Source organism: Salvia splendens, chromosome 3, assembly GCF_004379255.2.
Source record: "Salvia splendens isolate huo1 chromosome 3, SspV2, whole genome shotgun sequence".
Lineage (NCBI taxonomy): Eukaryota > Viridiplantae > Streptophyta > Magnoliopsida > Lamiales > Lamiaceae > Salvia > Salvia splendens.
Genome location: NC_056034.1, coordinates 3,060,560 through 3,281,385, shown reverse-complemented (window position 1 = coordinate 3,281,385; position 220,826 = coordinate 3,060,560). Strand labels below are relative to the sequence as shown.

At 37.0% G+C, this 220,826-nt stretch overlaps 20 protein-coding genes, 2 long non-coding RNA genes, 2 other non-coding genes and 1 pseudogene across 47 annotated transcripts; 12 read left to right on the top strand and 13 right to left on the bottom strand.

Annotated features, from left to right (window-relative positions):
- The first annotated feature begins 13,193 nt into the window (after window positions 1-13,193).
- Window positions 13,194-17,224, top strand: LOC121794400 (probable leucine-rich repeat receptor-like protein kinase At1g35710). 2 transcript variants are annotated; one of them, XM_042192546.1, is made up of 2 exons: window positions 13,194-16,674; window positions 16,745-17,047. In XM_042192546.1, the coding sequence occupies exons 1-2, from the start codon at window positions 13,404-13,406 to the stop codon at window positions 16,894-16,896; spliced, it is 3,423 nt and encodes a 1,140-aa protein (XP_042048480.1). In that variant the 5' UTR covers window positions 13,194-13,403; the 3' UTR covers window positions 16,897-17,047. The 2 variants fall into 2 exon arrangements, with proteins under 2 accessions (XP_042048480.1, XP_042048479.1); XM_042192545.1 differs by having other exon boundaries at window positions 13,201-16,674; window positions 16,761-17,224.
- A 428-nt stretch (window positions 17,225-17,652) lies between these two features.
- On the bottom strand, window positions 17,653-22,668 carry LOC121794401 (cellulose synthase A catalytic subunit 7 [UDP-forming]-like). Its single transcript, XM_042192547.1, has 13 exons — window positions 22,529-22,668; window positions 22,376-22,416; window positions 22,083-22,296; window positions 21,846-21,934; window positions 21,458-21,536; window positions 21,226-21,379; window positions 20,510-21,122; window positions 20,300-20,437; window positions 20,038-20,163; window positions 19,729-19,941; window positions 19,072-19,590; window positions 18,628-18,978; window positions 17,653-18,465 (listed from the first exon to the last, which is right to left on the bottom strand). The coding sequence occupies exons 1-13, from the start codon at window positions 22,551-22,553 to the stop codon at window positions 17,884-17,886; spliced, it is 3,144 nt and encodes a 1,047-aa protein (XP_042048481.1). The 5' UTR covers window positions 22,554-22,668; the 3' UTR covers window positions 17,653-17,883.
- A 669-nt stretch (window positions 22,669-23,337) lies between these two features.
- LOC121794398 (protein PHOSPHATE STARVATION RESPONSE 1-like) lies at window positions 23,338-29,366 on the bottom strand. Its single transcript, XM_042192544.1, has 8 exons — window positions 29,146-29,366; window positions 27,205-27,925; window positions 26,881-27,088; window positions 26,722-26,798; window positions 26,587-26,626; window positions 25,886-25,940; window positions 24,433-24,502; window positions 23,338-24,106 (listed from the first exon to the last, which is right to left on the bottom strand). Exons 2-8 carry the CDS (start codon window positions 27,856-27,858, stop codon window positions 23,756-23,758), a joined length of 1,455 nt encoding a protein of 484 aa, XP_042048478.1. The 5' UTR covers window positions 27,859-27,925; window positions 29,146-29,366; the 3' UTR covers window positions 23,338-23,755.
- Window positions 23,924-25,868, top strand: LOC121794399. Its single transcript, XR_006049288.1, has 3 exons — window positions 23,924-24,061; window positions 24,319-24,551; window positions 25,399-25,868. It is a non-coding gene; the product is annotated as an uncharacterized LOC121794399 (long non-coding RNA).
- An 8,588-nt stretch (window positions 29,367-37,954) lies between the features above and the next one.
- LOC121794396 (glutathionyl-hydroquinone reductase PcpF) lies at window positions 37,955-39,486 on the top strand. The gene is made up of 3 exons (XM_042192542.1): window positions 37,955-38,814; window positions 38,873-39,122; window positions 39,190-39,486. Exons 1-3 carry the CDS (start codon window positions 38,090-38,092, stop codon window positions 39,361-39,363), a joined length of 1,149 nt encoding a protein of 382 aa, XP_042048476.1. The 5' UTR covers window positions 37,955-38,089; the 3' UTR covers window positions 39,364-39,486.
- LOC121794395 (probable inactive histone-lysine N-methyltransferase SUVR2) lies at window positions 39,446-51,434 on the bottom strand. Of its 3 annotated transcripts, none has more exons than XM_042192539.1 (11): window positions 51,346-51,434; window positions 49,407-49,658; window positions 49,222-49,257; window positions 49,048-49,083; window positions 48,385-48,910; window positions 46,580-47,802; window positions 46,176-46,441; window positions 45,737-45,803; window positions 45,579-45,629; window positions 40,099-40,192; window positions 39,446-39,675 (listed from the first exon to the last, which is right to left on the bottom strand). In XM_042192539.1, the coding sequence occupies exons 2-11, from the start codon at window positions 49,593-49,595 to the stop codon at window positions 39,653-39,655; spliced, it is 2,511 nt and encodes an 836-aa protein (XP_042048473.1). In that variant the 5' UTR covers window positions 49,596-49,658; window positions 51,346-51,434; the 3' UTR covers window positions 39,446-39,652. The 3 variants fall into 3 exon arrangements, with proteins under 3 accessions (XP_042048473.1, XP_042048474.1, XP_042048475.1); XM_042192540.1 differs by having other exon boundaries at window positions 49,407-49,655; window positions 51,346-51,419; XM_042192541.1 differs by lacking the exons at window positions 39,446-39,675; window positions 40,099-40,192; window positions 51,346-51,434 and adding an exon at window positions 40,263-40,624 and having other exon boundaries at window positions 49,407-49,655.
- Window positions 51,435-54,495: 3,061 nt separating this feature from the next.
- Window positions 54,496-59,299, top strand: LOC121794393 (nuclear transport factor 2-like). Of its 2 annotated transcripts, none has more exons than XM_042192538.1 (9): window positions 54,496-54,703; window positions 54,820-54,954; window positions 55,461-55,767; window positions 56,560-56,801; window positions 57,361-57,532; window positions 57,895-58,016; window positions 58,095-58,160; window positions 58,763-58,841; window positions 59,066-59,299. In XM_042192538.1, exons 1-9 carry the CDS (start codon window positions 54,665-54,667, stop codon window positions 59,116-59,118), a joined length of 1,215 nt encoding a protein of 404 aa, XP_042048472.1. In that variant the 5' UTR covers window positions 54,496-54,664; the 3' UTR covers window positions 59,119-59,299. The 2 variants fall into 2 exon arrangements, with proteins under 2 accessions (XP_042048472.1, XP_042048471.1); XM_042192537.1 differs by having other exon boundaries at window positions 54,501-54,703; window positions 56,500-56,801.
- A 1,552-nt stretch (window positions 59,300-60,851) lies between these two features.
- LOC121797564 lies at window positions 60,852-60,928 on the bottom strand. Its single transcript, XR_006049923.1, has one exon. It is a non-coding gene; the product is annotated as a small nucleolar RNA R12 (small nucleolar RNA).
- Window positions 60,929-60,995: 67 nt separating this feature from the next.
- On the bottom strand, window positions 60,996-61,119 carry LOC121797517. The gene has a single exon (XR_006049881.1). It is a non-coding gene; the product is annotated as a small nucleolar RNA SNORD14 (small nucleolar RNA).
- A 533-nt stretch (window positions 61,120-61,652) lies between these two features.
- On the bottom strand, window positions 61,653-64,879 carry LOC121794392 (bifunctional TH2 protein, mitochondrial-like). Of its 2 annotated transcripts, none has more exons than XM_042192536.1 (6): window positions 64,348-64,879; window positions 64,003-64,111; window positions 63,311-63,601; window positions 62,763-63,180; window positions 62,419-62,679; window positions 61,653-62,344 (listed from the first exon to the last, which is right to left on the bottom strand). In XM_042192536.1, exons 1-6 carry the CDS (start codon window positions 64,533-64,535, stop codon window positions 61,935-61,937), a joined length of 1,677 nt encoding a protein of 558 aa, XP_042048470.1. In that variant the 5' UTR covers window positions 64,536-64,879; the 3' UTR covers window positions 61,653-61,934. The 2 variants fall into 2 exon arrangements, with proteins under 2 accessions (XP_042048470.1, XP_042048469.1); XM_042192535.1 differs by having other exon boundaries at window positions 62,419-62,685; window positions 64,348-64,878.
- Window positions 64,880-66,440: 1,561 nt separating this feature from the next.
- Window positions 66,441-73,253, bottom strand: LOC121794391 (NADH dehydrogenase [ubiquinone] 1 alpha subcomplex subunit 9, mitochondrial-like). Its single transcript, XM_042192534.1, has 12 exons — window positions 73,036-73,253; window positions 72,833-72,929; window positions 70,093-70,157; window positions 69,884-69,969; window positions 69,698-69,782; window positions 69,548-69,618; window positions 68,670-68,801; window positions 68,279-68,394; window positions 68,077-68,200; window positions 67,871-67,939; window positions 66,958-67,078; window positions 66,441-66,861 (listed from the first exon to the last, which is right to left on the bottom strand). Exons 1-12 carry the CDS (start codon window positions 73,220-73,222, stop codon window positions 66,725-66,727), a joined length of 1,290 nt encoding a protein of 429 aa, XP_042048468.1. The 5' UTR covers window positions 73,223-73,253; the 3' UTR covers window positions 66,441-66,724.
- Window positions 73,254-73,742: 489 nt separating this feature from the next.
- LOC121794390 (ABC transporter C family member 5-like) lies at window positions 73,743-92,009 on the bottom strand. 2 transcript variants are annotated; one of them, XM_042192533.1, is made up of 12 exons: window positions 91,873-92,009; window positions 78,243-80,519; window positions 77,798-78,118; window positions 77,633-77,719; window positions 76,651-77,346; window positions 76,334-76,498; window positions 75,839-76,133; window positions 75,325-75,539; window positions 74,874-75,179; window positions 74,672-74,735; window positions 74,327-74,566; window positions 73,743-74,216 (listed from the first exon to the last, which is right to left on the bottom strand). In XM_042192533.1, exons 2-12 carry the CDS (start codon window positions 80,319-80,321, stop codon window positions 74,104-74,106), a joined length of 4,581 nt encoding a protein of 1,526 aa, XP_042048467.1. In that variant the 5' UTR covers window positions 80,322-80,519; window positions 91,873-92,009; the 3' UTR covers window positions 73,743-74,103. The 2 variants fall into 2 exon arrangements, with proteins under 2 accessions (XP_042048467.1, XP_042048466.1); XM_042192532.1 differs by lacking the exon at window positions 91,873-92,009 and having other exon boundaries at window positions 78,243-80,613.
- A 3,909-nt stretch (window positions 92,010-95,918) lies between these two features.
- LOC121795569 (transcription factor bHLH51-like) lies at window positions 95,919-96,453 on the bottom strand. Its single transcript, XM_042194102.1, is given in 3 exon segments — window positions 95,919-96,037; window positions 96,040-96,193; window positions 96,283-96,453. Coding segments are annotated over 3 exon segments (444 nt in total).
- Window positions 96,454-97,596: 1,143 nt separating this feature from the next.
- On the bottom strand, window positions 97,597-103,880 carry LOC121795567. Its single transcript, XM_042194100.1, has 17 exons — window positions 103,851-103,880; window positions 103,435-103,518; window positions 102,657-102,716; window positions 102,463-102,507; window positions 102,084-102,283; window positions 101,527-101,955; window positions 101,313-101,397; window positions 101,006-101,200; window positions 100,827-100,916; window positions 99,884-99,946; window positions 99,716-99,790; window positions 99,387-99,437; window positions 99,221-99,298; window positions 98,789-98,923; window positions 98,170-98,274; window positions 98,021-98,086; window positions 97,597-97,774 (listed from the first exon to the last, which is right to left on the bottom strand). Exons 1-17 carry the CDS (start codon window positions 103,878-103,880, stop codon window positions 97,670-97,672), a joined length of 1,896 nt encoding a protein of 631 aa, XP_042050034.1. The 3' UTR covers window positions 97,597-97,669.
- A 660-nt stretch (window positions 103,881-104,540) lies between these two features.
- On the bottom strand, window positions 104,541-107,103 carry LOC121794389 (tobamovirus multiplication protein 2B-like). 2 transcript variants are annotated; one of them, XM_042192530.1, is made up of 5 exons: window positions 106,881-107,103; window positions 106,658-106,723; window positions 106,512-106,576; window positions 105,027-105,117; window positions 104,541-104,898 (listed from the first exon to the last, which is right to left on the bottom strand). In XM_042192530.1, the coding sequence occupies exons 1-5, from the start codon at window positions 107,010-107,012 to the stop codon at window positions 104,857-104,859; spliced, it is 396 nt and encodes a 131-aa protein (XP_042048464.1). In that variant the 5' UTR covers window positions 107,013-107,103; the 3' UTR covers window positions 104,541-104,856. The 2 variants fall into 2 exon arrangements, with proteins under 2 accessions (XP_042048464.1, XP_042048465.1); XM_042192531.1 differs by having other exon boundaries at window positions 104,541-104,895; window positions 106,881-107,100.
- Window positions 107,104-110,669: 3,566 nt separating this feature from the next.
- Window positions 110,670-116,986, bottom strand: LOC121794387 (WD repeat-containing protein WDS homolog). 4 transcript variants are annotated; one of them, XM_042192528.1, is made up of 6 exons: window positions 116,672-116,985; window positions 116,273-116,392; window positions 115,148-115,930; window positions 114,681-114,782; window positions 111,365-112,000; window positions 110,670-111,118 (listed from the first exon to the last, which is right to left on the bottom strand). In XM_042192528.1, the coding sequence occupies exons 3-6, from the start codon at window positions 115,805-115,807 to the stop codon at window positions 110,930-110,932; spliced, it is 1,587 nt and encodes a 528-aa protein (XP_042048462.1). In that variant the 5' UTR covers window positions 115,808-115,930; window positions 116,273-116,392; window positions 116,672-116,985; the 3' UTR covers window positions 110,670-110,929. The 4 variants fall into 4 exon arrangements, with proteins under 4 accessions (XP_042048462.1, XP_042048463.1, XP_042048460.1 ...); XM_042192529.1 differs by lacking the exon at window positions 116,273-116,392 and having other exon boundaries at window positions 115,148-115,869; window positions 116,672-116,986; XM_042192526.1 differs by having other exon boundaries at window positions 115,148-116,392.
- A 396-nt stretch (window positions 116,987-117,382) lies between these two features.
- LOC121797213 (ribokinase-like) lies at window positions 117,383-121,879 on the top strand. 3 transcript variants are annotated; one of them, XM_042195965.1, is made up of 14 exons: window positions 117,383-117,517; window positions 117,602-117,698; window positions 117,791-117,848; window positions 117,985-118,074; window positions 118,186-118,263; window positions 118,351-118,425; window positions 118,597-118,649; window positions 119,150-119,300; window positions 119,395-119,505; window positions 120,265-120,388; window positions 120,511-120,608; window positions 121,087-121,225; window positions 121,489-121,541; window positions 121,632-121,879. In XM_042195965.1, the coding sequence occupies exons 2-14, from the start codon at window positions 117,616-117,618 to the stop codon at window positions 121,713-121,715; spliced, it is 1,197 nt and encodes a 398-aa protein (XP_042051899.1). In that variant the 5' UTR covers window positions 117,383-117,517; window positions 117,602-117,615; the 3' UTR covers window positions 121,716-121,879. The 3 variants fall into 3 exon arrangements, with proteins under 3 accessions (XP_042051899.1, XP_042051900.1, XP_042051898.1); XM_042195966.1 differs by lacking the exon at window positions 117,383-117,517 and having other exon boundaries at window positions 117,539-117,698; window positions 117,791-117,845; XM_042195964.1 differs by lacking the exon at window positions 117,383-117,517 and having other exon boundaries at window positions 117,539-117,698.
- Window positions 121,880-128,898: 7,019 nt separating this feature from the next.
- On the top strand, window positions 128,899-141,862 carry LOC121794386 (annotated as a pseudogene).
- Window positions 141,863-159,428: 17,566 nt separating this feature from the next.
- On the top strand, window positions 159,429-160,853 carry LOC121794384 (probable indole-3-pyruvate monooxygenase YUCCA9). The gene is made up of 3 exons (XM_042192523.1): window positions 159,429-160,079; window positions 160,173-160,544; window positions 160,629-160,853. Exons 1-3 carry the CDS (start codon window positions 159,429-159,431, stop codon window positions 160,851-160,853), a joined length of 1,248 nt encoding a protein of 415 aa, XP_042048457.1.
- Window positions 160,854-165,649: 4,796 nt separating this feature from the next.
- Window positions 165,650-168,049, top strand: LOC121794385 (glutaredoxin-C5, chloroplastic-like). Of its 2 annotated transcripts, none has more exons than XM_042192525.1 (5): window positions 165,650-166,004; window positions 166,103-166,176; window positions 167,171-167,245; window positions 167,467-167,493; window positions 167,626-168,049. In XM_042192525.1, exons 1-5 carry the CDS (start codon window positions 165,736-165,738, stop codon window positions 167,700-167,702), a joined length of 522 nt encoding a protein of 173 aa, XP_042048459.1. In that variant the 5' UTR covers window positions 165,650-165,735; the 3' UTR covers window positions 167,703-168,049. The 2 variants fall into 2 exon arrangements, with proteins under 2 accessions (XP_042048459.1, XP_042048458.1); XM_042192524.1 differs by having other exon boundaries at window positions 165,652-166,010.
- A 3,686-nt stretch (window positions 168,050-171,735) lies between these two features.
- On the top strand, window positions 171,736-175,972 carry LOC121793590. 3 transcript variants are annotated; one of them, XM_042191622.1, is made up of 8 exons: window positions 171,736-171,884; window positions 172,107-172,193; window positions 172,552-172,683; window positions 172,852-172,995; window positions 173,080-173,182; window positions 174,133-174,258; window positions 174,338-174,395; window positions 174,486-175,972. In XM_042191622.1, exons 1-8 carry the CDS (start codon window positions 171,794-171,796, stop codon window positions 175,818-175,820), a joined length of 2,076 nt encoding a protein of 691 aa, XP_042047556.1. In that variant the 5' UTR covers window positions 171,736-171,793; the 3' UTR covers window positions 175,821-175,972. The 3 variants fall into 3 exon arrangements, with proteins under 3 accessions (XP_042047556.1, XP_042047555.1, XP_042047557.1); XM_042191621.1 differs by having other exon boundaries at window positions 172,852-173,001; XM_042191623.1 differs by lacking the exon at window positions 172,552-172,683 and having other exon boundaries at window positions 172,852-173,001.
- Window positions 175,973-184,398: 8,426 nt separating this feature from the next.
- LOC121794383 lies at window positions 184,399-189,968 on the top strand. Its single transcript, XM_042192522.1, has 7 exons — window positions 184,399-184,775; window positions 185,455-185,535; window positions 185,637-185,786; window positions 186,242-186,315; window positions 186,403-188,175; window positions 188,824-188,974; window positions 189,073-189,968. Exons 3-7 carry the CDS (start codon window positions 185,645-185,647, stop codon window positions 189,774-189,776), a joined length of 2,844 nt encoding a protein of 947 aa, XP_042048456.1. The 5' UTR covers window positions 184,399-184,775; window positions 185,455-185,535; window positions 185,637-185,644; the 3' UTR covers window positions 189,777-189,968.
- A 1,646-nt stretch (window positions 189,969-191,614) lies between these two features.
- LOC121794380 (polycomb group protein EMBRYONIC FLOWER 2-like) lies at window positions 191,615-206,002 on the top strand. 8 transcript variants are annotated; one of them, XM_042192520.1, is made up of 22 exons: window positions 191,620-191,788; window positions 191,924-192,133; window positions 193,459-193,627; window positions 194,083-194,138; window positions 194,789-194,903; window positions 195,003-195,162; window positions 195,242-195,283; window positions 196,752-196,867; window positions 197,821-197,880; window positions 198,010-198,131; window positions 199,021-199,085; window positions 199,619-199,671; window positions 199,758-199,826; window positions 199,889-199,948; window positions 200,375-200,421; window positions 200,512-200,633; window positions 201,405-201,507; window positions 201,998-202,046; window positions 202,604-202,687; window positions 203,797-203,876; window positions 205,165-205,254; window positions 205,574-206,002. In XM_042192520.1, the coding sequence occupies exons 2-22, from the start codon at window positions 192,099-192,101 to the stop codon at window positions 205,698-205,700; spliced, it is 1,824 nt and encodes a 607-aa protein (XP_042048454.1). In that variant the 5' UTR covers window positions 191,620-191,788; window positions 191,924-192,098; the 3' UTR covers window positions 205,701-206,002. The 8 variants fall into 8 exon arrangements, 7 of the variants coding, with proteins under 7 accessions (XP_042048454.1, XP_042048453.1, XP_042048450.1 ...); XM_042192519.1 differs by having other exon boundaries at window positions 191,621-191,788; window positions 193,480-193,627; window positions 201,339-201,507; XM_042192516.1 differs by having other exon boundaries at window positions 191,621-191,788; window positions 201,342-201,507.
- LOC121794382 lies at window positions 192,339-192,987 on the bottom strand. The gene is made up of 2 exons (XR_006049287.1): window positions 192,596-192,987; window positions 192,339-192,495 (listed from the first exon to the last, which is right to left on the bottom strand). It is a non-coding gene; the product is annotated as an uncharacterized LOC121794382 (long non-coding RNA).
- A 5,183-nt stretch (window positions 206,003-211,185) lies between the features above and the next one.
- On the top strand, window positions 211,186-217,859 carry LOC121794379. 2 transcript variants are annotated; one of them, XM_042192513.1, is made up of 16 exons: window positions 211,186-211,347; window positions 211,433-211,544; window positions 211,858-211,926; window positions 212,032-212,190; window positions 212,287-212,360; window positions 212,757-212,859; window positions 213,066-213,108; window positions 213,222-213,284; window positions 213,810-214,039; window positions 214,989-215,109; window positions 215,200-215,288; window positions 216,351-216,461; window positions 216,544-216,714; window positions 216,800-216,943; window positions 217,224-217,369; window positions 217,456-217,859. In XM_042192513.1, the coding sequence occupies exons 1-16, from the start codon at window positions 211,293-211,295 to the stop codon at window positions 217,608-217,610; spliced, it is 1,845 nt and encodes a 614-aa protein (XP_042048447.1). In that variant the 5' UTR covers window positions 211,186-211,292; the 3' UTR covers window positions 217,611-217,859. The 2 variants fall into 2 exon arrangements, with proteins under 2 accessions (XP_042048447.1, XP_042048446.1); XM_042192512.1 differs by having other exon boundaries at window positions 217,441-217,859.
- The last annotated feature ends 2,967 nt before the right edge of the window (window positions 217,860-220,826 follow it).

Sequence of the window (220,826 nt, the reverse complement as noted above, 5' to 3'; positions counted from 1 at the left end):
ATTCCTACAGAAGCATAGTAAATATCCAACAATTATTGTAACGACATGTAAATTAACTTATCCAAAATTCATACGTTGAACACGATACGAATCTTAAACTCTAAGTTTCCACCTTTTAACCAAGTTAAAGAGACATTGGCTAAAAGACAAGATCGAATCATAAATCAGGCCGGAATTATAATTCAATGTAAAAAGCACCGTAGAAAAGATCATAAATTAATATTAATCCATAGAATCCAAACTTAATTCACATCTTTCACAAATTAGGAGCAACGTAAAGAGCTTAGCCTAAACACATGGTAATAATAACAATTAAAACCGTAGGAAGCATGCTCTTGTTGAGTGGAATGGAGATATGGAGACGGATTGTCGGAATGTTGGTCGGAATTTCTTCCTTCTCTTCTTTCTTTTCTCTTTCTCTCCTTCCTTCTCTGTCGTCCCCCCCTCATTCTCTAATTTTCTTCCCATTTTTCTTCTGATTTCGTCCTCTTTAATCCATTCAATTGCTGAATTAACCGCCAAATAGCAGTTGCACGACTAAAACGCCCGACCGGGCGAATTTAAAAGAGAGAAACGCCCGACCGGGCGAAGGCTTCTGGGCTATCGCGGTGAGACGCCCGACTGGGCGTTCCGAGCCATGAAAATCACCCTACCGGGCGATAAATCTGTCCTCTCGCTGCCTTCCGGAAATCTCCCGGCCGGGTGGAGAATTTTTATAGCTTCCTGCGCAGATTTTCACCATCCGAGCTTCCTTCTTTGTTTCACCATTTATTCCTCTTCCTACACCACAAAACATACTTCTGCAAGCATCAAACTATATAAATCATGTAAAGTTAGGGTAATAAGAATGTACAATTTGATTCACATCACTCCATTCCTACTTCAACACTCACAATATAATAAAATAATGTTAAAAACATGTAAGTGATGGTGGGATTTTATAACATTATTTTATTGTATTGTGAGTGTTGGAGTAGGAATGGAGTAGGAGTGTTGGAGTAGGAGATCCGCATTGCATTTTGGAAGCTTTTGTATTTATAAAAGAGTAAAGGCCAAAAGTGGTCCTAAACATATAACGATTTTAAGATTTTGGTCCAGAACATTATCTTTTGAATTATTGAGTCCTGAACAAATAAAAACGAATCAGATTTGATCCATTTTTAACATAACCGTTTATTTTAATGGTCAACGCTAATTAAATGGGATTTGACTAGATTAGTATTTCTAATTAATATATTTAATATTTGTAAACAATAATTCCAGAATCCCACACTTCATCTTCTTCTTTCATCTCCTCCATAACGACCACCACACCACCTTCGTAGCCACCATTGCCCTCACGGCGCCTGTAGCCACCACCGTCGCTACCGCCGTCTCCATAGCCACCGCCATCACGGCGAGGACAGAGAAAACGCCGCCGCTGCTGTGAGACTGAGCCTGGATGACAGTGATGCTGCGGTCATCCAATTCATGGCCGTTCATACATAAGATAGGAAAATGTGTTGAATTAACTCTAAAAAGCCCGATTCAGTAAACTACTTATGCGTTTCTTCTATCTTTCAACTCCAATAGCAAATTCGATGTTTCTTAGTGGCCATCGTCTTCTTCCTCCCCTCCGCTGCTTCCATCACCATTGGACGTCAGTGTTACACTTAATTTTTTTAACATTCTCAATTTTGAATCTGACTTAATGACTTTCCCTCTCTTTACCAAAACTTGTTCCAGATCTTCATCATAGCATTCACTTTTCAACTTCGTCATCTCACTGGATTCGCCGCCTCTTTCCTTTCCAAACTCTCCCCCAATGCCTGCCTATTCGGTCGGTTTCGGTTCTACCCGGTCAGGTTGACCGGGTACCTGGTTACAAATTTTCATGAATCCTGGAATCGGAACCGGACCAGGCTGGATCCGGTTCAGAACCGGTCGGTTTCGGTTCCGAACCGGAACCGATTTATAGTTTTAATTTTAATTTATTGAAATAATTCAATATCTAGAAATATAACAATTAATGCCAAAAAATTTAAATAAACACACAAAAATACAAATCAAAATATTGAAAATCTAAAATAATACAGTAACTTTTAACAAGGAGTAAAAATATAGTTCTTGACCACTAATCATGTGATTTATGCCCAACTACGTCTCAAAAGTGGTATAAAATTAAGCTAGTCCACAGATTATGGAGTTTCAATTCTTTAATATCTTTATTACATTATTATTCGTGTTCACTCAGCAAATACCTTCCAACGAATAAAAGATGAAGGAAAAATGAGTCATGAAATTGATTACTTCAATGATTGAGATATTCACAAAACTAGTATTTTTGTTATTTTTAATTTTCTATATTGATACACTTTTTATTAGCACTAAATAAACATGCAAGTATATAGAGTATATATAGTATAGCTAAAGGTCAGTACCGGATATCGAACACGGGGAATAAAGTCACAGATTGACTACCTTCTACTAAGCTTCGTTCACTATTTGAAAAACCGAGAATTTTAGAGATTTTGAAAACTAAAAGCAATTTGAAAGCAGTAAAACAACTAATTGCAAATAATTAAAGAGGTAAAAGTATGAGAGATAAGAGAATTACAGGGATGTGCGTTCACAGTTATGGTTATACAAATTCCAACTAAAATACTCTAACACAGTTTATACTCCGATAGAACGAGTCACATAAGTTTTGTCCATGCGATACAAGCGTAGATTACTAACACTAGGGTTGTCAATCCTAGATCCGTAACTGCTAAAAGCTCCTAAGACCCTTGAAAATTCCTCACTCGCAATTAACAGTGTCGTTTTAAGGGAAGCTAATTGTAGTGTCTACTAAGTGGATCTAACTCGCCAACCTCCTCTCACGATTATGTAGCAAGTTATATTAAATCTTCACCGAATGTGTCACTCAAACATGAAGTATTATGGAACAACTTAGGGAAGAAACGAAGTAAAAACAAAATGGATATTAAATAGCAAAACGGAATTGTATAACCAAAGTCGTTACTAACACATCCCTAGAATCCTATGAATTTAGTTACGCATAATTCAATAAGCTAAAAACATAGAATGAAGGGAAAACAAAGTGAACATAAGAACTAAATCAATAAAACCCAAAGGTTGAATCTTTGTAGCATTGATCTTCTCTTGATTCTTTCTTCAACCTCTTGCACAATGAAGAACTCTCTCAATTTTATGCTCTAGAATTATATGGCAAAAAGAAGATCATAATGAAGAGGTTTGAGGGGGTATTTATAGAGGGAAAATTGAGCTCCATCAAATAAGACAAAAAGTGGCTAAGTTTGGTAAATCTTAGGGAGAAAGTAGGTCAAATTCGTGCGCCACGTTTTCGCAGCGGGCCGCTGCACCATAGCCAGCGGTCGCTGTAAATATTCCAGTAGCTTTGGAAACTCTTCAAGCGGTCGTTGGGCGTCTTCTTCTTTTCAGCACAACTTTCTCCGGAGCGGACCACTACTAGCTTAGCGGTCGTTGGGCCACAGCGGTCGCTGTGCATTTTGCAGCTGACCGCTGGACATCTCGAATGCTCCAGATTTCCAACTTCGAATTTTTTAGTCTTTTTAGGCTCAAATATGCACAAATCTCACAAAACATGTCAAAAATACCAAAATAGAGAGAACATGTAAAATATGGACATCAGTTGTGATTTTGACATTAAAAACAGACCAAATAAAGGCCTTAAAACAGTGCAACATCCGAGCGTATCAACTCCTCCAAACTTACATTTTTGTTTGTCCTCGAACAAAACAATAAAGACACAAAATAGACGCACGGAATGCACAAGGACTAGACGTCGTAATTGCCTCAAAAGATGGAAGAATAGATTAAGCATGAATTAACGCAATCAAATGAAGCAAGACTTATTAGTGCACTTTCATTACTAACTAGTGGAACACCTTGAATTCATGCACTCACATGTGGCAAACTTCCAAAGATGGGAAGAGATTCTTTCTCTCACTATCAAAGTGTATAAAGGTAAAGTATATAAGCACTCAAATCATGCATCATGCAAAGTTTACTATAGGCTTGCTCAAAGTCTAATCCCTCATCTACTAGATGTGATTAAGCATCAAAAGTCCGAAAGGTCTTTATTTTTTGTTGTAATGTAGGCTCTTTGGTAGGTGAAGAATATTTGGCTAAAGAGTGACTTAAAATAAAAGTATCCCAAGTAGAGTTAAATTGACTCCACTTTTCTAAGACCCAAAACACTTTTAACACTTATTTTTCTCTTTCAACTCACTTTCCAATCCTTTGATTTTTCTTTTCTTTTCACAACCTTTCTTTCTTTTTCATTTTCTTTTCTTTTTCTATTCTTCTCATAAACATCATTTCTAGATCAAGCACATATTTTGAATTTTTCTATTTCACAACTTGCAATTTTCTATATTAAGCACACTACTTTTTATACTTTCCTCCTTATCTCTCCGGCTTAAAGGCTCAAAATTGCCTCCAAAGGAAAAATTTTGAACATTTGAGAGGGTCGAAAATTTGGGTATAAAAGTAGCTAAGAAAAGATGGCCTAACATCCTCCTAAATCAACTTAAACACTATGTAAACTTAGGCAGACTAGGAGCAAGTTCTAGAAACATATACATTAATGCAGATAATCACACAAGAAAGAATTTAAGGCTCAAATCTCACAAGGTATAAGCATGATTCAAGGTGAACAAACAATTCACTGATTATGCACCTTTTCACCAAACCATCAAATCAAGACGTCAAGTCATACTTAAACATAGATGGAATTAAATATCATCGACAACTCGGTATAATGTGTCCCTAAGCATGTGTGTTTCTAAGTTCTTCATGCTATTTCATGACATGGATTCACCTTCGGGGTTTTTTTTTGTAAAACAAAAACTTAAACTAAAACACTAAAAACAAAAACCTAAACTCACGGTCCACCACTTCATCTCCCCAAACTTATTTACAACAAAGTGTAAAATAAATTTATAGAGTCGGTAGGGACACGAGTAAGCTGCTTAAAAAAATGAAAACGTACCTTGAAAATTTTTCGTGTAGTGGCTAGACGGGGCGAAAATTCAAAAAAATTGAAAAAAATCGGCCTGGAAACTGCATTTGGGTAGCGATCGTTGGGAGTCCACCAGCGGTCGCTGCGATGATTCAGAGCCTTTCCAGAGAGTGGCCAGCGAGCCGCTACAGACTCTGCAGCGGTCGCTGGCGGTAGTCCAGAAACCTGCGAAAATTTTCATTAACACAAAAATGAAAATTAAACCAAAAAGTACTAAAAACATAACCAAAAATCGCCAAAACACAAAAATTAAATTGTCTTAAAACAAAAACAAATGATACAATTGCTCATTTAAAGTCATGAGCTTGACTTCATCATTCTTGGAGAGGAGGGAAACGGGCATTGAGGTCTTCAAATGCGCCAATGAGATAGCTGATGTCGCCCCTCATGGTTTGACGCTCCTCTCGAGCCTCAGCGGCCATCCTTTGGAGCTCGGCGATTTGTTGTCGTTGTTGCACATCCGCGAGCCTTTGAGCCTCCCAAAAATCTTGTTCCGTCGCCCGCCAATCGCCTTGCGCCTCCCAACCTTGTTTATTAAAGGCGTTGACTTGTTGTTGTTCCACCCAACGGTTGTCCCAAGTGTTGGACATGTTTTTCATGTAAGAGAACATCTCTCCTAGTTGGGCGGAAGTGCCAGCTTGGAATTCTTCTTGATGATCCGGTCTCCCTCGTCAGCGGTTCCTCCTATTGCGGCGGCGGTGGCCTTCAACCTCCTCATCTTCTTCTTCTTGTTGTTGTAGCGGCACCCCACTTCCTTGAGCATGCGAATGCTCTCCGCCCTCGTGGTATTAATCGAAGGCGGAGTCTTCCTTCGGGTCGAAGATGGGGGTGCGCAACGGCATGTTCCTCTTCTTAAACTCCTCTTAAATGGGGTTAGCCTCAATGGCTCTCCGGTGGGCGGCGGTGTTGAACTTCCAATTGGCCTTATTGTCCCACGTATCGACATTGGTCAAATATGGGATTGGAACGGGAAAGTGATCCCGCTCCACTTGGAGAAAGAAAGCTTGGCCATTTGAGTTGGTCTTCAAAAACCCTACCGCAAAAAACACTTCATAGGTGATAAACATCTCACCCATGTCCGTGGTCGAGATGTCGAGGTGTTCGACAATTGCCGTGATCAAGCCCCCTCAACATATGGTGCTCTCGTCCTTCTTCGAGATGCGGTAGACATAGATGGTGAAGAGGATTCCAAAGTTGATCCCCTTCTTGTTGAGGAGACTCCACGTCACGTCCAACTCGGTTTGAGAGACACTTCCACCGTCGGTCCGAGCAAACATCAATTGAGTCATCGCCCGGTAGAGGTATCGTAGGACGGGGTTGCAGATGGAGGAAGTAGGTCAAATTCGTGCGCCGAATTTCACAACGGGAAAAAAGTGGCTATGTTTGGTAAATCTTGGGGAGAAAGTAGATCAAATGCGTGCGCCGAATTTCGCAGCGGGCCACTGCACCATGGCCAGCGGTCGCTACACATTGATCTGTAGCCTCTGCCTCTTGGATAGCGGTCGCTACACTGTTTTGCAGCGTTCGCTGTAAATATTCCAGTAGCTTCGGAAACTCTTCGAGCGGTCACTAAACGTCTTCTTCTTTTCAGCACAACTTTCTCCGGAGCGGACCGCTACTGGCGTAGCGGTCGTTGGGCCACAGCGGTCGCTGTGCATTTTGCAGCGAACAGCTGGGCATCTCGAATGCTCCAGATTTCCAACTTTGACTTTTCCCTATCTTTTTAGGCTCAAATATGCACAAATCTCACAAAACACATCAAAATACCGACATAGAGAAAATATGGACATGAATTGTGATTTTGACATTAAAAACAGACCAAATAAAGGCCTTAAAACAGTGCAAAATCCGAGCGTATCATATATGCTAGCCTATTTTCACCCACGTATATATATATATATATATATATATATATATATATATATATATATATATATATATATATATATATATATATATATAGGGTTTTGATCTATGCAAAACTAGATTTAAATACAGAAACGCAGAACAATATCATAATTAGGACACTTTTAGGTCATAATTAGGTAATTTTTAGGTCATGCTAACAAAGCATGACCTAAAACGATCTTAGCATGACATTAAACCTAAATATTATAATATGACCTAAAATTGCTTAATTATGACCTTCCGTGTTTTTGGTTAATTATTGACCATTAGATCATCTAATCCTAGGGCCAAGATTTGGTCTGCATTTCTGGATTTAAACACATACTTATTTTGATCATCTCCCTATATATATATATATATATATATATATATATATATATATAGGGGTGCATTATAATGATAACCACAATTTCCGTAATAACCCTATAACTAAATCTGGACCACACATTTTTAAAATCACGCGGTCTAGATTCAAACTTAGATTTACTTCATAAAAAAAGCGCGGGGGTAAATATGTCATTTCGCTCATAATAAAATTTACGTATCCAAATATCGCTCATTTAATTTCTGAATTTCGCTCATTTTATCATTTTATCAGTCAGTCAAAAGTATCATTTTATCAACTCAGAGTATCATTCTATCCAGCAAAACTATCATTCTATGCAATAAACATAACATATATCATTTTATCAGTCAGTCAAAAGTATCATTTTATCAACTCAGAGTATCATTCTATCCGGTAAAACTATCATTCTATGCAATAAACCTAACATATATCATTTTATCATTTTATCAGTCAGTCAAAAGTATCATTTTATCAACTCAGAGTATCATTCTATCCGGCAAAACTATCATTATATGCAATAAAACTAACATATATCATTTTATCATTTTATTAGTCAGTCAAAAGTATCATTTTATCAACTCAAAGTATCATTCTATGCAATAAACCTAACATATATCATTTTATCATTTTACGTGATATTTGACGAAATTCAGAAATTAAATGGGGGAAATGACATATTTACCCCCGCGCTTTTTTTTATGAAGTAAATCTAAGTTTGAATCTACACCGCGTGATTTTAAAAATGTGTGGTCCAGATTTGGTTATAGGGTTATTACGTGATTTAGGGGTTATCATATGTATATATATAGTCTATGTGTATATAAGGCTTATAAATCAATATAATTTCAAAGTAGTAGTATTTGATTTTGTCGTATATTTTTTAACGATATAGATGTGTATCAAAATATACACTATATATGTTAATCGAAAAAAATTGGATAAACTATACAATATGTTAGTAATTGAAAGCATATCAAACGAATTTATATTTGAAGCACAGTCTTTTGATGTATTTCTAACTCAATTGAATACAAAAAATGAGGAGATATCAAATGAAAAATATGTACTCCATAGTTGCTGGCTAGGAAGTTAGGATTAATTTTGATTTAAGTAAAAAATTAAATTTTATTAAAACTAAAATTAAAAATATGAAATTAATATATTATCCGGTTCCGGGTAGAACCGGAACCGAAAATTTTGAAAAATAATAGAACCGGTACCGGAACCGGAACTAGTTCTCCGATTCCCGGTTCCTCAATTACCTGGCTGGTTCCGGGTACCCGAGAACCGGAGAACCGGTTAAGCAGGCCAACTCCCCCACTTCACTTCCCCTTGCCTCTTCTCCTCCATCTCTCCACATACATCGACCGCAGGCAGCCACCGCGGCACGTGCTTCAATTTCCCCTCATTGTACCACAAGCTATTATCCTTAATTGTCAACACTCTACCTCGATCGGAGCAAATCATCCTCGGTGGTGACGACTGAGCGAACGAAGTTTGATCCATGTACTTCACAAACAACGGCGGCGGAGGCGGAAGCATTTTTCGTGTCCTCACCGTAATGGCGGAGGCTATAGAGGCGGCAACAGGGGCGGTGTGGTTATGGAGGAGATGAAAAAAGAAGATGAAGTGTGGGATTCAGCTGGAATTATTGTTTACAAATATTAAATAAATTAATTATAAATACTAATCTAGTCAAATCCCATTTAACTAGAATGTTAAAATAAACATTTCCATCAAAAATGGATCAAATCTGATCCATTTTTATTTGTTCAGGACTTAATAATTCAAAAGATAATGTTCTAGACCAAAATCGTAAAATCGTCATATGTTAGGACCACTTTTGGCCTTTACTCTTTATAAAACTATGGTAATTTTGTTGGAAATTTGGTCTTTTACATGATTAATCAAAAGTGTATGACTATCTTTCAGTTGATCAATTAAAGTGATTCATTAAAGTTTAAAGTTTGGACTAAATTGTATTTAATTTATTATGGAAATAAGTGTAAATACTATCCGAGATTTTCTATTTGTTGAGGGAACAAATAAAAAATAAAGGTTCTTATATTTTATATAAGTATAAGCTAGGTTATGGTCCCCAGACGTCATAAGAATGATTCGATATCTTAGTATTCTCTCTATAGACTTTTGTGAAGAACGTCTCTGATCATTTAGAAGATCCATAACTACTTTAAACAATTCAAACCACTAAGTTTAATATATATGGATCAAGGTACACTTATACTCTATAGTCTATATTTCTTTTATGTTAGTTCTTGGTTAATTATCATAAATAGCTTTTAAGTAATTGATCATTTATGTTGTTCTTGATTAATCATCATAAACATCTTTTAAGTAATTGATCATTCAATTATTCTGACTAATTCTATACCGCACAATCCTCAATTTACTCATTATAGCCTCTTACTTTAAATATTAAAATTATTCATTGATTTACTAATTTATCTCTATAACCCCAATTTCAAAAATATTATCTTCACCTAAAAAGAACCCTAAATAGAAATGATAACATGCAAAGGTTCGTATACACCCCATTTTCAGTTCAACAAAAAAGAAGAATCATTGAATGATTACACATTACAGTTGAAACACTTGGCGTTTAACTAGATGGATCCTAGTAAAAAGATTAAATTTGATTCCTTTTCTCCCCAATCAAACCAGTGAAACGTCTTCCTCTTCAGCGAATCAATTGTGATAGTAAAACACAACTTAGATAATAAGATGATTTTCATTGATCCAGTGATTCAGAGATTTAGGTTATTATCAAATTAATTGAGTAAACTATTTTTTATCTATCTTTTAAAAATAAAAAAAAAGGATGAAGAACAAACCACCAATATTTTTTTTGACAATCAAATTATTAGTACATAAATGTGTTGCGTATGCAGGCTGATTTTGTAATTAGTTTCCGAGAGCAGCCGAAACTTTTCACAAATCAACCAATTTCTAGTGCTATTTGTTTTACTTTTTTGGATTTTTGTCACTATTTTAAACTTTGGGTTATGGGATAAAATAGTAATTTGATAAATAATTTAAATAACTTTTGAACAGAGAGGCTATGAAGAATAGATTGGAGGCTATCTTTTTATAAGTATTTGGATATAAATTTATATCTACTCATAAATTGCAAAAGACTCTCTTTGACCATGTATTAATATCATAATGGACTCAAATAGGAGTAATAATAGAATAAATAAATGTATATCCCATAAAATTAAGAATAAGAAGCTAGGGTTACCATAATCCAAAACTAAGACTAAATCTATATCTTTGGATTTTGAAATGAGTGGATAAGATTAAAACTCACAAATTTCAATAAATAGTAGACAAAATATCAACAAAAGGGTAATATCGTCATTATGTTATCATATGATAATTTTCGTGGGTATTTTTTTATATCAACATAGTGTATTACAAATATCAACAATATGACATGAGAATATCAACAATATGACATGAGAATATCAACACAAGTACAAGAAAATATTAACACAGTTTTATTGATATTTTACCTACATTATATTGAGATTTTGCATACACTATATTGAGATTTTTTTTTGCATTTGTTGATAAATTTGATTATCAACATGTACGAAAATTAAAATATAATTTATCAAATTTCGTCATCCGAACATCATCGGAACATATGTAATTGAGATCTCGTTGGAATCCTTATAAAATTATCTTTAATTTGATATATTTTTTGCGAAAAAATAATTTAAATCGAGAGAGTTACGTAAATTTAAAGTTTTGAGATGATTTTGATGAGGGTGAATTGACATTAATACCCTCTAAGCTTATTTAATAATTTTTTTAAATTTAAAATATAATCCACGCGGAATTATTTCAACCACTAGATTTAGCAATTGATCATTCTCCTAATAAACTAAATACCAATGTTTATTTGTTTTGAATGGAGCAAATCATAACATAGTTAAATACTAAAATGGTAATCCCATCACAAGTCACAAGGGAATCCTGGAGTAATAATTAGTGAAGCACAACTGAACCTAGGTGGAGTAGTGGCTTAACCATGATTCTTTCTTGATTTTTTTTTCAATTATAGTGCACGAATAGCTCCGTGATAAATATTATTAAATCCAAAAATCAAAATTGTAATAGTGTGATGATATTTCCAGTTACAAGTGGAATTACCACTAAAAAAGTTCAAATATTAAAAACTACTCCATCTAGTGAAATCAACTCCGGGAAAGGGAAAAAATATTAAATTACTGTCACTGCCGATGATGATAATTAAGTCAACCATATTATCATTATAAAAGACTCAACCATGATAGACTCAACCTTTGACTGACAAATACACCCACCTACATCTATATAATTGTAAATTATAGCTGGACATGACAATTTTTTTAATATATAGCTTTGATATTCAATTGTAATTAAATACATTCAGACAAATTTACTTCTAAGTCACTATAAGTACTGTTTATATTTACAAACAGTGAAAATGATAGATACTCCATATCATTTATTTTTCTGTGTGGAAGACAAACAATATCATCAACTTAAAAAATTGAGAAAATATTTATCAATTTTTTTCTTCAGTACATGATTTGCGATAATTACCCAAAATTAATAGAAGTTAGGTGGTGGAGAGAGATAAGAGAAAAGAACTTTTTTTTATGATGTCGAAACGTGAAGCTCGGATGTGGTTATAATTAAGCTAATTTTATAAAGTATGAACGGATCGAATTTGATCAAATATTATGATTTTTTTACAATTTGCCTACTAAATTTCTTATCCTCGAGCTCATTTCTAAAAGTTTCTTTTTCTATTCTCTATTTTATTACTTGGGTGAAATGAAATTATAAAATTTGATCTCTAGATTTCTCTAAATTACAAAAGAAGACCTTCAATATATAGAGGTCTCCGATCAAATTAATTTTCATTCACTTTAATCACGTGACAATCCATATTGAAGAATCAAGGCCGGTGTTTTAGCAAATTATAAATTTTCTATGTCATCTAATTTTTTTTATGGGTAAGTCATCTAATTTTATTAATAATAATATTGACAGACTATTGAACATTAATGACTTCTTAGGTATGTGGAACTGATTTACTTTTTGTCATTTTATTGAGTTTGTTGAGATACTACCAACCAGAACTATATTAAATAGGTACTTACCCTAGACTTTCAATGTGAATACAATTTAACCATATAGTGTTAGTTACCAATTCCTGATTTATCTCGTTAGTAATTGGATTATCTAATAAATTAGTCAAGATATGCAAACTTCAAGGTAGTTACCTACTTACCTAACCTTAAAGAAAACTTATGGATTGTGAGTGCTGTGGAATATTGGATTGGACTATAGAAACTAGAAGTAAATGTTGCTATAAGATTGTGGTTTTTGACTTATTTAAGGGCAGTTTTTAAAGGGGCAAGGGAGTATTTTATTATTTCATTTTCGACAATTTTCTCTCCTTTATTAATTTCCTTCCTTTATTTCTCTTAGATTGCATTTTATTTTAGTGCAAGTGAATATATAAAACAAGCTGTCAAAGCAATTTCTCTATACGACAATTAATTGAAAATGATACGAATAACATTTACTAGTTTCCAGGGAAAAAGGTTTCTGAATTCAAGCTGTAATTGATGTGGCTGTGATTAAAGGTTTATGGTGTAACGGAAATCGAAAGCAAGTCAAAAGAAATTAAATAGTGCTATAAGACTTATAATAACAAACCAATTCTTACTTGTCATTGAGATGCCTCATAAATGAGGCTGGATTTTTAGTCAACTCTTTGCAAACACGGTATGCGTATATAGCAACAAACATTACTTTAATTTGGTGGGTCCATGGATTCTTCACACAGCTAAGAATAAGAAAACAAAACCACATAGCCTGTTTTTCATCAAGAGATTTGATACTTTCATTGAAAAAATTTATGTATTTATGATCAGAGTTCAGACTATGAGCATAGTCACCTTTACCATGTACAGTATCTCTGTAGAATAGAAGTCTTTTCTCTTCATTTGTTACAGTGAAACTAAGTGGAAAGTCATATATAGGCAAATGAAGCAGAAGAGTGCATAGACAAAAACATCAGCCATGAAAACAGCATACCTTTTCCTTACATATCTCTCTCTCCTAACACTGTGTCTGAGTCCTTCAAGAGCAGCCACAGCTGAAGCAGAGGCTTTGATGAGATGGAAATCCAGCCTATCATCATCTGCTTCTCTCGAGTCATGGTCCCTCAACAACATCACCAACCACTGCAGATGGATCGGTATTCGCTGCAACAACGGGGGATCTGTTTCGGGGATTGATCTCCCCGGATTAGACCTTGCAGGGACATTGGACCTGTTCAATTTCACTGCATTGCTGAATCTCTCCACTTTCAACCTCAATGGGAATGCTCTCAACGGCTCCATACCAGCTGCTATTGGCAGCCTCTCAAGGCTCACTCTCTTGGACCTCTCCAGCAATCTGTTTGACGGCGCCATTCCACCAGAGATCGGCCGCTTGACAGAGCTTCGATACCTGAGCTTCTCCAACAACTATATGGTTGGAGAAATCCCATTTCAGATTGGCAATCTGAGGAAGGTTAGCTACTTGGATTTGGGCTCCAATTACTTTAAAAATTCTGATTGGTCTAGAATTCTCACTTTCCCTTACCTAACTCACCTTAATCTTTACTACAATGAACTCACCTTGGAATTTCCACACTTCATAACCACCTGTCTCAACCTTACTTTCCTTGATTTGTCTCTAAACAACTTCACAGGCCAAATTCCTGAATCATTATTCACCAATTTGGTCAAACTTGAATATCTTAACCTCAGCACTAATTCTTTCCAAGGTCCTCTCTCACCAAATATCACTAACCTCTCCATGTTGAAGGGTCTTCGCCTCGCCAACAACTTCTTCTATGGCAACATTCTTGATTCAGTAAGCCTCATTCCAAGCCTGCAGACTCTGGAGCTGTTCAATAATTCGTTTATAGGAGAAATCCCTCCTTCTATATGCCTAGTCACAAATCTCCAAACTCTAGATCTTCGAATGAACAGCTTCAACTCCTCAATTCCCCGGGAGCTCGGCCTGTGTAACAAGCTGACCTACTTAGCTTTAGCCCAGAATTCATTCTCGGGGCCTTTGCCACCAACCTTATCAAATCTGAACAATTTAACTGAGATTGGACTGTCTGATAATAGCCTGACTGGTGAAATATTGCGCCGTTTCATCAAAAGTTGGACCAAACTAATCTCACTGCAAATTCAAGGCAATGAATTCAGTGGGGAACTTCCATCAGAGATAGGCCTGCTCACAAACCTCAAGTATCTGTTTCTCTATAACAACTCTTTTTCAGGCTCAATCCCACCAGAGATAGGAAACCTACAAAATTTGTTGGGGCTGGACCTTTCAACCAATAACTTTTCAGGTGAAATACCTCCAACAATTGGAAAACTCACAAATCTCCAAATCATAAACCTTTTCGCAAACAATCTGGATGGAACCATTCCCCCCATTGGAGATCTAATGTTCCTAGAAACTCTTGATATCAGCTCCAACCGATTGAGCGGGGAGTTGTCTCCATCCATATCGAGCCTAGGCAATCTCACGACTCTAAAGTTGTTCGGAAACAACCTCTCAGGCCGCCTCCCGCGTGACCTGGGTAAAAACAGTCCCCTTTTGTCCAATGTTAGCCTTTCATTCAACAGCTTCTCTGGGGAGCTGCCCTCAGAGTTATGCAGTGGCTTTAACATTGTAGAGTTAACAGCCACCGGAAACAGGTTTTCGGGGCCACTTCCAGAGTGCTTGAAGAACTGCTCAGGCTTAAGTAGAGTGCGGCTGGAAGGCAACCAATTATCTGGAGACATTTCAGAGGCTTTTGGAATCCATTCACAGTTAGATTTCCTCTCTCTCAGCAGAAACCAATTTACTGGCCAACTTACACCAAAGTGGGGACTGTATCCGCAGCTCACAAACATTCAGTTAGACCACAACAGAATATCCGGAGTGATCCCGGCTGAGATGGGGAACCTTACTCAGCTGCGCGTTCTTGCCTTGGATTCAAACCAAATCACAGGTGAAATCCCTGCCGAACTGGGAATGCTTGGGGAGCTGATAGCTTTGAATCTGAGCAACAACGCCTTGAGTGGAGAAATCCCACAAACTGTTGGCCAATTGACAAGGCTCCTGCGTCTTGATTTATCAGGAAATAAACTCACAGGAGGCATCCCAGCGGCGCTTGGGAAGTGCGAAAGATTGCTGAGCTTGAGCTTGAGAAATAACTTCATTTCAGGGAGCATCCCATTCCAACTTGGAGGGTTGACGAGCTTACAAGTACTGCTGGATATCAGTAATAATGCAGTTTCAGGGACGATACCTTCTTCCTTGGGAAAGCTTACCTCTTTGGAAATTCTCAACGTGTCTCACAACAATCTTTCAGGGAGAATTCCAGCAGAATTGTCTGGAATGGTCAGTCTGATAACGTTTGATTTCTCCTACAACAATTTGTCTGGTCCAATTCCCACTGGTGGTGCTTTTAGGGAAGCACCTGCAGGAGCATTCGGAGGAAACACTGGTTTGTGTGGAGCTGCACAAGGCTTAACATCTTGTGATGAAACCTCACCAACTCGAAATAGGACAAAGATTCTTGCTGCTATCATTGGTTCAGTTGTTAGCGTAGTCGTTTTGGCAACTACCATTGCTGTATGTCTCATCCTTCGGAGGAAGGCCAAGAAAGATGACCAAGAAAGCAAGGGCAGTGCCACATACGAATATTCTGAGTCACTCATTTGGGAGAGAGATGGGAAACTGACATTTGGAGAACTTGTGAGGGCAACTGAAGATTTTGACGAAAAATACTGCATTGGAAGAGGAGGATTTGGAAGCGTCTACAGAGCTGAATTGGATGCTGGACAGGTTGTAGCAGTCAAAAGGCTCAACATATCAGATCCAAGTGATACCCCACCGATAAATCGCAATGCTTTTGAGAATGAAATTCGAACACTGACAGAAGTGCGACACAGGAACATAATCAAGCTCTATGGGTATTGCTCCAAGGAAGGTTCGATGTACTTGGTTTATGAGTATGTCGAGAGAGGTAGCTTGAGGAATGTTCTGTGTAATGATGAGAAAATCACGGAACTAAGCTGGGCAACGAGGGTGAAGATTGTTCAAGGAGTGGCACATGCACTTGCTTACTTGCATTATGATTGCTCCCCTCCCATTGTACACCGTGATGTAACAAGCAGCAACATTTTACTGGAGTTCGACTTGGAGGCAAAACTCTCGGATTTTGGTACAGCAAAATTACTGGCCTCGGACTCATCAAATTGGACGACAGCAGCTGGCTCTTATGGTTACATGGCACCAGGTAAGACTTCTCCTCACTTCAGAATTCGATCCATTATAAACCTGCACCAATATATTTTTTTTATCACAAGTCATTTCCTTGTTCAGAACTAGCACTTACCATGAAGGTCACGGAGAAATCAGATGTATACAGCTTCGGAGTGGTGGCGTTGGAGGTTATGATGGGAAGACATCCAGGGGAGCTCATATCTTCACTATCAGAAAAAGCAGCATTGGATGGTAATCCAGAACTATTTCTGAAGGACTTGATTGATCAGCGGCTTTCACCTCCAGCTGGAATAATGGCAGAGGAAGTGGTTTTTGTAGTAACTACTGCATTGTCATGCATAAGGACCGCCCCAGAGTTGAGGCCAAACATGCGTTTTGTTGCACAGGATCTGTCAGCTCATACACAGGCATACTTACTAGAGCCTCTAGGAACAATAAAAGTCAGCAAACTGTCAAGTTACTCAAAATAGTGGAAATTATGTAATCAAGAACTGTACATGAATAAGTTTTTTAAGTGCCACCCAGATATCCAGAAGTGTTAATAGATTTATCTTCTGAGTAAATTGATCTCTTCCATGACAACAATATATATGTGAAAGGGGGAGTATAATGTTAGAAGATAGAAAGAAAAACAAAGAGAACACAGAAGTCAACAAAGAGGACAACTCTTGGCTCAAGAAATGAGAGATGAGAGAATCAGACGAACTTATTTTAATTGCATCCCAAGGCAATATGCCTTCTATAGGAAGATACAAACTCTTGTTTTCCTATATGAGAAGACATATATAGGAAGACATATGTGTTTTATACTACCCAAGCCAATACGATGTAGTCTTTAAGCAATTCCTCTTCTTTAATGTCAGTATTTATTTTCCACATTCGATTCTATTTTACAACGTGTAAGACGAATAAGATACAACCGATTTACTGAAGAAGACAACCAAAAGAAACTCTAAATCAGAATTATGAGACAATTTTGAGAAACTATAAGTAAGATGGAGCAATAGTTGCATTAGAATCCAGCATTGAAGTAGATGAAATTGACAATTGATTTACATCATCCAAGGAGTAAAAAATGGGCAGATGTGAAACCATTCGTCTCAGAGATCCAAGCATCATGGTTTCACTAATGTTGATGACACAACGCACTACACATAACAAGATATAAGCGGAACGAGCAAAAAGGATGAGAGCAATAGGACAGCTTATTGTATGATGGGGTCTAGCAATCCACTCCACATTGTTTGAGGATGGGGCCAGTTTGTTTGGGCAAGAAAGGATCGATTCGGACCCAAACAAGTGAGAAGATTGAAGCTAGAAGAATTGACCAAAGAACCACAATCGTCGGAGTCCTGTTTTGCCTGCCCATCAATCCCTTGAGGAATGGATAAAGATGAACAATAACCCAGAAGGCAAAGAAGAGCTTCCCAAAGAGAGGACCCCATGAGCCGTAACCGTTGTTAATCGCACCAGAAATTCCCGCCACTACACCAACTATATTTATGATGATTAACGTCGTTGGTGGAATAAGAAGAGTTGTCCATTTGAAGAGGTAGAGCTCCCCGAACTCAGAATCATCTGCTGTTTTTGACGTGACTGTGAAGTTTGTATCAACTCCTGCAAGGACCTTGAGAAGACCTTGGAAAACTGCAAAGAGATGTGCTGAGACACCACCAATGACCCAAAATTGTTCATTGCGCCACCAATCCTCAATGCTAACTCCACTCCATCGGAGCTCAAGTACACCTGTTGCTATGATGGACATAAAAAGTGCAATAAACCATATGCTGGCCAGGTTGTTCAGCTGCATGAAGTGTAAAGAACATATCAGCAACAGTCTCCAATACTAATCACATCAGCTTTATGCCCTAAGTTAAAAATTTTAGGTATGGATTCGAAAAAACTATAACCAATCAATTAATTTAAATATATTGTGCAGTGATTTTTTGAGGTTGATGATACTTACAGTTGGAACAATAAATTTTCCAGTAAGGAGACACACTGCTGGGAGCGTACAGTAGGCCACTAGAGCAATGGAAGTGAATGGGTACACGATGGTGTTGATATAAGCAAGCCTCTCAAGCCATTTAAGCTTTCCTCCATAACCATACCAAAGTGGACAATGACGACTAAGAAAGATTTCAACAGAACCAAGAGCCCATCTAAGAACTTGGTGCAACCTATCGGACAGATTGATTGGAGCTGATCCCTTGAAAGCCGCTCTCTTGGGTGTGCAGTACACAGACCTCCATCCTCTACAGTGCATTTTGAAGCCTGTCAAAATGTCTTCCGTAATTGAACCATAAATCCATCCAAGCTGTTGATCAAACGAGTTTAAAAGGTATTATTAACATGTAGATGCAAACCCAGTTTTATTAATATCAGAAATGACCTTAGTGTTTCGACTTACCTCTTTACCCCATTCAGTTTTTTCTTCATACCCACAACTAATAACATGAATGGCTTCTTTGATAAGTGCAGTTGGACTACTCCCCTCAGGCCGACCACCTTCCTCCATTAGAGTCGATGCAATGAAAACTGGTGACATTCCAAACCTTTTCTCAAAATTCTTTTGGGACATAAGTGATGATTTTTCCAAGTCATCATATCCTTCGAAACCTTCTTCGATCTCCTCAAGATCAAAAGCTGGACCAGATGCTTTCCTTGTGTACTGTTTACCCATCATTTTCTTCTTCTTGCTATACAGTCCTCCAAGACCAAGCAGAGCCTTAAGTCCTTTCTTCTTAGACTTTGGCTTCCGTGATCCACCACAACAGCAGCAGCACCATTTTGGCCAGCAGTCACAAGTCATCTTGGCCCGCTTCTCAGATGCTGGTGGATCATAGCCATACAATGCCTGCCTGTTAAAGACACACCCAGTTCCAACATATACAGGTCCTTGGATGCCATCGAGGCCTTTCATGTTGATCTGTAAAATGGCATTTTGTAGTATCAGAGTTTAGATGTTCAGATCAAAATAACTATATGGATTAAGAAAGAAGTGCACATGTAGTTCTTATTAACATTCAAAACGCATGAAAATGCAACTATGTACTGCACAACTTACATCAAAGAAGACAACATTGCGGTTAGCATATCTATCATGGCGATCAATTCCATCAAACCTCTGTGGAAACTGGACATAGCAGAGCTTCTTCCCAACTTGGGGATCCATCAAAAAGCACATAGCTTCCCGGACAGCCTTGCTGTTGTTGACGTAGTGATCACAATCCAGGTTCAACATGAATGGTGCATTAGTAAGCACTGCAGAAACTCGAATCTGTTGATTGCACATATAAAAGGTCCCAAAACTCAGCCTGATGAATGTCGCACTAAGTGAAAACTGCAGCGAGATGTTTGAATAGCTGCCACTTACCAGTGCATTCATTGCCCCAGCCTTCTTGTGGTGCTGATAGCCTGGGCGTTTCTCACGTGACACATACACTAGCCGCGGGAGTTCCTTGCCTTCGATATCAAGTGCACCTTCAGCCCCCAAATAGACCTGCAACAGAGAAAGCTTCTCTGTCACTTACACTATACCAGGATCACTAGAATTCCTAATTATAAATCAACCAGTTGATATAGAACATAAGCATCATTCCAGGAGTACATTTTTTTCATAACAGTAGTTTTTGTACCTGAATCATGCCAGGGTGATCACGGGTGTTGTTCCCTGGCCACGGCGTGCCATCTTGCATAACCCATCCTTCTTCTGGTTTCTTCTGAGCCTTAGACACCAAGGCATTTATTCTTACTTTGAACTCTTCATATTCTCTCTGAAACAGTTAAACACACTTGAAGACCGATCCATCAAATGATAACAGAACACACAAATTGGCATGACTTACCTTCATGGCCCTACGATCCTTCACAAAAGTAGGCTGAACCTTATCCTTGAGGTAGTCAATCTTCTCGGAGAAGTAGAACTCAGGTGCCCTTGGCTCAATGCTGTACTTCTTGCAGAAGGGAACCCACCTCCTCGCGAACTCAGCAGTCTCAGCCAATGCGTCAAACAGAAGCATGGATGCGCCATCATCTGACACATAGCAACTCACCTTCTCCACCGGATAGTCAACAGACAAGATTGAAAGCACGGTGTTTGCTGTTATAATGGGAGGCTCCTTAAGAGGATCCACTGAACTGACAAAGAAATCAACCGGGAGGAGCTTGCTAGGCTCGCCCTCGCGCTCAAACCTTAAGGCGAGGCGATCGAGGTAGGTCTCCCGAGTAATAGGGAGCCATTTGGGGAACTGATCAAGTATCCAAGACACACCAAACCATATCTCACAGATCACAGATATAAGCCACAGGGGGAATGCATCATAAGCTGGGGTCAAGATTCTAAAATGGAAGAAGAAACACAGGATGACCAAACGTATAACAATCACAATGCGGTAAGGGCTTATTAGCCGTGAAGGGATTGGGACTTTCCGCCATAACGGTTGCCGAGCTTCAGCCACACTGATTGAGAAATAACAAACAATTGGCACAGATATCACAATTTTAGCTGAAAAAATTAATAATATTTCGAGTCGAAACCATAAATAGGTTTTAAAATCAATACCGAAAATAATCGTCGTCGTCTTGATCATTTCCTCCATCTTCAGGTTTGGTAACGAGGCCTCTCTTCTCTTGTCTGGTCTTCCATTTCTCCACTCTCTCCTTCCATTCCTCAGGGGTGTAAGCTTCCTTTTCACCGTCGAAATCTTTGCCTGTAACTGTATAGTTATAATATTCACGTGCTCAGCAAATCAAAGTAGCGATTCTGTGGAAAAGGGGCTTTGAAGTATAATTACCGCTCCCTGCGACGGAAGGAATGGCTCCTCCATTGATATGACTTTCGTGGTGACTGTAATCGCCATTAACATTATGTTCCTGTGATTGCAAAATATTATTATTTCAACTGTTTAATTTCTGTTTTCTTCTTTTTAAAATTTTCTTAACCAATAACCACAGTAGATTACAAGTAAAATTTAAGAAATTTTTTTGTTTTGTTTTCAGAAATCTTTTAAAAACATTTGATGTAAAAAAAAGATCAATCTGAAGTTTATTGTTAAAAAAACCAAGTGAAAAGGGATGTTGCTAGCATTTTAGACGTTTTTTTACTCTTCAATCTTTTGTATTGATGATTATTTATAAATAATTAGCGTTATAGTAATGAAAAGCAAAGTGAGAATGAATTACCGAAGGTTGATGGGTGGGATTCATAAGCTGGAAATCATCTTCAAAGTCATCCTCAGCATCGTCTTCATCACCTTCAACCCGACGACAACCTAATGATTGGGTTAATATTTAGATCCAAATATGAATCATCATAAAATATTAGATTTAATTTCATTGAATATGAATTTGAATTTGAATTCGACTGACCAATCTTGACTCTATGAAATATAGTACTAGTTTGCAATAAAGCAGACGAACCTTTGTGGCGCTTGTAGCGTGTGTGGCACTGAGGGCAGCTCTGCTGGCCCTCAGCCCTCTCGTAGTCGTAGCAAGGCTGGCAAACCGGAAATCCACAAACATGGCACGCGACAAACATCTCCCCGTTCTCCTTCAAATCTATCTCATCTCCGCAAATATTACAAGTTTTGCTTTTCAACGTCGCGTTTGCATGAGTTTGAACCACACCATCGTCCTGTTATTCACATCCATGCATGCATATTAGCATCACCCCCGAGAAGAAGAAGAAGAAGAAGAAGAAGAAAGTGAGTTACCTCGTGGCGGCCATGGGAGCCAGTGTAGAGGCCAGCCATGGCTAGAAATGAAACAAGTTATGAATTGTGATGGGGAGGGATTGAAGTGAGAGTTTTCAAGAAATATATATTCCTATTTTCACAATGGGGAGAATGTTGAGTGTGTGTACGTACCAGCTTCTTGGTGAGGAGTCGGCATTGGTTGGAAGATAAATTAGGTGTGTGTGTGTGAGAGAGAGAGAGAAAAGAGAGACATTGCTTGCTAATTGCTCTTCTATCTGTCACTCTGGGAAAGATGCATCATATTTGCCTCTAAAATATCATGTGACCATCCTTATAGACTCTTCAACTCAAATGTGTGTTATAGAAATGAGGAATGTGATTAAATAAAAATCTTTATTTAATTCGATCTTTTCTCTTTGTTTATTACTAGTATTGTTTTGGTTTAGGCATCAATATCGCCAACTTCTGGATCCCACAACTGATAGTAAGTAATATCTTATTTTCCTTATGATAAAGATTTTTCTTTATTATTAAGCATGAAATGAAATTCTCCATCACACTGCTACTACTACTACTACTACCAGCTTATTTTTAATATTCTTTTGAAACCTCGTGTCTAATATTTTATCTCTCTGTATTTTTTAGTTGTCTTCTGGTTGTTGGGCATTTTGCAAGCAACGATTTTCATTTCATAGAAAGCAAAGGTCTCCAATAATAACTTGAATCACACTTAATATCAGTAACAAACACACACTACCAAGTTTTTTTGTTATGTGATTCAAATCAATTGGGCTCTACACAAATTTCATGCCATAAATCCTTGATTCCAACCTTCTCCGATCTATTCCGTCAGTTTTAGGTTGGATTGACATCATTAATTTCAGAGGGATTAAAGAAAGTCTCATGCTAAAAAGTTTTTAATCCTAACCCTCATTTTGATTGATTTACTCAGATCAGCATATCAGTTATAAAATTAGAAGTCACGGTGAAATATTTTGCATAGTGCCCAGTGACAAAAGTTCTAAGCAAACTCAACTAACAAAGATGTCTGACAGTTGACATGTTCAAAGAAACTTCATATTTACAGAAACCATATTACTAAATCATGGCTTAAAATCACTACGACATAATAAGCTTACACGTCTCAGAGCTCTGAAGCATAGTTTGGGCGCCTCCAGCTCCCGAGAAAAATTCCTCATTGCTAGTGTCTGAGGTGAAAAAACTGAAAAAATCTATAAGGAACCTCTACGACAATCAGAATGAGATACCCTCAAAAGTAAATTTCGAGACGATGAGGCACTGCACACAAATCTTCGTTAAACCAGAGAGCTTTCCCCTAGGGACTGGTCTTTTGTTTATCAACTTGGTCCTGCTAGCATCTAGAAGATAACATGGAGCTTAATCGTGCACTTTTGCACGCTTTGATGGTTGCTCCTCAATTTCCACACTGGAATTCTCATGAACTTCGGTGTTAGACAGTTCTTGTTTCTCTCCCACTATCTGACAATCTTCTCCTGATCCGGAGGGAATATTAGCCAAGTCACCTCTCGTAATACTTTTATCAGTTTCTACTCCTGAATTATCTTTCCTAGGTGAATTTTGATATGCATTCTGTAACTCTTTGAGAGGGTCCTCGCTGGTAGATGAATCCCCCTTGACCCACTCTGGCCCTGATTTGCACTGCTTCTCAAACATCATCTGAAGGTACTTTCCTTGTTCTTCAATTCGTAGCTGTAGATTTCTTTGGATCTGCAAAAAATAATAACTAGTGTCAGACTAGTATAGCCTCCAGTATATACAAATATAGTGTCAGACTAGTATAGCCTCCAGTATATACAAATATAGTGACGCTTGCATATTTTATTACACGTCCAATCGATACAGATATACAAAGGCCATATCAGCAATCAGCATTATGTTCTGCTTGTTTCCCATTTTCTGAAACTAGCAAATGTATACAGAGTTCGATTCAAGTGTGCCACGTTTGGGCATGTTGACAAGGAAATACTACACAGCCTCAGTAAGCTGGTGCCTAGCGGGCTCTTGCAAAATTTTCACAAACCAAAACGGCATACCTCAAGTTGTTCATGAAGCCTCTTTTGTACTTCCATCTGCAACCGCAGAGCTTCAGTGATCTCAATACCCCTGATCCATAATGTTCATGGAACACAATAATCAGCCAGAAAACATAAAGGTATAAAGTCTCTCGACATTGATCTAAGGCATATAAAATACAGGATTTTTTATAAAAATGTCAATAGTTCATGCATTGTGCCAGATCCAGATTGCTTGTAAGTGATGTCTTAATTTAAACCTTGAAACCAACATTTGCAATTTATGTGAACTAAAACAAGACAGATTCATAGTTCACAGACTAGTTATCCTCTTGAAACAAAATATGTATGATCATGAACGAGGAAAGTAATTTATGTGCAAAATGGTGAGGCTCTCTGGAGTTTGCTGAGGAAATACTTCCTTTTCATTTTCAGAGTCATTATTCAGAATATAAAATGAGAACGCCATGTTCTTTGATTGGAATCCCATGTGGAAGAGCTATCTGAAGCTCCTGCTGAATCCCTATTGCATTTTTATACATTAATTGTTTATGGTGGTTCCTTGGTTTAGAATTTTTCTAATGTCCAAAACCTATAGCGTTATCCTTTCACAAACTTTAATAGCATAACCAGAATCCTACTTGCAGTCCTGCTGTTACGGGTTAGTCAAATTACTGATACACATCTTCAACTAATCACATAAACCTATAAAGTGACTGAGGTAGGTTTTGTACAAAAGGTAACAGTAACTAAACACAGAATCCAGGAGGCATGAGTTGTGGCTTGTGTATGTATAAGGGCAGGGCAGAAGCTAAAAAATATTTCTCTTAATCACTTGACTAGTGGGAAAAAACAAAAAATAAACATAAGATTCATATGGCTATTACAGATGGACTGCCCTCCCATATGGAAAGGGCTTCTAGACCAACTTATATAGTGGGGTATACCCTCACTCCTAAACTTATTTCCCCTGCCTCTATTGACCAGGTTTTGTGGTTCATAAGAAAACCATACTTCATACTTGGTGGCACAGCTAGATAGCCAGCCAGGAGGCAAGGGTCTGGAAAGGCAGCAGGTAATGGGTGCATTCAAAATCAATGAAGAGACCAATTTGCAGATCAATTCATATAGCACACGCATACACACAGCGACAAACTTATTCAGTTATTCTCAAATAGGGGACTAGCCTGTGAATTTGGTGATTACATACTAATCCAAGAGTCATGTACTAATTTTGAACATTAGAAGGAGCGCAAATGATCAATCAAAATAAATATCAACAGAAGCACTGCAAATTACCTACAACACCATAGAGATAAATATGCTTAACAATTTGTATACAATTATTATGGATAAAACTAACTACAGTTTCTAAAACTGTCTGTTTATATTCCCTTCAAGAACAAAATGCATTATATGAAAGAAAATATATCCATCTCAGACGTAAGGACCCAACAAAGGGAAGTAAACTTACGTTTTCAAGTCGAGAGATGAAAGTTCTTCAATTGAAGTTTTTCTCTCCAAAGATTCTGCAAGAGAAACATGGCTTTGATTTTATGCAAAAATATACAACGGATTATGTGAGAATCGTATGGCGTATCAAGTATACTAGTGGTCTCTTTCAACAATTTTAAGGTGATGACAATTTATAAATATGCAACCAAGGGAAAGAAAAAGAAGAGCAGAATTAAAAAAAAGTAGGAAAAACTTCTCAAGTAATTATGACGCGTTGATGACATAATACTATGGAATTTTAATGGTGTGTTGGCCTAGCAGTAGAGCAGTTAGTGCATGAGGCCAAAGGTTACAGGTTCAATCCACCATGGCGCGGTCTTCAAAATTTTAATGTTGCAATTACCAGACATACAGACCCACTAAAAAAATCTGTAATTTTTAATTTGTAAGTAATATATTTGACATGAAGAGAGAAGGCACAAGAAAACCAGAAGGTTAGTATCCCACTATCCATGCCATGGGATAAGTGCAGGACAGAAAGAAAGCAAAAGTGCATCTAAAACAGTTCGTCAATAAAAATGAATTGTTATGAGGTATGAGCTATATGCATCCGATGTTATATAGCAGTGACTGGCAACATGATAATCAAGTACAGCTGTAACACCCCTTTTTCAAATAAATGGAGAGTGAAGAGATAAATTGCATAAAATTTCCACATACCTTCTGTGCTCTCAGGTTTATATCTAGCTGTACGGTACTTCTGCAGTTAACAAACAGATCACACATTTAGCAAAGAACAGTCAATTTGAATCATGATGGAAGTAGGTCTACAACATGATTGTGTAATGTGCATACCTGGAGATGGCTTTTAACATGATAGATTGTCAAGCTCTCAACTTTCATTATTTTCAGGACACCCTTGGGAGTAGCCCCTGCATCAAAATTCAAAAGTGGAGCAATAGGGAGACTCATGGATCTGTAAGCATTCTTCGGACGCAAAGTAAGGACACCTACTTTCACTTCCACCGAGTTTGTTGACTGCCTCCACAAAGGCCTCATGAAGTTCGGGAGTCCAACGCATGCGCTGCTTGGCTTGAGCTGAGTTTGTGGAGGATGATTGCCCAGTAGCACTGCTTATGTCTCTATATGTAGCAATAGGCTGCTGGGATATTTGGGGTTGCATTGGCACACATGTCGACTGATTTGACATTTGACGCAATAACTATTAATGAAAGAAAGAAAGAAAGAAAGAAAGAAAAAAAGAAAGAAGAGGTTATGGGGGGAACAAAAGAGGCAACAAAAGAGTCATCATTCGTGCACAGATGAATGGTCTTAAACCTTTAGCTCCGGATCCACATTACTTGCATCAGCAAGAATCTCATTCCAATCAGATGTCAAAGGATCATTATCAGTAATGAGTTCATCAGCCCAATCTTGCCACTCACCTGGTTTACCAAGATACTCGGGTGGTACCTCAACAGCAAAACTGTTGCTACCATCCGGTTGACTATTCTGAAAATTAAAAAAATCAGGTGGGGCATCTGTACTCCAAGCTTTCATATTATCCTTGTTAGAATGGCTTGATGCAGTCGGTTGGAGAAATCCAGAACCAGTAGAATGCTGTACTAAAGTGGCAGAACTGCTATTTGTTGATTGGGAAATGAAAGGGGATTGTGAAGGATGTTGTTCTTGTTGCGGAATAGATGAAAATTGAAGATCACTAGAAAATCCTGAAGATGAAGAAAACATAGATCCAACAACCCCGTCGCTGGAAGGCAATAGTGAAATGACTGGTGGAGGATGCTGGTTGAATACCCTCCTCTCCGTGGAACCCTGATGTGAGTCAGGGTGTGAGTCAGGAAAGTTGGGGTACCTTCCATCTTCAGAAGTCAAAAGCACAGACAAAGAAGAAGATAAAGCTCCAGACGCCGCACAGTTACCAAGTTGCCCAGCACATGGTTTTTGAACAGATAAAGCTGGCTTTGTTCCCATTCTTGGTTGGTATGATCCTCAAAAGGTTAAATTTACATTAACAACCAAGCTCAGTTTCTCCAGGCCCCTGTGTAACATAAAACACAAATGCATATAGCTGGTTCACAATAAGAATAAAAATTGAAGGAAAGCATGCAATTAACACCGTGGCTTGTATATGCTTAACCATGTGACAACAGAAAGGCAAAAAATTTATCACTAGTGAGATAAGGCACAGGCTTTCGCAATTCGCATAGATTAAACATCTGATTACATATTGCAGCATAAAACCTACTTCTACAATGGGCAAATGCAATGCAACAATCAGTGAGAATACCTTAACACTGGTCTTAATAATGCTCTCTATGCTATAGAGAAAATTGCTTATTATATTTCCACCAGAGCTGTTCTTGGATATTACGAGGACAGAAGCAAGCATAACTTACTACGAGGTTCACATATGACAATGGATATGTGCCTGGTTGAATTCTACCAGAGTCACTCCTATGGTAACTCTCATGCAAGTAAAATTAGAGTTTTTTTTATATCTGAAGCCATAACACCGTGAGCAGTATTTCTTCAATGTAATCAACAGAGGCAAACTGAAATATATGGTGTCATGTAATCTTAAGGAACATAACTCTTTAACATAACTAAAACATACATCTGGTTCTCATAATCAAGAGAGGAAGATGTAGAAGCAACCAAGGCCATTCAAAAACAGCCCAATCATAAAGAAAGTAAGTGTGAATGAAGTCTAACAAATCATTTACTTTTGGCAAAATGGTACTTTAATCAACCATGCATCACTAAGTTTCTTTGCATCTCATCCCATGGGCTATGTATCCATCGAACAAAAAAACAATTCCACTGATTGACTGGCTCTTAAAATGTGATGTTTTACAAGTACTAGTTTCAATTGCAATTCTTCCATAGTCAGTCTTGCGCGCTATGAATTGCCCCATGAACTTAACCAGCATGCAGCATCCACCATGCACATTCCATCTTCCCCCATAGATCCCAAAATTCAACTCTTGTCAACTCAAAACACCTTAAAATCAACTTCATATCACAATAATCTCAATATTAAAAAACCAACAGGCCGTCAAGAAAACATAATTATAACCCAAAAAACACAAAGGGGAAGAGAGCCTCAATCCATTACCAATTCAAATCCTCCAAGCAAAAAAAAGTAAATAAATGAATAATCTTAAAAATCAACACAAAAATTGACACGCTCGTATTTCATAATTAAAATTTTCAGATGAAAAGGTTACCAACATCGAAGAATAAACGTGAAGCCCTCACCTAAAATCACAAAGGAGTCATATAACCAGTGAGCTGACAAAGATCAGAAAGATGGCTGGGCTTGCTATAGGCAGACGATATGTAGGTAGAGCATAGCTGCGAGTGTGCAGAGGCTTCGATTACAAAATCTGGACTTTTCTACGGGTCACGAACCCCGGGAGTGTTTTAACGGTAGAGAAAGAGTGCGCCTTTTTCCTTTGCCTCTCTCTCTTCAGATATTTGGCTTCTTCCTAATTTATGCTTCTGTTTGATTACGCGCTCTTGAGGCGTGAGTAATCCAATTCCACCCTATATTTTGCTCATTTTTATAAAATGTTTTAATAATGACATAAGCTTTTTTATTTGTAGCAAAATAATTTTGAGGGAACATCTTTTTTTGGTCCGCGAACTTTGTCAAAGTATCATTTTAGATCGGTGAATTTTAAAAATATCATTTGAAGTTCGTCAACTATGAGTTAATATCATTTCAAGTACTTTTTTACTATTTACAAGTTTTTATAGACGAAAATACCATCAATACCTTGAAGGGTACATATTTTTAATCAACTTATCACATACTCATATTTTTTTACGAATTTTCTAAATATAATTTGGCCTTCAATATTATCACTTAATTTTGTGACATGCAAGAAAAGTTCCTTCAACTTTTTATGATTAAATAATTTTATAATATTTTTGAGGTATGGATACTCATAAAATATCAAGGTCACAGTCATTAGTCGATACTTGAATATTCATATATTATTTAAAAATAATATCAATATATCAATATTCAAGTATCGTCTATTGACTGTAACATTAATTTTAACGAGTATCCATATCTTAAAAATATTGAAATTCTTTAATTATAAAAAGTTGAAAAATGAACTTTTCTTGCGTTCATAAAAAATATATAGTAAAGATATTTATAAAAAATATAAGTATGTGATAAGTTTATTAAAAATACCCTTCAAGGTATTGAGGATATTTTCATTAAAAAAATAGAAATAGTAAAAAAGTACTTCGAATGATATTAACTCATAGTTGACGGACCTAAAATGATATTTTCAAAGTTCACTAACCTAAAATGATACTTTGACAAAGTTCGTGGACAAAAAAAGATGTTCCCTCAATATTTTAAATCAAATTTTTTTACTACTAGAAAAATACGTCTCCAGTATGATCATTTTAAAAAATTCATAAATTTGTTTCCTGTAATTCCTACCATATTAGAAGAATATAAATATGTTATTGAATTTAGCTTTAACTAAATGTCGGGGGATCTATTATCTATTTTAGGTTTAAAACGCCTTTAAATCATTGGGGATCGATTATTCAACTTAGATGGAGTCTTTAAATCTGCGAGGGAATTGGTCATTGAAACTATTATTAAATGTCTTTATTTTACAACAAATCAAAATATGATATAATATCAAATCGATTTATATAAAGTAGTCTATAATTAAAATTGGAAGTTTATAGCCTTTGTTTAGTTGTATACGAAACCAATAAACATTTAAATTCCGATCTCAACAAGCGAGTACCAACTTTTTTTGTAGGTTTCCTATTAAAATATTACTACTACAGACAAATAAATGTGGTTGGAAATTGTATGACAAAAATACGATTGAAAAATATTCTTAAAAAATGCGACTATTATTCTTTTATCTTTTGAATGAATATAATAATGAAAAAATGTAATAGTGACGAATCCCTTCGCACATTGGTCGACTTCAAATATTGCATTTGTTAGGTTAGATGAAGGGGGAATTGGAGATAAAACATGAGAATACTGATGAAGATTTAAAAAATTTGGTGACTTAGGTATGAACGAAAAAAAAACAAACCCGATCTACATGCAGCTGTATACAATAAATAATTAAAGAGATCCACCACAAAGCCCTAGAAATAATAAATAATTACGAAAGAATTTTGTTAAATATAGTGATTGTCACGTGGGAGATTAGATGCAAATTGCAATGCATAAAATAATGTTTGTGGAATCACAATCGCAATTGGCACTACATTGTGCTCTCTTCAGTGGCCAAAAGGGCAATTTGGTGACGTGGCAGTGAACTGGATTGGTTCCTTTCTTTTTGTGAGATTAATATATATTGATACGTGTCCATCATGTAGTGGCTGGATTATAATTGGAATTTCAATTAAATGTAGGGTTCTCATAAAATGAATATATGTGGTCATTTTCCAATATAAATATTAAATTATTACTACTATGTGTTATGAAAGTGTGTGTTTTGGTCCAAGTATCGTTTTGTGCCCAGATGCCCCCCTGCTTGATGCCATGTCCAGTCGAAATCAACAATTCAAAGCCTCTATAATATATTTCCATTTATAAAACTACAAGAATAAAAGGAGGAGTACAAGACAAATACTTCATACTTGATCAAATCTTAAAATATGGAGTAAGTGGAAAAAAGTGAGACTTGTTTTCCAATTTTGGCTAATGCGTCACAATAGGATTCTACTCCCTCCGTCCCGTTTAAGATGACACATTTTCATTTTTACTTTGTCTCAACTAAAATGACACATTTCCTTTGTTAGAAACTCTCTCTCTCCAATTAATACATTCAATCACTTTTTCTCAGTACTATTAAATATTCATCTTTCTTTCTCTTTCTATTTTAATATTTACGCTCACATTTTCTCTTTCCAATTCAACACTTTAACCAATAACTCCTAAAATCTCATGCCGGCCAAGAAATGTGTCATCTTAGCCGGGACGGAGGGAGTATAAATTATGACTAAAAAATCATTTACTAATAAATTAGTCGAAATGCTATTTGGGGATTGATTGGGAGATTGATGTTAATTAAATTCAATAATTCATGATTAGTGACCTGTAAAAATTAGGTTGTCCGCATGATGAATCATACGTACTTAAGTTCTACTCATAAACTACTTTTTTAATTTAGCAATTACAGTTCTTTAAATAAATGGTTAGCGATTTCTTTATTTCGAAAAATTGTTATGTTTAGAAATAGACACTCTCTTCTGTTTTTTGATTAAAGACTGCTGCATACGGCCCTACACGCACCTCATGCTAATTGTTAATTTGTTATGAGTGAAATCATCTTAAATTTATCGTCTTATAATATTTAAAATATCTGTTTAATATTGAGTGAGAAAATTATTGGGACATTTATAGGGTATGAATTGAAAATGTGTAAAAAATTGAAATGCGCACTAATTTGTTGCTTTGGGAGGTACTCCTACCTAAGAAAGTTTTGCTTTTAGTTTTAAGGGGGAAAAGTGCAAACTTTAACTAACTAAGCTAATCACCGAAGTAGTATTTCTCTCTTACTTTGTTTTTATTATTATGATTATCCAAAAAAATAGATGGTGACATCCATGAAGCTTAAATATGTTTGCATATCTAAAGCTGCATAGAGTACCATTCATCAGTATCACATTCATTTCATCCAAGTAAAGCATTATTCATTTTATTTAATTTTGTAGAGTATTTATTTTAATCATAAACCACCTAATATCATTATTGATATTGTAAATTTTATAATTTTGATTTCTATTTAAATTACATAATTACTGTCATTAAGAGCATCCACAGCGGTGAGTGGACGGGTGTCCGTCCATCCGTGTCAGCGGCGTGGCACCGCCTGCTCGCCGCTGCGCTCTTGCCGCTGGCTCGACGCTACTCGATGCATCGAGCACGTCCGTGCCAGCGAGCAGCTGACGTGGCGCGTTCTAATTGGCCAACGGTATTTCTGTTGGAAATTCATTTTTTTTAAAATAAAAAATAATACCACAAAAATATATATTTTCATATTCTCAAAAATATGACCGTTTTTTACCGTTTTTCTGAAATTTTTTATTTTATTTTTTTATTCCCAAAATCATCTATAAATACACACATTTATCATCCATTTTTCACATCAAATCATCTCTCATTCATCTCTCATTCATATTTTTTCATACAACTTATCTACATCTTCCTCTCTCACTCAAACCCTCCCAAATGGATTTCACCAATCTCATTGTGGAAGCGGAGCGTGAAGAACAAGAATACTATGAACAATATCGTGCCGCCTATGAAGCCTATGTCACCGAGAATACCCCCACCCCTCCTCCTCGACCAACTAGATCAACTCGCCGCTACATCCATCGTGACCGGGAGGGAGCCAACGAAAGGCTCGTTGCCGACTATTTTTCCGACCAACCGCGGTTTCCGGAAGATTACTTTTGGCGCTGTTTTCGCATATCAAAACGCTTGTTTATGCTATAGTCAACACATTATCCGTCCGTGTTGAACTTTCAAACAAGTATAAACGCAACCGGTCGGCAAAGTCTATCGGCGTTGCAGAAGTGTACGTGTGTCATCCGACAACTTGCTATTAGGCAAACAGCTGACCTCTTCGACGAGTATTTGCATGTCGGTGAGTCGACTGGAATCCTTTGCCTTAAAATTTTTTGCGACGACGTTCGTTCAGCTTTCGGTGATGAATTCCTTCGGGCACCCACCACCGATGATTGCCAACGGTTGCTTCGTCTTCACGAAACTGTCCATGGTTTTCCCGGTATGCTTGGCAGCATTGACCGCATGCATTGGAGGTGGAAGAATTGCCTGACTGCTTGGAGGGGGCAACACTTAAGCGGCCACAAAGGCGGCGGCCCAACACTTATCCTTGAAGCGGTCGCCGACTACCGCCTATGGATTTGGCATGCATATTTTGGTATTGCCGGATCCAACAACGACTTGAACGTGCTCTATTCTTCACCACTCTTCAATGATGTTTTGAATGGTGTAGCACCGGTGATCGGCTTCACCGTCAACGAAAATGCATACCACATGGGTTACTATCTCGCCGATGGTATCTACCCAAGGCGGTCGACTTTCGTGAAGATGCTCAGCAACCCGCAAGACCCGAGATGAGTTCTTTTTGCGCAGCGTCAAGAGTCCTCTCGGAAAGACGTCGAAAGAGCTTTTGGGGTCCTTTAAGCCCGTTTCAACATTGTGAATGCCCCGTCTCGGCTATGGTACGTGAAAAATATCGCCGACATCATGTACACGTGTATTATCTTGCACAACATGATTATAGCTGACGAAGGACCGATGGCGGCTAGCTTTTACGACGAGGATGAAGCCGGAAGCTCAACCGCCAGGTCTCCCCACGCCGAGGTGTGCATACGACGGTGGGCGAGAGGATCGAAATAAGGAACACAATGCGCGATACCCGAGCCCACATTGAGCTACAATAAGACCTAATCGAACACATTTGGGCGAAATTCGGCCACGAGTAGTGTTTTTTTTAATTTTATGAATTTAATTATGTAATTTTTAATTTTTAGGATTTTAATTATGTACTTTTTAATTTTTAGGATTTTAATTATGTAATTTTTAATAGTATTCCGGATATTTTTAATGCATTTTAATTTTGTGCAAATGTTTTTATTTAAATTGAATAATAGAATGGTGGGACCCTTGAGCTTGTCCTTGCGGAAGAACACGGATGTGAGTGTTGTGCTCTTGCCTAAGAGCAAAGAGTAAAAGTGGATCAGGGCCCACATCCGTGTTCGTTGGCAAGAGCTCGGATGTAGATGCTCTAATACTCCATAAGCAACAAGATCACTGAATAGGAGTTTTCAGATGTAGAAACAACTTCTAGTGAAGAACGAATATTCTATCGAACATTTAAGATGGACGAAGTACCTCTTGACATCTCCTTTTAAATTAGCCCATACTAGTATTGAAGCTACTATAAAACATCAACATATTCGATAGCTGATATAAATCTGGGCCTTTTGGCTAAGATATGTGAGATAGGCCCATATGATACTGATATTCCATTTTAAATGGAGTACAAAATAGTGTGTTATTTTTAATCACACGGCTCTCGTTTGATAAGAAAGATGAGATATAAGAAGATTTGTAAAGTAAGATAAGAAATGCGGGCTTCGTGCCAAAATAAGTTCATATGAGAATTTTTTCATTGTTGTTTAGTTAGGGGAGTGCATTCGGGTTTCGGTTCGTTTTTTTGCCAAAACCGAACCAAAACCGAAAAACCGAATTTAGTTCAAAATCCAAACCGAACCGAACCCGAAAAACCGAAAAACTGAAACCGAAAAACCGAAAACCGAACATAAAAAACCGAAAAACCCGAACAAAACCGAAAAACCCGAAAAAAAATCAAAAACCTGAAAAAAATAAATCTAATATAAATATATATTTATATATGTGTATTTTATTTTATTTTATATATACTAATAGAATATTTATATATAATATAAAATTAATAATACATATAATATATATTATATAGTAGAATATATTAAAAGAATATATATATTATAAATAATATAATATATTAAATTAATAGAATATATATATATAATTCAATTTTTCGGTTATTCGGTTTTTTTCTTCGCCCGAACCGAACCGAACCGAAAAATCGATTTTTTTATTTTTAAAACCAAACCGAACCGAAAAACCGAACCGAATTTCAAAATTTCGGTTTGGTTCGGTTCGGATATTCGGTTTCCGGTTTTTTTGCTCACCCCTATGTTTAGTAGACAAGGAATGAGACAGAAATGCTATTCGACTAAATTTTTGAGATACATATCCTTGTATTTTGAGAAAAAAATTGCAGACTTGGATGGATCATAGAGGATAACAGAAGTTTACAAGGTTAACTATGATACCATGAATTGGTTTTAACTATGATACAAGGTTAACTATGATACCATAAAATTACGGCACAAAATCAATAACAAGAGGTTATGTTGGTCATGAATCGGTTAAAAGTTTAAAACCCTAGGAAATAATTAGACTAAGAGTGTCCATAATGGTGGCCCTTGAGGACCACTAAATTGGCCCGGCCACCAAATGTGGCTCTCCATGGCCCTCCACAATGGTAAAACCCAAAAATAACAAGGGCCACGAAATGTGGCCCTCTCCAAAATAAAAATCAATTTGTTTGTTTTTTTAATGATATTTTTTAATTTAACTACAATAAATTTTATTAGACTATAATTTATGATATTTATAATTTTAATTAAAATAAAATAATTTGGATTGTAAATAAAAAAAATTAACAACCTAACCAAAAAAAAGTTTAACAAGAACTTCGTTGTATTATATTAAAATGGAAAAATTATACAACGAAAATTTTCTAGTTTAAAAACAACAACCCAAAAACCCATATCACTCTGCGGCGCTCCTTCTACGGTTCCAGACCTCTTCAACCAAATCAGCCTGCAGTGTTGTATGCGATATTTGACTCCGCATATCAGTGTACAGCTGGATCAAGTATTCATTAGTACGTGGTACATCCATCTGCAGGGGCTCCATGACATTACCCGAGCTCGAACTAGCACCATCTTCCGGTGCCCATTGCTTTGCAGCAAATCCTTCGTCAGCTATTATCATATTGTGCAATATGATACATGCAGTCATGATGTCTGAGACATCATTTCGTGCCATTGTCGAACCGGGCACCGTATAATGGCCCATCGCGCTTGGAGGACACCAAAAGCTCGCTCAACATCCTTCCTAGCACCCTCTTGTTTTTTCGCGAAGTAGGTTTGCCTCTGCCCAACGGGTTGTCGGATTGACTTAACAAACACAGGCCAGCGAGGGTATATCCCATCGGCCAAATAGTATCACATGTTGTACTGCGTGCCGTTGGCCATGAATCTAACTTGCGGACCCTCACCCCGACACTCGTCATTGAACAGGTGGGACGATCGTAGAACGTTGATGTCGTTGTTCGACCCAGCGACACCAAAATACGCATGCCAGATTCGCAAGCGGTAGTCAGCAACGGCTTCCAGGATCATCGTGGGATGTCGGCCTTTGAAACCAGAAGTGAACTGCCCCTTCCAAGCCACCGGGCAGTTCCTCCACTCCCAGTGCATGCAATCGATGCTCCCCAACATCCCTGGAAAATGATGTACAGTCCCGTGCATATCAATCAGACTCTGGCAATCATCGGCCGTTGGCTTCCGTAGATACTCCCCTTTGAAGATATCCTTAATGCCCCTACAAAACTGCCTCAACGTCTGTAGGGCAGTCATTTCGCCCATCTGTAGGTATTCGTCGAACATGTCAGCGGGCCCGGCATAGGCAAGCTGCCTAATTGCCACCGTACACTTCTGATATGTCGACAAGCCGGGTCGGCCGGTGGCATCATATCGCAAGTTGAAGCACTTGAACCGCTGCGCCAAACACGTCGCTATATGGACGAAGAGTTGTTGCGACATTCTGAATCGCCGACGGAAAATCTCTGGCGGATAACGGACGTTCTCGCTGAAGTAGTCTTCCATCAACCAGCGGTCAGCCCCGGCATGGTCACGGTCGTTATACCGCCGATGATAGAACGGCCGAGGGACTGCCACCGCCACCACCTCCGCCTCGTCAGCTTCATGTTGCACCGTTGCAACCAGGTTTTGGAACTCCAGACCTACCGCTTCTTGGTGCCGTTCATCATCGGAATCCATATTTCAGAAGTTGAATTAAAATAGATTGGAAAGATTGGAAAGAGTGGTGTTTGAATTGGGGTAGAAAAATAGTGTCTATTTATAAAAAAGGGAAGGAAAAAATTAAAAAATTCGGTGGCTGGGCCACGAAACGCGGCCCGCTGCAGTGGTGGGCCGCGGAACACACGGCTCAGCCGCGTGAAGGCCGCGGCCGCAGCTCCCTCTCGGCTCTCGGCCCTCAGCCACCGTTCGTGGCTCTCTGCAGTGGGGGGGGCAGCACACCCGAGCCACGGGCCGCGGCTCTCCCACTGTGAACACTCTAAAACAACTATATACCCAAAAGGAGTATACAAAATACTGCATAGATGGATAGATTACATTCAGCCTCATTCAACATCCCATTAACAGTCAATTGTCTCCCAAATCAAATAGGAGTATGAGTACTACTAATTCCCAAAAAAATAAAGCTCAAAATTAATCAGAGAAATTGGTTGCGCCAAGAAACATCAACCCAATGTCGAAATCAACATTCCTCGGCGCCCCAATCCTCCTCGTACCGCCGTCCACAGCCGTCCGCCGCCGCAGACTGAAAATGTCGGCCTCCCAAAACCCCATCACGACCGTGACAAGACTCCTGTGGGGCCAATCCCTCCCCCCAAACCTCCTGATCTCCACCGCCCGCTCCACCTGGTCCGCCGCCTGGCACCTCATGATGTCCCAGCTCGCCCCCTCCGACTCCGCCGGCCGCTACACCCGCCCCTCCTCCCCCTTCCGCCTCACCACCACCACCACCACCCGCTCCCTCCACCTCTACGTCGGCCTCCCCTGCCCCTGGGCCCACCGCACCCTCATCGTCCGCGCCCTCAAGGGCCTCCACTCCGCCGTCCCCCTCTCCGTCGCCTCCCCCGGCGCCGACGGCCTCTGGGAATTCCGCCCCTTCGCCGCCGACAGCGTTGTGGCGCCCGGTTTGGACGAGGCGAATGGGTGCAGGACTCTGAAGGAGGTGTACAATCTGCGGCGCGGCGGCTACGGCGGCAGGTCGACGGTGCCGATGCTGTGGGACGCCGACGCTAAGGAAGTGGTTTGCAATGAGAGCTACGATATCATTCAATTCTTCAATTCCGGGCTCAACGATGTGTCCACCAATCCAAGATTGGATCTTGCTCCTCCGCCCTTGAAGAAACAGATTGATCGCTGGAACAAGATTATCTATCCCAACATCAACAATGGAGTTTACAGGTAAGGCTAATTCATTCTCAATTAGTTGAAAATTTTAAAGAAATTCAACGGGATGCAGGTGTGGATTTGCTCAGACCCAAGAGGCTTATGATAGTGCAGCAAATGAGTTGTTCAGTACTTTGGAAATGGTGGAACAGCATTTGGGGAGTAACAGATACTTGTGTGGGGACACACTCACTCTCGCGGATGTGTGTCTGTTCACGACATTGGTGAGATTCGACCTCGTCTACAACGTGCTCTTCAAGTGCACCAAGAAGAAGCTCCTCGAGTATCAAAACCTCCATGGATACACCAGGGACATTTATCAGGTACATCAACACATTTATACAAAATTAGGTGAATTTGTGTTGATATGTATGTGGCTGGGTTGAACAGATAAGTGGAGTTGCTGAAACTTGCAATTTTGGAGCAATTATGGATGGATACTACAAAACGCTTTTCCCGCTCAATCCGAGTAACATTCGACCAGCCATTCCTGCAGCATGCGAACGTGAAGAGCTAGCGAGGCCTCATAACAGAGATTTGTTATCATTAAACGCCGTCGTGTAGTGTGAAAATAGCTGTATAAAATACATGTATACTCTTGGCCAACTCCCTCAATTACATTCCTGGGCCGTCTTTGCACAACCAATTTTGAATGCAAGCAAACACCAACTGGTTTCTTGAACACAATAAGCAAGGATTTTCTTACATAGAGTATGAATTCCCTCAAATAATCCAAGGAGGGGATTTACATGAAAGCACAAGCCAAAAAAAATGGCATTCACAAAAATCCCTTAGCCGAGATGGAACTGTTTCTGTCAGTTTGGAATTAGGGCAAAATGCTACAGCCAACTAGTCATATTCTTGAACCTCTAGTTCCTACAGCACAAAACATCTGGTTAGGAGCTGGTAAAAGTAAGAAAGATATGGACCAAATTTGAGATTAACAGCAATGGTCATAACTTCCATCTGTAGAAGCTTCAACAAATAGTGGGCTAAATTACAATTTCTAACTGAAGAAGAGAATTCACACTTATATTTTGTTACTAAAACAGTAGAGCAGTAACAAAATGAAAAATAAAAGTAGGTATAAATCATAGAAGAGGGGATGCGTGTAAGAGAAGGAATGGAGAGTTCTCTATCATGCGGATCCTTAATACTAACTGGTGAGAGGAATATATGGATCAGCAGCAAGGAAGAGTTCTTATCATGCACATCCTTAATAGTTACAGCTGAACTGTTGAGAAAAATATATGGATGAACAGTAAGCTGGGACGAGAAGAGATACAATGTTATTCTTACTTGACCGTCTAATGTTGCGACAGAACTTGCTACCACATTGGCAGTGAAACGCCTTAATAGGATGATCATGGTCGTCAAAATCAATGCCATAATCCTGAAAGTGCAACGTCGATTGTCAGCTTTGCAAATTATATTCAATGCTGATACTGATAACATCTAAATCTCCAATGATGCCACTGTACAATTAACTCATGAAAGTGTAAGAAGTTCATAACGGCAGCTATATAAGAACTTATAAAGATCTTGAGAGTTGAAAGCCTAGTTTATTGGAAAGAAATTAACAATATCATACAAATCTTACTTCAGAATAAGCATATTCTACAGTTAGCAAGGCATAATCATATTTTACAGTTCTCAAGGAACTTCGTCTCCCGATAAAACAACAGAAATATTACTAGAAACCTATACCAGTCGATTACATATACTAGAGGGTTTAAAAGAGTGTTTAGGCATTTGGCCTTTTCATTATCTTGATCAGCCATAGCATTTCCCCCCTCAATAGTAATTTATCCTTACTGATTTGTACCTGTAATAATAGAGTGCTCATTTCAGTTGTAAGCAGAAGGCAGAAGAAGTAAGAAGAAGGCTGATGAAGAAGGAAGAAGAGTTTGAAGAACTAGCCGTTGGAAAGTTAGTTAGGTTGTTGTAAAGAGCAGTTGACAGCTCTTGGTTTCTTGTTTCTTGTTTTCATTCAGTTAGTAGCAGTTACTACTTCTTGTATTAGCTTAAATAGAGCAGTTGCTCGTGTATGTAGATTAGCGATTGATATTCATTCAATAAAATAGATTCCATTTTTCTCCAAGAAAATCGCCTACTTTCAATACTAGAGTTTAGTGTGTGTTTTCTGCATAAGTGTGTGAGTACTTCACATTACAGTGAGTGTGTGTGATCTATTCAAGAGTGTGTAAGCCTTGTGTGTTAATCCTAACAAGTGGCGCCGTCTGTGGGAAAGGATTGAAGCTGATTTGCAGAAGTTCAAGCAGTTTCAGAGATGGCATCAAGGCTTGATGCAGAAAAATTCACATGCAAGAATGACTATGGCCTGTGGAAGATGAAGATGAAGGCGGTTTTGATCCAACAAGGCTTGGCTGCAGTGTTTTCAAAACCTGAGGAAAAGGGAAAGGCTCCAGTGCTTGATGATAAAGCACAAATAAAGATGGAGGAGATGCAGCTCAAGGCACACTCTGCAGTGATTTTGTGCCTTGGAGATAAAGTCTTGAGGGATGTTCAAGAAGCCAAGACTGCGGTGGAGATCTTGGATAAATTGGATGAAGTTTACTTGGCCAAATCATTGGCTAACCGGCTGTATCTCAAGAAGAGGCTCTATGCCTATAGTTTCTCTGGAGAGAAACCTATCATAGAGCAGTTAGAGGAGTTCAACAAGATCATTGATGATCTGGGCTCTGTGGATGTTAAAGTTTCAGATGAAGACAAGGCTATTCTTACATTGAATGCCTTGCCTAGCTCTTATGACCAGTTGAGTGATGCATCTATGGCAGAGATAAGCCTATCACCTATGCAGAAGTCTACCCCGCCCTGATGGCTAAGGAACTCCAGAAGACCACCAGCAGAGGCTCTGCAAGCTCTAATGTTCAAGCTGCAGAGGCCTTGAATGTGAAGAAGTTCAAGAAGCAGAATTTCAAGAAGAAGTTTGAGGGCACAAAACCCTCAAGCTCTGATGCTCAGAAGGAAACCAGAGCATGTTATTGGTGCAAGAAACCAGGGCACTTGAAGAAGGATTGCCATGCATGGAAGAGAAAACTAGCCTCTGAGGGCCACAACACTTCTGATTGTGTGGAGAGTACTGATCCCCCTGCTCAACTTATGAATATCAGTGATAATGGGATCAGTCACAGGTGGATAATGGACTCAGGGTGCAGCTTCCATATGTGCCCCAACAAATCTTGGTTTCATGATCTTCAGGAAGCATCAGGGACTGTAGTTCTTGGCAATAACCATGTGTGTCAGATCAAAGGGATAGGGAAGGTGAAGCTAAGTTTGCAAGATGGCTCAATGAAGATTCTGACTGGAGTGAGGTTCATTCCAGAGGTGAAAAGGAACCTCATATCACTGGGAATGTTGGAAGAGAAGGGTTTCACCATTGTGATGTGTCAGGGAAAGATGCTTGTGAAATCTGGGAATGCAGTAATGATGGAGGCTGACAGAGAGCATGTGCTTTACTATCTTAATGCAAAGGCAGTTGGTGGAGAGAGCAATGCGGTTTTAGAAGAGCCCTTGAAGCTGTGGCACATGAGGCTGGGCCACCCAGCTGAAGGGACCATGAAAGAACTCATCAAGAAGGGTCTGATCCCTGGAGAATTCAAGAAAATGGATCCATGTGAGCAATGCATACTTGGTAAAGCAAAGAAGGCACCCTATTCAATAGGTACTCACTCATCTACAGCCCCATTAGACTACATACATAGTGATCTCTGGGGCCCTTCACCTGTAAGCTCAATTGGTGGTGGGAAATACTACCTTGCTATTATTGATGACTACACTAGGAAATTGTGGGTGTACATACTGAAAGAAAAGTCAGAAACATTCACAAAATTCAAGATGTGGTGTAAGGAGGTGGAGCTAGAGAAGGGAAGGAGTGTTAAATGCCTAAGAACTGATAATGGCTTAGAGTACTTATCTGCTGAGTTTGACTTGTTCTGCAAAGAGAAGGGTATGAGGAGGCACAGAACTGTTCCTAATAATCCTCAACAAAATGGTGTTGTAGAGAGGATGAATAGGACTATCCTAGAGAGGGTAAGGTGCTTGCTACTCAGTTCTGGTCTGAGCAGCAGATTTTGGGGTGAAGCTGTGTATACAGCAGCCTATCTCATTAACAAATGTCCATCCACTGCTCTAAAGTCTGAAACCCCTGATTACATGTGGTATGGAGCTCATAGTGACTACTCAAAGTACAAGGTGTTTGGGTGTGCAGCCTATGCTCATGCTAGGCAAAGCAAGCTTGAAGCTAGGGCTCTGAAATGTATCTTGCTGGGATATCAGAGGGGTGTTAAGGGGTATAGACTCTGGTGTATTGAGCCTGGTAAACAGAAAGTAATTGTGAGCAGGGATGTGGTGTTCTTGGAGGATCAGATGCCCTACTTGAAAGAGAAGCTGGAATCCAGTGAAGTTGAGGGTGATTTCTTCAAGGTGGAGCATGTGGGACTTGGCCTAGGAGCAGGTGGAGCTACTGACTCAGAAACTGAGTCTGAAAATGATGATACTCCATCTCAGGAACAAAGGAGTAATGAGCCTACAGCTGATCCTAACAGAGAATATCAGATTGCAAGAGATAGAGGAAGAAGGAAAGCAAAGCCCCCTGAGAAATTTTCTGATGTGGTCTACTATGCTCTTTGTGCTGCAGAGAGTGTTGATGGTGCAGATCCTCTCACCTATAAAGAAGCCATGAGGAGTAAAGATAGAGAAAGGTGGATACAAGCCATGAATGAAGAAATAGAGTCTTTACTCGAGAACAAAACCTGGAGTTTGGTGGACAAATCCAAGCTGAACACAGATGGAAAAGAAAGGAAACTGATCAGCTGCAAGTGGTTGTTTAAAAAGAAGGTGGAGACCACTGACAAAGACAGAATCAGGTTCAAAGCAAGGCTGGTGGCAAGGGGATTTACACAGCAAGAAGGAGTTGACTTCAATGAGGTGTTTGCTCCGGTTGTTAAGCACACATCTATTAGGATTTTGTTGGCTGTGGTGAATCAGCTAGATTGGGAATTGCAGCAGCTTGATGTGAAGACTGCCTTCCTAAATGGTGACCTAGAGGAGACTATCTTCATGGAACAGCCAGAGGGCTATGTGAAGATTGGAGAAGAAAGCAAGGTGTGCTTGCTACAAAAGAGTCTTTATGGTCTTAAGCAAAGTCCTAGACAGTGGAACAAGAAGTTTGATGCACAAATGAAGAAGATTGGCTTCATTAGATCAGAGTTTGATGACTGCATCTACATAAAGAAGTCAGGCAGAACTCCTATTGCCTATCTATTACTTTATGTAGATGATATGCTGCTTGCAGGACCTTCTTTGACAGAAATTCAGAAAGTTAAGGAGGATTTGAAGTCTAGCTTTGAGATGAAGGATCTGGGAGAAGCTAGGAAGATCCTAGGCATAAATATTCTGAGGGATAGAGGCTGCAAGAGGCTGTGGATGCTTCAAACTGACTACATTGAAAAGGTCTTGCAGAGATTCAAAATGGAAAATGCAAAACCTGCATCAACCCCACTGTCACAGAGCTTTAGACTATCTAAGGAGCAGGCGCCTAAAACTAAGCAAGAGGCTGAGGAAATGGAGTCTGTCCCCTATGCTAGTGTGGTTGGAAGTGTTATGTACACAATGATATGTACCAGACCAGACCTTGCTCATGCAATTTCAGTGACTAGTAGATACATGGCTGACCCGGGGAAGGAGCATTGGAATGCCCTTAAGTGGATTCTGAGGTACATGAAATCAACCAGTGGCTGGGGAGTTGTTTTCAATAGCTGGGAAGGTGAATCTGAGGAGGTTGTTCAGGGCTACTGTGATGCAGACTTTGCTGCAAACCTGGACAACAGAAAGTCCCAAACAGGCTACCTTTTCACCATGTTTGGAACTGTGATCAGCTGGAAATCAGGTTTACAAAGTGTTGTTGCTCTCTCAACAACAGAATCAGAGTATATGGCTCTCACTGCAGCTGTACAGGAGAGTTTTTGGATCCAGGGAATGATTTCTGAATTTGGTTTTAACCAAAAGACAATGGTGATTCATTGTGATAGTAGTTCAGCTATGTGCTTGGCTAAACATCAGTTTTTCCATGAGAGGAGCAAGCACATAGACATAAGACTACATTTTATTAGAGATGAGATTGAAAGAGGGAGAGTGAAGGTGGTAAAGATTAGCACCTTGCACAATCCAGCAGATATGCTAACTAAATCTCTAAGTAGAGATAAGTTTGATCATTGTAAGGAATTGATCAACGTTTGCTGTAAGAACTGAAGTGAGCCCTCAGGTGGAGAATTGTAATAATAGAGTGCTCATTTCAGTTGTAAGAAGAAGGCAGAAGAAGTAAGAAGAAGGCTGATGAAGAAGGAAGAAGAGTTTGAAGAACTAGCCGTTGGAAAGTTAGTTAGGTTGTTGTAAAGTTAGTTAGGCTCTTGGTTTCTTGTTTCTTGTTTTCATTCAGTTAGTAGCAGTTACTACTTCTTGTATTAGCTTAAATAGAGCAGTTGCTCGTGTATGTAGATTAAAGATTGATATTCATTCAATAAAATAGATTCCATTTTTCTCCAAGAAATCGCCTACTTTCAATACTAGAGTTTAGTGTGTGTTTTCTGCATAAGTGTGTGAGTACTTCACATTACAGTGAGTGTGTGTGATCTATTCAAGAGTGTGTAAGCCTTGTGTGTTAATCCTAACAGTACCATTTTTCACGTTATGCCTTTTACAAACATAAAAAAGGAAAATATATGATAGAGCATGACAAATGAAATAATTAAACCTACCCAAGTGAGTTCTTCCATGGCCTTTATCTTTCTTGCAGTGAAGAGACCGAGCTGCATTTAGGGACACAGTTAATAATATCATCCACAAATTTGGTCTTAAAAACTCAAAAAGACAGAAACAGGGTAAAATGTATCTGAAGTGTGAACCAACTTCTTACACGATAGTAGTGGTGATCAGAAGTCTCCACTTTCACTGGTATCTCCACTAAATTTGAATCATAACATCTAAAATAGTAGCAAAGAGAAAATGGATGTTAAGAACATCTGCAATATGAATAGAAAAACCGGCATATCTTTGAAAGACAAACCACCTGGATCTTCACTTTGCAAAGCAAATGGGTATTCTAGAAAGACGTTTTATCTTCAGAATGTACTTGATTTACTCAAGCACAAACAAATACTTTCAGGAACATAATTAGTTTAACAACAACAATGCCGTTGGATACAAACAAAGTTTATCAAACCAATTATCCAATGCCGAATCTAGCTGAAACGGCACAACCTTATAATTCAACTGAATTGAACCTTATATATAAAGAAACACAAACAAAGACAGTAGATAACTACAATACAAGTTCAATACTGAAACAAACTTACCTGTGGTTGATAAATCTTGCAACATTTCCATAATTTGAAGCATCTAAACAAAGTGCTTCTTCATCTTTCGGTGATTCTTCAGCACCCCAATCAGCATCCAGAACCACAGGATATGGATATTTGTCCTGTTTTGCACTCCTCAAAATGCGACCAAAGAACTCTGTATTTGTTAAAACTTCTCCAATAAACTCACAAACAAAAGCACCTTCTGGCAGGTCCTCTAGAGTACGCAGACCCCATCCTTTGCCTTCCAGGGTCATAAACACCTGATCACACTCAACAGGTAAAAAACACGGAGAATATTATGTATTTATTGTCAAAGGCTGCAGATACTCAATAAGTCCCTACAATGAATTGCTAGAGTCGGGGATACAAAACTGATGTAGTCAACAGTAGATTGCTACCTGCAAATTGCGAGTTATTCCTCTCTGCACCACACGATTGCCACATTGTTTACTGCAGCCACATCTCAACCAGCATTCTTTGATGAACTTCCTCACCAGATGACCTTTGCACGGTTCAGGGATATCATCACCCTTTGACTTTTCCACAGGACATTCCTTACAGAAAAACTGGTTGTGTTTCTTCAGATCACGTTTCATGGAAATACACTCATTAAGAAGTACTTCCTTAACCAGACCATCTGTAGTATATGCAAACTCACCTCCAACTAAATGTGCACATGCACAAGGTGCAGATGATGACAAGCAATTCCCAGAGCAAGCAGAACAACTGCTATCTCCAATGTGGGCCAAGGAGATATTAACAGAAGCATTTTGGAAGACCACATTTTCAGGTATGTAGTAGAAGGATGGCAGGGACTCACTATTTACTTCATTCACCAGTGAAACAATGACTTTTTCTTGACCCTTTGTTATGTCAAAAAGATCATGCAGAGGCTTGATATTTTCAGGAGTTACTGGCTGATCAACAACCACCAAGCTCAGACCATTTGTTTCTTCTACGTAATGCTCTTTGTCCTCAGTATTGGTTCTGTTGCCATCCCCACCACCCCTCTCCTCCAACTGACAGCCATCATCTGTGCCATTGCAAGAAGTAACCAGTGGTGTTGTAGGTAAAGGTAACTCAATATTAGACTGGGGATCATTTACTCCAGGTAAAGAACATAACTGCAGTCCACTGTCACCAAGATCATCTGTAGCAGAAGACTTACTCGGTAAGTCAATGGTTTTTGGATGCACGTCTAGGGTTGAAGAACCCACACAATTCTGATCTGATCTTATATTTAGAAAGCACTGACAAATTTCTTTCATAATATTCATCACGGAAATGTTTGGGTCCAATGTTTTGTATGATTGGAGACATTTATCCTCCACCAATTGTAGAACTGTTTCAAGACTAGGCATGTCGAAATCAGGCCTTACAAGAGCCAAGTTGCAGCTCAAGGAAATTTTCACCTCCCCAAGAGGCGAGGAAGCAATCTCTAAGTTGGAAGCTAACTGATTTGACACCAGTTCAAGCTCACCATTTGTTCTCGCTTCATTTGGAATGTCGGTTCCTTCATTTCTTTCTTTTTCATGTATGGATGGTGAAGCTGAGGGTTCAAGACAAGACAGTTCTCTAATTTTACCATTCATATCAGATGAATATCCTTCAACATGTGGCTCTGTAAATTAATCACAAAGACACTGATGGTGAATATTAAACTACAATTTCTGCAGAAGTTTCTTACATAGTGACAGATAGTAATCAACATCATCAATGGGTCATTATGTTCCTTGAAGGGAAGGTTACTGAAAATGTAATTGGTTATCTCAAATAAGTCCTATTCTGGGACAACATACTATTGAGAGCTACACAACAGCCACACCCCTTGACATTTAGCACATAAAAGGAAATATCAGAACCTAGAAATTACCGGACCATCATCAGCCAAGAGTCCCTGGAAACTAAAACAAAGACCCAAATATAGAAGATTACAAATGAAAACTAATAAGTACAGTAATAATAACATGCAATAGCAGTGCTTTAAGAGTTCGGACAAGAAAATAAAACTAAGAATTTCTGGGACTCATAGGGGTAGATTTTCATGATCCAAGGGAGTCTAATCAGCACAGAGGATGGAGTAACAAGAAATGCATTCAGCTGAGACTAGTACCTTGACCGAGATACAAATGATAGTTTAAAAGCAAAAAAGAAAGCAATATCTGGAACCATATTAGCACTCAGCCACAAAGGAAATGCCAACCTGGATCAATGACAGCAAGAGGAAGCACAAGTTGTGGCATGTCATCAGTAACAGGCTCTTCTTTAGGAATAACTAAAGGAAAACTTGAAACACGCTTCTGTTTGGGAGCCGGAACCCTACCACGTATGACCTTCCACTCTTTATTACAAGTGGCTCGAGGAGAACTATGAGGCAGTGAACTCTTTTCCACAATTGCAGTTTGAGGAGAGATGGATTGCCTTTCCCCGTCTCTGATCTTCAGAGCATGAGGACTCGTGGTGCGATTAGGCTGGCAGGGGTCACATACCTCGCGGGCAACCAAGGACTCAGAAGAAATAGGCTGCTTTCCTTTTACTTTTCTAAGTAACTGAGGATCAGGCCTTTCGTTTTCAGTTGGTTCATCTTTAGGGATGATCAGGGGCATCATAGGACTACTATCAGTAGCTGCAGCAGAGGAAGTGCTTTGATCATCTTGGTATCTGAGTCGCACCCTTTTCAAAGGCTGTGGTGATTCTTCAGCTGCCTGAGCTTGTTCCTCCAACCTTTTCTATTTTGGAGAATCAACCAGAACATAGTATCACAAGATCAAGGAAAAATATAAAGTGAATGAAAAATATCTAAACAAAATTATCACTCAAATATTGAAATTTTAAGGGATGGCAAAGTACAAAATGGTTAACCTACATCAGCATTCCTTGTCCTCTTGGAACGCTCAGCAGCCTGAAAGATGAGTGAAAAATATAAGCACGTATAAATCTCTTGTAAAATTTGCCATAGTTAATGAGCAGAGTAATTATGAAGGAACAGAAGCTTTTGTAGAGATAGGAATATAAGCAATTCAATCGAAAGATAACATACTTCCCTGTCAGCAGTCTTCTTTGATTGCTCGTTTGCCTGAATAAAAATAAGCATCAACAACTACAAGTCAGCACTTTTGATCAAACCATGTGAAGTAAGCTAGCAACTAAACAAAAATAACAAATATATGGAAACAGAACTTCAACAGAAACCAGTTAGCTGGTTGTTCAGCATAAGTCACTTACTTCCGCTTCTTGTCTCTCAAATATAGCATCAGCAAGCGCCCTATAATTCTCCTCTTCAATAAGCTCCCAATTTTTGTCATACAATTTTAACAAATTCTTCAAAACTGGTTTCACCAGAGTATCAGAGATTCCCAGATCCTTCATAGCTCGAAAGGCACTGGCAACTTTAGCTTTTGTCTGCTTGCTCATCTTAGCAGATTTTTATAAATCAGGCTCGTAAACTTTGAATGCACCAATAATCCTTCAGCTCTTCTATTAAGCATAACAAAACTTAGATAAGAAGAAAACACGTAACAGTAAACTAATTAGTACTTAGTGTGCTGCCCCATAAAAGAAAACTAGTGGAGGTTGATATAGCCACCACTCAGAACCAGCAATATTCATTCAACTCCAGGTACATTCTAAACACTATTCAACTGCACAAATACCCAAGCAGACGGGCCAAATAACATCCACACACAAAAACTCATTAGAACCGGTACATCACATTCATAAAAGTGGCAAAAAGGGTAGCGAAGGACAAATGAAAATTCGAGAGAACACCTAATCCCCTAAAATTACTGAAGAACACAGCACAATGTTTTTTTCTTTCCTATGTATCCTTTAATATAGTACCAACTACCATTAGACAATTTTTTGGTGCTATATGTTTTGTACCCGCAAGTCCGCAACACGTGCTAAGCATGAAAACGGAATTATGGAAGTAATTTATATGTTCTGCACCGGCAACACATGTTAATCAACATATACTAATAATGAAAATAGAGCATGTTAAATCAAATTAATATTGATAGAAGCTTCACCATTTATAAGGGGTTAAGTTAGCATATTATGCAATATATGCATATACTAATAAATGCAGCATATTTTCAACTTATACTAATGATTGCAGCATATTTTCAACTTACATATTAATATTATTGACAGAAGCTTCACCATTTATAAGGGGTTAAGTTAAATCAAATCAAAAGGCTTCGTACTAATGTAGTTGGTGAAACACTTATATATTGCTTGCAGCTTTATTTATTCCCCTGTGCGGGATTTCTTGGACCTCAATACTACTTATATGCAATCGGTGCAATTAATGATTGCAGCATATTTTCAAAGATGTAACAGAAAAGTGAGGCCCTTTTCTCTTAATCAGCCATCATCTATGAAACTTTTTAACTCAGACAAGCTCTTAAACTCATCTAGGAGCTTGATGATAATTCAATGACAACTTTTCAAGCTTAGAGGCAATAGAATTTCTCCTCTCTCACGAGAATCATGTAGGCATTAGGCCTGAAAGCTTTAATATCAGTAAACAAATATATCCAGATAAAGTGCACACCAAGTTTTTAATCAAAACAAAAATTATTTAGCTAACAACCTCACTGCAGACTCAAATTGATCAGCCCAACAAATACTAATGCTAGTAACTTTGTTAGTTTTTACCCACCTAGAATAACAATTAGAACATGAATTCGTGTACGATTGAACATAATACTAATGAACCAACGCTACCCATGCAACAAAAGCACTCCACCTTCTGCAATGAAAACGTAGTCTAAACAACAAAGGCGCGTGGGGAACGAGAATTTCTCCACACGCGCAAAAGGAGGGGATACGAATGAATTCAACTATAGTGCATTAAACCATAAACCCTAATTACTCACACAAAATAAACGGAAATTCAAATAAAATAAAAATTGAAGAAAAAGGTTGTATCCATGAAATGTCGGCCACAAAAAATCAAATGAACATTCCATATGTAAGAGAGACTCTTTACAGCTTAAATTAATGAATCGTCGAGGAAATAATCAGCATGCATTCAAGAAAAATGGATGATTTTTTCAAAAAAAAAACAACTATGGAAGAAAATTGTTAGAGATGTATACAATGTGTGCGAGATTTTGCAGGAAAATAAAAAAATTCACAAGAGGAGCCGAATTCTTCTTACCGTCACTTAGAATTTAGAAACAGCTGCCATGAGACTCTTGAGTGGGAGCTTGAGGTGAGAGAGCGGGGGAATCAGGAATGCAATGGAAAAATTGGGTAAAATTGTAAAATTTGCTCAATTCAACAATTTAAATTTATAAGAGCATCTCCAATGGTAATAGGTCAGGCATAGGCCAGACACTAACTCCTTCTGTCACATCATCAGCACTAAAAACTCTTCCTGTCACATCATCAGGATAAGTAACTGGACAAGCAATATGCTAGCCACAATAAACAAAATTATAAAAAACAAATAATTAATAATCACACAAAATACGGAATTAAATTTACGACACAGATACGGGAAAATTCAATAATAAATTAATAATATTTAAATTATAAAAAAAGTATATTAATTAAAAAAAATCTAATGACGTGCAGTCCTCTGCGCCCACAGCTCTTCAATTAAATCCTTTTGGAGTCGAATATGAGCATCAACTTGGCGCATGTCGGCATGTGCCTTGAGGCGGCCGACTTCATCGTGAGGTACCACCTTCGTACGTTGGGGGCGGCCACGCCGTGGCTTGGGCCGGCTTCATTAGCATCGTCATTGGCCCAACTAGTCAGTTGTACATCTTTATCTTCGACAATCATGTTGTGCAGGATAATACAGGCGTACATTATATCAGCAATGCAATCGACATGCCACAAACGCGTTGGACCCCTAATTGTCGCCCATCAAGACGTTCCGCAAAGTAGGTCTTCCTCTCATCTGATGCGCATTTGATCTTCTTCACAAAGACGAGTCATCTAGGGTATATCCCATCCGCCAGGTAGTAGCTCATATCATGCTGGTTCCCGTTGGCGATAAAACTGATGGCCGGACCGACACCATGGCACTGCTCGTTGAAAAGGGGCGACGAGTTGAGGACGTTGAGGTCGTTGTTCGACCCGGCTACCCCAAAATATGCATGTCAAATCTACAACTGATAATCAGCTACGACCTCGAGGATCATCGTGGGATTCTTTCCCTTGTAGCCGGTCGTGTAGAACCCTTTCCAGGCAGCAGAACAGTTCTTCCACTCCCAATGCATACAATCTATGCTGCCAACATCCCGGGGAACCCATGCTTCTCCCCGTGCATCTGCATCAGATCCTGGCACTCTTCAGGGGTATGGCTTCGAAGATACTGATCATGAAATATTTCAATGACGCCCTGACATAAATACATCAGACAATCCAGGGCAGTCGTATGCCATTATATAATCACTTAGCAATTTTCTTTTATTAGTATGATTGAGTTATATAACCTAGACATCTCACCTAATGCGAATCTCATCACCTAACAATAACATATTTTTTGAAGTTCATGTATGCATGTTTTTAAGGTTAATTACCAAATTTTGCAAAGCCTTCGACCAAAATTAGAAAATATAACATGACTTTTGAAATATCCCAATTAAATTAGGTTCATTGAATTTTTGCAATTACAATATTCGTAAACTTTTACGTAATGTCAAAATTTATAGTGTGTGGTTTGTTATCAGTATTATATGTATGTCAACTAAAAGAAATCAATTAAATGAATCGAATGACCAACATGGATATGTGATGGAAGCCTGTCTTCCATATTGTAAGTCACACAAACATAAAATTGGGGTGTCAAAACAAATTTTTTTGGGTTTTTAAGACTAAGATTTTTTTTTCAATTTGTCAAAAATTTGCTCCATGCCACCGGCCGTGGCTGGAATATGGAGAAGTATTTTAAACAATTTTTTTCTATGTAATCAAATGCAAACTTTAAATATTGTACAAACTCTAAACTATGATCAGAGTCGTTAGAAAATGTCAACATATGACAAAATTATATCAACAGAAAATGTCAATACAATATCAACGTTTGATGCTGTGTTGAAAATGTGTTGAAACTAAGCTGATCTTCTCTGTTGATGTATTTTAATAATCTGTTGACATTTTCTAACGGTCCAGATCATAGTTTGGAGTTTGTACAATATATAGGTTTGCATTTTATCACTACCATATATTAGTAACAAACTTACTTAACATGTCTATTAAGAAATAAACACGTTAAGCCAAAGTGTGTTATATTGCTAACTCATAATTAAATTACCAACTACAATTAAATGATGTACGTTATATCTTAAAATCAAAGGCTAAGATCATTCAACTCCGAGTATCAATAGAGTGAAGGAAAAATGTCAATTAGGGTATTTATGTCAATTTGAAACAAAGTAGTTATAACTAACTTTTAAAATATATCTCAAAACTTTAAATGTATATAATTATCTCAATTCAAATCAATTTTTCTCACAACATATATCAAATTAAAGATAATTTTATAAGGATTCCAACGAGATCCTACATGCATAAGTTTCGAAGTTAAAAATTTGAATTTTTTTTAGAGTTTCGTATTTTTGAAGACACATGTTTATATCAATATAATTCGCATAATATGTCATTATAATGCTTGTAAAATGTCAATATGAAATTGTGTTGACATTTTCATGGTTTCGTGTTGATGTATTTCATATACTATACTGACATTGTGTTTCTAAACCCTAAATTTGATTGTTGTTATTCTCTCTTTAATATTAAAAAATGAAAAACGAAATTACACATGACAAATTATAGACCATAAGATTTCTAAAATTATACGAGTCTTAGTAATTAGTAATTAAATAATGAATTAGCAATTGATCGCATACCCATGTCTATATCTCATAGTAGTTGATTGTACACCCCCATAATATTAAATATTGACAATGATCTCTCTAGTTCACTATACTCTCTGATTTATACGAGTATTGATTAATCACACAAGTAAGCTCCTTCAAAAAAAAAATTAACGCCTTCGAAATAAATTTATGTGCCCCTATAACGGTTGATATTATGTTCATAACATGTGATTTATAGTAGTTTGAATTTTAAAAATAAAAATAAAAATAAAAATGTTTAAGTTCGTAAATCAAAATTTACCACATTTTGCGATTACCTAAATTATCAAAATATTCGACAGCACAACCAAAGAATTCATTAACATCAATCCGTCTATAAAATATCACATTCGACGGTCAAGATCCTCTTAAACCCCTACGGAACAACGGTGCCGTAACGTCGGATACAATTCAGAGAGAATAGAAAATAACGAAAAAATATAAGAATTTATCGTCTCTTTTCCGAAAAGCCGTTCTCGTAAATCAGAGAAACAGCGGGATAAATTCCTTTATTTATTCAAATTAACGCGAGCGACGAAATTCCATCTCGAATCGAGAAATCTCGATCTAGGGTTTATCATCGCCGTCGGCGGATTCGATCGGAGAATGGCGAACCAGTACGCAGCTCAGGTCACTGCATCGCAGGTAAGTCTTTCAATCTCCTTTCGGATTTGCTCTCCATGTTTTGCGAGTAGTCGTGAGTTCGTTTCTTCACTGTTGTATAGCTTTGTGATTTAATCGTGTTTTTTGAAATTCTTCAGGTTGGTTCGTACTTCGTTCAGCAGTACTATCAGGTGTTTCAGCAGCAGCGGGAGTATGTGCATCAATTTTACAATGATTCGAGCTCCATGATGCGAGTTGATGGAGAATTCAGCGAGTCCGCCACGGATATGATGGTAAATGCCGTTTCACACTTCGCAGATCTTAATCTATGTTTTGAGCGATTAAAACTGTTTGGCTCTGGTTAATTTGCTTAACTTTTTATAACTTATTATTAATAGGAAAGGATGTTAACTTTGATTTGGATCTAATTCCATGGATCAGAGATTTTTTTATTTGGTATCATCTGGTGGAAACAGATCCGGTGGCTTGTGCAGTCTCTTGTGCTCCTTGGCTGTGGCTTAAGCAGCTTAGTGCTAATTACTCATGTGCGAAGCAATTGAAATTGTCTGTGCTCTATTTTACGTGTCTTCCTTCTTGAAGCAACATTTTTGCTTTTGATGTTGTTGTTGTTGTTGTTGTTGTTGTTGTTGAGGCCAATGTCGACCACTTCCATCTAAACCTTTTAATCCATCTGCATTGGAATTTTCTGCTGGATCTCTTCTGAATTGTAATCATTGCTTACATGATCCGAGCCTATTTTGCAGTTGAATAATGCACTTGTATGTCTTTCTTGCTGCAGAAAATTCATGAGGTGCTTATGTCTCTTAATTTTTTGAGAATTGAGATCAAGACAATAAAGTCACTTGAATCATGGAATGGAGGTGTTCTTGTAGTTGTTACTGGCTCTGTCAAGTTGAGAGACTTCAGTTACTGGAGGAAATTTGTGCAGACCTTTTTTCTTGCTCCTCAAGAGAAAGGTTACTTTGTTCTGAATGATATCTTTCATTTTGCCGATGATGAGGTGACACACCAACCTTCAGCTCCCGTTCAGGAACAGCATGTTGATTATCGGCCGACTAGTTCATCTCATCTTCCTGATCCACCTGGTATAATAGACTGCACACAGTCTTTCCAAAATTTTCAATATGCTTCCTGTATAGTGCTCAAATATCATCCTTATCACTAAGAGGCACAAGCAGAGATTCTTGTGTTCGTTAATTTTTTTTATGGTTGGTGTATGTACTGAAATTCAAGGCATTACTTGAATTAGATATAGTCAGAACCACTATACGGCGTCTTGTTACTGAAAATTATTACGAACATACCTATACTCAATTGTATCAGTTTACCAAAGTTATATCTTTCCTTATTCTTCAGCTGAAGTAGGGCTAGAGTTCTTTGCTCAGTTTTCCTTTTATTAGGCATACATGAAAACTATTATTTCCATTAATGTCTTTAAGCAAGATTACATGTGTTAAATGTATGCTAAGATTTTGATGCAGAAGTAAATGCATGTTTAACCAATTTTAATTTAACCTACACCAATGCTACATTGATGATTTTATATTCGTATGAACTCACAGTTCTCTTCTTGAAGTAGGGTTTTGTTTAATACATAAGGTGAAAGTTTTGATACTGCAAAAATTACTACTTTTTTTTAATATATGTTACTTCATGCGGTCTTTTTTAATTACACGGACTAATGGTATATGAAACTTCTGGACTTCATGATCAGAAAGTCTTTTCATTTTGAGCCCAACATATTTTTGGAGCTCAATATGTGGTAGTTGAGACACGTTATCAATAGTCTGATACAGTGTGTTCTACAACTATAACAGTTTCCGATTATGCATTGGAGGAGGAGGTAGGTGATTATGGTAACACTGTTCATGTTGAAGGAGTTGAACCAGTTGAAGAATACAATTACGAGGAGCATCTTCAACAGGATCCTGAGCCAGAACCGGAGCTGGTGCCAGAGCAGGAGCAGGTGCCAGAGCCTGAAGTTGACAGATTTGAAGAGGAACCACATTATGAAGAAACAAGCCACGTGCTTCAAAATCCACAAACTGCTGTGCATGAACCTCAGATTTTTGTGGAGGAGCCCATTGGAGAACCAGAGAAACTCACCTATGCCTCCATAGTAAGTATCATTTGTCTTAGCTTGTACAAAATTTTAGATCGACACTATCTTTAAGCCATCTTAAATTTATTTTGCGTCACAGTCCAAGAATGTGACTGAGTTGTCCTACCTGATAGCAAGTTGAAGATGCAGAAGTTCAATATTAAACTGCTACACATTTATTAACTGGGAAAGCTAAGCATTAGTCTAGGATTGAGTAATAGTATTAGCTTAATATTGATCATATGTGGCTGTGTTCCACTGTTCCTGCATGTATGTGTCTAATAAGAACAATTTTGCATTTATACAGTTGAGCTCTGTGGCATCTCAGGTGCTATTAATCTTTGCTTACTTTAAGCTTTGAAATTTGAGATATGTCAATCTTTATCACCTTCAGGCTCAGGCAGGTTTTCTCTTCTAAAAACTGATATACTTTCATTTATAGTGTTGCTAATTTATCTAGTAAATGTCAACCTAGAAATTTCTTGGAGTTCGAGATCAAATGTATCCTACTTTCAACTTTAAATCCAGTTACTTATTACAACTATGTCTGATTGCCGACTCCCTCTTGAATTTTAAGTTGCGGGTCAAAGGAAGAGTTCAACCCCCACCGATTTCTCAACCAGCTTACACTCCGAGACCACCTGTTACAAACTGGGACCATATTTCACAGCCAGTGGTGCAGCAGCCAATCTCTACTCCTCCATCATCTGGTCTGGATGTCATGGAAGAATCCTTATCGGCACAAGAAGGTAATGGATGACAATTTCCTTTAGAGCTGTGCTCATGGAAGTATGCAAAAAGCCTGAATATCTAACCTTTTTTTGTTCATTTAAACCACAAATTATTTTGTATTTGCTGTGTCTTACTCTTGGGATGTTCCGTTAATAAGATTGTTAAAAGTCTGAATCTTTGTATGTTACATAAGGCTCAGCTTTGGGTGTGGATGGCATTTTATCATTTGTTCTCATGACCTGCTAGGAGGTGTATTGATGGATTCTTGACCAGGAAATATGGCTTATAATATTTGCCTAACTTTTCTACCTATGAATATTTTGACTGCTAATTAATTGATTCCCTAACACATTCAATTTGATGACATTTACTTTGTCAGGAGAACCAAAATCTGTATATGTGAGAAATTTGCCATCTTCAGTAACAAGCCTTGATCTTCAGCAAGAGTTTGAAAATTTTGGGAGAATCAAGTATGATGGAATCTTCTTGAGGAACCGCATGGTATTTTTCTTTCGTACATAGTTTTTTTTTTTTTAATTTATTTGGTCTGGAATCTCTAAAATATATCTTGGTGTACAGGATACTGGTGTCTGTTATGCCTTTGTTGAGTTTGAAGATATTCAAAGTGTTCGGAATGCTCTCGAGGTATGGAACTTACTACTCCCTCCATCCCTCTGTAGTAGTGACGTTTCTTTTCGGCACGGGATTTAAGAAATTATGTTAAAAATGTGTTAAGTGAAGGGAGAATAAAGGAGGAAAGGAAAAAGGTAGAGATGAAGAGAGAATAAAGTAAGAGAGAGTAAAGTAAGAGAGAAGAAATAGGTTGCTTTTTGCCCAAAAAAAAGAAATGACTCAGCTACGGTGGGACAATCCAAAAAAGAATACTACTCAACTACATAGGGATGGGGGGAGTACTTTTGAGGAAAAAACAATGGTTTATAATCATTTATCTAGTGTCTAGAGATCAAGGTGGGAACTCTTTCAATCATGCTATTCGAGGGCATTTTAGCAGGTGCCCCTGCTTCGCAGTTTGGCACTTGATCAGTTGAGAATTTGAAAGCTATATAGATGAGAAACGTGCAGCTTAAAGAAGTATCAAAGGCGTATAGAGATTTTCCTTGCTGTGACTATAGTGAATTATCCTTTTGTAGGTGGTGTGATTTTGGGATGAGTCTGATGTTATAATTTATAGTAACTTACTTTTATGTTCCTTCTTAATTTGAATTAACGGCCTTTTCTTTTGACAGGCTTCTCCTATTCAATTGGGTGGAAGGAAAGTATATGTTGAGGAGAGAAGACCAAACAGTGGTGCTGCTCGCGGTGGAAGTATGCATCTCCCCCTGCTACATTTTACTATAAATTTGATATGCCTTAATTGCTTTCTGCGGATTTCTTATCTCTTCATTCAAGAAACTTTTTGGCTTCCTAGATATATGAAATATTCAGCACTAGACAATGTTTTTATCTGGAATTTTAAAGCCCAGAAGATATATATGGATTGAATTTGTCCTTTACTGACAATATTCGTGGCTTGAAATTTTCTTGTTCAGGGAGCGGGATTCGAGGCAGAGGTGGACGCGGTGGAAGGAGTTCTGGTAGGTGAGCGAAGTGCAGCAAAGAGTTAGAACTTGTAACTTATGGTTTTGGTGTTGCAATTGATGTAGTGTTGTATCATTCAATCACAAAAGTGGTTGGCATGTTGCCATGACTTTCAGTTTTATTGCTGAAGCAAATGCTTCCTTTTGTTTGATGTCTTATTTTTTATATGAAACCTTGTTTTGAGAGATCTTCTGAGTGGCCTTGGGACTCAAATTTTCTCACGCATATGGGTTTTTGCCGTAATCTCTTGGTTGCTTTTCATCTTCCAATTTTGGGGGTGAGGAGTTCTTGTTGTATCAGTAGTGAGAAATTAAAAGAGATGTTAGTTTTCCTGTTGGAAACAATGGAACCGAAAAGGAAAAATTCGGAATTGTATTGTTGGTTATATTCCATTTGAAACTTCAGAGGCATAATAGTTGAGAAATGATACTAAGTGTAGGAATGGATGTGTAAGTTTTCATAGTACTAGTATTTGTTTGTTGGTTATATCGATCTTGTTTTCATTGAATTCGTCCTTAACAACCAAGAAAATCTTTCACTTCAATAGTATTTGCTATCCCTCCCAATGCTATTTTGTACAGGTAAATCTTTAACTGAAATATGTCTTCCATCGTACTCCCTCCGTCCTAAAAAAATGAAATGAACTAAGTTTAACATTTTGAGTCATCTTCTATAATTTGACCAAGTCTTAAATGTGAAAAAATTTCATACATTTTTAACCTTATTAATTAAATATTAAAATTCATGTTATTTACAGGATTTTTGAGGACGGATGGACAAGTTGAAGGATTTTTTAGTACGGACTAAAGGATACCCCTGAGTACCACTTTGATTCATTTCAGGGGGAAAACCGCTCGAAGTTGTGATTCATTTAAGGGATATAAACAACACTTCAGAATTTTATTTTAGAAAACTTTCAATGACTTTTTAAACTATTTTTCATTACGATAAAACGATGAGTTATTTGATAAACTGACCAACCTTGATTTCTTCTTGCAATCTCACGTTGTTCGAACGGTATTAACATCTTGAAGTCGATTCTTTAGAATTGTTATAACGTATTAACATCGATTTTTTTGAAGTCGATTCTTTAGAATTGTTATAACGTATTAACATCATTTTTTTTCAATAGAATTGTGACAAATTTGAATTTATCAATATCTCCATTCTATATCAAATTTTAACATGTAAGTGATTGTTAAGTGATAGTGGGATTATTTTATGAAGTTGGAAGTGTGGAATAGGAATGAAACAGGAATTCTGGAGATCCGCTCCCAGCCAAAATGCTCTTTTAGTCGAAAAAGGAGCACCACAAACCGGGGATAGTCACAATAAATGCAAGAAAAAAATAGATAAATTCAAGATACTACTCCCTACTAAAATAGATAACTTCAAAATAAATTATGGCACATGAATCTTACTTTTATACATTAATTTTAAAATAAAATGTAAGTGGAAATGAATTAGTTAAATGTAACTATTAAAAATGGTAAAAGTATATGGCGACAAATTTTTAAGAACGGAAAAAAAGACAAAAGGAAAACAGATAACTTCTAGATACTACTAACTTTTTATCCTTGTTTCACGAAACCAGATCCAAACATGAATCAAAATTGAAACAAAAAAAATAAAGAATAGGAATCCGTCGAGGAGTAGCAAATATAATCTCGCTACGCTATAGATAAAAACAAATTACTGTATGATGGAAAATAAAAAAACGAAAGATGATGATGGCAAGATAGTCAGAAGTAGCTGGTAGTGATCACAGATCGAAATCTCATTGGGAATCCGTCTGATTTTTTCATCATTCAATTCAACGCATCATCCGAAACAATTTGAAAGAAGAAAAATAAAATGAAAAAATTGGAAAATAGAATGTGGCGGCTCAGACATCCAAGGAAGGAAAAAAGCAGCATATGCTCTCAAGCCTGGCGAAGGCGAAAGCACTTAGGCGGCCACTGCGAATGTTTTGAGAAACAAGCCTTACAGTTTAGCATCATCGCCCACCCACACAAAATATGAATGCAAATTACAGAAAATAAACAAAGACGGTAAGCAAAAGAAGAGCAGCTTGATTGAGATATCAAAAATGAGACGAGTGATTGCTTATTTATACAAGGAGAAGAGGATTCGAAATTGGTAATGTAGGGTTAGGGTTTAGACTGCGGAGATTGCTTGTGCCGATTTTAGCCCCTCTCTACTATACTGCATTGTGGAGTAATAAGTTTTTTTTTTTTTTTTTTTCTTTTTATTTTTATCTCGTCCTACATTACATTTTTTTTAAGAAATAATAATGAGGATTGAATCCAATAAAATAAATACTTATTTAATTAATTTTTTTTTCTTATTTTTAAGTCGTATTCCTTTGCCTGAAAATCACCGAGAATAAATTTATTTACACGATTATTGTAAATTAGCTGAGTTTTTAATGGCTTTTGTTTGTTGGAGTATAATTCTAAAACTATTTAGCTCAAGCTCGAGTCATTTTCCTTTGCTTTTGAAGAATAATAAAACTTCTACCATAAGAAATGTTTCAAGTACAAACAGCAAGCCCCATATTGAAAAATTCTCATATACTCCACATTATTTATAATAGCAAGCAGAAGATGCATGTAATTCACTTCAACTACTTGTCATCTTAATCAATCCAATCTACTAATACAACAAATAAATTATTACCATAGGCCTTCAATCCTCACACCAAAAACAATAGGATCAAGAGCCACCAGCCATACATTTATAACAACATAACTATCCATTTCTAAGTTTAGCTTGCACTATTTTCCTGTATGCACATCCTGCAGAGGATGGGACGGGCGTCTACCTCCCCAAAATGAAGGTGTGTATCTCGTCCCAGCTAGAGACCGTATATAGAATGTTGGATCTCCCATCGCGACTCAAAATCCCCGTTTCTGGAAGCTCCCTCTGCTTGCTCACTAGACCTGAGAACAATGGAACAAAAGCTATGCCAAAATGTTTTCCGAGCCTCTCAAGGCTGCTGCTCAACCCAATCACGATGCCAAAATCCGCTTCCAACAGACACAACAAGTCACCAGCCGTACCCCCAATGTAAACTGTTGAGGCTTTACCACCATTTTCTCGGTTAGTGACATCATTGAAAACTCGAAGCTTGTCCATGGGGGATTCCATGTCTTTTGTAATGTCACCAGTGGAGACAGATGCTTCGTAGACCAAGTTGTTTGAGTGGACATTTAACACATTTTCTTCTCCTGAAAACAAAGAGCGGTTAAAACTGAAACGCAGAGGTTGAAAATATTAGCACACACATAGCAACAAAGCATACCTGATGAGAAGGCGGATTTGATTAGATCACCACACCAACAGTATGACAACACATGAATGTCTGCAGCACGTTTTTTGGATTCCACGAGATCCTGAAAGAATCGCTTACAACCATCTTGGAAGGCGAGGTGCTCACCAGCCCTTTTTATCTCTGCTAGATTCAATCCTTTCAATACATTAGAGTGGATGACTCTTGAAGTAGCTCGCTTCTCGACTTCAGATATCTGCTCCATTGCTTTACACAGACCTTCGTAATCCAATCCTGTCCCTGTAGTTGTTAGATTGCATTTCACTTGACCACATCGACTGGGTGATATATGGTAAATAGATAAAAACAAATCAAACCTTTGCTTGAAGCATCAACACATGCTTCACTTGGCACGATGCTTTCTATACATTGTTGATACTCTTCCACATACTGGCTGAAGAGATCATTCCACATGGTCCTGATATCAGCTGATGATGGGAGCTGTGGCTCGGTAGTATTGGTTGCCGCTACAATTGCAAGCTCTGCTAGAAGGTTAGAGGAGTCAATAGCTGTACATGTCAAGTCGAAGTCGCATAAAGTGATGAGATTGTCTTCGACACTGTTGTAAAGTAGTGAAAAGGGAACTATGGTTTGCTGAACAATTGATTGGGACCAGATGAAGTCTATCTCGAGTTTCATGGCCCGATGATAGAGCCTTTCCACGACATCTAGCTCTTCACCGGTCAAGGAAATGCTTAATTTATCAAGCAAGTCTTCAATTCTCGAAGCTGATGCCTAGATTTAAAGCAGTAAAATAAAGAAGCTATGTTAGTTCTAGTTTTGAAGCTCTTTCCACTTAAGTGTTGGGTAACAACAAACAGACACTGCATCATATGAGAATCAGCATCCAAGCAGTGGAAAAGACCTCAAATTTTTCAGAGGACAGGCTGTCGAGCCACTTCTTGTAGATGTGGTTGCTCTCATCTGGGTCTAGGAGAGCCAGGATCTCTTTACTGATAAAAGTGTAGAGCCTCATGCATGGTGAGATGGCACTCAGCGTATATGCAGCCAGTTTAGTTTTCTCAAAAGGTGTAACAATTTTGACAGCAAATTTCTCTCCTCCGACTTTCCCTGAGGCTGTCTCCATCAAGAACTCGGTATACTTTGATGTGGCATCATTGCAAACATGCTCTTTAGGAGGCTCAAAACCCCATTCCTACAATGATAGACTACTATCAAAACCTTAAAATAACAAACAGCAGACATAATTAAGGCCTCTAGTCATACGAGCTCAAAACTATTTCAGACCTTTAACCATATAAACCAATGTGGTAGAACAAGTAGCAAGAACATAATGAATTGCCATGATCTCCATTCCCTTTCTATATTACTACTTTGAAGATGTTTTGGGTAAATGGTTCTTCACTACATACATAATTAATGAATGTCTACAATCACCTCAAACTCTACGTTTCATCTTATATCTAGCCCATTAAGTCCTAACCTAATCCATGAAACTTCAGCTTTTACAACAAAAAATTGGAGTAGCTATCAGCATTAAACTTGTGAAAGTATTTTAAACTAAAAATAGAAACAATTCGACATTTAAACCCTTACAGAAATAAGTTTATCCTGGTTTCGAAGCCGCTTCAAGACACGCTTTCGCAACTTTCCAATGGCCTCCTTGTCCTCATCATCATCTGCATATTCTTCTGCTAGTTCATATCTGGAAATGCACAACTCCTTCAACAAACCAATTTTGGCCCAAAAATAAATCCACCCCCTATCAATCAAAACTCCAGAAAGACTATAATTCCAATTTTCCAATGTAGAATGTACCAAACTAATTCAAGGAAACATATTAAAAAACTTGATTTCAAGAACCAAAACCTCAAAAACGAAATCTTGATGCAAGATGCAAACACATAGAGAGAGAGAGAGAGAGGGAGAGAGGTTAATTACGCCTGAGCAAAAGCCTGAAGAAGGTAGAAATCTTGAGAGATGCAATGAAGAAAAGAGGTGGGGTCCAAGGTGCCAGAAGCCAAGCAAACAACAAAAGGGCTGTAAAGAGCTAAATCCCTTTCATTCTTGAACTTGTTCCACAGCCTCTTGGCTACGCCGCCTTCGTGATCCGCCTCCAAACTCACCATTTCTCCCCTCAAAAATCAAAATCCGGATGTAGTAGTAGATTTGTTTTAGAGAAGGGTTGGTGGCCTCGGTATATGCGATCAATAGTTGGTGGAAACACTGATTTATAAGATTAAAATATGTTGGAATTGTCACGTTTGAATGAATTCATTATTCATCCATTCTTTTATAGTGGAAAGAATATCGTACTGTACATAATATTACGTGGGGGATGCGTCGGCCGAGGAAAAAGGAAGAGAGAGAGAGAGGGCTGAAAAGGGTGCCGGCGGCGGTCAACTGTGATTAAATGGGAGTCTCGTGATTCAGCCATGGCGTCTTTAGTGTTTTGGAAAACAAAATTTAATTTCTGATTTAAGTCAGCGACGAATTCTCCGACGTACACAACTCCGTGTATTTGTTTTCGACGTCAACTATAAATTTTATAATAAAATATTAAAAAAACAAATACTACCTCCGTCCCCCAAATATTGTCCCACTACACGGGTTTTAAGAAATGTAATGGAAAGTGAGTTAAAAAAATTAGTGGATTATGAGTCCTACTTTTATATATTAGTTTTATAATAAAATGTGAGTATGAATGAGTTAGGTTTTATAATAAAGAGGGAACATTTTTTTAGGTCCATGAACTTTGCCAAGGTATCATTTTAGGTTCGTGAACTTTGAAAATATCATTTTAGGCCCGTCAATTACGAGTTAATATCATTTGAGGTATTTTGAACTTTTTTTCTGGACGAAAATGCCCTTAAGGTCTTCAAATGGCAAGTTGGACAATTCTTTCGCCACTCATCTTGCGGCAGAAGCCTATAGTCTAACAATTTTTAAAGGCAAATTTTTATAATTAAATTCAATTTGGATGGTAATTGATCTCCATTCTGAAATTCATATAAATAATACTCCGAATGACCATCCAAATTAATAGCTATCTAATTTCAAGACAAATAAACTAAATATAATTCACAGATCACCTATAGTAAGTTCTTAAAATGTAGTTTAGATTGAAAAAATAAAATAAAGTATCAGGTCACAATTCACTATCCCTATATAATTGGTCATCTAATAATTGAAAATTTGACTCATAGTACTATTTTTTACTGCAAATTTTAATTATATTTAAATTCAATTTGGATGGTAATTGAATTAAATAGTAGTAAAAAAATTATTGGACTCTAGGTGTTTGATGCAAGATGAGTGGCGAAAGAATTGTCCAAATTGCCCTTTGAAGGCCTTAAGGGCATTTTCGTCCGAAAAAAGTTCAAAATATCTCAAATGATATTAACCTGTAGTTAACGGACCTAAAATGATATTTTCAAAGTTCACGGACTTAAAATGATACTTTGACAAAGTTTATTGACCTAAAAAGATGTTCCCTCTATAATAAAATGTAAGTAGGAATGAGTTAGTAAAATATGAGGTCCACTACAAAAAGTAGTAAAAAGTGAAATGAGACAAACTTAGAGGGACAGACGAAAACGAAAAAATGGGACAAACTTTCAGGGACGTAGTAGTAAAACTTTTAATTACGAACCTGATTTTATCAGGGGCGAAGGAATACTATTTAACAGATTTATACCGGACATAATTGTCAATTAAATTATAAATTTTGCTGACTAAAATTTATATCAACACCAAATTACTAAAACACTATATTAATTTAGTTTGGTTGATTAATATTTCAATTCTTATGATTAATGGCTGAAAAATCCACCAACTTTAGCAACATAAATTGATACACCCAGAGTTTTTAGAAGACCACAAAAATGGTGTGACTTTCTTTCTTTTTTAATGTTGGAACAAAATCTGACAGTTATTATATGTCGGTCCTAAAAAAACCATGCCATGTCAATTTTATAGTACCGGTGTGGTCGAATCAAGAACGCGTTTTGCCTGGAAAAATAATAACTCATGCATTTAGAGTAAAAAGAAATATAAAAAAAAGTACTAGTAGTGCCAATTATCCATGAAAGAGCTTGACTTTTCAAAGTGATTGGCGCTTTCAACCTGGCTTTGGAGGTTGAGCCGATTCGTTTATTATGGAATTAAACCAACTGAACAAGTTTCAGCTGATTAGCATTCTCCACCATCGCCACAACAATGAGGTCTCAAAAATTTCAAAGCATTATCATACAGAATGGGAGCAGGAATGCAGGCAACAAACGTCCCTACCTCAAATGTCTGCTAAAGAGGCTCAACCTCAATCCCATGATCGCGATACTTTCTCGCTAACTGTTGAGCCGTACTGTGGTCCACCTTTACGGTATTGTATAAGAAACTCGGTGGGGTAACCCTTCAGCTTGCGTGGCATAATTCCCAGATCCTCAAATGTTAAAGCTGGCGTGCAAAAAGAGTGAAGGTAAAAGATGTATCTATGAGAACTCAATATTGGAATAAGTGGGAATCTTATAACACAATTAGATAGACACTTACCATCATCAGAAACCACTGTATCAGTGGAAAGGGCTTCAATCTGATCAAGATTGAATATGGTAGGGACAGGCATTGGGAACGGAACTTTGTTAACCAATAATTCACGGGGTGTTGCAAGTACCTGAAACCAAACACGTCACCAAACAATTGTAGAAATTTTAGTAACATGATCCGGATCAAAACTATTTGGGAAGTGTTCACACTATAAGTTACATTTTAGAATACACTTCTTCATGAAACATGTAAATATGTCGCATGATCGCATCTTCATTCATAACCAGATATGAATGCCTACCAACCCTCTCCATCCAAAACCCCAAGACTGGGAACAGATAAGAAAAGTTTACCTCCTACAGCCCAACCTCAACCAAATAAACCTAATACAGAATGATATGGCCAATGAGGGGTAAAAGGACAAAGAAAAAAATAGAGTTGAGAAAAAAGTGTGGAAAGAAACTCTATGGTGGATGATTGCATAAAATCTCTCTTGTAAACTTGACAATATTTACATCTTCTAGAAACGATCATGCAAGGTACTTATCAATCTCTCTTAAGCATACTGAATCTAAAGGCTGATACATTGTCACATTCTTGAGCTACAGAGCAATGCACAAGCAAATGCAAGAGATTTTTGAAGTTGAAAAAAGAAATCCTCATTTATATAGCGCCTTCAAGAGGTGAGATTTACACAGCAAAATATCTACATCCTAGAAGTATAAATTTCAATCTTTGTTAAACATAACCAAAACATTGATCATCAAATTCTTGAGAGATTTGAGATAGCAAAAGCAAATGGCACATATTATAAAGAGGGGATTGGAGAAGATTCAGAAAACACCAGAAAGAGATGAGATTTAAATTACATAATTATCTACAAAAGATAGGTTATTAAAGATGTGCCTGAAGGACTTGCCTTAGCTACGGGAAAAGGAACTTTCACATAGCGAGGCCATTCACGAATGGTGTCATACATAAGTTCTGCCTGCAGTAATGTAAAATTTGTTATTATTGTTTCCAGGGAAAAACAACCAAAGAAAGGGGAACGACAGATTTTTCCAGAGCCCGCTATCGGTTATTTGTTCTTTTGTGAGCAGGGAAGAGGTAGGTTCAGTTACATACTAATTCATGAATAGTATAAATCTCTGGTCCACCAAGTTCATAAGTCTTGCCCATGCTGGATCCATCATCTTTTAAGGCAGCAATAATGGCAGAAGCAACATCAGCTACATATACAGGCTGAATTCTGCGAATGGCATGATGATAAGATACAGGTTTAACAATGACATAGAATTCATCCAAATAAAGTTTTAGTAGAGCATACTTAGTTGATCCACCACCCATAAGTGGGAGAAAGCTGTACTTTTTAGCAAAGTGTGCCCATGGGTTTAATATTCTATCCTCTGTACCAATCATCACAGCAGGTCTCATAACTGTGACCTGACAAATTAGGAGATCTATGAACAAAATAAAGCAATAATATATTTACAAGCACCACACTTTTGACCCCAGAAATAGCAAGCATCAGAGTTACAGCAAAAGTAAAATATGATCATGATTGGTTTGAATACTTATGAGAAATCATACATACAACAACGAGACCATAATCTTATAACTTTGCATCCAATATTTTAATGATATATCTAGAGAAGAAGAACCAAGTGAACAAGCAATTCTAGATCCATGTGACACCGAAAAAATAGTGAAGATTTAACCTCGGGTAGCTCTCGTAAGATAGCTTCTTCAGCAGCTGCTTTAGCTCTAAGCATTCTGGATGGAGATGATGGTGATGCTCCCAAGCCTGAAACTTGGATGTATCTCATGATACCACCATGTTCTTTTGCAATCTGTGCATGTATGATGTGCCATCATTATATCAGTTTGTCACCAAGAAAAAAATGCGCAGTAATTATGATGAATAAAAGTGAACACCAGAAGTGTGTTTCAAAAGCATTTCTTCACTAAATGTAAAATAGTAAAACATTTTATCATAAAGATACATGTCCACCACATTCATTTGGCAATCAACAGTAAAGGGTTTTCTTTTGAATTATCAAGAGGAGCAACTTAGAGTGGAAAAGAATATACAAGAATAATGATGATTGACCACTGCCATATTCCATAACCAATTTAATTAGCTTACTTGTTACAAACATTTAGGAATTTTAAGATTTCAGCAGCTTTTCATATGAAGTATGAACAAGTATATTAGTTAGATTTTGACAGTGAAAATGAAGATGAGCAACACCATGCATAAGAAAATTTTCTATAAACTTCCTAATAGTAATAGCCCCATCTTGAGCTTCTCACTTCTTATAGAAGTCCAAAGATACTGAATTTAACAAGACAGAGTATTCCTAAATTCAGTTTAACCTCAAGCAAGGGGAACAAATACAAGAGGTAATAAAAGGAGGGGGCATGGAAACCTAACAGTATAAATAAGTCTATAGGTTCAACATACAGGATAAGTTCATAGTTCAATGAAAGATAAAACACTCATAATAAGTTTCTTTGGAGGTTGACTATAAGGTGAGCTAGTGATGAATTGAAAATCATCAGAGTAAATTGGAAAATATATAGCAATACAACATACCACAGCAAGCTTCTCAGCCATATGATGGTTCACTTCCTCAAAACTAAAATTCCTGGTCTCGTACTCCCTCCCTGCTCGTAAAAACATTAAACACATAAAATAATAGAAAATGAAAAGATTATAAGCTGGCATGTCATCATAAAATCCTACCAATGAGGTTAATGACAACATTGGCCTTTGCCATCACTGCCTTTATAGAATTTTCATCTCTTGGATTATATTTCATGGGAACAATCTGCAAGACGTGCAAAGTGCCAAATCTTAGAGCTTTTAAGTAAAAACAATTATTGAACTTCAATGAGATGGATATAAAAGAGGATGCAAGAAGCCAGTCACCTGACCCAAATCACCCATCAGTTTAAGGTGCCGTTGAGAATCCTCAGGGCCTCGGAAAGGAACTAGCACTTGAGAACCCATCTTAGCTAACAACATAGAATGGAAAACATAAGAAAGTAACTAAAATCAAAATGCAATCTTCAAAAGCAGCACAGTGCAGTAACTGATTTAAGTTGAAAAACGTGAGGCAAAAGCAAGAGTCAACAAACCAAGCTGTTGCACTAAATAGCGCCCCAGAAATCCTGTAGCCCCAAATACCGCCGCGACAATGCCACTGCCAAACACCAAAAAAGCATTCCAACTTGCATCAATGTCACGCTCGCATTTTCTAAGGATAGAAAATACGGTTGATCGCGATTAGGGGAGGGTTAAAGAAGCGGGGAAGAAAGGGGAAATCAACACAACTCAACCATAGCCTGAATACAAATGGGAATAGCTCGAATAAAATCAGAGTATCTCAACAATCAACAACTCAAAAGAAACAATATTTAGCGGAAGCATTTCGAGAGTAGAATAATGCTATGTATGAAGACACAACATATTCTAGACAGACATTCTTCACTTTTATGCTCAACACCCACCGGGCTCGTCACCGCTCAATCTGCACATTAAGAAAAACAACATGCAGGGCTGAGTACTTATTGCACTCAGTGGACACACGCCAAAATCATAGTTTGTCATGCCATAACAGTGTAACCTTGGGGTTTTAAGTGTAAAGAAAATAACCCAAGTACACTAAAACATATTTCATAAATTCGACTGCGCAGTCATTTTCAGATATTGCCACCCTTATTCCCACCATCATACACTATCTGATCCAACGGGTGACAAGGGGCGTGGCCACACCCCAGGTCAACTAGACCGGCCAACTTGCTCTCAGATGGCTCCCGATCTCGTGTACACTAGCCTGAGGGTTCGCAGCCCAACAGACCCGAATTCGATTAAACATATGTGGTAAACCACTTCAGATAGGTTTCAAAACAAAACAGTTGGCAAGACAAACAGTTCATCTCCATAAACATTTCCGGAACAGCGTCCGTATTAAAGATAACCCACAAAATAGTAGGGTAGAAAAGCCCACAAAATACTTAGTTAGAAAGCCCACCTCGTTCGTTTAAAGCTTTAACTTGTGTTCCACTCCGTTCTCGGAAAGCGTGCGAAAGAATCTCTCCTTCAATCTTACTTGGAAAATTCTGAAATTCGCGTACTGTAACTCCTCTAAGCAGCCATTTCTTTCGTAACAAATTAATTCCTGAACCCAATCCTTCAAGCTCTTAAACGCTGGCCCAAGTTTAACACACTCATCTCCTTTATTTCCTTGGCCCAACTTTTCCCTTCAATTTTATTTAGGGCCCAAAACTAATTACAACACCCACCTTATATCTCCAAAACAAAAGAAGGAGGCCCACTTTAAAAACAAAACCCAATTACTCCCTTCCATCATCCGTCAAACTTCTTCTCCCTCAATTCATCTGCTTCACCAAATCCTCAAATTGAGAATAGCCCCAACTTCTCGCCTCCTCCTCCCTCACGCCGGCGATCGCTACTCTCGTCACCTCGGCGATTCGACATCGGAGGGTACCGGATAGTTCTTCTCCCCCAATTCGTGAAGAACCCAAATTTCTCCGTCGCTGCCTGTTCCACCCAGGACGCCACTGCAGCGAGCCATCGGCTCCTCCGCCGCAATCAACACCTTCCCCCTCCGTTTAAAACTCTGAACATCACCACCCGTCTTCTCCCTCTCGACGATTTGCTCCCCCTCCGTTCAGCCTGGTCTCTTCATCGCCGCTTCTCCAGCCGCGGTAATCGCCATGGTCCAGCGACGATGCCGTCGTGGCCAAGCACCATCGCGCCTCTACCTGCTCGCGAAACTCCGCCAGCACCGCCGTTCTCCTTCTCCTCCGCACTGCAGCGCCGCCACTGTTCTTCGCTGATTTGCCGACGCGAGCTGTTGTCCGCCGCTGCACGTTGTTGTTCGCACCCCACGCCAGCACCGTTGCTGCTTTCCTTCCGTCGTGGCTGTGCGCGATCCAGCCCAGAGCCGAGGTCGTGTCGCCGCTGCTGCTCGGTCGTGATGCAAGACTCAAACCGCCGCTGTCGTCGCGGTCAGCGCCAGTTCCGATTCCCGAACATGCCGGGTTTGAAAATGAGGTGGAACTGAGAATCCTACTTGCTTCTTTTTTTTTTACTCCAGCACTCTCTGCTTTCACTTGGGTGTTTTCTCTCAATTTATGAACTATGGAGAAGATTAAGGAGTATAGAATGGGATGTAAATCGGCAGTTTGCAACGTGGTGTAATTTGGAATTTTGATCGTGCAGGAGATGGAGAGTAATGCTTGTAACCGCAGATCATGGGAGAAAGCAAGGGCTTTTTTTTCTTCTGAAATTGAATGAATGTGGAAGGAATTGTGGGATTGAGGGATGTAACAAATTGAATGAATGTGGAAGGAATTGTGGGATTGAGGGAGAGTTACATGTACAGAAATCGTTAATCTCTAATTGGGCTTCAAAGTGTTGTTTCAAATAAAATAAACTGGGCTTGGAAAATTAAATAAATTGGGGTTAGAAAAAGAATAATTGTTATAGGCCCAAAATGTTATATCCTTCGATCGAATCAAATGCAAAAAAATTTCAGGTGCGCAAACGATGCCAAAAAGAGAACAAATAAATAAAAAAAAAAAGATAGAAAAAGTCGGGGTGTTACAATCAATTTGAGACATCTAAGACTAAAGAAAATGCAACCGCACCTAAACCGAGATGAAACTCAGGAAACTTAATATTCTCAAATCTACCAATAATCTACAATCAAAATCCAAGGCATTCACACGGAAGCTAATGAAGCCATTACTGAAACAAATACTTACCAGTAGAATCCATACAATGACAATAAAAAAAACAAGGTCTTGAATCAGGTCTAAACACAATTAGGGATTTGAAAAATTAAATTACCTAACGGATGATCTTCCACCAGTGCCCTTGCGAACTAGATGACCCACGCCTTTAGTGGCAAGTGTAGAAGCGGATCTCGTATCATTTGCTCTGTTAACTGAAATCCATGGAGCACATTTAAGAATTTTGCTTTCGTTTCTTTTAAAGATATTTCTGGACCTGTAACGAGTATGAGGGCGTATAAATTCGGGGGGAGTACTTACACCGATCGGAAAGAGGAATAAACAATTTGAATGAGGCAATTTGTGCAGGTGATTGGTCGAAGTGGTGGTGGCGCAACCGCCGGTAAACGGACTGCATCTTTTTTGAGACGAGCGAGGAAATGGGACTTCCCCTATTTGTTGTTCGGATTTCAATAGCACCTTCTTGGAACTTTGAAGCATATCGCATGACCAAAGAGCGACTATTACTTATCTCATGATCTCATCAATTCTGCGACTCTGTCCATATCATTAGTGGAAAGTGTCATTTTAATCTTGGCTCGTTTATTATTAAGTTCAAACTCGAATTTTATTTTTAGTATCGCGAGTCTTACAAATTTAATCGAATAATCTAAGCAGCGAACGAGCTTTTTGGATATACTTTACACTTGACATAGCAATTACTTTCTTTAAAATTAAATCATTTTATTAATAAATCATAGTAACACTATTGGCGCGCTTCGATTAAGTTTTTAGTTAAAATCTTTATCCACATGTTGTTAGTTTTAGATATTTACTAAATTCAATTAGAATTATTATTTCATGTTCTCAATTACAATGTTTACTGAAGAAATTATATTTATAATGATTTGCGATACATATCATTATTTTGCAATGCATATGTAGTGTTCTCTCCTCACAAAATAAAGTACTAGTAATCTATAATTGTTGAAGACGAACCTGTTTTTTTTTCAAATAATGATAATGACTTGTGAATCCATATAAACACCAGAATTTACTTTGAAAGGTAAATAGGAGGAGTAGTCTACAAGGGGCATTACATCAATAATTGACTCTAGTTTTATTGCTCTTGTAAAAATACAAAAGGCTGCTTCTTTTGCTTGTTCTAACTAGAAACTTATTCCTCATATATATATACACATTGGAGGCTGCACCAACTCTCCTTCCTCCAAATATATCCCATCTCAGATCAAACCGGTCTCGACTTTCCATTTCTATGTGGACAAGGAGAGGATCCTTACCTTCCGATGCTCACTTCACCACCTTCTGCCCTCTATTTTCCAGGATCGAGCTCTCTTTCTTTGCGATTTCCAGACATACAACGTGAGATCAGAAGTCGGGAATGCTACTCGATCTTGATGAGTATTCAGAAACCAGCTTCATAAACATGGAAGACCTGTCCTCCAATAGTCGTGCTGGAGTGTCGAACTCTGCTACCCGACCTACAAATCATTTACATGATCAAACAAGCTCAAATTTGTTGAACAGCAGCAATGCTGCTACCTTCCTATAATAAAAACTTTCGAAAAAATAGCTAAGTTGTAGAACGCACCGTCACTGAGGACCAAAACCAGGTCACTATCGATGACTGTAGGAATGCGATGAGCAATTGTACAGACAGTACAATTCTTGAACTCCGTTCTTATTATCTTTTGGATCAGGTTATCTGTGGCCGAGTCAACTGAGGCTGTTGCTTCATCAAGAACCAAGATTCTCGCCTGTTTGAGCAAGGCACGGCCGAGAGACACTAGCTGCCGCTGCCCCACGCTCCAATTATCTCCACTTTCTAAAACTGTCAACATATACGAAAAAAAGTAAGTCGACTTTCAGCCTTAGATCTAAGGCTTTTAGGATGCCATAGACAAAGAAGATCACATCTTAGTAACATGGAGCATACCCGGTGTATCTAATTTATGCTCTTTCTGTCGAACTATCTCTCCCAACTGAGACTTTTCAAGAGCCTGTGACACATTACGTTTAAATGTTTACGGAATGACAACAATTGCAGGCATATAAAGTGACTTGCCAATTAAGGATGACAATGATAAGCTTAAAAACTGTTTTGCATTCTTCATGTCAGAGATGGAAAGTGAATGTACCTGCCAGATGGTGTGATCCGAATGCTCTTCCAGAGGGTCGAGGTTGCCTCTGATAGTTCCTTCAAATAATGTTGGCTCTTGGGGTATGATACTCAGGCGGCTCCTGAGATCATGAAGACCGACTGTTGAGATATCGATGTTATCGATAATTATTCTACCACCTGCCGGCTCAATCAATCGAAATAGGGCTTGGATCAAGGTAGATTTGCCACTTCCAGTACGACCAACAATTCCAATTTTCATCCCACCAGGAATTGTGCAGGACACACCATGGAGCACAATGGGAAGATTCTCTTTGTAGCGAACCTGAAGTGGAAAAATAATAAAAATTCTCTCCCTCTTGCTCACTCACACAAATCTTTTCCATGGTAGAATAGCTACAAATCTCTCTTTGATGAATATAAAAGTGGGATGACAACATTGCAAAAGCACTAAATCTTAATAAGCATACCTTAAGATCAATAAGCTCAATTTGTCCATTCTCGGGCCACGAGGGTGGTGGGCGAGAGTCTTCAATAACTGGTGGCGCTTCACTAGGTATTTGGCAGTATTGATGAATCCTTTCTATGGAGATGATTTTGTTTTCAAGCTTGCAAAAACTGAGAATCCATCTTGATAGACGTGCATTCAAGTTGAGGCCGTATGTCACTGCAAGGCCAGCCATACCTTTGGAGACAAATTCAGCATTGATAAATTAGCACGAGGTCTCCATTATTTGCAAATTGTTCGGTATTTTCTTTAAAATCTTCTTTAAAACAATTAACATCAGAATTAGAGGAAGAATCTTAAGAGTGGTGTAACCAGGATGACCAGCAGTTTCTTAACAATAAAAATGATACAGGTTTCTATAGGAATAGAATTCTATTTTAAACATTGGTATCTAATTTAAGTTGATCGCTATGGAGGAAGGTTCTCAAAAGATCAGCAGACATGCATTTGATATATGAAACGAACGACTCACTTACTTGGGTCTATAGCTCCTGGAGGGAAGCTGACGAGTAAGATCATGCAAAAAGCAAATACAAAAGTTGATAGTAATTCCATGCGCAAGCAAAGCCACTCGATGGCTGAAAGACTGCAGAAGAACGGGCGAGCAAAGCAATCTAGAAGATACAGATTCCTCTTCATGAATCTTTTCTCTTGTCCAAAACCTCTGATATTAGCTGCTCCAGCAATGGATTCGGCAAAGAGATTTATCACTGGAGATTTCTGTATGCTAACAATGCGGACGAGTTCTCTGGATGAAGCCATATAATATTTCTGCAGTTTTTTAGCAATGTGAGATTCAACACAGTACACCATGACATTTCATCAAAAATAAACGTGCATCGTATTGACATTCGATTTAAAATTCCTTTTAAGTTATTCACTTATTGTTTACTTGATGGATGCTTGATCATCAAAATGATGTAGAGGGTTAAAGGCAGAATCCCAGCTCACAACATGCTATGATAGCTTACCTGCATCCACAAGCAAGCAATTGCCATAGGGACAACGAGAAGCAAAACTTGCCAGGTAACTTGTGTCATCACTCCAACAATGCCAAGCAGTTGGATTGTCGTTGAAGCAAAGCCGCCTAGTCTGAAGGGAATATCAAGATCCACAACACTTTGATCAATTGACACCTGGTAGATTAAAGAAATCATTATAAAGATGAAAATGGTCTTGATAATGGACAATAGGGAAATAATTAAATATATCAACTCTTAAGAGCCTAAAGTTATGAATAGAAGAAAGGTAGGAGGGGGGAACTTTTAAGAGGAAGACATGTAAGTACGCGGTTCAGTATGCGTCCAGCTGGAGTAGAGTCGAAGAATGACATCGGTGCTCGAAAAACTGTCCTAAGCATTTTCACAAATAGTTTCTGCGCAGCCGCAAGACCAAAAGTAGCAACAAGAACAGCCCTGATGAATATGAAGCAGGAGCTGCCAAAAGCAAGTGTGGTATAAACAACAATAAGTTCCACATTAGTAGTTTTAGGTTTGTCCCCTGTGGTTTGCGGATTTGCCCAAGCCATCCACCAACTACTGGCTATTTGAAGGACCTGAAATAATGTTTGTGCGAGGATAATGCATGGAATCAGTAAGCCCTTATAAGCAGCTGTCATATATGAGAGATACACTTTCATGCTAACTCTTCCGCGCTCCCTTTCCTCTTCCTGCACAAGTTGCTTTCTTTTAGAACGTTTAACTTTCTTTTTTTCTTTGATTGCTTGCATATCTGAAGATGGGACATTTTGTTGGACTTCACTAGCCATTCCGGCAATATTGCTTCCAACAGAATTACATTTCTTACTCATGATCACCGATCTATCAAGTGGATCATGTTTATCAGAATCTTCAGATGACTGGTTGCAAAAATCCATGGCTTCAATGGCTTCATGATGAGCACACACAAGTGTGTTAAAATCTGTTCCTGCTTGCAAAAGCTCATCATATTTTCCAGCTTGAATGATACGGCCCTCCTTCAGAACCTGTCATAAAAGGAGGTGCAAAATCAGCTGGGAATAAGAAGGAGCATTACAAAACTTCAATACCATTGAGATCATGTTTAGTTTCAATGGGGATGCAGCATATGCACATATCGAAGTCAGAAAGATAAGACAATGGTCACATTTAAGGAAGCATGTTTATCTACAAGCTCAAACCAGCTTATCCATAAGATTAAATATGAAAGGTTCAAAACTCTACAGCACAAGAACCAACTAGCAATTTTACTTGTTTAGATTTTTATAAAAAATGTAGCAGTTGAATCTCTACCAAAATCAAGTCAGCTGCAGGCAAAAATTCAACTTGATGTGTGACAAAGACAACAGTTCTTCCAGCTAGAGCTGTCAGTATATACTCCTGCAGTTTCACCAAAAAAATAAAATATTAGCCAGGGTAATGGTTTTCTCTTGGAAAAAAATTTAAAACCAAACCAACCTTAAATAACTCCGAGCCAGTATGTGCATCAACAGCACTGAAAGGATCGTCCAGTAAATATATGTCAGCATCATGATATAATGCCCGAGCAAGTTGTACTCGCTGCTTCTGGCCACCACTAAGATTAATACCTCTATCACCAATAATGGTTTGATCACCATGGTATAATAGCTCCAGATCTTTCTTTAGTGAACAAGCATGAATAACACCCTTGTATTTTGCCTTGTCCATTGGGCTCCCAAACAAGATATTTTCCTCTATATTTCCTGATTGTATCCAAGCTGATTGAGAGACATATGCAGCAGAACCACATGTTTTAACCTAGAAATATACCCATAAGTTGGTAACATGATTCAGTCAGATGAAATTCCTAGAATTAAAATATTGCAGTCGCAAAGAATAGGTGCTAAACAAGAAAAAATAGTAGCATTAGACTCAAACTTACTTCGCCAGATCTTTTCGGAATCTCACCAAGGATGCAAGAGAGAATGCTTGATTTACCCGAACCAACTACTCCGCAGACTGCTACACGCATTCCCTTCTCCACCCTTAATTGAATGCCTGACAGGGTTGGTGTTGGTGAAGATGGATCCCATGAGAACTCTCCATCATTGATCTCTATAGCCACATCGGAATGACCTCGTGGCAATGTGATAGTTGCATCTTCCTGCAGCTCTTCATCCTGCAAGAATCCCATGATTCGGTCAAGGGAAACTTTAGTCTGAGCCATCATTGAAACCAAGTCGGGGAAATTTCTAAGTGGCTCTTGCAGAATACGAAAAGTAGCCAAAGCAGACAGAACACTGCCTGCTGTTAGCTGACCACCCAACAAAATGCAAGTTCCAAATGTAACAGCTGAGACAAATATAGGTGAGCTCCAGAAAATAAATGTGATGAAAGCCTGGGAGTAAAGCGCTTTCCTCAGATACTTGAATTCCACATTGCGCATATCTTCTAGCTTGAGTCTGTATCTATCTTCCCATGCTTGCAACTTGAGGATCCTCATATTCTTAAGGCATTCTGAAGTCTTCCTCATCCTATCGTCTTTTGCCCCCATTAATTTGTCCTGGTATTCTTCCTGAACCCTTGCCAATGGAACAGTTGCAACGATCGACACAATGGTGGCAATAAGTGTGGCAACAGATGCGATTCCAACATTCTTGTATAAAATAGCAAGAGCAAGAATAATTTGGAGAGGAAGCATCCATATGTCATGAAGATACCAGGAATAGTCCCCAACTCTTTGAACATCAACTGCCATGTAGTTAACAATCTCACCACTAGTGTGACTTTGCCTAGCTGAACTTGAAAGTTTGAGTCCCTTGCGGTAGACCATTGCCGTGAGAGCTGATCTCACATGCATACCCAAAATGTCGACACCAAGGTACCACTGCCGAGTTGTTAAGGTCTCCACCAACTTTGCAGTGAAAAATATTGCAGCAAGAATGTATCCCTCATGTGAGAAAGTCTCCCTCCCTCCTAGGTAATCCACAAAATAGCTAATCAAGTATGGGCCAACATAAGAAACTAAGGTGTTTACTCCGGCAAAAATAGCATTGCAGGCAGCCTCTTTCCAGAAAGTCTTGATAATAGCCCAAGCTAAAGAAGGCTGCGTCACAGGACCCTCAGCCTTCAACTTCTCCCAATTAGAGTGCAATGCTTTATAGTTAGTCTTGGAACGATCTTTCTGTGCAAGTAGTGGAATATCCTTTAGTTCAAGGGACCTCTTTGCCCCGGTTGAAAGAAGTGGATTCAACCAGGAAAGAGTAGCCAAACTAAAAATCCCAGCTTCACTGTACGGAGTAACTTTGAGACACCCTGCCTCTTCTTCAAGCAGTAATGGCTCTTGCAGATCAGGATTCCTGGGGACCTCAATGCCGGTGACACCCCTGATTGCATTAAAACATAAAAAAGCAAGAGCAGGAACGACAAAACAATTTGCCAAAACATGAGAATTCAAATGGTTTGATCCTTCTAGCACAAATCCTCTGCTATCAACATATAGAATAGACAGAGAAATTCCAAACGATGCAATCCACCAAACTCTCAACAGCAATGGGAATTTCTCAGCAACTTTGCATTTTAGATAAAGAGCTGAGAAACTCAGCACAAACCAAGATAAACTCTGAACTGCAGGCAAGAGTACATAAGCCCAGTGTGTTCGATCACCCTTCCCTTGCGCAACCGCCTTTATTATACGAACACCATCAAACCCCAGCACCAGAACTTGCACAAACAGGACATAGAAGCAGCAAGATACCGAAGCCTTGTAGCTATTAGTGATCACAAAGCTCTGAATCTGCTCACCACTATCCACAGAATTGGTGTTGGAGTCCTCTTTCCTCACTCGAACCCGGCCTAAACAGACCCCAACCTGCCTCGCGGAAACAACAGAGAGAAACACGAGCAGCAGAGTCAAGTTGATGCAAATTGAGGCTAATTCGAGGACAGGAACTTGAAGAAAGGAGGCGAGGAGATGGTTTTGGGGTGAAGAGGCAGTATTCAATACAAGACTGATATCCATAACAATCTTTACAGATATCAATCTTCAAACCTAAAAAATGACGGAATCCGATGACTAGGAGACGAACTACAATTAGTGTGATATTAATGCGATTCAACAAAAATGTGATGGGCGAGAGATCAAAATCAAATCGTGTAAAGAGCATTTCACCATCTGGCAATACGATTCAAACCTAATGCCAAGTCGCGGAGAGAGAATCTGCACATTGAAAACAAGCTCTGTTTTTGTCATAAAAAACAACACAGAAACCAACAGAAATGTGCAGCAGTGGGAAGGTGGCGAAACCTCTCCCTCCTTCTCTCTCTCTCTCTTCTCATTCATGTTACATGTGTAGATATCTGTCTATCTATATCTATATAAACATTTATTATATTAACGTTAAAATAGTGGAGCAAGAATCGAATTTGATATAAACCTGATGGGGTGCGTACTAAACAAGCCCAACAGCAATGACGGCCCATCAGCCCAAAGCCCAAGGAAGAGTATGAGGTCGGCATTACCAAAGAGTTCGGCCTCAGCCTACAGCTCGGTAAAAGCCAACCTATCAAGCTCTGCTCTCAGATCGGCAACCAAAGCAGGAGTATGAGTTCGGCATTACCAAAGAGTTCGGCCTCAGCCTACAGCTCGGTAAAAGCCATCCAATCAAGCTCTGCTCTCAGGTCGGCATCAAGCTCTACTCTCAGATCGGCAACCAAAGCAGTTCGGTCTCAGTATTCGACCGAACAAGGAGTTAGTGGACCCATACAGGATGTCCAACACACCCACTACCACGTGGTGTCAACTCAGGCCACGATCGTAGGCCATGACCTACGCTACATCCACGATCTTAGGCCATGACCTACACGACATCCACGACTTAGGGTGGTGATGCAAGCCACGATCTTAGTTCAAGATATAAATAGAACTTAGATCTGATATGAGAAGGTTAAGCTCTCTAGAGATAAAATACCATATAGCAAATAGCAAGTTTGTATTTGTAAGCTGTAGAAAACAGACCAAGCAATACAATCTTGCCCTCCCTTTTTCCCGTGGACGTAGATTTACTTCAGTAAATCGAACCACGTAAATTCTTTGTGTCATAATCTTCATTCTCTACTAGCATTTCCAAACATCAGAAATTCGCGGATCCATCACTGGCGCCGTCTGTGGGAAACGAAGAACAAAATTTGTGATAAAGCGAATTTTTGATCCATTTTTTCCACCCAAAAAATGCATACCAGATCGCAGAGTACCCGTATTCCTGCTCGTGAGAACCAGGAGGAAGCCAATCCATCCCATAGGTCTGGAAAACAGCCTAGGGATAAATCCACCACCAGTTCTCATGGCGAAGGAACAGGCCGCTCCAAAAATCGTCCCACTGAGTCTTCCCAGCAGCCTGATTTGAATGAGGCTGTCAAGCTGTTCTTGGCTGAGAAGCAGGATGAGTTCTTAGCCTTCCTGCAAAAGAGCCAAGAGCCGAAGACGAAAGCGGAGGATTCTCCTTCCTCATCCAGACATGAAAGTCACTACCGCAGTAGTGCCGTGTCTTCCAGGAAGAAGAATCCTCAACCCCGACATATTCCTGTTCTTCCTCGGTACCGGAATCACAGGAGAACTCAATCTCCTCCATACCGACGAGATATCGGATTCGCCGTGTACGGAGCACTGAAGACTCCGTTCTCGGACGACATCACCCGAACTCCCCTACCACAGAACTACCGAACTCCGTCGATGACTTACGACGGGCTCGTGGACCCTCACGATTTCTTGGGGCGCTATCAGTATAACATGGCGAACCAGGGTCTCAACGAGGTCCACATGTGCAAGCTGTTTCCCGAGCTGCTCATCGGGAACGCGAGAAGGTGGTTCGATAGCCTCCCCCAGGGCAGCATCAGATCTTACCGAGATCTAATGGATGCCTTCCACAGGAGGTTCTTTCAGAAAGCGGAAGCCCGAATCACTTCGGCTCAGCTGCTTTCCATTCGTCAAGGTCGCGACGAAAAAATCAGCGACTTTATGACAAGATTCCACAAGGAATGCCTGCAAGTAGACGATCTCAACGATCTGCTTGTCATCTCGGCATTCCAAAATGGAATCCTGCCCGGAGCTCTCTACAGGAAGCTCGTTGAGTGCGGTCCGCAGACAGCTCAGGAAATGTGGGACATTGCGGACCAGTACTCCCGGGCCGATGAGGCAGACCGTCGCAAACGGTCGTTAGACAGCTCATCGTCCCGAGGAGACAGGAGGAAGCCCGATCATAGCGATCAGGGACATCCTCGCCGAACTCCTTTTGGCGATCAGGGACATCCTCGCCGAACTCCTTTTGAAAGGATTCAAAGGACTCCGGTGCAAGACAGATTGGGACCCCGTCTCAATCCCGAGAAGCCGCCCGCTCAGTTCGTACCGCTGAACAAGCCGAGAGCGGAAATTTTCGAACTACACTCTGACCTGTTCGAAAAGCCAAAGCGGATGACGAAATCGGCCGCGCGCCGACCCCAGGATAACTACTGCTCCTACCATCAAGACCACGGTCACGATACCGAGGAGTGCAGAAACTTGGCTGCAGGTATCGATGTTCTTGTGAGGGCAGGGACATTGAAAAAATACCAAAGCAAGCAGTCAAAGAAGAACAAGAAGCAGAGAGGTGCGAACTGCGCTCCTCAGGATCCGAAAAGGCAGCCGGATCCCGAAGACGATGACGAGCCGCAATATGATGGAGTAATCCTGACTATTGACGCTCTCCCAGCCGGGAAGACCAAGTCGTCCCTGAAGTCAGAGCGCAGGGGCTCCAATCGAGAGGAGCCAACGCATAAAAGGCTGAAGCAGGACGAAGTGATTACGTTCTCGGATGCTGATCCCGTCCCGGCCATCTCTCCTCACCAAGACGCCATTGTCATCCAAGCCGGAGTGGCAAACAAACTGATCCACAGGGTGTTTGTGGATACAGGAGCGTCAGTCAGCATTCTTTTTAAAGAGTGCTTCGACAAACTAGAAGTGGACCCAGCTCGGCTCAGCCCGGCTCCGCTTCCCCTGAAGAGCTTCGCCCAGGAGGACACCCGCCCTGAAGGTATTATCAGCCTTCCGATCACGGTGGGGAAAGCGCCTACTAGCTCCAGTACGATGATTGAGTTTTTCGTGGTGAAAGCTCGGTCCCCGTACAACGTCATCCTGGGAAGAGACTGGCTCAACACAGTTCGGGCCATTTGCTCCACTTATCACCTCACCATCAAGATCCCTACTAAAGGAGGGATAGCGGTCATCCGAGGTGACCAAAAGAGAGCAAAGGAATGTCTGCAAATTGCGCTTAGAAGTGCCGAGCAGTCAGATCGGCACCACCAAGCATAGCAATCACAGCAGCCGGAGTCAGAGGCGATGACCGAAGTCATACATGAGCCGAACTCGATGACAGTTCAGCTGTACGAAGACGATCCATCCAGAACGGTTAAGATCGGCTTCGCGGGAACGCCTCTACTTCGGGAAAAAAACCATCCAGCTCCTCAAGGAGTACAAAGACGTCTTTGCATGGTCTCCGTTGGACATGACCGGAGTGCCCCCCGAGGTAATCACTCATCGTTTAAATATTGATCCTTCGGTCCGGCCGATAAAACAGAAGCAAAGACTCTTTGCGGCAGAACGAAGTCAAGTCATCCATGACGAAGTCCGTCAATTATTGAAGGCGGATGTGTTATTCGAAGTGAAGTACCCTTCGTGGGTGGCCAATCCTGTCATGATCAAGAAAAAGGAAGGAGGATGGCGGATGTGCATAGATTTCACCGATCTAAATAAGCACTGTCCCAAAGATTGCTATCCCCTTCCGAACATAGATAAAAAAGTAGAAGCTCTGATAGGCTTTGAAATTTTTTGTTTTCTTGATCTATACAAAGGATACCATCAGGTTTTAATGGATGAGATTGACGCTTCAAAGACAGCCTTCATTACTGATTTCGGCATTTTCGCTTATAAAAAGATGCCATTCGGTTTAAAGAATGCCGGAGCCACTTATCAAAGGATGGTAGACAAGCTTTTTCGGCACCTGATTGGAAAGGAGGTCGAAGTGTATGTTGACGATATAGTCGTCAAGAGCAAAAGCACCTCGGAGTACGAGCACAACCTCAAGTCCACTCTCAACGTGCTCAAGAAAGCCAACCTCAAACTTAATCCCCAAAAGTGTACCTTTTTGGTAGATTCGGGAAAGTTTCTGGGTTGTTGGGTTTCAAAAGACGGACTCAAGGCAAACCCCTCAAAAGTTCAAGTCGTTCAGAACATGGCAATGCCGAAGTCCATACATGACGTGCAAAGGCTAACCGGATGTCTAGCCGCACTGAGTCGATTCCTTTCCCAAGCAGCCGAAAAGCAACTGCCGTTCTTCAAGGTGTTGAAAAAGGCACCAAAGTTCGAGTGGGGAGCCGAGCAGAAAAAGGCCTTTGACGAGCTCAAAAGTTATCTAGCCGAGCTTCCTATTCTCTCTGCTCCAGCCGAAGCCGAAGTACTATTCTTATACTTAGCGGCATCGGATCAAACCATCAGCGCGGTGCTTGTACGAGAAGAAGGCCTAAAGCAGTTTCCCATCTACTTTACAAGCCGAGCATTAAGAGGTCTAGAAACAAGGTATCAACCTCTGGAAAAAATTGCTCTGGCGTTAGTAAATGCAGCAAGGAGACTGCGGCCATACTTCTATGCTCACAAGGTATGCGTCTTAACCGATCTACCTCTTCGGCAAGTTTTGACCAAGCCAGAAGCATCAGGCAGAATCGCCAAGTGGGCTATAGAGTTGGGAGAGCACACAATTGAATATCTACCTCGGAAAGCCATCAAGGGACAAGCCTTGGCAGATTTTCTTGCAGAAGCGAAGTTCGATCAAGCAATTCCTGTTATTGCCGAACAGAAGAATTCTGCCAATGCCGAACTAGCACAGCCCTTGGAATCCGAAGTAGAGCCGCCGGACTGCTGGAGCGGATTCGTAGATGGAGCTTCAAACAAGATGGGAAGTGGAGCTGGTATTTTACTTGTCGCTCCCGACGGACACGAGGTAACCTACTCACTTCGTTTCCTATTCCCCACTACTAATAATGAAGCCGAGTACGAAGCCCTCCTGGCCGGACTCCAGTTAGCGCAAAGTCTGCTCGTCAAATCTCTCAAAGTCCATTGTGATTCACAAGTCATAGTAAATCACATGTTGGGTACAAGTGAAGCTCGTGACGAGAGAATGAAGAAGTATTTGGACAAAGCGCGAAGCATCAGCCGGAGTTTCTCCTATTTTCGGATAATCCGCATTCCTAGAGCGGAAAATAGCCGAGCAGATACCTTAAGTAAGTTGGCCTCAGATCCGAGCTCAAAGGCGGAAGAATTAATGCATCGAAGCATTGATGAAGCCGAGGTACATTCAGTATCCAGCTCGCCGAACTGGATGACGCCGATCTTGCAGTATCTGGATCAAGGACAATTGCCCGAGGATAAGAGAGAAGCTCGGAAGATCACGTGCCGAGCACTTCGGTACGAACTTCATGAAGGAGTCCTCTTTAGAAAGTCTTACCTCCAGCCGTTATTGCGGTGCGTAGGACCAGAAGAGACGGACTACATCCTCAGAGAAGTTCATGAAGGATCGTGCGGTAGCCACATCGGAGCCAGAGCTTTAGCTAAAAAAGTTCTGAGATGGGGATATTATTGGCCAACCATGGTACAAGAGTCAGTGCAGCTCGTCAAGAAGTGTACGAAGTGCCAAATTCATGCAAATGTCCCAAGGATGCCGCAGACCGATCTACACACTATGCAAAGCCCTTGGCCTTTCATGCAATGGGGCATAGACATAGTGGGACCACTTCCTCAAGCTCCTCGGCAAATGAAATTCCTTATCGTTGCCGTGGACTACTTCACGAAGTGGGTGGAGGCTGAACCATTAGCTACGATAACGAGCTCAAAGGCATTGGACTTCGTCTGGAAGAACATAGTGTGCCGATTTGGCATACCCCACATCCTCATCTCGGATAATGGGACTCAGTTCACCGACAAGACGTTCAAGAATTGGTGCCAAGAGCTGAACATTCAACAGCGGTTCACTTCGGTCTCCCATCCCCAAGCAAACGGACAAACGGAAGTAACGAACCGGATTCTGGTGAAAGGGTTAAAAGCTCGGTTAGAACAAGCCAAAGGACAATGGGTAGAAAATCTCCCTCAAGTCTTATGGTCCTACCGAACTACACCCAAAACCTCCAACGGTGAAACTCCGTATAGCCTGGTGTACGGCACTGAAGCCGTAATTCCGGTGGAGATCGGCGTACCCAGTCCCCGAACTCTAAATTTCTCCTCAGAAATGAATGACGACGGACTGAGAGCCGAACTAGATCTCGCCGAAGAAAGAAGAGAATTGGCGTGCATAAAAGCAGCCAAGTATAAGGAGCAAGTAGCCCGGTATTATAACCAAAGGGTGAAAAAGCTTCAATTTCAAGTGGGAGATCTCGTCTTGAGAAACAACGAAGTAAGCCGAGCAGAAAAGCTGGGCAAACTCGAACCCACATGGGAGGGTCCATATCGGGTGTCAGAAGTCCTCGGCAAAGGGTCTTATAAATTGACTCACATGTCAGGAGAACAAGTACCCCGAACATGGCACGTCTCCAACCTCAAGAAGTTCCACTTGTAAGAGACAAGTCCGGTCAGTCCGTCTCGTGTCTAGTTCGGTCATAGGGGTATGTGTTTTTATTTGTTTGTTTTTTACTTGTACCTTTTACTTGTCGTTTTTTAAAAGGATTAAAGTCTTTTTCTTTCGTCTTTTTCATTTTTTCTCTATGTGTTTTGTCTCTATGTGCTTGTCGTCTCTTACAAATGGTACCAAGGTATATCGTTCTTTAAAGACTGATCCCCTTTTTAGATCGATTATTAAAGACTATTGTGAGTCCAAGCTTCTAAGGAGGATATAAGACCACAATTCAGCTTAACAAGCAGTCCGTCTGAAACGAACTGCAATAAGCCAACGATTGTGAGTCCAAGCTTCCAAGGAGGATACAAGACCGCAATTCAGCTTAATAAGCACTTCGTCTGAAGCGAACTGCAAAGGGAAAGTCCGATCCACGCGATAAACCTCGCCGAATTAGGACGACCAAGTTCGGTCAAAGAAGTTTACCTCATAAGACCGGGGACGACCATGTCTAGTCAAAGAGGTTTACTGCATAAGACCACTTCGGTTAACTGGGAAAGTCCGATCCACGCGATAAAACTCGCCGAATTAGGACAAGGGAAAGTTCGATCCCGGCGACAAAAATCGCCAAATTAGAACACAAACCAAGTCCGGTCAAAGATGTTTATTTCATCAGACCAAAGACGAGTCCGGTCGAAGATGTTTATTTCATCAGACCAAAGACGAGTCCGGTCAAAGATGTTTATTTCATCAGACCAAAGACGAGTCCGGTCTAAGATGTTTATTTCATCAGACCAAAGACGAGTCCGGTCGAAGATGTTTATTTCATCAGACCAAAGACGAGTCCGGTCAAAGATGTTTATTTCATCAGACCAAGGACCAAGTCCGGTCAAAGAAGTTTACTTCATAAGACCGAGGACAAGTACGATGAAATTTTTTCGCTAAGCTGTAAATACAGTGTTAGAAGCGAAAACAAAATTTCATTTATCAAATCTTGTTCGGCATACAACTCCGCTACCCTACAAAATGGCGTTACGCTATTACAAAGGACTATTCTACTGTCCAGGGTTGCTGAAGTTAAGCCACCTATCTGCAAAATCCTCTGGAAGCCGAGTTCGGTTGTTCCGAGCAGATGAAGAATAAGCAGGTCGACGAGATGCTATCCTCGACCCAACGCCTCTTCCCCGAGCCCGAGAAGTCCTAACACCTCGGCGATGAAGAGTCTCTGCAATAAGCATCTGCTGATCTTGCTCGCTCATAGTCACAACTCCTCGGCGAATTTCAGTCCGTCCCCGTCTTGACGATTCCGGTTGCTCCTGAGCCCGTTCTCGTCTTGACGTTTCCGGCTGTTCCGGAGTTCGTTGTTGGCTGGGAGTAGGATTTTGAACAAGGGAACCAGAGGTTTGATCTGGAGTGCGAGCATCTGTTGGCGCGATATGCCGGAGGAATCTCTCAATTGAGGGACGCCGGGCAAGAACAATGTCGTACCGAGAAGCCCAGCGCCGCAATGATTTCACGACTTGTTGGCAAGCCGAGCTCTCCAGCGCATTGTTCCTCCGGAGTACATTATACTCCTCCCACAGTTCGTCAACTCGTTCCTGAACTTCTGATACGGTCATTCCCCCGCGCACACGGATGTAATCCTCATACGCAGTCCTCTCAGCAATGGCCGTATTCAGCTCGGCATCCAGATCTTTCTTATCGGACTCTAAGTCCTTGATATCGGCCTCCAGCTTCACTAAACGAGCCAGAAGCTCGTCATTCTTCGTCTGATCGGCTATAGCTCTTCTCTCAGCTTCGTCCAAAGCCGAAGAGTACAACCGTTTCCAGTGAAGTATCTCCATCTCCTTGGGTACAAAGCAGCTATATTAGTTCGGCAGCTGTACCGAGCAGATAGTAAAATACAACAGGAATAAAGGCGAGTACGAAAAGCTATACGAAGACAAATGTAGAGAATTTTTCATTCACAAGGAAGACGAAATCATACTCCGCCAGCTTCGTCTCCGGCTCCTCGGTCTGGTACAGCTTCCTTCTCCTGGGCTACCTCAGCCTCGGCCTCGCCTCCTGCCGGCCTCGCCTCCGCCTCCTGATCGGCCTCCTTCTCCGGATGCCCGGCCCGCTCGACTTCGGCCTCCAGCTCCAGCGGCTCGGCCTCACCCTCTCCGTTGTAAGTCGAAGCGGGTGAAACGGGTCCCACGGAGGCAAAGATAGCCTCCAGGTTCTCGTCCCGATCAGCTCGACAACTCCGGACTCGGTCTGCAGAAAGCAGGACCGAGGATGAAGCGAGCTCCTCAAGGAGCGGCAGATTCTGAAGCCGAGCTGCTATCTCTCGGCTGTACAGAGGCAGCACGACGTCGGCCCCCTGCTCGCCCTTATCGGTAATTAGCCTTACCAGACTACCGACAAAGGCCGAGAACTGGCTGCTCAAAAAGAGTTTCTCCGTGTAAACACGGAGAGCCTCCCCTTGGGCAACCACGGCAGCAGCATCGCTCCGCTTCGTCTGCTCTCGCTGGATGACGAGCTGGTTTTTGGCAAACTGAGCTTCATCCTGGGCCGAAATCCTAGCAGCTCTGGCCTTCTCAAAGTTAGCCTCAGCCTGTTCGGCCCGATGACAAGCAGCCGCCAACTTCCTCTGCATCTCGGCATAGTCATTGGACGCTTTGGAAAGTTCGACGGCGACGAGCTTGGAGAGCATATCGTTCCTCTGAAAATGAATAAAGAAAAAAGTCAACAAAGGGACCACAAAAAATACAGAAAAAAAGCAAGGCCAGAAAATCAAGAAGAAAATTCACCTCGGCGAAGTCCGTGGGCCATAAAAACGGCTCACAGATATGTTCCGAAGGAGGCGCCAAGACCACGTCTTTCTCTGGCGCTCTCGGGGGCTTCTGGGCCTTCCCCCTCCCCTTTGCCGAAGTTGACTCCGGCTTCTTCGGATCCGAAGAGGTTTTTTGCCTTTTCGGAGTCCTCTCGGCATCAGACGCCGAGCTGGTGGTTTTCGGCCTCTCCGGCTCCTTGGACTCCGAAGATTTTTGGGTAGCCTTGTTCAGCATGAACACTGCCAAAAAGCAAGAAAGCAAGGTTAGTTTTCTTCGTTAAAGCAGTAGAACATAAAGGTAAAGAGAAATCCTCACCCTCGGCCTCTTCGTCCGAAGACGAGATGTCGAACACGACGTCGCCCTTGACGAGCTCAGACTCCGTGTATTGTTTCCTAACTATGGGAATCTTGTTGAGCTCGTCATCGAGCTCGGCCAATGGTTCTAACCGAGGGTGAGGAATCACGGACTTCGGCCCTCTCCAGGGGAAGCCCGGAGCCGCTGTCCTATTATAAAAAAAGAAGCGGTTTTGCCATTTCGGCCACTTGGTTTTGCAGAATGCCCTAAAAGGCTGTAAGGGGATCAAGTAAAACCAAGATCCCTTCCTTTTAAATTGGAAAAAATTAAGGATTGCCCGCAGAGACAGATCCTTATCTAACCTACGGAGTTCGGCAGCAAAAGCCGACAAGTGCCTCCAAGAATTCGGAGTCACCTGACCTAAAGGGAGTTGAAAAAAATCAAGAAGCTCTACAAAAGGTGGGGGAAGAGGGAAACGAAGCCCGCATTCTAAGCAGGCTTCGTAAACGGTGGCATAACCCTCCGGCGGGTCGTTAGCCCTATGATCATCGTCGGGAACCACCTCCTTCCCCCCAGGAAAAGAGTATTTTTCGTAAAGGGATATCACAGTTTCCTTGCTCAAGATACTGTGAAAATACTCTACGGTCTTCTCCCCGGATTCTTTCCGGCTAGAAGACCCCTTACCCCCTTTTCTACCGCTACCAGACTCAGACGAAGAAGAAGCAGACATGGTTCTTACTCTTTCGAAAGTTTGAAGAAATCCTGAGGAAATTTTTGAAAGCGGAAGGAAATTTTTCACGCAAAAGATAGAGAGTGCAGAAGAAGCCAATAGCAAAGGTGTTCAAATGATGAAGAAAGGCGGTATTTATCAGATTTGGAAAAGATTTCAAATCATCGCACCGTTTCATATCCCACCTTTTCAGGATTCGACGGCCGGATTTTACTGTCGCATTTAATGCCGCATTTAATGCAGTCACGCGCAGGGCACGTCCCCTGACTTCAGCCTCCCCCGTCCCCTTTTTCAGAATGCCGAAGTGACTCGCTTCGCCGAAGTGATTCACTTCGCTTTTCGGGGGGGGGTAGTGATGGGGTGCGTACTAAACAAGCCCAACAGCAATGACGGCCCATCAGCCCAAAGCCCAAGGAAGAGTATGAGGTCGGCATTACCAAAGAGTTCGGCCTCAGCCTACAGCTCGGTAAAAGCCAACCTATCAAGCTCTGCTCTCAGATCGGCAACCAAAGCAGGAGTATGAGTTCGGCATTACCAAAGAGTTCGGCCTCAGCCTACAGCTCGGTAAAAGCCATCCAATCAAGCTCTGCTCTCAGGTCGGCATCAAGCTCTACTCTCAGATCGGCAACCAAAGCAGTTCGGTCTCAGTATTCGACCGAACAAGGAGTTAGTGGACCCATACAGGATGTCCAACACACCCACTACCACGTGGTGTCAACTCAGGCCACGATCGTAGGCCATGACCTACGCTACATCCACGATCTTAGGCCATGACCTACACGACATCCACGACTTAGGGTGGTGATGCAAGCCACGATCTTAGTTCAAGATATAAATAGAACTTAGATCTGATATGAGAAGGTTAAGCTCTCTAGAGATAAAATACCATATAGCAAATAGCAAGTTTGTATTTGTAAGCTGTAGAAAACAGACCAAGCAATACAATCTTGCCCTCCCTTTTTCCCGTGGACGTAGATTTACTTCAGTAAATCGAACCACGTAAATTCTTTGTGTCATAATCTTCATTCTCTACTAGCATTTCCAAACATCAGAAATTCGCGGATCCATCAAAACCCATGACATAAAATACCAAAATCTGACCTGGGCTTGAGGCAAATTGTTGATGAGCTATGGATCATGAAGATGGGAGAGAAACCGAGAAAACACACCCCACAAATCCACAGCTAGCCTAGTAGTGATGATAGCAGTGGAATTTCTGAAATGGGGTTTGATAATTGTTGATCAGAGAAATTAAACAACTCACATTAGTCTATTTATAGGTGTAGGTTTATGGAGTAATTATTACTTAATCATCCATTTTTTACATTAAAATATTCGACATGCATCACAGGAATATTACGTACTAAAATTATCAAAATATAGTCCTACTACTATTCAGGTGACGAGCAATGTAGTTATTCTGTGACTACTATTGAGACTTAGGTTTTCTACTTGTTGAACAAAATTTTTAAATATTCTCATTAAAGGTGAAAATTCCTCAAATCCGAAAGTTTATTGTATTGCTAAATCTAGTATAGTTTCCGCATTCAATTGAAAAGATTGAATTGTATGTACAAATATAATAAAGGTGGAAGTAATATTTTCTTTCTCATTTATTCTTATTGTGAGGGTTGTAGACCTTGGTCGAAAATGGCAATAAATGGCAAAAAAAAATTACTCATTCACTGCCCCAAACTATTGTGTCGATTTAAAATTAAAGAAATATCTTTGATTAATTTTGTTAAATTTCATCTAAACTTCCATCGTGTCAAGGGAGTTGTATTTCTCTCAACAAAATCTCAACAAACTGGTAAAAAAATTGACTAGTTCCTCGCTTTTCTACATGCTGTTGAGACTCTGAGTAAAAGAGCTCAGGCAGAAGGGCAAAGTAGAAGGAAAAAGACAAGAAAATGTTTAGTGGTTAGGTATATCAAGGTGGCAATCCAATTTGGCACGTGACGTATGTCCTATCAATATACATGTGGATTGCAATTCCAACTAGATTCATAAATGATTAAAACATACTTTTTCCCAAAAAAAGCATTTAAATAAATTATGAAAAAAATATGCCAAATTTATTGACAATCATACACATAATATAATATTTATAAAACTATACACATACAAAATTTTAAAGTGAATAATAAAAAATGTAATCATATTACGCTAGATATTTAAAATTTCATTGGACTGCTTATCTATTTTCTTGATATCTGGAGTATAATACTCCTTTCATCTCACAATAAGAGTTACATTTTGCCATTTTTGTCCGTCTCACAATAAGACTCACATTTCATTTTTTTCATAAATGGTAAGTAGGTCACACATTCCATTAACTCACTTCAATCACAATTTATCATAAAACCAATATAAAAAAGTGGGTCTCATATTCTCCACTATCCTTTTCAACCTACTATTCTTTATCTTTCTTAAAACTCTTGCTCACAATAAGAGTGACTCCTATTATGGGACGGAAGGAGTATAATCTACATAAATAAAAGTATGATGATAACTTAATATTTTCATGGTATATTTGACAGAATTTAATGGAATAAAATTAATTTTTAAAGAATACTTATTATTATTAGCAACGGATAACACCCCTCAATAAATAGTAACAGTAGTAGATAAAATATCACCAAAAGCGTAAAATAGTCAATCTGTTAGTAATAATTTTCACAATTTTTTTATATCAATATAGTGTAATACAAATATCAACACATTGATATGATAATTTCAACTCAAGTATGAGTCAACATAGTTTTATTAATATTGTACCGGCATTATATTGAGATTTTTTGATACATTTATTGATATAAAATTTTATCAAAATATACGGAAATTGAAATAAAAATTATAAAATTTCATTATCCGATCATCATCGGAACATATGCAACTGATATCTCGTTAGAATCTTTATGAAATTACCTTTAATTTGATATATTTTTTATGAAAAAATAATTTAAATTGAGAGACTTAAGTAAAGTTCAAGGGGAGAGAAAATGAATAATTTTAAGTACCATGTATAAGAATTAATCTTTTAAGTTTAAGGCCATCCGCAAGTCTGTCACTTATCCGTCCCTTAAATTACTATTCATGGGCCTTATTGTACTTTTTTACTCCATCTCTTAACTAAGGGACGAAACCTGCAACCCTCCATCTCTTATCCGTCCCTTAACCGTCCCTTAAATTACTATTCATTCAATTTCATTTTTTTTATTTCCAATAAAATCAATTAATAAAAACACACTTCATTAAAAATAAAATAAAATTACAACATAAAATCCTAAAAAAATTAAAAACCTCATTGATAAAATCCTAAAAAAATTAAAAATACATAATTTAAATAAAAGAACATATTTTTTATGGTGAATTAATTTGTGGGAATGATTTGATATTTATAGAAGTGATATTTATCCATCTCGTCCCTCCTGGACGAGATAAGTGACGGCTAAGGGACGCGTTGCGGGTGGCCTAAAATATGTGTAATTTACTACCATGATATAATTGATAGGAGGCGCAGTGAGTATTTTTTTTCTTCTAATGTTTAGTCCTTTTTTTATCAAAAATAGTTTTGTTGATAATTTAATGTAAAATTGATAAAATATGAGAAAAAAATAAATAAAGTGGTAAAATTGGAGGGAGAAATAGAAAATGTGAATAAAGTATGAGAATTGATAAAAATTCTCTTATTCTTGCTTCCTTCGGTCTAATTCCATCTTGAATTTAGGTTTTGGTTGATCTTATGAGTGGAGGAGTTGATCCTAGGGAGTGCATTAGCAGTAGTATTTCTAGATAGCAGATAGTCGCTGCAGAAAAATTGGCGAGTAGAAAATTGTGGAAGAAAAGTAGAAAGATTTTTTAATTTTTGCATAGTGGTAAATGTTGAGGCAGAATTTTAGGAGGGTAGAAGTTTGAAGAAGAACGTGTATGTAGGTAAGAGGAGAGAGAAATTAATAAAAAAAGGCAATTACTTGGTAGTACTGTGTCATTTACTACCATGATATAATTGAGAGGAGGCGCAGTGGGTATTTTTTTTCTTCTAATGTTTAGTCTATCTTTTTATCAAAAATAGTTTTGTTGATAAATGATATGTGTTTTAATATAAAATTGGTAAAATATGAGAATAAATAAATAAAGTGTGTAAAATTGGAGGGAGAAGCAGAAAAGGTGAATAAAGTATGAGAATAGATAAATACAGACTTGCTTTTCATTTTAGTTCTATCTTTGTCTCGCTATAAGTGATTGATTTCTATTGTACACGGTATTTTAAAAAAATGATATTTATCGAGTTAAGTGAGAAGAATAAAATGGGAGAGGGGATAAAGTAGATGAGAAAATTAGAGAGTAAAGTATAAAAAAAATAAAGTAAGAAATTAATACTCCATGTTTTGTTTTTATTTAAAAATGAAAACAATAATTTGTAATGAGATAATTAAAAAAGAAACTTAATCACTTGGGATAGGATGGAGGGAGTATGCAAACTAATTTAGGTGAATAGACAAAAATGGAGATATAGAGTAATTTTTTGTTTTAGTTACAAATTGAATGCTTAGCATAGTAGAAACTAGAAAGTGGTCTTTTTTAAGCACGTGGATTCGGAACCCTCTTCATCTTAGTACAATTAAAGTACAATTTCCTTTTTTGAAATTGTTAACAGAAAATGCGAAATTTTCTAATGAATTCAGTATTCATATTTGACGAAATGTAATTGTAAGGCATGAATGATTTGTCCTTACTTGCTTAATTAAAAAGAAGAAAAGCCAAAAAAAAGTATTAAGGTGTACATGATCATGAGCTTTACAGGCTAGTTTCCACTAAAACTTTTTATCTTCTACTAGTATTTATTAATTATGGATGATAGTATTACACATATGTGACATGCAACGTGTACTTCCACAAGCATATTATATGATGAGTCATAATGCATATGCATATATATATATATATATATATATATATATATAAACCCTATATATATATATATATAGGTTCATGATCAATTGAGATTTTTTAGGCTAATTGAGAAATGAGATGAAACATCAGCCACTCATTTTTATTAAATGAGTGGTCCAGATTTTGCCACACAAAAAATATTTTTAGATTAATTTATTATGAAAGGGCAGAACGGTAATTTCATATTTTAATTAGGGGATTCTGGTGAGGGTGCTGGTGTATGTCGGCTTCGTGATGTCGGCTTCGACAATGGTGGCTTCCAGCGCTTTCAGCGCGCTCCCGATCTCTGCGAAGAGCTCCGGCCGATCGACGCCTTGATCTGCTACGATCCGTCTTCAATCTGATCGATGATCACCTCGTCGATCTCGCTCGGCACGCCGCTGCTGATTTTGCTCGCCTCCTTCGTCCTCTGCCGCTGCTCCTTCACGTGATCCACCACGTGCCCCAATAGCGCCGCCTTGTCCATCTACATTGATCAGAATCGGTCAATTTAGTGAGAATTTTGATTCGATTTTAATTTGATTTTGATTTGATTCGAGAGAGAGGGAAAAATACCTTTTCGAATTTGGGGATGAGTTTGCGGAGAGTGGAGAGCTGAGCGTTGATTCTGTCTCTGCGGCGTTTCTCGACTTCGCTATGGCTTCTGGAGGCGGAAGTGGAGGCGGGAGGGAGGAGCCACAGCGGTTCGTCGGTGTGATTGAGGATTGGCCAGTAGCAATTTTCCATTGACACGCTTCAAATCATTGCTGGAGATCGTCTCCGACGAGATCTGCAACAAGGCGAGCTCGTGCGCGATGAAGCTGCTGATGCAGATGCTGGAGGCGTCGAAGAAGTCGAGGCTGAAGGCGATCAAGGCCGGTGCGATCTGCATGTTGGTGGAACTGCGACCAGAATCGAGCAGATCTAAATGCGAGAGGATTATGCAATTGATCAATTTTGATTTTGTTACAGTGTTTGTCAGTTGTTGACATTTGATATATAAGCTGGTGACACTATGATAACTATGGTTCATATCGTGTCAACGGCACATACATGTCATGTCAACTACGGTACATATCGTATCAACTATACATACAAGCCATGTCAACTGTGTTACAAGCCATGTCAACTACACGTACAACCATGTCAACTGCACATAGAAACCATGTCAACAACAATTATAAGTCATGTCAACTAGACATACAAGCCATGTCAACAATCCGACACATTAAAACACAAAATGACACTTATACCCCCGTGTTGACATAATGTGATAGCTGTTGACATTTAGTTAATCTTGTGGATTAGTGGCTGATATTGCATCTCATTTCTCAATTTAGCTAAATAATCTCAACCTAACAGGACCCTATATATATATATGCCTATGCCTAGTTGTGTGATCAAATACAAAAAGATAACTAATAGCTAAATATTAATTTTGTATGTTAAAAATATCAACATAAAGACATAAATTTATCAATCTTTTTTGTGTTGATAAATCATGTCTTTATGTTGATATTTAAATTTACATGTTGTATTGATATAATTATATCTTTGTGTTGATAATTTTAATACACAGTATTGAAAGTTATTAGTTATTACTGTAAATTAGTTAGCATACTAACACAATCATGTATGGCTATGCCTATACAAAGTGGATATCTACTAACTCTCATACTTTGCATGATAGCATCAGATTGCTAAGATTTTTTATGGTGCTAAAATATGAAATAAAATATTATTAGCGATATTAAAGGAAATTAGTTTGTTATGGTTTCGTGTAAACTAATAAGAAGAAATACATGTAATATGATTTGCAATTTCAAGTACAAAAAAAGATACTCCTAGTTTAAGGGAAACAATTGAGCTATTATTATGCCATTTGATTAATTCAACAAGAGTAGCAACTGACAATCTAAACTCATCTTTAATCGTGCCAAAAAAATAATAAAATTGGACACATTTAGCATAAAGGAAAAATATAGTAATTTGCAGCAATTACTATATTTTCAATGCACATGAGACGATAATCTGACAAAACGCTGAATTGCTGTGTCTCTACAAATAACTGCAAAACACACATATTTATGTCTATAAAGAAGTTGCATGAAATCAAGATGAAGGGGTTTAATTTTGGGTTTAGCCAAGTTAATTTTTTCAATGTTGACTTGGACTGAATAGGATTTGAAACAACTTTTTTAAGTAAACAATTGAATTTTGTCAAGAAAGTCCTAAACAATTGAAATTTGACAGGGAAATGATACAGATCAAACAACAACATTTACAATGAAATGATGATTGGTAAAGCATGTACCTTGATAAAAGGCTGGTCTTTTATGGGGAATGAATCAATGTAGCTATCTTTAATAAGTATTGCAACCTGAAATGAAACAATCAACTCTTACCAAACACTCACTACAGACCTAATTATACTTTGAGATAGAGAGATGTAGGCAATATGACCTTCTCATTGGATTGTACATTCGTGATCGTGTGGAACCTCAAATCCGAACAAATCGATTCCAGATATTTCCTCAACGCGCTTACAAGTTTAATGGCATATCTCGACTGCAAGTCACGATATGTATTTAATGAAGAGACAGCATATAGATGAAACAAATCAAACTAGTGTTGCAATTTTCTTGATGATCAAAGCCTTTTGTTTTCAACTAGTACATCTTTGTATAACACAGGTGTGGATGAGGAGGGAGGTCAGGACTTATATGGTTATGTTGATCTGATTAAGATATTTCTATAATATCTTTTCTTTTTAAGTAGATGTTATCCTCATTAAATTACAGTGCAGAATAGTAGTACTTCAGAAAGATTATTTACATTTACTAATTCCAATACAATTAATTTCTTCCCACTGAATTTAGGAGTGTCCCTTCTTTATATTGAGTTTTCCCTGTGTTCTTTCTTACTTCGTCGAATCAAGCATCAATATAGTACTGGCTTAAGAGGTGCAAAACCAATACCAGAAACAAGACCACAAGAAATACTTCAAAACAAGAGAAATACTAGAAAATAATGTTCAGCTCCTAATGATAGTGAAAAGGAAGAAAATTTGACTTGGTTGTACCTGCACTGCATCACATTTATAAACTGGATGTCTTGGAGCATCAGAGTCTTCACACGACAACTTCGAGTGGATAGGCCTAAGTTCCGAAACAAGCCATTGATGTCGGGGGAGTTTAGGAAGACTACAAGACGTCACCTAGACCAGACAGTGCAATAATAGAGATTTTTATTACATAGTAAACATTCAAGGAACCATAAGAGCGAAAAGATAATGCTATATGGGCATCAGAACTTCCTGCGTAAGATTAATGCGATGAACTAAACAACTGAGAAACAGAGTTATTGAGGGTCCTAAAAGAGGTCGACGTTTCAAATTCATGGATTAAAATGTAGAAAACATAAAATAGATTTTTGATCTATCTAGACTGAGAGAAAATAAAACAAGTGGCCCATCAGTGGATCTGATGTATTAATGCATAGAAATTGGACTTACATAGTCATTCATTAGATTAATGTGAACAAGATTAGGAGCTCTTCGTTTCAGATCAGTTAGTTTATGTTGTGTGCCAACCTGCATGAAATTTTTGAATAATAATGAGTAGTTTTTTGAAATGCAGGTGTTCAGAAAAAAGCATTTGATTGAATCAACTAAAACTCACAATGAATGGAACAGGAGCATCCAGAAAATCCACCATCCTCGCTGGTAGAATCTGCAGAAACAGATAAAATCGTAGGATGATTCACATCTAAACAAGAAATATTTGTGTTTATATAAACTTAAGGATACAACATAACTATATAAGTGGTCCCTGCATTTTTTCCACAAGAAACAGCATATGCATGAAATCAAATCTTCGTCATCTTTACATATTTTATTGCAAAAGGTTTTTCCTTTTTACAGGTATTTATTTAAGATCTCTTGATAGTAGTAAATAGTGATCTGTGATCAGGAGTGGAAACAAAATATAGAGTATATGGTAAAACTTACTGGAAGAAATAAACTCTGCCAGTCAAATGGACGAATCATAGGGATGACGGACAACACCACAGCTGATAGAATACCCTTGTACAGAAACAAGAAAACAAAAGGTAGTTACTTCTTTAAAATGAGAAAAGGAGAACTAGTTTTTATCAATTTCAAGGGGAGAAATAGTACCAGGTTTGGGCACATCATAATAATATGTTTCTCCAACAATACACCAGTGATCAAGGTAAGGATCTAGACACAGGAAACTCATCAGACTCGAGGAATTTCATAAACAGCATTAAACTTAACAAACATTTCGCAGTAAATCTAGCCAATTCTCATTGGAGATATCTTATTAGTATTAAAGGTAGTATAAGTGCTTAAAGTAATTCTGCTAGAAGTTTTCTGTAATTAGCATTTCCTTTGCAGAACATCGTCTTCCGGCATGATCTGAGGATCAGTAACGGTATCCTATAAAACAAAGCATTGCTCCTTCATAGAACATAGATGGAAAGTACTAAACAGTACGAACAAGTTAAGCACTAAAGAAAGGCCAGATCTTTTCCATTAAATTCAAGGAACTGGAGATGCATTTCTTCATCTCTGAAAATAAATATTGGTTCTAGAAAAGAATGATACATGTAGGTCTTGCAACATGAGAAAATTTGAATATTACAGAATACTACTCTAGCTGCAATGAAGCCAGCAGTTTTTACCAATCATCTCTTTCCACTTAGCACCATAGCAAAAGGATCAATAAAACTATCATGTTAAAACTTCTTTTCATATCAAATTTTACTACACAATGGTTGTAAATATTCTAGTGTGAACATATTTGACTGTGTTGGAAGTTTCAATAGCTGAACCAAGTATTCCAAAATATTTGTGTAGCTCACTGTCGAGCATCTGGACATGGGTAATTTTGTTGGATGTTCAAATTAAGATAAAATGACTACCATGATGAACTATAAAGTTAGGTTATAATTGGAGTGTTCAGGGTTGTTCTGCTCAGAATGCTCACTTAAATATATTTCATGTTCAAGATAACATTTTTTTAGAGGTATACTTCAAACACACCATTCAAATTTATCAAAAACGGAGTCGTAAGGATTGAAAGTTTAAAAGGGATTACACTGTCAAGAGAAAGAACTCGACATATTGTAGATATTGACCATAGAGAGAGTGAAGAAGCTTCCTCGGCATTAGCTAATTTTAACTTGACCTTCAAAATTAGAAAGTATTAGTAAGAATGGTTTTCTAATGCACAGGGAAGGTATCACCAAAAGCTGAATAATCATTTGACAATATAACCTCAGAATCTTCCTTAGAAACTTTCGTTATTTTATCAATATACTTATCAGAGTATCCAAGGTCAGAAGTGGAGAAACGTCGAAACTCAATGGGCTGCATATGCTCCAGCGGCTGAAAATTGATTTTGCTTCCTCTTCCAGGAAGATTAAGACGATGATAGCAACAAACTATCTGTAGCAAATCATTCTTATTTTCCTGACATAGAGATTTCAGAAACAGCTGACTTGAGCATGAGAAGTCACGAAATGGCAATCTAAATACAAGATATATAGCTTAGGAAGCGTTCCTGAAGGCATTATAAACTCACCCTTGACCATTCCATTATCACCTCATCAGTTGGATCCTCATCCTGGCTAGTGGAACCATCATCTGACGCCATACTTCTAGCTGGACTGCCAAAACAAAGTACATTTTAAGAAAAAAATATTGAGAAAAACAAAAGATGGTAATTGTGTTTGAACAAACTCAAAATTTGGACAAATAATATTGTAGATAGGTGGATGTATAATTGTATGGAAAACCCAAGTAAATTGTTCTGTCGCCTAAATAAGGATTCGAGACTCCGAATGCTTGTTACTGATTGGTTTCCCGAATTCGCAGATGGACTATCAAAGGTTTTGCTAGCAGATGGACTATCAAAGTTCTTGCTACTATCCTTATCCAAATCCTTCATTTGGCAATTCTCTGATGCATCACTGGCCGTAGCACTCCTAGGAGAATTTTGACACCTTGATGATGCCTCCTTATCAGATATAATGCCTGCTGCTGCTGCAAGAATTGCAGCATGTTTAACAGGGATTGCAGAGGCCATCCAGTTTGTGTCACTTGCAGAACCAGGAGGCTTCACATTTAAATGCTGTTTTTGCATAGATTGAGGAGGTTCAGTGGTAGCAAGAGCCATTTCTTCAACAAAGTTAGTAATCCGATTCAGACGATCTTGTGCAACCATGCTGCATACAGGCCACGGAACATGAAAATAATTACATAGTGGAGGTAAACAGAATCAAGAGTTGGATGTCCATTAAGTTAGATAAGACTTCCGAGACAGAAAAATCCAGAAAGTTGTTAACAAACATACCTGTTCAGTATCTGATAATGTAATCCGAACAGTGGCACCTTTGTCAAGATACAATAACAATGTGGAGCAGCAATCAACCACCTGCTGCCGACAGAATTTGGCTGAGGAAGAGGTGATCGAGACCCATATATGGTAGGTGGCCTCTGAACAATCTCTTGAACTCGCAAGCAAACACCATAAAGTGTTGCATTGCCTGCTACCTGCATTAGGCACAAAGAATGTCTTCATAAAACCTTGACACACTCTAATACTAGAATATAGAGTCTGTAGTGGAGGAAATTTAAAAGAATAGTATTTGAGAAGAAACATTAATAGTATAATAATTCTTCTGTCCGTTCGAAACAAGCAATGGTAGGAGAGAAAATAAACTTGGACTTGCCTTTAGTGAAAATATAAATGAGAAATCATCTCTGGTCAAGTGTTCCTGAGGACAAATCAAACCAAACAAATAAATTATGTTTCGTCATAGCAGAAGACGAATAATAATAACAAGTCATAAATTCAATTATTCGAAGGGAATATCTCAATTCTTAAGTGCTAAGGAGAGTACATATGAATGTATTTGGTGCATACCTGTCCATAAACAAGCCCATTCAACTCACTTAATGATGGTGATCTCTCCAGTACACGAGCCTAGGTGAATAAAAGGGTAGATATTAGGCAACATAGTTAGAAACTAAACGAAGTTGCACAACAGAAATAAGAAACTCCAGCAACTTGACTCGATGGGTTATTTGCAAATAAGTTCTTTACTTTCAAGGTCTAACATCTTATATTTTTAATATGCAGATATTCTATCTTCAAATAAGCAAAACCACATATGCACAGCAAAACCAACATAAAGGCTGGTTGAACATTTTGAAGTAGATATATCGACTTCCTTAGGAAAATCAAATCGAAATATAACTCCCAAACTGCATCTCAACAGTGGCAATCAACAAGAAATGTCTGTCAGCACAGCCAAAGTCTATATTGGTTTATTAAATGCACAAGAACTATTATGTCAGAATGTTAACGAAAATCTTTCATGTATAACAACATATTATGAACTCCAAACAACAATTGTATTCTTATTGGAAAGTATTGCTCTAATACAGAATACGACTCAAAACAAAGATATTGATGATGTATTCCTCAATACTTATTATTAAGAAAAACAGCCAGAGTTACAGAGCAAGTTCATATGACTGTGACCATTCTAAATGAATAAAACAAAGTTACCAAAAGTAAAGTGTACAACTGTCAAAGTGTTACGCATATTGAGTGACTCGAGTCATATCCGAGTTCAAAATATTCAAAAAACTTAAGAAATCTTATGTCCATATTTAGAGGAGTTTGAGAAATCACATACCTTAACACCTGAAGGAAAGCAAAATGCAGCAAGATCCTGTAATTGCAATTCCAACTTCTTTCTAGGAGGATACATAAAGAGCACCTATTGGACACAAATCGGAAAAAAAATTAATCAGCCTAAATACAGTTTCAGTCAGTAAAGACAACACTAAGCACAATAAGTTTCTGAGTGAAGCAAATAGGCTCACTGGATAGACTATACTTTGCATAAAATTTGTATGGTTATATCTACTATGGGGGAGCTTCTAAAGTAGCATCAGATCAAAACCAAAGGAAAATATATTCTTTGCGTAGACTACAAAAAAAAGAGCAATCCAAACCCAGAACCATACATGAAAACGATGGTGCTCATGTAGCATACTACGATTACTTGGATATTATTAAAGCTTTTGTTACCATCCGTAAGCAACCAACCTGAGGATCCATCATTGCTTCTGGTGACATTTGGCTACATTTGAGTGTGAAAAAAAAATGCACGTAATTTCCCTGTTCATTTCATATCATTGCTTCTGGTGCCATTTGGCTACATTTGAGTGTGTATTTCTCTTACAAAAAAAAGATATCCATTGAATCCACAAAAAAAGAATACAGTGATGAAGAATCTCGATCTCTGTACCTTTTAGATCGTTACTAATTCTGGAATTAGGTTGTTGAAGAATGGTTTCGTTCTGCATATGTCATTTGATGCAAGTGTGTTTGCGCATGCAGAAGAGGGAGGTTATTTATGCGAAATGCAGAATCTCGCCTGAAACTCAAACTGCCTTCATACATATTTGCAAGAAAAATTAATAATACTTACACGTAAAAATTTATATAAGTGTAACTAAATGTGTGCTTCAGTCTTGTATGCATTTTATATACCATACATATTATTACGTGTATATTTATACAAATACTATATGGTCGTTTTTTATTTTATGTTTTGAACAATATATGGTGACATGACTCGCATCGTTTGGAATTTGGATCTTGTACAATATGATGCTAACCATTAATTTTTTTAATAGTTAACAGTCAGCACTTAAAGATTTTACTGCTATGGGGAGGACCAATTTACTTAAGTTAAAAGACTAAAAATCACCCAACTTTTTTTTAATAATTGAATTCAAAACCGAAAAACAATATACTATTATTGAATAAATAGTCGATACGATCGTAACAATCTTGATTCAAGATGAACTAAGAACATTTAAATTTGTAGAATCCTGCCGAAAAATGAGCACTGGGCGGCCTATAAGAAAATTTCAGTTTATTTTAACAGAGCTTGCAATTCTGGCAGCGCCTAAGATAGGTCATAAGGACCAGATCCTGCTCGCTCCTCGCTGATGGCGGTGAGGCTTAGGGGAATGCACAAAAGGTGTTTGAGTTATAGTGTATGCGAGGCATCAGTGTCGACAAATGCCTTGCAAATTACAAAGGTCTAGGTCACCCGTGAATCGTGCTCCGAAAGTTTAAGGTCCTGCTGAACAACGAACATGGTTAACTACATTCAACAAAATCACACATCAAATTGCCAAATTTGTAGGAGGGGGAAGTGAAAAGGGGACAAAAGCAATGAGAGCTGAAATACAAACACAGAGAGCTAAGTACCTGTTGAACAAGGTCAGCTCTGGACAAAGGCTTAAGCTGGCTGCTTTGCATATGGGAAAGTAACTGAACTACAGTATCAAGATGAGGCAGACTGCAACAATTTAATTCTTAAGTGTCATTGCAAAGTAAAGAAGAAAAGAATAATTAATAAAACTGTAGAAGTAATAAAAATTCCAGTGATAACATTGTTGTTGGTTTCTGTTACTTCACTGGAAATGTTAGTCATTGCTACCGAAAATGTCGGATACAATCATATAACGCTGATGCACACAATATGAGAGTGTATTCATCAACTGAATTTGGAATAAGTAAGCAGACACATTGCTAGTACATGAGGCACAGAAACCAGCACATATAGAGGATACAGAGCTAAATAATAGTTATAACTTCCACTCTAATGAGAATCTGCTTGACAATAAAATGCAATGTGTTCAAGCTTGGCAATGACTAGTTTAATCAGCATAAATCATCTGCCTACGAAAAAAAAGAAAAGGCAGCTACCTTGATTATTAATGAATCTGCAATTTAACCTCACGTTTGTGTGTACAAAGTACTCCAGCCATTTGAGATTCTTTAATGAGCACTTTTATAACTCAGGATAGGTCTCTAAATGGTAGCTGTATACACAATTATACTATAACCAATATATCATCTAATAAGTTTCACTCCTAAACTCAATGTAAAGCCTAAACAGACATCATCGACGTGTTAAACTGCCTAAAGGAGTTCTGTTTAGAACATGTAGCAGAAATCCCAATCACCACAATAATAACCATGTACAAAAGCACCAAAATGACTCCACATGAATGAGGTCTTGTTTAGAATTTGATAGATCAAGAACACAAATCATATGAGAATGTTCAACTATTAGCGACCATCTATACACATGTCGGTGTTATATTGTGCTCCGTGGAGCATTACACTTATGTCATATCTGTTAAGCCTCAAACAAATTCCTCACTTTCATTCATCTCTGGAGGCATGGGTGTTCATGTATCGAACCAATCTGGAATACATCTTGCTACTTAGTTGTACATATGACATCACAAACACTAATCTCTTTGCCATATTACCAAGAGAATGTTCAGTACTATTTTCCATACCCTCTCTGATGTGGTTTTGGGAATGAGCCAAGAGCTTTGTCAGTACCCCCATTCCCCTTAAATTTGGCATTTTAATGTCACGTAGTCGGACCTCATACTTATAATGTATTTCCTTCTCAGTCGCTTTACTCTTTTCTTGATCTTTGAGATCCTTAGAAACATAATCAGATGTGAACCGAACAAACATAAGTGATTCTAAAATAGTAAAAGTAGGTTAGATACGAGTCGCCACATTTTAATTTAGGGGGCTTCATGGTAACATGTTCTATTAATGAAAGAACAGACTGAAGAAAGAGAAGCTGTTCTAAAGTGGCAAAATAGAGCTTTCAAACAATAAAAATGACTAAAGAAAGAGAAATAATTTTAAACTAGCAAAGCAGACCATTGCAATCCTCTTTCAACATGTGTGTCCAGAGATGAAACAACTTGAGGCATCTGCTCCAATACCTGCATCAAATTCAAATAATCTAGGTATATTCTATAATGATCTCATTCAGATTCAAGTTCAGCTTAAGAAAATGCACTTACTGACTCTGTGTTTTTTATGGTGGAAGTCATAGACAGAAGATTTCTTGGAAGCTTCATTAGTTGAGCCTGAGAAGGTCTATAGGTTTTTACATTTAAATTTTAATAAATCTAGAGCCAGGATCTCGAAACAATTTCACGTGAGAGAGCAAAAGCACAGATTCACTAAAAGTTTAATTATTGATTCAAACAAGGGCAAATCGGAAATTGAGAGAGAGAGACTGACGCGAGAGGGGGAGGACTGGAGCATGAGATGAAGAAGATTGGAGGTGGACTGTACAGACTGCGAGATTTGATCAGCCACAATTTTGGGTGATCCTTCTCTCCTGCCGCCGCCGCCGCCGCCGGTCGCAGCCATCGGAGATGAGGGTGTGGTGGAAGGAATTGTATTTTACGGTGAGACCGTTGTATGTATATTTGGATTACAATTAGTATAGTAGTTACGTATATTTAATTCTTTTTAATTACATTCATATCCAGCTGAAAAATAGAGTACTCCAAGAATTTTTAAAATAAAAAAATTATATATTAAAAAACTACAATTATTTTAATTTTTTAAGAGAGTTTTTCTCATCGAGACCTATCGGTTATCAAATAGTGATGCTTTTGCGACTGTTCCTTCTACATATGAACTGGGGGTGGGTAAAAAACGGTCGATTATGTTATTACATATGAACTAGGGGTAGATAAACTGTTAGTTCGGTTAATAATCGAACTGACTTATCGATTAACCGATCCTAAAAATTGGTCAAAAAACTAACCGGAACTGACCCGACATCTAATTCAGTTACTTAACTAACCGACTCGATTATAACCGGTCAGTTATCGGTTATAACTAAAATAACTTAATGATTCAAAGTCCAACACTTCAACTTTATCCAAGCCCCTTGACCTAGCGGTAAAGGGTGCTGGATACCGCGTCCATCCTGGAGGTCTCGAGTTCGAACCCTGGGTGGCGTAATTTGTCTTTCCTCCTTGTTATAGGAGTTGATTTGTAATTTCCTCTTTCATATATATGATATAAATATATGAAGTTAATTTAAAAAAAAAAAACACTTCAACTTTTAAATTTTCAATTTCAATCTATTATTATTATTATTTCTACCTAGTAATACATAAATTTTGTTTAGGCACTTCAAAAGTTAAAACATTAAATGATCTAAAAACTTTTCTACGATAATTAAGTGAAGGGATATCCTATTTTTAAAATAATGTTTAGACACTTTATTGAGTTTGAGATATTATAAATGAAAGTGACACAAATTAAAATAGACTTTGACAAAATTTGGAAGTAAATTACATTTTCTTCTATTGTGACGCCATATAAAGAAATGCAAAATCAATGTAATATAGATATGAAATTTTAAAAGTCTAAAAATATTTAAAAAGTTTATCATTAAAAATATGATTGAATTAAAATTGAATTTAATTTCGGTTATCGGTTATACAGACCTGTTATCAATAAACCGAATAACCGAGAACCGTTTATCCACCCCTAATATGAACTGTCTTTATTGTAAATTTTGTTATACAAATATCGCAATACAATAACATTTGTTTTTTTAGCTTGGCAACAAATAGTATGGAGATTTTATTCTCGTACTTTTGTGCTTGTGTTTTCTCCTTGATCTTGCGCTTAACCATCCTTCCTAGTCGAGCCATTGGTAGAGAATTGGTTGTTGGAATTGTGCCTTCTTTCTTTTCTGTTCGAGTCTTTTCTATGTTGCTCGCTATTTTTTGTTTCACTCTAATCCAACTTCGCATGCACACACCAAAATTCACAAATTCGCACACAAACCAAGACAAGGGAAAAATTCAAGAACTAAAGAACTAAGAGTGAACTCCAAGGTGGTGCGGAATAAAATTACAACCTATTAAATCCCAATTAAACTGAGTAATTTAATATCCGTCCCTGACAATTGCACGTAGAAGGTACCCGATACCAAACGGGTAGGGTAGGGGTTGGAATAGGCAAGGCCACCCGCAAAGCGTCACGCGGGTGGCTCGTAACCCGTCACGCCGGGACGAGACGGCAGCGTCCCGTCTCGTCCCCAGCCCGCCGAGCGTCCCGTCCCGCCGAGATGGATGGCGAGCCGTCTCGCCACGCGCCCGCGCGACATGGCTCGCGGCGCCATGCGTGACACTCACTCGCCGGCCCGCGAGTGGGCATCGTCATACTGACGCAATAAATCATTTTTTTAAATTCGAATTAAAAAAAATGAAATCAAAAATCTTAAACCGGTAATATTACTGTTTTTTATTTATTTTTTATTTTTTTACTCTATAAATATTCATAATTCATCCTCATTTCACACATAAATACACATCTATTCTTCCTAAATCATCTCCATTTCCTATCCAATTTTCATCTAACCTCTTATCACAAAATGTCCGGGGACGGAAACTCTGGCGGTGGCGGCTCCGGCGGATTTGACATCAACGCGTTCGGCGACTGGGGGGCATGTACAATGTCCTGGGTGGTGGTTCCGGTTCGTCGACACCGGGGGGGTACCAACCACCCCATTTTAATGTGGATGCATACGCCTGTCCCTCCACCCCGAGGTATTCGCAGGGATTATCCCAGATTCGGGAGGATTATTCGGTTGAATCCACTCCGGAAGGAGGACGAGGCGATGGAGGAGGCGGAGGAGGAGGATCTAGGCCGGCATCCGTACAGCCCCAAGGAAACGCTGGCTGTGTACAACGCCTGGATCAACATATCCTACGATCCCATCGTCGGGAATCAACAATACCATAAGTGCTTCTGGGAAAAGGTCACCGAGGCCTACCACGAGATTAAGCCGAAGGGGTCCCGCCGCCGCACATTTAAGATGCTATGCTCTCACTTTGACCGAGTAGACAGAGAGGTCAAAAAATTCTGCGCCATCTACAAGAGTGAAGCGGCTCATTACCAAAGCGGAGCCACGGGAGCCGACATTCTGAGGTCGGCTTTGCGAGTCTACTTCGACGATACCGGCAAACAATTCAAACATGTCGATGTTTGGGAGGTCGTCAAAGACGAGGAAAGGTGGGCCGGCAGTGTCCGGTCCAGCTCGGGCTCGACCTCGAAGCACACGGCGGGTGGCCAATACTCGTCTAGTGAGGGCGGTTCGGGCAGCGCCGCACAAGAGTTTTCCTCGCAGGAGGTTGAGGGCACGACAGACGATGCCGGGGGGTCCTCCCGTGGGCGCCGTCGGCCGCAAGGGAGAAATGCGGCGAATGCGGCTAGAGGGAGGAGGGGCCGAGCCGAATCAAGCCAGGCGGGCTCGGGGGCACCCTCGAACTCCCTAATGTCCATGTACATGACCACCACAATGGCGGACACTTCCCGCATGACGCCTCCCCAATACCAAGCCTATCCTGCCGGAATTGAGTTTATGGCAAGACAACTTGGTATTCTGCCTCCAGGTGGCTTCAGTGCACCTCCACCGCCTTCGGGGGATGATTTGCCAGCGGAATAGTTTTTTTTTTTATTTTCTATAAAATTGTATTTTAAATTATGTAATTTTTTTTAGGATTTTAATTATGTGTTTTTTTTTATTTTAAGTTGTATTTTTATTTTATGTTGTAATTTTATTTTATTTAATGAAGTGTGTTTTTATTAATTGAATTTGTTGGAAATAAAAATAAAAAATGAAATTGAATGAATAGTAATTTAAGAGACGGTTAAGGGACAGATAAGAGATGGAGGGTTGCATGTTCCGTCCCTTAGTTAAGAGATGAAGTTAAAAAGTACAGTGTGGCTCAAGAATAGTAATTCAAAAGACGGTTAAGGGATGAATAAGAGACAGTGTTGCAGATGGCCTAATACCCGCTACTTTTTTTGACAACCTTACTAATTTTTGTCGAAAAGAATAAGAAAAATACCCAAGATAGGTTGGATGGCTCGAAATGAAATATGACGTAAGATGGGTGCGCCGGAGTAAGTATAATTTATTTGTTACACTGTCAATTTACATATAATGAACCGAGTAAAGGGCATTAACAGAACAATAATCAAGAATCAAAATCAGGATAAAACAAAAAGGCTATTACTTAAAATACTTCCGACAATCCATCATCAATCATAAGTACAGATCTATAGACGAACAATTAGAGAAACAGACCCTAGTAATTCTAAAAAAAATTTGAAAGAAATAGGGGACGAAAAGGAAGAGGGCATTAACAAAACGACCATTCAGAATATACACGCCAAAAAGAGGAAACAACCTGATATTTTACAAGCAAAAAAATGTGAATTTGTTGGTATTGAAGAAAATCTGCATATGCACAAGACTACTCAGTGAAGTTATCGCATTCTGCTCTATTGGAACGACACGGGCCCCATATGCGTACTGTATTATCATCACTTGCTGAAGCTAACATTTGGGGTCGCCTCGGGTTCCAGCTGACGGAATTTACAGTCTTCAAATGGCCAGACAGGATCTCAAGTGGGTCAGAACTTCTTCGGGTCCATATGTAGACCTGTTAACACACATTTTTAGTTACATCGCCTCTCAGGGATATGAGAAGTGTGTGTTAGGTGATTTATAGCTTAGATAGATGAAAATAATATAGGCTAATCCAACCACATACTTTGATGGAATGAATAATTATGAGTTTGCTTGATTGTTTAGTCCTTCAAAATATTCGGTTAAACGTATTGTCAATCTAATCTATCATCCAAAGCAAGCATTTTGATAAAACTTTGTAAAAGAGATGTCTAAGTACCTTGGAATCTTCACTGCCACTGGCAATGAACATACTGTTCAAACCCCCAAAGCAGGAACGAATGACATATTTCTGTTGCATGTGGCCGTTATACTTGCGCGGTTTGATCCACTTTGTGGTAACGTCCCACAAGTGAATTTCTTGGCTATTAAGGTTGACAATCAGGTAGTTGCTATCTCCAGATACCGAAAGGGAGGTGATAGAGTGCTCCTCAGAAATAACACGTTCAGCATTGGTTGCCAAATTCAATATCCTTATCTCTTTGTCGGAGAAAATGCTGATGAGATTTTCCCCATCTGGAGTCACAGCAATATCAAGGACCTTTGGCATCCGCATACCTTTCCATGCCTTAATCTCATTACCTTCACAGTCCCACATGTAAATGCCCTTCTTAGGATCTGAGCTGCCACAGACGAGGCGCTTGGAATCAGGAAACCAAGCACAACAACTAACAACAAAACCATCCCCACCGAATGTGTGCCTACATATGCCAGTTTCCGCATCCCAAAGTTTAAGAACTTCCCTATTTCCGCAAGTGAGCAGCATGGTGTTATCTGGACTCCATGCCACAAATGAAACGGGTTTTTCGTGGCTACGTAAAACGAATCTCAGGGTTACTCTATTATCATCCTGCACCTGGGAGAAATATATTACAAGCGCACTCAGAAACAACATATGTGTAACAAGGTTTGATAAATTGGTAAACATTAGATGAATGAGATTACAAACAGAAGATGACGTTTCAATGTAGAAAGCATTAACTTGTAATTAAAAAGAAAAAAAATACAACTGGCAACTACTGTTGAAGTTTCTTAACAGGTAATATAACGCAAGAAAGGTCGAAACATTTCATAAACTCCAGAATATCCTCTTCCTCTTACCTTACATGGTTTGCAGTTATCATGTTTAACTCAAGGTTATTCACAGAGGAAGAATTTATTTGTTTATGAGATCAGCATTAGGTCTCCATCTATCTGTTAGACATATTACAGCATATTTAATGTAGCAGGATAAACACAATTCTCCACTCACAGAACAATAGTAGTAAAGCATCAAAACAGGAACCCACTAATATTTCTGGAGCTATCGAGCTTAGCATGTTTGCCTCACCTGATTTGGCAGTTGGAGTCACTCAAGCCTCTAAGAGATTAAGTGACCAACTTCACCAGAAGGCATGCTTAACAAAGGTTAAACTTCCTGAACAAGGGAAAAGAAGCCGCAAACATGGAGCAACTGTCAGTTCCCTAAACTCTGGACACGAGAACATATCATGAAATTTGTAAATCCAATACATCACCAGTCTATATGGTTTTCCATTTCAAGCAGTTGCTAGGACATTCAAAGTGATGAATAAAAGAGTTGATCCTTGAGAAGAAACATTTTTTCCAGTAAAAAGAACGCAGCCTCCTGCAAGATATTCTAGCATCCCTGATAGAGAACATACATTGCACCATGCACCACAGCCACAATGCATCTTTATGCCATGGTTCTGCATGAACTTATAAATGAAAACTATATTGAATTAAGTGTGTCGACAACTTAACATTTTCCTATTTTAGTTAAATTCCACTCAAAATGTTATTAAAAAAATACCAACAACACAAAATAAATGTGCACTCAAGACAATACTGTTGTTCTTCTAAACCTTTACTCCCTAATGAACAGGCGTGGAGTTTCACGGAGCCAGGCGGCGGATTTATTTGATTGAAAATATTAACTAGATCTACAAAGATAAGTAATAGTTTGGGAGTGAAGGTATGTTGGGCAGAAGAAAGCTTATATGTTGCCCCATCCAATCTTTTATACTATCACTTATCGATGTAATAAGCCTACACCACAATGCAACAGGACAATAATGCTAATAAGTTGTGTTCAGACATTATTCTTTACTATGTTGGAACCAATATTTAATCGGAAGTGTCATCAAAATATAACCCCAATTCATCATCTAAGATATAGAGCTAATATCATCATCCAAACATTTGACAAAGAATGAACATAATTACATTGAGAGATAAACAATCTCTTGAAACACAAGATAAACCATACAGGGATTACTTATAGGGGCTATAAGTCCAACAAGCAACAAATGTATACAACTTCTTCAGAGGTACTGAGGCCTGAGGTGCAGACATTTGTTTCAAATGATTAGACTATTACATCTTCAATCCATTTATAAATAGTAACATTGTAATCATAGTTTTCTAAATTAACTCGGTTAAAAGTAAAATGAGTTAATAAGTCTACTAACAGACTAATATTACTATTCTTTGGTAACTGATTAGCATCTTCTCATGCTCACTGAAATTATATTACTAACACAAAGAATAAAGGATTGGAACTATTGCTCCAGCATATTGCACGAGAATATCTATACTTCAATTCTCCAATACAAACAGCTTATCCATCACTGAAAAACAAGTTTCAGGGGCTGACAAAGATATAATCCTGGATAGATTTGATCTAATGTGAAAATGAATCTGCGAATGAATATGCAAATTTTTAATTCACCTATGTAAGGACAGGAGTCAATAAACTCCCAACAAACCAAAACATATAGTTAAATGTAAAGAAAGAAGATACAAATAGTGGACAGCCTTCCAATAAACTCAGCTTGAAATGACCATTTTCTTCAACTCTTAGTTTGGTTCATTCGTCTTTAAGAATTACAGAAGCCTGAGTGCTCAAGATAAATTTTTGGTATAGAAGGTATACAAATAATAACCTGCAACTAAATTGGGCATCCATAATGTGTTCTACTTTTACAGTTTTTTCTTTCTTCTTTCCCCCAATTTGTGACTTTTACTAAAATTAATTCGTCTTATTATAATTGTCCTCTTCTGTCTTTTATCGATGAATCATTTTGAAATTCAGAATTACAATTGCATCAATTATTCGTCTACTAATTTCAATTTTTTTTCCTATTTAAATTTATTATTGTAAATAGTTAAATACTACTACAGTGACATTTATTGAAGACCTCAGATTTATATCTCAAAAGGTGAATGCATATTGCAAAGTTTTAAAAAAAATAGAGGAATGTGCTTACTATGATGACACCAGCTTTATATCTAAAACGATGAGGAATTAGATCAACAAGCGCATACTTCATCATAGACAAATCAAGTTCAACAATATGGGCTGAAGAAAATAATTACATACCATGTAAATGAGAGACTATACGATAGTTTAGAACCCTCAGGATTTATTTTGAGAAAATAATAATTGCATACCATGCTATTTGCTCGTATAGAAATACACATCAGCAACAATACCCTATCAAAAATATTGAAAAGAAGACATAAATACCGTATACCTTCCATATGATGGCCGTGCAATCTCTTGATGATGATGCCAAATACTCTCCGTTGTTTGAAAACTGAACAGACCATACTTCATGTTGATGATTAGTCAATATCTGAACAAAGATAAAGAATAGACATACAAGTTACAAACTGAAAGCAAGCAGGGTCATTAGGGCAACCCTCATTCGCCTCACACATAAAAAATTACTACAATTTTGGAGTCTACTGCTCATTGTTTGTCATATAGTAATTAACATTACAATCCCTCGAGTTTATATTTCTGACATTTAGAGAGGAACAATCCACAAAGCCACTTCAGAGAGAGAAACAGAGCAGTTAACTTCATAAATGGAATTTAATATATACTAAACATACAAAACCCACTATCTTAGAAAAAGAGCAATAAGTTCAAAACTAAGTCTTAAGTGCTTAAAGACGGGAATCTTTCAGTTTGCAGCAAAAGACAGTATAAATCAACCTGAGTGGTCTCCGTTGGAAACTGATCTCGATCACAATGGTGGTCTCTATACAGTGATACTGAATCAGATGAAGTGTGGTAAACGCAACCATCAACCCAAGCAGAAATAGCCATTTCGACCAAATGTTCCAGCCTTCTCTCAGGTAGTGTAATTGGTGGTGGTAAAACTTTTTCCAGATTTGAGAGCAATTTTTTTCGCAAGTCCTGAACTGAATCACTATCAATACAACCCAGCCTCAATCCCTTCAAAGAGAGGAGTTCATAAGAAAGTCTGTGAACTATTTCTGCGCCAATTTTCAAAGATGAAAACTGTTTCCGCATCATGTCCAACGCCAGAGATATGTTCCCACAATCCAAACATTCCAACAAGCATTGCTCAAGAACGAGGAAAGATACTGAAGGTCTTGTCTCATCATCCAAGCTATTTATTTTGTGAAGACACTCAATGCACTCACCCCAATTTCCATCTAAAATGAGTGATTCCAATAACTCAAATTCGGGGGACTTACATGTAATACCGGACTCAGATTCCAAACAGGCGGCAGACTTGCTATAACCTAGAGCATATAAACATTGAATAATGATTCGTACCAACTCCCGCGTCTTAATCAGGCCTCTTGGACCAATCACATCATCTCCTAAATCATCCAACATCTCCATAACAGCTGGCAACTCCAAAATACATAAAAATGCACTATAGATCCTCCATCTCTTTTAGCCACCTTGTGATCAATTTCAACTCAATGTGGTCACAGAAGGGCAATGAATGTGTCTGTACTTTGGCTTCACATAAATACCATTCAGTACATGATCAGAGAATACATGCAGGGAAATACACTATGAAATATATTACTCCTTCCGTCCACCATTAAATGTCTCATATTGTCATTTTAGGATGTCCGTCATTAGATGTCTCATTTCACTTTTTACTATTACTACTGGTAATGAGACTTCACAATCATTTAGCTCATTTCACTTACATTTTATTATAAATTACACTATAAAAGTAGGGGACACATTCCACTAGCATCCACTTTTCTTTTACATTTCTTAACATCTGGGCGGAGTCAAAGTGGAACATTTATTCAATGGATGGAAGGAATCTGTAATAGTAAAGATTATTACGTGATGTTAACCAAAAACATAGCAGCCATAATTTTACACGAAAATGGAGCACAGATGAGGTTGGCATCACCAAATGCAATATGCACTGCACTGATATACAGTCATGGCCAGCGATTACTCCTGCTATCCCAAAACATTGAAGAGATTTTACATGCTCAGCTAAAAACTGTTATATCAATCCAACTATGATAAATACTGCGATCTCTATATCTCACTATTTGACAACCATATCTATTTCTCGCAAAAAAGGCTACGGGAAAATTGACAAACCCATAGAGTAACTTCCTATATATAGCAATTGCACACCAATTCATGAAGTAAAACCAAAAATTTGGGCTAACCTACCAAAACAATCAACAGAATAAATAAAAACAACTTAAAAATCATAATGAAAACTACCTGTCATGGATGTTTCAAGCGATTGATAGTGGAATTCAGGCAACGAATTTAGGGTATGATCGAAACTCGCAGAAATCAATGGGGGTAAACAATTGTGATGTGATCAGTGATAACTGATAAGTGAGGAGCAAGCAGCATCTATCCAAATCAATCCAATCGACGCATTTCTCTTGATTATTTTTTTTAAATTTCTTTCTCAACTTGAATAATATTTTCACTGCAATTTATAATTATTATAGGTATTTGAAAGTATGCTTAAACTATGGTTATGTTTTGGATAATTTAATAAATGGAGTACGATATTTATATCATTTATTAAAAAATGGAAGTATGGAAATAGTGAAACTGTGAAATATATTCGAATCAACCAACTAAATATAAAAAATCATTTGTTGTTGGTTTGATTTTGCTTTTCTAATAAATTTGATTTTTAACTCCAAATAATCTGTTTGACTGTTTTTAAATATCATTGGAATTAACTGTGATCTGGTTTGGGTTTGCAGAAAAGATTGGTTGAATACAGTATGATTGCAAAATGATTTTGTGTTTAATTACTTATTGGGAATTTGTAATTTGGGATAAGCTTCATTTTTTTAATCCTTAAATGTTATTAGCATTATTTATATGTTATTAGCATTATCATAATCTTTATTAATGGATAAAATATCTGATTTTTTTTGGGTTTGATCCTAGGTGTTCCGAATCCGCCTTTGGTGGAATCGGATTAATCCTGCTCGACCGGGCTTAAGGCCGAAAGCCTCACAGCAGGCCGTGACCTCAAGGTCACCACAGCTCCGCCAACTGCACCACCCGTTGTTCAATCCTTGGCAGCGCTGCAACCCTTTGGTTAAATCCCTATCTGAATCTTTGATTGTTGCTCTCACACAACAGTTATGTAACTATATTTTATAATTTTCCATCCATATCCAGATTAACAACCAACAATGTTGCTGACCTCAACTCAACATGCTCTACTCAAATCCCCATTTTCCTCCCAATCGCCTTCTCCCTCTTCATTTTCTCCCAGGTATTTCATCTCTCTCTCTAACATTCTCACCAATACCTAATTTCCACCATTGATGTACGGATTTATTTTCTTTGCCGGCTGTTCAATTGCAGGTTTAGAATGTCGTCCGCAGGGCCAGCGCTGCCTCCTCTCCCTGATAATCGCATTGTTGTAATTACTTCGTTTGCCTTTTTTTTTAGATTTGATCCTGCTTTTCAACTATGATTCATTTATCTATGCTGCACCTTGTGGAGTAGACGATCTTGCAGTATCTATCGCTCATTTGCACATATGGTTGAGTGTGCAGGTAGGTTGTGGATCAGTTACGCTCGATTTTCTGGCCGCAGTGGCTACTTATCCGAAACCTGATGATAAGACCAGAAGCACCAGCTCCAAGGTAGTACAATTTACTCAAGTCTATCTGTGATTGATACTATCACAAGTGTTGGTCAACGTATTTCGGAAATTATATTTTGATAAATGCGGGCATGTGCACTTTGGTAAATAGGTCCAAGGAGGTGGAAATGCAGGGAATGCATTGACGTGTGCATCTCGTTTGGGATTGCAACCTAGGCTCATTTCTAAGGTTCCTTGATTCATGTGTTTGCTCTTCTATTGAATTTGGAGATTAATGTATTATATAAGCAGACTGAATGTGGCATTTTTCAAGTAGGTTGCTGATGATTCTCAAGGTAAAGGGATATTGGAGGAACTGGAGACTGATGGGGTTGATTCATCATTTATCGTGGTAAGGTTTTGATTTCATCTCACGATACCTGTCACGACCTTTGCTTGCGTTAATCTTACTCTGCTATGTAGAGATTTTCTCAAACTGTAGTTTATGGTGGACAATTAATTAAGTTTGAAGGTTACATATACTCTTTATACTATACCTTGATGCATCCTGATTTTCCTTCAGGTTTCTGAAGGGGGGAACTCACCGTTCACCTATATCATTGTTGACGATGAAACGTGAGTGTTTCTGCACTGGTCAACTACTGTATGTTTTATTGGTTCTGCCATTATCTCAGTTTGTGGTTCTTAATGTTTTACTCATTATTCAGATGCTATTAGCTGTGAAATTATATGAGAGACCTGTACATCTGAATCATAATTGTTGTGGTAGAGTACCTGGTACATAGATTTAAATTAACGGTTTGTTGAATAAAAGGGCAAGGGAATGTAGATGCACTTGCCAGTAAAGTTGCTATTACTTTTAACTTGTATGGAACTGTACACTTAATATATATGCATGAATACATGCTTTCAGAGATAACTTTATGATTATCTGTACATTATCAATCTATTTGAACTGAATAGCTGTTCTGTTTCTGACTGATGGAAAAAGTATTACTCATATATTGTGCGTAGTACTCTTTTACTGAGAATTGATATGATGCAATGAACTGTCAAAAGAAGACTTATATGCATAGATATCAAGTGTAACTTCCATTTTTATGTGTTCCGTTCAGGAAAACTAGAACTTGTATTCACACTCCAGGATATCCTCCCATGATACCTGATGATCTGACAGAATCAAAACTATTAGCAGCAGTGGATGGAGCTAGGCTCGTCTACTTTGATGGAAGATTGCATGATACCGCTTTAGTTATAGCACAGGAGGTGATTGCTGCATCCATGCTTTCCTTTTAAAATTGTTCTTTTTCTAGAAATTTGATTTTAAAGGTAAACCTTTCGCATTGGTTTTCCAGAGCAGGCAACTCGCAGAGGTATTCCTATTCTAATTGATGCAGAAAGGAAGAGAGAAGGTCTGGATGATCTATTGAGTTTGTCAAGCTATGCAATCTGTTCTGCAAAATTTCCACAGGTATGTTGTGTTAAATTGTTTTGTTTAAAACAGCCATGTGACTGCATTGGTAAATTGGATAACATTATGCATCAGTAAGGCTGTCTTCTCTTTGTTGATGAAAGCAAGAGCTACCCAATTGTTTGTACTTTCAACTATCATAAAACTCATAATAATTGTTTGATTATCTTTCTGACCTACCTTTATGATACTCCCTCCGTCCACCAAAAATAGTCTTATTTGTGGATGGCACGGGTTTTAATGAAAAATTGGTGAAGTAAAAGAGAATGAGAAAAAGTAGGTAAAGTAATAGAAATATAGAGAAAAAGTAGGTAAAGTAAGAGAAATATAGAGAAAAAGTAAGTAAAGTATGAGAGAAACTTTCCATTTTTCAGAAACGGGACTACGTTTTGTGGACATTCCAAAATGGCAAAATGGGACTATTTTTCGTGGACGGATGGAGTATGTTTTTATTATCACTGTGTACTACAGTATTTTAACATGTAACTTGTTTATCTTCTCAAAAAACATGCAACTTGTTTAGTTCAATATTAATTCATTTTAGGATTTTCAGTAAGATAATTGCTGACATAAGTGCAGATATGCTTGTAATATTAATACACTTAACCCTACAAGAAGTTATTGGTTTTAACCTAACAATATAATACACATACCTAAAGTCAGATTTCCATGCCTGGCCGGGAAGCTACAGTTTAGTTCATTTTCCAAACTTCACGAGCTCGTAGTTTTGTAGTAAATTTTGTGATCTTTGTCTTGCAGTCATGGACAGGTGCTCCATCCGTCACAAGTGCACTTGTTTCCATGCTCATAAAGTTGCCAAATTTGAAATTTGTGGTAGTCACATTGGGTGAAGATGGTTGCATCATGCTGGAGAGATCAAATGGTGACATATAATCACTTTACACTCTTTTCTGCTGTTGCTTCTTAGATAGATAGATGATAATGGTAATTTGATGTCTTTTCGCTGTTTCTTTTGTATCTCAATTATCACTTCATTCTTTGTAGAAAATGGTTTAACTGAAGAAGTTGACGTGGATGAATTATTAGTTGCTCTGAAGTACAAAAATGATACTAAGACTACCTTGCCTACATGTGTGGCGTCGGTGAGTTTCTCTTGCAGTAATGCCGTTTCTCTTTTCCATAACTGTTACTTTCAAGCAATTTTCACTACTTTTATTGTTAATTTTTACCTTTGATATTTTGGATAAAGGAGGGACATTATTTCATAGATCACCATTGTACTTTCGATCCAAATGAAAATCCCTATCTGTCATACAAGTATGAGCTTTGAGTGGAAATGTTATACTCAACTATTAGTACAGATGTGGTTTGTTATTCAATTCAAGAGAAGTATAAGCCAAAAGCTTCTGCTTCTTCACAAAAAGAAATATGAAGGTGGCTCTTTCAAAATATCCATCTTGAATCTACTATGGAACATACAACACTTTTCCAAATGGATTTTCATGTCTAGAAGTTCTTGTGGAATGTCCTACATCATTTTACTTAAAATTGAAGATTAAAAAAAAGGTTATCGAATTTGCCCTTTTCTTTTATTTAATTTGATTTGATTCTATATTTTAGAGTGAAGTAAAATTGCATGCAAAGGGAATTGGCACTGTGGGCGGCAGGTTGCTTTTAGGAACAGCTGAGAAAATTCCACCATCAGAACTTGTTGATACTACCGGTGCTGGTGACTCTTTTATTGGAGCAATCATGTATGGTAAGTGAACCACCTATGACCTATGTCCAGTTTAAATCTCCACATTTCTATGGGAATACGTGATAGCCAATCTGATGCAACCGTAGCACTTTTGGGTGGTGATTTTTGCTTCCAACATATGTCATAGAATGCCTTCATTTTTCAATATTTCTGCAACCCCTTGTACCACAACAAGATCTTGTATTTCTTAAAATTAAATTTTGTGAACTCATAAATCTGGTTTGATCCTATTTTTACACTATTGTTGGTTTTTGACTCCATAGCCCTATGCACCAACATGCCACCGGAAAAGATGTTGCCTTTCGCTTCTCAAGTGGTCAGTTTACTTTTTCCTACAATGCTTATATAGTTAAACTGAAAACTAAGTTAGTAGTTGAGATATGAAGAAAGGTTGTGTGAATTTCAGGCTGGCATTAACTGCAGAGCCTTGGGAGCGAGAACCGGGCTTCCACGATGTAGCGACCCTCGCTTGACTTCTTTTTTAGTGTAGAGATCCCAAGTGATGGCCAAAGTAGTTATGTGATAAGAAACACGAAAATAAGCCGATGTCGTCAACTTGGTATATTTCTTGTAGTGTTTTTGGCAGTTTTTTTCTGGACGGATATCGTTGTATACCTATTGCAATGCCTGCATTAGATATCATGAATTTGAATACTCCGCAGTTTTTGTTTATTCTAAAGTATAAACGTAATCTCATAATTTAGGATTCTAATTTCAAAGCAAATAATTAATTTATGTTGTATTTCAATGGATAATATATTGCATAGTATCCGCATAATGTTAGTTGTGACCCGTATCTAATATGGGCATATCGCATGTTTAGACGTGCAGACTGATGACGCATTATTCTCCGCTTGGTATTACTTAATTAGACAAAATCTCGAGTGGAGGCAATGATCATCTTAGTCGACCACTTTCCGCATTTAAAATAAGTTAAATTGGGCCAAATAGGGTATTGTTGACCCAGTTGATCGAGTTTTTAATTTCTCTGTATGGATATTGAATCTTTCACGTATGCTTAGATCGGGTTTCATAGATAAAATAATATCAAGATATAATATTGGATTGAATCTCTGTATGGATCGGGTTTCAATCTCATGAGACTATACAATCTATGATTTAGACTGCTCATGGGAGTTTAAATAAATAAGTGATTGTCTTAGAACGCTTGATGGACGATACACATGAATCGACAATTAGAGTGGCCGTGAGTTGATGAAATCATTAACATAGAATTCTTTTGTTTAAGTGTTCCATTCCAATTATCATTATCCTTTTGTTACTTAGGTAATGAAAACTCTTTTGTTACTTAAGTGTTCTGATATTAAAAGTCAGTTTTTCTTTTTCGTCCGTCCACAAAACTTGTCTCATTTCACTTATACGGAGGAGTACTATTTTTTACAAGTAAATCTCATATTCTACTAATTCATTCTACTTACACACGCATTCTACTAATTTTTTTTTATCATATTTCTTTTATAAAGTCAAATAATTTCTTAAAATCCGAGTCCATAAAAAATGGAACATTTATTGTTAGACAAAGGGAGTTTTTTTTTTATCTTTTTAATGTCTCAACTTAACCACTTAAATTGGGTATCACTAACTTAAAAACCTAAAAATCTTGTGGTTTTAACCTACAATTATAAACTTAAGCACAAATACGTTATATGAAGATACTCCATAATATAGGGACTATGTACAATCAAGTTATTGATAATAATAACTATTGTGCTCGTTGTGAATGCAAGCAATTGTATACAGGTTGTATTGTTAATTTACAAATACGAATACTAAACAACAACTATTGTGATTCCTAGGAATGTAAGCAATTGTATATAGTTATATTTGTAATTTAAAAATTTTAACATACTAATTTTAATACAGTATCATATATTACCATGTTTACGCTTTCTATTTAGAAATTTATTGATTAATAATTGGAAAAAGTTGGAGATGAGTTGTGCCCACGTTTTTAAACTCCCTTTCCCTCGTGCCAGCTTATTAAACGTGTCAAATAGGCAAGTACTCCTAATACATTGTTTAAATAATTAAATAAATATGTTAACAGGATCTGTTCCAATTTATATATTTGTAAAAGAAAAATACTAGGTAAATAGATCCGTATATGAAAACTCATCAAATAACCCACATTTTATTCATAGAATTTCATTCCTAAAAGTTATCTACCCTATCAAACATGAGCTTACATGATAATTGCAAAGATGCAAAGAGTTAATTCATAACAGTTGCAAATTGCTATCTAATGCGATATTTAATAGAGACATTAGTGGAACGTTTCAGGTAGGAAGTAGCATTTGCTAAATAAGCCCTCAAAATAAATATCTTGGATTTGTTTAGTGATATATTTACGTATTTAGTTTAGGATATGCGATATGATTGATTAAATAATTTAATTTAATTAAATAAGTAATTATTTTATTACTTGACAGGTAATTTGGTTACTTAATTATCATCAATTCATAATGCAAAAATCTCAAAAAAAAAATTATTACTTTTAGAACATTCTTAGTACTCCGTTTGTATTCTTATGTTATTATCTCTATTATTTTATTTTCTCTTCGTTTAATATTTATTAGCATATTTTAAAAACGGGTGCTCAAAATGAAACGCATCTATTACAGTGGGACGGAGGGAGTATGATTTAATGAAGAAGAGAATGAAATAGTGGTCCCTATTTCCATTTCATCTATTTGATTGGTAGTATAATGGAATGAAATGGTTGTATGATAAAATGAAGGATGGAATAGAATAGAAATATGATGAAATCGTCATTTCATTTTGATCTTCATGCCATTTTTACCTTCATTTCATTTTATCATATCAAGAAGAAAAAAATTATTGCACTATATTATTACAAGGGTAGATGTAAAATTTTGTTGGTAGGAACTTTACTAAGAGCATTCGCAGCGCTGCCGCCGCGAACAGCTCGCCTTTGTGCCCGTACGCTCGTTGGCGGCAAGAGCACATGAGGGATTAATTTTTATTTCACCTAACAACTCCTCCTAAAATCTCATGCCACTTAAGAATGTGTACATCTTGAGTGGGGCGGAGGGAGTAATTTTTAATGTGATCTTTAATTTTTACTTTACATTATCTACTCTTAAATTTTAGGATTTAAATTAGTAAAATTTATTTTTTTTTGGTATTTTTAATGTTATTTTTGGGTATTTTTAATTAACTTTTATTATTAAGAAAATGTTTTTAGTAATTGTAGTTTTTAAATTGAATAATAGAATAATGCCAACCCATGAATAGTGAAGATCATAATTGTTGGTATTGTGCCTTAGTTAAGGACAAAGAATAAAATATAAATAAATGTGGGATCGGACCCATGAATGATGAAGAGCATATTATCTGTGTAGAACATGGATGTGGATGCTAAAATTTGTTCCTATAATTGAATGAGTATATATGAGTATATATATCATCCTAAAATTATACCCAATTATATGTTTAATACACTTTAAAACTAGTAGTACAATATTAATAACTTAAAACTAAATTTATGTTATAACTTTTTGAATTATTTTTGGTACTTTCTGTTTCTCATTTTGATTTTTTTCTTCTTTTATCAGTACTACTGTATTTTTCTTTATCTATTTCTTAAATTTAAGTCCCTCTACAACTGTAAGATGGGTATGCCCCTACTCATATATGAATTTTTGCTAGATTATGACCAAAATCTGTTTATTTTCTTTTTTGCTTCTCTCTCATAAGTCTCCAGTTTATCACACATAATAATTAACTAATCCAAAGAATTAATGAAAATATATAATCCAATCCCACTTTATCATAATAATCTTATTTATTCAACCCATTTAACGAAAATCTCCAATTGTATTTATTGGAAACCCAAACAATTTGAGTATAGAAATCACTTGGACGAAACATACTCTTAAACTCCATGTTAAAATACATATGAGGTCAAAGTATTAAGTATTCCATTATTTAGCAAGTAACCCATTCACGTGTACATGCTTATATGATTTACTAAAACAAGAGATACTGCATGATATTGTAATTAAATACTATGGGTCAATTAGATAATTGTTATTCTAAAGCATCATAAATATGTAACAATTATATGCATAATACATATATAGGCAAAAGGCAATAATACAATAGTACAGATATTATACTGATTGCTTTTACTAGTCACAAATACATTTACACACGATATACGAAAATGGACATGATATAAATTAATAAAAAAAAAACTAGGTTTTGAAGATGGACATGATGTAAAATAGTTTAAAATATATATATTTTGAAGATGACAGAGCGATTTTTTTAAAATAATAGGTTGATATTTTAAATCACTTCAAATGTGTGTGTGAATAGGTGAATTGTAAGTTGAAACTAGAAATATAATTCCATCTAATTAAATTATTAGGTTTTATAACACTAAGTTTATATCAATAACATTTGAGTTCAACGAATGATCAGTAGTGCGGCCTAATGCATGAAAAAGATATATTCTATAAAGAATTACTAATTTTTTTTCCTTGAAACAAAGCTAATATTTGATGTATTCGATTCTGTGTTCTTTCAATTTATTAACATATTTATTGTTTTATGTAAGAAATATAATAAAAGGCAAGGGAGAAAGGTAATTCAAAAATATAAATGGGCATTTTGCTAATATAAATTATGAGTATAATTTTTTCAGAGCATAATTATCACCTTTATAATCATACATTATAGTCTAGCTTGCCCCTTGCCCCTTGGTATAGAAAGTCATACAGATAATTATATTCAATTTGAGGGATTGATACTACTTGCACTGGTGCTATCCAAATTACAATTACAGTGATCGCATTAATAAAAATATGAAATCCACCAAACCCACTATACTTAAAAAATAATATAATATACAACACAATACATATTCAGCTATCAGCATATGATTATCCAAAAAATGTGGGAAAAACCAAATATTTAATTACTCCGGACTATATGTACAAGTAAATTTTAAATCAGATTTTACTAATGTATGAAAAATCTAATTTTAAAGCTTGACTTGCTACAGTAGTACACTTTAATTGCAATATTAAAATCTAATTAATAAAGTCAGGGGGATTGCATTTTTATCTTTTTACCAGTAATTATTTTTATTTTTGGAAATATTTCTTTTTTAATGAGACAATTTAACAGAAAACCCTTTTATATTTAAAATTACAAATGATGTTAAGAGGGCTCAAGTTACTTGAGCCCTCATACAATAATGTCTAAGCTCCTTGCCGCTAGGACAAAGACTCTGGACAGAAAACTCTTTTATATTTAAATGGATAGATGGTTCAATTTAGAGGGGTTGATACTATTAGCATTCGTGTAATTAAAAATGACAATCACAATTATCAGATTAGCAAAATATATGAAATCCACCAAACTCACTACGCAATATAATTGCACAACATAATTTAATTTAATGCATATTTTCAACATATTCAACTTACTGCATATGATTATCCTAAAAATGTGGAAAAAACCAAATGTTTAGTTACTTTGGACAACATGTGCAAGCAAATGTTAACTCAGATTTTGCTTAATATGGAAAATCTTATTTTAAAGGCTTGACTCGCTATATAATTGGTTAATTTTTCTCATTTGCAATATTTGAATCTGATTAACAAAGTCGGAATTTCATTTTATCTTTTGACTGATCTACTAGTAAATTTACAAAATTTTATACGATAGGAAACAACAGAAACGACAGTTTATTGCTTGATTTTGATTATCAAATGCGGACATATGAAATAGAAAAAATAATGTCATAATTAAACACGAAGGAGGCTAGAAAGATTTTAATAGGACTGAGCAATTACGAATATGTTTTTTAAAATGATAATCTACAATTTTCTGAAGCTGAAACGTTTATTTGTAATTGAAATTGAAAGACCAAGAAATGGAAAAACCAAACTAGCCTTCCAAGAAGAGGCAAAATTTATTCAAAAAATAGGAATATTCCATTGAGTTGGAAGGGCGTGGGACGCGTGAGTTCAATTAACCGTAAACAGCGGCAGGGTTGGCCCCACAACAACATAATTAGTTTCCGCGTGTGTCTTAATTCCTATTCGTAATAACGAGGATATAGGAAGGGTATTTACGGAATTATCTGTTTTAATTAAGACCATTTTAGCTAATTAAGCTTATTGCAATTAGTAATTCAGTAATTACAGAATTCAATAATTAATAAGCAAATAAAGCAGGAAAAAGACCAAATCCCGAACAACGTGTGACAGAAGAGTAAGACTTTCCTCTGAAAAAGAAAAGGAAAAATAAAAAAAATTCACTTTTCGTTTACTTGCACTGCTAATTAAACAGGGGTTTAATATTGTTTCTATTTATCTCTCTCTTCTGTTGTTTCTTAATACATATTCAAAGCTGAACGCCTCTTTCGATTTTTCCACTTTTCATTTGAAAAATCGGAGCGGTGACTAAACAAAGCTCATTTTGCTGTCAGATCTTAGTTTTTTCCTCCATTTATATTTATATTTATATTTTTTGGCTGGCATATGTGAATGAATTGAAGAGCTTGTGCAAAAGATTATAGCGATAATTTGTTGGAGAGAGTTTGTAGATTGAAGTGATTTGGTGTTAGATTCTGCATTCTCTTAAGTTGGAATTGCAGAGGTGTGTTTGATCTGTTTTTGTCAAGTGTTGTTCATTTCTTTATTGATATTTGGCTGAGGATTGGCTGCGCTGATCGAGGTGGAACTGGAGTTTCTGATCTGGTTGAAGTTGTTGCAGCACAATGGTAATGAATTAGTAATATCTTTTTTATTCATTTTTTTTCTCTGATTTGTTGGGTTGTTATTGAAGGCATGTGCCGAGTTATTGTGGCGAAACGTTATGTGTTCTCGATAACTTGAATTGATCTGTTGTTATTGAATTTATCATTTTGTTTCCTTCTGTGTCTGATTTTCCCGTTAATGACTTGGCTATTTGACCGAATGCAAGGGATGATCTGCTGCTCCTGCCTAGAATGCTAGTTTGTTTGCCATCTTATTGTTGTATTTGCGTTTTGATTATAATTTGTGTATCAATGGTGTACATTTGAATCTTTTGAGGATTTCCAAGTGAAGATGGAATGTATGTGTTTGATCCCCACTCATTCTTTTACCGTTGAAAATATCTAATTAATCTTATCTTTTGGACTTTTGGTTGCAAACCTCAATTCAAGGTATGGGAATGTTTCATATTTATTTAAGCACTCAAAATTTATTTTTTTATGTACATTCATTTGATACCATGTCGTTTTGTAAAACTGTAAATTGACTTGTCAACTGTTCAATGCCTGGCATCCACATTAAACTGAAGAAAAATGGAAATTTTCTCCAACATGCGGTTGGCTAGAACGTAACCATTTGAGAGGAAGATGTTTATGCTGCATGCAGCTTGTAACCTTGATTTTCATGAGTCTGGAACAGGCGTTTTGAAATTGAATATGGGCTTCATGGTTTATAGTATTTGTGTTGCAGCGAGTCCTAAACCATAAATTAATGAGTCTGGTAACAGGTTTTTAGAATAAAATATGGACTTTCATAGTTTGATGTGAGTTTCAACTGTATAGAAGCGTTCTAAATGAGTGAAAGAGATTCTGTTAAATTGCGTGTCATGTCAGAGTCATTCGAAAGGCTGAATGCTGTTCAATGCTGTAGGTTGCTTCAGCTGCTACAGGAGTGGGCTCTCTTGTTTGGGTGGAGGATCCTAATGAAGCCTGGATCGATGGAGAAGTTGTTGCAGTCAATGGTGAAGACATCACAGTCCTCTGTACATCAGGGAATACGGTCAGTCATCATTAGTTTTTTGTCATCTAAAAATGTTGGTTTCTGGAAGAACTGTTTATCATGATTTTTAGTTCCCATTGCTTGTCCTTTTTCGTTTGGTTTGAAGAAACGTAGTTCTTGTCTATATTGCTTTTCATGCAGTAAAACAAACTAACTCGTCTCTTTTCTTTTATAACACTTCATATTTCTCGATCCACTAATTTAATGATTTATATAAAAATGTACTTGTTGACTTTTTCTGCAGGTTGTTGTTAGGTCTTCTAATGTCTATCCCAAAGATACTGATTCTCCATCTTGTGGGGTGGATGATATGACAAAGTTAGCATATTTGCATGAACCTGGAGTTCTACAGAATTTAAAATCTAGATATGACATCAACGAGATATATGTGAGTTCAGTGTTTATTTGTTCATCATATGATAGATTTTTGCACCATAGTTGTATCTTTGGTAAAGCTTGCCCAGTATAATTGAAACCAATTTTCTCACTCTTCAGACATACACTGGCAGTATATTGATTGCTGTTAATCCATTTCAAAGATTGCCTCATCTCTATGATAGTCATATGATGGCACAATATAAAGGAGCAGCCTTCGGTGAGCTCAGTCCACATCCATTCGCTGTTGCAGATGCTGCTTACAGGTGTGCAGTGCTTTGATTGATGACAGCTTGTCCATTGATGTATCTCATTATTGACAAGACCAATTTACGAGCAGGCTTATGATAAATGATGGAAAGAGTCAAGCAATTTTGGTTAGCGGTGAGAGTGGGGCAGGTAAAACAGAAAGCACAAAGTTGCTTATGCGATACCTTGCTTACATGGGAGGACGATCTGCGGGAGAAGGAAGGTCAGTAGAGCAACAAGTTCTTGAGGTAATAACTGCTTCATCATGTTTGATGCACCAATAATGGTTGTAATGATCCTGGTTTTGGTGTCTGAGCGTGTGACCTCATCATTGTTGCATATATTTGATGATTTTTCTTGCAGTCAAATCCTGTTCTTGAGGCATTTGGTAATGCAAAGACAGTTAGAAATAATAATTCAAGGTACTGATATTCTATTGGTCTCTATTTTGTGCAATATGCAACTTTTATTTTATGCATCATTGCAACTAATCACTTATGCACCCATGATGTAAATTGTAGTCGTTTCGGTAAGTTTGTCGAACTTCAGTTTGATCAAAGTGGTAGAATCTCTGGTGCTGCTGTCAGAACATATTTGCTTGAAAGATCTCGTGTTTGTCAATTGTCTGATCCTGAGAGAAACTATCACTGTTTCTATATGCTGTGTGCTGCACCACAAGAGGTAATTGGACCATTATGGTTGTTGTTACGTCCCCTTGCCATATTTCATGATTTTGTACTAAAATGTAAAGCTTGATAATCTTGTTTATATTACTCCCTCCGTCCATTAAATATTGTCACAGTTTGACCGGGCACGGGTTTTAAGCAATGTAATGGAAAGTTAGTTGAAAAAGTTGGTAGGATGTGAGTCCTACTTTTAAAGTATTAGTTTTATAATAAAATTTGAGTGGGAATAAGTTAGTGGAATGTGGGTTCTATTACCCAAAATGGTAAAAAGTGAAATGTGACAATTTTGTGGGATGGACAAAAATGGAAAAATGTGACAAAATTTCAGGGACGGAGGGAGTAACAGGTACCCAACCAATCTTTTATTGATGTTCGCTTGGAGCTCAATGTTTTTGATGATTAGATCCCATTTGCTTCCAACATTCTCAGGAAGTTCAAAAGTACAAATTGGGAAACCCAAGAACATTTCATTATTTGAACCAGACAAATTGCTATGAGCTTGATGGAGTTGATGATGCCAAAGAATATATAGCAACAAGGAAAGCAATGGATACTGTGGGAATCAGTGTTCAGGAACAGGTATTAATTAACCTGAGTGTTTTAAGATGACATACTATTTATTTAATATGTGCTATATTTGACTCTACTCTTTCGTCCTTCTCTTAAATTAATGTTACAGGATGCCATATTTCGAGTCATTGCTGCAATTCTCCACCTTGGGAACATTGAATTTGCTAAGGGAAAAGAAATTGACTCATCCACGCCTAAAGATGAAAAGTCTTGGTTTCATTTAAGAACATCTGCTGAACTTTTCATGTAATTCCCCTTCTTTAAGCCTTTAACTGACAGGATGAGTTATCACTTCGATTTTTATTTTTCATCCGGGATTTTCTTCTTTTAAGCAACAGCATTTTGTAGGTGTGATGCGAAAGCTTTGGAGGACTCGCTTTGCAAGAAAGTTATTACGACTCGTGATGAGTCCATAATTACGGATGTGGATCCAAAGACCGCTGCTTCTAGGAGAGATGCTTTGGCCAAAGTTGTCTACTCAAGGCTGTTTGACTGGTAAGTGTCACCTCTGTTTTTAAAGAGACAAGCATCAATAAGAGACCTTAAATGGGTGGGGCATGTCCTTCTTACTCAGATTTGTTGACAATGATACTTACTATCTTTTACCATTATCTGCAGGCTTGTTGACACCATTAATATTTCAATTGGCCAAGATAAAAATTCGAAGTATTTAATAGGGGTGCTGGATATTTATGGATTTGAGAGTTTCAAGACTAACAGGTGCTTAACTGGTACGCTGTGTCTTCATTGTTGACCTTGTCTGATCCATTTCGTCAGTTTAACTGAGATGTACCCACTAGCCAAAAGTAGCATAGTTTTAGTTGATTCCGACCAGTCCCTGTCTTTCTCATTAGTCACTAGGGTGGTACTGTGGTGGGCGTCAGAAAGAAAGTTACTCAGGGTTTATTGCCTCTAAAATTGTGGCGTTGTGCTTTCATTTTAGCCTTTATTTATAGTATTTGATACTTCCAGTAAGTGTATGTGTTTGTTTTTGCTTTTTGTGTGGAAAGGAACAGTCTTGATTGACAATTTTTACTGGTTTAGAAACAAGAATTTGTCATACCTTTTCTATCATGCATATGTGGGCCTCATTGTAACTTCGTGGATGTAAATAAAGAATAAGGTGAATGGTGGGTCCAATTGGAGTGATGATACATGTTTGAGCTTTGATGATACAGGGTTTATATAGGTTTTTGGGGGTCCAAAAATTGAAGAGGGTATTTCAAGTGAGAGTGGGTTGAGACAACTGGGAATATTTTAAGCGAGATTGTGTCTTTTTTTGTTTCTACATTTTTTCAACTGAATGATCAATATCTTAGATACCACACAGAGCACACACAACTGGAGGCCAAGGCAGTCTTACTTACTGTATATCCTATCTTTTGTTATTTTGTAGCTTCTTTATTTGAAGTCATAGTTTCTCCTGAAAATGTAGAACCCATAATGATATACCTCTGTTGCTTACAAAATATAAATCCATGATAATAAATGCTGCTCCAAAAATATGTACCTGAATATTGGTTCCTCTCTTTATGCTAGTGGTGTGCCATACATAATGCTCATGGCAAATCATTTAAGAGCTATTTGGTTTCTTGATTTTACTGTAACAAAAGAAACTGTTGAATCTGGAGATTAGGGATGGTTGGGGGATTAGGATGTGGATTTGTGGTTCATATTAGGTTTCTGATTCTCTTATTATATTATGTGATGATGATGGTTTCATAGTATGTCCTGGTCAGTAGGTTGTTTAGTGAGGGGTTTACTTGTGTATTTTCTGGAAGCTTTACCATTTTGGATAGGGTAGTCGAGAAGACCACTATATGTTCATTGGACGATGCTTAGTTTTGACTTTTGAACCTTTTAAATAGTTGCTTAAATGCAGTGTTTCTTTGACCAACAATGTGGTTAAGTACAACTATTTTCTCTGTATCTTTATCTTAAGTATATACTTTTTTACCTCTTCAGCTTCGAACAATTTTGCATAAACTTGACTAATGAGAAGCTTCAGCAGCACTTTAACCAGGTAGCTAATTCTTTTTTTTTTCTGTGCTTATTGATATTTTTACTCAACATATTTATCTGCTGTACCTTACTTTTCAGCATGTTTTCAAAATGGAGCAAGAAGAGTATACAAGAGAAGAAATAAATTGGAGCTATATTGAGTTCATTGACAATCAAGATATTTTAGATATGATTGAGAAGGTTGAGTTTATTTTGCTACTACTAAATATACAATTTTTGTTCCGAGATGTTCATTTACTTGCTTATAAGCTGTTGCATTTATTCATATATTCTTTGTTGTGGTTTTCTCCAGGTAATTGCTAAATGCTATTGCTAACTATGTTTTTGTTAATAAGGACGTGCCGTCAGTTAGGAAGATGTTTTATATTTTGAAAGAAAGTAAAAGTATTTCACATGACACATGTTCGGAAATTTCTAGAATAGTTTATGTTTATGAAAATCTCTTACATTTTAGATAGAAATTTTGATATTATTGATTCCAACACTGCTCTATAGTCTACTCACGTAAACTCGTTCCCTAATATGCATGGATATTCTTTGAATTTTGCAGAAGAGGGGTGGCATTATTGCACTTCTTGATCAAGCCTGGTATACTTTATATCTTATAGGGACTCTTTTAAATATTCATTGACCTGTTACTGCAGATAATAATAATTCCTTCTTTGTCTGTCTTGCAGCATGCTGCCTCGTTCAACTCATGAAACATTTGCTGAAAGTCTGTACCGGGAGTTTAAGAGCCATAAACGCTTCAGCAAGCCCAAGTTAGCTCGTTCAGATTTTACCATTTGCCATTACGCTGGTGATGTGAGTTTCAACTATGTGTTCCTAAGCATTTTACGTGAAAATGTGTGCGGATTCACTGAGCAAGACTCTGGTGAAGTTCTGGTTTACAAGAAAGTATTTTTTGTCAGGTAACCTATCAAACTGAGTTGTTTCTGGACAAAAACAAGGATTATGTAATTGGGGAGCATCAGGCGCTCCTGAATGCTTCTGAATGTTCCTTTGTTTCGGGCCTGTTCCTAGTATCAGATGAGGAGTCCTCTAAACAGTCAAAATTCTCTTCTATTGGCTCAAGATTTAAGGTATCAAATTGCTTTATTTATTTATTTAATTTCCATTTTTGAGTCTCATCCTTTTTGTTTGTAACATTAAGATGCTAAGTTTTCTTCCGTTGATTCTTCTCGCAGCTACAATTACAATCTCTTCTTGAAACTTTGAGTTCAACTGAACCTCATTATATTCGTTGTGTGAAGCCAAACAACCTTCTTAAGCCTGCAATATTTGAGAATCATAATGTCCTGCAACAACTGCGATGTGGGGTAATACTTGTTTTAATTCTATTTGTTGGTTTCTTGGTTTGTGCAAACTTGGTTTTATATATGAATAGTTGCCTCTCAAACCAGGGTGTTATGGAAGCAATTAGGATCAGCTGTGCTGGGTATCCTACTAAACGACTATTCGGTGAATTTGTACATCGCTTTGGCATCCTCGCACCCGAAGTCTTAAAAGGAAGGTATTATAGGGTTTTCCATGATTTTACCTCTCCCCCATCATAGTCATGGATGTTGGCCTTTTCACTTACATTTTATTTATGATAGTTCTGGTGAGGAGGCTGATAGTTCCGGTGAGGCGGCTGCTTGCAAGAAACTTTTGGAGAAAGTAGGACTTGATGGATATCAGGTACTGAACCATTCCTCCAATAGGGGGTTTTCAGTTCCTCACTAAACCATTTGGAAAACTTTTCTGCTTATGGCATACTACCTCCGTCCACAAAAAGTAGTCTTAGTTGGGGACGGCACGAGTTTTAATACAAAATTGGTAAAGTAAGAGAGAGATAGAGAAAAAAATTGGTTGAAGTGTTGTTATTGGGAAATAGGACTCACCTTATTAGAGAGAAAAAACTTACTATAAATATATAGAGACTAATTTTGGTGGGCGACCCAAAATGGAAAAATATGACTATTTTTCGTGGACCCTCACTAAAATTCCCTTCATCTGATGATAATAAGTTTGTATGTACCGTGTATATACAAAAAAATAGATTATACCATTTTCACCTAGCTTCTCATAGGATCAAATGTGGAATGAGAAATTCAGTACAAGAGTGATTATTAGTAGCATTGTTGATTTATTATAACCCGTATATGCATTCGTTCCATAATAAAGTTGAAAAAGATGTGAAGACATGTAAAGCAGTTAGGCATTTTGATTGTAATGTTTGATATTAGGTTTACTGTATAATTTGGTGGTTTTAGCAAGAAGGTGAGATTTTTTGTGGATTCTATTGAAAGCTCAAAATTAGCTTTTCGTACTTCCTTTTGACCTCAGCTTGCACTGTTCGTGACACACTGTATATGAGACTTTAGGATCAATATGCTTTTCTCACATCAGGGAAGAAATCGTAAAAGAGAATAATATTGAATAACATGTTTCTGTGTACAGTACAAGTACAAAGACTCCGTGATAAAATTCTAAAGATAAAATTCTAAAGATAAAATTCTACCTATCATACACAGCCATCTAAATAAGTTGAGAATATAGAAAGTAACATACAGATAATTATCTCCAGCTAAAACAATATTCTTGATGCTGCACTCAAGTTCGCTGCTTGTATTTTGATGCCCGCTGCTGCATCTGTCACTAAGCCTTCCTCCTCAGCATTACCTTAAACATAGTACATGTACAATAATATGTTATATTGGAGTATGCACTATCCATAAATACATGTCTTTTTTAGTTGATTGACCATAAAACTGTGTCATATGGAGATATCTGTGACTTTTCATGCATACCTCTGTTTTTCACTGTGCATCCAATTTGATTTGTAATGGATGTGTATATTTTGTTCTTATTCTTCAGTTTTTAAGTTGATCTATCATAAAAATGTGCCATGTGGACTTCAACAGGTCTCATTCTTGTATGCCCATTTTCGTTTTTTGGGATGCATGCTAAATACCCCTTGCATGTACAATTGCTTTTATTCATGTTAAACATAAATTATATAATTCTTAATGTGGAATGCAACCATCTCTAATTCAGTTTGCTTTTGCAGATTGGTAAAACAAAAGTGTTTTTGAGGGCTGGGCAGATGGCCGAGCTGGATGCTCGGAGGACTGAGGTGTTGGGAAGATCAGCAAGCATAATCCAGCGGAAAGTTCGTTCTTATATGGCTCGTAAGAGCTTCATATTAATTCGTCGGTCTACAACACTTATTCAATCTGTATGCAGAGGTAGCCTTTAGTTTTTGGTTTCTGACTAGACACTATTATAACAAACCACAATATTTAAGATCTTACATGTGAAATTCTATATTTCTTACCCCAGGAGAACTTACAAGGCATGTTTATGAAAGCATGCGTCGAGAAGTTGCTTCTCGTAGTATACAGAAATATTTGCGGATGCATCTTGCGAGCAAAGCATTCCGAGAAATATGCTCTTCTGCCCTTTGCATTCAAACTGGAATGCGTGCAATGGCTGCTCGTAATGAACTCCATCATAGATGGGAGACGAGAGCTGCTATTGTGATCCAGGTATCTTAACTCATGACAATCACCTGAGATATAGTTGTTATTTTCATTTTTGGTTTGTTTGGGCAAATCAATTTTCATTTTCATTCCACATTTGGATTTGATGGATGACATTAATGATTGCAGAGTCATAGCCGCAAGTTATTAGCTCGTTTAGAATATACAAAGCTGAAAAAAGCTGCAATCACCACACAATGTGCATGGAGGTCAAAGGTTGCTCGTGGAGAACTGCGGAAAATGAAGATGGTAATCAACACCCCCCCAACCAAAACATTAACATAAAACTATAATAAAAATGAAAAAGATAATTAAACCAATGGGGGGAACTTGCTTCTCCCTAGTCTATTGAAATATGCCATGTGTAGATTTGTTCTCTTATAACTGTGACAGTGATAACCGAAAATATCACAATAAACATAATTGTCGTGTTGGATTTTAATCTCCATGTATGCGACTGTATTTTTATTAGATGCTACACTTCATAATCAATTCTTGTATTCAGGCTGCACGAGAAACTGGTGCTCTGCAAGCTGCCAAGAACAAATTAGAGAAGCAAGTTGAAGAATTGACTTGGAGATTGCAGCTAGAGAAACGAATGAGAGTATGTTATATATTTGAAGACATCTTTTCTTTTCTTCTTTTGAAAATTTGAGGTCAACCTATTTTATGATTTTTTTCACATGCATTCTTTCCGTAGACTGACCTAGAAGAGGCAAAAATAAAAGAGAACAAAAAACTGCAAACAGCACTGAAAGAGCTTCAGCTACAGTTCAAAGAAACTAAAGACATGCTGTTGAAGGAAAAGGAAGTTTCAAAAAGGGCTGCTGAGCAAGTCCCTGTAATTCAGGAGATTCCAGTGATAGATCATGAAATGATGGATAAACTCAGTGCTGAAAGTGAAAAACTTAAGGTAAGCTGGTCTAAATGTTTGTGCTTGAACTGTTCAGTCATAACTCATAAGTAATGAATGATGCGGTGATGCCACTTTTTTATGGCTGTATCTTCTCATGCAGGCCCTGGTTAGCTCTCTGGAATCCAAAATAGTTGAAACAGAGAAGAAATATGAAGAGACAAATAAACTTAGTGAGGAGAGGTTGAAGCAAGCCATGGACGCAGAATCATTGATAGTGAAGTTGAAGACTAATATGCACACGTTAGTATATTTTAAATGTCTTTTCAAGGTTATATTTGTGTCAAAGTTAGATATTCTTTTCGTCAGGCTTCTATTCTTTTGCAGCAAAGTCATGTACTCATATTTGCATACATAAATTTGTTGCGAAATTATATTTTTTAACTGTCTTTTCAAGGTTATATTGTGTCAAAATTAGATATTCTTTGCGTCAGGCTTCTATTCTTTTGGAGCAAAGCCATGTAATCATATTTGCGTACATAAATATATTGCGAAATTATATTTTTTCTTTATGCGGTGCAGTCTTCAGGAGAAGATCTCTGACATGGAAACTGAGAACAAAATTCTTCGGCAGCAAACCTTGTTGACCGCTTCTAAAGGAGTGGCAGGACATCCATCAGAGTCTGGTAACAAGGTGGGTTAATTGTTTGGGTTAATTGACTTTCTGTTGTGTGCATCCAGACTATTTCCTTAAACTTATGTGCAGGTATTGCAAAATGGGCACCATGCTAGTGACACAATCAGAACCAATGTACTGTTCCTTTTTTCTCCTGGAAAATAATATGGAATTTGATTGAGCATGAGCTCACCCTGCGTCTATCTTTTTTGATATATTTTATCTTGATTGTAATATCTTTACTGGCCACTGCATAATTAACACAGGATTTACCACACTCCCCAGCAAAAGCTTATGAAACCCCTGACAGCAAACCAAGGAGACCGCCATCTGACCGTCAACAGCATGTGTGTTTTGCTATAATTTTGAGATGTTCTTCATAACTCATACATTATAAGTTGTTATCTACGGATTTTAATAATTGCAAATTTTGATACAGGAGGATGTTGATACTCTCATGGAATGCGTGGTAAAAGATGTGGGATTCAGTCAAGGAAAACCTGTTGCTGCTTTCACAATATACAAGTCTCTTTTACACTGGAGATCATTTGAAGCAGAGCGAACTAGTGTGTTTGATCGTCTCATTCAGATGATTGGTTCAGCTATTGAGGTAAGTGGTCTTGTGTTCAGTGATATATTTATTGGGATGGGGGATGATCATTTTGCTTGAATGTGTAGTCAAAATTGTCTAGTACGCTCCTACACAATTGGGTGTTATTTGCAATAAAGTTTTAATGTTCATTCTATTGTAGAGGTAATTTTTGGTTTAATAATATTATTAGTATTCTCTTTCTTTTAGTCAAGTTGAGGGGTGTGGATGGCATATCTGTTTTGTAGAACAATAAAATATAGCTATATGTGGAGAAGTATATAGACATAGTAGAGAAGAGTGGTAGGTGTATATTTCATTACTCAACATAGGCCACATATATATAGTACAAGAGACCAAGCTAGACTATGTCACACAACCGATGTGGGATACTCACATTCTATAACATATTTAATTGTAAATGCCTTATTCAGGAAAAATCTGTCTAGGTTCACGAATATGTTGGAGAATTTAACTGAAATAGTTGGTTCTAGTTTCATTAGCTACTTTTGAAGAGTTGTGATATCATTGAGCAAGAACTGACTGCAGGATCAAGAGAGCAATGATCATATGGCTTACTGGTTGTCAAACACCTCTACTTTGCTGTTCTTACTCCAAAAAAGTCTAAAACCTGCTGGTACAGCTGCTGCAACTCCTGTCAAGCCGACCTCCCTGTTTGGGAGGATGGCCATGGTATTCATTTTCTTTTTAATTTTCCATATGAGTGATGGTACTATTGGATGACTTGAATAATATAAATACTTTGTTTACAGGGTTTCCGTTCTTCACCTTCAACGGTCAGCCTTGCTGCTGCTGCAGCAGCACTGGATACAGTGCGCCAAGTTGAAGCCAAGTATCCTGCCCTCCTTTTCAAGCAGCAGCTCACTGCATATGTTGAGAAGATTTATGGAATTATTCGAGACAACTTGAAGAAGGAGTTAAGTTCACTGCTTGCTTTATGCATTCAGGTATATTTAGACCATTGAATAATATGTGAGCTTTACTTGAAAGTTGATAGCACAGAATATGAAGTGTTTTGTTGTTCTCTCTTTTTTACTCAGGCTCCAAGAACCTATAAAGGAAATGTGCTAAGATCTGGGCGATCCTTTGGCAAAGATTCTCAAACAAATCACTGGCAGGGGATTATCGATTGCCTTAACTCTCTTTTGACCATACTGAAAGAAAATTTTGTATGTCTGTAATTGTGCTGAATTTTGATGCTTATTTTTGCAAGATTTATTATGTTTATATTTATTCACCATTTCAGGTTCCTCCTGTTCTCATCCAGAAGATATATGCTCAAACATTTACGTCTATAAATGTACAACTGTTTCACAGGTGATTATGGAGTCTTTTATTATGTATGAGACCTTGTATACTTCTATTGGGTTTATGAATCACTAATGACTAATCACGTCCAAATATATTACTTGTAGCCTTCTATTACGCCGTGAGTGCTGTACATTCAGCAACGGGGAGTATGTCAAATCTGGATTGGCAGAGCTGGAGTTGTGGTGCTGCCAAGCAAAAGAAGAGGTACTCCCACATGGGTGTGAAATTAATAGTCGTTCAGTTTTCAAGGCTAAAACTGACTATCTGTTATTCTGCTACCTTGTTGAAATGTTCCTGGTTCTCAGTATGCAGGTTGGGCTTGGGATGAACTGAAACACATAAGACAAGCTGTTGGGTTCCTGGTAAGTTCATTTCTGTTGAAGTACTATACTTTCTGTTAGGTCTATTAATCTTTTAATGTACACTTTTGGAGCTCGCGCTTATCCAACCTTCTGTTTTGGTCCTACCTGTAGGTTATACATCAGAAGTACAGAATATCTTATGATGAAATCACCAATGATTTGTGTCCTGTAAGTCATCGACCTCTGCATCGGATTCAGCACAAAAGAAAAGGAACGAACAAATGAACTAATAATTGAATTGGTTACAAGAAAATTCATGCAGAGAATTGTGTTATAAATTAATATGATATAGGAAATATCATCAATAATATCTCACATTGAATGTCATTGGCATCTCAGATTTTGAATGTGCAGCAGCTCCACAGAATATGTACATTATACTGGGACGACAACTATAATACTCGTAGTGTGTCCCCTGAAGTAAGTCAATTTTCATTGTCTTCTACATGCCCCTATCATCTTGCTGGCATTCTAATTAGAGTGAATCTGTTTTTGACTTCAATTACAGGTTATAGCCAGTATGAGGGTGCTAATGACAGAGGAGTCGAGCACTTCAGGTGGCAGTTCATTCCTGTTGGATGACAGTTCCAGGTAACTTACTGTTTTTCTTAAATAATTAGCTTGATATAAGGACCGTGTGTTTCTAGAAGTCCAACCATAGGAAGTCAATTATTTATTACTACTAATGTCTTTTACTGTAGGTATAGTTGATTATTTTTAATTATTTGCTTCTATTCCTAAGGTTTTTCAGCATAATCCATTATTTCTGGTAGAGGATTATTGTCTGTACATAGATAGGACTTCAAATTGAATCTGGTACTGGTCATCCAGATTGTACAAGGACAATATGAGTCTTGTTATAAATCCTCTGGATTGTTAAAAGTAAAGGTAAAAGCATATTTGTATATGCTGTTAATTTTGATTGATGATGCAGTTAATTATTTGTTGAAATCTTATACACTGAGTGCCATCTGATATCTCATTTGAACGACCACAACAACATAGTTGTAAAGTTTTGACCTGTGGTTTTATGTATATTGTTTCGTTATGTATTTCGGCGTTGAAATAAAGATGTTATGCTGCATGTGGTTAACTGGTTTCTCCCTGCTGTGCTAATCAAATCAAACCACATGGCTATGTATGCAAATGCAGCATCCCGTTCTCGGTGGACGATCTTTCCAACTCCATTGACATAAAGGATTTCTTAGACGTGAGCCCAGCACCAGAACTTCTTGAGCATCATGCCTTCCAATTTTTACACAAGTGAGGCAGTGGAACCAAGATGAGGGGGGGTTGGACATCACATAATGTAAATTCGTCTGAACCTGTTCAATTTTTGTTTCTATAAATCAGAAGAAATTATTCTTTATATGTTGTTTTTTCGTTTGTTCCAAGTTTCTCCGCAGTTGGGGTCGCAGGGAAATTATTCTTTTGTCCAGCCAAATTGGCAGCATTCATTTTTTTTAGATTAGTAGAAATACATTAATTACCCTTTTCGAGGTGGTTGAGGATTACCACGCTACATGCGTAAGCCGTTGATGTTAAACAAATATAGTGAAAAGAATGTTTATAGGTTGTATCTCAGTTATTCTCCGATTCTATTTTATTTCATATTCGTTGTATACTTCAACAGAGAAAACTACTGTAAATTAATCACAAGCATTGATATGGAGAAATAATCACTGAGGAACCAGACAGTTGGACTTTACATTAGTCTGCACAATAATCAATCAAACTAAATACTACAACACTAATAATTCAATCTATCAATTTTACTTTTATATCTCAGTCTTTCCCATTGCTTCAGTTGCTTCTATATCCGTCCTTAGGTGCAAAAAACCTGATAAATTACTTCAGCCGCCCTAGCTATATGCCTCTCTCCACATACCACCTCCGCGAACGATCCTCCCCCTTGGAATCCTTCGCTGATTGGGCAGATACGATATATCATCGTATCATCTCACTTGCTACACATGCCTATATCAGCCCTTGGAGAGTAAGAAAGAAGGGGAAATATCTTTTATTAGATATATGTATTAAAAGTACTCAACCTTCCAACTAGTCACTTTATCACTTAGTAGTTTAGTTTAGTTTAGTTTAGTTTAGCTATTTCTCTCTCTAGAAAACTTTTCTCTCTTCCTTAAGAAGAGAGATTTCAAACTCAAGGCTGCCAAGATCTTTGTTCATCATGGGTTGAAGTAGTAGTAATTTAGTAGTAGTATTTATTTTCTCCAGTTATTTGCTCTTAACTTTATAGTTCTTTTGCACCTTTCTCACGTTTAGTTATTGTTGTAGTTCTTGTTTTAAAAGCTTGTTTCAAGTAGTAATTGCTCTAAGTGTTTGTGTATTTAATGTGCTCTAAAGTTTACCTCTTGGTGATTTTCGATTTTTATCTTGTTGTTCTAGTGTTTGTTAAACCTTTCTTACTTAGTAAAAATCTTTCCCAAAGTCTTTAGGTCAGTTTTAATTATTTTAGTTAGTTGTTGATTTCGAAATTTTCGAGATGAAAAGAAAAAAAAAGTTGTGTTCTTGTTTAGAGCTTAAATCACCTAGATTAATTAGTTTAGCATGTTTTTTAAGTGTAACGTTTGTTGTTTAATTTCTTGCCTTGTTATTCATCCTTCATTGTTGTTGTTTTTAAGCATCTTTTTTCATCATGTTTAAGTGCTTTCATTTTCAGCTTTTCATTTGGTGCTTTCAATGCATGTTTAGGTAGTTTACTTGTTGATTTTGTGTTTCTCTAGCATGATTAGTTGTGTAGCAGCCAATTAGTCATTCCTTTTACTTAATTTATGTGCCTTTAGACCATCCACAATAGGAATAGCCCAACAATAGCCCAGTCATAGCCTAGCCACTGTCACATCATCAGTACTAAAAATCCTCCTGTCACATCATCAAAACAAGCAAATAGCCCAGCCATAGCCTAGCCACATAATATCCACATCACTATTAACAAATATATACAAAATGAAATAATTAACAATCACACAATATACGAAATTTAATTTACGAGACATATACGGGAAAAGTTTAATAATAATATTAAAAAATTTAAAAAGTACAATAATTTAAAAAAATACATTAATTTAAAAACAAGTGGTGCGAATGAAAATGATGAGCAAAGCGCGTATATATAGTGTTTCGGGAAAAAAAAATTTAAATTTCGCGCTAGGCGGTGCGCTGGGCGATCCGGGCGCTGCAATAGCGCCGAGCGGACCGCCCAGCGCCGGTGCTCGGCTGGGCGGCATTGTGGATGGTCTTAATGTAGAATTAGGAGCCTAAGATCAGCTTTTAGAAGTCAAGTTCTTTGTCCATTAGTTATAGGCTTTTATCCATTGGTTTTACACCTTGGATAATAGGGTTTAGGAGATAACTAGTACATGCTTCCTTTTCACTTTTGGCAGCTAATTAGCTCAGTTAAGTTATAGACAACCTTAGACAACCTTTTGAATGTCACTATCCTAGTTTTCTAACTTTCTTTTAGGAGCCAACACTTACTTAGTTTATTTTCCTTAGTCTTTTAACTTAGTCTCTTTTGCTTTCTGAACTTAGTAATATTCGTGTAAAATGCTGCTCTGTTTTTATTTCAGAAGAGTTCTTATTTTCGTCGAGTACAAAAAATATTCTCTTCCAAGTTGGGCAATTTATCAGATTGCCCAGTCTGCGTTCCAGTTTAATTGTCATATTGCATGCTATTATCACTTTTAGTTCACAATCTTAGCTTAAGTGTTATTTATATTTCGTAGTTTAGTTCCCACCTCCAATTTAGAGCGTGGCGGCATCACCAAAACCTTTCTAAGTGTGAAAATACATAATGGATGCTACCGTTCCACGTGGGTTCGACACCCTAACTTACCATATGCTAATTAATAGTATTTTGGAAAGTGGGAACTTATAAATCTTGTTGAATAGGAAGGGACATGCGCAAACGACACGCGTGCAAAAACTCCGACCGTTCATCACTTCAGCCAAATTCTGGCTCATTTGCTAAATAAGGAAATTCTGGGTATCGCCCTTTAGTCCATCAACCCAATCTCCATGGAATTAGCTCCTTCTCCCTATTCCATCTTTTCGAAAATGACTTTATTTCTGAGCCACCAGATAGACCACGAGATCACACCGAAGAGAACACTCCATAAATTCTTGTCAAAGTTTTGAAAAGGTGTGCCTATCCACGATAGGAAACAGGACATGACTAGATCCCCATGCGGCGGGCATGCAGAAGGCGAGATTCCATATAATTGACTTGTTTACGTTATATATGCACTCTATCCACCTCAAACATAGATTATAAACTAGTTTGATAATATTTGCTGATACTACTAATTACCAAGTTCAAGTATTCGAACTTTTTTATAATGTATACACTTATTTGTCCTAATCTCGATTACTAAGTGATTTTATTGTTAGTTGTCGTGAAACTTTATATGAGTAGTAAATAATAAAAGAAATTTTAAACTTTAAGTTTAACGTGCATATTTATTTAGAAATGAGGTTATTTTTAAAAAATAATTATTTTATGTAATCTCTTATAAGTTATCTTATTCTAAAGAGACTACTATATAATTTCAATGCAAGATTGAAGATTTGAAACACGATACGGGTTTCAAGAATTATATATACTTAAACCACTATTAATTGCGACCTTCCAAAAATATTTTTGATATATATCCACTAAACCAATTGTTGCAATTGCATGAACTGTATTAATATGCTACTCAACTCTTCCATTGGGGCATACAATGTTTACGATGAAAAACCAAAACAATTGTTAATGTTAAGGTTTATTAGGGGCGGTTGAAATAACGTCCAAGCCAAGAAGAAATACAGTTAGTTAACCAAAGGAATTGAAAGTAATAACCAAAGTCAATTGTTAAGGTTTGGTTTAATAGGATTAAAACGTTTTAATTTGGTTTATTTATGTGGTTCAAAAAGATTAAGCTTGACTTGGATAAAGCCCAAGGCCCCGGCTTGTGGCACTGGCCTCGGCGAGGCGAGGCGAGGCGGGCCGGCGGCAGTGACACACGTGTGAGCTTTTATGGCCATCTCTTGTGAACTATAACTATACACAATAATTTAGCCTCTTAAATGCAAGTTTTAAGAAGGATATTTTGCCAATATGAGATTAAATAAGTTATTAATCTCATAACTTCATTTTATCTTGATTAATTTAATTTAATTCATGATTTCTCACTTTTGCGGAATCAATTTGTAAAAAATAGATATACTATTCTCATCTATTCTGAAGGTTGATTGATTCTATATTATTCAATTTCATAAAATTAAACATTCCAAGTGATTTTTGAATCCTTTTAATAATTCATCTAAACTTTTCTTAATTAATGTGGACAGGATATGTAAACATTCCAAGGCAGATGCAATGAATTGCAACATGATATCTTGAATCCTGGAACATTCACACTCTTTTATACCGACCTCATATATATTAACTCCAAGCATTGTTACTGTAAAGATGTGTATTTGGATTTAATTAATTAAGACAATCAACGCACAAGCATATGCAATTATATCATTAATTATTCAAATATTGAACAATTCGATTTTACATTTTATAGTATAACTTTTTTTTCTTCCATGTTCTCTGCCATGTGGCCTCACAAGAATTCGGGATCCTCAATGCTGATCAAATATATGTTTAAGCAATTAAAGATATATTTACATTTGGAATTTTTAGCTATTCTTTTATTCATCTAGAAATAGAAAACCCATATGGTATTAATTTGATAAATATAATACTCCATGATAATTATTTATTCCTCATAATAGTGTTATTAGTGTATGATAATATTGAAAGCATTCGTTGTCGTTGAAAAGCTTGTGATTTCTTTGGTCGGTTTGAATGTTTTATTCATTTAGTTTTTTTCCAAAGAAAATAATGTACAGATTGTGACAGGGCGCCTTCAACAATTATCGATTTGTTTCTACTTAAATTGTTGTACACCGTCAGGAGAAAATAAATTAAATTAGAAACAATATATTGATTGTGCCAATAAACATTAGGATCTTGTATGTTTTCCCATTTATATATGCATTTTTTTTATCGTTACACCATTTTAATTTATTATTACTATTTGTTTGATTAGTGATGATGGGTCTTGTGTAATTACTAATTAGCTTCTATGAAGTAATACTAGTACACTTTTGGGTACCACTATTAACGCATAATTTAGGTACAAAAGTGTAATATTAACAAAGAATGCAATTGTTTTTTTAAATTCTCGTAACAAAAATAATTTATATAAACCACCCTTTGGTTTTTAACCTATAACCAAAGTGTAATAATTACAATGCGTGTTTTTATAATTCTCGTGATAAAAATATTTTTATTTAAAACACCACATATATATAAATTAGGAATAATTTGTCTGTAAGTTCTAAACTTCTGTCGAATATGGTTTTGCAATCAGCTTTAAAATTCGCATATAAATTAAAAATTAGTGATTTGTTCTCTGCGGTCAAACTTTTAATTCTTCTAATAATTTTATAACAAGTTAAGATTTATATTCCAAAATATAACTTGATGATTTATTTATATAGCATTATCGGATGTCAAATAAAACTATGTCACATTTTAAGTTTGTGAAACAATATCAGCGTTATACTCAATTAAATAATTCATATGTTGAATTATGATTTATATTAAAACATATTATAAAAGGCAAAATTTCCGATTTGTGCAAAATAATAACAAATCAATAGTTTGATAATATATATGCGGATTTTAGAGTGGGCATGCAACAAAGATAGAATTTATGGGAATTTTAGAAATTTGCAGGCAAATACCACTAAACTATGATAAAATTGAATTTTAAACACGGATCGGATTATCAGTCCTTGACAATTACCCTTTCCCGAATTCAAGCGTGATCTTGAGAATATATCTCAACAATTTTTATCGAGTAGCACATGTCATGAGGAATATAGATGAAATAATTATTAGAGCATCCATAGCGGTGCTCTTCCGCAAGAGCAATCGCCGTGCTCGCTACTATGATCTTGCCGTCGGCACGGACGTGCTCTTGCCGAAGAGCACCGCCGTGCAGACGTGGCATGCTCTGGTTGGCCGTTGATTTATCATTTTTTTTAAAAATCGAAAAAAACTGAAAAATTCAGATTTAATTAAAAAAAATATTTTCCCACTTCCCAATAAAATATATCCATTTTTTCCACACTTTTAATTTATTTTTTCATTATTTTTATCCCAAAATTCACACTTTCATCTATAAATACCCTCATTTTAACACAAAAAATCACACCACACCATACAACTCTCTCAATCACACTACACCAAACAACTCTCTCAATCACAATTTTTAGTATATTAATTATGTATTTTTTATTTTTTAGGATTTTAATTATGTAATTTTTAATTTTTTAGTAATTTGTAATAGTATTTCAGGTATTTTGAATGCATTTTAATATGTGAAAATGTTTTTAATAATTGAAATATTTAAATTGAATACTAGAATGGTGAGACTCTTGAATGGTGTAAGAGCATGGGTGCGGGTGTTGTATTCTTGCGGAAGAGTAGAGAATTAAAAATGAATAAATGTGGGTACGAGTCCACATCCATGCTCTTTGGCAAGAGCATGGATAGGGATGCTCTTAAAGCTCAAATATTCTTTCCATTATTCACGGAATATTATATGATATCGAAAGATTTAGTTGAATCACTCGAGAGAAAATTTTAAAAGTTATAGATGATCTGTATTTACTGTAATCTTCTATAAATTTCGAATACGACCGATTAGATATTCAAAGATCATTCAAACTCGTTATATATAAAACCAGATGTTAATTATTCTTTCAGAAGGCTGGGTTAGTACCATGTGCCATAATTAGTATACTCCTTAAATTAATGTATAATGTGTATATTCAATCAAAAAATGTGTATTACACTATCTCATAGTTATATGTGCAACCTTACATATTTATAATTTATATTCCGTGGCGAATTACTTTTGCTAGTAATTTGAGACCATATTTTATGAGATGCTGATTTTATGAACCAGATTATAACTAGTTGTTTGATGTTATTACACGATCTTATGTAGTTATATATAGGGAAATGATCAAAACAAAAATGCCATTATTTATGTATCTCTCTTTATGTATATCTTATATAGTTATATATAGGGAAATGATCAAAACAAAAACATTTTTGAACCAAAAAGGAACTATATTGTCTTCCTCCATATGCGTCATTGACCATTCACCGATTTTAATCCACTTGATAATTAAAATTGAAATTGGATGTACCTAACGAGAAAAATCATGACCAAACTATATCCATAAAAGAATTGACTAAATAATGAAACAATACTAAATTTTGAATTTGTTTTCCTATATTAATTAATGTATACTATATAATTAAGTAAATATGTTTATAATATTATAATATGATTAGCAACTTCCCACTTTCTTCCTTCCCTTTATTTAATTGATTATTTATTATTTATTAAACCGACTAACTTCATCTTCCATCATTTTATTAGCATAAAGTTTAATTACGAATTTTAATTTCGGAAATTGTCTGGAAGATAAAAATTGCAAAGTGTTGAATTTGATAGTCCCTCCCAACCCAAAAATTAATAAAATTTTAAAAAAGTCCTTTCACCGTCTCCTGCATGCAGTTACGTAGAATTTTCTTTCCAACAATATTGGTCATACTTCACATCATAGATTTTTTTTTCTTCAACACCTCAACTTTCAAACATTACAACTACAATCAAGTGAAGCATCAACTCCATTCGTCGCCATCTTAATTGTGTATAGTATTTGTCGTCTCTTTAAAAAAACGTGATTTATTTCTTACTTTTATATTTGCAATTGTGTATCTTCCTTTTATATTATTCTTAACATGTTTGTTAATATATATTTCCTTTTCTTCAGCCTTGAGAAAAATATTCCTACCATGCACCGAATTAGAGAATTATAAGATATTTAAACATCAGGCAAGCTTTGAATCAAGAAAGTGTATTTGAGATGGAAAAACAATGTATCACTAGAAATTGAAGGAAATGTGAAATCAAATAAATATGGAATTGATATTCATCATTGTCCATTTTTTTGAGCATTTCAATAATTAGAATCACCCAATTGGAATTACTTGAATTTTAACGATGTGCATCAATAAGTTTGCTTTTCCCAAACAAAACATTAAACCGACTATTTTTCACTTAAAACCACACAAAAGCTAACTAATTATAAAAACATACTCCCCCCTCCGTCCCAAGGTAAATGTCACATTTCTTCTTTTGAAAAAAGTTTCCTCTCACATCAATTATAAAATTATATTTTCACTCACCACTTAACAAACAAAATAACATCTCCTAAAATCTTGTGTCATCTCCCAAATGTGGAGTACTATTTATTAGAATTGATATGATATTAATTGTTATTTATTTTACCTAATAATTGTGTACACATTTCTCTAGCTTTATATATAGAGTATATATATATATATAGCACCGCCAAATTGGAGTGTCTCGATTATGAATTAATTAATTAATGCTGATATTGAGTACATACAAACTTTATGCGCTCATATACACACATAATACTCACTTTATGAGCTAAACCTAGAACTCTAGGAAGAAGTGTTAAGTTAACGATCACATGATAATAATTTAATGTAAATATTATTTCTCTCAAGGAACCCTTTTCCCTTCACGCGTGATCACACCCACAGTTCTATACACCTTTTTCCACTTAATTAAATCACCACAACCCAATAAAGAATTTAGAATATTATTAATAACTACTACTACTACTTCTGTATATTATATGAGGTTAGGTTCAAGGGAAACTAACATGAATATGTTAATTTCGAATTCATTATTATTATATACAAAAAATATGTATATCATTATTATTAAAGATTTACTACTATACATTGTAAATGATACTCCCTTCCCCTAAAAATAAAAACATAAAGTTTTAATGCACAATTAACAAAATATGACAGGGAAAGTTAAAATAATAATAATTCTTATCAATCATAATAATTTATTAATCAAAATTTCTATACTAAGTGTTTGACTTAAAATATACCTAAGTATTCTCAATTACGAGGTCAATCATAGGATTTAGTAATTTTATACGTCCAACACTATGAATTAACGTTCTATATATTCTAATGATATGTATACAGATATAAGTGCGTGTGTGTGTGCATGTATTCTTCCAAGACGCGGTTGCTTGAGAGGTGAAAGGTAGCATAGCCGACCTCTACACATAAAGCATTATCTTTACATATATATTGCTGCAAAAGGGAGAAAAAGAGGAAAAATATTAATAACTATATATATATATATATATATATATATATATATATATATATATATATATATATATACTCCATATAATATTATCCTATAAAAATATGTGTATTTGAAACTGTACATACAATTGGTAAGTAAGAGAGATGAGGATAAGGGTACATAATGGTGGATCATCGTAGTATAAGTTGTAAATAAATTAGTGTACGTGGATAATGAGTTGATAAAAGTTTCTACAAATGGAAATGCACATATTTCTACGAGAATGACGGAAATGAAAAGTGCGCGTATTTTTATGGGAAATAGAGAGTATGTTACTAGTGGAGTATATAATATTGTGAAGCTGTAGAGTTAATTAATTTGTCAATTTCGGCCTAATCCAAAAGAAGAACTGCATTACACACCAGTATTGAGTAGTCTACAACCTGGCTGTGGAGCATACTGAGCTGCCATATACAGTATACTACTATAATATCTCTAACACACGCACATCAAATATTCCTGCACGACCTTATACAATTTCTCATAGTGATTAATGACTACTTACAAATGAAATGATGGCTTGTTTGTTTTCATGGTGCTTGAATTCCGCTTGTGGTTTGATTGGATTTATGGATTGATCATTAAAAAGGTTATTTAATTATTTAATAGTAATACCACTAATTTTGTGTGACATAAAAAAAGGTTATTGTTTGAGGACTGATGGTAACTAAATGTAGATTTGTATACTTGATTCTGTTCAATTTCGATAGGTAATTTAATTAGGTTATGCGGGTGTATTTATTGTTGAATATTGGTGGACTAATTGTGTATTGGACTTACATATTAATTGAATTGGGTTGGCCCTGATTTAATTAATTACTTAGGCCCATATTATTGGTTGTTCAGCCCAATGTGTTATTTGGCCCGTTACTTACCTGGTGTATCTGATGGCCTCCACGTAGCAGCTCCACGCGGATCCCGCGTCCCAGCCGTTGGATCTAGGGTGTGTTTGTTAAGTGAGGAGCCGACTCCTCACTTCACCCATTCGATTGTTCCTAGTCTCTTCTCTCTCTCAGAATTAGCTTCGCCTTCTCTGTACCTTCTCTCTAGTTTTTCGGCGATTCTAGTCGGAGATTTCCTTCAAGCTTTTGGTTCCACCAATGATTCTTAGTTTCTAAGAGATCTATCGGTGTAGTTTGAGTGTTAGGCAACTTCTTCGGTTTCCTTCTCAAACCCTAGGGTTCGGTCTTCGTTTGCGACCTACCCTGTTGTGCTTGGAGTGTTGTGCGAGGGTTTCTTGTGTGTGAGATTGTGTTCTGAGAGGTTCGTGTGGATTCGTGTGTTGAGTAGGCTTGTGTTGGTGGTAGCCGGTGAAACTGAGGTTTCTGGTGCCTTTGTTCAACGGTGTCTCTCTTGTGACGGTTGGTTGAAGCTGTGGGGAGGTTCTTGTCCCGGTGTAGTCGCCTGTTGCGACCTGTCCTTAGGGATCTTATCTCTATTACTGATTCATTTACTAAGTGTGCAGGTATTGTTGGCAGAGATGGAGTCTAAAGTCCAGTGGTGTACTTGAGATTAGTCTACGGTTTCCGACTGTAAATCTTGTTCTTAGTTAACTTGTAATCTTGGAGTTACGTTTGTTACTGGCTTGTATCTCTGAGATTAGCCATCTCAGATCTCAATCAATAAAAGAGGTCCCGATAATTAGTGAACCCCGAATGATCTGATCCCTACCTTTATCATAAAGAATCTCTCTCTCATTTTACATTTCAAGAGATTAATTAGACTTCCCAATTCCGACCCAAAACAGTGGTGCCGGCGCAACAATCACTATCCACCTTCAATCATTTCCATGCGCAGTCACAAATCACAATAACAATTAATTAATCAAGGTTCTGAGTATCCAAACAATTATTAAGCCGCCAAACCCCAACTAGCCACAGCCAAATCATCATTAGCATAACTAGAAATGGAGCTAATCTAGATTATTTAGGCTTTGGAAAACAACTAAGCAAGTAGTATTACTTTAATGTTGATGTAAATGGACTTCCTAGGGAGACTTCAGCTAAATTAATTGAGTTTATGACCTATATTTGGCTGTGCTAACATTCTTAAATTATTTCTCTGCCAAAACAGGTAACTATAAATCTTAAATTCATTTTTATATGGTAAATAATTACATACTCCTATATAATAAACCTTGTATTGACTACTACTGCACTTGATCAATTGTATAATATATAATAAGGTAAGATAAGCAGTAGGTGCATATATCTAATACTCTATTACTACAATTAATTTTTTTTGAATAATAAATAAATAACATGTCAATTTTTGTAACATCAGTTACCTTTGAAAGAGTTCTGGAATGTATCCCTATATAGCAATATAAGTGTGAAAGTGATAGCATATGCAATAAACATATTATATTCATATATAGCACTGGAATAGTATCTCCAATTAATTTAAGCCTAGTTGACATTATATATTGAATTTTAGTTCAGAAAAATGGAAAAAGCAAAGTGCAAACAATTGTTATATACAATCTCTTCTTCTCGTTGTTTTAATGCACCCGATCATATATGATAATGATTGATCTTAGGCATCATTGTATTAAATTAGTTGGACCTTCTTCGCTTTTATATTTTCTAGGAGTTGTTAATTAGGGTAACGTATTATGTATTTACTAATTTTTAAAATTTTTGAATGGTGCAACATACGACGCATTTAAATTATCAAAAACAATTTACTGGCTTAGTTTAAGGCTCAACTTTAATTGTTGTTTATCTTTGTGCATGAGTTTCTGTTTCTTGCTTTTGTGGTTCTTGCAATTGTTATTAATTTAGCTGATAACGCTATATACGTGTTTTTATTTATTGTTTCTTATTTTTATTTATTGTTTTTTTCTGTTATGCATCTGAATATAACATTTGCTTTTATTGGAGAGTGATCAATTGCTAACTCATCATTTAATTGCTAACTACAACTAATTTAACACCATAGGATTTTAGAAAGCTTGTGGTCTATAATTTGCCACATGTAATTTTCATTTTTATAATTAAATCGAAAAAGATAAAAAAAACTATCAAATTAGGTTTTGGATGAAAATATCAATATAGTGTTTCGAAAATATCAACACAATCTTTGAGAATGTTAACACATTGCTTATATTGACATTCTACATGTATTATATTGACATATTTTATATATAATGTTGTCATTTGTTGCTGTACGAAAAAATTGAAAATTTTTGAATTTTTTTTCAAATTTTGATATCGGAACATATGCAAGTGGGATCTCGTTAGAATCCTTATGAAATTATCTTTAATTTGATATATGTTATACGGAAAAATAATTTAAATCGAAAAAGTTATATGCGTTTTAAAGTTATGGAATATTTTTCAAAAGTTAGTTACAACTAATTTGTTGCAAATTAACCTTAATACCCTTATTGACGTTTTTTGTTGATCATATTTACATTCCGGAGCTGATGATCTAGACCCTTAATTTAAATATCTAATGGCTATTATTTAGTTGTAGTTAGCAATTAAGTATTGAGTTAACAATATAACACTCTCTTGCTTTTATTTATTTGTAAATTTTATTACTTTTCGGTTATGTTTTTATGCTAGGACTTTTTTTAATAGTCATCAATTCAAAGTATGAACATTTCTTCGGTATAAAAAGCTCATAATTGCCACACGGAAGTGGGGCCCAGCCGGCTGCTGAAAGACACGATGTAATGAGTTGGCCAGGATGGGCTTTGTGGGCCGAAATAGCCACATCAGTCACACTCCCAAAGTTGGGGTCCAATAACCAGTGGGAAACATTGTTCGATCCACCCGTACCCGGCCATCCTCTCCACGTGGCCTGCCACCTCATCACTGAAACTGCTACGGTTTCTGTGGGCTATGTCACACGTCACTTTCATTTCTCCCAAAATTTTGGCGGGTATTTAGAGCATTTCCAATGGTAATAGTTCAGCCATAGGCTAGCCACAAACTCCTCATGTCACATTATCAGGACAAGCAACTGAACAAGCAATAGGCTAGCAATAAGCTAGCCACAATAAACAAAATTATAAAAAACAAATAATTAACAATCACACAAAATACAGAATTAAATTTACGACACAGATACGGGAAAATTCATTAATAATATTTAAATAAAAAAGTACATTAATTAAAAAAATTACATGAATTAAAAAAATCTAACGACGTGCACTCCTCTGCGCCCACAACTCTTCAATTAAATCCTTTTGGAGTCGAATATGAGCATCCACTTGGCGCATGTCGGCATGTGCCTTGAGGCGGCCGACTTCATCGTGAGGTACCCCCCTTCGTACGTTGGGGGCGGCCACGCCGTGGCTTGGGCCGGCTTCATTAGCATCGTCATTGGCCTAACTAGTCAGTTGTACACCTTCATCTTCGACAATCATGTTGTGCAGAATAATACATGCGTACATTATATCAGCAATGTAGTCGACATGCCACAAACACGTTGGACTGAACCGGAAACACAAATATCGACGCTCCAAAGCATCAACGATACGCATAAACACTGTCATACGCATCCTAAAACGCCGCCTGAAAAGAGGCACCCCAAAGCGCGGCTCCTCCGCAAAGTAGTCTTCATATAGCCGCTGATGTGCAGCTACGTGATCCCGATCAATCACTGCTCGTCGGTGGACAACGGGTGGAGGTCGAGGTACCGCCGGCTGCAAGGCCCTTTGTATCGACCGGTTTATCTCGCGGGACGTATAGGCCTCCAACTCTTCGTTCATTTGTCGTTCGTACTCCTTAGCATCACCACCACTACCACCACTACTACCACCCGCATAACTCATTTCACGTTGTTGCTCTTGTATAGAAATTAAGATGGAGAGAAAACTCGTTAAAACAAGTGGTGCGAATGAAAATGACGTGCAAATCGCGTATATATAGTGTTTCGAAAAATTTAAAAAATTTTGAGCTGGCCGATCGCTCACCGATCGGGAGCCTGCAATGGCGGCCAGCCGACCGGCCAGCGCCCGAAAATCATCGCCGGGTCGCCGATTTTTTCACCGAAATGGCGCTCGCCGGTTCCAATGGTTCGGCTAGCATGTCCGCTCGCCGCCATTGGAGATGTTCTTACTACTATCGCCTTTTTTTTCATTTTGCACAATAGCAGACATCCACAATAATAAAAATTCACAAATATGCAATTTACGGAATTAAAATTTCGACACGAATACGGGGAAAATGCAACGATTTTATTTAAATAGTAAAAAACATACATAATTATTTTTTTAAAAATACATAGTTAAAAAAAATACAACCCAAAGCTTCGACAAACGCGGCCCCCGTCTCACTCCTCGTCGTCCTCGTGGCCAGTCCCGACGTCACTCCTGGGCAGGGGTGGCATCCCCAAATCGTGCCTTATATCGTCGGTGACATCCTTCAGCATCAATTTGTATAAGGTGTCAATCGCTGCCTGCCACTTTTCCATGGTGTCTAGCAGGCTTTGCTGCTGCTGCTTACGAGCGAGATGGGCGAGCTCGGGATTGAGCTGGGTAGGAGCTGCCAATTGGACCTCTTGAGACCTGCTGGCGCTTCCCCTAGCCATCCGCATCGCAGACTTTTGACCAAACGGGCGACGGGAAGACGATTGAGGGGTCGGGATCTCTGCGGCGGCGACGGGGAGATCGTGGGAACCGGCACTGATGTTGTACTCGCAGGAGGAGTTGAGCTTCGTCCGCTTCGGCCAGTCAGCGTTAACACCCGCACAAAACTTGGTGGAATTCTGCACTTCAAGATAGACCTCCCAATAATTGAAGACGCCGAACTTCTTCGACTTGTCGGGGTACTACTGCATGTACAAAGTCTTCACATCCTCCATGGGCATGCCGCTGGTTGCAGTGTGGAGGTTGTTTTGGTAGATGTCGGCAAATCAGTTGATGGCCCTCCTCATCCCGGGCTCTATCCCCGTCATCCCTCCACTCACCCCGAGCATCTGGGGCACCATACCACCCATCCCACCCATCCAATGGTACATATTGTAGCACTCGGGCATCATCCCCGCTATTTGGGGTTGGGGCATCATCGGTGCCATTCCGGGCATCATCTCGGACATCCCTGCAGTTCCGTCGGCGTTTCCCCCACCTCTAACGGGAAAAGTCTGTGTTTGTGACTCGCTGGCGGGAGAATCACTGTCGTGCTCCATTTATTTTCAAAAGAAATGAAAGTAGAGAGAGAGAAACTCGTTAAAACAAGTGGTGCGAATGGAATGAAGTTCAACGTGCCGAATATATAGAGTTTAAAAAAATCAAAAATTGGGACGTCCGCCTTGGCACCTCAATGGCGGAAGTCACAACAGACGTCGCCGGACGGCCACGAATACCTCACATCCGCCGGGTACGTCCGCGTCCGCCTCTCCCGACACAATGGCAGACGTCCCGCGCGGACACCCGGCACGCCGGTCTGACGTCCGCCGGGACATCCGCCATTGCGGATGCTCTTAACAAACTCCGTTTAATAATTATGATTACAAAACAAAGATTTTTAAATTTGATTTCATTTTTTTTTTTTTTTTTTGCGTAGGTACTGATTAATTAAAAAATATTAGTCGGTCGTTTCTTCTTTATAATTTACGGTATTGGTTGAAATTTTTTTTATTTTAGTTATTAGTGATGATAGATCATATGATCCGCGTAATCAGATGCATATAAATTATTATCATATTGCACTTTCACAATTCTTCTCTTTCCTTTATGCTTCGTAGTAAGAAAAAAGTTGTTCTTCAAAAAGGAAACAATTCAATATGTTAGTCAAGTTAATCGATACCTATTATTCTTCAAAAAGTTATTTCATACATAAATATATATTCATTCACACCATTACTTTATGAACATAAACTATATTAAGTGGAAGGTGGAAAATTCCTTCGCTCATCTCACACCTACATTTACTATGATTCCAAAAGCCATAATATGAAAAGGCAACCTCAAATATTTAAGACCCGAAAGGGACCAACCCCAATTTGATACTCCATTCCGCTTTAGGAGTCCCGATTGAGTTGGACACATAATTTAAGAAAATGTTTGAGTATGTAATAAATAAATATTGTAATGGATGTTGGGAGTCACTTTTAATTGAATGTGTAATAAATAAATGTTATAGTGGATGTTGGGATCTACTTTTAACATTTTTTTTATTTACTTTGTAGGCATTTTTTATTAGTTTATCTCAACTGAGACTCCTAAAGCGGGACGCCCGAAATTGATCAACCGGGACTTCTAAAGCGAGACGGAGGGAGTATTTCTTTAGCTACACCATAATCAAGTAAGACCTTAAATTTAAGAACAATCAATCCGATGATTAGAATAATCGATAAAGAAATTTTGGTGCCCGCATGGGCGTAGCGCAGTTGGCAACGGAGTGGCAGATCTTGCTGCAACGATAAAGAAATTTAGGCTTAATTATGATTTGAAAAAAATGGGCCCCACTTCCCCCAAGTCATTAAGACCATCCACAACGCGTCTCGCGCCGGGCTCGCGTCTCGTCTCGGAGAGACGAGACCCCCGCGAGACGCATTGCAGCGGCCATCTCGTCTCCAGCTCGCGACCGTCTCGTCGCGTAGCTCGTCTCGGAGAGACACGAGACGAGCTGTCTCGCCACGCGCCCGAGACACGTGGCACGTCCCCATGCGTGCGTGACGCCCACTCGCTGGCCCGCGAGTGGGCGTCGTCACTGATGACGCAATAATTCATTTTTTTAAAAAAAAAATCGATTTTTAATAAATTTTTTTTTTTTCAAACAGTAATATTACCGTTAAATATTTATTTTCATTTTTTAAATTTTTAATTTTTTTACTCTATAAATAATTCTATTCCATACTCATTTCAAACACAAACACACATCTATTCCTCTCAAATCCTCTCTATCACTCCAATTTCCATCTTCAATCAACTCAAACAAATGGATCCTTTTGAGCAAATGCGCCAATTAATGGAACAATCACTCGAAGAAGATCGACGACGAGAGGCGGAGGAAGCCGCACCACCCCCACGACGCTCCCGGAAGTACATCAATCGGAACCGGGAGGAAGCCGCCGCACGGTTAGTACGCGACTACTTCTGCGATAACATGATTGTCCGAGACGAAGGACCCGATGCCGGAAATTGGTTCGACCCCGAATCCCCCGGAAGCTCAACCGCAAGTAGTCCGCCGCGAAGTGGAGCGCATCCATCTATACAAGAACGGTTGGCTATTCGGGCAAGGACACGCGACTCTAGCGCCCACACCCAACTCCAAGAGGATCTAATTGAGCACATTTGGGAAAACTTTGGCGGAGAAGATTAAATTATGTCATTTTTATTTTTTTAGAATTTTAATTATGTCTTCGTTTTTTTTAATGTTAAGTTGTAATATTGTTTTAATTTTAATAAAGTGTGTTTGTTTAAATTGAATTGGGTTTTAAAAAAAATTATAAATTAAATTGAATGAATAGTAATTAAGAGACGGTATAGAGACGGTTAAGAGACGGAGCGTTGCAGGTTCCGTCTCTTAGTTAAGAGATGGAGGAAAAAAGGACAGTGGGGCCCTCAAATAGTGCTCAAATAGTAGTTAAGAGACGGTTTAAGAGACGGTATAGAGACAGCGTTGTGGATGGCCTAACTATCACATGCAACTCTCTTGAGCCTTGGACACATCTCTCTATTTAAACCCCCTTCCTCCCCCCTATTTCTCATCATCACAATCAACAAGATTTTCCATCAACAAAAACACACAAAAACAACTCCTCATCCCTCACTCAAACAATAACCATCAAAAACCCTTTATAACCATCAAAAACTCCTACAGCATTCTCAAACACGACCCAAACACGGCACGAAAAATGTTTAACTTCTCAGATAGTAGTAACACACTCTCCCGGCGGTGCGTGTGGGTGAATGGCCCAGTAATAGTAGGGGCCGGCCCTTCAGGCCTGGCCGTGGCGGCCGGCCTCAAAAAGCAAGGCGTACCGTTCGTGATCGTGGAACGGTCCGACTGCATTGCTTCCCTATGGCAAAAGCACACCTACGACCGCCTCAAGCTCCACCTCCCCAAGCAGTTCTGCCAGCTCCCGGACTTCCCCTTCCCCGACCACTACCCCCGCTACCCAAACAAGCGGCAATTCGTCGAATACATGGAGTCCTACGCCAGCCACTTCGACATCAAGCCGCACTTCAACGAGTCAGTCGAGACCGCCAAGTACGACGAAGCCTGCCGCCTCTGGCGCGTCAGAACCGCCGGAATCGGCGGCGAGGTCGAGTACATCTGCCAGTGGCTCGTCGTGGCCACCGGCGAGAACGCCGAGCGCGTCATCCCCGACATCCCGCGGCTTGACGAGTTCGGCGGCGAGGTCATCCACGCCTGCGATTACAAATCCGGCGACAAATTCAAGGGCCAGAGAGTCCTCGTCGTCGGCTGTGGAAACTCCGGCATGGAAGTATCCCTCGATCTCTGCGATCACCACGCCAAGCCAGCTATGGCCGTTCGTAACGCGGTGAGAAAACTTCCAAATCTGAATAAATTTTTTTTTCGCGTAACTAATTTTTTTCAATCGCTAATTTTTTTATGGAAATGATTATATTTTCAGGTTCATGTTCTTCTGAGAGAAATAATGGGAAAATCAACGTTCGAGCTAGCGATGCTGCTGATGAGATGGCTGCCGTTGTGGATTGTGGATAAGGCGGTGCTGTTTCTGGCGTGGATGGTGCTCGGAAACATGGAGAAGTACGGGCTGAAACGGCCCTCGACAGGGCCGTTGGAGCTGAAAAACAAGTACGGGAAGACTCCGGTCCTCGACGTGGGGGCGTTAGAGAAGATCAGATCCCGGGAAATCGAAGTGGTCCCCGGGATCACGAGCTTCTCTAAGGCCGGAGTCGAGCTCGTTACCGGAGAGAAAAAGATGATCGACTCTGTAATCCTAGCCACTGGTTACCGCAGCAATGTGCCTTATTGGCTACAGGTGAGAAATTAGGATCAGGAATTTGATTTTATATGTTTATGTTTTGAGAATTAAATGCTAAATTATTTATGATAATTTTTTCAGGAGAGTGAGATGTTTGGGAAAAATGGATTTCCTAAGAATCCATTTCCAAATGGTTGGAAGGGTGAAGGTGGGATTTATGCAGTTGGATTCACAAGGAGAGGGCTGGCTGGGGCATCTGCTGATGCAGTCAGAGTTTCACAAGATATTGCCAAAATTTGGAAGGATGATTTGAAGCACAAAAAGCAAAAGGTTCCTACTCACAGAAGATGCATTTCGACATTTTGAGTTAATTAAATTCTTTCTTTTTTTAAACCCAAAAAAAAATTGAATTTTTTGCTTCTTTTATACACAAATTTATTCATGTAAACAAAAGTGTATACCAATGTAGCATAGATAATCAGCCCTTCTCGAAACGCCCAAAGAGATTTTAGAAATTTGGGCACTTTCTATACCGAGGATGACGTGGCTCTATTTTCTCTTTCAGTTTTATTGTTTCAAGAGTTGTACACATGGAATATTTTCCATTACTTTCAATTGAATAACTACATTTTTTATTGCCTCTAGTCTCGTTCAAATTCATATATTTGAAGTATTTGATATGGTAAATTTTTCTCTAAAACTGAATCCTGCAATAGAAATGCAATCTTAATTTTTTTTATCATGAAGAAAAAGACAAAACAGAACTTGGAAATTCGGTTGTATTAAACCATGAACTTTTTGTATGGGCCACAAAGCAAATTTTTATATTGGGGAATTGTAAATGGAAATAATTATTGAAGGAAGATAAGATGATAATTAATTGAGAACCAACGTAATTATAGATGAAGATAGTATGAGTCATCTCTTGTGCATATAATCTTAAATTCAAGGTATCTGATATTATTGAGACTTTTTTTATATATATACTCATCTCACATTATTAAGCATACCTTCTATTGGCGTTGACTATGTTACTATTACTATATAATATGAGTGTGTTTATTTATAATGTTACATTAATAGATCGAGTAGTATTAGTTCCATGGGGTTGACTATAGATGCCATGCAAACCAATTTAATTACAAGAACATGGATAAGATGAGACTCTACATTCAATCTTTCCATGCAAACCAATTTAATTACAAGAAAAAGCTACTTATAATTTTATTTGCTTAATATGAGGCGTTACAATTTTATTATGTTTAGCTAATTTTGATATACCTCACTTGCTAATTTGGCCTCAAAACTTTCCCCTCGAATAAAAGATCAAAGGTGACTCAAAATTGCATGTAAATACGGATTGATGGTTGCAAATTTGGCTTTGTTATCAAAAAATATCCAAAAGCTGTTATTATCAATGCAAAATGTAAGTTGCAGTGGAAACAAATTTGAAATGGAATTTGTGATTATCATGTAAAGTATGTATGTTAGTGGTCCGCCAAAAAATTTTCTACATATTTCTTGTAATTAGACAACGATGACATGAACTAATTAGATCTAGTTACTTCTAGAGTTTCATTTTGATTTTGACAGTAAACTTTCTACATGTTTCTTATAATTTTGATTTTGCTAAATACAGTATATATTTTTGCTCTCTGATTGTTTCATCTAGTGTGCTTAATTATGCAGGGTCATAGGTACAAAAAAGTCAGTAGGGAAATTAGAATTTTAAATATCGAGTTTGAGATCATAAGGAGCCAATTATTATTATTATTATTGATGATGGCTTTGACACAATAATCCATTGTTCGGTTGGCAAGATTAAATCTCATGATTAAATATGTATCATGTTTGGTTTATAAGATTGAACCCTTCAACTTAATCCTAGATGGATAGTCTCATAATAATTAGTTATGGCCTCCCCCTCCAACTAAAATAATCCAACAACTCAATCCTAGATGGATAGTCTCATGATATAGTCATGACAACCGAACGCCACCATAAAATACAGATAATTGACTATTACTTACAACAGGTTGACAAAGAGAGGATATCAATAACACAAATATTTAAATAAATCGTTTAATCATAAAAAATACTCCATAAATTTATAGTGTGTTCGGTTTGCAAGATTGTATCTGGGATCAATTTATAGTGTGTTTGGTTCATTAGATTCAACCCCACAACTCAATCCTAGATGGATAATCATGGGATAATTAGTCATAGCTAATCCCATATAACTAAAATAATCTCACAACTCAATCCTAGATTGTATCTTGGTATTATTTTATCTTGGAAACCGAACACCACCTTAGTCTACAACAGGTCGGGATGCTCGATGGATGCATGGTAACACATGTTTGTTGGCAAATGAAAAAAAATAAATATAATAAATATTCAAAAAACATAAATTACTACATTGAGTTACTATTATCTCTATATATCACTAATTGATTTAAGGATGGAATATCATAAATTTCTTCCTGAGTATTTATTTCTTCATGTGAAATTTAATTACTAAGTACTACTATTAGCTAACTAGACAAAATAATTGCAATTTGCACTAAAATTTATTTCCTCCATTCATTGTTATCTAAGTGTATGCCCACTAAAATCAATTTTGGGGGTATAGATATTAGGTGAGGGAATTCATTATTGCTAATAGAAACTGAGAAATCTCAATACAAAACTGATAGATTTAATGCTATGATTTGGGGAAGTGATTTTTATACAATCCGCGGTTCATTGCATTTGCATACAACTTCATAACTTCACGCGAAACAGAAAATTAAATATGAGTGCATGGCTTTATGCAATTAATCATCACTATAGATATGTGGTGCTTCCTTGTTTACTTATTAAAACAAATTTAAAATTAAAAAGTCATAGCTTTAATAATCGATTTAATACTTGTGATATAGTCTCCAACTTACTACAAAAAAAAATTAGTAGTTCATCAGCAGCATGCATATGAGCTTAAAAACTGATAATGTGATGTGCCATTCATTGTATATCAACATAAAACCAATACAAACCAGCTAAGTTATGCTTTGATTTACATGTATTGAGGCAAAAATCAAATGAAAATAGATATAAATAATCATGTCATGAGCTGGAGATGCTAAAATTCGTTTTCTTGAATGTGATTTAACCTATGTCTTGAACTAACAATTCCAGACATAAAACGCATTAATTATAATATGAGATGATTAATCTTGTACAGAACCATTGAACACATATATAATGTAGATGGAGTTCTAGATCCATATAGTTGGTGGAACAAAATTTAGGTGATTAATTTTGAACTTTTAAAATGTGTTTCCGAAGTAGTATATACTTAATCTTTTGTTACCAACAATGTTACTTCTCTCACTTTAATTCTTAAACGAATTATTAATCCTTTTAGGTGGTGTGCGAATCTCAACTCTGATATATTACATGCATAACTTCTGATCCAAGGTTTGCGAAATAGATCGGAACCTCACTCCAATACAAAGGAGATGCTTGGTACGATGGAATGCAGAATTGTATGGATCAGACCATTTGGGATTCACTAATTACTGAGACCTCTTTTATTGATATTGTTCTGAGATGGCTAATTTCAGAGATACAAGCCAAGATACAAAGGTACAACCAAGATTACAAGAAATCTAAGTACAGCAATACAAAATAGGAAACCCTAGCTACAGGTCAGTTACCCACTGGTCAGACCACCAAGCTTCATCCTACTTGTATACTTGCGCACTGAGTAGCACCATTAGTACTACAAGGAATTGATCCTATCGGATCAAGAACACAACAGAGCTAAGCAACTAAGGAAGAATAAAGCAGAGATGTGGCTCAGGTCGCAACAGCGACTACACCAGGCCAAGAACCTCCCCACACGCTTCAACCACAAGTCACAAGGTGAGAGAAACCGTCAAACACCGGAGTCAGAAACCCTAGTCTCACTGACTACCGCCATAACAGTCACCAACTCTCACACGAACACAAATCTCACTGATCTTACAAGGACTTCACAAGTTCTCACACTCCAATCACTTTACACAGTCAGATCGCGAACCCTAGGTTCGATCTAACACCCAATCTCTAAAGAAAACCGAGAGAGTAACCTAACTCAAGATCTTCACCGATAGATTTAGCTAAAACACAGAGATATCGGAGAAACCAGAAGATCGGAGGAGATGACCGACGGTAACCGCGATGGATGAAGAGTGAGAGAGAAGAGAGAAGGCAGAGAGAAAACTCAGAGAGTAAGAGAGAGAGAGATTGGAATAGAATGAATGAGTGATGAGGAGACGGCTCCTCTACTAACTCACACAACAAACACAACCACTGATCCAACGGTTGTGGTTTGTGATCCGAGTGAGAGGGACACGTGGCGGCCATCAGGTGAGACTTCGGGGTAATGGGCTGGGCATGTAATTGGGCCTCACATTTAATTATAATTGGATCAACCCAACATAATTAAATATATCAGTCCAAAACTAATTAGTCCACAAATAATTCAACAAGAATTAATGGAAAATAATTAGCCTTATTTTCATTTCATTCAATAATTATTTGATACTACTCTTTCTTATGAATCATTAATTATTTCATTTATAATCATCATTCCTGGAATTATCATTCAATTTCTATCCCCCATTTTATTATTACCTTAATTTCATTCTCCTTTTCTTTTCCATTCCATTATAGCATGTCTTGAAACATATAATTATGTAACTAATAAATATGCATAGCCGAAGCACCCCAACTCACCACATGTCGTTAATGCTCGTTTTAATGTCGATGCACTAACAATTCATTGTATATCAATTAAAAAATGATTTCATGCAATTAATCATTTATATTCTCCAAATTATTCAAGTAGTAGTAGTATAATTTTGCGGGCCGGGCCGGGCCGAACACGCAGTGTTGGGCTTAGACGCAGACACCAAATTGATCGTAACTGAATTGGATTTTTAGAATTTTTTTTATTCTATTAGAAATTGACTGTCGTAATTAAGATCTAATTATGATTGTACAACCTTACCCAAATTTTTGCTGCGCGTAATTAACATAAATCAGTATATTAATCTGAGTGCAGTTGACTTGACTTGACTTGACTTGACTTGATTGACTCCACAAAAAATGCGACACCTCACATCGAGATTTATCCTTTTTACCCAGCTTTCGCAATTGGAGTCATATTTTCTCCAGTAATCACTGCAAATTTCGCAATCAGAGCGCAAATTGATTCTTGAGAATGGCGTTAATGGCTGCTGCCCCATGGAATAGAGGGGCGTTGGAACAAATTTCGATTTCCCCTCCTTCAATTTCTACTGGAATCGCTTCTATCTTTACCAATCATGCATTTTGTGGTGCCCACGGCGTCCCCTTATTTACCAGAAACGGCCCGAGAAAGAAGAGCCTCGTCGTGGTTCGGGCCATGTCCGCTACATTTGGGGCCCGCATGGAGGAAAGCGTCAGGAAGACTGTTACTGAAAACCCTGTTGTTGTCTATTCCAAAACTTGGTGCTCGTCAGTTTCCAATCAATCATTCATTTCTTCTGTTCATACATCTATATCTCGTCTTTGCTTTTTTTCATAATTTTGTGCTTTTTATTGTGAAGGTACTCTTCTGAGGTGAAATCTTTGTTTAAGAGGCTTGGTGTGGAGCCGCTTGTGATCGAGTTGGATCAATTAGGTATGTTATGTTTTTATTGTTTTGGTCAATTATTGGAATGTTGTTTTAGTTGATAAATTATTACTAGTGTAATATTAGTATGGACTGCATTTGATTGTGATTTATGAGTTAGTGTTTTAGTATGACTGATTATTATCTCGTGAGAGGATTTATGAGGGTGATCTATGTTAGAAGCAATAAATGGCTATTATCACAAAAATATTCACTTTGATCCATGAGTTTTTTTGTTGTTACATTTTGCATTTCAAAACATTGCAATTTGATGATGATAGGGGCATGGTGATCTTTCAGTTTTAGGATTTTCCATTGCATTGTAGTGGAAGTGTTGATAAGTGTACTCATTATAATCACGTTTAATAACAAAGCAAAAGAAACTTACATTTCATTATCCCAATACATTCCTTTTCTTCAAAAGAGCTAAGAATCATCTTGTTTGGTCTCTTTTCAATACAACCTTTGTTGAGGAGGCGCTCTTGTTTACAAGATTCTTGTCGAAGGGTTTGCTTGTTATGTTTCTTGAAGTGCGTAAGAGTTGTAAGAGATGATTCCAACTTTCTAGGGAAGAAGATACACAGAAGTGATGCATGTTTCTTACAGCTTGCAATTCTACTGATGGCCACCATAGATGTGTCAGGCACTTGTTTCAGTTTAACCCGTGCATATTATTCTATATGTCTCTGATTTGTTTCGCTTTTGCATTTGTACTAATAGCTTATTTTAAAAGACATTTTCTAGAAATTTCAATTCAGCGAGACACTATTTGTCTGGTTCAATTGTATGTTACTGCAGAATGCGTGATCATTTAAACCCCAATATTAAAATTGAAGTGTTTGTTCGCCATTTAACCTCTCGAATTAGTATAACCTTAGACTACCGCAACTGCTCTTATTAATTTCTCTCAGGGTCTAGTTAGTACTAAGATGTGATATTTGAATTACCAGCAGGCTTAGAACTTAATAGATATGCTTTCTCATGTTACTCGTATCGCTTACAGGTCCCCAGGGACCACAACTGCAGAAGACTCTGCTAAGGCTGACTGGACAACACACTGTTCCTAATATATTCATAGGTACCAATTCACAAGCTTACTTTTGTGATGTCACGAATATGTACCTTCAATGTTAGAATTTACTGTGTCTTTGAACAATGATTAAGCAATATTGGGATGAACAAAAAATTGTGATGATTGAATGTGGTTAGTTTCAAGCTTCATTGTTTTGCTTGCTAGTCTTTTCTTTCTGAAATCTTATTTTTTGTAACTGACAAGTCTGATATTACTTTGAACGACAGGGGGCAAACATATCGGTGGTTGTACAGGTACACACTTACGAACACATGCCGTGATGATTGTCTAGCTTGTCTTTCTTAGAAAAATATGAGTTTCATTGATATAGACATTTGAGCATCGCATATCAAGTTGCCAACAAGATGAGATGTTTTGTGTTGCAGATACCATCAAGATTCACAGAAAAGGGGAGCTCCAGCCTTTGCTATTAGAAGCTGGTGCGATGAAGTTGAAGAGTTAGTTTGTTGGATTTATTCATCAGATGAAAATCGGGCTAATTTAACAGTCAGTAGGTATGTTTACTCATCCCATCTCTTATTAGAAAGCTTGGGATATATGGCTAATTGGTTATGGGCATAAATATATTAGCATTGAAATTCGTCTAGTCTTCTTTGTACATTGTAACTATAATTTGTGTGTGTTCTTGTTTGCCTACCATGATACCATCACTTCATTCAGATGGAGCAGTTTCAAGAAACTAATTATGCTGTAGATGTATACAAATGTCATTGAACCTTTTCCTCTCTCTGTTATATGTAGCACCTGTTTTGATGCATAATGGCATGCTTTATCACATTGTAGTACAAATGCTATCCTTTCGAATAATTACCCGGTGCATTATACAACTAATGAAAATACAATTATACTTATATCTTGATAGTTTGGTAGTATACAATGAAAGATCCATCTTTGCTAGTGTTTCTAATGAAAGAATCTTGAAACGTTTTCAAGATATGGATACCCGTAGAAATCAGTTGTCTCGGTTAACAGATGCTAGAGCTACTTGAATTGTAATAGACTTTCATTTTGCTAAAAAAACATATTGAAGTATTATATTTAATATTTTATTATTTTATTCCACCCCCTCCGTTTTTTAATCCTGGATCCGCCACTGCTTAATTGTAATCCCACATGATTTGAAGCCAGCCAAAATTATGATTACTCAATTGTAATTCCCACATGCTTATAAAAACTCTTTTTTGAATAAAAAGTTTTTGCATATAATTTTTTGTTAATTTTTATTTGATAGGTATAGTTTGATTCGGTTGATTTCATACCCAAACTTGTATGTGCATATTCGATATGTTTGATCTGAATTGACTTAATTCATACCAAAATTACCATACATGTGCACGACCAGCTTATAATACCATAATTTTAATGATAATAAAAAGAAATTAAATATATAAGACGACATTTTAGTTAATTAAGCTAGAGGGTTGTATTTTTATTATATCATTGATCCCGATGTTAAGCTCTATTGGAAATGCTTTGTACTGATTGGTTTGTATTTTTTACTATACCGTACACGACCCATTAATCCCACATGATTTGAAGCCATCCAAAAATTGTACGTTTATTTTGTCATGGATCGGGTTAGCCATAATTAACTTTCCGGTTCGATAAATTTTTGAACAATCATGAATCGATCAAGTCGTGAAACAAATATTATACATATAAGATTTGAATTGAATTGTTGGAAGAAAAATGTTGATGACAATTAAATGTGGGAACAAGCACAAAGAAGCTCAATATGTCTAGCAGCAACACAGGTTGCGCAGTCATCTTCTTCGTCGTCGTCTTCGCGGGACCAGTTATTTGTTCGCCGGTGGTGTTTGCTACAAAGCAACCGCGGCTGACTAAGCAATGGATTCAACACCCACATTTGTAGCAGTTTCTCTATCAATTTTCTGCAACACAATCCCACTCTTATTCCATCTTTCTTAATCTTGGCAATCATTCCAATCCCCCTCTTGTTCCCACTTAAAAGCATCAAAATGCAGCATAGGTATAGGGCTTGTACGTGCCCTGCTTCAGACGCCATGGCGAATTTTCGGAGAGCTATTTTTCTTGGTGAAAAAAATCCAACTGTCACGCTAACCAATTAAACATGTTAACTTATTTTTCCTATTTCAAATTTGAAGAGTATATATTTTTTGTATAGTTTAGAAATATAAACGCACCAGTGCTTCCCTATACCAGATTTCAGGATTAGAGTTTTCTTTGCATTTGTTGAGAAACTTTTGTTTCTTCTCACATAATGGACTCCATTCAACAATTGGAAATTTGTCTAAACTTGCATGTGGGTAGATGTATGAATCTTCAGCAATTTCACGTAGTTCTTTACAACTGCGGCTCAAAAATAAATGCATAATTAATCAAGTGAAGTTAATTACGAGTAAATAAAAAACACACACAACGCATAATCAATTGAATATAAACAACTAGGGCCATATGTCATAAAAAACGGTTGATCATCTTGTATTGAGATTTTTCATGTCTAAAAATAGGATTTGCTAAGATTATGATCCATTCTAACTTTAAATATTAAACCACGTTGCAGTTTTCATAAAATTGTAGTTAAAGATATTCAAGATAGTAAAATAAAATTAGTCAACTTTGAGAAACAAGTAAGCAAATCAACCGTGAAAACTAAGACATACCGTTGCTTAAATGCTAGAGATGTCGGCTACGGAAGATGCTGCAACTCGAGACAGAATATGCGTCGTCAATTCGCGAGGAATGGCTTTGTTCTTCTTTGGAAATCTCCTCATCCTCATGATTGATAATTCTCTGTATTTTAGCGTCTGCAACTTGTATAGGGACTACGTTTTTATAGATGGTTTTAGGGACGAAGTCACTATGAGGCCTGGGGGCACTGGGACCCCAGCTAAAGAAATTATTAGCATATATATGCTATTATAAATACACAGTTTGCGAATAGTGCAGTTTGTATCAGCTCAAGTCACTGTGGTTATTCACCTGAGTTCGAATCCTACAGTCTCCAAATCCATCATTTTTGTCCTTTGTTTAATTTTCTTACATTTTTATGCTCCCTTATATCAAGTTGGACTCCCCTTCGGCTAAAAATCCAACTTTTTTTCCTTTGCTTTATTTTCTTACACTTATAGGAGTTTGTTTTAAGTTCCCAAAGTTCAATCCATTCAGCCTACAAATCAATTCTTTTTTTCAAACACTTTTACTTCCAAGAATTGTTTTAATTTCTTATATTTCTATGTTTCCAAGTTCAAATCTTTCGGCCTATAAATCCAAAAAAAATTCTTATATTATTTTCTTACACTTTTATGTACAATAGTTTACTCCCATTGCTATTTTATTTGCATATATCTAACCTTTAGTCTTATATTATGAAGTAATTTACTTGTACCTTACATTCAAACTATAATAGAGATTATATTTCTAATTTCTATTATTCATTCTCTATTTTTTCCCTCTCATTATTCATCTATATCTTTTGCAATTCCCCATTGCCTATGCTACAAAAAAATTTCGGAGATGCCGACACTAAAAAATATCTAAGCTTTGGACCCCAACAAAAAATTTCTGGCTTCGTCACTGGATGGTTTGTATTAGTTTTAAAGGGATTGATTCCTAATCCAACTCCAACATGGAAAATAGTTGAGTTTATTTTAGGAAATTTACCTTTGAGTACTTATTAAAACTCATGCAGTTTGTTGTGGATTTGTACATACATATACTATTTTGTTTCCTTATTTCAGATCGTGGATGGTAATTCAACAAAGGGAAATTTCTAGAATGAATTTTTAATATAAATTTTTATTAATTTTGGATTTTGATTAGGGATTGATTACTAATCGAACTCGAACATGGAAAAGTTTCGGTGGTGGGTTTATTTTAGGAAATTTAGCTTTCGTAAAGATATTGTAAATTTGTAATTTTGAAAGCTCCACACTTTAATAATTATGGAATCTGCAATAGTTTGTTTCCTTATTTGATAACGTAATTCGACGGTGTAGACGGCTATTCAAATTCACCTTTCAACTTTCTATGACATATTTCTAGAATGATACTCCTCCGTCCCAACTAACTGTCACTAACGAGTTTTAAAAAATGTAAAGAAAAGTTGGTTCGAAAATTTAGTGTAATATATACTCCGTGTTTTTATATTAGTTTATTATAAAATGTGAGTGATAAGTTAGTGGAATATGAGATCCGTCCACGAAAAATATAGCGCTTTGTGAATAGCACGAGTTTTAATGTAGAATTGGTAAAATAAGAGAGAAGGGAAAAAGTAAGAGAGAAATAGTGTTTTATAATGTGAGGTTTATATTATTAGTGAGAGAGTGGAAAAAAAAAATAAGTTGTTCAAAACTTTCATTTTTTGAATACGCCCTATTTTTTCGTGGATAATAAAAAATAGCAAATGTGTCTTATTTTTTTGTGGACGGAGGAAGTAGAAATTAATATCCGTCGACGAGCAGACGCGGTTACTCATTTGGCGCCTAAAAATGGCTCTCGATATATTAGGGCTTCACATTAAAAAAATAGGATTCAAATTATTGAGGAGCAATGAGACGAAGGTTCAAACCAAAAACTGGATTTCCACTTACCAAAACTGCCGGAGACATCGCTCGAAATCGTCGATTCCAGAAGCCGTCTGGTACAACGATTTCTATCCAATTACTTGTTCTTGTAATTCATCTTTGAATTTCTCGCAGTTTTATGTAGCTTGATCCTTGATCCACATCTTCCTCAACGTAAATACTATAGAACAGAATTTCATTCCGTTCCTTGTTACTTGTCGTTTTCAATGAATCAGTGTTATTGATTACTATTTCTGTTGTGTTTTTTTGGCGGGGGCGATTTCTGTTGTGTTTTGTAGAGATTAGTAAGGCTAAGAGAGTGAGATTCGACGATGCTGAAACGGATGCTTCTTCTGGAGGGCATGAAGCTGCTCAGTCTCCGAAATGTTGGTCCTTTGAGCACACTTCCTTCTAATTTCTGTTACTTTATTGTTTTGGGTGAAAACTTTGATTTGAAATGAAAAGGTTCCGAATTCACTCCAATCAGTGCTGTTTTTATATTTTTTCCTGGTCACTACAATAGGTAGAGACTGCTGGATTCCAAATCAATCTCCATCCAAATAATCGTAACAGATTTGCTGTTTATAGTTACAAATTCATGGTCAACTTTATTGCTTTCGTGATCGTTCTCTAGGAATATGTGTTTATCCTCTGCTGTGGAGCATGCTGAGGGATTCATTACTTGTGACTGATGAACACTAAGTTCTCTCTCTCTCTTTTTCTGTGTATGTATGCATTTTGAAGGTGGTGGTCCCAAAACTTCAGAATATGCATATTTTAGGAAAGTGAAGGAAGGTGCTGTTAATGGTCATTTCCATGCACTGCATAAAGAAAATGAACAGTTGAAGAGCTACAAAATCTGCGACCTTCCTAGAGGTTAAAATATTTGGTTGTAACCTTACAGTTAATGCTTGGCATTTGGTCCAAAGAATACTAGCATCACTAAAGTGTTGAAGATTTCTCACATGGCATGAAACAAATTGAATCTAAATGGTGAATAAGGTTGGCTGAGATTGATCACAGCTGTTCTGATATTATTTGCAGTGACTAATAAAGAATCTGAAGAGCTTGATCCTGGCATTAAAGACCGCAACTTGTCCATTTCTGGAGAAAGTGCAGGGCCATCTGGCCATAAGCCTTTTGTTTCATCTCCTGTCAGTAGATATGGTGAATCTAATGAGATTAGAAGTAAAGGTTTGCCATCTTTAAGTTCTGATCAAACTTTATATGCGTATAGTTATTGCTTTCTAGTTACACTATCAATTGATGCAGAGCTGACTCACAAGACCAAACAGAGGTCATCATTGCTTACTGAAACTGCTACACCTGTCAAAAAATTTCTGATCTCGTCCCGGTTGAATCAAGCAACAGAGAAGTCAGGTTTTCTCTGTGATTTGTCTTCCAAAATTCTTGCATTATCATTCACTCAATATGCTGCACATTTCATCACATGAATCTTTAGTGTCAAACTGTCAATATAGCACTGGAGCAACACTTTTTTTTTCAATAATCTGCTGAAATATCATTTGCTTTCATTGTCTTTTCTTTATTGGATCTTGTTCTCTATTCATCTTTGGCCTAATGTTAGCAGCCAAGAGTTAAATTCCACGATCTTATTATTAGTACTCCCTTCGTTCCTTCATAGTTGAGTCATTTTTTCCATTTCGGGAAGTTCCTTTCTAGTTAAGTCATTTCCATATAGGTGAGTAATAAATAACTCACTTTTTCTTTCCTACTTCATTCACTCACTTACTTTATTCTCTCTACTCTATTCATTTTTCTACTTTATTCTCTCTACTTTTTTCTTTCTCTTACTTTATCTACTTTCTTACCCACCCACTTAACACACTAAACATCCATCTCTTAAACTCCGTGCCCAAAAAAAGTGCCTCAACTATGAAGGAACGGAGAGAGTATTATTTGGCCCCATGTCGTCTATCAAATGTATTTCTGTTCATACATTCAACATCTCTTGTTCTAATATGATACTCCCTCCGTCCCCGAATAAGAGTCGCTAATTTTCATTTTGGGCCGTCCCCCATTAAGAGTCACTCTTCATTTTTACCATAAATGGTAGTAGGCCTCACATTCCACTAACTCACTCCACTCACATTTTATTATAAAACCAATATAAAAATGTGGGTCCCACATTCCACTAACTTTTTCAACCAACTTTTCTCTACATTTCTTAAAACTCGTGCCCGGTCAAAGAGCGACTCCTATTAGGGGACAGAGGGAGTATTACATTATACAATCTGAATCCCAATTCCCATCATATAAATTTCTTCTCAATATAGTTATTCATTGTCCTCTATGATCTTGTAGTTTTGATTTGCCTTGTCCAGAGGATGAATGCAATGAGAAAGGAATTTTTTATGAAAAGAGAAAGAAATTACGCCAGTGGGTTGCTCATACTACCTCTTCTGAAGTTGGGAAGCTCCATGGAAAGCGGTAAGATATGTAATAACAGATGAATCTTTGTCATCATAAAACAAATTATTTTCCTTCAACCGTCTGTGTTTTCTCTCAGGTCTGATTTGGTTTCTTCCCTCATGTCCCGGCTGATTCCTAAGGGGAATGGGAACAGTGTAAGCTTGCCTACCTTCTCTTTATAAAAGGTTGTTTATCTACTTTTTTTGTGTTATATTATACTCCATCTGATTAGCTTTTATTTCCAGTATTCATCAAAAGAAAATGCTGATATTACTAGTGAATCCCTCACAATTTATGAGCCTGATAACATGGTGAAGGGGCTTCCTTTGTCCCATAAAAGCGACTGCCATAAGGAACTCCCGAAAGTTTCTTCTGAAAGATCAAGTGAGATTGTACTCAGAGAATGGGATAGGTTTGACAATGGATTTACTTCCAATTGTCGTGAAGAGGGTGATCTTCAATTAACCATGGATCGGTGTCGAAGATCAAGTGAGGTTGTACTCAGAGAATGGGATAGCTTTGACTCTGGATTTCCTTTCAATTATGACAAAGAGGGTGATCATCAGAAAACCATGGATCGTTGTGGAAGATCAAGATCAAGTGAGATTGTACCCATGGAATTGGATAGCTTTCACCCTGAGTTTCCTTTCAATTACTACAAAGAGTATCTTCAAAACAAAACCATGGATCCTGATCAACATTCAAGCAGTCGTATATGCAACAGTTATGACACACGGCTTGGTTATTCTTTCTGCTTACCTTTTGAAAGCTTTAGATCATTGGGTGCCTTTCATTTCAAATATCCTGATGAAAGTGGTCCTATAGTTGGACATGGAAGAGAGGAACATTATAGAAACTCACTGGAATGGGATTTTGGATTGGAAAAGGGTAGATTTGACCATGGTACCAGGCAGGATGTGTGCCACAGGCTAGCCAATGATTGGAAACAGCAGGGAATAGTGGATAATGTGCTTGATACCGAAGGATTTTGCCCCTCGCCCTTATTTTCAAGCTGTTGTTTAATCAAACCATTGCCAAATTATGTTTCAACTGGCTGTTTAATGCGCGAGGTCCAACCACTATTCGATGATGTGAAGTATGGAATGGTAAAACCAGGGCAATTTTCTCTATCTTTTCCCAACAGTCCAAAACGCATCACTTTGGCGGAGGATAAGAATGCAGATAATGATCTTCCTTACAGCAACATTCTATCGTCTTACAGAGACCCAAGATTGCCTAACAAGGTTTTGGATTGCAGGCCTCATAGCGACAATTGGTGGAAGTGCTCGTCAGCTCCAGAATTCTCCACAGAAGATTTTCCACAAGGCAATCCTGCTTGGCAGTTTCCACAAACTAAGAATGATTCGTTTTCCCTTTCTTTGCTCAGGGAAGCCCCTGCAGAATCATATACCTCTTTGTCTGAAGGTGCATTCAACCACTATCCCTCTACTCTTCACTCACCTCTTGATACATTCATGAATTGCCCTTTGTTGCTCAATCATGCTAGCCAAGATATCCATGATCAAGAACTATGTTCTGATGATTATAGCAATGAAATGGAATACTCTAGATATATGTAGGCTGACGCTGACCTCTTTTCTATAATTGTTTGTAAATGCAAACACATCTAATACTTCATATACTTAATCAATATGATCTACTCCTATTACACAAGGTAAGCACCTCTGGGATGTGTCAATCATGGTACAGAGATTTTTATTTAGTGAGTGAGTTAGGCCTAATATGTTTTTGAAGATGTATTTTAGAAAAGCCCATTCGTCATGCTGATAATTATTAAAAGAAAATTATATAATGTGTGGAATGCGTCTATTTATCTTGCCACTGACTATACTATACTATACTATACTATACTATACTATACATCCAGCTGCTCCATTGGTTTAGCATTGAATGCTGATGTCTATTATATTGTCTTATTTAGAAATAAAATGTAACGACAATAATAAATTTTGCACCGGTGAGGAAGTACTGGACCGACGTCATTGAAATAAAATCTTGGTATTTTTACATAATTATTCCAAAGAATAAAGAATTAATGTGTGGATGGAGCAGTCCCACCTGTGATCCAACAGCTAGTTGATTTCTTGGCTTCATTTTTGTCTTCAATTGATTTAATTGTTCATTACTAATCTTTTTTTAATCCTTTTACATTGTTAGTTCACAAATCCCTATTTTATCACTATTGTCCCAATATTTTCCTGACACCTTAAAAAAGGACTCAGAGCCATGTAAAACTCGACTAAGCAACATTTATGAAGTAATTACATCATTTCAAATTGTTTGTATTAGATCCATTTCAAAATAAAGTTAAGAGCTAAGGTAATTATTATCTTGTAGTATTATATGACTATATCGCCACTCTCTTTTTAAAGATGATTATATTGACATAATTAAGTGCTTTGTCTTTTTTATACTAGTAGTACTTATTTAACTTTGTTGGACCCCAATTCCTTTGAATTTTCTCCAAACCCTCCGCGTTTGGCATTTGCTACCACTATGCTCTTGGAAATAATAAATTGCTAAACTTTTGAAATATATAATGATGATAGATTTAACGTTTTGATATTAAAGATAAAATTAATTTGTCTAGTTTCGGTTGTTTTGCTGTTGTTTCTTAATAAATTTGGCTATAAACACCAATCATTCCTTAGTAAGTACAACTGATCACAAGTTAGGAATTAAGAAAGGGGGGAGTTCGGGAGGGGATCCCCTGCTGTGCACAGCAGGTGCGGTCCCCTCACTATTCATTTTTTTATTAATTTTTTTTTTATTATTAAACAAATGAATAGTGTATGTACAGTGAGGGGACCGCACCTGCTGTGCACAGCAGGGGATCCCCTCCCGGGGGAGTTCTATAGCTAAAATGATAAAAATATACACGCTTGCAAAAGTCTGATTGACATGAAATTAAACTTACTTGTCTTTTTGTAAATGGAAAAAATTTTAACGATTTTTAGTATTTTAAAATTAAAAATATGATCTTTCTAAGCAAGAAATTTCAACTGATTTGGTTAATCACAGTAGTAGTTTTTAGTAAGTAGTAGTAGTATAATAATGATCATGAGAGCCGTTGTGTCTAAACTATTCCATGTTGACTTATGCAGGCATGCATGTATGCTTCTACCTTTCTTTGGCTAAGTCCATTTTCAACTTTTCATGCAGTGTTTTTATATTTTTCCCCTTTTGGCATAGTATTATTTTTTATAATTGAAGAATCTCATCCATCCCCTTGTCAGCATTATCTATTTATTTATTCCGTTTTGGATAATATAGGGCATCACTATCTTGCCTCAATTTATCATCGATTTATTTACATTTATGAGTTCAAAATTCAAATAAATTATTTTCTTACTATTAATTCCAAATATTAATACATTAATAAGTTTAAGATTTTAAGTATAACTATTAAATAAATAAGAACCCCATTACCGCATCCGAGTTTAAGAAATTATGTGCTTATTTCTCATAACTTAAACAATTAAATTAAAAGTTATTATAATTGCATTGGTTGAAACTTATCAATTATTATTACTACATTTGGAATCTACTGCTCTGGACAACATCAAAACGTGAAGGTTTATGGCAATTATAAAGAAATCATATTTTGCAAGAAAAGTCAGGAAAACGACGGTAAGATGATATAATTATTTAATTTTCTGTCTCTTATAAAGTAGATTATTTATATGTCACAAACACGCAAAACCCACTTTATTATAACATTTCGCGTGTTTTGTTTGTGATATATATAAATTATCTAAATAAAAGTGTTTAATTAATAAAGTTAACGTTCAAAACAATACCAAAGGGGAGTGGTATTTAAGATTATCTAAAGCTGAAACATAGTACAAAAGTGGTAATTAACCTAACTTATTTATTTACATATTAATCCATTTTAGTACTGTACTAAATATAAAAAATAATTACTTGTGTACGGTCGGACAAGAATGTTAAGATGTTTTATTTTGGCTCGATAATTTATGATGCAATTAATATATAACCTTGATAGTTGCAATTAATATAGGTCACATCATCATTTTATCCTCATACCCTTCAACCTGCAGCGGAACGCCTTAAAGTCCGCCCTATAGTTTTTATACTTTTATTTTGTATTTAATTTATGTTTACAAATATATCAAGCAAAATAAATTAAAAAAAAAAAAGCACCACAATTAAGGCAAATCCCACATTTACTTTATTAAAAAAAAGTTACAAGAGTGGAGATAAAAAACATGTGCACTACATATAAAAGCATAGTCTACATCATTCTCAACTTGCAGCGCAGATCATCGATCATCCACTTGAGGTATTCGGCTTCGGTCGGGTCCTCGCATTGCCTGAGGGCGTGGTGCGTGTCCAACAATGTCCTCCGGTTGGCGGCCGCCACCAACTCCGCGTAGACATGTCCCGCAGCCGAAGTCGGGACCGGGGTCTAGGTCGCGATCGGGGTCAGGGTCGGGGCCGGGTTCTGTGACGATGTCGCCTTAGCCTTGCCCTTGTTCTTGGCAGCCTTGCTGCAAATGGGACGCCGGGAGGTTATCGTTGAGTCGGAGCTCTCATCCTCGTACATCGGCTAGTTGAGGTCAATCGGAGGTGAGCCGCTGTCGCTGCTCGTATAATCACCGGCGACGGTGTTCTTCGTCCTCTTCGCCGCAACCGATATGGGCTGAATCCCTCCTTGGAACTTCTGCTTATCCTTCAAGATGAGCTAGGAGGGGTAGTGCTTGAACTCGTCGTACAATGATATGTACGACGCAAGCGCTTTATTGCGCACGTCCGTCAAACTCTCGCCGCTGCCCTTCTCCCTCAAGCACTTCTCGTACTCCGCCGAGAACAAATTGACCTGCTTCTTCACCCGATTCCAGTGCTTGCGGAGCTGCTCCCTATGACGCTTGTAGGCGGCCACCGGCTTGGACTCGTTGTAGCTATCAGCGATGCGCTCCCAGTACGCTATTTGCTTTTAGTTGTTGGCAAACACTGGGTCCTCTGAAATATCAACCCAACACTTCATCAATGCCAGGGTTTCATCGAGGTTGTAGTTCGTCCTCCCTGGGGTGAATTCTTCATTCTTCTCCGGAGGCGGCAACTTATGGGCTCTGTATTTGGTTCTCTTCTACCTCTCCTTGGTGGCGGAGCCCGAGGCGGCGGCGGTGGCGGCGTCTAAGGCAGAGCCGCTGCCGCGGGATGGGCGGGGGCACGGGTGGGAGACGACTCCATGTCTGACAACCCGTACGAATCCGTGCTGAAATCCGGATCATACTGGGTGTTGGAGTCGAAGGGGCGGTAATCGTCGGGTTCTGTACCCAGCCACCGTGCACCACCACCGAACATCGGAAATCCGTCGAGACTATTCGGACTTGGGAAATCACCGGAATTCATTTTATAAATTGAAATAGAGAGAATGAGATGAGAGCGAATGGAAGAGTGAAAGGAAAAAATAGAATTGTGGTGTATATATATATATAAATTTTGAAGAATTAAAAAAAATGAAAAGCGAGTTGCATCGGGCGCGCTATCGTCCGCGTCGCCAACAATGGGGCGGACGATAGCACGCCCGATTCATGCTCGAAGACCTATCGTCCGCGGACGAAGCATAGGGCGCGGACGATGCATCGGGCATCGTCCGCATGGCTACAGTGGCGGACGATAGCCCGCCAGATGCATCGGCCGGAGTCCGCCCCACTGTGGATATGCTCTTAGAGGCTATGATAGAGTGGGTAAGATTAATTCAAATCTTGAATGTTTACCGTTGTAAATAATGCAAAATCATAAAGGGTGGGGATTCGTTGTCCAATTTCTAAACGAGGACGAATCTTTAAGCAAAGAAAATGAAGCCAAAATCCCTCATTATACGCATTCAATTGTTTGTTTTATTTACAATTAAGAAAGCCCACCATTATTTATTATTGGGGGGGAAACATTATTTGTGGAACCACTCTTTGTAATTTTGTGTATACTTTACTATAATTGAATGGGAAATCCCCTGCACCTAATCTTATTGTATTTTTGGCACATTGCTCCAGCTGTCAGCTGGTGAAATCGGTACATAAATTGACAAAAAGGTTTTTAATAATGGAATTGTCACATCCACAGTTTTGGTTAGCAATCTAATTTGAGGTCTAATTCTCATATTCTACTTGCTTAATAATGACAATTGCGCTGCCTTAAATAATGTACTCGAGCTAATATGGGAATTAAATGAATTGTAGGATACTGCATATAAAAAGTCAGATGTTATGTTAAGATTTTCATTAGTTATTGGTATGTTTTTCTCTACTAGAGGAAAAGTGAAAGGGTGCCGGTTTTAGTCTGGTATTGACTCGACTTATTTTTTCGGCATTGATTTTATATTAAAATTTGAAAGTGTGATACAAAATTATATAAATAAAATTGATGATTTAATTTGTAATGATTCTTTTCTATTGGCTTTTATTTTATATGTTGTTGGCACATTAATGATAACGTTAGTGCAATCGATCCGTATATGATGCCATAAATAAACTACTATAAAAACTAACAAAATTATAAAATTATTTTCATTTACCACAATTTCTTTGCCCCAATCAAATTGTACCTACTCTATATCTTTGAAAACGAAACAAGAAAGAAAGTGGCCGAAAAAGCATTATAGAAGCCGGAATAGAAGTTATGGATTTGATGTCACTTATGGAAAATTACACAAAATCTGCTTGTATTTTGTTATTTTATTTTATTTTAAATGGACAATTGAATACACGGTTTCCATCATTATACTATTAATATTAGTGGTAGTAGTATTTTAATTTTGCAATTGGATTCAGGTCCCATTTAGGATGATTATAAAATTCGGGCATTGTCTAAAAAAGGTCAAATTTGCATTTAAGCGTCCATGAATCTTGTAGCTGAAAATGTTGTAAAACTAAGAAACTCCAAAAACTAAGGTTGGTTTATTATGGTAAAACTATAAACGGATAAAACATTAGGATAAAAAAAAAAGTACTAGTATATGTATTTTTGGACATTGACTATAGTATAAAATATTTCAAAATAGGCATTAGGGTATTTTAGATCAGGGCTATCTGCGTATAAATTCAAAAAATTTCCTTAAATTCTGATTTTGCATATCACATTTAAAATCCATTTATACATTATAAAATTATTTATTAATTTTAATTTTGTAATTAAGAAGATTTCAGCGCTGACATTATTGGATATCATCCAAATAATGTCACATTGTAAAAGGTAAAACGATATATTATATTAAACTTAATTAGTAGTACTATAATTCAACGTTTGGTTGTCTAACCTATGATGTCATTTAATTTGGTTTACTTCCAATAACATTGTGTAAATAAGTGATTAATTTATATATCAACACCGTAAAAATGCAAAATCATAACAATATTATTTAGTCTCTTTTATTGAGAACAGATGTGATGTGGGTACCAATATCAATTCTACTAACTACTTAATGAAAAATAAATTAAATGTAGCCAACAAAATACACTTAATTACTCTTGAAGGTAAAATATCATGCTGTGCATGCACAATAGGGAACTTGTAACTTACTAGGTTGCTTGCATATTACTAGAACACATTAATTCATATTTCTTCAAAAATAATTGAGATAATTTTTAAGCAATCAATTAATTAGAAGTAAGAAATAAAAATCATGATCATAAATATATAGACCAATGACATACTACAATCTAGACAAGGGTTTGATCTCCATTATTCTCTTCCAACTGGAAAAATGATGAAACAGAAAAAATCTTTGAAGTTACCTTACAAATGAGTACACTCGTTTCATGTATTAAATCACTTTAGCTTTATATATCAGGTGTTAATTCAAAATATCATTTTAATATTAAAGGATATTAATCTTTTTTTTAATGTATGATAATTTTTTTGATTCTCGTTATATCAATATAGTATATTAAAAATATTAACCTAATAACATGAGTATATCAACACATTGAAACCGACATTGTACATGTATTAACTTTTTATGATTATATGTTGACATTTAATTGACATTGCACCTATATTATATTGATATTTTATTATTTATATGTTGATATTGGTCTGATTATTAAAATATATGAAAATTCAAATAAATATTAGTATCATCCACACATGTGCAGTAGAGATATATTATTAGGATTCTTATAAAATTACCATTTTGTTAGTGGACAGTGGTAAGTTATACTAAGGAATAATTATCATCCTAATAAAACCTTACATGGATACATCATATATGCACCCATATTTGTGTGAATGGAATATATCATCCTTGGATGATATTGACTTATTTTCTTGGTTTTTTGTGTAATAAAAAGTGTATGTAAAAAGATGTGAGAGTTATATCATCCGTAGATGTTTTTTTAAGAGGAGGATCGACGGTGGTTTTCCACCTACCCCCGAAGTGACTCAGACCCCCGGTGGCCCGGCCTAACGGTCGGAGGTGAAGCGTCTTACCACCGAGACGCGCTTCGTTGTCCCCTTGGGAGCAAACGAGTCAACTTTCCGACCCCAGAACTGGTACACGGCATAGTCAACTGTCACCCCCAAGGTTGGGTACCAACGAGTCAACCTGCCGACCCCAGAACTGGTACACGGCTTATCGACTGTCACCCCAAGGGAAATTAATCCCAAACTCAGGGATCGAACACGTGACCTCTAGGATGACGCGGTATCCTTGCCTCCCTCCTCAACCACTTGAGCCAGGGGGCTTGGATATATCATCCGTAGATGTTGACTTGTTTTTTTTTAGTTATTTGTGTTTTAAATGTGTATGTAAAAAGATGTGATAATTGCATTATTATTGTACTGCAATGTGCAAGTAAAATGCCCATTCAATATTCAGTGTGAATTTACTTCAAATTAAACATTAAAAACATGCTTACATGCTTAATAAACATAAAATCAATACAATTGTAAGAGGAAAATGTATAAAATTTAATTCCTGAAATAAAATAAAATTTGAAACCTAAATTTGAAGGTTGTCGCCCGCAGTCGAATTGTATTGCCAAAGATGAGCTAGGCGCATGGACATTCACCTTAGCAATTTTTAATTTTTAATTTTAATTACGGTGAATCAATTTTGTATCTAAATCTATGAATTGAATACACTCGGGTGGTGTTCGGTTTCTAAGATAAAATAATACCAAGATACAATATATGATTGAATTGTGGAATTATTTTAGTCATAAGGGGTTAGCTATGACTAATTATCTCATGATTATCCATCTATGATTGAATTGTGGGGTTAAATCTTATGAACCAAATACACTACAAATTTAATCTCGGATACAATTTAGCAAACCGAACACCCCTCAGTGATTATGCTATGAATTGAAGACACTCATGACTGTGATCACTATCTTTACATTAACCAATGTATAACGGCCATGATTTTGGGCAATAAATTGTGTATAATAATTGATGGGCAAGTAGGGGAATGACTAACAATGTTACTTGGGTTAGTCCAGCGAATTAAGGACAATCCAGTTTGAGTTGTGGGTTTCGATTTGTAATTTTTATCGTTATAAATATTCAACCATAGTCCTAATTCCTAAAGATTCTGATTTTAGACTAGTCCAACGAGCTAATCAGACTGCTACGAATAAAATCAAAAATGCAATCAGTACAATACATAATGAGTAAATTAGTCATATTTATAAGATGCAAAACATTTGATAACATTAACGCATGCTACAAGTTTCTCGGCTTTACAATTACAAAATTACTTCACATTACTATAGCCTAATACCCAAATTTTTTAAATATAAATACTAACATCAAAGTTGCAAGTATCGAATACCTTATGATTTTGTGACCGAATTAGAAAATACTACTCGATATCCGAATTGACAACTCTATGTTTGCTCATAAAATTAAATTAGTTCGGAGTGTGGGGACTGCTAATGCGACGGAATCGCCCTTTTTTTTTGCAGCAATAAAATTAAATTAGTATCAAATCAATATGGGTCCGAATAGATTAACCACGAAACAACAAGGACCACCCATGAGAAATATCCAAGGAAATAATGATTTTTTTTGGTTATTTAAAAACTATTTAAAGTTTTTTAGTTAAAACGGTTGCTATTTTCTGTAAATTACATTTATTTACGTAATCGAGACTGTATAAAGATCACATAAACAAAAGGGGCTGAGTCCGACACGGAGTCGGTGGAGCAGAAAAAAGCTAACCTCGCTCCTCACAAGCAAACAAATCTCTCTCTCTCTCTCTCCCTCTTTCTCCGGCGACATTTTACCGGTGTGTAAGATTCCGGCGATTTCGACGCGTTTTTCCACTCCGACGCGTATGTGGAGTTCCCCGCCGCTGTTTGCATCTAAAACCGCTGCTGCTTCCGTTACAAGATAGATTGAGCGATTCGTTTTTTTCGCGTTCGCATTGTTGGAGCTAGGCGTTGGAAGAGTCAGTAATTTTTTCCCTTGATGTTTATTGGAGTCTCTGCGGTGCTTCATCTACGACGCTCTCGGTTTTGTACTGTGTCGGATCTCGATTTCCGGAGGTGAAGAAATGAGCCGAATCTGACTCTAGCTTTTGTGTTTTTCTTTTTGATTCGCTCGGTGCAGCTTTTCTGTCCAATGATTTATGAATAAAGTCATGAACTTTTGGTTTTTATTTCAATTAATGTTCAATTTCTTCTGTATACCTTTCCCGTTAGCTTATTTTGCTGAATAATTAATGCTTAAGCTTCTCCTTTAGCACTAAAGGCGGTGTTCCTCGCGTTGATTTTTGCATCCGGATTTGCCTTTTGACCAAATTTGCTGATGATTTAGGTTCAAACATGGCTTTCAAAAAAAATTGATCGGCAAATTATTCTTAGTTTTATCGCCTTACCAAGAACGTGGTGTTTATTTTTCGTATCTGAAGGTTTTTCTTGGTTACTCTTTTCGTTTTGTGTTGGTGAAAAAGTGGAGTTTGTTCACTGGTGCAGCCTCTTGATGTAAACATTTCGTAAGCTTTATTTTATTTTCTTTATCACACGCGATTTGCCCCCCTTTCCTTTCTCTTTAGCATTGCCAGTTTTAGTGTTCTAGATTCGGTCTTTTCAAGGCAAATCTTTTAAATTTCCATTCGATTTGCTTGCCAAATTTTCTTTTATTATGCTTTTCTTTTAATCTCTGGGTGATGTATGGTTAGCTGCGGTGGTTAAATTTTTTTCTAAAGTTGTTTTCTGTTTTCAGATTGAAAGCTGCAGATTCCTGAAGTCCTTTCCTTGCTGGACATCTGCCTTTTCTTCTGGCTATCACTTTTTCGCTTTTGAGGTATTGTGATGTAGCAGGGGAATCAACTGTTTCGGCCTTTATACTTTACCTAATTGTCTAGTAGTACTAATGCTATATGAGTTTAAATATTATTTGACCAGATATTGAGATGAATGGTACTTCTAACAATGGCAAAAGTCGCAACTTTGAAAAGACATATCCAGGGTGCTTGGGAAGAATGGTGAACTTGTTCGAGGTGAACATTGGTGTATCTGCAGATAGGCTTCTCACTGATAAACCGCATCGAGATGGTGTGCATTCGTTCTACTTTAAATTTCTGTTGCATATTTATAATTTCCTTGCTGAATTCTAGAGTTCTCATGAAGGTGATGTACATTCTAAGAGGCCATTATATATGCTTCAGATTATAGATGAATTATTTATATTGCAGAATTGTCTTTTATTGGCCCCTTAATTCGGTTTTCCTGTGACTTTTTCTTCTGGTTGAATGTACGTTTATGATTATTACCTAATTGTTTTGTAAATGCCTAAATGGTTGCTGGATTTTAAATTTGTTGCTGATATGATATCTCATAATTTGAACATCTAGGTTTCTGGGCGATATGCCTCTCTTTTTTGGCCTACCTCAACTTAATTTTCTTCTTTTTTTAAGGGGCCATTGAAGTTCCATTTGTTGTAGTAGCATTTTTCTTTAGTATTCCATAATGTGATCTTGCTAAATGACATATTTCAATTTTTTTCACAGGTTCGCCTGTCTCAAGGAGCAGATCAGATGTATCAAGTATGAGTCCTTCTTTTGATCAAATTGAAGAAAAAGCGGTAACTGAACTATCACTTTGTAATTAGCCACAATGTTTTCCAGAATTTGCATGGACAATATGTTTAATTATGGTGTGTGGATTGCAGATTGTATCTGAATATCCAGACACATTTTCAAATAAAAAAACAAATGTGAAGCCTGTGAAGATGCTCATTGCACAAGAGATGTGTAAAGAAGTTGACTCTAGACGTAGTCCACCTAATTTGGTTGCAAAGTTAATGGGGCTTGATTCCCTTCCACAACAGGAACCTGGCTCAGCAACGCAAAGAAACCATTCTAAAGGACATCCTCGGCGTCATTCAGAGATACCTATGAGTAACTGGGAACAACAGAATGGATTTTTTCATTATGTAGAGCCAAATGAATTCAAAGATGTTTATGAAATATGGCAGGAATCAAAAAAATCAACACGTAAGGGGAGATATGATGAACCTCCAAAGGACAAAAAGATGGCTTTTGTTCGTCAGAAATTTGTTGAAGCAAAACGCCTGTCTATGGATGAAAAACTTCGTCAATCTAAGCAATTCCAAGATGCGTTGGAAGTTTTGAATTCCAATAAAGACTTATTTCTGAAGTGTCTGCAGGAACCAAATTCTGCATTTTCACAGCAACTTTACGATCTGCAGTCCATTCCTCCTCCTCCTGAGACAAAGCGTATCACTGTTCTTAGACCTTCGAAGATGGCTGGGAGTCATGATTTTGCTGGAGCTGGGAATAGAGAAGAGAAACAGATGGAAAAGTGTGTCTTTGGTCAGCTGAATGGCTTGGAAAGAGGCCATTTGGGAAATTCCCCTTCTGCAAATTGGAAGAATTATGAAAATCCTGCTCAACCGACTCGAATAGTTGTTCTCAAACCAAGCCTGGGAAAAATACTTGATGATAAGGTTGTGGGCTCTCCACAATCCCAGTCAGCGAGAGTACATGATGAAGAGGTTTTTGGGAACGAAGAAGACAATGAAGTTCAGGAATCCAGAGAAGTTGCAAAAGCAATTACTCAGCAAATGCGTGAAAAACTTGGCAGGCACCACAGAGATGAAACCTTGATTTCGTCAGTCTTTTCTAATGGCTATGTCGCTGATGAAAGTTCATTCAATAGATCAGAAATTGAGTATCCAGCTGGTAATCTCAGTGATTCAGAAGCTGTGTCACCTGTATCTAGGCACTCATGGGATTATGTCAATAGGATTGGCAGTCCATTTTCATCCTCTTTTAGTAGAGCATCTTATTCTCCAGAGTCTTCAGTTTGCAAAGAAGCAAAGAAACGTCTTTCTGAAAGGTGGGCTATGATGGCATCTAGTGGGAGCTGTCAAGAACAAAGACATGTTCGGAGAAGCTCCAGTACATTGGGTGAGATGCTTGCTCTTTCTGAGACAAAGAAAGTAGCTTCATCTGGGGAAGAAGGCAGTTCCAATCAAGAAACCAAGGATGCAAATTCTCCTTTATTCAGTGAACTGAGGACAAACAGACCTGTGGATGGTTCAACAATAAATCTCACCAGGTCAAAGTCTCTGCCTGTATCATCTAATAAGTTAGGAACTGGGATACATGCTGATGTTCCAGTTTCTGGGAAGGATAAAATGGAAATTTCGAAGGAGGACGGAAAGGTAAGAAGTTCCAAATCATTCAAAGGGAAAGTTTCAAGTTTTTTCTCCTCGAGGAATAAAAAGACCGGTAAAGAAAGTTTCCTTGCATCTGACACCAAAGATGAATGCCGCTCTTGTCCTGGAGACATTGTCAGTAATAAAACTGAAAGTCTTATTGGCAAAGGGCAGGACTCTGTACCAGCTGATCTGCTCGAGACATCAATTAAAGCATCTTCTTCAAATCTTATATTCAAGCAGGGCCTGATATCTCCGGAGGTAATATCATCATGTAATATTATTGATTGCTTCAACTGTTTATCAACTTGATGCATGAGTAGTTACTGGTGCAGATTAGTTACATAAAATGTGTTACACGGAGTTTTTAGCTGATGCCTAGGTGTATCATCAATCTCACATAAATGCTTCTTTTGACGTTTTACACCCATTTTCTATAAGAATCTCTTAAAAATCTTGAAGAAAATTCGTATGGTTTCCATCAAGATGATAATTGTGCTATTTACCGGAGAGAGCATATAGAGTTTTTACAAAACTCCAACTGGCTTGGCTACTATGAAGTTTGATCACGATGGAGAAGTTAAAGGATCGTGGGTGGGACCAATGAGGGGGGAAATTGGTTAGAGAGCCCATCAAGATGGTGATTGAGCTGTAGCTAGTGAGAAAAGAAATACACAGAATCTCTCAGTAACTTGTGATGTGTGCTTATTAGATTTGCCTATAAGCTTTGCCTTATTGGTTACATGTAATTTGTTGGTATCTGTCAAAAGATCTTCTGCTTGATTTTTTCTTGTGTCTCAAGTACTTAGTATTACAGGGTCATACTCTTCTTTTTTATCTTAATTTTTTTATCATCTTATTTTTTCGAACTGCCAACTAGAGACTTATCATGTGTTCCAACATTTGCAGCCGGACTTGTCTATGTCAGAACCAATTGTATCTGGAAATCTCACTGAAAATCAGGAGCAGCCGAGTCCAATATCCGTCTTAGATCCACCCTTTGAGGAGTGTGGTCACACAACGAAAGTGTTTCCCCATTATGACAAGCCTGATCAACATGGTACAGTCTCTGTTGCCTGAATTTTGCAATGGCTGCATTTTTCCTTCCTGGTGGTATTGTATTGATTGCTAATTATTTTGTCTGGGTTTCTTTTTCAGGATATGAGTTGCCACACAATGCAATTAGTTTGAGCTTGATTGACAAATCACCGCCTATTGGCTCTATTGCTCGTACCCTGTCATGGGATGATTCGTGTATGGACACAGCTTCGTCATACACCATCAAGGAATCCTCAACTGCCCAAGGAACCGAGGAAGGAGAACGAGAATGGGTTCTTCTAGTCGAGACATTACTATATGTAGCTGGGTTACATGGTGAGATGCAATCGAACACATTTTTGGCAAGATGGCACTCGCCTGAAAGCCCTCTGAACCCATCATTAAGAGACAACTACATTGATCTAAATGACGAGGACATAGTACATGAGGCCAAGCGGAGGCAAAAGAGATCAATGCAAAAGCTTGTGTTTGATTGTGTAAATGCAGTGCTAATGGATGTAGCAGGATACGGAGTGGGCCCCGCCCAACGAGCCATTCCTGACAAGATGTTGGATAGTGCATCATCAAGAATGTTGGAGGAGGTGTGGGCTCGGATGAGTGCTTGGTTTTCTAGTGAGTTGAGATGCGATGGTGGGGACGACAACAGCCTGGTGATTGAGAGGGTGGTGAGGAAGGAGGTGGTGGGCAGTGGGTGGGTGGATAATTTGAGGCTGGAGGTGGATAATTTAGGTAAGGAAATTGAAGTGAAGTTGCTGGAAGAGCTTGTGGAGGAGGCAGTGGTTGAATTGACAGGTAGAGAGTGACGAGGCATATTTATTCTTTTAGCAATATGTATTTATACTCTCTTTTCTATTGTTTTTTTGTAATGTGTTTCACACTACAATGGTCCCCCCAATCCCATCTCCAATTGTTAAAGCCATATGATGACCTCTTCTTCTGTATATTGTTTGTATAACTGGTTTAATAGTGATAGCCATATGATGTGTTTGGACCTAGCCTCGTTTTTTTTTTAATCTCTATTCTAGATTTTAGATGCCACATTTGTAAACGTCTGTTGAGGTCATTATGTCAGAATGCAGACATTGGAAACTATAAATATGTCAGTGGACGTGCGTTTGAAGCATCGATCGCTTACTTAGAGCCTCTCTCTAGAAGCAACAGACATGACTCAGGTGTGCGTTTATAAATGAATAAAAGTAGAAACACAAGGCATTACGGCATCAGTCCCAAAAATTTGCCGTAATCCTTTCATCAGTTGTTATATCGCCATTAGTAGAGTCATTTCAGTTTTTAGTAAATTTCAACACATTTCTTTTTATTTACTTTTTCCTTCATCTTACTTTCTTCTCTCTACTTTTTCCTCTCTCATAATTTATTACTCCGTATCTTTTTATTTAACACATTACACACCTTTTTCTTAATTTCCATGCCGAAAAAAATGTCCCCACTACTATGGAACGGAGGGAGGACTGATTTTAATATTTCTACATTTTCAAATTATTTTAGATCCTATTTTCTTAAAGGCTCTACCCTATATTGTAACAAAAAAAATAGATCAAAATGCCCCTCATATCATGAAGGGCGCATTTTTCTCCAAATACTGAATTATCCATTCCCTCAATAGGTTAGAAATATTTACAGAATACATGAACTGGAAATATATTACTCTCCTCCGTCCACGATTTAAATAACTCTTTTGCCATTTTTGTTTGTCCACGATTTATAGAACCATTTACATTATTCCGTTTTTAGTACGCGGATCATACCTCCCACTAACTTTTTACACTCACAATTCAATATAAAGCTAATACTTTAAATGGGTCTCACATTCCACTCACTTTCCCCTTTTACTTTTTTTTACAAAGTTAAACAATTCCTTAAAACCCGTGCCGAGTCAAAATGACTCTTTAAATGGTGGACGAAGAGAGTAAGGCTTCAAACTAGTCAAGTAAGGTACATTGAAAAATTGATATGCCTGAAAGTAAACTACATACACTGCACTTAGGATACTAAAACATCAACATACTTCATTAAAACAATTGCATGCAAATTCGAAAACATACTTAAACATTACAAATTATTCAGCATTATGTACATTGAGTTAGGATACCATAACAATGAGATGAGGGACATTATTGTTTAAGTCGCTATAGAAATATACTACAAATTATTTTTTCATGCAATTCTTTTGTCAGACTATATGCAATTTAGATTTCCACGGAATCTACGTACAATTAGGACTCCATCAGTTGTCGAAAAATAATCTCATTTTTTGTATGTTTGGGTGTCAACGAAAAATAGTCCTATTCTAAAAATGAAAACTTTTTTCCCATACTTTACCAACTTTTTTCTTATATAACATTGTCTTCTCTCTCATATTTTACCCACTTTTTGTTCTTTTATTTTTACTTTACTAATTTCACGTTAAAACTTTTAGTACTATCCAGTAATAAGTCTATTTTTCGTAGACGAAGAGAGTATATGGTATGCGAAAAAAAAATAAAATTGGAAAAGCTATACAATATAGTAGTAAAATTTAAGTTTTAAAGATTTTTATGAATTACCACTAATTTATCCTTATTGTAAATTTTATGACCATATGGCGCAACCCTAACCTAATAGATCTGGTTTGACATTAATTTTGATATGAAAATGAGTTTTGGGGTTAATGCTACCAGTAGTTATTGGTAGAGCTGGTCGAGCATTAAATCAATTCCATGTTGCCCTCTTCTTTATTTTGCTAATTAGCCCTAATTCACAAAATCGAACTCCAATTTCTATTTCACCTAATTCCACCAATTCTTCTCCATTGAAGGTTACGACCCCATTACTTTGTAACGCGATTTTGCTTTGCTGCTCTTTGATAACCTATTTTCATTGCGAGTATGATAATGAGTATCATATAGTAGGCGATTAGAAACTAATTGTTGTTTTGATGCAATTGTTTTAGGCGCAGCTGCGATTAGCCATTATCGAGCAGTGTGCACTTGCAGGGGGCATAATCTAGAAACGTGGTTGTGTTATCCCCTAGAGGAAGAGGATTTTGATGGTTTGGTCTAAACAAGCCGAACTCCAGCCTCTTTTCCGGTCCGCTTGATTCATTTATACTACAGCCCTAGCAACGGATGCCGGGCATACCTCTCGTGGCTCGTGAAACTGCGTAAGTGTTTATTCTGATACTCACACGCGGAAGCATTAATGGTGCATTGAGTGGTTGTGAGATTCTTTAATTGGAGTTTACTTTCTGTGCCCATTAAGTTGCAAATAACGCCAATCTATGCGGCACCGATACGGATACGCGTATCGGTATCCGAAGGATACGGATACGCGGATACGGCTCTTTCCCAAACAACCCGATACGCGGATACGTTTTAACTATTTTTTTTAATAAATAATAATAGTGCAAAATAAATTACAAAATAGATATTCTAATTCAACATAGAGACATTAAAGGTCTATTACACTCAAAATAACATGATAGAACTAGCAGCAGTAGCACTCAGATTTGGAGATGCCATACTGCTGAAATTATAATTGAATTGAATTGGGGGAGCAAAAAACTGAATTATAACATAGAAAAGCGATGGCAAAAATAGATACATAAAACTGAATTATAACATACCGAATCTATGGAGGCGGGGAGTTTTTGACCTAGCTGCGGCTTTCTCAATTGTGTGGAATCTTATATTGTATAGAGCATCATTATTTATAGAGCTAGATTTGTTCATCCAGCTGCAATGGGCTACATCACAAATGGGCTTTTTGGTCCAGCCCGTTAATTCTATCGGGCCGGCTCCTTTAGATGGGCTTTAAACTGGGCCGTATCCACCGAGATACGTATCGAATCTGAGGTTTCCCGGCCCAATACGGCCCATCCCGCGGATACGCCCAGGATACGTATCCGTCGCGTATCCGTCGCGTATCGGTATCGGATACGTATCCGATACGCGATACGGCAACAAAGTGAAGTATCCGTGTTATATAGACGCCAATCATATGGAGTACTAGCTTTTATATCATTCATATTCCATGAAACCTTTATGGATGCTTGGCAGCTGCAAGGTCTATAGGTCACTTGCTCAATACTGCTTCTTGTAGTTTTGTTCATTTGTTGAACCATTGTTCAGGTTGCATTGTGGTTTACAAGAAGTTGTTATTTGTGATGTCCATGCTCTCATAGTATATTGGAAAATATGTTGTCTGATGATTGAATAATTATTTCCAAATACTGATACATTGAATTGAGATCCTCCACTTATTATATGAACAGGGAATTATGTATTCCCCTAAGTCTTTAATTTGACAAGTGTCAGATAGATTCATAAATTTGGCATCTAATTTCAACCAAGTTGACTGCATTTTGAAATGTTATTGTTAGGGGTCAACTAGGATATCCTGTGCATTCTAGTTATAGTTCGTGGAGCATCAAAATCTGATTATTAGGGGTCAGCTGGGATCATCAGTGTAATCTAATTCTTGGAACAGGAATTGTGTTTGCAATTGCAGTTACTCCCAAGGTGCGGACCATATGTGTCGTCAAGATCCCCGTGCGCATTTGTCTCCAGAAGAGCAAATTGCAGCCGAGGAAAGCCTCTCAATTTACTGCAAGCCTGTTGAATTGTACAACATTCTTCAGCGCCGTGCTGCTAGAAACGTAAGATTCTTCCATCTTGCTGCTTCCTCTTCCCCTTAGTCCTGCTCAGTTGCTCATGTTATTTCTTTTTTCAAGAAATATTTTTAAAGCCTTTTTGGATATGATGATGGAATTGTCTGGTGCTATTTGTTGAGGAATTACTTCATTTCGTACTGACATGTCAATACTCAGTAGTGGATTTAGATGATCAGCATATGCACACATTAAGTACTTAGTTATTGATTTTTTGGCTATTTTTTTATCAGCTTTTTGCCAACAATAAATTTTGATATCTTTCATGTACTCCCTCCGTCCTCGCTACTTGGACACATTGGGAAAATGATAATAATTAGTTAAGGTGGAGAGAGAGTAAAGTAAGTGGGAGAATAATGTAGAGAAGCTACGGAGGGAGTATATGTTTATTGGAAAATGTATTTTGGATAGAAATTTCTAACTAGAGGCAGGTTCTTCTGCAGCCATCCTTTCTTCAGAGATGTTTACGGTACAAAATGCAAGCAAAACACAAGAAAAGGTAGAACTCTTTATATATATTGCGTTTTGTCAAGATTTCTTTTTTTGAAACTAATTTGGAATTTTCAGTCGCCATGAGAAGTTAGGAACTGCTCTCACTATTTATGAAGCACTCACAAACATTTATATTGTCCATGTTCCTACTACAGATTTACGAAGCACTCACAACCAATTATATTGTTATGCATGAACAATAATGTTCCTTATCCCACATACACTTGCTTGGTACTTATCAACTTTTTGTAAAACCATGAAGTATTGGATTCCCTTACGAAGATAAATATTATGTTGTCCCTTTTCTCAGCCCTTGGTTCCTATTCCGTACTTCTTTTATTATAAGCATTGTATGGTATTGGTATCCTTGGACTGGGTAGACCTATAAAATTGCCCTTTTTTGCCAAAATACTGATTGTGTGTGAAGGTTCATCACAATGGACAATCTTGACATATTTACAAGAATGCGCTGTTTGGTCATCCCTCAAATATTACTTACCACTACCGATCCATTTTCATCCTAATTTTTTTTATTTGTTCTTTTTCAAAGTCTCTCGAGTTGATGTATGCTTTTTTATAGTTGGAATCTGGGATGCATATGTTGTCATTCAAATTGCAATACTGATGTAGTTTACATATGTATTGCTTTCTTTGTAGGATTCAAATGACAATCTCCCTACCGTCAACTGCAAATGATGAATCTCAAATTCAAAGTCTATTACCTTTGTGTATAATGTTGGCAAGACCCGTTTATAGTCCTGCAGTTGTAGAGGTAGTGTTGAGTTCTGCTCAACTCATTAGTTTTTGTTATGACCTTCAGTTGCTGACCTTCAGTTGCTCTCTCTACCTTTCTGACTTCTTATTGATGCAGGATTCTGCAGTTTATCGATTCAGACGAGAGTGTATATTGACTAAATGTACTGAAGATGATGCAATGAACCAAGATGAAGCAAATTTCATTCTTCCCGAGATTAATAAACTATCAGCTGAAGTCAAATCTGGCTCTCTTACAATTTTGTTTGTTAGCTGTGGTATGCTTTTTCCATATTTGGTGTCTACATTAAGGGATACAATCTTTGCAAAAATTCATGGTTTGCTGCTCTCTTGTAGCGGAATTGTTTAAGGAGCAAACAGATGCACCATCGTTTCCAGGTGAGTTTGAATATGTTGGATAGATTTGTCCTATTAGATTAGGATACGTTTTTAATACTCCACTATAGTTGTTGTAATCAAAGAGATGGCATTAGCATTTGTATTTCATTTTGATCCTAAACATACGAGCATTTGACCATTTTGGTCCAAAACATTATGTTTCCTAGCTTTAGGTCCTATACATTATGAACTTTGGAGGCGAAGCTAGCGCCTGAATTCACGCATGCAATGTCGCTTCTCCTCAAAATTTACGACACTATTAATAAACGCGTAAACATTACTATTAACTATTTTTTATTTTGTTTTACAAGAAAATTCTAGCCCTTCAACCGTGCCGACACTGTCGTCGATAGCTGTGCCACTGCCTTATTACACCATCCTTTCATTGATAAGGTTGCCGGTGTGGCCAACCATGAGCCGTTGTCACATGCTCGAATTCAGGCGCTACCTTTCCATTCAAAATGTGCCATCGACCTGTGATTTCATGGCCGGACATCGTAGAGATTTTGAACCTTAACATCGTCAAAATTGAACGACCAAGTCAACTTTTAGCAAAATATGGATAAATTTATAATGTTTAGGACCCGAACCTAGCAAACATAATGTTCTTGATCAAAAGCGCAAATGTTCATATGTTTAGAACAAAAATGTAAAATGCTCATATGTTAGGAGTACCAAAAAAAGACTTTAGTCTAGTGTTTAAGGGTTTCACATGATAGTGTTTAGGTTACTAATCGGGGGCAAAAATCGCATTGACCGTCAATTTTAACGGCTCCATCACTTTTAGAACAAAAAATGGACCAATTCATAATGTTAAGGACCCAAAGCTATCAAATATAATATTATGGATCAAAATCGTAAATGGCTATATGTTTAGGACCAAAAAAAAATGTCTTATCTAAATAGTGGGAGAATCTCTTTAGATTTCCTTTTAGTAAACAAGTGCTTATAAGCTGCAAGGTTTCGTGTTCTAGACTTCTTGTTCTTGTCATATTCATCTAAACAAGATTAAGTAAGTACACTTGAAGGGGAATGTGACATCAAACTTGGCTCTATTGTTTTCCTGTGTACTCACCTATAAATAATTAGTATATAACCAATCTTTTAGAACTAGGTACATTGTTTTCGGCTTTCAAATTTTCTTTAGTGGTTAGTCATGTTGAGCATATGCCAAATTTCCAACCATTGTTCCATGGGTATCCGTGAAAATCAATATGGAATTCGATCCTTAAGTTTCTCTTTTGTATTGCAATTTCTTTTTAATGTGGCGTTAAGTTTTGCCTCTCATAATATGCATTTTCATCTTACTTGTAATTTCTTTTCACTAGAAGCTGTCCTTTTCTTTTCATATTGCAATTTATTAATGAGGCTTTAGAATTTGCCCTCTCCTATCTTTCTCTTTCCACTTCTAGTTTCTTCTTTTTGTTTGTCTGGTCATCCTGCCTAAGTGTTTCCTTATTGATGATAGCTAATGTTGGAGGTCACTGTTTCCTGGGTAAGATTCCAATGGAGTTGCTTCACTTGAGTAGTGGGGGGAGAGCTGAGATGTTGTCATCTGTTGACTTGCATTCCTGCTTCCTGAAGGTATGCAGTAATTATAAAATAATGAAACTGAAATATGGTGATCATATACTTCCTGGTGTTTCTAAAACTTGTAAATGTGTTGTTCTTATTTTTCCAACCTTTGGAATTGAATGTGCTACATTGGGGACACCTTTTCTTTATTGGGTTGCTTTTATCATAATGAGTAGTCAAAGTTAGCCGTATTCCTGAGAAAAGATCTAAGAAAATTCATTTATTTGTCCTCTGTATATCTTTGTAAAGCCATCATTTAAGCTAAGACATGCTCTTTTCTGTTGATACAGTAGCATGAATGGGATAATTATTATGTTCGTTCCTCATATATGTATTTTAATTTTTCTCCGTTGATGTAGTGGCTTTATTTTGCGTTGTTTCTTTGAGGTGACTAGTTGTTACATAGGTCCTGCCAAGGCCTATGGTGGCCCTTGGCCATCCATATACCCCTTCACCAAAGAAAAATATTAGCCTCTTTATTGCATCTACGATGGTGCTAGGCCCTGATTTACTCCCTGCCTAACCTTAGTGCCTGTTATAACATTGGAGGTGTCTTTGTAGTCTTAAGGGACATTTTGGTTGTGTTGACCATTCAGTGCATAGCAGTAGTTACTTTATGGGTACTCAAGGCTGTATTCGTTATTCATGTAATGCAGATGTCTTCTTGAGGCCTTAAAACCTTTAGTTTCACCCTTAATTCGTATCATATTAGTTTGTTATGACTCTTGTACTCGCTTAGTTGGCTATTTCTGATCACTGTCATATGTCTCACTCCCAGTTTACAGCATAATTGAGGCTACAAACCTAGTTCTTATTTAGTTAATGCTATTGAATTTTTTATTAATATTTTAACTAAAGGAGGAATAAGTTTGACTTCGTAAATTAGTCATCCTCATCATTTCTTAATTACATTTCTCAGTTTCTATTTCCTTCACCTTTTCTCAACTAGTTCTTTTCCACAGACGGGCTGTTTTGGAGAAGATAGATGCTTTTCATTTCACAGTCCCCATGCTGGAGCTATGGTATGTTCCCATTTTACAGAGAACAAAACTTTTTACACCCAGAGAAACCCTGTTTTAACATTTTAGTGATCTACCATTGGATAGTGCTTTTTGTTGATTGTTAGTATTTGTTTGTCTGCTTTACCAAAGGCTTTGTCTCAACAACTGCAAGTCCGTGTTGCAGCAGAAGAAATTGGGCTCAAGCAGAGATCTCCGTATGATTCATTCTCATATTATGACGTTCCCTCCTCCACTTTGCCTCAGATTATAAGGTGAATTATTGCATAACCACAACACAAACACTTAATATATTTCATGCACATTGTCTGTCAAAAGTAGCCAGTGTTGCATCACTCATATGAGTAAAAAAGCAAATAAGCAATTAGGAATTTGTCTCAATGTTACCATATACCCTGACTTCATGACGAACATCTCATGGTGTTGCTTATTCTGACTACAGTTCATCACAAGTACTACCTGGAAATAGTTACATGTCAACCTAAGGGGTGGTAGACAGATGGGTTGTTTAATGGCCTGGGTCCTACTCTCAGCGTTTGCAAATATAGTTGGGTTGTCCTACCAAAAGCTTGAAGACCGTTTTGACATATTGAGCTAACCAAAACCTTAGCAACCATACTTTTGATCTCTAAAACTGTAAACTGCTAAAAGATGGAAATGCAGCTTGTTTTATTGTAATTCATGTTACCGACTGTAAACGGTAGCTCACAATAAAATCTTGCAATAATATGGACTCTGCTTATCTTACTATGTTTCTGGATATTGCTCTACTGCTATATGAGCCATGTCTGAAGTCTGAACCAAACTTTTTCATCATGAAAATGAATTGATGATTTATAAAATGTATTCTTGTTTGTTCTGCATCATGAAAAACATATTAATTGACAAAGTTAATGATGTATGAAATGGTTGATAACAATGTGATGGGCTCTTCTCTTTACTTTGTAGTATGTAAAGTTGTGAACTGTGGTTTTATCTCCCTGTAGTTGCAACTGTAAGATTGAACAAGTTAAAAAAGAAACATGCCTTAAACGAGTACAAATAAATATAATTACTTTCTCCTTTCTTCCTGCAGCAAATGCATCATTCCATATCCTTCTTATCTCATTGCCTCATACTATCCTATTGATTGTTGCCGTCCAGGTTGAGGACTGGAAATGTTGTTTTCAACTACAGATACTATAATAACAAGTTGCAGAGGACTGAAGGTATTAGCATGCCATTGTTCACCATTCTTGTAGAAGAGGCCTCTAGTTTCTCTCCCTGCATGATTTGCCTTTGTTTCAAAGGAAAATCTGTTTGTTCATAAGACCCATAGCCAAACATAACTCATCTTTGGTTTTAGTTACTATTCTGAATTGCATACTCCCTCCACCCCAGAGACATGTTCATCACTTTTAATGGCGCGGGTTTAAGAAATTGTTAGGTGACTGTGTGATGAGTGGAGAAAGGGTCCTACTTTGTTGTAGTGTTATAGTGATGGGCCATGGATAGTAATATTGTGAATAAATTGATAAAGTAATGGTAAAGCATAAAGGGATTGTGGTGGGGTAGTGTCCAAAAATGAAAACTGAATGTTGTTGTGGATATACCAAAGTTGGAAATAAATGAACGTTTCTCTGGGACAGAGGGAGTATTATTCTTCAGAGTATTTCTGGCTCGTACCTTTGTGCAAGCTGTGCATTTCATCCTTACTTGTTGCTGCACGTGAAAAGGCTGACTTAATAATATGTATACACAGTAACGGAGGACTTTACATGCCCTTTCTGCTTGGTCAAATGTGCAAGCTTTAAGGTACTGTAAAATCTTATAGTCTTTATTTTGTCCAAGTGCAAAATGCTCTCCTGACTATGCATTGATTCCTGAAGTTTATTTAACAGGGTCTCAGATTTCACCTGCCCGCCTGCCATGACCTCTTCAACTTTGAATTTTGGGTTGGTAAACTTAATGTAGGTCACTGAGCTGACAGTATACCTATAAAACTATACTGATTCCTGAAGAAATTGTGTAGGTAACAGAGGAATTTCAAGCTGTCAATATATCTGTAAAAACCGATACATGGAGATCTGAGGTCAGTCTGCTTATTTTTCTCTGGCTTTGACTTCCCATGTTTGTTAGTGTTTCTGAAGCTATAATTGTGTGCAGTAAGCCAGTAAATGGTAATGGTAGTATTGGGATGTAATCAAATGCAAACTCTAAATATTGTACAAACTCCAAACTATGATATGGACCGTTAGAAAACGTCAACAGATGACAAAATAACATCAACAGAAAATGTCAACCCAGTATCAACGGTCGACTCTCTGTGTTGAGGAGTTTGGAGTTTGTATAATATTTAGAGTTTGCATTTGATTACATACATCCCATATCTTTTTGGCATTGATGTTCCCAAGCCTGAGAAATAGATCTTAATGTGTAATTGATGTGCATATAGCTATGTGATGTCTCTTAATTGTAATAAGGAATTTGACTAACATATATACTTTGTTTTGTGCAGAATGTTGCAGCTGGTGTTGATCCTAAGCAACAAACATTTTTCCTTTGGTATGCCTTGGGTGGACTAAATATTTTCAGAATAAGCTGTTTGGGATTTTAAAAAGTTAAATGTTGTGAAATTATCTGGGTGCAACACAGTTCAAAGGCTCCACGGCGCAGAAAAATGAAGAGCCCAATGCAGAATCCAAAGTTTGTGCATCCTCTTGTCTTAGATTCAGAAATGCCGGGATCAATCATTGAGCTTAGAGAAAAGACTGTTGGTAATTCATGCAATATGTATCTTGGTTATTTGTGTTATTTTCTCTTTCATGCATATTAATAATTTATTTATATATTTAACCATAGCAAGAGATTATCTATCAGCATCGATAATTTATCCAGCAGAGTAGCCTTGTTGCTGAATCATTACTAGCTAGTTCTTCGTTTGCTTTCATGCTGAAGTGTAAAGCAGTTGGTTTTACTCTAAACTTCACAAGTGATGAGTTTCTTGCATTTGGTCCCCGAAGCTCAGATTCTTTGAACAGTAGTATAATTGTGTAAGAATTGTGTGAAACTGACTGCATTGATTTCTGCTTAATGAAATGTAAAAGAAATATTTAAATATAACCGACTGGTTTCTGCATAACGAAATATACTAACTTTTTAGGTTGCTTGCTTGGCCATTGACTTCCTTATATGTGCTATAGCCTTTACATGGATGCGAAACTGTACATGGTATAAGTTTTCCCGTCAGCATTCCTTTAGCTGCCTCCCAAGGGCTAATTAACTAAAAAAGTTAACATGTTTAAAATACATTGATGCGAAACTGTACATGGTATAAGTTTTCCCGTCAGCATTCCTTTAGCTGCCTCCCAAGGGCTAATTAACTAAAAAAGTTAACATGTTTAAAATACTACTCCATGTAAATATGCTTAGCTGTCTATAAACTTGAAAAGAAAATTACATCTGACATTTAGTTGGTGTAGAAGAGAGTGCAGACCGCGATGCATCCAGTCCCAGAGCTTCATCTGCCACTGCTCATTCATATGCAGACCCTGAATGTGTCCAGTCATTACCTGGAAACATTGCGCATCCAGCATTACTACAGTTTGCAAAGACAAGGAAATTATCTGTTGAACGCTCTGATCCTAGAAAGTAAGTGAAGTCCTCAGATTTAGTTTAAAGACTCTCAAAGAACTCATAATTACATTTTAACATGATATGCTACCTTTAGCTTGATTTGACTCTCTTATCTTTTTTGGCTACCAGGTTTTTTTGACATTTATATTATATTGATGAAGAGTGACTTGTTTTGTCGATAGTTTTTCGACATCTATATTTATACTACAATGTGGTTTCAGAGGAACTTTCGTAGAGTCATCTTGTTGAACACCTAAAAAACAACAATAATACTCTGCGCTTTTGTTACTTGGATGGTATTTTCAATGAATTGTTTTAATACGTTAAATGACATCTATTATATACTTCAGGGTTGTAGCTGATTCTCTTTTTTAGCCAGCTAAACAGAGTTCATATTTCATAGTCGTATTAAGCAGCTAGATCTTTTTCCCCACTGTAATTTACCTGTCGAAGTGATATGATCATTGACTGGTTATTATTATTATTTCTCTCTTTTTGGCTACAGTCGTGCACTCTTGCAGAAGCGGCAGTTCTTTCACTCTCATAGAGCGCAAGTGAGTGGTTCAATGATCATTTTTATCGTATCAACTTTTGCGTTTCTACATGAATGTATGTCATATATTTCAGTTTCAAACCACGTGTAATGCAGTACAGTTCTGTTGGGTTCAACTTTAATGTGTCTAAAATTGTTGGATAAACTGTTCAAATTTGTTTTCTACAAATAATTTGAGTTGGGGTGTGTAGTACTTAGAAATAAAACATTCTTTATTAATGTTATCTTGTCAGTGAATGTTATAGTCTTCATGCTGTCAAAAGCTTGTTACCAAGTATAAGAAAAAAGGTGGTGAATGTATTATGTATCCTTTGTCTTTAGGATGTGTGTTGCATCACTGGTGCTGTACCTGTCTTTTGATGACCTGGCTTGATTCAGTCACTTTACTATGTTAAATTGTTCTAACTTTGAGGCTGGGTTATGCATGTCTGAAAGGTATACAGTGTTGCATTTTGAAAACAATTAACACATTGAGAAACTAGTGTGACATGCTATGCTTAGAGAATCTCAAGATTTTAATTTTATAGATCTGGAAGTAATGATTTGGCAATTTAACAGCCCATGGCCATGGAGCAAGTCTTATCAGATCGGGACAGTGAGGATGAAGTTGATGATGATGTTGCAGATCTTGAAGACCGAAGGGTATGCAGTCTATCTGATCATTACTTGTTTATTCTGCTCCAAAATTTTTGCCTGTAAAGTGTTTCAGTTTGAGTTTCAATTTGCTTTGGTTTGACAGTTTGGGTGTGTGTCAATAGGCAAAAGCCCGAAGAATAACGGTAACTTATAAATTATAAACAACATTGGCCTGAATTACTTTTTTACCATATACTGTACTATATAGTTTTTGATTTATTGTATAGGTCGAGTCGCCCATGTATATCGTACTGAATTTAGTGGATAGAATCATAGAAATCAAACATGCGAATATGCAATGAACACTGCAACTGTAGCTGATAGTCCCATTTACATTTGATATTTATATAATACTACAATTTAATTGTGTTTATCAGGCTGCATTTGATGTAGTTCAAAGTCCTTTTTCGCATCAGTAGTATAGGATCTCTTGCAATACCATAGAAACCTGGCCTTTGTGAATGCTGCAATAGCTTTCAGCCAGATGGGAAATATAATTTCTCTCAACTTCTTTGTTGTTATTCTATACATGCCAAAAATAATTTATGGCTAAATTATTTTTGTGGGATTAACTGTTGCCATGAGCCTGCCTGTTCACTGTTATCATGGGCACATGTATATTAAACCCTTTATTTTGTGACCAGATAGCTATGAAATCTTTTTGTAGGTAGGACTATCAACTATCTATAAAACTAGGTTCAGATGTATTTATCTAAATATTCTGTATCTGAAAATGTCAGATTTTTTTAATGCAAGTTTCTTATGGACCAAAGAAAGACTGAACGTTAACATAAATTTAAAATATCTTTTGGGGTTGTAATACATCTACGTCAAGTAAGATGACAAACAGCCTCGTGGTTGGTTCTTCAATTCTCTGCCCTGATCTTACTAAATTGGGTTTCTGGTTAAACTGGATTTTGTTCTCAGGATATGTATCTTTTAATTGATATTAGCATTTAAGTCACACTTTTTTCTTTGCGGCTTTGAGTACCCGCAACCTAGGCACAGCATCACATCAGTTAAACTCTTTCTGCTATCCACAGTATCACCATGTTGTTTAAGTTTTTGGAGATTCATCATATTGAGTTTGCATATGCTTTCCTGATGTGGAGCAGATGCTGGATGACTTTGTGGATGTCACAAAAGATGAGAAGCGGTTGATGCATCTTTGGAACTCTTTTGTCAGGAAGCAAAGGTCAGCAACTTATGATTTATAACCTCTTCCATTTTTACTATCTCATTAGAATCTGCTCATAGACCATGTTGTTATACATGGACACAGACACAAATTTGTTAAGACAATTCATGGATAGAAATATAACTCATATCCAAAAAGCATATGGCGCTACATGTCTGCAACTCTGCAAGTGTTGTTTGACTCTATTGATTTACTGTTGCATAGTAATGATTAATTATCTTTCAAAGAAAGAGCTTTTCTATCTGTGCTGTAGCCTTGAGAAATGCATCAATCAACTTGGTAAAAATAACTGAAAACTTTCCACCTTTTCTGATTGCAAGTCAGTTCTTAGGTTTAGAGATGATTGTCAAGTTCTTTTAGTACCTGAAAACAAGGCACAAACATAGGTAATCAATTCTTAAGTGTTTTTTTGTGCCTTGTTTGTCCAACATAGGTAATCCACCCTACTGCTACCTTACAAATATGTCAAGTACATAAATTAGGAATATTACAGTACATGGTATTGAAAAGTTTTAGTTTGGATCATCTATTATTTTGCAAAGCTCGAGCTTAACTTATCGAACATATGGAAGGGGCATGGCTGAATGAGTTTATTCAAGCTTAATCGAGGCTCAGCAAGCCTTGTCAATCTATATTCATATTCAAATATTTATCCTTTCCAAGACAGACTTTCTTTTCAAACAAATATTTTATGTGCTAAATTCATAGTTTTTTCATAATGGAACAGGTTGATTAGATCATTACACACTTGTCACTAGTATAAGTGCGAAATGTAAATGACAGTAGCAGTTTTGTAAACTCATCCTAGCTTGTGGATACATTATCAAACTTGCTCACAACCCAATGAGCAAGTATCTCACACTAAAGCTTGAATAGTTTATGATAATGAGCCTCACTAAAAGAGGCAGAATTTGGTTTTGAAGAATCAAGCTCCAAATACCTCTTAAGTAGCTCGATCCAAATACACATGGTGGGTGAAATATAATTTTCTTGGTCATGAAGATGGGCTGTCAACTGCTCAATGCTCTTTTAGTTAGTTTTATTTTCTATAGAATGCCTCGGGCTGCTGCTGAGTGGAGCAAAGTTTTCTTGGTTGAACTGTAAACTCTAAAAGAACCTTTTAGGATTCAGCACAGCAAAACAACCGCAGCATATTTCTCTTTCTAGCTACTTTAGTATTAAACTTCTCAAGGAAAACAGCATGTAGATCAGGATTTGTACATTGGCAAAAATGCATAAGCGGTCAATACGTTTTCTTCTTTAATTTGGTCTATCATGATGGCAGGGTATTGGCGGATGGTCATATTCCTTGGGCGTGCGAGGCTTTCTCCAAACTGCACAAACAGGATCTTGTTCAGATACCAGCACTACTTTGGTAGCTTCTTCTACTGTGCTGAGTTTTCCTATGAAAACCGTTTAGCTTTATTTGCTATATTCCCCAACTTTATTTTCTCAGAATGAATTTGTTGGTTTCACAATCCCGTTTTGGTTGATTCTGTTTCCTTGAAAAGTTATTTGTCTATCAACCTATTTAATTCCTTCTATATATGCTACAAGACTGACGCTTGGTCAGCAACAAGTGTTTATGCCCACTGCTGTTTAGGATTTGTAGGTTGCTATTGATCAATTTTGCCACACGTACACCGTGACTTTGCCAGTCATTGTATTCAACTCTTTTCTTCCATCCTATACAGGTGCTGGAGGTTATTTATGATCAAACTCTGGAATCATGGTCTTCTTGATGCTCGTACTATGAACAGTTGTAATATAATCCTCGAGCAACCACTAGAGGCAGACGTGGACCAAGGCCCAGACACGTGATATATGCAGTGACAGTGTTGCTGCAGCGTCTCACCATTATTTGAACAAGTGTCTTCCTTATCTTTAGACCGGAGAAGTATTATGCAAATTTCAGTTGTTATCCATCTCCTTTTCTCATAAACTGATATCCCTGAATTTCACTTGGTTACTGGGGACCTATTGTTCTTTCGCAATCCTAATTTTTGAAGTGTTATTGAATTATTTATCTAAAATGTAAAGACTGTTGGTACTTGGTAGTTTTCTTCTATGTATGACATCTCTGACCATCTAAACTTGGATTGAAGTCCATGGTAAATTCATCATATGGCTTTGTTTTGCATTCATTGAAGATAGACTATAAAGCTTATTATTAAGGGCATAATTTATATCTACCCAGTAATAGACGAAAATGCAAAACATATTTCATCATATTCTTGTATATGGTGTAGTGTTTTAGTTTTAACAAGTAATTGTATTTAAGTTTTGGACTGTTTTTGCCAATTTTAACTTTTTAGTTAAGGGATATTTTAGTTTTAATAAAGGGTTATTAGCCTGTAAGTATATGAACTTTCACAATTTTCTGGTCTTTTTCCAAAATTTTATTTTTTAAATGTAAATACATAAACTTTGATTTTTTTTCTGATTTTTTCCCTAATGCAAAAATTAAAACTGATGTCGCAAAAAATAAACAAAATAAAATACTACCTCACCTCTTTCTCACTCCTGTATATCTCTGTATCTTCATTCATCTTCTATCTTCTTTTGACTTTTCATCTTTCAATCACAGAAAAATATGTATGACAAAATGCAACTTTCATTCTTGGATTTTCTTGGTTTCTCTACTTCTCATCGCAGTTATCATTTATGTTTAGGCTTGGTTTTTACTGTTGTTGTTTGCTAGATTAGTGAACAGTCACACTGCATTCGTAAATGTTATAAACATTGATTTAAACTTGAATGCTTTGGAACATGATAGCCTTTTATAATAGACGAGATATTTATTCTTAGTCTATGATCCAATTCATATAAATGGCTTGTGCTTACAATGTAAAATAACAGGGTGTTTTGTATTGTGTACGATAAGATCTGCCTTTAAATTGTGGGTGTGTTTAAAATTTTGAATAAATCTATGAGTAGCCTAAATCCAAGGATGAGAGTTATGTTTTCATGATATGTTTTGAGCAATTGAAAAAGGAGATCGAAAAAGATGGAGATTTGTGAAATGGAACGAAGGCAGTGGGGAAGAAAGAAGATGAGAATAATGAGATTAGTGAGGTGGAATTTCATTTTCTAAATTTTTTAATAATAATATCAAAACTATATCGTTTTGATTACCATGTAAGTTTTAGTTTGCCACATTAGTTTTAATTTTTGCTTTAGGGGAAAAATCAGAAAAAATCAAAGTTTATGTATTTACATTAAAAAAAGTTTGGGGAAAAAATCAGAAAATGATGAAAGTTAATGTATTTACACGCTAATAACCCTTTAATAAATAAGGGAAAAGTAAGAAAAGAGAGAGAAATGGTAATGGATATATTGTTAGTGGAGAGTGGAGTCCACATTATTGTAGTGGTATAAGTTCTTAATAGTAATAGTATAAGTTGTAAATAAAATAATGTGTAGGGGTAATAAGTTGTTTGACTTTTCCAAAATTAGAAAGTTCATACTTTTCAGGGACGGATGAAAAAAGAAATAGTTCATACCCTTTGGAATGAAGGAAGTATATTGGCCTTATCGTACCAAAAAAAATACTGAAAATTCCGAATTTTCGGTATATCGTGATTTTTTGTACGGTAAGGTAACAATATGAACTTTCATATACCGCGGTATACCGCTGCATACCGAAATTCGGTAGATACCATAAATTAAGGTATATACCGTAAAATGTAAATATAATTATATATAAAATATATTTTATATATTTTTAAATTATAAAATCTATTATGAAATATAAATATAATTATGAATAAAATATCTATTTAATATATTTTTAAAATTATAAAATATAAATAATATTCTAAAAGCTCAAATTATCTATTTTTATTGATGTTGAAAGTTAGGTATAGCGCAAAAGTATGGTATACCGAAAATGAGGTACGGTATCGGTATGAAATTTCGCCGTACCGAAGATAAGGTATACCGAAAATTTTGGTAAGGTAAATATATGATTTTTTCACATACCGGATTTATGATAAAGTATACGGTACGGTGGTTTTGGTAACATATACCGTACCTACCCACCCCTACATCAAACTACAGAGGTGTGTTATATTACTAAATCACCCCTTAAATTGCTAACTACAACTATATAATAGGCATTAGATCATCAAATCAAGGGCCAAGATCATTCAACCTCGAGTATCACTATCATGCAAAAAAATGTCAATTAGTGTAGTAATGTCAATTAACAACATATTAGTTATAACTAACTTTTGAAAATATCTCAAAACTTTAAATGCATATAACTTTCTCGATTTAAATTATTTTTTCGCACAACATATATCGAATTAAAGATAATTTTATAAGGATTTCAACGAGATCCTATATGCATATGTTTCGATGTCAAAATTTGATAAAACTTTCGTAAATATTCATAAATTTCGTAAAACAGGTTTATATCATTACATCTTACATAATATGTCAATACATTGCTTGTACAATGTCAATATGAAACTGTGTTGACATTCTCATGTCTTCGTGTTTATATATTTAAAACACTATATTGATACTGTGTTCTTAAACCTAGGGTTTGTTTGATTAGGTGGGAAACTCCTAAATTGATAGTTGTTATTATCTTTTTAATACTCCCCCCGTTCCAGCTTAAGAGACCTAATTAGTTAGGGCACATGTTTTAAGAGATGTAAAGAAAAGTTGGTTGAATAAGTTAGTGGAATAAGAGTCTTACTTATATATGTTACTTTTACAATAAAATGTGAGTGAAATAAGTTGGTGGAATGTGGGGCTTACTTACCATTTATGGTAAAAGTGAAATAGGACTATTAAGTTGGGAAGGATGGAAATGACAAAACAAGAGTCTTAAGTTGGGAAGGAGGGAGTATTAAAAAATAAAAAATAAAATTATACATGACAATTTATATAGACCATTAGATCTCTAAAATCGTACGGTCTTAAATTAATTGTAGTTAATAATTAAGAGATAAGTTAGCAATTGATCACATCCATATATTTATAGGGTAGTGATAAAATGCAAACTCATATATTGTACAAACTCCAAACTATGATTTGGACTTTTAAAAAATATCAACAGATGACAAAATAATAGCAACAGAAAATGTCAACACAATGTGAACACAATATCAACACAACATCAACCGTAACTGTGTTAACATCTTCTGTTGCTGCTATTTTGTCGTATGTTGATATTTTTTAAGGGTTCAGATCGTAGTTTGGAGTTTGTACAATATTTAGAGTTTGCATTTGATTACATTCCTATATATATATATATATATATATATATAATAAATTAAAGTGATAAATCATACTCCTTCCGTCCCACAAGAATATTTACTTTCTAATTTTGGAAACTCTTTTCCCTCTAATGCGGTGGGACTCATTCCCCACTAAAATACTTTAATTATTCTTTCTCTCAACTTCTCTCTTACTTTACCAATTTTGCATTAAAACTCATGCCGAACTCAAAATACATATTCTTTGAGGGCGGATGGAGTAAATATTTTGTACACAATCATTTTTAAAAGATTTATTATTATGTACATAAAAATAGTTATTTTGTTATTTTTAATAGTAAAAGTAGCCACGAACACTATTCTTATTGTATAATACTCCCTTCGTCCCACTTCAGGAGTCTAATTTGAGTTCAGCATGAGTTTTAAAAATGTAAAGGAAAGTTGGTGAAATGTGAGTGAAAAAAGATAGTGGAATGTGAGATCTATTACCATTTATGAGATATTTCAGCCGGGACTTCTAAAGTGGGACATCCAAATATAGTAAACCTGGGACTCCTAAAGTTGGACGGAGGGAGTACTATTTTAGTACACAGACTTCAATATTGTCTAACATTATATTCCTATAATGCAAATTTATAAAATATAATCTTTTATTTTAATTTTTTAAAAATAATATAGTATGTATCAAATTAAAATTATTTTATTAAATTTGGTGTGTATTGAATATTTATTACTATTAAACTAAATATAAATAAGTGGACGATGAGAAAGATGGATAAAAAATTAAATACACATAATAAGGAAAAGAAAATGGGAAAAGTGAGAGAAGGGATAAGAGATAATAGTATATTTTTAGTTTAGTATTTGAATAAAAAAATTTAAATTTAAAATCTTGGTTTTTAAGGGCAACTTGCCTTAAAAGTCACAATTTTTTTTCATTTTTCGGTTTTCTCATGAACAAAAACATTGGCGTATAATGTCATTACATTCAGTCGCCGTTTTTCCACGACGGGTTTTCCAACCATGAAGCAAGCTAACATGGTTGCTGAGTGTATAAGTTGACGTGGCTGCTGACGTGACAAATTGCCCTAAAAGTTACAAACTATTCACATTTTCCGGTTTTTCCCACGAACTAAAAATTATTCAGCTGACGTGTCCTTTTAAGCTAACGTGGTTGTTGAGTGTGTACTAACGTGTTAAAATAAGCTTACTCGTATTTTAACCCACAATATCCTCAAATTTACCATAATTCACTCCCAATTCAGTCTCAATTTTTTGCCCTAAATTGGATTACGACATAAATCCCAACAGGAGGGAGAAGAAATCGTGACGAGAGAATGAGAAAAATTCGTGGGAAATACCAAAAAATGGAAAATGTTTGTGACTTTTAGGGTTAATGAATTTCTGGCATTTTCCAGGTCAGATTTCAGGCTTGCCACGCGCACATTATTTCGACCGGAAAACTCTACGGTCGAGTCAAATGGAAAATTCCAACAACCCGGGTAAAGTTCATGATATTATATGTCAATTTTTTAGTTCATGAAAAAAATCAAAAAATGAAAAAAGTTTGTAACTTTTAAGACAGATTGCCTTTTTTTTAACACAAGAGAGTAAAGTTATTAGATATTCATTTTTTCAAGAAACATTTTTTCTGCCAAATCATATCTCCCTTTCACCAACATTAGTCTTATTTTTATTTATAAATTTCATTTATTTTTTTATTCTATCCATTTTTATCAAAATTAGTCTTTATTTTATTTATAATATTTTATTGCTTTTTTTCATTTTGTCCATTTTATTTGTAAATTTTTACTTTATCAATCTATATTAAAATTAAGAAATATGATCAGATTTCCTATAGCGATAGATAATCAATCTTGAAGCTGTTTTTTTTTGTTGTCACACTTTGACTCAATAAAGGCTTTAAAAAATATAATAAAAAGTGAATTAAAAAACTGTGAATTCTAGTTTTATAATATATTAATTTTATAATAACATTAATATAAAATAGAAAATCAATAATAAAAGTAGTACTAATGAGTGGTAGATAAATGCGAGAAATAATTTGAATTGCAAAGTTATATGTGTGAAATAAGAGGGGAAGATGGAGTGTTAGAGGGCTGCTTCTCCATCCGTCGCCGGTGTAATCGGAAAACTTGTTTCGACTCATAAACACCAAATTTCAATGCCGAAATTACTTGATTTATGCATGGCTGCTATTGCCGATGAACTTCTCCAAGGTTATTATCGACTAGCATTTCATTGATCTACATTTATTTGCTGTTTCGCAATCTATTTGCTGAAGAATATCGTGATTGGTTGCAGGGGAGGGTAACGACGATTTCCTTTCGGTTATTTATGAACTGCCGCAAGAACTGTTTGATGGTCTGTTGCCTCAGTTGCCTCCATTAGCACTGCACAAACTGCAAGAAAAATTGTGAGTGATGGTTTGTTTCTAATGAGAAATAATGATCAGTGCTGGCTTGTGCTTATTCGCGAAAACAAAATTAGGGGGCAATTATCATTATCTTTCAATGGATTGAATGATTATTCCATGGCTTGTTTCTGACAAGTTTCTCGCTTTACATTATTATCAGGAAAAACCTTATAGAAAAGTTGTTTACCCTGCCATTTAAAATGAATTAGAGTTGATAAGGTCAAATGAAGGTGTAGATGGTTCTGAAGGGCTTGTGATTTCATAGAACTCATCTTAGCGTATTGAGAGTGCCCTACCCTTTGTCTTGATACAGACCAACCAACTTCATGGAAAGCAGAGAGCATGCCTATGATGATACTAGCGACTCTCTAAAACGTAGAAGGTTGGCAAGAAAGGTGCTTTTGGCATTTCAAAGTAAAATTTTATATTTGTTACATTGTTAGGGAAAGGACTAGCATATATGATCACTGGGCTGTTGTTTGTGCAGATGCGACATTTTAGATACAGCGTGGCGTGCACTATACAAAGCTCGTTGGCCTAGTCTTGATCAGCAGAATAAGACTGTGGCTTGGTTTGATAGAAATAAGGAAAAATGTGAAATAATAAATGATTGGCAGCAAAAGTACTGGGAGACACATTTGCAAGAGTATGTTCTATAACCAAATGTTTTGAGTCATAAAATTTTAAATAGTTGTCATCAGTTACATCATTACGGAAGAGCTGACCTTGCTATTACTTCCAGTTGTGTTGATGCCATAGCAGAAACAGCTTTGCTTCCATCTTATGATGGTTCTATAGGGGAAATACAAATTCCAGGTTAGTCAAACTCGCTCCTTTTGATTCTTCAACATACCCTTGCTGGGCAGAAACTTCATTTCAACAGAAAATAATTGGACTGATGACAGATTACAATATGAAAAACAGAAGTTAGAAGCTTCACTATAACAGAAAAGATTGGACTAGATATATGATGGTTTGATTAAAACTTAAACATGTAATTGTATTAATCTTTGTATGGGTATTTTTTTCTATCATCATTTTATGCATTGGTGTTCTATTATAAATTTGGTACGGACTTTTCTGGTCTTGCTCTTATTTGAGTTTTGTTTTGTTCTTTTATGCCTTATCTCGAGATGATGTTTGTATTAAAGAAATGCTATCAGTTGAGAAATCTAAATCCTTAAGCAAATTGCCCGTATTTGATATATGCAGATTGTATAATGGAGCAGATTGGTTGCAAAGATTACTTGATTAAGTTGCCGCTCGACTCTCTCAAATTTTCTTGTCACTGCCAGCAGTTTGGAGTTTATGTCAGGTAGCCCACGATCATGCACAAACTATGCATTACTTACTTTCGTTTTACTTTCAACCACTTTACAGTGAGGAGCTTTTCTTCCTCTCCCTACAAACTGATTATGGACAAGTATCTGTTGTTCTTTCCTGGTCCACAGTTGATCTCTTATTGTCTTGATGCAATATTAGAAGACTAGGCTTTTTAAAGTTACACTGTTCCTGTTGCAGACGGCTAAGGCTTCCAAATGCATTATGTTCTGCAGAAACATGTGTAAGTTCCCCATTCCTATTATTATTAGTCAAATGATCTTCCATCTGCCACATGTAAGTCAGTTTCTTCATGGTTACTAAAATATGAGCTTGTATCCTTATCACATCTTATAGGAGTTGTTTCAAAACAGTAAGTTGGGGAGTCTCGAGCTTCAGTGGATTAAATCCAATGACCATGTGAGTCTTTGTTCTCATTTTCTTGTATTCTCATGTTTTGTGTAACCAAGTGTCATTCAAAGGAAATAATGTGATGTAAGAGGTCCATGCTAACAAGATTTCCCATGTATGCATGCATAATTATTTAGCTAGCCAAACTTCTTCTTCTATATAAATTTCTTCCTCTAGGTTGGAATATGAGAAGAGCAATGCAATAAATCAGCAGTCAGCTTGAAAATTGTATAAATTCACTGGTTTTCACAGCATTAACAATTGCTGCAGTATGAATGTATTGTTAGATCATGTTGTTACATACAATTCCAATATTCTTTCTTTCTTCATGATAAAAACTACTCCATTAGAATAGATGTTCTTCGTCATCATTATTACTATTATTCTTAAACCTGTATGATTATTGAATGCTACTTATTAAATAAGTTATTTGAGTACATCTTTTGGTCATCGGACATGTAAATTCTAGGAATTAAATTTTTAGTTTCTCATATTTTGGCTAGTCGTTCTGATATGCCCGGCGTGACTTCTCAGGTTGAGGGATTATGTAAACTTCTGAGCCAGAGTACTGAGACTTTAAAATCGATTGAATTTATCCATTGCAAGCTTTCTCCAGATTTTGTCAATGCAATATCCGATTCATTGCACATGACTGGTCTTCAAGTGCATGGAGTTGAGCATTTCTCAATCAAGAGATCAAGCTTTCTCCAGGCTGATTCATCTCCCATTCCAGCCGGACTGGCGTCATTCTTAACATCTGGGAGGTACACACTTATATGTGATTTGTTATATTCAATTATAGGATGATATATTGCTACATTGAATGCTTGAATACACTATCACAACTAACAATACCTAATCCTTTAGTATATTAACACAAAGGATGGATCATAGTTTGTTTCCCCTACTTTCAACGTTTTCAAAAACATGTCCCCAGTTTACGTTTCATTGGAAACCATCAACTTTGGTAAAGATTGATTTATGACCTGACTTACAAAATCCAGCAACGGAATGATGAATCACCTCCCAATTTCTTAAGTGGATTCATAGGGTTCAAGGTTATTTCTGCAATTTTATGTACATAATGTAGATTTTGGCTGGGTGACTCATTATTCTGTTGCCGAATTCTGTAAGTTGGGACATAAATGAAACTTTTTCCGAAGTTGAGGGTTTTGCGAACTGGAAACGTTAGATGGGGACATTCTCGGGAAAACCATGAAAGTTGGGGATACAAATTAGGATTAACCCTAAAAATCTAAAAAGGGCTCGTGGCGATTCAATATATGCTGTGAGTTATCCAAAGTCCAAACTTGTATATAGGAGACTAGACCATTACCAGGTCAATGTGGGACAACAAACAAAGATCAGAGAACTCATGTGTGGGCTGGAATGATCATCGAACTTCCCACGCATGAACCAAACAAATCCATCATCAAATTGGGTCTGCCTTGATACCATGCAGAAAGTGGCACTCTCTCCCTTAAAAGGCCTTATAAGAGGGGATTGTTGTCCAAACTTATATATAGGAGTATAGGACACAAGACCATTACCAAGTCGATGTGGGAGAACAGATAGGGATCTTAGCACTGAAACTTGCCTCTGGCATACACTAAATTCTTATACTTGATCTAGAATCTACAATCTAGAAATTTTATTTTCTCTTTCTTGTTATCATTCATTAATCTGGACCTAAGCCAAATTTACTCTTGGCAGGTCCTTGCAATCGTTAACTTTATGTGATGGCCATCTGGGCCGAAATTTTGCTAGGGGGATTTTTAATTCCCTCCTTGATGCCTCATCCAGTCTTTCCAAGCTAGACCTCTCAGAAAATAGTGTCAGTGGACCTTCACTGGTTATTAAGTATTTCCCTTGCATTGATTCTTTGGTTGAGTAAAGAGCATGATTTTAGATGATGTGAATGCAGATCTCGGGATTCCTTTCTCAGTTTCGGTGGAGACCATCAAGTTGCACTTTTAACAAGTCATTGCAGTCAATACGAGTTCTCAACTTAAGGTGATTTAATAAGTTAACTCAAAGTACTTTGATGATTAATTAGTAGTAGCATTTTTTTCTGGATCAATTTATTTCGCCTATCATTAACTCAGCAACATTTAAACCTAGCCTACTTTCACGAAGATGTATTTGAGCTGTTTATTCTTGTCAAACAGATCATTATCTGTTTATCATAGATAACTAGAGAAGCAAGTGGCATTTACTTGAATCATAGAGTTCACTAAAATTGTTAGCAGTTTAAGTATTTTACTCTGTACTAGATCGTACGTGAGAATATCAAAGTAAATTTGTTGCATTAGTTAACAAGAGCCTGTGATATAAAGTATCAGAAATTGAATGGAAGGAGACAGTTTGAAGCAACTCCTCTGCAAGCATGCTGAAATGATTGCAAATATAATATCTCTATCTTCGGGAAATATCAGAGCTTGGAGTTGCTGAGAAAGATCCTGCTAAGACTTTGATTATTTACTTTTCTGGAAAGTACAAGATAGGAGAAAGATGAAACAGGCCCAGCACTCTGCTCTCATAAATCCAATCCTGGCCTTAAAACAAAGCTAAAAATGCCCAAAACATTTTTAATGCATTTTGTTGGTTTTGTCTTGGAAAGAAATACGATATTGTTTGCCGAATCCCTTGATAATGTATAAGAGAGGTTGAAGTTCTCACTAGTCATAAAAGTTTTGAAGAACAAAAATTTAATGATACCGATATGCCATAGTAGAGACTGGAGTAGGATGATAGTAGAATAGTTTCTCGAGGATGTTTGATAGGACTTCTTGCACCTTGGTGTAAGTCTACTCATAAGAACTTTCATTTATATAATTCGCCTTGACATGTATCTATGCTTGCCTGTATCCCTATTTTGTTTTGCCTTCCACTCTTCCCTTTAAAAATATCTGGACCAAGACTCATTGAGGGGATCCAAACCCCTAATTCTTCTAGATGTTCACTTACTGTATTCCAAATGAGAATGTTTTTAGCAAGATGCAGTGGGAGCTAGATTTACATCGAGTGCATTAGTTATTTTTTATATTATTTTCCCTCTTTTTTTCTGATCTTCAGGTCATGTAACTTAGAACAGGATGATGCAGAGTCTCTCAGGCACGCTCTGAACTGCATGCCTAATTTAGATAGTCTTGATTTAAGTGACAATCCAATTGAGGATGGAGTCGGGTAGGCTGGCTATCTCATGTCTCCCCTACCTTATATTAAGGTCTACTGAAAAATAATTATTGGTATTTTATTTTTTCTTCAGGAGCCTGGCCACCTATTTTACTGAGATATCTAGCAGAGATGTACCCTTTACGAATCTGAAACTTGAGAATTGTGAGGCTTCATGCAAACAAATGGTTGAACTTCTTGGAGTTCTTTCAACTTTGAATGAACCTCTTCATGTGCTTTCGATTAAAGGCAATATGCTTGGCAGGTATTATTGTCTGAAAGTTTTGCTTAAGACTCTACTATATCTTTATGACTTATAGTGAAGAGCCATAATTGTTTGCTATCCCCAGTAAAATTGGGGCACCCTTGGGTAAATTTTTGTGCACAGGTGTCTTATCCCTTGATGCCGAAGACATCGGACTTGGCTCTTCCGGTTTTCTACAAGCTGCCAAGGAAATATCAGTAGAATTGAAGATTGCTTACATAAACATTAGGTACACCAAGTTGACACTTTTTTTATTACTATTATATTTACTAGTACGTTATTTTTGAAGGACTTGAAGGGTGGACATGAGTTCATCTACACACTTGAATTATTAACGCTTTTCTTGTAATTGAGTCTGAAGTGATTTTGATGGATTTGAGATCTCTCGTTATTCCTCTTCTCAAATCAAATCATTCAATCCAAATACACTCTTTAAGTGCTTTCTGCTTTTCATATGTTACATAGATGCACACACATAAATACTTGACATTTTTCTGAACTTGTTGCAGCAATAACCAAGGTGCACTTGGAGCTGCAAAGTTCATAGCGAGCCTCGTTAAACATGCTAACGAAATTGTTGCAATTGATGCAAGATATAACTCAATGCCTATGGATTCTTTATCAGTAATATCCTCTGGCTTGAAAGATTCAAAAGGTGGCTATTTACGTACATTCTCACTGCTATACCAAGAAATTTGGGAACCTTTATTCATTTATTTTACTCAGTATATCCATCTACAGGAAAACTGAAGCATCTGGACTTAGCAGGGAACACTTTCTGTCATCAAATTGCTGATGCAGATTCTGTTTCAGCTGAACTCCAAATCCATGGACAATCTGCCCTTAATGTTCTATTGTCGGTTGCCCCACATATACCATACGACAATGATCCTTAGCTGCATCACCGGTACACTTCTCGAGCCTCAAGTCTTCTTTTGTTTCAGTAGAAGCGGTTCAGGACCAATCTGGCTATGCTTTCAACTTCAAGCATGTATGCAACCTGTATGCATTCAAAAGTTGTGCTGATTACATTTTTGTGTTTAGATATATTGTTCTTTTGTATTTGCAGAACTAGTAATCAGTTTTAACATTTTGCTGAGTGCTGCCCATCAGTTTTAATATATTCAGTGTTTGTTATTTTACTATCTGTTTCTTTTCATTATTGAATCTCAGCGCTTATTTTCTGACATGCAAAAGTGTTTAGTATGTAGGATTGAATCATAATACTTTAGCTTATCATAAACCAATATATTCAAATCCAACCTGTAAAGATCAACCAACCATCTCTATTAAATTTGTTTAGAGGACAAACTAACATAATGAAGTGAGACGAAGTTGACAACAATGTTTATTTTACTTAGGTTATGTCCAAAAATAAGTGGTTGGTGGGGTGGGTTAGTCATGATAGTTGATTTCATTTTGTGTATTATGCCAATCATATCTATATGTCCTTGCACAGAGCTTATCCTGATTCAACAAACAAGCCTAAGAGTGGCTATTATTTCTTGGTGTGACTAATCATCCTTGTAGTTGTGGATCTTGTCAACATTGTTGCTCATAAATCAAGCTCATTTATACACAAATTTACACTTAGGTGGTGTTCGGTTTCCAAGATAAAATAATACCAAGATACAATCTAGGATTGAGTTGTGAGATTATTTTAGTCATAGGGGGTTAAGCTATGACTAATTATCCCATGATTATCCATCTAGGATTGAGCTGTGGGGTTGATTCTCATGAACCAAACACGCTACAAATTTAATCCTAGATACAATCTTGCAAACCGAACACCCCTTAGTTTGTGGGGTTATATTTGGAATGCAACATGCCCTACTTCTGCCAAACAACAACCATTTTCTTTAAACCTTAAAGTTTCGAGTAACCGACATAAGCCGGGACGATTTTTTGCCGTTAATATTTGAAAGGATTCGTTCACTTAACGATGAGAGAACTGCACACGAATTTTAACTCCGGGTTCTTTTAACTCGGGAGAAAAAAGCTTAGCAGAATTTTAACTCTGGTTCTTTTAACTTGGAAAAGAAAAATTTGCATGTCACTCCAAATTTTGCGTTTTTTATACATTGTCATTTATTGATCAATAATAGTATGAAGTGTAAACTTGAAAACTTGTGTTATGTAATTGTGAAGTAAAAAAGAATGACTACGTTGAAACTGAAAAATGTATATATCGAAGTATATATTTTTTAGAGTGGAGTCGAGGCAAATATACCATTCTAAGCTTTCAAAATGAAAAAATAAGATATAGACCAAATAAAGAAGCTAGCAATCATGCCTACATAATTATCAAAACTCGAATTTATTAAATTGGATATCATCAATCTATATATTCGTTCCAAAAGTCTGGTGGAGAAATTTCATAAGGATGATAGAGTTGGTTAAAGTGCAAAAAGGTGATTAAAGTAACGTGCAACTACGAAAGTAAGCTTAAAAAATTTGTACTATGAGATTCTCTCATTGATTAAAATTTAAAATTAGTATGAGGAACAATATTCGGATTATATTTGGATTTACTGACATAGTTATAATTTTATTATAAAAAAAATGTGTAAGGTCGTTTTTTGGTAAGACGGGTCAAGATTTTGATATAAACTCATATTTTGAATAGCATGTGTTTATTTATATTTCAAAATATAAATATATTATTCTATTGAGTCACATTTGGACTAGACAATCTCACAATAGTAAATTTGTTGGTGTAACGCGTCGCGCGAGCGTTCCGTCCCTCCGCAACGGAACGCGGGACGGTGGCGCGCCGCGTAGTGGATGCCCTAACGTTGCACTCGTATTCGAATCTTGGCTTATTTCATAGATTTGACCGGTAAAGTAGTCAAAACAGTTATCCCTCATTTACTTCAGGTTGCATCTTTTAAGCTAATGATTACTGGCACAGATTAAAGCCATAAATCATACTTAAGTTATTAATAACTTATATTACACTCTAGAACTAATTATCCAAGTTTATAGATATTCAATGATCGGTTCACAGCTTCAATCATTGTTTTCTCTAACTTTTGTTTTTTATGTACTAAGTAGTACTATCTGAACAACATGTAATAATGCGTTTGTTTGCAATAAATTAGAAATAATTATTGTTTATTTAAATCATGATTTTATGTTGACTTTTAATTAATCCTATAATATTTGAAATTGAAATATAAATTATAAATTTTCAATTTTTTACAATTGTATCACGATAATCTCAAATCAAATAGTATGATGTGGTAATAAAAACATATCGTTTCAAATAGTATATCGGTATTGTTTTAATTAAAAATCATAATTAAATGGTATCGTGTTGTCCAAAACAACGTCATTTTTTTTGTCACAACATATTTGAATTTTTCATACTAATTTCACTTTTGACAATTATGTGACAATTGCGAAAAAATTAAAAATAATTATACTATGATTTTATATACAATGGAGTATTAATTTTAAAAATTATGAAATTGGGCATTGTAATGCTATCAGATACGCGACTCAATCTTGTTATCACAACGAGATCGATTCCGGAACGAGAAGAACGAATACTTGATATGAAAATGAATAAGCAAAAAAACAATTCTTGGAGAGTCAATGGAAATCTTGTGTTTTATTTGTGTGGAAGATTACAAAAACTCTTGGATGAAAAATTCTTTTTCTTTTTCCACAGCTCGGCTCTATTTAACTAACACTTATCTAACCACTAGTTCAAACCTAACGGCTTTCATTTAAAGCTAACTAACTAGTCGCATCCGACGACGTGCATCAGTTAATAACAACTGTCAACTCCGAACTCGTTTAAGTTCGGCCAACACCGAGCACCAACACCGAGCACTGAGCACCGAGCTCAACACCGAACATTGAGCTCGGTTAATCCCTGAGCACGACTACAAACTCGACCAATCACCGAGCATGATTGCAGTTCGTCAGATCACTGAACAGCATATCGGTCCCTAATCGCCGAACAGTATATTGGTAACCGAACTGAACTGATTGTGCAGTTTTGCCCCAATCCTCATAACAAATCTCCACCTTGGGACATAACTGGACAATCCATAGATTTCATCCATCTTCCACAATCACTCCAGCTGAATCAGATTCACCAAATC

Bases quoted from the DNA above. Each gene is read 5' to 3' on its own strand.
- LOC121794400 (XM_042192545.1), top strand. From the start codon at position 13,404: ATGAAAACAGCATACCTTTTCCTTACATATCTCTCTCTCCTAACACTG. The intron at 16,675-16,760 runs GTAAGACTTCTC...TTCCTTGTTCAG, and splicing joins TTATGGTTACATGGCACCAG to AACTAGCACTTACCATGAAG.
- LOC121794401 (XM_042192547.1), bottom strand. From the start codon at position 22,553: ATGCCGACTCCTCACCAAGAAGCTG. The intron at 22,297-22,375 runs GTAACTCACTTT...TGTGAATAACAG, and splicing joins GCTCCCATGGCCGCCACGAG to GACGATGGTGTGGTTCAAAC. The intron at 19,591-19,728 runs GTAAGTTGTGCA...GCCATTTTACAG, and splicing joins GCAATGTTGTCTTCTTTGAT to ATCAACATGAAAGGCCTCGA.
- LOC121794398 (XM_042192544.1), bottom strand. From the start codon at position 27,858: ATGGGAACAAAGCCAGCTTTATCTGTTCAAAAACCATGTGCTGGGCAA. The intron at 27,089-27,204 runs GTTTAAGACCAT...TTTCATTAATAG, and splicing joins ATGTGGATCCGGAGCTAAAG to TTATTGCGTCAAATGTCAAA. The intron at 24,503-25,885 runs GTAAGTTTACTT...ATTATGGATCAG, and splicing joins TCATCTCTCGACTTGAAAAC to GGGTATTGAGATCACTGAAG.
- LOC121794396 (XM_042192542.1), top strand. From the start codon at position 38,090: ATGTCGAAATCAACATTCCTCGGCGCCCCAATCCTCCTCGTACCGCCG. The intron at 38,815-38,872 runs GTAAGGCTAATT...AACGGGATGCAG, and splicing joins ATCAACAATGGAGTTTACAG to GTGTGGATTTGCTCAGACCC. The intron at 39,123-39,189 runs GTACATCAACAC...TGGGTTGAACAG, and splicing joins ACACCAGGGACATTTATCAG to ATAAGTGGAGTTGCTGAAAC.
- LOC121794395 (XM_042192539.1), bottom strand. From the start codon at position 49,595: ATGAGCAAGCAGACAAAAGCTAAAGTTGCCAGTGCCTTTCGAGCTATG. The intron at 49,084-49,221 runs GTATGTTATCTT...CTCATCTTTCAG, and splicing joins AGAAGACTGCTGACAGGGAA to GCTGCTGAGCGTTCCAAGAG. The intron at 48,911-49,047 runs GTAGGTTAACCA...TCTCCAAAATAG, and splicing joins AGAGGACAAGGAATGCTGAT to AAAAGGTTGGAGGAACAAGC.
- LOC121794393 (XM_042192537.1), top strand. From the start codon at position 54,665: ATGGCGAACCAGTACGCAGCTCAGGTCACTGCATCGCAG. The intron at 54,955-55,460 runs GTAAATGCCGTT...TTCTTGCTGCAG, and splicing joins AGTCCGCCACGGATATGATG to AAAATTCATGAGGTGCTTAT. The intron at 58,161-58,762 runs GTATGGAACTTA...TTCTTTTGACAG, and splicing joins GTGTTCGGAATGCTCTCGAG to GCTTCTCCTATTCAATTGGG.
- LOC121794392 (XM_042192535.1), bottom strand. From the start codon at position 64,535: ATGGTGAGTTTGGAGGCGGATCACGAAGGCGGCGTAGCCAAGAGGCTG. The intron at 63,602-64,002 runs GTAAGGGTTTAA...CTATCATTGTAG, and splicing joins ACCAGGATAAACTTATTTCT to GAATGGGGTTTTGAGCCTCC. The intron at 62,686-62,762 runs GTTTGATTTGTT...TAACAACTACAG, and splicing joins TGTTGATGCTTCAAGCAAAG to GGACAGGATTGGATTACGAA.
- LOC121794391 (XM_042192534.1), bottom strand. From the start codon at position 73,222: ATGCGATATGCTTCAAAGTTCCAAGAAGGTGCTATTGAAATCCGAACA. The intron at 69,619-69,697 runs GTAGGATTTTAT...TTTTACGAGCAG, and splicing joins TGTTGTCATTAACCTCATTG to GGAGGGAGTACGAGACCAGG. The intron at 66,862-66,957 runs GTAAGTGTCTAT...TTTGCACGCCAG, and splicing joins TACAGTGGTTTCTGATGATG to CTTTAACATTTGAGGATCTG.
- LOC121794390 (XM_042192533.1), bottom strand. From the start codon at position 80,321: ATGGATATCAGTCTTGTATTGAATACTGCCTCTTCACCCCAAAACCAT. The intron at 78,119-78,242 runs GTAAGTTTGAGT...GTATATTTCTAG, and splicing joins TTCCGAAAAGATCTGGCGAA to GTTAAAACATGTGGTTCTGC. The intron at 74,736-74,873 runs GTACATTCACTT...AATGTGTCACAG, and splicing joins CGGATCACACCATCTGGCAG to GCTCTTGAAAAGTCTCAGTT.
- LOC121795567 (XM_042194100.1), bottom strand. From the start codon at position 103,880: ATGTCACCAGAAGCAATGATGGATCCTCAG. The intron at 100,917-101,005 runs GTTATATTGTCA...CTAATTTTGAAG, and splicing joins TTTCTAAGGAAGATTCTGAG to GTCAAGTTAAAATTAGCTAA. The intron at 99,947-100,826 runs GTAATCCCTTTT...TCCTGTGTCTAG, and splicing joins GAGTTCTTTCTCTTGACAGT to ATCCTTACCTTGATCACTGG.
- LOC121794389 (XM_042192530.1), bottom strand. From the start codon at position 107,012: ATGGCTGCGACCGGCGGCGGCGGCGGCGGCAGGAGAGAAGGATCACCC. The intron at 106,724-106,880 runs GTCAGTCTCTCT...AGACCTTCTCAG, and splicing joins TCCAGTCCTCCCCCTCTCGC to GCTCAACTAATGAAGCTTCC. The intron at 106,577-106,657 runs GTAAGTGCATTT...AATTTGATGCAG, and splicing joins CCATAAAAAACACAGAGTCA to GTATTGGAGCAGATGCCTCA.
- LOC121794387 (XM_042192529.1), bottom strand. From the start codon at position 115,807: ATGGAGATGTTGGATGATTTAGGAGATGATGTGATTGGTCCAAGAGGC. The intron at 112,001-114,680 runs GTATACGGTATT...TATTTCTCCCAG, and splicing joins GCACGGCCATCATATGGAAG to GTGCAGGATGATAATAGAGT. The intron at 111,119-111,364 runs GTACTTAGACAT...GTGTGTTAACAG, and splicing joins GTGGCAGTGAAGATTCCAAG to GTCTACATATGGACCCGAAG.
- LOC121797213 (XM_042195965.1), top strand. From the start codon at position 117,616: ATGTTGCTGACCTCAACTCAACATGCTCTACTCAAATCCCCATTTTCC. The intron at 118,650-119,149 runs GTGAGTGTTTCT...TGTTCCGTTCAG, and splicing joins ATCATTGTTGACGATGAAAC to GAAAACTAGAACTTGTATTC. The intron at 120,609-121,086 runs GTGAGTTTCTCT...TCTATATTTTAG, and splicing joins TGCCTACATGTGTGGCGTCG to AGTGAAGTAAAATTGCATGC.
- LOC121794384 (XM_042192523.1), top strand. From the start codon at position 159,429: ATGTTTAACTTCTCAGATAGTAGTAACACACTCTCCCGGCGGTGCGTG. The intron at 160,080-160,172 runs GTGAGAAAACTT...TTATATTTTCAG, and splicing joins CTATGGCCGTTCGTAACGCG to GTTCATGTTCTTCTGAGAGA. The intron at 160,545-160,628 runs GTGAGAAATTAG...TAATTTTTTCAG, and splicing joins ATGTGCCTTATTGGCTACAG to GAGAGTGAGATGTTTGGGAA.
- LOC121794385 (XM_042192524.1), top strand. From the start codon at position 165,736: ATGGCGTTAATGGCTGCTGCCCCATGGAATAGAGGGGCGTTGGAACAA. The intron at 167,246-167,466 runs GTACCAATTCAC...TTTGAACGACAG, and splicing joins TGTTCCTAATATATTCATAG to GGGGCAAACATATCGGTGGT. The intron at 167,494-167,625 runs GTACACACTTAC...TTTGTGTTGCAG, and splicing joins ACATATCGGTGGTTGTACAG to ATACCATCAAGATTCACAGA.
- LOC121793590 (XM_042191621.1), top strand. From the start codon at position 171,794: ATGAGACGAAGGTTCAAACCAAAAACTGGATTTCCACTTACCAAAACT. The intron at 171,885-172,106 runs GTACAACGATTT...TGTGTTTTGTAG, and splicing joins TCGATTCCAGAAGCCGTCTG to AGATTAGTAAGGCTAAGAGA. The intron at 174,396-174,485 runs GTAAGCTTGCCT...TTTTATTTCCAG, and splicing joins CTAAGGGGAATGGGAACAGT to TATTCATCAAAAGAAAATGC.
- LOC121794383 (XM_042192522.1), top strand. From the start codon at position 185,645: ATGAATGGTACTTCTAACAATGGCAAAAGTCGCAACTTTGAAAAGACA. The intron at 186,316-186,402 runs GTAACTGAACTA...TGTGGATTGCAG, and splicing joins ATCAAATTGAAGAAAAAGCG to ATTGTATCTGAATATCCAGA. The intron at 188,975-189,072 runs GTACAGTCTCTG...TTTCTTTTTCAG, and splicing joins TGACAAGCCTGATCAACATG to GATATGAGTTGCCACACAAT.
- LOC121794380 (XM_042192515.1), top strand. From the start codon at position 192,099: ATGCCGGGCATACCTCTCGTGGCTCGTGAAACTGC. The intron at 193,628-194,082 runs GTAAGATTCTTC...GTTCTTCTGCAG, and splicing joins AGCGCCGTGCTGCTAGAAAC to CCATCCTTTCTTCAGAGATG. The intron at 198,132-199,020 runs GTGAATTATTGC...GTTGCCGTCCAG, and splicing joins ACTTTGCCTCAGATTATAAG to GTTGAGGACTGGAAATGTTG.
- LOC121794379 (XM_042192512.1), top strand. From the start codon at position 211,293: ATGCCGAAATTACTTGATTTATGCATGGCTGCTATTGCCGATGAACTT. The intron at 216,715-216,799 runs GTATTATTGTCT...TGCTATCCCCAG, and splicing joins AAAGGCAATATGCTTGGCAG to TAAAATTGGGGCACCCTTGG. The intron at 217,370-217,440 runs GTGGCTATTTAC...TATTTTACTCAG, and splicing joins TGGCTTGAAAGATTCAAAAG to TATATCCATCTACAGGAAAA.